Consider the following 273,138-nt stretch of genomic DNA (forward strand, 5'->3'; position numbering starts at 1 on the left):
ATTGTGTAGTGATTTTCATTGTAACTCACAACAGCAACTACATGGGATATGAGCCTTACCGTTCTTAAAGTTCTCTGTATTTTGTCAGCAATTAAAGTGAGAATATTTCATCTTTTGCAGATATCTCCCGACTTGTAAATTATTTGGAGAGAAAACCAAGGATTATTATGTAGAACATAGATATACCATGGGGGTTCGCCTCTTCATTGTATGGCTACAGCTCAGAACTCCACCCTTCGTGTCTGTGCTGTTCCGGAGCAACTTGCTAGTTCTGTATATGTATTTATTCGCACCCTAATTCTGCACTCCCACACCTGATCTACTTAAATAACTTCCATAATACCGAGTTAAAATTGAACGTATGAGATTGTACATCTACCTTTCTATGCCGTGCTCAAGTGTGATTTATCTGGTTGCTACAAACTTTGTTTTCTTTAGAGTAAGAGATTAAGAGTGTTGGATGAGTGTTAGCATGGGTTTATTCACACTGCAGCTGGACAGTCCAGTAGGCATTAGGGTAGAACAAGGATATTTGCTCTCTGGAAGGAAATTAGATTATATTTCAAGCTGTACTGTGTGTAGAAACCTGGACGTGACTTACTTAATCCAGTTCCCTGAATGTATGGGAGAGAAAGGACATGACATGATCTCAATTTAAAAAGATAATTTCAAATTGATAGAAAATCTAAAAACATTTAGGCTGTATTGCATATAGTCGGTAGTATAAAACCAGATGTTAGGAATTTCACACCATTCGATAAGTGATAATTAATATTTCAATCATTGAATCACAGTCTATAATTCAGTGAAAGGGAAGGGAAGGTGCGTTGATCTGGAGGTTTTTATTTTACATCACTGCCATGTACAGACAAAACCATGGAAGGCTTTTGTTTTTACAATGCGTATCAAATATGCAGGAAGAAATGAGTACTTGTTTTAGCAAAGCCATGTTCGGAAAACTGCCCCTGAACTACCAGGCTGAAATTGTGGACTTGACCATTAGAAAAAGGGAGCATTGAAAAAAAAGCATTTTAACTGCTTTATTGAGTATATTTTGAATCTGTCATTTTGAAAGAAACTGAATGAACAGGAGCAAATTATCTAACATCTTTTACCAGTTAGCTGTTATCTATTAACAGCAGTGCCTACCTTTTCTTAATTTCCGTCAACTGGGCGGCATGGTAGTGTAGTGGTTAGCACAATGCTTCACAATATCAGCGACCTGGGTTCAATTCCTGTTGCTGCCTGTAAGGGATTTATACTATCAGCACATGACCATGTGGATTTCCTCCTGGTAACTCCAGTTTCCTCTGCCAGTACAAAGATGGTTTTAAGAACTTTACTTCAGTTAAATGGGGGGATTGCTGTGTGGTGCAGTGGAAGAGCCTATTCTGCGCTGTATCTAAATAAATGAATAACCTTAATTGACAAATAATATTTAATCTGAGGTTACTAGTTAGCAATTCATGCAGCAACTGTTAATGCTCAGTTCTATTTTTTTTAACTTCCTCCTATTTGTAAACCCCTTAGCAAGTAGATATGTTTATTCTGTTCACCTCATCATAAACTACATTCAAACCGCTCTTTAACTTTCTAAATGTAAAAGGCCGGTTTTTGTTATCTCTTTTTGGAGTCCTGACATTATTCTGATAAACCTACACAGCTCTCCTTCGAAAGGAGCAGTACGGTGGCTGAGCTGTTAGCACATGGCTTTACAGCACCGTGTCCTGTGTTCAGTTTCTGCCGCTGCCTGTAAGGAGCGTGTATGTTCTCCACGTGACCATGCGGGTTTCCTCTGACATTCTACATCTCCTCCCACATTCTGAAGTCAATTGTACGTTAATTGGTCACATGGGTGTATTTGGGTGACACAGGCTTAACAGGGCCTGTTACCTGTATCTCTAAATCAAATATGTAAAATGAAGTAAAAATCAATGCATCCTTGTTGAGCTGTAGTGAGCAGGACAGCAAAAAACTCCCAGTGTTTAGGTGAAGTTATTCAGGATGCTCCAAACAGTAAATTTTCAAATAAAATTATTAAGTTGCCGAAAATGAGATAGTTACTGAAAATGTGAAATACACATGTGCTCAAGTCCTCCCTCTCAGAATGACCTGACTCAAAACCATATGTAACAGATGGTACAGATAAAACAATCCTTCTAGACCTTGTATCTATTCTCAATGATATTAGGGAGATCTGAAGCTCTTGGAAAATAAACAGCCTGGGTTACGTCAACATTCCTAGACGCTGTTGGCTGTAGAAAGTAGAGAGGACAAGGTTGTGCTAACTTTTGTGTGATTAGGGAATCGGGAATTGTGGATCAGAGGGTGTGGGTTAGAGAAATGGCTGATTAAGATGTCAGCAGTTCATGGTAGGAGTAAGGGGTTGTTTGGGAGTCATTGAGGAGTGGAGTTAGTTCTATGTGAGATTAAACTTGCATGCAAAACCAAGAGTCAAGACTTGCCTTGCATGGAAATTCTTTCCAGCATGATGTTAGAAACATGGTTTGAGATTGACCACTGAATGTTGATTAACAATTCCAACTTGAACCTTGTAGGTTAGAAAGTCAGCGCAAATTCATGGGCCCATGGACCTATACTATGTTGTGACATTCTATATTATAATAACATGAGTCTATTTTGCCTGCAGCTTACCAAAAACCCAAATGGTGAAACCAGAGTGATGGTTGAATTTCTGGTGCAATGATAAATGCAACGAAGGAGCTCACATCTGCTCTGATGTCACCGAATGATTTTAGATTCTGTTGTGCTCAACAGAGGAGTAACACAGGACCCACTTCCACTGTTATTGGTTCCATTAAATTCATAGAACATGGGGCACGGTACAGGCTCCTTGGCCCACAGTGTTGTGCCAACCTTTTAACCTACGCTAAGATCAATCTAATCCTTCCCTCCCATATAGCCCTCCATTTTCCCATTATCTGTGTGCCTATCTAAGAGTTTCTTCTCTGCACCTAATGTATCTCCGTCTACCACCATTCCTAGCAGGATATTCCACACGCCCATCACTCTGTATAAAAAAAACTTACTTCTGACATCCCCCCTATACTTTCCTCCAATTACCCTAAAATTATGCCCCTCTCTATTAGCTGTGGACACGTGGCCAAGTGATTAAGGCATTGGACTAGCGACCTGAAGGTCGTGAGTTCGAGCCCCAGCCGAGGCAGCGTGTGTGTCCTTGAGCAAGGCACTTAATCACACATTGCTCTGCGACAACACTGGTGCCAATCTGTATGGGTCCTAATGCCCTTCCCTTGGACAACATCGGTGTTGTGGAGATGGGAGACTTGCAGCATGGGCAACTGCTGGTGTTTCATACAACCTTGCCCAGGTCTGCGCCCTGGAGAGTGAAGACTTCCCAGGCGCAGATCCATGGTCTCGCAAGACTAACTTTATGCCCCCTCCCTATTAGCTGTTTACGCCCTGGGGAAAAGACTCTGGCTCTCCACTCAATCTAACCCTCTGATCATTTTGTACACCTCTATCAAGACACCTCTCATCCTCCTTCACTTCAAAGAGAAAAACCCTAGCTCGCTCAACCTGTGCTCTTGTGGCGTGCACTCTGATCCTAGCAGGATCCTGGTAAATCTGCACCTCTGAAACTCCCACATCCTTCCTATAATGAGGCAGACAAAACAAAACACCATATTCCATGTATGGTCTTAAGAAGTTGCAGCATTACCTTGCAACTCTGAAACTCAATCCCCTATCCAATGAAGGCCAACACACCAGTTGCCCTCTTAACTGTCCTATCAACTTGCACAGCATCTTTGAGGGATCTATGAACCGCTACCCAAAGATCCCACTATTCCTCCATAAGAATCCTGCCACTAACCCTGGATTCTGCCTAATTCAGAATCCACTCAGATTTTTCCTGGATCCCACACCTCCCAACTTTCTGAATGAGTATATCATTGGGAACTTATCAAACACCTCACTAAAATCCATATACATGATATCCACATCTCCAGCTTCATCAATATGCTTTGTCAGATACTTAAAGAATTCCATCAGGCTTCTGAGGCATGACATACCTCTCACAAAACCATGCTTCTCCAAATGCTCATAAATCCTGTCTCTTAAGAATCTTTTCCAATAATTTGCCCATGGCTGAATTAAGACCCACTGGTCTATAATTTCAAGAGTTCTCCCTACTCCCTTTCTTGAACATAGGAATAACACTTGCTACACCCTCCAATCATTTGGTACCAACGCTATGGCCAGTGGGGACCCAAAAATCATCACCAAATGTGCAGCAATTTCTTTCCTCACTTTCTGTAGCAACATGGACTACATCCCATCTGGCCCAAAATTCAGCCGGGTTAATTGTGATACTCTTCAGATGACCATAGGGAATATTATTTTTGCCTTGTAAGATTCCAGTTTGAACTATTTATTTGTGCTCAACATTAAAGCATAGTCTTGGCAGTGACTATTGTATACAATATAAATTGTTAATTCCTTGGTATTAAAATGTTAGACTTGACAAATTAATATATAAACTTTTTTTGGACACTGATATTGAGTGCTGCTTCAAATAATATCCTGTCACCTGGTTATTAGTTTATCATGTATGTTAGTTAAAGCTTAAAATCCTAGAGGGATTTTGCATCCTCCCAAGGTGTTGTGCATGCCATGGTTTTACATTCAGATTAGGTGGAACAAAGTTTGTGTCATCCAACTCCTGGTTTATGTCTTTTGTATGCTTGAAGTAGTCGAGGAGTCGGGAGAAGAGTCATTAGCCACAGGGTGCTTAATGTCTGCTTTGCCCTTGTTCCGGCAGCTCGGTTTCTGATCAGAAATGACCTGTTCATCATTTCTTAGGCCAGTCATTGTCTAGCAAATAATAGGTAACATGGCAGCATCATTAACCCATACTCACCATTCACTAGTGGCATAAGGGAAGTGGCTGTTTTATTTTCTGAGGAGTTGCAAGTAGAAGTGAATATTGCCATTTTGCTTGACAAAGCCGGTGGAGATGGTTAGGCCTAGGAACTCCAGCAGTAATGTCCTGGGGCTGGGATTATTAACCTCTAACATCGACAATCCTTTTCCTTATAAGGACTCGTTGGTCTAGGGGCATGATTCTCGCTTAGGGATCTATTAAGCAGATTTTCCCACTGACCACATACAATGGGTTCTTAGATGTCACACTTTGTCAAATACTCAAGATATTCTTACCCCATTCTCCTATTTACTCAAATTTCTATATTTGCTACCCTCAGGATTTCTGTTAGTTATGATTTCTGAGCCAATGAGCAATGTAGATTGAAAATTTCTCATAAGAACATAAGAAATGGGAGCAGGAGTAGGCCATCCAGCCCATCAATTCAATAAGATCATGGCTGATCTGTCCATAAACTCAGCTCCACCTACCTGCCTTTTCCCAATAACCTTTAATTCCCTTACTATGTAGAAACCTATCTAACTGTATCTTAAATACATTCAGTGAAGAAGCCTCAACTGCTTCCTTGGGCAGAGAATTCCACAGTTTCACCACTCTCTGGGAAAAACAGTTTCTCCTCATCTCTGTCCCAAATCTTCTCCCCTGAATCTTGAGGCAATGTCCCCTAGTTCTAGTCTCACCTACCAATGGAAACAACTTTCCTACTTCTATCTTATCTATCCCTTTCAAAATTTTTGTATGTTTCTATAAGATCTCCTCTCATTCTTCTGAATTCCAGAGAGTATAGAACATAGAATAGTACAGCACAGTACAGGCCCTTTGGCCCACAATGTTGTGCTGACCCTCAAACCCTGCCTCCCATATAAGCCCCCACCTTAAATTCCTCCATATACCTGTCTAGTAGTCTCTTAAACTTCACCAGTGTATCTGCCTCCACCACTGACTCAGGCAGTGCATTCCACGCACCAACCACTCTCTGAGTAAAAAACCTTCCTCTAATATCCCCCTTGAACTTCCCACCCCTTACCTTAAAGCCATGTCCTCTTGTATTGAGCAGTGGTGCCCTGGGGAAGAGGCACTGGCTATCCACTCTATCTATTCCTCTTATTATCTTGTACACCTCTATCATGTCTCCTCTCATCCTCCTTCTCTCCAAAGAGTAAAGCCCAAGCTCCCTTAATCTCTGATCATAATGCATACTCTCTAAACCAGGCAGCATCCTGGTAAATTTCCTCTGTACCCTTTCCAATGCTTCCACATCCTTCCTATAGTGAGGCAGCCAGAACTGGACACAGTACTCCAAGTGTGGCCTAACCAGAGTTTTATAGAGCTGCATCATTACATCGCGACTCTTAAACTCTATCCCTCGACTTATGAAAGCTAACACCCTATAAGCTTTCTTAACTACCCTATCCACCTGTGAGGCAACTTTCAGGGATCTGTGGACATGTACCCCGAGATCCCTCTGCTCCTCCACACTACCTAGTATCCTGCCATTTACTTTGTACTCTGCCTTGGAGTTTGTCCTTCCAAAGTGTACCACCTCACACTTCTCCGGGTTGAACTCCATCTGCCACTTCTCAGCCCACTTCTGCATCCTATCGACGTCTCTCTGCAATCTTTGACAATCCTCTACACTATCTACAACACCACCAACCTTTGTGTTGTCTGCAAACTTGCCAACCCACCCTTCTACCCCCACATCCAGGTCGTTAATACAAATCACGAAAAGTAGAGGTCCCAGAACAGATCGTTGTGGGACACCACTAGTCACAATCCTCCAATCTGAATGTACTCCCTCCACCACCACCCTCTGCCTTCTGCAGGCAAGCCAATTCTGAATCCACCTGGCCAAACTTCCTTGGATCCCATGCCTTCTGACTTTCTGAATAAGCCTACCGTGTGGAACCTTGTCAAATGCCTTACTAAAATCCATATAGATCACATCCACTGCACTAACCTCATCTATATGCCTGGTCACCTCCTCAAAGAACTCTATCAGGCTTGTTAGACACGATCTGCCCTTCACAAAGCCATGCTGACTGTCCCTGATCAGACCATGATTCTCTAAATGCCCAGAGATCCTATCTCTAAGAATCTTTTCCAACAGCTTTCCCACCGCAGACGTAAGGCTCACTGGTCTATAATTATCCGGACTATACCTACTACTTTTTTTGAACAAGGGGACAACATTCGCCTCCCTCCAATCCTTCAGTACCATACCCGTGGACAACGAGGACATAATGATCCTAGCCAGAGGCTCAGCAATCCCTTCCCTTGCCTCGTGGAGCAGCCTGGGGAATATTCTCTCGGGCCCTGGGGACTTATCAGTCTTAATGTATTTTAACAACTCTAACACCTCCTCTCCAATCAACATGCTCCAGAACATCAACCTCACTCATATTGTCCTCACCATCTTCAAGTTCTCTCTCATTGGTGAATACTGAAGAGAAGTATTCATTGCGAACCTCGCTCACTTCCACAGCCTCCAGGCACGTCTTCCCACCTTTATCTCTAATCGGTCCTACATTCACTCCTGTCATCCTTTTTTTCTTCACATAATTGAAGAATGCCTTGGGGTTTTCCTTTACCCTGCTCGCCAAGGCCTTCTCATGCCCCCTTCTTGCTCTTCTCAGCCCCCTCTTAAGCTCCTTTCTTGCTTCCTTATATTCCTCAATAGACCCATCTGATCCTTGCTTCCTAAACCTCATGTATGCTAACTTCTTCCACCTGACTAGATTTTCCACCTCACTTGTCACCCATGATTCCTTCACCCTACCTATCTTCCTCACCGGAACAAATTTATCCCTAACATCCTGCAAGAGATCTGTAAACATGGACCACATGTCCATAGTACATTTCCCCACAAAAACATCATCCCAATTCACACCCACAAGTTCTGGTCTTATAGCCTCATAATTTGCCCTTCCCCAATTAAATATTTTCCTGTCCTCTCTGATTCTATCCTTTTCCATGATAATGCTAAAGGCCAGGGAGCGGTGGTCACTGTCCCCCAGATGCTCACCCACTGAGAGATCTGTGACCTGACCCGGTTCATTACCAAGTACTAGATCTAGTATGGCATTCCCCCTAGTCGGCCTGTCCACATACTGTGACAGGAATCCATCCTGGACACACTTAACAAACTCTGCCCCATGTAAACCCTTGGAACTAATCAGGTGCCAATCAATATTAGGGAAGTTAAAGTCACCCATGATAACAACCCTGTTATTTTTCCACCTTTCCAAAATCTGCCTCCCAATCCGCTCCTCTGTATCTCTGCTGCTACCAGGGGTCCTATAGAATAACCCCAATAGAGTCACTGCTCCCTTCCTGTTCCTGACTTCCACCCATTTTGACTCAAAAGAGGATCCTGCTACATTACCCACCCTTTCTGTAGCTGTAATAGTATCCCTGACCAGTAATGCCACCCCTCCTCCCCTTTTTCCACCCTCTCTATATAGTCCCAGGCGACTCAATCTCTCCTCATAGGTTAACCCTCTTTGTCCCTGGAATCAACCTAGTGAACCTCCTCTGCACTGCCTCCAAAGCCAGTATATCCTTCCTTAAGTGTGGAGACCAGAACTGCACACAGTACTCCAGGTACAGCCTCACCAGTACCCTGTATAGTTGCAGCATGATCTCCCTGCCCTCGAATTCAATCCATAGAAACTACAGCACAGAAACAGGCCTTTTGGCCCTTCTTGGCTGTGCCGAACCATTTTCTGCCTAGTCCCACTGACCTGCACACGGACCATATCCCTCCGTACACCTCCCATCCATGTATCTGTCCAATTTATTCTTAAATGTTAAAAAAGAACCCGCATTTACCACTTGGTCTGGCAGCTCATTCCATACTCCCACCACTCTCTGTGTGAAGAAGCCCCCCGTAATGTTCCCTTTAAACTTTTCCCCCCTCACCCTAAACCCATGTCCTCTGGTTTTTTTCTCCCCTTGCCTCAGTGGAAAAAGCCTGCTTGCATTCACTCTATCTATACCCATCATAATTTTATATACCTCTATCAAATCTCCCCTCATTCTTCTACGCTCCAGGGAATAAAGTCCCAACCTATTCAACCTTTCTCTGTAACTGAGTTTCTCAAGTCCCGGCAACGTCCTTGTAAACCTTCTCTGCACTCTTTCAATCTTATTTATATCCTTCCTGTAATTTGGTGACCAAAACTGAACACAATACTCCAGATTCGGCCTCACCAATGCCTTATACAACCTATCATAACATTCCAGCTCTTATACTCAATACTTTGATTAATAAAGGCCAATGTACCAAAAGCTCTCTTTACGACCCTATCTACCTGTGGCGCCACTTTTAGGGAATTTTGTATCTGTATTCCCAGATCCCTCTGTTCCACTGCACTCCTCAGTGCCTTACCATTAACCCTGTATGTTCTACCTTGGTTTGTCCTTCCAACGTGCAATACCTCACACTTGTCAGTATTAAACTCCATCTGCCATTTTTTAGCCCATTTTTCCAGCTGGTCCAAGTCCCTCTGCAGGCTCTGAAAACCTTCCTCACTGTCTACTACACCTCCAATCTTTGTATCATCAGCAAACTTGCTGATCCAATTTACCACATTATCATCCAGATCATTGATATAGATGACAAATAACACTGGACCCAGCACTGATCCCTGTGGCACACCACTAGTCACAGGCCTCCACTCGGAGAAGCAATTCTCTACCACCACTCTCTGGCTTCTTCCATCGAGCCAATGTCTAATCCAATTTACCACCTCTCTATGTATACCTAGCGACTGAATTTTCCTAACTAACCTCCCATGCGGGACCTTGTCAAAGGCCTTACTGAAGTCCATGTAGACAATATCCACTGCCTTCCCTTCATCCACTTTCCTGGTAACCTCCTTGAAAAACTCCAATAGATTGGTCAAACATGACCTACCACGCACCAAGCCATGTTGACTCTCCCTAATAAGCCCCTGTCTATCCAAATGCTTGTAGATTCTGTCTCTTAGTACTCCCTCCAATAACTTACCTACTACCGACATTAAACTTACTGGCCTATAATTTCCCGGATTACTTTTCGATCCTTTTTTAAACAATGGAACAACATGAGCCACTCTCCAATCCTCCGGTACCTCACCTGCAGACAGCAACATTTTAAATATTTCAGCCAGGGCCCCTGCAATTTCAATACTAGTCTCCTTCAAGGTCCGAGGGAACACCCTGTCAGGTCCCGGGGATTTATCCACTTTAATTTTCCTCAAGACAGCAAGGACCTCCTCCTTTTCGATCTGTACAGTTTCCATGATCTCACTACTTGTTTCCCTTAATTCCATAGGCTTCATGCCAGTTTCCTTAGTAAACACAGACGCAAAAAACCTATTTAAGATCTCCCCAATTTCCTTTGGTTCCGCACATAGCCGACCACTCTGATCTTCAAGAGGACCAATTTTATCCCTTACAATCCTTTTGCTCTTAATATACCTGTAGTGCTCTTTGGATTATCCTTCATTTTGACTGCCAAGGCAACCTCATGTCTTCTTTTAGCCCCCCTGATTTCTTTCTTAAGTATTTTCTTGCACTTCTTATACTCCTCAAGCACCTTATTTACTCCCTGCTTCCTATACACGTCATACAACTCCCTCTTCTTCTTTATCAGAGTTGCAATATCCTGTGAGAACCAAGGTTCCTTATTCCTATTCACTTTGCATTTAATCCTGACAGGAACATACAAATTCTGCACTCTCAAAATTTCTCCTTTGAAGGCTTCCCACCTACCGATCACATCTTTGCCAGAGAACAACCTGTCCCAATCCACGCTTTCTAGATCCTTTCTCATTTCTTCAAATTTGGCCTTCTTCCAGTTAAGAACCTCAACCCTAGGACCAGATCTATCCTTGTCCATGATCAAGCTAAAACTAATGGTGTTATGATCACTGGAACCAAAGTGCTCCCCTACACAGACTTCTGTCACTTGTCCTAACTCGTTTCCCAACAGGAGATACAATATTGCATCCCCTCTAGTTGGTCCCTCTATATATTGATATAGAAAACTTTCCTGAACACATTTTACAAACTCTAAACCATCAAGACCCCTAACAGTATGGGAGACCCAATCAATATATGGAAAATTAAAATCCCCTACCACCACAACTTTATGTTTCCTGCAGTTGCCTGCTATCTCTCTGCAGATTTGCTCTTCCAAGTCTCGTTGACTATTGGGTGGTCTGTAATACAATCCCACTAATGTGGCCATACCTTTCCTGTTTCTCAGCTCCACCCATAAGGACTCAGTAGACAAGCCCTCTAATCTGTCCTGCCTGAGCACTGCTGTAATATTTTTCCTAACAAGCAATGCCACTCCCCCACCTTTCATTCCTCTGCCTCGATCACATCTGAAACATCGGAACCCTGGAATATTAAGCTGCCAGTCCTGCCCCTCCTGTAGCCAAGTTTCACTAATTGCTATAACATCATAATTCCACGTGTCAATCCACGCCCTCAACTCATCCGCCTTCCCCGCAATACTCCTAGCATTGAATTATATACACCTCAGAAGATTTTTACCACCACTCACAACCTTTCTATTAGTGGATTTGCTTGAACTTTTAACATCATTTATTTTCACCCTCTAACAATGAAGGCTAACATTCCATTTGCCTTCCTAATAACCTCAAACTGTTCTCCCCCAAGTCTTCCTCACCTTTTACAATTTTTCAACAATGTGCACACATTAAAGGATGCATCACTGAATTGCTAACTCTTTACCCAATTGTGTTTGCCCACTCGGAATTTCCCATATTTTGGATGCTCCTGCTCTCCTGATCCTGCATTCAGTGTGTTCCCCCGAGACTTTTCACTCAGCTACCACTGTTGGGGATTCTTCATGCTATTGTGTTAGTTCAAGTATCTTCACTACTCACTTCTTCGTGCTCCCCCCACCCAGTTGTGCTGCACTCCCAATCTTCACCTTGGAAACTACTGCCTGCTTAGAAGCCCTCTATTTGTGCTTTCTTCCAAATCCCTTACAAAATGGCTCTACATCTGATTGTCCTCTCCTCATATCTTCTCCCCCCTGCCCCCAACCCCATCTTCAATCAGATTCATTCATATTGTATTGCTTCCCTCTGGATTCTCCTTTCAGATTTTTATTGATTAAGTACTAATTGAGGGAATCGAAATCCACTGGTTGTCTGCTCTACCATCATTTCCTCTTCAGTGCCTCACACTGGTTTTGCACCCATTGGGATTTCTCCAGAATTTCTAAGCTTCCTCTGCCTTTTAGGGATGCTTTTCCCTGTTCAGTTTTCCTTGCCTCAGGAATCTTCACCAAATTGTGCATTATTCAGAATTTTCAACCTATTTTGGTTCCCTTGGGACTGTTTACCAAATTTACACTGATGTATATATAACTTTCATAATCTTAGTGTGTAAACAGGAGATACAGGGAGGTAGTTACACCTAAGGGGCAGGACTCAGGTAACTGGGTGACTGTCAGAAGGAGCAAAGGGGATATGCAGCAGCCAAGTCCCTGGCAATGAGTCTGATAGGGGATTCAGAGGTTAAGGGACAGACAGGAGGTTCTGTGGATGAGAACCAGATTCCTGGATGTTGCCTCCTCGGTTCCAGGGTCAGGGACATCTAGGATTGGGTCTGTAGCATTCTTAAGTGGTCACGGTTCTTGTTGGTACCAAGGTAAGAAGGGTGAAGAGGTCCTGCAAAGTGAGTGCAGGGAGTTAGGTGCTACGTTAAAGGACAGGGCCTCCATGGTTGTGATCTCAGGATTGCTACTCTGATAGGGGACCAGACAGGAGATTTGAAGGCATGGCATAGACTCTTGGATAGTATGTTGCCTCACGGGTGCTAGGGTCAGGAATGTCTCAGACTGACTCCATAAGGGGGATAATGAGCAGCCAGAAGCCATGAAATATATTGGTACCAATGACATAGGTGGGAAAAGTGATGAGATCTGAAAGAGAGAATATAAGGAGCTATGTAGAAAGCTGAAGAGCAGGACCTCAAGGATAGTAATCTCTGGATTGACGCCTGTGCCATCTGTCAGTGAGGATAAGAATAGGATGATTTGGTAGATGAATGTGTGGCTGAAGAATTGCAAGCAGGAGTCAGGGTTTCAGATTTGTGGATTATTGAGATCTCTTCTGGGGAAGGTATCATGTGTACAACAAGAACAGGTTACCCCCGAACTCGAGTTGGACCAATATCCTTATGAGCAGGTTTGTTAGAGCTGTTGTGGAGGGTTTAGACTGGTTTGGCAGGGGGATGGGAACATGAGTGATAGGTCAGAAGATGGGCCAGTTGAGATAAAAGGAAATGCAGCCTGTAGAGAAATTGTGAGGAAAGATAGGCAGTGAAAAAGGCATAACTGCAGTCAGTTGGATGGGTTGAAATGTGCCTATTTTAATGTGAGAAATATCAGGAACAAGGGTGATGAACAGGGCATTGGTCATTAAATGGAACTGAGACATGGCCATTACAGAGGCTTAGCTGTCACAAGGGCAGGAACAGGTGCTGGATGTTCAGGGGTTGAGATGTTTCAAAGGGGACAGGGAGGGAGGTAAAAGAGGTGGGGGAGTAGCATTGTGAATCCGAGATAGTGTCACAGCTGCAGAAAGGGAGGATGTCATGGAGTGATTGTCTACTGAATCAGTGTGGGTGGAAGTCAGAAACAGGAAGGGAGCAATCACTCTATTGGGAGTATTCTATTAACACCTCCTCCCACAGCAACAGAGACACTCAGGATCAGATTAGGAGGCGGCTTTTGGAAAGGCACAAAAATAACAGTGTTGTTGGCATGGGGGCACCTCAGTAGTGCAGAAATTTTAGATGGAGTGGAATTTGTTAATGTGTCCAGGAAGGATTCCTGACACAGTATGTAGATTGGCTGACTGGAGAAGAAAACAGACTGGATCTGGTACTAAACAATGAACCTGGTCAGGTGACAGATTTCTCAGTGGGCAAGCATTTCAGAGGCAGCGACCTCAATTCCCTGACCTTTACCATAGTTCTAGATAGGGATAGGAGCAGACAATTATGGGAAGTATTTAATTGGGGGAGGGCGAATTATGATGATATTAGACAGGAACTTGGGAGCGTAAATTGGGAATGGATGTACTTAGGTTATTGAGAACATTTGTGTGGGGTTCTGGATAGGTTTGTCCAATTGAGGCAGGGAAAGGATGGTTAGGTGAAGGAACCATGGTTCACAAGATGTGAAGTATCTAGTCAAGAGGATGAAAGAAGCTTATTTAAGGTTTAGGAAACAAGGATCAGACGGGGTCTTGAGAGCTGCAAGATAACCAGGAAGAAGCTTAAGAATGCACTTGGGAGAACTAGAAGGGGACATGAGAAGACTTTAGCAAGTAGGATTAAGGAAAACCTCAAGATGTTCTACATGGACATGAAGAACAGGAGGATGACCAGAGTGAGGGGAGGACACATCAGGGATAAAAGAGGAAACGTGCCTGGAGTAGGAGACGTCCTTAATGAATATTTGCTTCTGTATTCACCAGTGAGAGGGACAGCACAGAACAGGCTGATATGCTGGAACATGTTGACAATAAGAGTATGTACTGGAACTTTTAAAAAGATTGGGATAAATAAAACCCTAGGGCCAGATGGGATATACCCCCGGTTACTACAGGAAGTGACAGAAGAGACTGCTGTGCTATTGGCGACGACCTTCACATCTTCACTAGCCACACGAATAGTACCAGGTGATCGGAGGCTAATATTTCTTTGTTCCAGAAAATTAATAGGGATTACCCTGGGAATTATTGACCAGTGAGTCTTACACTATTGGAGAAGATTCTTAGAGACAAGAATTATGAGCATTTGGAGAAGCATAATCTGATTAGGGATAGTCAACATGCTTTTATGAGGGGTAGATTATGCCTCACGAGCCCGAATGACTACCTTAAGGATGTGATCGATGAAGGTAGAGCAGTACATGTTGTGTATATGGTTTTTAGTAAGGCGTTTGACATTGATCTCCATAGTAGGCTCATTCAGAAATTGAGGAGGCATGGGATCCTGTGAAACCTGTTTGGGTGGATTCAGAATTGGCTGCCCAAGGAGGAAGAGTGTTATATTAGATGGAGCATATGCTGCCTGGAGGTCGGTGATATGTGGTGTTCTGCAAGGGGGACCAATATCCTGGCAGGGAGGTTTGCTAAGGCTACTGGACAGAGTTTAAACTAGAATTATTGGGGGGTGGGAACCGAACTGAAGAGACTGGGGAACAGGCGGTTGGCTCACAAATAGAGGAAGCTTGGAGACAGTGCGTGCGGGAGGATAGGCAGGTGATAGAGAAGGGACACGCTCAGACCGATGGTTTGAGATGTGTCTATTTTAACGCAAGGAGTATTGTGAACAAAGCGGATCAGTACTTGGAGATATGATGTGGTGGCCATTACAGAGACTTGGATGGCTCAAGGACTGGAATGGATACTTCAAGTGCCGGGTTTTAGATGTTTTAGAAAGGACAAGGAGGGAGGCAAAAGAGGTGGGGGTGTGGCACTGTTGATCAGGGATAGTGTCACGGCTGCAAAAAAGGTGGACGTCATGGAAGGATTGTCTACGGAGTCTCTGTGGATGGAGGTTAGGAACAGGAAGATGTCAATAACACTACTGGGTGTCTTTTATAGGCCGCCCAATAGTAACAGGGATATCGAGGAGCAGATAGAGAAACAGATCCTGGGAAGGTGTAATAATAACAGAATTGTCGTGATGGGAGATTTTAATTTCCCAAATATCGATTGGCATCTCCCTAGAGCAAGTGGTTTAGATGGGGTAGAGTTTGTTAGGTGTGTTCGGGAAGGTTTCTTGACACAATGTGTAGAAAAGCCTACAAGAGGAGAGACTATACTTGATTTGGTATTGAGAAATGAACCTGGTCAGGTGTCAGATCTCTCAGTAGGAGAGCATTTTGGAGATAGTGATCATAATTCTATCTCCTTTACAATAGCATTGGAGAAAGATAGGAACAGACAAGTTAGAAGAGCGTTTAATTGGAGTAAGGGGAATTATGAGGCTATCAGGCAGGAACTTGGAAGCTTAAATTGGGAACAGATGTTCTCAGGGAAAGGTACGGAAGAAATGTGCCAATTTTCAGGGGATACTTGTGTGGAGTTCTGCGTTCCAATGAGACAGGGAAGTTATGGTAGGGTACAGGAACTGTGGTGTACAAAGGCTGTAGTAAAACTAGTCAAGAAGAAAAGAAAAGCTTACAAAAGGTTCAGAGAGCTAGGTAATGTTAGAGATCTAGAAGATTATAAGGCTAACAGGAAGGAGCTTAAGAAGGAAATTAGAAGAGCCAGAAGGGGCCATGAGAAGGCCTTGGTGGGCAGGATTAAGGAAAACCCCAAGGCATTCTACAAGTATGTGAAGAGCAAGAGGATAAGATGTGAAAGAATAGGACCAATCAAGTGTGACAGTGGGAAAGTGTGTATGGAACCAGAGGAAACAGCAGAGGTACTGAATGAGTACTTTACTTCAGAATTCACTATGGAAAAGGATCTTGGTGATTGTAGTGATGACCTGAGGTGGACTGAAAAGCTTGAGCATGTAGATATTAAGAAAGAGGATGTACTGGAGCTTTCGGAAAGCAACAAGTTGGATAAGTCGCTGGGACCGGATGAGATGTACCCCAGGCTACTATGGGAGGCAAGGGAGGAGATTGCTGAGCCTCTGGCAATGATCTTTGCATCATCAATGGGGACGAGAGAGATTCCGGAGGATTGGAGGGTTGTGGATGTTGTTCCCTTATTCAAGAAAGGGAGTAGAGATAGCCCAGGAAATTATAGACCAGTGAGTCTTACTTCAGTGGTTGGTAAGTTATGGAGAAGATCCTGAGAGGCAGGATTTATGAACATTTAGAGAGGTATAATATCATTAGGAATAGTCAGCATGGCTTTCTCAAGGGTAGATCATGCCTTACGAGCCTGATTGAATTTTTTGAGATGTGACGAAACGCATTGATGAAGGAAGAGTAGTAGATGTAATGTATATGGATTTCAGCAAGGCATTTGATAAGGTACCCCGTGCAAGGCTTATTGAGAAAGTAAGGAAGCATGGGATCCAAGGGGGACATTAATTTGTGGATCCAGCACTGGCTTGCCCACAGAAGGCAAAGAGTGGTTGTAGATGGGTCATATTCTGCATGGAGGTAGGTGACCAGTGGTGTGCCTCAGGGATCTGTTCTGGGAACCTTTCTCTTCGTGATTTTTATAAATGAACTGGATGAGGAAGTGGAGGGATGGCTTAGTAAGTTTGCTGATGATGCAAAGGTTGGGGGTGTTGTGGATAGTATGGAGGGCTGTCAGAGGTTACAGTGGGACATTGATTGGATGCAAAACTGGGCTGAGAAGTGGCAGATGAAGTTCGACCTAGATAAGTGCGAAGTGGTTCATTTTGGTCAGTCAAATATAATGTCAGAATATAGTATTAATGGTAAGACTCTTGGTAGCGTGGAGGATCAGAGTGATCTTGGGATCCGAGTCCATAGGACGCTCAAAGTAGCTGCACAGGTTGACTCTGTGGTTAAGAAGGCATACGGTGTATTGGCTTTCATCAATCGTGGAATTGAATTTAGGAGCTGAGAGGTAATGTTGCAGCTATGTAGGACCCTGGTCAGACCCCACTTGGAGTACTGTGCTCAGTTCTGGTTGCCTCACTACAGGAAGGATGTGGAAACCATAGAAAGGGTGCAGAGGAAATTTACAAGGATGTTGCCTGGATTGGGGAGCATGCCTTATGAAAACAGGTTGAATGAACTCGGCCTTTTCTCCTTGGAGCGACGGAGGATGAGAGGTGACCTGATAGAGGTGTATAAGATGATGAGAGGCATTGATCATGTGGATAGTCAGAGGCCTTTTCCCAGGGCTGAAATGGCTGCCACAAGAGGACACAGGTTTAAGGTGCTGGGGAGTAGGTACAGAAGAGATGTCAGGGGTAAGTTTTTTACGCAGAATGCATGGAATGGGCTGCCGGCAACAGTGGTGGAGGCACATATGATAGGGTCTTTTAAGAGACTTTTGGATACGTAGGTACATGAAGCTTAGAAAAATAGAGGGCTATGGGTAACCCTAGTAATTTCTAAGGTAAGGACATGTTCAGCAGAACTTTGTGGGCCGTAGGGCCTGTATAGCACTGTAGTTTTTCTATGTTTCTGTGATATGTTCTGTGATCCCTGCTCTTTGTGATTTTTGTAAATGACTTGGTTGAGGAAGTGGAAATGTGCAGAAGGCATTAAGGTCGGTGGCATTGTGGATAGTGTAGAAGGTTGTTGTCATAGGAAACAATAGGATATTGACAGGACGCAGAGCTGGACTGAGAAATAGCAGGTGGAGTTCAACCCAGAAAAGTGTGAAGTGATTCACTGTGGAAGGTTGAAATTGAAAGCAGAATACAGGGATAATGGCAGGGTGCTTAACAATGTGGAGGAACAGAGGGATCTCAGGGTTGCAATGCAATCTGTTAGAGTGGTTAAGAAGGCATATGTAACCTTCATTAGTCATTAGAGTAGTTAAGCTATTAGAGTAGTTAAGACATATGTGGCCTTCATTAGTTGTTAGAGTAGTTAAGTTGTTAGAGTAATTAAGGCATATGTGACCTTCATTAGTTGTTAGAGTAGTTAAGGCATATGTGACCTTCATTAGTTGTTAGAGTAGTTAAGGCATATGTGACCTTCATTAGTTGTTAGAGTAGTTAAGGCATATGTGACCTTCATTAGTTGTTAGAGTAGTTAAGGCATATGTGACCTTCATTAGTTGGGGGATTGAGTTCAAGAGTCTTGAGGAAATGCTGCAGCTCTATAAAACCCCGGTTCAACCACACGGAGTACTGGGTTCAGTTCTGGTTGTTTCATTTCAGGAAGGATGTGGAAGCTTCGGAGAAGGTGCAGAGGAGATTCACCAGGATGATGCCTGGTCTAGAGGGCATGTCTCCTGAAGTTAGGGTGAGTGAGCTAGGACTTTTCTCTTTGGAGCAAAGGAGGATGAGAGGTGTACAAAATGATTAGAGGCATAAATGGAATGGGTAGCCAGACGCTTTATTCCGCAGGGTGAAAATACCTAATACAAGCAGGCATAACTTTAAGGTGTTGTGTGGGGGAGAGGGAGGAAGAGTGCTAGGTGTGTGAAATACCCTGCCAGGGGTGGTGGTAGAGGTAGATGCGTTAGGGAGATTTAAAAGACTCATAAATAAGCAGATTGTTTAAAGAAAAAATGGAGGGCTCTGTGGGAGGGAAAGGTCAAATTGACCTTAGAGTACGTTAAAAGGTTGGCACAACATCAAGGGCCATAGGACCTGTACTGTGCTGTTATGCTCTATGTCTTGACCCTGCCCCACTCATGGAATTATATCCAAAGACGCACAATAGGTCTCACTATTGCACAGTGATATGCAGACAGAAGGGAGTGACACTTGGAGTCTTCAATATTAACTCTAGACCCTTAAACTTCCATGTCACAAGGTCATCAAAGTAAGGAAATCTCCTCCTGATTACCTCCACCCTCAGTGCTCTTCCATGCTGAATTACATTTGCAAGCACTTAAGCCAACATCATGTAAAGGATGTTCTTGTAAACCACTGCCAAACTTTAATAGTATTTCTCCATGACCTTCTGAGAGACAGGCCAAGCAACTAGAAGAGGCTGAGAGAGAGAACGGATCCTTTAGGAGTGTTTGAGGAGGAGGGGTAGATGCCCCTGTGAGAGCCTGGGAGGGAGAATGAAGGCTTTGGTAGTGAGGATGAGGGGGAGACCCGCCAGGAATGTTAGAGGAGGAGGGATGGATCTCAGGAGTGTTGGCAAGAGGGACAAGAGAGAGAAAAACCCTTGCGGTATTCCTGGAGTGTCATAAGTGGACTAACCGATAGCAGTGGATGAGTGATATTGTAAGCTCTGGTATTTCTTCATTTAATCAGTAATATTTTACTGCAAGAATAATTATGTCCTAAAACACTGCCCGTTGTGCTGGTTCATGTAGAGTTTTAGCTTTCACAAATAACAAGATAAATTTTAGCAGTACCTTGTAACATGAAACTAATCCATGGACAATTCTGAGGGGTATGAGTCCATGGATTTCAAATGATACCTGATGCACCAGTGCTCCTGCTGAATTTAAAACCCATACCTGAACCTCCTTTCGAATGATTGGTTGACTTCCATTATCCCATTTCCCTGTCCTTTCTCCATATCTTTTTTAATATTTTCCCTTTGACCTTATCTTCGTAGTCCCATGTTAAACATTATATTTCCTGCCTTAATAGCCACAAGACTTTGTGCAACAACATTTCTTGAACTTGATCCTTTGTTTTCATTGACAATTCTGAAGTAGATTATTAGCTCAGTACCTGTAAAGTACAGGGCATAACAAATGGGTGTCAAATCTAATGCATGTATACAGGATAAGATTTGGTCAGTCCCCAGCAAAGTAATCTCATCAGAACTATTCCCCCACTCCCAGTTCCTTGTAGCTCTGCAGCCCATTCTTCCTCACATGCCCATCAATTTCCCTTTTATTCTGTTGTCACTTATGCACACTATGGCCAGCTAATCTGCCAGCAGTCTTCAGAAATTGGGAAGAAATTGCAGGAACCCAGAGGAAACGCATGTGGTTTCAGGAGGAACATGCTACTTCCACACTGAGACCATGAGTTTTGCGCCTTGGGATGTTTCCAGGGCACAGGCCTGGGCAAGGTTGTATGGAAGACCAGCAGTTGCCCATGCTGCAAGTCTCCTCTTTCCACGCCACCGATGTTGTCCAAGGGAAGGGCATTAGGACCCATACAGCTTGGCACTGGTGTCGTCACAGAGCAATGTGTGGTTAAGTGCCTTGCTCAAAGACGCACACGCTGCCTCAGCCGAGGCTCGAACTAGCGACCTTCAGATCACCAGGCAAACGCCTTAACCACCTGGCCGTGTGCCAACTAATTGCAGTTTACGTACTCACAAAAGCAAGCATTCAAGATTCAAGATTGTTTAATGTTATTTCCAGTACACAAGTGTAAAGGAAAACAAAATAATTGTTAGTCTGGATCAGATGCAGCACAAAAAAAAGCTGAACAACACAATAAATATAAATGCATAAGCTATGTGATATGCACAGATTTTATGTCCATAAAGTGATTGATTATGTGCTGATGTATTGAGTGCCTACCCTGATGCCTTTCATATTCTAGTCAGGATGAAGGGTAGCTTGAAGGAACCTCTGCCTAACTATCATGAGCACATCACCTGCAGCACCTTTACCGACTGTACACCGAGACAACTTCATGGACTGCTGCAGATCCTGACGACCCTGTGATTTCAGTCTTTGAGGCTGAATTGATAGCAACCTCCATGAGGGTGAACCCATGAAAAGCATCTGGTCCAGGTATACCATCTGACATCTTCATCCTCTCACTCAACTGATTCAAGCGGGCTTCAATCATACCTGTGCCGAAGAAGAATGTGGTAACCTGCGTCAATGACTATGGTCCAGTAGCACCTGCATCAAAGTTCAAAGTAAATTCATTATCAACGTACATATAAGACACCATATACAACCCTGAGATTAATTTTCTTATGGACATATTTAATAAATCCATGGAATAGTAACCTTAACAAAATCAATAAAAGATTGGCCTCACTGGCCACGGAGTGGTACTAAAAGATTGAAGGATGGCAGATGAAACATAGCTGGCTCACAGCTCACTAACCCTAACCGTATGCCTTTGGAACATACGGTTACTGGAGCACCCAGAGGAAACCCATGCAGTCACGGGTAGAACATACAAACTCCTGTAGGCAGCTGTGGGAATTGAATTCTGATCAGTGATCACAGGCACTGTAAAGCAATGTGCTGTTACACTGCGGCGCCAAATACAATACCAGCATTCGTCAAGGTACCCCAGTGCAGACTCATTCAGAAAGTCAAGAGGCGTGAAATCCAGGGAAACCCGGCTGCTTGGATTAAGAATTGGCTTGCCCACAGAAGGCAGAGGGTGATAGTAGATGGAGCGTATCCTGCCTCCAGAATTATAACTACCAGTGTTCCGCAGGGATCTGTTCTGGGACCCCTACCCTTTGTGATTTTTGTAAATGATTTAGACGAGGAAGTGGGAGGTGGATTAGTAAGTTGGAAGGTTGGTGGTGCTGTAGATGGTGTAGAAAGTTAGAAACATAGAAAACCTACAGCACAATACAGGTCCTTCTGCCCACAAAGCTGTGCCGAACATGTCCTTACCTTAGAAATTACCTAGGGTTACCCATAGCCCTCTATTTTTCTAAGCTCCATGTACCTATCCAGGAGTCTCTTAAAAGACCCTATCACATCCGCCTCCATCACTGTCGACGGCAGCCCATTCCACGCACTCACCACTCTCTGCGTAAAATGAACTTAAAACTGTGCCCTCTCATGCCAGCCATTTCAGCTGTGGGAAAAAGCCTCTGACTATCCACACAATCAATGCCTCTCATCATCTTATATACCCCTATCAGGTCACCTCTCATCCTCCATCGCTCCAAGGAAAAAGTCCGAGTTTACTCAACCTATTCTCATAAGGCATCCTCCCCAATCCAGGCAACATCCTTGTAAATCTCCTCTTTCACATCTTTCCTGTAGTGAGGTGACCAGAACTGAGCACAGTACTCCAAGTGGGGTCTGACCAGGGTCCTATATAGCTGCAACATTACCTCTCGACTCCTAAATTCAATTCCACAATTGACGAAGGCCAATACTCCGTATGCCTTCTCAACCACAGAGTCAACCTGTGCAGCTACTTTGAGCGTCCTATGGACTCGGACTCCAAGATCTCTCTGATTCAGCACACTACCAAGAGTCTCACCATTAACACTATATTCTGCCATGATATTTGACCTACCAAAATGAACCACCTCACACTTATCTGGGTTGAACTCCATCTGCCACTTCTCAGCCCAGTTTTGCATCCTATCAATATCCTGCTGTAACCTCCACACTATCCACAACACACCCAACCTTTGTATCATCAGCAAACTTACTAACCCATCCCTCCACTTCCTCATCCAGGTCATTTATAAAAATCACAAAGAGAAAGGGTCCCAAAACAGATCCCTGAGGCACACTACTGGTCACCGACCCCCATGCAGAATATGACCCATCTACAACCACTCTGCCTTCTGTGGGCAAGCCAGTTCTGGATCCACAAAGCAATGTCCTCTTGGATCCCATGCCTCCTTACTTTCTCAATAAACCTTGCACGGGGTACCTTGTAAAATGCCTTGCTGAAATCCATATACACTTCATCCACTGCTCTACCTTTATCAATGTGTTTAGTCACATCCTCAGAAAATTCAATCAGGCTCATAAGGCACGACCTACCCTTGAGAAAGCCATGCTGACTATTCCTAATCATATTATACCTCTCCAAATGTTCATAAACCCTGCCTCTCAGGATCTTCTCCATCAACTTACCAACCACTGAAGTAAGACTTACTGGTCTATAATTTCCTGGGCTACCTCTACAACCTTTCTTGAATAAGGAAACAACTTCTGCAACACTCCAATCCTCCGGAACCTGCCCTGTCCCCATTGATGATGCAAAGATCATTGCCAGAGGCTCAGCAATCTCCTTCCTCGCCTCCCAGAGTAGCCTGGAGTACATCCCGTCCGATCCCGGTGACTTATCCAACTTGGTGCTTTCCAAAAACTTCAGCACATTCTCTTTCTTAATATCTACATGCTCAAGCTTTTCAGTCCACTGTAAGTCATCCCGACATTCGCCAAGATCCTTTATTGTAGTGAATACTGAATCAAAGTCTGCTATCTCCTCCGGTTCCACACATACCTCCACTGTCACACTTGATTGGTCCTATTCTCTCACGTCTTATCCTCTTGCTCTTCACATACTTGTAGAATGCCTTGGGGTTTTCTTTAATCCCGTGCACCAAGGCTTTCTCATGGCCCCATCTGGCTCTCCTAATTTCGTTCTTAAGCTCTTTCCTGCTAGCCTTACAATCTTCAAGATCTCTATCATTACCTAGTTTTTTGAACCTTTCGTAAGCTCTTCTTTTCTTCTTGACTAGATTTACAACAGCCTTTGTACACCATGGTTCCTGTACCCTACCATCCTTTCCCTGTCTCATTGGAACATTCCTATGCAGAACACCATGCAAATATCCCCTGAACATTTGCCACATTTCTTCCGTATGTTTCCTTGAGAACATCTGTGCCCAATTTATGCTTCCACGTTCCTGCGTGATAGCCTCATATTTCCCCTTACTCCAATTAAACACTTTCCTAACTTGTCTGTTCCTATCCCTCTCCAGTGCTATGGTAAAGGAGAAAGAATTGTGATCACGATCTCCAGACTGCTTTCCCACTGAGAGATCTGACCAGGTTCATTTCCCAATACCAGATCAAGTCCAGCCTCTCCTCTTGTAGACTTATCTACATATTGTGTCAAGAAACCTTCCTGAATATGCCTAACAAACTCCACCCCATCTAAACCCCTCGCTCTAGGGAGATGCCAATCGATATTTTGGAAATTAAAATCTTCCATCACAAGAACCCTGTTATTATTACACCTTTACAGAATCTGTCTCTCTATCTGCTCCTCGATGTCTTTGTTACTATTGGGTGGTCTATAAAAAACACCCAGTTGAGTTATTGACCTCTTCCTGTTCCTAACTTCCACCCACAGAGACTCCGTAGACAACTCCTCCAAGACTTCCTCCTTTTCTGCATCCGTGACACTATCTCTGATCAACAGTGCCACTCCCCCACCTCTTTTGCCTCCCTCCCTGTCCTTTCTGAAACATCTGAAGCCTGGCACTCGAAGTAACCATTCCTGCCCCTGAGCCATCTAAGTCTCTGTAATGGCCACAACATCATAGCTCCAAGTACTGATCCATGATCTAAGCTCATCTGCTTTGTTCATAGTACACCTTGCATTAAAATAGGCACATCTCAAACCATCGGTCTGAGCGCATCCCTTCTCTATCACCTGCCTATCCTCCCTCTTCGACTGTCTGCAAGCTTTCTCTATTTGTGAGCCAACCGCCTCTTCCCCTGTCTCTTCAGTTCAGTTCCCACCCCCCAGTAATTCCAGTTTACTCTCCCCAATAGCCTTAACAAACCTCCCTGCCAGGATATTGGTACCCCTAGGATTCAAGTGCAACCTGTCCTTTTCGTACAGGTCACACCTGCCTCAAAGGAGGTCCCAATGATCCAGAAACCTGAATCACTGCCCCCTGCTCCAATCCCTCAGCCATGCATTTATCCTCCACCTCATTCTATTTCTATACCAACTGTCACGTGGCACAGGCAGTAATCCTGAGATTATTACCTTTGCAGTCCTGCTTCTCAACTTCCTTCCTAACTCCCTGTAATCTGTTTTCAGGACCTCCTCCCTTTTCCTGCCTATGTCATTGTTACCAATATGTACGAGAACTTCTGACTGTTCTCCTTCCCACTTCAGGATATTGTGAATGCGATCAGAAACATCCCCGACCCTGACACCTGGGAGGCAAACTACCATCTGTGCTTCTTTCCTGCATCCACAGAATCGCCTGTCTGACCCCCTAATGATCAAGTCCCCTCTCACTGCTGCCTTCTTCCTTTCCCTACCCTTCTGAGCTACAGGGCTAGACTCTGTGCCAGAGGCGCGACCACTGTTGCTTCCCCCAGGTAGGCCGACCCCACTCCCCCAACAGTACTCAAGCAGGAGTACTTATTGTTAAGGGTTACAGCCACAGGGGTACTCTCTAGGGTACTCCTGCCCTTCCCTCTCCTGTTACCTACTTATCTGTCTCCTCAGGCCCCAGTGTGTCTACCTGCCTATAGCTCCTCACTCTCCCTGACTAGACGAAGATCATCAAGTTGCATCTCCATTTCCCTAACGTGGTCCCTAAGGAGCTGCAGCTCGACGCTCCTGGCGCAGATGTGGCTGTCCGAGAGGCTGGGAGTCTCCTGGAATTCCCACATCTGACACTGAGCACAGAACACCAGCCTGACACACATACTTCCTGTCTCTATTCTACACAGATAATCTACCTCGCCTCAACCCATTATCGCTGAAGCACTGTTGAGCCAAAGCCTTCTTAATCTGTCTCCCTCTACTCTGTCACCTGCTCTATAAAGCTACCTCCTTTTAAACTCTTCTCGCTGTTCTTGCTGGCTGACGTCCACGCGCTTGTGCAGTCGTGCCCCACAGTTCTTGGAGATTACAACACAGCATTGATAGGATGCAGAGTAAAGTGTTCTACTTTGAAAGATTGAATTTAAAAGCAGAATACAGGGTAAATTGCATGATTCTTAGAAATAAGGAGTAACACATGGCCCTTTCTCTTGCTGAACTATCTATATATATTGATCCAAGAAACCCTCCTGTTTGCACCTAATAAATTCAATCCCACGAGCAATCAGAGGGATCGTGGGGTCCAAGGTCATAGCTCCCTGAAAGTGGCTGCACAGGTTGATAGGATGGTTAAGAAGGCATATGGTATGCTTATCTTTATTAATCGAGACATTGAGTTCAAATGTGGCAGCACTCACATCAACGGTGATGAAATGCTTTGAGAGGTTGGTCTTGACTAGACTGAAATCCTGCCTCAGCAAGGACCTGGACCCACTGCAATTTGCCTAGGTCAATGGCAGATGCAATCTCAATGACTCTCTACACAGCTTTAGACCACCTGGACAACACAAACACCTACGTCAGAATGCTGTTCATCGACTATAGCTCAGCATTTAATACCATCATTCCCATGATCCTGATTGAGAAAGTTGCAGAATCTGAGCCTCTGTACCTCCCTCTGCAATTGGATCCTAACCAGAGGACCACAATCTGTGTAGATTGGTGATAACATATCCTCCTCGCTGACAATCAACACTGGTGCACCTCAGGGGTGTGTGCTTAGCCCACTGCTTGACTCTCTGTATACACACGACTGTGTGGCTAGGCATAGCTCAAATACCATCTATAAATTTGTTGACGATACAACCATTGTTGATAGAATCTCAGGTGGTAATGAGAGAGCATACAGGAGTGAGATATGCCAACTAGTGGAGTGGTGCCCCAACAACAACCTGGCACTGAATGTCAGTGATCTGATTGTGGACTTCAGGAAGGGTAAGACGAAAGAACACATACCAATCCTCATAGAGGGCTCAGAAGTGGAGAGAGTGAGCAACTTCAAGTTCCTGGGTGTCAAGATCTCTGAGGATCGAACCTGGTCCCAATATATCGATGTAGTTATAAAGAAGGCAAGACAGTGGTTATACTTTATTAGGAGTTTGAAGAGATTTGGCATGTCAACAAACACACTCAAAAACTTCTATAGTTGTACTGTAAAGAGCATTCTAACAGGCTACATCACTGTCTGGTATGGAGGGGCTACTGCACAGGACCGAAAGAAGCTGCAGAAGGTTGTAAATCTAGTCAGCTCCATCTTGGGTACTAATCTACAAAGTACCCAAGACCTCTTTAGGGAGCAGTGTCTCAGAAAGGCAGCGTCCATTATTAAGGATCTCCAGCACCCAGGGCATGCCCTTTTCTCACTGTTACCATCAGGCAGGAGGTACAGAAGTCTGAAGGCACACACTCAGTGATTCAGGAACAGCTTCTTCCCCTCTGACATCCGATTCCTAAATGGACATTGAATCTTTGGACACTACCTCACTTTTTATTTTAATATACAGTACTTCTATTTTTGCACTTTTTAAATCTATTCAATATATGTAATTGATTTACTTGTTTATTAATAGTTTAAAATTTTTATTTATTATCTATTTTCTCTGCTAGATTATGTATTGCATTGAACTGCTGCTGCTAAGTTAATAAATTTCATGTCACATGCCGGTGATAACAAACCTGATTCTGATTCAAAAGTCAGGAAGTTATGATGCAGCTTTGTAAAACTCTGGACTATTGCATATAGTTTTGGTCACCCCATTGTAGGGAAGGATGTTGAAGCTTTGGAGAGGGTGCAGACGAGGATGTTGCCTGAATTAGAGGGCATGTTGTACAAATTTGGGTTGTTTTCTCTGGAGCAATGGAGGCTGAGGACAGATCTGATAGAAATTTATAAAATTATGAGAGGTATAGATAAGAGTAGACAGACAATGTCTTTTTCCCGGGGTTGAAATGTCTGATGCCAGGGGTTATGTATTTAAGGTGAAGGGGTAATTTCAAAGGTGATGAGAGGGGCAAGTATTTTACACAGACTGGTGTGCAGCCTATTGTGGGGGTGCCTGGGAGAGGCAAAGACATTAGAGACATTTAAATTGGCACATGAATGGGAGGAAAATGTAAGGATATGGACTTTGTGTAGGCAGAAGAGATTAGTTTAGTTAGGTATTGGATTACTAATTTAATTGGTTTGGCTCAATATTATGGGCTGAAGGGCCTGTTCTTGTGCTGTACTGTTCCATGTTCTGTTAACAGAGGGATTTCGGGGGTCCATGTCCTGGAATGTTCCAAGTTGCTGTGCAAGTTGGTCGGGTTGTTAAGAAAGTGTGTGGTGTGTTGGCCTTCATTAGTTGGGGGGTTGAGATATAGAGCCACAAGGTGATGTTGCAGTTCTATAAAACTCTGGTCAGACCACACTTGGAATATTGTATTTGGTTTTGGCCATCTCATTATAGAAAGGATGTAGAAGCTTTAGAGAGGCTGCAGAGGAGTTTATCAGGAAGCTGCCTGGATTAGAGAGCATGTCTTATGGGGAAAGGTTTATCAAGCTAGGGCTTTTATCTTTGAAGTGATGAAGGATGAGAGGCAACTTAATAGAACTGTATAAGATGAAAAGAGGCATAGATGAAGCGGACAATGAGAGACTTTTTCACAGGATGGTAATGGCTCATGCAAGAGGCATACTTTTAAGATGATTGGATGTTAGAGTTAGGTTTTTTTCTGCAGAGAGTGGTAAGTGCATGGAATGTGTTGGCAGGGGTGGTGATAAGAGGCAGGAACATTAAGAAACTCAGATAGGCACACGGATGAAAGAAAAATAGAGGTTTATGTGGGCAGGATTGATCTTGGAGTAAGTTAAAAGTTTGGCACAACAGTGTAGGGCTGAAGGGTCTGTATTGTGCTGTTACGTTCTGTGCTCTATGATGTGAATACGCTGGAATGGGTGCAGAAAAGATGGACGAGTAAGTTGTCCGGACAGTAGGGCCTGAATTAGAGGGAAAGAGTGGGACTTTCCTCTGGCGTCTGGACTGCAGGAAGCTGAAGGGTGTCCGTATGGAGGTTTATAAAATCAAGATGCTGAGATAGTGGAAGGTCTCTTTTTTTTTCTCTCTAGCCTAGTGAAGTCTAAAACTAGCACGGATTTAACTGAGAAGCAGGTTTATCCGCAGAGGGTGGTGGGTATAATTACTTCATGTGATAAATATTCGGGCAGGCACGTTGATAGGAAAGGTTCGTAAGGATATGGGCCAAACGGGACTAGCTCATGGACCGAAGAGCTCGTTTCCGTGCTGTATCTGATCTGATTTCACAATGAAGATGGCACCAGGTTTTGGTCCACCCACGATACCGACATCAGTCACTCATGGCACAGGACGCCCCTTGCATCTGATCTCGCCGTTGCTTTCGGGGAAGCCGAACACCTGAGACCGGAGCCTCCGCCCCACAGAACGCCGACCCGACGCTGCTGGGCGGGGCAGACTGATGCACGGCCACCGAAGGCTCCCCCATCACCCGCCAATGACAAGTGCGCGTCGCCTGGCCTCGCACGGCGGCGGGCGCGCGGCTGCAAGAGGGCGAGCGCTCCGCTGCTCGAGCTGGGCGCTCTCGGGTTAACGGTGACGCTCGAGGCGCAGCCGACGGACAACAGAGCCGTCCGCGTCACTCCTGCGCGTGCGCGGACGCGCGCTCCAGCCGCGTCAATGGGCAGCGGTTTCGGGTCGGGCTGAAGCGGTCGGTTGCCCGTACCCGTATCGCGGGGGGGGGGGGTTGTAGGTACAGCGCCGCCGTCCCGCTCCCCCTCGTCCAGCCGGCCCCACCCCGGCTCGGCTAGGTCAGGCCAGGCCCCGATGCTGCTCTCGGCCGCCTGAGGGGAAGGTCGGCGTGGTTCGGCCGCTGTTTGATGAGCAGCCGCCCGGCAGCGAGGCAGTCAGGCCTCGGGCTCAGCGGGATGTTCGCGGCGGTGGAGCAAGGCCCGGTACTGTGCAGCGACTCCAACATTCTGTGCCTGTCGTGGAAGGGCCGTGTGCCCAAGAGCGAGAAAGAGAAGCCCGTGTGCCGCCGGCGTTGCTACGAGGAGGGCTGGTTGGCGACCGGCAACGGCAGAGGGGTGGTCGGCGTGACTTTCACCGCTAGTCACTGCAGGAGGGAGCGCAGCAACCCGCAGAGGATTAACTTCAACCTGCGAGGCCACAACAGCGAGGTGAGCTCTGCAGAGAGTTGCCAGAAGCAGCGGGCCTTCGGCCACAGACTGAACAGTAGCACCCATTCATTGGCTGTCGGTAAGAGCAGGTGCGACCCCAGGTCTGTCCTGCAGCTCCAAGTGTAATTCCTCGTAAGGCTACCTCTCCTTTCTCTTTTCTCCTCGGGAAGAGAAAATGAGCTCAAGGGTTCTTTTCTACTGCAGCTGCATTTGCCATTAGAGACAACTGCCCGCTGTTTTGGGTGACTATTATATATATTAGTTTTGCTGCACCCCTTATGGGATGATAACCTCTGGAGGGTTGATTCTAACGTGAGGTTGAATTGCAGTACAAGGTCAAATTTGATTACAAAGAAAGACCTCGGGAGCCATCCAATAAAGGGCCCAGAGTTGTAGCGAAACTTCAAATTGGAATTTGTGATGTGTGTGTAACTGAGCCTGACCCTTGCTTGCCTCTGATTCAGTTCCATTTGCATCTGGTTGGACCAATGTCTGTGACAACATCTAGACAACATTCAGAGGTGTGTGCATTTGCCTGGCATAAATAGTATTTGCCACAGTTGGAAGGTAATGATCATGTCCAAGAAGTTTAAACGTTGGAGATTTAAGTGTAATCGTTAACAAGTTTCCCACTATTGACATCCCTATCCTTTAATAAGAAACTCAGCAGGATTAGCTACCTCTATGTTGTGGCTAAAAATGCAGGACAGAATTTGGGTATCCAGAGACAAGTAGCTTACAGTCTTAAGATCCAAAAGTCTTTTCATCAGTTATGAGGTACATGCTAGGAATTTGGGTAAAATACTCTGTACTGTGCTCAGAAGAAGCTCAACATCAAAGCAGACAGGTTGACTTAACACATTATCCATTTATTCCATCTATTGGTTTTGCTTGCCAAAAGTACCATTGCAAAATATACTGGGCTTTTCCCCCACCTAAAAAAAATTACATCTAGCATTTAGAAGAAGGACAGTGGTACAAATGAGGGAGCACTGCTACCTGCAGATTATCCTGCCATTCACCGTACAGATTTAAAAAATATATTGCAGGTCCTTCATTGTCTGATGGCAGTGGGAATGTCAACACCACAAGGACTGCAGTGGCTTTTTGCAGCAACACCCAATTCCTTTGAAAGGAATTTAAATAATTCCTTTTTAGATTATGATTTTGAGGAGTATGGAGTAAAACTAAGCATAGCTGAAGTGGAGATTGATGGTGATGTAGTTGGTAAAGGAATAAGCTTAATGAACTGACCAGTTGACTGCTGTTCCTACTTCCATAGTATTACGGTGGGGTAAAGTGAACTACCAAGGCATGAAAGAGGAGAGAGACTAGCAGGAATGATGTGAGAACGGCAGTGGCTGGAGTTTCTGGGACCAATTCGTAAGGCACAAGATAGTTACATCCCAAAGATGAAGTATTCTAAAGGGAAAATGAGGCAACTGTAGGTGACGAGGGAAGTCAGAGACAGCATAAAAACGAAAGAGCAAAAGTTTGCAGGAAGGTAGAGGATTAGGAAGCTTTTAAAAACCAACAGAAGATAATTAAAATATATAGAGAAAATATATGAAGGGAAATATGAAGGTAAGCTAGCCATAATGTGAGGATAACAAAAAGTTCAGATATATAGTAAAAGAGACACGTGTGGATATAGGATTGCTGGAAGTGATGCTGGAGAGGTAGTAATGAGGAACAGAAATGTTGGACGGTATTAAGTATTTTGTGTCAGTCTTCACTGTGGAAAACTCTAACAGAATGCTAGAAATTCAGGAGTGTCAGGAGGCAGAAGTGAGTGTAGTTGCTGTTACTACGGAGGTGTTTGGCAAGCTGTAAGCTCTAAAGGTAGATAAGTCACCTGGACAAGGTGGACTACACCTCAGAGTTCTCAGAGGTAGTGAAGAGATCGTGGAGGCATTAGTAGTCATCTTTCAGGAATCGCCAGATTCTGGAATGGTTCCAGTGGACTGGAAAATTAGAAATGTCACTCCACTCTTTAATTTTCTTTTAAAAAAAGAGAGCGACAAAAGCAGGAAATTATAGGCAAGTTAGCTTGATTTCAGTGGATGGTAAAATGTTGGAGTCCATTGTTAAAGATGAGGCTTAAGGGTACCTGGAGGCACATGATGGAGGGTGGCTAATGTAACCCCACTTTTTAAAAAAGGAGGGAGAGAGAAACCGGGGAATTATAGACCGGTTAGTCTAACGTCGGTGGTGGGGAAACTGCTGGAGTCAGTTATCAAAGATGTGATAACAGCACATTTGGAAAGCGGTGAAATCATTGGACAAAGTCAGCATGGATTTGTGAAAGGAAAATCATGTCTGGCGAATCTCATAGAATTTTTTCAGGATGTATCTAGTAGAGTGGATAGGGGAGAACCAGTGGATGTGGTATATTTGGATTTTGAAAAGGCTTTTGACAAGGTCCCACACAGGAGATTAGTGTGCAAACTTAAAGCACACGGTATTGGGGGTAAGGTATTGGTGTGGGTGGAGAATTGGTTAGCAGACAGGAAACAAAGAGTGGGAATAAACGGGACCTTTTCAGAATGGCAGGCAGTGACTAGTGGGGTACCGCAAGGCTCAGTGCTGGGACCCCAGTTGTTTACAATATATATTAATGACTTGGATGAGGGAATTAAATGCAGCATCTCCAAGTTTGCGGATGACAGGAAGCTGGGCGGCAGTGTTAGCTGTGAGGAGGATGCTAAGAGGATGCAGGGTGACATGGATAGGTTGGGTGAGTGGGCAAATTCATGGCAGATGCAATTTAATGTGGATAAATGTGAAGTTATCCACTTTGGTGGCAAAAACAGGAAAACAGATTATTATCTGAATGGTGGCCAATTAGGAAAAGGGGAGGTGCAACGAGACCTGGGTGTCATTATACACCCAGTCATTGAAAGTGGGCATGCAGGTACAGCAGGCGGTGAAAAAGGCAAATGGTATGCTGGCATTTATAGCAAGAGGATTCGAGTACAGGAGCAGGGAGGTACTACTGCAGTTGTACAAGGCCTTGGTGAGACCACACCTGGAGTATTGTGTGCAGTTTTGGTCCCCTAATCTGAGGAAAGACATCCTTGCCATAGAGGGAGTACAAAGAAGGTTCGCCAGATTGATTCCTGGGATGGCAGGACTTTCATATGAAGAAAGACTGGATGAACTAGGCTTGTACTGGTTAGAGTTTAGAAGATTGAGGGGGGATCTGATTGAAACGTATAAAATCCTGAAGGGATTGGATAGGCTAGATGCAGGAAGATTGTTCCCGATGTTGGGGAAGTCCAGAACAAGGGGTCACAGTTTGAGGATAAAGGGGAAGCCTTTTAGGACTGGGATTAGGAAAAACTTCTTCACACAGAGAGTGGTGAATCTGTGGAATTCTCTGCCACAGGAAACAATTGAGGCCAGTTCATTGGCTATATTTAAGAGGGAGTTAGATATGGCCCTTGTGGCTAGGGGGATCAGGGGGTATGGAGGGAAGGCTGGTGCAGGGTTCTGAGTTGGATGATCAGCCATGATCATAATAAATGGCGGTGCAGGCTCGAAGGGCCGAATGGCCTACTTCACCTATTTTCTATGTTTTCTATGTCTGTGTTTTCTATAAAATAGATAGAAGTCATCATGGTTTCCTTAAGCGAAAATCTTGCCTGACAAATCTGTTGGAAATCTTTGCGGAAATAGCAGGCAGAATAGACAAAGGAGAGTCAGTGGATGGTGTATACTTGGATTTTCAGAAGGCCTTTGACAAGGTGCTGTACATGAGGCTGCTTAACAAGATAAGAGCCCATGGTTTTGCAGGAAAGATACTGGCATGGATAGAAGTTTGAATGGCAGGAGGCAAAGAGTGGGAATAAAAGGGGCATTTTCTGGTTGGCTGCTGGTGACTAGTGGTTTTTCACAGGGGTCGGTGTTGGGACTGCTTCTTATTACGCTACTGTATATGTCAAAGATTTGGATAGCAGAATTGATGGTTTTGCAGCTAAGTGTGCAGGATGATACGAAGACAGGTGGAGGAACAGGGAGTCTGCAAAAGGTTTTAGATTAGGAGAATGGGCAAAGAAGTGAGGAAGTATATGGTCATCCATTTTGGTAGAAGGAATAAAGGCATAGACTATTTTCTAAATGGGAAGAAAATTCGAAAATGAGAGGTGCAAAGGGACTTGGGAGTCCTCATGCAGGATTCCCTGAGGTTAATTTACAGGTTGAATTGGTGAGGAAGGCAAATGCAATGTTAGCATTCATTTGAGAAAACTAGAATATAAAGCAAGGATGTTATGCTGAGGCTTTGTAAGGCATTGGTCAGACTTCACTTGGAGTATTGTGAGTAGTTTTGGGCACTTATCTAAGAAAGGATGTGCTGGCATTGGAGAGGGACCAGAGGAGATTCATGAGATTGATTCAGGGTCTGAAAAGGTTAACCTATGAGGAGCATTTGATGGCCTGTACTCACTGGAGTTTCGAAGATTAAGGGTGGGATCTCATTGAAACATCAAATATTCAAAGGCCTTGATAGAGGGGATGTGCACGAGATGTTTCCTATCATGGGGGAGTCTAGGGCACAGCCCCAGCATAGAAGGGCGTCCCTTTAGAACAAGGGTTCCCAACCTTTTTTATTCCATGGACCAATACCATTAAGCAAGGGATCCATGGACCCCAGGATGGAAACCCCTGCTTTAGAACATAGATAAGGAGGAATTTCTTTAGCCAGAGGATAGTGAACCTGTAGAATTCATTGCCATGGGCGGCTGTGGAGGCCAAGTCATTGCGTATATTTAAAGTAGAAGTTGATGGGTACTTGATTAGTAAGGGCATCAAAGGTCACGGAGAGAAAGCAGGTGAATACAGTTGAGAGGGATAATAAATCAGCCATGATGGACTGTTGGTGCAGACCTGATGGGACAAGTGGCCTAATTCTTCTGTTGTCAAATAATTACTTATGATATAATTTTGTCACTCCGCTATTTAAGAAGGGGGCAAGGAAGCAAAAAGGAAATTATGGACCTGTTAGCCTCCCATCAGTGGTTGGGAAGTTGTTGGAGTTGATTGTCAAGGATGAGGTTATGGAGTACCTGGAGACATATGACAAGATAGGCAGAACTGAGCATGGTTTCCTTAAAGGAAAATCCTGCCTGACAAACTTATTGCAATTTTTTGAGGAAATTACAAGTAGGCTAGACAAGGGAGATGCAGTGGATGTTGTATATTTGGATTTTCAGAAGGCCTTTGACAAGGTGCCGCACATGCGGCTGCTAAACAAGATAAGAGCCCATGGAATTACAGGAAAGTACATACGTGGATAGAGCGCTGGCTGATTGGCAGGAAACAGAGAGTGGGAATAAAGGGATCCTATTGTGGTTGGCTGCCGGTTACCAGTGGTGTTCCACAGGGGTCCGTGTTGGGGCTGCTTTTTATGTTGTACATCAATGATTTGGATTATGGAATAGATGTCTTTGTGGCTAAGTTTGCTGATGATACAAAGGTAGGTGAAGGGGCCAGTAGTGCTGAGGAAACAGAGAGTCTGCAGAGAGACTTGGATAGATTGAGAGAATGGGCAAAGAAGTGGCAAATGAAATACAGTATTGGAAAGTGTATGGTTATGCACTTTGGTCGAAGAAATAAACGGGCAGACTATTATTTAAATTGAGAGAGAATTCAAAGTTCTGAGATGCACTTGGGAGTCCTCATGCAGGATACCCTTAAGGTTAACTTCCAGGTTGAGTCGGTGGTGAAGAAGACGAATGCAATGTTGGCATTCATTTCTAGAGGAATAGAGTATAGGAGCAGAGATGTGATGTTGAGGCTCCATAAGGCGTTGGTAAGACCTCACTTGGAGTACTGTGGGCAGTTTTGGTCTCCTTATTTAAGAAAGGATGTGCTGACGTTGGAGAGGGTTCAGAGAAGATTCACTAGAATGATTCCGGGAATGAGAGGGTTAACGTATGAGGAACATTTGACCGCTCTTGGACTGTATTCCTTGGAGTTTAGAAGAGTGAGGGGGGACCTCATAGAAACATTTCCAATGTTGAAAGGCATGGACAGAGTGGATGTGGCAAAGTTGTTTCCCATGGTGGGGGAGTCTAGTATGAGAGGGCATGACTTAAGGATTGAAGGGTGCCCATTCAGAACAGAGATGCGAAGAAATTTTTTTTAGCCAGAGGGTGGTGAATCTGTGGAATTTGTTGCTACGGGTGGCAGTGGAGGTCAAGTCATTGGGCGTACTTAAGGCAGAGATTGATAGGTATCTGAGTAGCCAGGGCATCAAAGGTTATGATGAGAAGGCGGGGGAGTGGGACTGAATGGGAGAATGGATCAGTTCATGATAAAATGGCAGTGCAGACTCGATGGGCTGAATGGCCAACTTCTGCTCCTTTGTCTTATGGTAATTATAATACTGTCTCAAAGTTGTTCATGGAATTCATGTCATAATTATAAATTTATTTTTAATGAGTTTCCAATAAATTCAGGTGTAATTTTTCTTTATCACAAAGTTTAGCCCAGCCCTGTAGGAGTTAGCCCAGTGCTATAACCCCATAACTTCCCTTTTTTAAACACTGGTCTCATTCATAGCTTGTGCAAAGATTTGACACAGGAGGCTATTAGACTATTGTGGGTCTTGGTCACAAAATAATTACCTATTCCACCTTCTTTCATAGGCCTATGAGCTTGAAGATCATGTTTTTTCTGGTAAACAATCTAAAATGGATGGTATTATAGATGGTGTAGAAGGCTGTAAAAAATTACAGGGGAATTTTGATCAGCTGTGTACATGTGATGAGGATTGGCAGATGACCTTCAATCCAAGCAAATGAGGTATTCCATTTTGGAAGATCAAACCAGAGTAGGATTTGTACAATGAATGGTAGGGCCAGGGGAGAATTATGGAACAGAGGGACCTGAGAGTGTGAATGCACAGTTTGCTGAAAGTGGCATCACAGTTAGATAGGATGGTGAAGAAGGTATTTGGATTACTGGCTTCAATTTAGAAGTTGGGCATTATGTTGCAGTTATATAAGATGTTGATGAGACTTCATTTCGAGTACTGTTTTTTTTTAAAAAAAGGGTTTTGATCACCCTGTTATAGGAAGGATGTTATTAAACTAGAAAAATGGCACAACTGTTTACTGGGATGTTGCCCATACCTTGGTGCTTGAATTACATGGAGAGGTTGTATAAACCTGGACTTTATTTCTTAGAACATAGAAGATTAAGGGATGACCTGATAGAAGTATACAAGACCATGAAGGGCATAGTTAGGGTGAAAGAAAAATTTTTATCCCAGGAGGAGGTGCAAACAGAAGAGAGAAAAGATTTTCAAAAGACATCAGGGGCAGCTTCTTCATGTAAGGGGTTTTGTGTATTTTGCCAGAAATAGTGGTAGGAGGCATTAGCAACACTTAAAAGACATCTGGATATGTACATGGATAGAGATTTAGAGGACCAGTTTGCTGTGCAACAGTTGGTCTGGACTAGTTGGCCCAAGGGCCTGCTGTTTCACTCTAACTAATCAAATATTATTTACATTGATGAGGTTTCTGCTTGTCATGCAGTGCGATCCAGACTCTGCCATCCTCTGGATGAAAGCATTTTCCTCTTCTCCCTTCTAATTGTTCAACCCATTACTTAATCTGTAACCATTGTTTTATCTCTCCAAGGTAAATCCTACATATTTATGCTATTTAGGCCCCTTAAATTCATACGAAACAGAAGGAGACTGTCTGTAAGTCCATGCCAGCACTAAAGATCATCTCTTTTCCCCTACTTGTTTCCCTGGAGCTGATTCTCCTGCACCCATCAGTATCAGGAATCATTTACAATTCTCATTTAAGACCTGACGAAGGACATCTACAGTCAGTTAATAATAACATAGGTATTGAAATTATTGTTTGAAGATTTAAAATGTTTTCTTCATTTGGATTGGTTAATAGAGATGGAGGATCAGAGTAAAGATTTCAGATGTAGTCAAACAGGCTAAGCATTAGGAAGTAATTTCACATAAAGCCATTGTCACTAAAACACATAATAAGCAAGTAATTCTGTGCATTCACTCAAACAAGAACAATATATCCCTCAAACACGAGAATATCTGCAGATGCTAGAAATTCAAGCAACACACAAAATGCTGGTGGAATGCAGCAGGCCAGGCAGCATCTATAGGAAGAAATGCAGTCAATATTTTGGGTCGAGACCCTTCATCAGGACTAACGGGAAAAAAGAGATAGTAAGAGATTTGAAAGTGGGAGGGGTGGGGGAAATCTGAAATGATAGGAGAAGATGATGGGGAGGGATGAAGCCAGGAGCTGGGTAGTTGATTGGCAAAAGAGATACAAGGCTGGAGAAAGGGAAGTATCATGGGACGGAATGCCTTGGAAGAAAGAAGGGGGGAGGGGAGCACCAGAGGAAGATGGAGAACAAGCAAGGAGTTATTGTGAGAGGAAAAGAGAGGGAAAGAAAATAATTAGGGATGGAGGTATGGGAGTAAGAAGGGGAGGAGGGGCGTTAACGGATGTTAGAGAAATCAATCTTCATGCCATCAGGTTGGAGGCTACCCAGACGGAATATAAGGTGTTATTCCTCCAACCTAAGTGTGGCTTCATCTCGACAGTAGAGGAGGCCATGGATTGACATATTGGAATGGGATGGGACGTGGAATTAAAATGTATGGTCACTGGGAGATCCTGCTTCCTCTGGCAGACAGAGCGTAGATGTTCAGCGAAGTGGTCTCCCAATCTGCGTCAGGTCTCACCAGTATATAGAAGGCCACACTGGGAGCACCGGACACAGGATATCACACCAGCAGACTCACAGGTGAAGTGTCACCTCATCTGGAAGGACTGTCTGGGGCCCTGAATGGTGGTGAGGGAGGAAGTGTAAGGGCAGGTGTAGCACTTGTTCCGCTTACAAGGATAAATGCCAGAAGGGAGATCGGTGGGAAGGGATGAGGGGGACGAATGGACAAGGGAGTCGTGTAGGGAGCGATCCCTGTGGAAAGCAGAAAGTTGGGGGGGGAGGGAAAGATGTGCTTGGTGGTGGGATCCTATTGTAGATGGCAGAAGTTACGGAGAATTATATGTTGGACACGGAGGCTGGTGGGGTGGTAGATAAGGACAGGAGGAACACTATCCCTAGTGGGGTGGCAGGAGGTTGGGGTGAGAGGAGATGTGCGTGAAATGAGAGATGCGTTTGAGAGCAGAGTTGATTGTGGAGGAAGGGAAGCCCCTTTCTTTAAAAGAAGACATCTCCTTCGTACTGGAATGAAAAGCCTCATTCTGAGAACAGATGCGGCGGAGACAGAGGAATTGCGAGAAGGGGACGGCATTTTTGCAAGAGACAGGGTGAGAAGAGGAATAGTCCAGATAGCTGTGAGAGTCAGTAGGCTTATAGCAGGCATCAGTAGATAAGCTGTCTCCAGAGATAGAGACAGAAAGATCAAGGAAAGGGAGGGAGGTGTTGGAAATGGACTAGGTAAATTTCAGGGCAGGGTGGAAGTTGGAGGCAAAGTTGATGAAGTCAACAAGCTCAGCATGCGTGCAGGAAGCAGCGCCAATGCAGTCGTTGATGTAGTGAAGGAAAAGTAGGGGACTGATACCAGTATAGGCTTGGAACATGAAGTGTTCCACATAGCCAACAAAAAGACAAGCATAGTTGGGACCCATACAGGTGCCCATGGCTACACCTTTAGTTTGAAGGAAGTGGGAAGAGCCAAAGGAGAAATTATTAAGAGTAAGGACCAATTCCGCTAGACGGAGGAGAGTGGTGGTAGAGGGGAACTGGTTGGGTCTGGATATCCAAGGTGAAAATAAGACGATGGAGGCCAGGGATCTTGAAATTATTGAAAAAATCCAGAGCATGAGAAGTGTCACGAAGATAGGTGGGAAGGGATTGAACAAGGGGCAATTAAAACAGTGTTGAGGTATGCAGAAATGAGTACGGTGGGGCAGGAGCAAGCTGAAACAATGGGTCTACCTGGACATGCAGGTTTGTGGATCTTATCCCTCCCTATCTTTCACCCCACTGATTACCTGTGGAGATTTTAATCTCAATTCTGCTATCTGCTGGTTGTTTCACCTTGGTGAAATCAGATTGCCTGTCCTATAGGCAATATTAGATGACCTGTCATTTCCTACAATAATTAGTTATAATGTCAAATTTTCACTGCAACATAAATAAGTAGGCCATTCAGGGCAAGCTTGTCTCATTAAATCATGAGTAATCTATATTCTTATATAAGGTTGATCTTGCTGATAAGGTCAGTGGTTTTTTAAAATCTAATTTCCCAAGTGCTGATGGTATTGAACTGCTGCAGTCCTTGTGTGGTGAAGGAACTGTTATGCTAGAAACTCCATGATTAAAAGCAATTATCTGAAAAAGTTAATGACATATTCCTAAGTCAAGTTGGTCTACACTTTGGGGAGCCCACTGTTGTGGCAATCTCATGCGATTGTCCTTGTATGTAGAAGAGATCATGATTTGGGAAGAGATGGCAATGGATCCATGAAGAATTTTGCTGCAATTCACTTTTAATATACTGTACACTGATAGCAGTGGATAGTGTGGTATTTGGGTTTCTTTGTTTTGGATTCTTTTGATCTAATTGTAAGGGAGCATCATTCTTCCAGCCAAATTTACAGTATTGCTTAATGGTTGGGATGTGCCTTGGAAATAGTGTATAATCATAGATTGCATCATATATTACTGGATGCCCAACTTCAGAACTGCTCTTGTTGTGTGATGTTTACTTCCCAGATGTTGCTCATCATTAACTCAACAATTGAAACTTGTTTAAACGTTGAGGTGTTGGTGACATTCCCTTATTGTTAGCAGTGGTCATTTTCTGGCATGTGTGGTAGGAATATTAATTTGGTCAGGTCTTAAATTTGGAGAAAATAATAATGAATTATATGTTTATCTTTGGAGCTTGAATTATTATTAAATTTTGTATGATCCATTCTAAATGTTTGTACTTTTGATTTTGTAATTGTTGATAAAGCAGCCAAATAGTCACCAAACCATATTCATTTTTTTTATGATAGGTATGAGCAATCAGTGGAGGATGATACCCTTTTCTTTCAGTACAGTTTTGCTAAGTCACCTTCAGTTCAACTGAGTGGTAGGTCTTGAGTGACATCAGTCCTTGGACTTTTAAACTGATCTGCTGCAGTGTAGTTCTGGCAGTTAGGCAGAAACTGAGCTTCAGTGAGTAGGTAATTGGGTTGAGTGCACCTCATAAAGTTATTCCTTGCTTTGAATGACAGTAAACAGAGTATCTATTATACTTTTTATTTTGGATTTTGTGGGCAAAGCATGACTGCACAATTTAAGTCATTGTCAGATAGCAGCCATTATGTAGCCATACTGAAGTTGCTTGGCCAGAGATACAGCTAGGTTTGGATACCAGATTTTCAGCGCTATAATCAGTATATTGGTCAGTCACCAGGTATTGCTGTATCCTTTGCCTAAGTGCTTTCTTGATCCCTGATTGGTTCTAACCTGAATCTAGTCATCTTCCTGTTCTTCACGTATGTATAAAATGCCTGGAGTTGCCAAGACCGTTTCATGTCCCCTTCTGGTTCTCTGAAGTCCATTTTTAAAGTCTTTCCTGGGTACCATGTAATTCTCAAGAACTGTGTCTGATCCTTGCTTCCTTAACCTTAAGCTTCTTTCTTCTGCTTGACTCGATGTTTTACCTTTCTTTTCAACCGTGGTTCTTTTATCCTACCATCTTTTCCTTCAAAGGGACAAACCTATTCAATACCTCATCCCTAGACAACCTCTGCATTTTTGTTGTGTATTTCTGAGTGCATCTGTTCCCAATTTACTGTCCAGTTCCTGCCAAATAGTATCATAGTTCCCCTTCCCCTATTTAAACACTTCCCCAAACTGTCTGCTCCTATCTCCCTCTAAGGCTATAGCAAAAGTCAGGGAACTGGAGTCATTGTCTCTGAATTGCTCACCCATTGAAAGATCTGACACCTGACCTGGTTCATTACCTTGTACCAGATTCAGTATGGCCTCTTCTTAATCGGCTTGCGTCAGGAACCTTTTCCAGACACAGCTAATGAATTCCACCCCATTTAAATGTTTTGCATTTAGGAGATGCCAATCAGTATGGAAGTTGAATCACAAACGAGAAGATCTGCAGATGCTGTAAATCAAAATAACACACAAAATGCTGGAGGAACTCAGGCTAGCCAGCATCTATGGAAAAAGAGTAGACAGTTGCCATTTCAGACCAAAGGGCCCGATGCACGGTCTTGGTCTGAAACATCAATGGTTTATCTTTTCATTAAATGTTGCTTGGCCTTCTGAGTTCTTTCAGCATTTTGTGTGTGGGAAAGTTGAAGTAATATATGATAACAAACCTGTTATTTGTTTACCTTTCCAAAATCTGCCTCCTGATCTGGTTCCTCAGTGTCTCTGTTACTATTGGGGTGAGGAGGGGCGTCTATAAAATATTCCCAAAAGAATGATTGCTCCCTTTCTCTGACTTCCACCCACACTGTCTCAGTAGATGATCTCTCCCATTCTGCAGCTGGTGATACTATTCCTGATTGTCACACTTCTTTTGCCCCCCTACCTCCCCGTCCCTTTTGAAATACTTAAACCCAGAACATTCAGCAGCTGTTCTGGTCCTTGTGACAGCTAGTCTCTGCAATGACCACACATCATAGTTCCATTTACTGACGCACGCGCTAAGTTCTTTACCCTTGGTCCTGATATTTTTTGCATTCAAATTGATGTACTTCAAGCAATCCAACTGACTGCAATTGGTTTCGAGATACAGCATAGTAGCAGGTTCTTTCAACCCAACCAGCTTGCGCTGCCTAATTATATCCCATGTGACCAATTAACCTACTAACCTGTATGTCTTTGGAATGTGGGGTGGGGGGGTGGAAGAGAGCACCCAGAGGAAACCCACATGGAGATGGGGAGAATGTAAAACTCCTTACAGACAACAGTGGGAATTGAACCCAGGTTGCAGGTGTGGTAATAGCATTACGCTAACCACTACACTACTGTGCCATAACATCCTTCCTCACAGTCTCTCTGCACAGTGTACACCAAAAGCCTCATCCTCTGATTTATCTCACTGGTTGCAATCACCCTGCCAATCTAGTTTAAATTCTCAGCAGCTCAAGCAAATCTTCCCCCAAGGCTACAAGTCCTCTTCAAATTCAGGTGTAACCAGTACTTCTTGTACAGGCTGTGCCTTCCTCAGAAGAGTTCCCAATGATCCACAAATATGAAATCCTGCCCCCTGCAATTCATTAGGCACACACTCATCTGCAATATCATCCTATTCTTATCCTTACTGGAGTATGCAACAGGCAGCAATCCGGAGATTACTGCCCCTGAGGTCTTGCTTTTCAATTTCCTACTTTGTTCCCTATATTCTTGTATTCCATTTGAGTTAATGGATTGTTCAAAGATCTAATGGTGGAAGGAAAGAAGCTGTTCCTAGTTCATTGTGTATGGATTTTCAGGCTCCTGTACTTTCTCCCTTATGGTAGTAATGAGAAAGGACCATGTCTTGTAGCTGACGGTCCTGACTGATATTTGGTGCCTTCTTGAAGGCAGTGATTTTTGGTGATGTCCCTGATGACAGGAAGTGTCGTGCCTATGATGGAATTGGCTGAGTTGATAAACCTCTGCAGCCTCATGCGATTCTGTGCATTGGAGTCTGCATGCCAGACTTTGATGTAACTAGTCAATGCTCTCCACGTTAAATGTGTAGAAATATACAAAATCTTCTCAAACTCCTAATGAAGTAGAGCCACTGGCATGCTGCCTTCATAATTGCATCAATTTATTGGACCCAGGAGAGACCTTCTGAGATAACGACATGCAGGAATTTGAAGCTGCTCACCCTCACTGCTAAACCCTCAGTAAGGACTGACTGGTGTGTGTTCTCCTGACTTCCCCTTCCTGGAGTCCACAATCAATTCCTTAGTCTTGCTTATGTTCAGTGTTGCAACAACCTCAACCAGCTGATTTCCCTCATTCCTGTAAGCCTCATTGTCTTCTCAGAGTCTGCCAACAGTGGTGGTGTTATTGGCAAATTTGTGGATGATGTTTGTCCCATAGTCATGAGTGTGGAGAGGAGAGCAGTGGGCTAAGTGTGCAGCTTTGAAATGTTGATGGTCAGCAAGGAAATGTTATTACTTATCCACACTGATGTGGTTCTCCTGATAAGGATATTTCATATTCACTTGAGGAAGGTGCAGAGGCCCAGGTTTTGAAGTGCGTTTATTGCGATTGTCTAGGTGTTCCAAAGCAGAGTGGAAAGTCATTGAGACTGTGTCCTCTGTAGACTGGTTGTGACGGTACGTATATTGCGGTGGGGCCATGTCCTTGCTCAGGCAAGAGTTAATTCTAGCCATAATTAGCTTTTCGAAGCATTTTTCTACAGTAAATGTGAGTGCTGCGGGGTGATAGTCATTGAGACAGTCCACCCTGCTGTTGGGCAATGATGATGGGAACCACAAATCGCAGCACTGAGAAGCTGAAGATGTCCTTGAAAATTCTAAGCAGTTGGTTAGCACAGGTTTTCAATGCTTGGCCAGGTACATAGCCCTCAGCTCAATACAGGACCTTTGGCACACAAAGCTGTGCTGAACATGACTTTGCCTTAGAAATTACCTAGGGTTACCCATAGCCCTCTATTTTTCTAAGCTCCAAAGATCCTATCGTATCCGCCTCCTTCACCGTTACTGGCAGCCCATTCCATGCACTCACCACTCTCTGCATAAAACAACTTATCCCTGACATCTCCTCTGTACCTACTTCCAAACACTTTAAAGCTGTGCCTCCTCATGCTTGCCGTTTCAGCCCTGGGGAAAAAGCCTCTGACTATCCACATGATCAATGCCTCTCATCATCTTATATACCCCTATCAGGTCACCTCTCATCCTCTGTCACTCCAAGGAGAAAAGGCAGAGTTCACTCAACCTATTTTCATAAGGCATGCTCCCCAATCCAGGCAACATCCTTGTAAATCTCCTCTGCACCCTTTCTATGGTTTCCACATCCTTCCTGTAGTGAGGTGACCAGAACTGAGCACAGGACTCCAAGTGAGGTCTGACCAGGGTTCTATATAGCTGCAACATTACCTCTCGGCTCCTAACCTCAATCCCACGATTGATGAAGGCCAATGCACCGTATGCCTTCTCAACCACAGAATCGACCTGCTCTGCAGCTTTGAGTGTCCTATGGACTCTTGACCCCAAGATCCCTCTTCCTCATCCAGGTCATTTATAAAAATCAAGAAGAGGAGGGGTCCCAGAACAGACCCCTGAGGCACACCACTGGTCACCGACCTCCGTGCAGAATATGACCCGTCTACAACCACACTTTGTCTTCTGTGGGCAAGCCAGTTCTGGATCCACAAAGCAATGTCCCCTTGGATCCCATGCCTCCTTACTTTCTCAATAAGCCTGGCATGGGGTACTTATCAAATGCCTTGCTGAAATCAATATACACTACACCTACTGCTCTTCCTTCATCAATGTGTTGAGCCACATCCTCAAAAAATCCAATCAGGCTCCTAAGGCATGACCTACCTTTGACAAAGCCATGCTGACTATTCCTAATCATATTATGCCACTCCAAATGTTCAGAAATCCTGCCTCTCAGGATCTTTTCCATCAACTTACCAACCACTGAAGTAAGACTCACTGGTCTATAGTTTCCTGTGCTATCTCTACTCCCTTTCTTAAACAAGGGAACAACATCTGCAACCCTACAATCCTCCGGAACCCCTCTCATCCCCATTGATGATGCAAAGATCATCACCAGAGGTTCAGCAATCTCCTCCCTCGCATCCCACAGTAGCCTGGGGTAAATCCCGTTCGGTTCCGGTGACTTATCAAACTTGATGCTTTCCATAAGCTCCAGCACATCCTCTTTCATAATGTCTGCATGCTCAAGCTTTTCAGTCTGCTATAAGTCATCCCTACAATTGCCAAGATCTTTTTCCTTAGTGAATACTGAAGCAAAGTATTCATTAAGTACCTCTGTTATCTCCTTTGGTTCCATATACACTTTTCCATTGTCACACTTGGTTGGTCCTATTTCTCACGTCTTATCCTGTTGCTCTTCACGTACTTGTAGAATGCCTTGGGGTTTTCCTTAATACTGTCCGCCAAGGCCTTCTCATGGCCCCTTCTGGCTCTCCTAATTTCATTCTTGAGCCCCTTCCTACTAGCCTTATAATCTTCTGGATCTCTATCATCACCTAGCTTTTCTTTTCCTCTTGACTAGATTTACAACAGCCTTTGTACACCATGGTTCCTGTACCCTACCATCCTTTCCCTGTCTCATTGGAATGTATCTGTGCAGAACTCCACGCAAATATCCCCTGAACATTTGCCAATTTCTTCCATACATTTCCCTGAGAACATCTGTTTCCAGTTTATGCTTCCAAGTTCCTGCCTGATAGCCTTGTATTTCCCCTTACTCCAATTAAATGCTTTCCTAACTTGTCTGTTCCTATCCCTCTCCAGTGCTATGGTAAAGGAGATAGAATTGTGATCACTATCTCCAAAATGCTCTTCCCTGAGAGACCTGACACCTGACCAGGTTCATTCCCCAATACCAGATCAAGTACAGCCTCTCCTTTTGTAGGCTTATCTATATATTGTGTCAAGAAACCTTCCTGAACACACCTGAGCCTGATGCCGCGCAGATTTTGCCCTCTTAATGAATAATCTGACATTAGTCTCCATGATAGAGATCACAGAGTTGCCGGATGCTCTGGGGAATCATGGGTGTAGTGCTATTCTCCCTTTCAAATTGTGCATAAAAGGGTTGTGCTCATCAGGGAATGATGCATCACTGTCATTCATGCTGTTAGGTTTTGCATGCAAACCCTGCCACAGCTTGTTGAGCATTCCCTTCACGGGTTGAGAGAGAAAATAAATCAGCCATGATTGAATGGTGGAGCAGACTTGATCGGCCAAATACCTAATTCTGCTCTTGCGTCTTAGGATGTTATTGTCATCTGATTCTGTCTCTAGCTTTACTCGGATTTGCCTTTTCACTGTCAAGCATTGCCTAGGCCATAGATCTACATTTTGTAGATTATGGATTACTGGTCTTTAATGTTACAGATAGAGCCCTTAGCAGACTGCAGTTCTCCTGGTTCATCCAGGGCTTCTATTTTGGGAATTTCTTAAGAAATAGGAGCAAGAGTAGGCCATCTGGCTTGTTAAGCCTGTTCCTCCATTCAATAAGATCATGGCGGATCTGATCATGGACTCATCTCCACCTACCTAACTTTTCCATATAACCCTTAATTCCTCTACTGTGCAAAAATCTATCCACAATCTATTGTTTTAAATATATTTACTGAGGTAGCCTCCACTGCTTCATTGGGCAGAGAATTCCACAGATTCACTGCTCTTTGGAAAAGCAGTCTTCGTCATCTCCATCCTAAATTTGCTGTCCTGAATCTTGAGGCTATATCTCCAATTTCTAGTCTCACCTACCACTGGAAACAACTTTCCTGCCTCCATCTTATCTATCCCTTTTATAATTTCATATGTTTCTATAAGATCTCCTCTCATTCTTCTGAATTCCAGCGAGTACAGTCCCAGGTGACTCAATCTCTCCTCATAGTCTAACCCCCTCATCTCTGGAATCAACCTGGTGAACCTCTTCTGCACTGCCTCTAAAGCCAGTATGTCCTTTCTCAATTAAGGAGACCAGAAATACAAGCATAACCTCCCTGCTCTTAAATTCAGTCCCTCTAGCAATGAAGACTGGCATTCCATTTGCTTCCTTGATAGCCTGCTGCACCTGCAAACCTACCTTATGCGATTCTTGCACAAACACATCCAAGTCCTTCTACAGAGCAGCATGCTGCAATCTTTTACCATTTAACTAATGATCTGATCTTCCATTTTTCCTTCCAAAGTGGACGACCTCATATTTATCAACATAGTACTCCATCTGCCAGACTCTTGCCCACTCACTTAACCTAACTGTATCTCTATGCAGACTCTCTGTATCCTCCTGCACAATTTGATTTTCTACTCAATTTAGTGTCATCAGCAAAGTTGGATACACTATACTCGGTCCCCTCTTCCACATTGTTAATGTATATCATGACCAGTTGCAGACCCAGCACCGATCCCTGCGGCACACCGCTCACCACTGATTGCCAACCAGAGAAACACTTATGTATCCCAACTCTCTGCTTTCTAGTTAACCAATTCTCTATCCATGCTAATACATCACCTCCAACTCTATGCATCCTTATCTTATGGATAAAGCTTTAATGTGGCAACTTAAATTTACTTTGAACATATGTCTTGATGAAGTTAGTGACAAGAGGTCTCGGCCTGAAACGTCGACTGCACCTCTTCCTGCAGATGCTGCCTGGCCTGCTGCATTCACCAGCAACTTTGATGTGTGTTGCTTGAATTGCCAGCATCTGCAGAATTCCTGTTGTTTGAATGTTCCTCTGTCTCTTTTGACCGTACTTGTGTAGTCCTCGCCACTGTTGCTGCAGTCTTCAGTGTCTGCCTATGTACTAGGACTAGAAGTATAGCCAGCTGATTGGACCTGCTAAAGTACAGGCGCAGTATGACACAATAAGCATTCTTGATGGTGGTACAACAGTGATCACTTATGTTGGCTGTTCTGGTGACATGTAGGTGGTGGTTGGTCAGAGACTTCAAGCTGACCTGAAGTCTCCTACGATGAAGGTTTTGGGGTGCAATGTCTCATGACTGCTGATTCATGGTGCTCAGTTCCTCTGGTGCCAGCCTGACGACTGCTAGGTGTGGAATGTACAACACTACCAGAATGATGGCAGAGAGCTCCCTTGGCAGCTAGAATAGATGACTCTTGACTATCAGATGTTCCAGGTCAGGAGCAGGACTGAGGCATAACTCACATTTATGCACCACATTGAATTAATTATGAATCAAATGCCTCTGTCTTATACTTGATGCTGCTGCTGGTTCTGTACAGTGGAAGGTGAAGCTGTTGGGCTGGAGCGCTTTGTTGAGATTGCTGGAGGTGAGACAACATTCCCTGATTATCCCTCTGCAACTCCAGTTTTGCTCTGAGGTCTTCAGTTTTATTTTCCAGGGACTGTACATTTGCAGGAGGATGGTAGGGAAGGGTTGTCTTAGGGTCCCATGTTTCAGTTTTACTTGGAGTCTTCTGTGGCACCCAAATCTCCTGAGACAAAGGAAACCTCTTCAGAGCTTCCAGTGGCTGCACTTGATCCCTGTCTGTGAGCGCTGGTTCGCTTAAATAGTTTGAAGCAATGTGACTTGCTGCAGTTTCTAAGGCTGCATTTATTTTAGCTGTAGTAGTTGTAAATGGGAATACTTGATGATTCCATCAGGAGATGCACACAAAAGTACCCCCTCTCTGGCTCCATTTTTTTTTGCCACCAGACCCTTCAAATTGTGTAATCATAGCTGATCTATGTTGACCTCCATTCCTACTCTGGTTTCTATTTCTCATAATCCTCAATTCCTTGATCATTCAAATATTTCAGGTGAAGGTAGATAAATATGTTTAATGATCTGGTCATCACCACTCTAGCTAGGGTGGGCGAATTAGGCAGCGAATCCAAGAGATTGACTGCATTGATTTGTCAATCATACAGGCTGCATCTGGAACCATAAGCAGTTCAGACCAGAATATATCTGCAAAAATGATAGCTTCTATTCTGCTGAGACTATTCAATAGTTTCCTTGTATGATAAGGTGGGCTCTTGACCTCACAATATAACTTGTTAGATCCTTACACCTTATTGTCTCCCTGCACTTTATTCTGCAGTCTGTCGTTGGTTTACCTTGTACTGCCACAGTGTACGATTATAATGAATTGATATGTATGAACGGTATGCAAGAAACGTTTTTCACTGTACGTTGGACATGTGACAAGAAGGAACCAATTTAACAAGCTTGCAACCTAGGCCACCAAAAATGGCAAAGGTAGAAGATTTGTGGGAAGGTTAACACTTACACATTCTGCTCCAAGTCTTATGCCTTTCCAGCTGAAATAGGTACTTGCCATTTACTGCTTGACTGAAATTGGGGAGAGGCAATAAATGTTCTTGACCTGTAGAGCATGACCAGTTAAAGGCAAATAGTCTTTGTAGCTTTTTAATTGCTTTTCCATAATTTAAGAGTCTGCGTCAGCATCTTGAACAGATGCATTTCTAGTATCCTAATCCAGGGATTAATTCATGAAATGAGCTGAGTCTCCTATGGACTAATGTGAGGGCACTGTTTATTTATGTGTTTATCTGGAGATACAGCATCGTATTGAGCCCCTTCCGACCAATAAGTCCTTGCTGCCCAATTACTCCCATGTGACTAATTAACCTACTGCTCCATCCATCTTTGGAATGTGAGAGTAAACGGGAGGAAACCCACACAGTCATGTGGAGAACATACAAGCAATATACATACAGCAGTAGAAATTGAACCCAGATTGATGGCAGTGCAAAATGATGCGCTAACCACTGCACTACTGTGCTACTTGGTTTGGGTGATGGCATTTGATGACTGATGGATGAATGTTCCTGTTAGAGTTGAACTGGACTGCTCCAGTCTTTCCTATACTGGTCAGATGTTGTTCTTCAGTGCCATGCCAGACTTGTAGTGACTTGAAATATTTCAATGTACAAGTACTTGACAAGTACTTCTCAAAGGAGACGAAGTACTGCAAATATGGTCTTTAGCCCTTTTATTGTTAATCTTGTAAGTATATTGTTAAATATTGCAGGGTCACAAGTTCATCTGTGCACCAAAGTAAAATATACTACAAAATGCCTTTGCAAAATAACAGTCAAAAATTTAGAGAAAGGAAATTTAAGAAACTAAAACTAGCACAAATACTAATCACTTGAGAGAATATATGGAACACTTTTTATAGTTACAATAAGGAAAAGAGTATGGTTAGCAGGGGAGTTATGATTCTCTTATGGATAACAGTGGATGTGGTGCTTGGAAATAAATGAGACAGGTTGTTTTATCATTCTGTGTTTAGAATTTACATTAATGGAACAGGACAGCAAGCTGGACCTTTAAAGGAATCTATTATTGAATCAAAAACAGTGGTTCACCGAAGTAATTGAGCAACTCATTCTACTGCTTAAGAAAGATGAATTGAACAAAAACCAACCTACGTTTGTTAAAAAATATTAAGAGTCGAAAACTGACTGAATACTTGAAAAGGGTCGTAACTATTTAAGGGATGGGTAGACATAGCTGCTTGCCCTGAAACGTAGTTTCTGCCTAGCTCTTGGCATATTAGTGCCCACATTTGTTGAAAACACTACTGATTATACAGGTGTCCCCCACTTTTCGAACGTTCGCTTTACGAAACCTCACTGTTACGAAAGACCTACATTAGTACCCTGTTTTCGATTTCAGAAGGTGTTTTCACTGTTACGAAAAAAAGCAGTGCGTGATAAAAAATCAGCGCGCGAAAAAATTAGCGAGCGATAAAAGTCAGCGCACCCCGAGCAGCCGCTCTCCCCCAGATTCGGAACAGCATTCTCGCTGGCATTGCTTAAACACATGCCTGTGAGCAGTTGTTTGCAAGATGAGTTCTATGGTATCGGAAAAGCCTAACAGAGCTCGTAAGGGTGTTACACTTAGTGTAAAACTAGACATAATTAAGCGTTTCGATCGTGGTGAACGAAGTAAGGATAAAGTGAGTTTGGCTTGTGGAAGCTGACGAAGATGATGTTGAAAAGGTTTTGGTATCCCACGACCAAGATCTGATAGATGAAGAGCTGATACAATTGGAAGAGGAAAGGATAACAATCGAAACTGAGTGCAGTAGCGAAATGAACGTGAAGCAACTGCAAGAGATTTTCGCTGCAAAGATAAAGTACGACTTTAATTTTGGAAGGGTACGTAGGTTTAGGGAATATTTGCAAGATGGTTTGAGTCCTTACAAAGAACTGTATGATAGAAAAATGTGCGAGGCTCAGCAGTCAAGCAAGCCTTCCACATCAGCCACAGCAGACAACGAACCTCGACCTTTGACATCGAAGCGGGCAGAGATAGAAGATGACCTGCCTGCTCTAATGGAAACAGACGATGACGGGATGACACCCCAGTGTCCCACCACCCCAACCTCCAGGCCACGGACAGATGCCGATTTGCAGAGAATGCAGTGGTAGCCGGTAGGCACACAGCACATCTTTAAGAAAAAAGCTGAAATAAACATGCTAATTAATTAGGTGCCGCCTGACACGTTAATGTCAGCCCAGATCAGAGACGACTCAATCAGAAATTGGCACTGATCTGGGCCGACAATTACGTGCCGGGCGGCACCTAATTAATTAGCATGTTTGTTTCGGCTTTTTTCTTAAAGATGTACTGTGTGCCTCCCGGCTACCACTGCACCCCTGCATGCTTCGCGAATCGGTATCGGTTGGTGGCCCGGAGAGTGGGGGCCACTGCACCAGCCAAACTCCGACTCAGCCTAACACACCATCATCAGTGTGCTCTGCGCTGTCCCGATTCCGGTAAGTGATACCACACTGTGCATCCATTATTTTTACTTCATATAGGCTGTGTATTTTTACATGTTATTTGGTATGATTTGGCAGCTTCATAACTTAAAGGTTACTGGAGAGAATGTTTTTGCCAACGGCGCTTGCGTGAGATTTTCTGCCGAGAGCGCTTGCGTGAGATTTTCGCTACGGAGAACAGTGCGGTAATGATTGTGGAAAAGTATTTTTACTTTATATAGGCTGTGTATTTATCGTAGCTAATGGCATGCTGGCCTTCATAACAAAGGGAATTGAGTATAAGAGCAAAGAAATCCTTCTGCAGCTGTACAGGGCCCTGATAAGACCACACCTGGAGTACTGTGTGCAGTTTTGGTCTCCAAATTTGAGGAAGGACATTCTTGCTATTGAGGGAGTGCAGCGTAGGTTCACAAGGTTAATTCCCGGGATGGTGGGACTGTCGTATGTTGAAAGATTGGAGCGACTGGGCTTGTATACTCTGGAATTTAGAAGGCTGAAAGGGGATCTTATTGAAACATATAAGATTATTAAGGGATTGGACACGCTGGAGGCAGGAAGCATGTTCCCGCTGATGGGTGAGTCCAGAACCAGAGGCCACAGTTTAAGAATAAGGGGTAGGCCATTTAGAGCGGAGTTGAGGAAAAACTTTTTCACCCAGAGAGTGGTGGATATATGGAATGCTCTGCCCAGAAGGCTGTGGAGGCCAAGTCTCTGGATACTTTCAAGAAAGAGATGGATAGAGCTCTTAAAGATAGTGGAATCAAAGGTTATGGGGATAAGGCAGGAACTGGATACTGATTGTGGATGATCAGCCATGATCACAGTGAATGGCGGTGCTGGCTCGAAAGGCCGAATGGCTTACTTCTGTGTCTATTGTATTTATCATATCATTCCTGCTTTTACTATATGTTACTGTTATTTTAGGTTTTATGTGTTATTTGGCATGGTTTGGTAGGTTATTTTTGGGTCTGCGAACGTTCACAAAATTTTCCCGTATAAATAAATGGTAATTGCTTCTTCGCTTTACGACATTTCGGCTTATGAACTGTTTCATAGGAACACTCTACCTTCAGATGACGGGAGAAACCTGTAATCATTATGGACGGCAACGTCAGGTTGCAGTAGGGGTTTGGAATAGAAGGGTTGGAATTTTTTTACATCAGTATCATGTTTGGTTAGGTTATATTGAATTTGGAGTACCATAGTTTAGGAAAACTACCATATCCAAAGTTCAGATTGTCAGAGCTAATACTAATAAATGCTTGATTTATGTTGAAGTATTTTAGTTGTAATAGGGAAATGAGAGTAAATAATGGGTATGGCCTCTGCTCCTTGCTGAGTCATGGACATGGATGCAGTGTCAATAAAAGGGGTGGCAAACTTTTTTGAAAGTGTGTCCCCAAATTAGCAATAAACTTTTAACAATAAAGTATTCTTGCATCCTGTGGTTAATCTTGAGAGATATTATCTTTGATTAATGAACTAGCAACAATAATTATAGACTTTTAAGGATGAAGGATAATTTTTATATAATCCATTGTTTTCTAATTAATGAAAGTATAACATTAAATTAATGAAGAATTTTAGAATACATGCTTAAAAAATGTTAGTGTTGTATGAGGGAATGGTGAGCACATAGCGATGAAGTATTAACCAGTTTTAAAAATTCATTCCAAGTTTCCTTAGATATTGATGTCTGTAAATCTTGTTCCCAGAGATTAATTTTGTCTAAAGGAACATTCCTCATCTCCAGTAACATACCATAAATATTAGATATTGAACCATTATGAAAAGGTGTCAAATTGAAAATTGTGTAGTAAGTTCTTATTTGAGCTTATAGGAAATGTGCATAATTGAGATCTTAGAAAGTCTTTGATTTGTAGATATCTAAAAAAAAGAGTTTTGGGTAAGCTGTATTTAGCTGACAATTGCTCAAATGAAAAAACATTTTCTCCGTCAAACAGATCCCAAAAACATTTAATACCCAACCTGTCCCAATCTTTAAAAACTATATCTGTCATGGAGGGTTTAAAAAAAAATTAGAATAAGTGGGACTTGAAAGGGAAAATCGCAATAAACCAAAATTCCCTCATACAGTTTAAGGTGGTACATAGAGTCCATATGACTAAAGATGAGCTTTCTCGTTTTTATTCAGATATATCTCCCTACTGTGACAGATATAATAATGGAGAAGCTTCATTAATTCATATGTTTTGGACTTGTCCGAGTCTTGAAAAATATTGGAAGGAAGTTTTTCAAACTTTTCCTTTACTTTTCAAAGTCAATTTTAAGCCTAATCTTCTGACGGCCCTATTCGGTATTGTTGAAGGACAAGATATCAAGCTGAAGACATCTGATTTACATATTTTGGCCTTTAGCCCTCTTATAGCTAGGAGGGCGCTTTTGTTTAAATGGAAAGATATTTCTCCTCCTTCTCATGCTCAATGGTTATGCAACGTTATGTCATGCTTAGATTTAGAGAAGATTCGTTGTTCAATTTCTGAATCTCGTCAAGACTTTCAAACATTGTGGGGACCTTTTCTGAATTATTTTCAAAACTTTCAAAACCTTCAATTCGTTGTTTAAATTCAGATGTTGGCTATTATTAATTTTTATTATATGAGAAGGTATTTTACCTTTTTTCCTCCTTAATAAACAGCTTCGGTCTTAGGGGTTAGATTTTTTTGTAATAAATTAGTATATTTCAATATAAACTGTTGATTAACTTACGGGGTAATGAGATTGTTGTTATGAATAGATATAATGTAATTGGTAGTTTTTTAAAAATCTTTTTTGACCTTTTTATATATATTTTCTTGTACTCTATTCTTCTATGTAGAAACTAATAAAAATATTGGAAAGGAAAAGTTAGTGTTGATCTTTAAAAAAGACAATTGAAGTAACATCGTTTCTAAAAGTCGCATAACATAAGAAATGTGAATGTGAAGTTATAAAACTGTACATATTCATAAAAGATCAAAGAAAGGAAAATAAATGCACTAAAGAATCGAGGAGTGGCACTGCATGCTGTGTGCCAACAAAATTTTGCTGTGTCCTTAAGTTCACTATTCCTGGGATTCTTAAAATTTAGGGCCGGGTCTTGCAGGACTGAAATTACATGACATTTCTGTGTGCAAAGGAAGATGAAAGACTGGAGGGCACTGAGTGCTTGGATCTTTTGTCAGTTTAAAATCTGAGGTTGATAATTTTTTATTGACTGATGGTATTGAAGGGTATGGAGCAATGGTTTCCAAGGGATTTGGTAGAAGGATAGTTGGAGCTGGGTTGCAGTTGTGATCTTATTGACCTTATTTGAGAGGGCAAGTGGCTTAATCCCTCTATGTTCTCATGTAACCTATGGTAATGCTTCATTTAAATTTTAGTATATACGATTTTTATTTCACACCAGTTAATTCTGAAGAAAATCTGAATTCTGATTATGCATTTTTAAATTCTGCAAGTGATAATTGATAATTACAACATTTGGGCTGTCTTTATGGCTTGAACTGTGCTTCTATTTCTGCATACACTTTGTTTGCAGTACAGTTTTGAACAATGTTATGTAGCTTTATGGTCTGACCAAAGACACTGGGCTTCTAAATTCTGAGCATCTTGTTCTTGGATTGCCATTGTGGAAACAATTGGTCAATTCTCACTGGCACAGGCCACTGCTGTCACCCACTCCTGAATGTACTTGCTCCAGGTGCAGAGAGCCTATCTTGCTCGTGAAACTATCTTGTGGCAGCAAACTCATTCCTTGCTATGCAGTCTTTGGATTTTATTAATAACTGAATTCCTAAGGCTCAAATTTTAAAAGTATGGTGATCAAAATCTTCAAAAGTGAATGGATCATCCATGATATGGATTTTTTTTCTCTTCTCTGGTGTAAGTTCTGGGGAAATCTTGGTTAAAACAAATCAGCAATGCTGCTGAACTTCATGTGGTTGGTTTGACTATTGCCCTCTATAATTTCTGTCAGATAACTTTACTCCTGTACTTCTATTCTCTCATTTATAAAGGCCTTCATACCATTTTTTTTCCTATAATTACTTTCTCAGCCTGCAAGTTAATTTTCAGTGACTTGTGAAAGTGGACACCCAGGTCTCGTTGAACATCAATGTTTGCCAATCATCTGAAAAGTAGTCTGCTTTCCAAAGTGGGCTCAAATCTTGCACTTTATTTTCCATCAGCCGTGTTCTCATTCACTCCTTTAGCTTATCTAAATCCCCTTGAAGCCTTTTTACATCTTCCTTCCTCTTCATCTCACTTTGTCTTATATCAATGTGAGGAGTATAAGAATTTGGGTAAGCGAGGTAGCTGATTCTTTTGGTGAAGGGGAATGGATGATTTAAACAAGATTCAAGATTATTGCTATTCTTCAGTACATGGGTATAAAGGAGAACAAAATAATTGCTATTCCAGTTCTGATGCACCATAAAAAACATAAGCATAGAAACACGACAAATATAAATATAAAAGCAATCCTATAAAGCAATGTATAAGTAACTGTTTTGAATGTGGTTGTAAATACATAGTAAATATATAAGATTAGATTATATCCATAAACTGATTGTATGTATCTAAAATGATGCTTGGTGCAGGGGTATCCATACATAAAGATTGACATGACAGGAAATGGCAAAGTGACTCTTGGTAAAAGAACTCTTTTAGGTAGCAGCAGGGCATATGACTACACAGTAGGACACGGACTGCATCAGTGTAGGATTGGGGTGTGCAGTGTAATTGTAAAGTGGCAGTGCATGGAGACTAAAGGTGCTGAGGGGCTATGGAGATGAGTGGATGTAGTGGGGGCGTGGTGTATTAGTGGGTGAAGGTGTTGATCAGCCTGATGACTTGGGGGAAGTAGCTGATTTTGAGTCTGGTGGTCCACATGTGGACACTGTATAGCCTTTTCCCTGATGGGAGTGCGCCAAACAGTCCTTAAGCAGGATGTGTGGGTGCATTCCTTCATGATATTGCTGGCCTTTTTTTCTGGGACACTTTTTGGTATATATGTCCTTGATGGATAGGCTGGTGTCGGTGATGAGTTGGGCAGTTTTAACTGCCTGTTGGAGAGCCATCCTGTCCACCACAGTGCAGCTTCTGTACAATGTAGTGATATACTATGTTAGGAGCTCTCTACTGCAATCTATAGAAGGTCAAGGGTATTGATGCCCAACTATCTTCTGCTGCTTCAGAAAGTAGAGGTATTGGTGAACTCTCTTGACTGTAGAGGATGTGTTCTGGGACCATGAGCAGTTGTGTGAATTGTGCACTGCCAGGAGTTTGAAGCTTCTCACAGTTTTTTCTGCTGTGTTGCAAAGTTAGAGCAAATGCAAATCATTTATTAGGCAGGAGTTGATGTGCTTCATGACCAACCTTTCAAAGCACTTCATCGCAGTGGATGTAAGTGCTACTAGGTGATAATCATTGAGGCAAGTTACCATGTTCTTCTTGGGCATGGTATGACTGAAGCCTGCTTGAAGCAGGTAGGTACCTCAGACTGCAGAAGCAAGAGGTTGAAGATGTCAGTAAACGTGCTAGCCACTTGATTAACACAGAACCTCAGTACTCAACCAGGTACACCATCAGGGACAGATGCTTTCCATGGGTTCATCCTTCTGAAGGATGCTGTCACGTTGGTGTTTTAGACTGAAATCACATGGTCATCTGTGGATGTGGGGGATTTGTGAAGGTGTCTCCATGTTTCGTCAGTCAAAGCAAGCTTAAAAGGTGTTGAGCCCATCTGGGAGCAAAACCTTGTCACTTATGTTGTTTGCTCTTGCTTTGTAGGAGGTGGTGGCATTCAAGCTCTGCCAGAGCTGTCAAGCATCCTTCTGTGATTCAAACTTGGTGTAGGATTATCACCTCAGATTGAAATGGCTTTCAGGAGGCTGTACCTCTTGTACTTCCCTGGGTTGCCATTCCTCAACACCACCAGTCTAGCCTTCAACAGATTAAACTTGTAGATCAGTCTGCAATGTGGGACCTTTCTAAAGTCCTTAGTAATGTCCATATACACAACAGCTACTGCTCTACCTTCACCTATATCCATGGTTATCTCTTTGAAAAATTACCAAGATTTCATTAGACATGCCCCCTCCCCCCCCAGCCGCCTCCACCAAGCACAAAGCCATGCTGACTATTCCTGTTCAGGACTTGACTCTCCAAGTGATGATAGATCTTGATCCTCAGAATTCCCTCCAGTAATTTCCCTACAACTGTTAAACTTTTCCTTACAGCTGTTTTTAAAGCTCTGGGATTGGAGTATATCACAGATTCACTTTAGTTTTATAATGCTGCTTATGCTCCCGGGTCTTCTTCCGCTAGTCTTTTGAATTTAAACAATCTTCCTCAAAAGATAATTAGCAGACCAGGTGCTTTGAACTACACCCCTAAACTGTGGAATTCAATACCTCAGACTATAATAATGAGGACTATATTGGTGTTGTTCAGGACCGGTGACCCAGAGAAGTACAAGAGGTCCAGGTATGACTTTTGGAAAGCTGTTTCGCATCTGAAGTGAAAATTCCGCACCACACTTGAATCACAGAAGGATGCTTGACAGCTCTGGCAGGGTTTGAATTCAAATAATTGTTGCAGACTCAGTTGACATTTCCTTCCTTAATCTATGCCCCATTTGTTTTGAACTCTTCTACCCTGGGGAAAAGACATCTTGATCTATCATAATGTTAATACTTCTGTAAAGTTGCCCTCCTATGTTCTAGAAATAAAGACCTAGCCTGGCCAACTTATCCCCATCACGCAAACCCTCGATTCCTGACAACATCCTGGCCACACTGGATCTTTATTCTGAGGAGTTTAGGAGAATGAGAAGTGACCTGAGAAGTGTATAAAATCATGAAGGATATGCATAAGGTGGAGGGTCATAGTCTTTTTCACAGGGTTGGGGGGGAGGGTTCAAAACTAGGATGAACATATACAAGTTAAGGGAAACGAGACCTGAGAGGTAACTTCTTTTCCCAGAGGGTAGAGAGTACCTGGAATGAGCTGCCAAAGGAAATGGTCAAGACAAATATAGTTGCAACCTTTGAGGCATTTGGATAGGTACATGAAGGGGAAGGGCTTAGAGGCTCTGGGCCAAATGTGGGCAACTGGGATAAGCAGGAGAGTGCTGTATTTGGTATGGACCATTTGGGCTAATGGGCCTGTTTTGGTGCAGCATTACTCTATGACATCCTTGTAAGTCTTTTCTACAGTCTTTCAAGTTTAACCACGTCTTTCCAATAACAGGCTGAGCAAACAATTGCGCAGTATTCCAAGTACGTCCTTAGCTATGACTTAGCTAACTGCAACATACTATCTCAAATCCTATACTCAGTGCCTTGACTGAAAGCCAGCATGCTAAATGCCTTTTCCACCATCTTGTTTATCTGTGATGCCTCTTTTCAACAAATATGCCCTTGTACTCACTTTGAAGTCAGAAGCTTGGGGATTGAACTCCAACTTCAGAGCAGACTGTGTGTGCACTAACACTTCTCTTGCTGCATACCTCCCCTCAATTCTGTAATGGCTATCTCTCCTATCTCTTTCGGTCTAAGTAAAGGGTCTAGATCTAAAATGTTTGCCTGTTTCCCGCCACAGATGCTGCCTTACCTGCTGAGTTCCTCCAGCAGTTTGTTTTTATTTTCCTTCTTCCTATTCACTCTATCTGAATTTCTCATAATTTTCTGCTGCTGGATTAAATGCTTCCCTTGGCCTCCTTTGATCCCAGTTTATCCAGTTTCTACTTGTAATTCAAATTTTCCAGACCTGTCAATGTCTTTGCGAAAGGGGGACTATAGTAACACAGGTAGTAGAGCTACTATTACATAGGGTCAGAGTTTTGGGTTCATTCCTGACATTGAGTGCTGTTTGTGTGGAGTTTGCATGCAAATTTGGTATTTGTTGAGCTGTAATCATCATTAGGATTAGATTGAATAACGATGGTGGATTTGTGCAATTCTCTTTCTGTATCAATTTGCTTATAAAAGTTAGCATAATTAGCTTTATTTGTCACATGTACATTGAAACCTACAGTGGAATGAAGTATTTGTGTCAACGGCAAGCACAGTCTGAGGATGTGCTGAGGGCAGCCCACAAGCGTTGCCATGATTCTGGCACCAAAGCAGCATGCCTGCATTTTACTAATCCTAACTCATACATCTTTGGAGTGTGGGAGGAAACCAGACCACTTGGAGGAATCCTGTGTAGTAATGGGGCGAATGTACTAACTTCTTAAAGACAGCGGCTGTAATTGAATCTGGGTCGCTGGTACTGCAAAGTGTTACACTGACACTTTGCTACTGTGCCAACCTATAATTAATACTATGATGTCTGATTATAGTTGTGAAACTTGAAGGCAAATTATTACTAAACAATAAATAATTATACAGGGTTAACATTAGCAATAAAAGTGAATAATTACGGATGAATTATTATGTTATGCAAATACATTGCTTGCAGTAGGGTATAGCCTAATGAGGATACTCTAATGCAGCAAATACCTTGAAAGGACATGTTTAGTGAGCTGTACAGTTTTCAGTTGTCTCTTTGCACTCTCCTTCTGATTCTCAATACAGGTCCACAATCCCTTATCCGAAATTCTGGGGGCCAGTTGCATTTCGGAATTCAGAATTTTTCGGATTTCAGACCCTCTCTCCCCTCCCCCCCCCCCGATACCAAAAAACACATGCTCAAGTCCCCTATTTAACCTGTCTCAGTGGTGGACTTTAGGACCCAGCGGCACACCAAACCTACGCACATCCTCCCTTTAAATCATCTCTAGGTTACCTAATACAATGTAAATGCTATGTAACTAATTGTTTTGGGAATAATGACAAGAAATTTTATTTCCAGCAAAAACATTCAATAAAACATAAAAATATACAGCTGCAGACGAACCGAATCAAACACATGGTAAATGACTTATTGGAATAAATGTAGGACGTCACTATCACTATAAAACTTCAGTAACTTGTCTTTCTGTTTATTTAAATCATATACAGTGATAGTTCCGACACTATTTTCTTCAGTAAGATGCCGCACAGACACACCACGATCAAGCTTCTGCAATAACTCCACTTTCTGCGTTATTGATAGAGGAGATTCCTTCTCTTTTTCTCATTGTTACCCATAGGGGTATCTGCAGCTCTTTTTGACATTTTCACAGTGAAATTAAACACAAAGTCAACAGTAAACACAAAATATCAGTGAACAGCAAATGCAAGTGTAACCAGTACGAGCGCTGAGCCACAACTGATGTCTGGCGGCCTCTGCTAGTGTTGCCACGTCACACCTGAGTGACGTCACCTGTTGGCGAAAAAAAGCTTCGGTTTTGGGAGCTTTTTGGATTTCAGAATTTCGGATAAAGGAATGTGCCCCTGTACTACCAAATATCTGAATTCAAAATGTTTACTCAGTTTATGGGCTACAGTTTTATGGTGGGGTTGTTGATTTTTGATATATAACCAAATTGAATGATATGTCCAAAAAAAAAAGGAAAAGTGGCTAGGAGAAGATTCTGAGTTACTGCAAGTAAGGATTTTTTTGGTTCTTATGTAATGATGCATGCTTCTCGACACTTATGTTAGAAGAAAATCAAAAATCTACAGTTTCTGGAAATCAGAGACTGTATAATAAGCTTTCCTTCAACATACCCCTATATTTTCCTCCAGTCACCTTAAAATGATGCCTGCTGGTGTCAGCCATTTCTGTTCAAGGACGAAGTCTCTGTATCTCTTATCATCTTGTTAACATCTATCAAGACACCTCTTGTCCTCCTCCGCTCCAAAGAGAAAATCCCCAGCTCATTCAACATATCCTCATAAAACATGGTTTTTAATCCAGGCAGCATCTTGGTAAATCTCATCTGTACCTTCTCTAAAGCTTCTGTACCTTCCTCTAGAGCACAATACTCAAGTGTGATCTAACCAGAGTATTATAGAGCTACAACGTTACCTGGCGGCTCTTGAACTCAGTTCCCTGACCAAAGAAGGCCAACACACCAGGCATCCTCTTAACTACCCTTATCAACTTGTGTGGCAACTTTGAAGCATCTATGGATATGGACCCCAAGATCCTTCTGTTCCTCCACACTGCTAAAAATTCTGCCATTAATTCTGTATTCTGCCTTCAAATTCGATTTTATAAAGTGACTGTTTCTTAGCCTACCTCTACATTGTGTCATTGTTTTGTTGCACCTATACAACCTTCTACACTATTGGCAACTCTACCAACCTTTGTGTCAACTGCAAACTTACTAACCCACTCTTCCACTTCCCCATCCAAGTCATTTATAAAAATCACAAAGAGCGCAGCTCCCAGAGCAGAAAGTTCCAGCACACACTCTTAATGTTGACATGTTCTAGATATCAGCCTGTTTTACGCTGTCTTCACAAATGTCAAGGTTCTCACTGGTGAATACTAGAAGTAAAATATTCATTAAGAACCTCCCCTACCACTTCCAACTCCAGGCAAGCTTCCTCTTGTCCCTGATCGGCCCTACCCTCATTCTGATCATTTTCCTGTTCTTCATGTGTGTAAAATGCCTTGAGGTTTTCCTTAATTCTACTCAACAAAGCTTTCTCATGAATCATTCTAGCTCTTCGAGGTTTATTCTTCAGATTCTTCCTGGCTACCTTGTAACACTCTAGAGACCTGTCTGATCCACGCTTCCTAAATCTCAAGTAAGATTCTTTCTTCCTTTTGAAAAAATATTCTGCAGCTCTTGTCAACCATGGTTCCTTCACCCTACCATTCTTTCTTTGCCTTAATGGGGCAAACTTATCCAAAACCTCATGCAACTGCTCTGTAAACAACTGCTTACTTCTGTTGTAGATTTCCCTGAGTACATTTATTCTCAATTTATTTTCCCAAGTTCCTGCCTAATAGCATTATGATATACCTTCCTCCAATTAAATACTTTCCCATACCATCTGCTCCTATCTATCGCTTTGCAAGGCTATGGTAAAGGTCAGGGAGTTGTGGACCCTGTCTCTGAAATGCTTACCCACCGAGAGATCTGACACTGACCTGGTTCACTGCATAGCACCAGATGTAATATGTCCTCTCCTTTATTTAGCCTGTTTAATTTAGTCAGTAATCCTTCCTGGACACACCTAACAAATTCTGCCCCATCTAAACCTTTTGCGCTAAGATGCCAATCAGTATTAAAGAAATCCCTTATGAGGGGCTTCCCTTCCTCCACTATCAACTCTGCTCTTAAACGCATCTCCTCCATTTCACGTACATCTGCTCTCACTCCATCCTCCCACCACCCCACTAGGAATAGGGTTCCCCTGGTCCTCACCTACCACCCCACCAGCCTCCGGGTCCAACATATTATTCTCCGTAACTTCCGCCACCTCCAACGGGATCCCACCACTAAGCACATCTTTCCCTCCCCCCCTCTCTCTGCATTCCGCAGGGATCGCTCCCTACACAACTCCCTTGTCCATTCGTCCCCCCCATCCCTCCCCACTGATCTCCCTCCTGGCACTTATCCGTGTAAGCGGAACGAGTGCTACACATGCCCTTACACTTCCTCCCTTACCACCATTCAGGGCCCCAAACAGTCCTTCCAGGTGAGGCATCACTTCACCTGTGAGTCAACTGGGGTGATATACTGCGTCCGGTGCTCCCGATGTGGCCTTTTATATATTGGTGAGACCCGATGCAGACTGGGAGACCGCTTTGCTGAACATCTACGCTCTGTCCGCCAGAGAAAGCAGGATCTCCCAGTGGCCACAAATTTTAATTCCACATCCCATTCCCATTCTGACATGTCTATCCACGGCCTCCTCTACTGTAAAGATGAAGCCACACTCAGGTTGGAGGAACAACACCTTATATTCCGTCTGGGTAGCCTCCAACCTGATGGCATGAACATTGACTTCTCTAACTTCCGCTAGGCCCCACCTCCCCCTCGTACCCCAGCTGTTACTCATTTTTATGCACACATTCTTTCTCTCACTCTCCTTTTTCTCCCTCTGTCCCTCTGAATATACCTCTTGCCCATCCTCTGGGTCACCCCCCCCCCGTCTTTCTCCCTAGGCCTCCTGTCCCATGATCCTCTCGTATCCCCTTTTGCCTATCACCTGTCCAGCTCTCGGCTCTATCCCTCCCCCTCCTGTCTTCTCCTATCATTTTGCATCTCCCCCTCCCCCTCCAGCTTTCAAATCCCTTACTCACTCTTCCTTCAGTTAGTCCTGACGAAGGGTCTCAGCCTGAAACGTCGACTGCGCCTCTTCCTATAGATGCTGCTTGGCCTGCTGCGTTCACCAGCAACTTTGATGTATGTTGACAACATCCTTGTTATTTTTGCACTATTCTAAAATCTGCCTCCCAATTTGTATCTCAATGTCTCTTGCTAATGGGGGATCCATAAATTACTTTGAATAGTATTGCTTCCCTCAAGTTTCTGACTTCCACACTGGTTCAGCAGGCAGTACCTCCATAATGCCCTTCCTTTCCGTAGCGGTGATTCTCTCTCTGGTTAACAATGGCACTATCCTACCCACTAATAATAAAAAAAAAAGCAATAAGGAGAGAAAAGATGAATCATGAATATAAGTTAGCCACTAATATAAAAGAGGATACTAAAAGAGTGGATATTGAAAATGACACTGGAGACATAATAATAGGGGACAAAGAAATGGCAGATGAGCTCAATAAGTATTTTGCGCCAGTCTTCACTATGGAAGACGCCAGCAGTATGCCAGAAATTCAAGCATGTCAGGCGTTAGAAGTGAGTGTAGCCACTATTACTAAGGAGAAGGTGCTTGAGAAGCTGAAATGTTTGAAGGTATATAAGTCACCTGGACTGATTGACTGAATCCCAGATTTGTGAAAGAGGAGACTGATGAGATTATTGGGGCTTTAGTGATCTTTCAAGAATCACTAGATTCTGGAATGGTTCTCAAAGACTGGACTCTTTAAAAATGTCACTTGACTCCTTAAGAAGACAAAAGATAGGAAATTATAGGCCATTTAGCCTGACTTCAGTGGATGGGAAGATGTTGGAATCCATTATAAAGGATGAGGTTCCATGGAGTCACATGATAAAATAGGTTGAATTCAGCATGGTTTCGTTAAGGGAAAATCTTGCCTGACAAATCTGTTGAAATTCAGGGAAATAACAGGCAGGATAGACATGGTGTTGTTTTCTTGGATTTTCAGAAGGCCCTTGACAAGGTGCCATACATGAGGCTGCTAAACAAGATAAGAACCCATGGTGTTACAGGAAAGATATTAGCATGGATAGGGGATTGTCCAACTGGCAGGAGGCAAAGAACGGGAATAAAAGGAGCCTTTTCTAGTTTGCTGCCAGTCACTAATGATGTTCTACAAGAGTTGGTGTTGGGATTCCTTCTTTTCATGTTACATATCAGTGATTTGGATGTGGAATTGGTGGCTTTGTGACCAGATTTGTAGATAATACAAAGATATCTGGAGGGCAGGTAGTATTGAGGAAGTAGAGTTTTCAGAAGGACCAGTAGGAGAATGGGCAAAGAAGTGGTAGATGGAATACAGTGTAGGGAAGTGTAAGGCCATCCATTTTGGTGGTAGGAATAAAGGCATAGACTATTTTCTAAACCTGGAGAAAATTCAAAAATGGGAGGTGTAAAGGGACCTGGGAGGTCTCGTGCAGGATTCCCTAACGGTTAACTTGCAAGTTGAGTTGGTGGTAAGAAGGGAAAATGCAATATTAGTATTAATTTCAAGTGGGCAAGAATATAAAGCAAGAATATAATGCTGAGGCTTTGTAAGGCATTGGTCAGACTGTACTTGGTGTATTGTGAGCGGTTTTGGGCCCCTTAGAAAGGTTGTAATGATATTGGAGTTTCAGTGGTGGATCACGAGTATGATTCTGGGAATGAAATGGTTAGTGTATGAGGAGGTTTGTACTGGGCCTGTGCTCGCTAGGGTTTAGGCAAATTAGGGGTGGCTGTCATTGAAACCTATCGAATATTGACAGGTCTTCATAGAGTAGACATGAAGAGGATGTTTCCTATAGTGGGGGAGTGTAGGACCAGAGGGATTGGCCTCAGAATGAAAGGGCATCCTTTCAGAACAGAGATGAGGAGGAATTCCTTTAGCTAGAGAATGGCGCATCTGTGGAATTCATTGCCCAGATTTCTGTGGAAGCTGTCATTGAGTATATTCAAAGCGGAGTTTGATAGGTTCTAGATTAGTAAGGGTGTAAGAGGTTATGGGGAGAAGGCAGGAGAATAGGGTTGAGTAAGGTAAGAAGTCTCTTATGACAATATCCTTGTTGTTTTTGCACTATTCTAAAATCTGCCTCCCAATCTGTAACTCAATGTCTTTTGCTAAAGGGGGATCCATAAATTACTTTGAATAGTGTTGCTTCCCTCATGTTTCTGACTTCCACACTGGCTCAGCAGGCAGTACCTCCATAAGCCATGATAGTATGGTAGAGCAAACTTGATGGGCCGAATGGCTGAATTCTACTCCTCTGCCTTATAGATGGGAGGGTAGCAAATGTTGTTCTTTTGTTCTAGAATGGAAATAGGGATAATCCAGGTAATTATAGTCTAGTGAACCTCTTGTCAGAAAATGAGGGATATGACTTATGCACAGTTAGAAAGGCATGGCCCGCTTGGGGGGTGGTCAGCATGGCTTTGTGTGGGGCTGATCATATTTTGCATACCTCAGTTGAGTTTATTGAGGAGGTGACAAAGGTGCCTGATGAGAGTAAGGCAGTGGATTCTATCTGCACAGACTTTAATAAGGCATGTGATAAGATCCCTTATAGTAGGTTAAGTCAGAGGATATGGTATTGACCTTTATCAATTGGGGGGGTAGAGTTCAAGAGCCATGAGGTAATTATGCAGCTCCAAAATCCTGTTTAGACCACTTTTGCAGTATTGTGTTCAGTTCTGGTCACTTCAGTTTTGGAAGAATCTGGAAGCTTTCGAGAGGATGCAGAAATTTACTAGGATACTGCTTGGAGTAGAGAAGATGAGGAAAGGTTGAGTGGGCTAGGGTGTTTCCCTTTGGAGTGAAGAAGGATGAGAGGTGACTGATAGAGGTGTACAAGATGAAGGGTACAGATAGAGTGAACAGCAAGGGACTTTTTCCCATGGTGGAATGGCTACTATGAAGGGGAATAATTTTAAGGCGATTGGAGGAAATTATAGGGGTGATGTCAGAGGTAAGTTTATTATACAAAGTGGTCGTTGTGTGAAACATCCTAGCAGGGGTAGAGGCAGATACATTAGGGGCATTTAAGAGACTCTTAGACAGGCACATGGATGATTGGAAAAATAAGGGGTTATGTAGGAGGGTAGGGTTAGATTGATCTTGGAGTAGGTTAAAATATTGGCACAAAATTGTGGTCCAAAGGGCCTATACTGTGCTGTAGTATTCTATGTTCTATTTGAGCACTTTTCCAATCCACATAAGATTTTACCCTGAAATGTTAATAGTTGTAGCTGCATCTGGATGCTTCTAAGATGTTCTTGAATATTTGTTTTTGAAGATTTTAGCTGCCCTAAGCAAACAGATGCCATAATTCAATCTAAACCAAATAAGAAACTTACAAAAAAAATTTAGATAGCAGGATGTACTGAAGTTTCTTTAATGTTAGTGACCTATTTTAATGTTCTTACTTCAGTCATATTAATGACTGAAAATAAATTTTGCCAAGTGGTTCTCATTGTTAATAAGCAGGATTTTTTTTTTACAATTTGATTTTAATTTCATATTTTATGAAGTAATTTACTGTGAATGAAAATGGTCAGACTAATTGAAGTCATGGACAGGAGAAGACATTAAATCATTCCTATGTTGACCAGTGGATTTCCATCTCCTGTTCTGTGAAATATGTTTAGACATCTTTGAAGATGGGTAAGATTATTTGTAGGTGGTATATTCCCATACTTATATAGTGTTGAGATCTTGAGCTGTAGAATGGTATTTGTTAGAAATGAATAAATAAATGGGATTGCATAGGCAAATGCTACATTATGGCTATTTGGGTATCAGAAAGCTAGCCTAAACAGAATTCATAAATCCCTCAAAAAAAAATTGAGATACAGGTTTCCCTGGCCATCCGAAGGTAGAGCGTTCCTATGAAATGGTTCGTAAGCCGAAATGTCGTAAAGAGAAGAAGCAATTACCATTTATTTATATGGGAAAATTTTGTGAGCGTTTGCAGATCCAAAAATAACCTACCAAATCATGCCAAATAACACAAAACTTAAAATAACAGTAACATATAGTAAAAGCAGGAATGATATGATAAATACACAGCCTATATAAAGTAGAAATACTTTTCCACAATCATTACTGAACTGCAAAAATCTCACGCAAGTGCTGTTGGCAAAAACATGTGCAAGCGCTCTCCAGTAACCTTTAAGCTATGAAGCTGCCAAATTATACCAAATAACACGTAAAAATACACAGCCTATATAAAGTAGAAATAATGTATGTACAGTGTAGTATCACTTAACGGGAATCAGGACAGCGCCGAGCACACTGATGATGATGTGTTAGACTGAGTCGTTGGAGTTTGGGTGGTGCAGTGGCCCCCACCCACCCTCCAGGCCGCTGAGCAATACATTGCCGCGAAGAATGCAGGGGTCCAGCGGTAGCCGGGAGGTACACAGCACATCTTTAAGAAGAAAGTCGAAACAAGCATGCTAATTAATTAGGTACCGCCCGTAATTGTTGGCCCAGATTGGTGCCGATTTCAGATTGCGTCGTCTCTGATCTGGGCCGACAATTACGTGTCGGCGGCACCTAATTAATGAGCATGTTTATTTCGGTTTTTTTCTTAAAGATGTGCTTGTCCCTCCCGACTATCTTTGCATTCTCGGTGAATCGGTATCTATCCGTGGCCTGGGGGTTGGGGTGGTGGGACACTGGGGTGTCATCTCGTCGCCTGTTTCCATTAGAGCAGGCAGCTCATCTTCTTCTAACTCTGCCCGCCTCGATGTCGAAGGTCGAGGTTCGTCGTCTGCCGTGGCTGATGTGGAAGGCTTGCTTGACTGCTGAGCTTCACCTATTTTTCTATCACACGGGTCTTTAATAAGGACTCAAACCATCCTGCAACTATCCCCTAAACCGACGTACCCTTTCAAAATTAAAGTCGTACTTTATCATTACTCATTCAGTTTTGATTGTTTCCTTTTTTCTTCCAATTGCATCAGCTCTTCATCTGTCAGTTCTTGGTGATGGGATGCCAAAACCTCTTCAACATCACCTTCGTCAACTTCCAGAGGCCAAACTCATGTTGTCCTTACTTTGTTCACCACGATCAAAACGCTTAATTATGTCTAGTTTTACAGTAAGTTTAACACCCTTATGAGTTCTGTCAGGCTTTTCCGATACCATAGAACTCATCTTGCAAAGGGCTGCTCACAGGCTTGTGTTTGCAATACCGGCGAGAATCTGGGGGAGAGCGGCTGCTCGGGGCACGCTGCCTTTTATCACTCGCTGATTTTTTTCGTGCGTTGATTTTTTATCGCGCGCTGAATTTTTTTTCGTAACAGTGGTAACACCTTCTGAAAGCGAAAATAGGGTACTAATGTAGGTCTTTCGTAACAGTGAGTTTTCGTAAAGCGAACGTTTGAAAAGAAGGGGACACCTGTACAAAATAAAATTTGCTCTCACAAATTTCATCTAAAAATTTGTTTTATTAACTTGCATAGATTATACGGCTTCACACTATTGAAAATTGTGATTATGATTGTTCTCCAAGATATTATTTAAACACCTGCAGTTTCCAACAATTTGATAGTTTTTTTTAAAACCTTGCTTGTTCCTCCATTGACTGTAACTGCTGTTTTATTATTTTATATTTGGTTTGTTTAACATACATTGTTCAACTCCTGGAAAGACTTTATACTTTTGAGAATATAAGAACGTGTTTTACTATTACCTGGTTGATGAGTCCTTTCTAGTTTTTGTTTCTAAACCCCCTTGAGTTTCTGTTACTGACAACTCTACAGAAAGCTTAGTGGGAGTAGCAAAATTGTTTTCATTGCTTTGAGTAGATAAAAAAAAAGTCACCGCAAGTGGGGATATAACTAGAGCATTTTTGTTGGGAAATGTGGAATAGGTTGAGACGTGCTTTACAGCAGGGGTCCCCAACCTTTATTGAGCTGCGGACCGGTTTAATATTGACAATATTCTTGCGGACCAGCCGACCCTGGGTGGGGGGTGGGGGGGGAGGGGTAGGGTTGCCAATGGACAAGAGTAGCAGTCAAAATAATACTACAATGACCATGAAGCCTTGCGCGGGCACCAGTGTGCATGCGTGACCTGCCGATATTATTCTCTGCAAAGCGTTTTTGGAGATTCTGTTCGGGGCGGGGGGGGGGGGGGCAGTGTTCATCACGACCGGAATATTGGTAATAAGGGGCTAATACACTCAATTTTGTTTCTAAAAGGGTTTATCTAACGAATTTAATATTAAACACACAGTGCATATTTTCCTCGCATGAATATAGTGATAAGTCAATCATCAGGGGAGGACGGGGAGCTTGAAGTAAGTGTGAAAGAACTTCCAGTAGAAGTGGTAGAGGCAGGTTCAATATTATTTAAAGAAAAATTGGATAGGTATATGGACAGGAAAGGAATGGAGGGTTATGGGCTGAGTGCAGATCGGTGGGACTAGGTGAGAGTAGCTTTCGGCACGGACTAGAAGGGCGGGGATGGCCTATTTCCGTGCTGTAATTGTTATATGGTTATATAAGTCACTTATCAGTCAATAGCACCATAACATTTTAAGTAACGTTTGGATACTAAACACACAGCACATATTTTCCCTGTATGAACATATAAAATTATTGCAACACACCAATATCGCTGAATCAGTGGGAGCCCTGGGCTTGTTTTCCTGCAACAAGACGGTCCCATCGAGGGGTGATGGGAGACAGCGATACTCGAACAGGGTTCCTTATGTCCAGTCTATTTAGTTTTCGTTGCATTCATTGCAGAGATATGTTGGAAATGGAAGCAACGTTTTCAGTTCTTTCGTGACTATCTCAGGATATTTAGCCCCGACTTTGATCCAGAATACCGGCAGAGATGTTATGTCAAACATACTTTTCAACCCGCTGTCATTTGCAAGCTCGAGGAGTTGATCTTCTTCCTGCGCTGACATGGATGACGCGCTGTTAATGACCTCGCGTGTGTTCAAGCTCAACAGTGGGCGTGACAGGGAATGAGAAAAGGTGCAGCTGACTCATATCGCCAAATCATATTGTTTCCTCGCGGCCCGGTAGCAAATGCTCTGCGGCCCGGTGGTTGGGGACCGCTGCTTTACAGAACACCTGCTTTCACCTCCGTGACTTTAAATTCTGTATATCTAACTTGTGCTGCTGAAACTCTCTTTTATGACTTGGTTAACATTAACCTGACTGTTCTAATGCACCCCTGTCCCTGCAGGTTTGAAAATGCTTAACTTGCCTGTATCCCATCATCTCTCTTTATGGCAAATGCAGAACTAATGAGTCGTACAATACGGAAGCAGGTCTTTTGGCCCACCATGTTCTTGACAACCTTTTGCCCATCTACACAAATCCCATTTTCTGCATTGGGACAGTATCCTTCTATGCCTTCCCTAACTGTCTGTCTGTAGTAATTGTATCTGATTACCTTTCCACCTCTGGCAGCATATTCTACATGTCCCTACTCACCATGTATTTAAAGCAGAAACAAAATCCTCTTTAAAGCCAGTGCCTCTATCTTAAACCTGTGCTGTCTTGTTTTTGATACTCCTATTCCGGGGTGGTGGGAAGAAAGACATTTTGATTATCTACATCATCTGTCGCCCTCATAATCTTACATCAGTCAGGTCACTTGTCAGCTTCATTTCTCCAGAGTAAATAAGCCCAACTAATCCAATTTCTCCCCCATAACTAAAGTCCTCCAAACCAGGCAACATCTTGGTGAGTCTCCTCTGCAATCTCTAATACATTCACATCTTTTCTATAATATGATCAAAACTTCTTATGGGGGATCTCAAGTTCCCTAATATAAACTAGGACCTTCCTAGTGCAAGGGGTTTAGATGGGGTAGAAATTAAGTATATCCAGGAAGGTCTCTTAAATCAATATGTAGACAGTCCATTGAGAAGAGGGGCTGTACTGGAACTGGTTGTTGGGTAATGAGCTTGGCCAGATGACTGACCTTTCAGTGGGTGAGCAGTTAGGGAACAGTAACCACAACTCCTTAACTTTCAAGATAGCTATAGATGAGGACGGGTATGGTCGTTGTGGGAGAGTTTTAAATTGGAGTAGGGCAAATTCTGAGGGCATTAGCAGGAACTAAAAGGAGTTAATTGGGAACACCTTTTCTCTGGCAAGTCCACATCAGACGTGGAGGGTGTTTAAAGATCAATTGCACAGACCCCAGGAAAGGTATGTTCCTGTTAAGTGGAAGGACAGGCATGGAAAGATAAGAGAACTTTGGATCTCCAGCGAGGTGATGAATTTAGTCAAGAAGAGAAAGGAATTATATGTAAAGCTTCGGAAGTTAGGGTCAGATGAAGCACATGAGTATAAGGAAGCCAGAAAAGAACTAAAGAAGGGATTTAGTAAAGCCAGGAGGGCCACAAAAAGTCTCTGGCAAGTAGAATTAAGGTGAATCCTAGGGTATTCTATACATACTTCAAGAGCAAGAGGATAGCTAGGGAGAGGGTGGCACCACTCAAGGATAAAGTGGGGGGAGGACATTTGCTTGAATGCAGTGAGAATGAGTGAAGTACTTAATGAGTACTTTGCTTCAGTATTTACCAAGGAAAAAGATATGGAGGACCAGGAGATCAGTGCTGAGTGTATAAATACATTAGGGTTTTTAAGAGGTCAAGGAGGAGAAAATGGACATCCTAATGAGCAGTAAGGTGGTAAGACTCCAGAGCCTGCTGGGATTTACCCCAGATTATCGAAGGAGGCAAGGGACGAGATTGCTGGGACCTTGACCAGTATCTTCATGTCCTCTCTAGCCACACCTGAGGTCCTGAAGGACTAGCGAGTGGCTCATGTTGTACCTCTATTTAAGAAGAGAACAAGGGAACATCCTGGGAACTATAGAATGGTGAGTCTCAAGTCATTTGTAGGGAAATTGCTGGAGAAAGTTTTTAGGGATAGGATATCTGAGAATTAGGGAGAGCCAGCATGACTTTGTGCAGGTTAGGTAGTGTCTTACCAACTTAATTGAGTTTTTTGACAAGATGATGAAAGAGATTGATGAGGGTAGGACAGTGGATGTTGTCTGCGTGGATCTTAGTAAGGTATTTGACAGAGTCTGTCATGGGAGGCTAATCCAGAAGTTAAGATGCATGGGTCCGCGGCAAATTGATAGCTTGGAATCAGGCATAGAAGGCAAGAGGGTAGGGGTTTAAGGGACTTAATTCAAACTAAAGGTCTGTAATTAGTAGTTTTCTGCAGGGATCTGTGCTGGGACCTCTGCTGTTTGTGATGTGTATAAATGACCTGAATGAAAATGTAGATAGACGGGTTAGGTGAAGTTGTGGATAGCATAGAAGACTGGCAAAGAGCACAGTGCGATGAAGATCAGTTGCAGATATGGGCAGAGAAACGGCACATGGAGTTTAACCCAGATAAATGTGAAGTGCTGTACCTGGTAGAGCAATGCAAGGAGACGTACACTGTTAGGGCAAAGTACTTAACAGTGTTGCTGAGCAGAGAGATTTTGGAATCCAAGTTCATAGTTCCTTGAAAGTGGCTGCAGAGGTCAATAGGGTAGTTAAGAAGGCTTATGGAATATTTGCTTTTATTAGTTCAGGCATTGAGTTCAAAAGTCAAGAAATTCTGTTGCAGCTTTATAGAAGTGGTTAGGCCATATCTGGAGTATTGCATTCAGTTCTGGTCACTCCACTGTAGAAAGGATGTTGAGGCTTTCGAGAGGGTCCAGAAGAGGTTTACCCAAATGTTGCCTGGTTTAGAGGGCATGTGTGATCGTGAGAGGCTGCATAAATTTGTTTTTTTTTCTGGAGTGCTGGAGGCTAAGGGGAGATCTGATAGCGGTTTTTAAGATTGAAAGGCATAGATAGAGTAGGCAGGGAGTATCTGTTTCTCAGGGTTTAAATGTCTAATGCCAGAGGACATGCATTGAGGGTGAGAAGGGGGTAGGTTCAAGAGCGATGTGAGGGGTAAATATTTTACTCGGTGGATGCCTGGAATGCCCTGCCTGGTGTGGTGGAGGCAAATACATTAGTGGCTTTTAAGAGGCATTTGGATAGGCACATGGATGTAAGGAAGATGGAGGGATACAACATTGTGTAGGTAGGAGGAATTAGTGTTTGGTTGTTTTTGATTTGCTGTTTAGCTCATTTGGCACAACATTGTGGGCCAATTGGCCTGTTCCTGTGCTGTACTGTTCAATGTTCTATGTACCCCAAATGAACCTGACCAGCATTTTATAAAGTTGGAGCATAATTTTTGAACTCTTATATTCTGTTCCTTGACCTATTGAAGGCAAGTGTACCATTTGACACTTTCATCAATTTATCCACCTGCGTTGTCACTTCTAGGGAGCTATGGACCCTGGACCTCTTGATGTTTTGTTTATCAATATTCCTTAGGTCCTTCTGTTTACTGTATATGCTCTATCCCTATTTGACTTTTGAAAATAATTTCCTTGCACTTGCCGGGATTAAATTCCATCTGCCAACAATCAACTCTACGTTCCAGCTGATGTGTATCCTGCTGTTACCTTAAGACAACCTTTCCTGCTATTCATAACAGCACCATCATGCCAATTGCAAACCTCCATTCTCATATGAATGTCTGATATATGTCACATACAGCAAACCTGTGGTACATCACTAGTTGCAGTCCTCTAATCAGAAAAAAATGCCTTTGCTCCTTTCTCCAAGCCAATTTTGGATCCAGTTAGCCAGCTTGCCTCAAGTCCTATGTGTCTTTATCTGTTGGACAAGTTTAGGGTGGCTATCTCAATTTCATCAGTTGTCTTTTTAAAAAAAACTCATCTCGTTTCTCCTCATTTTATAGCCTTGATATTCCTCCAGTTTAGCAACCTTTGAAATGTTTATTTTCCTCCACTTCTATTAATATTCACACAACTATTCATGGCAGTATCTTCAACTACAGATGTCCTAACAATGGGAATTCATCACTCAAATCTTCCTCCTCCATGGATCTAGTGGAGTAGTAGTTAAGTTACTGAGCTAATATCTGGGTCTTGAACAGTTGATCTGAAGTTGTAAGCATTGATCCCACCATGACAATAGGGAATTTGAACTCGTCTAAAATTTAAAAAAAATTGTTCATAATATTAACGATGAAGATGCAGTATTGTCTTTAAAGAACCACTTGGTTCGTTGTGCTCCAGATCCACTTTTGTGATTGACTCTTAACTTCTCTCTAATTCAAAATTTGGATGTGAATTGTAATAATAGACACAGGGCGGCAGAATAGGCAAATAAATGCCAGGTGAAGAATGTGAAGTCATACATTTTTGACAGAACATCTACAAAGTAAAACAAGGGAAACACAAGACTGCTGGAGAAGGATTGTCTTATGATCCACTGAGTTCTTCCAACAGGTTGTTTGTTGCTACAAATTAAAGCAGTTGTAAGTAGTGTGTATATACAGAAGACATGTAATGTGGCATAACTGGTTGAGAGGATAATTAATAAAGCATTTGGCATCATGAGCTTCATGAAGAATACAAAGAGTAGGTGGTTATGTTGAGGGTTTGAGTTACTTGTTGGATCACAACCCCAAGTAAATAGATTGAAAAGGTTTGGAAGGTTTTGGGCCAAATGCTGGCAAATGAGACTTGGGGTGGATAGGGCATCTTAACTGGTCACCTTAACCATTTGGGCCATAGGTCCTTTTTCTGTACTCTGACTCTATGAATATTGCATCTGTTATCCAGTTCCAGCTATCACACTTTAGGAAGGATATGAAGATCAGAAGGAGAGAGTGAGTGTACAGAAGGAGATTGACTCGAATATTTGCAAGGATATGGCATTTTAGCCAAAAGTTGAGAATGTAGAAGCTGAATAGGTTTGCTTGGAAGATTGCAGCATAGTTTGTGGCAAACATGACTGGTTTAATTTGGGTAAATAGGAACCATTGTTGTAAGCAGATAGCATATATTTTAAAGGAAGATGAAAAGCAATTGGGGAGGGTAGAGATGTGGAGAAAAATTTTATGCGGCGAGAGGCATGATCTGGAACCTGCAGACCACAAAGATGGTGTGGAGTGTAAATCAAGGCTTTCGGAATGGAGCTGAGTAATCACTTAAGGGAAGTAATTTATAGAGTAACTAGGAAAGGGGCAATTCACCCAATGGGATCACTAGTTCAACTCTTTAAAACTTCACTTCCAGCATGTCTTTTGACCTGATAGCTCCTTAGTCTTGTTTACTTTTGTAACTTCCATGTAAAGTGGTTTGATGCGTTGAGTTTGAACCCATTGTTTAATCTGTGTTTGCTCAAAATTATATATGTTTAAATGCCCGAGTAATATTTGGTGACCTATTCTTGTATTTTTGAGGTGGGTATTTAGTGAGTAGCGTTCTGAAGCAAGATTTCTTTAAGAAATGCATTAAAAGCTGGGTTTTCTGAGAAATTGAATGATTCACAGGCTGCTTAATATGTAAAGAGTTTCTAATCTGAAATTTCACCACCTTCTCTAAACAAGCAGTGGATTGTCATGGAAAGGTAGACTATTTATAATACAGAAGGAGGCCATCGATCTGAAATGTTAATTGTTTCTCTCTACAGAGATGGCCGCTGAGCTTACTAAGTACTTCCAACATTTTCTGATTTTATTCTAGTTTTACTGTACTAAGTACTAAATGTCATGCAGTAGTATTTCAAGCTTTTAATCATTGACTTTGGGTTCTTCCCTTGATCTTTTCTGATTTTAATCCTGTATTTCAAGCAAACATTGTTCCCCCTTCATGTAAATCATGGACTTAATTGTTGCTGATTGTTTTCAGGTGGTGCTTGTGCGTTGGAATGAACCATTTCAGAAACTTGCAACTTGTGATGCTGACGGAGGAATTTTTGTCTGGATTCAGTATGAAGGCAGGTGGTCAGTTGAACTGGTCAATGACCGTGGAGCACAGGTAAATATCACTAGAATGAAATAGTTGAAAACATCCATTTTATTTAAATCTGTTTCAAATCAAAACTCCTAAAACTTTGCTCAAAAGTTTAAAATGCTGTGAGATAATTTTGTGGTTTTGAAGTTTCATAGTAATCTATAAATGTATTATCTCTTCATCAAGTTCTTTTTGATAGTGGTGTTAATCCATCAATTTAGGATTTTCTCAAGTGGTTTAGAGATGAATACGTTTAGAATTAGCATCTGTTGCCACAATCCAAGGCCTGTTTATGCTTTATTTCTTCTACAAGACTGTTCTTCTGCATTTTTGTTAATTTTATAAATAGGAGCATCAGAATTAATAGATTAAAATGGGCTTTCTGTCCCCTTCACTTTTTACCATCCTAGCAAATACAAGAAACTACAATAATCATTGTTATTGCCTGATTGTGGCAGATTTACTATCTTTATACTAAACTAGACCACGTCAAGATGTAAAGAAAACTGGTATGATTGAAAGCCTTGGAAATCATAGGTCCAAGGTTGCATATTTCTCTCAAACATACCATATTTCACGTCATATAGTTGCTTCCTATTTCCCAAATAAATCGAAGGAATATTTCTTCTCCATCCCTGGGCTAAGAGGGAAGCAGCTTCTATTGATGCACAGTTCAATCATCAACTCAATTATTGCTTCAGTGTTCTCCTTATCTAAATAATGTTCTTTGTAGTTTATCTATCCTGGGAAACTTGTTTTAACTGGATCACTTCTAAGCATTGAATATGTGTTTAATTTGAGAGAGCACCAATGTGAACTGTTACAGTTGAGTCAGAACTACAGTTTATATACAAGGATCTCCGATAATAAAAGCGTTAAGACAGATTTGGCTAGCACTATTACTGGAAAAAAAATTCATTCATTAGTAGTTAGCAGAAACATTGTCTCTGAAATGCACATTCTACCAGACTGGTAGAAGGGTACAGTAACACAACTAACTACATTGGTGTGTAGAAGAGAATCTCTGAATGCACAGCAGGTTGAACCTTGAAGTGGATGTGCTACGGCAGCAGAAAATCACGAACATTAAATACATGAGGTATCTAATAAAGCAGCCACTGTGTATATATGATGGGTGCAGTCAGGGTGATTAAAGTAGAGGGTGACGGTCAGAATAGCAGTAAATGTGGACATTCTGCTGAATTTAATGATGGAGACCGCCAGTTAATTTTATTCCATTTATCAATAGCTACTTTGGAAGGTAAATATGACAAATATTTGAAATGGTCCTTGGCAATCAGTGACCCAATCAAAATTGTCCGGTGCTTCTCAGTGATCCAGAGCACACAACGATTTCAAATTGTTCTTTGCAATTCGGAATAATAGAGAGAGAGGGAGAAATCTGATTTATACCATGCTGGTCATTTTAATTCTGAAGAGAAAACACCTAGACACCATTTCTGAAAAACAAAATGAATTCACAGTGGAGAAGCATAAATCGCTATGGGGTACTAACATGCAAATGCGATGTTAGCATTCATTTCAAGAGGACTAGAATGTAAAAGCAAAGATGTAATGTTGAGACTTTATAAAGCATTGGTGAGGTCTCACTTGGCGTATTGGGAGTAGTTTTGGGCCCCTTAATCTGAGATAGGTTGTACTGAAATTAGAGAGGGTTCAAAGGTTCACGGATGATTCTAGGTTTGAATGGCTTATCATATGAAGAGTGTTTGATGGCTCTGGACCTATATTCACTGGAATTCAGAAAAATGAGGGGTGACATCATTGAAACTTATTGAGTGGTAAAAAGCCTCGATAGAGTGGATGTGGAGAGGATGTTTCCTATGGTTTGACAGTCTAAGACCAGAGGACACAGCCTCAGAAAAGAGATGAGGAATTTCTTTAGCTGGAGAGTCGTGAATCTGTGGAATTCTTTGCCATAGGCAGCTGTGGAGGCCAAGTCTTAATGAATATTTAAGGCAGAAGTTGATAGATTCTTGATTGGTCAGGGCATGAAGAGATACGGGGGAAATGAAAGAGATTGGGGCTGAGAGGCAAAATGGATGAGCCATGATGAAGTGGTGGAGCAGACTTGATGGGCCAAATGACCTAATTCTGCTTCTATATCTTGTGGTCTTGTGGGCAGTCAGCGTGGTTAAAGGCAGACCAACTTTGAGACCCCTCAGATAAGTCATTGGAGGATTACTTTTCATAAATTGATTCAAGTTGTCCATTAGATATGTATGTAGATTTTCAAAAGGCATGTAATGCGATGTCTCTTTTCAAAGGTATTTTTATAGAAACTTGGAGAAAAGGAATAGGCTGATCATCCAAATTCACCCCTCCCTCAGCCTGGATCCATCTATTGCCGGTCAGCTCTTGCCTCCTTCCCTCCACCTTTTAAATCATGACTATCTCCTCTCTATCTTACAGTCCAGGTGAAGGATCTCGACCCAAAACATTAAAAGTCCACTTCCCTCCATAGATGCTGCCTGACCTGCTGAGTACCTCCAGTGCTTTGTGTGTTGTCTAGATTTTTGCCTGTATCCTGTAATCCTTTTGGCCCTCAGAGGAAAAAAAATCTAAGCCTTGAATATATTTAGGCTTCCTTAAGCACCTACATGGGCAGCACAATAGCTAATGGTTACTGCAATGCTTTACACTACTAGTGGAGTTCAATTCCTGCCGCTGTCTGTAAGGAGTTTATATATTCTCCCCATTTCCTCCAGGTGCTCTGGTTTCTGTCCACATTCCAAAGATGTACGGGTTAGTAAATTGTGGGCAAGTAGCATGGCAACACTTGGGGGCTGATTCTAACTCATCCTTGGACTGTGTTGGTCGTTGACACAAACAATGCATTTCATTGTGCGTTTTGATGTACATGTGACAAATGATGCAAATCTTTCTCTCATTCTACATGCATAGTTTCAAGCCTGTACACGCTGGAGTTTAGAAGAATGAGGGAGGATCTCATTGAAACCTATTGTATATTGAAAGGCCTAGATAGAGTGGATGTGGAGAGGATGTTTTCTATAGTGGACGAGTTTAGAACCAGAAGGCACAGCCTCAGAATAGAAGGACATCCCTTTAAAACAGATAAGGAGGAATTCCTTTTGCTGGAGGGTGGTGAATCTGTGGAATTCATTGCCATAGATAGCTGCAGAGGCCAAATCATTGGGTATATTTAAAGCAGAGGTTGATATGTTCTTTATTAGTAAGGGTGTCAAAGGTTATAGGGAGAAGGCCAGAGAATGTGGTTGAAAGGGATAATAAATCAGCAATGATGGAATGGCAGAGGAGACTCGATGGGCAGAATGTTCTAATTCTGCTCCTGAGTCTTATGGTCTGTCCTAATGGTCTCATCATTCAGATAATATTCCTTCCTGTTTTTGCCACCAAAGTTGTTAATCTTGTAGTTACCAAGTGAAAGTCCACTGGTTTCCTGGGCTGCTTAAGTCTAGGGACGACACACTCTGGTCCCGCCAAACCCGTGAGATTGAGATGGCTTTCCCACCCCAACCCCCGGTTGGTGTGGATGCTCTGTAATTTGATAACGTTTTACAACTCAGTGCCAAGAAATAACAGACGGCACACTGCATAGGATGAAAGGAATTATGTTTATGATCTTACTAAAGGGTTAGTAAAGTAAAGAAAGAAAAACAAAATGGGCCCATTATAATTAAACAGTTAAAGGTGCACAAGTTGGAGCTTATCTTGAACTTCTCTGTCACTCACAAGCTGGGCCCCTGGTCTGCATGCAAGCACACAGCGCCTTCCAAACGTCGCTCGCAGTCTCCCACCAGATCGTATTCTACGACCAGTTGTCCCCAGTACCTTCTCTCTTCATCTCCCCTCAAACAAAAAAACCCAAGGCCAACCTTGGTGTCCCTCAGCAAGAAAACCTTCCCCCAGTTCCACTATCTTAATTGGATGGCACACATTCCTCATCATCCCTTATCTTCAGTAATAACCCAAACAGGCTGAAAGCAGAACAGACTGGTCTTATAGAACTGCTAATTGAAATAGCATAACAGTAAAGATGTGAACCAGGGCATTACACAAGTTTATCCCCAAACTCAACCTGTGCACTCCTTTTGCCTGTCCAAATCACTGTAGAACTTCTCTGCGTCCACAGCACATGCTCCCACCATCTTTGTGTTGTCCAAAGACTGTGACATATTACATTTTGATATTAAATGTAAAATCAGTGTTTATGATGAATAACTGCAGTCCAAGCACAACTATTGATATCTCACTTGGAAAAGGACTGCCACTGTGTTGGGGCCTTGTGAAAAGCTTTTGGGAAGTCCAAAATCACTGCTGCCTTTTCCCCTCGTCAATTCTGCTAGTTGTATCCTCAAATTGTGGTAAATTTGTCAAGCATGATCTCCTTTTCATAAATCTGTGTGAACTTTGGCTAATCCTGTAACAAAAAAAATAGAATGCTGAAAGAACTCGGTGGCTCAAGTAACATTTGTGGAGGCAAAATTGCTGCAGGTTCCAGTATATGTACCCTATTTTGTTTTCGACAGATCCTGTTGCAATTTTCCAACAGTTCTTCCACTGCATCCTTAATAATGGGCTCTTACATTTTTCCACAACTGAAATCGAACGAACCATTCTATAATTTCCTATTTCTCTTTGCACGGTTTTATTAAACAAGGGAGTTACATTATCAACCTTCCAGTCCATCGGAACAATTCCACTTACTTATGGACTCTGAATATTTATCATTCAAAGTTGACTTCTTGTGTGTTGGTTCAGAAAAAACATTTGGTATACCATGAATTCCTGCTCCACGGTCTAGACAATAGGTGCAGGAGTAGGCCATTCGGCCCTTCGAGCCAGCACCGCCATTCACTGTGATCATGGCTGATTATCCACAATCAGTATCCAGTTCCTGCCTTATCCTCATAACCTTTGATTGCGCTGTCTTTAAGAGCTCTATCCATCTCTTTTTTGAAAGCATCCAGAGACTTGGCCTCCACAGCCTTCTGGGGCAGAGCATTCCATATATCCACCACTCTCTGGGTGAAAAAGTTTTTCCTCAACTCCGTTCTAAATGTGGCCTCTGGTTCTGGACTCACCCATCAGCAGGAACATGCTTCCTGCCTCCAGCGTGTCCAATCCCTTAATAACCTTATGTGTTTCAATAAGATCCCCTCTCAGCCTTCTAAATTCCAGAGTATACAAGCCCAGTCGCTCCAATCTTTCAACATATGACAGTCCCACCATCCCGGGAATTAACCTTGTGAACCTACACTGCACTCCCTCAATAGCAAGAATGTCCTTCCTCAAATTTGGAGACCAAAACTGCACACAGTACTCCAGGTGTGGTCTCACCAGGGCCCTGTACAGCTGCAGAAGGTCCTCTTTGCTCTTATACTCAATTCCCCTTGTTATGAAGGCCAGCATGCCGTTAGCTTTCTTCACTGCCTGCTGTACCTGCATGCTTGCTTTCAGTGACTGATGTACAAGAACACCTAGATCTCGTTGTGCTTACCCTTTTCCTAGCCTGACTCCATTTAGATAATAATCTGCCTTCCCGTTCTTACCACCAAAGTGATAACCTCTCCACATTAAACTGTATCTGCCATGCATCTGCCCACTCACCCAGCCTGTCCAAGTCACCCTGCATTCTCATAACATCCTCCTCGCATTTCACACTGCCACCCAGCTTTGTGTCATCGGCAAACTTGCTAATGTTACTTTTAATTCCCTCATCTAAATCATTAATATATATTGTAAACAGCTGCGGTCCCAGCACTGAACCCTGCGGTACCCCACTGGTCACTGCCTGCCATTCTGAAAGGGACCTGTTAATCGCTACTCTTTGTTTTCTGTCAGTCAGCCAATTTTCAATCCATGTCAGTACTCTGCCCCCAATACCATGTGCCCTAATTTTGCCCACTAATCTCCTATGTGGGACTTTATCAAAGGCTTTCTGAAAGTCCAGGTATACTACATCCACTGGCTCTCCCTTGTCCATTTTCATAGTTACATCCTCAAAAAATTCCAGAAGATTAGTCAAGCACGATTTCCCCTTCATAAATCCATGCTGACTCGGACCAATCCTGTTACTACTAACCAGGTGTGTCGTAATTTCATCTTTTATAATTGACTCCTGCATCTTTCCCACCACCGACGTCAGGCTAATTGGTCTATAATTCCCTGTTTTCTCTCTTCCTCCCTTCTTGAAGAGAGGGACAACATTAGCCACCCTCCAATCCACAGGAACTGATCCTGAATCTATAGAACATTGGAAAATGATTACCAATGCGTCCACGATTTCTGAAGCCCCTCATTCAGTACCCTGGGATGCAGACTATCAGGTCCCGGGGACTTATCAGCCTTCAGACCCAACAGCCTATCCAACACCATTTCCTGCCTAATATAAATTTCCTTCAATTCATCCATTACCCTAGGTCCTTTGGCCACTACTACATCTGGGAGATTGTTTGTGTCTTCCCTAGCGAAGTCAGATCTAAAGTATCTGTTCAACTCGACTGCCATTTCCTTGTTCCCCATAATAAATTCACCCGCTTCCATCTTCAAGGGCCCAATTTTGGTCTTACCTATTTTTTTCCTTTTCACATACCTAAAGAAGCTTTTACTATCCTTCTTTATATTCTTGGCTAGTTTACCTTTGTACCTCATTTTTTTCTCCACGTATTGCCTTTTTAGTTACCTTCTGTTGCTCTTTAAAAGTTTCCCAATCCTCCGGCTTCCCACTCGTCTTTGCTATGTTATACTACTTCTCTTTTATTTTTATACTGACCATTACTTCCCTTGTCAGCCACGGCCTCCCCTTACTCCCCTTAGGATCTTTCTTCCTCTTTGGAATGAACTGATCCTGCACCTTCTGCATTATTCCCAGAAACACTTGCCATTGCTGTTCCACTGTCATCCCTGCTAGGGTATTGTTCCATTGAACTTTGGCCAGCTCCTCCCTCATAGCACCATAGTTCCCTTTGTTCAACTGTAATACTGACACTTCCGGGTTTCCGTTCTTATTATATTATGGTCACTACCTCCTAATGGCTCCTTTACCTCAAGGTCCCTGGTCAAATCCGGTTCATTGCCCAACACTAGATCTAGAATTGCGTTCTCTCTGGTAGGCTCCAGTACAAGCTGTTCTAAGAATCCATCTCGGAGGGACTCCACAAACTCCCTTTCTTGGGGTCCAGTACCAACCCGATTCCTCCAGTCTACCTGCATGTTGAAGTCCCCCATAACAACTGTAGCATTACCTTTGCGACATGCCAATTTTAACTCTTGATTCAACTTACACCCTACATCCAGACTACTGTTTAGGGGCCTGTAGATAACTCCCATTAGGGTCTTTCTACCCTTAGAATTTCTCAGTTCTATCCATACTGACTCTATGTCTCCTGATTCTATGTCCCCCCTCGCAAGGGACTGAATATCATTCCTCACCAACAGAGCCACCCCACCCCCTCTGCCCATCAGTCTGTCCTTTCGATAGGACGTATATCCTTGAATATTCATTTCCCAGGTCCTGTCCACTTGAAGTCGTGTCTCTGTTATTCTCACAACATCATACTTACCAATTTCCAACTGTGCCTCAAGCTCATCCACTTTATTTCTTATACTCCGTGCATTCATATATAATACTTTTAATTCATTACTCCCCTCACCTCCCATATCAATTCCTATTTCACTTGGCCATACTGTACGATCCCTTCTTGAGCTTTCTGCTCTGTTGATTCTGCTGTCTTTCTTAACTTTTCTTATTCTTACTTCCCCTTTATCTCCATCCTTATGTTTCCAGTTCGTCCCCTCCCCCCACTACTTAGTTTAAACAAACCTGTGTTGCAGAGCCAAACCTGCCTGCCAGAATGCTGGTGCCCCGCTTATTAAGGTGCAACCCGACCCTTTTGTACAGTTCATCCTTACCCCGAAACGTACCCCAGTGCTCCAAGAATATAAATTCTTGCTTCCTACACCAGTTCCTCAGCCACATGTTCAGATCCATTATCTCCCTGTTCTTGACCACTCCAGCACGGGGAACTGGAAGCAAACCGGAGATAACCACCCTGGAAGTCCTGCTTTTCAGCCTTCTTCCAAGTTCTCTGAAGTCACGCTGTAGAATGTCTTTCCTGTTCTTCCCCACGTCATTTGTGCCGACATGCACCACCACTTCCGGATGTTCACCTTCACTCTTGAGGATTCCCTGCACTCGGTCCATGACATCCTGGATCCCGGCACCAGGGAGGCAACACACCATCCTTAAATCTCGCCTGTTGCCACAGAAACCCCCTTCTGTACCTCTCACTATGGAGTCCCCTACTACCACGGCTCCGCCTGACGTCTGTCTCCTCGGCTTTGCCTCAGCGCCAACTGTTGACTCGCAGACCCGTCCGCCTCTCAGACTGGCACTGTCTTCTGTCCCGATAGCTTCCAAGGGGGAGAACCTGTTTACGAGAGGCACATCTCCCAGAGTCTCCTGTACTTCAAGCATCCTTTCCTTGCTCATCGTCGTCGTCCTTCTCTCTTCCTGTATCCTGGGTGTAACAACCTCACTATAGGTCCTGTCCAAAAAACTCTCATTCTCCCGGATGAACCTAATGTCACCCAATTGCCTCTCCAGTGCTGCAACACGGTCCTTCAGAAGCTGAATCTGGACACATTTTCCACACCTGTAGGATCCAGAGGCACTATCAGTGTCCCTGACCTCTCACATCATGCACGCAGCACATTGAATCAGCCTAGCGGTCATTTCCTCACCACTTCTCATCCTCTCCAACTGTAGCATAGTCTCCTCTCTCAGCCTCCTCGCCGAAGACTCCTGAGCCAAAGACTCGCACTTTTCTCACAAAACACTTCCCTCGGCAAGGCTGCTCCCCGACAGGCTGCTCCCCTAGAATGAACCTTGCTTATATTAGCTGATAATTTGAATAATTAGCTTCACCTGCCACACCTCCTCCGACCTGGAAGGTCTGTTTAGCTCGCTGCTCACGACTGGCTTTCTAAATCAGCCGCTCCTATTAGGTAAATGGAAGATACAATCACAAGTCATATTCCAAATGTAATACCAAGGTGCTGATTTGAGTAAGAGATTTGCAGTAGAAAACATAAATATTGCATTCATGTCCAACAATAAAAAGTCAAGAACTAGAAATATTGAGTTAAAAACAATGTGCTCGAGATATTCAACGGGTCAGGTCTACTGAGGAGAAACAGTTGACATTTCTGCCTAGAAAAGCCAAATCATAAAAAAAGAATTTTTAAAAGATGTCCAGTATGGTAATTGATATATTTTCTCCAATTCTGCTTTCCAGGTGAGTGATTTTACCTGGAGTCATGATGGTACTCAGGCACTCATTTCATACCGAGATGGCTTTGTCCTGGTTGGATCTGTCAGTGGACAGCGACATTGGTCTTCTGAGATTAATTTGGATAGCCAGATTACCTGTGGAATATGGACACCAGATGACCAACAGGTATTATTACTGAATTTTGATATGTAAAAATTATAATGTTTCACCAGCAGTACTCTCAACAATTTGTTTCCCTGCAGGTCATTACCATTGCAGTACAGACAGCAACATATGGCCCACTAAGTCCATGTATGTTTGGTGAAGTGCCACCCAGACAGTTCTCTTCCCCTGTTGTCCTGGAAGTTTATTTCCCTCAATTACCAGTATATTTTTTCTTGAAATCAGTAGTCACTGCAATCATTCAAAAGCAGCAAGTTCCAGGTCATGACAACTCTATTAATGGGAACATCTTTCTTAGAGTATCTTGCTAAACCTATCGTGAACAAGTCTGCCCTCCACCTCCTTTGCTTCAAGGAGAATTGCCCCACTCTCCAACCTAACTGTAACTAAAATCCCTCATCTCTGGAATTATTCTGGTAATTCTACTCTGCATCACCTTAGAGGTTTAAGTCCTTTTAACGTATGAGGTGCAGAACTTGATATGATGACCTTGTCATTTAATCTGAATATTTGGAAGGTTTGGCATAACTTGCTGCCTTTGAATTTGATATCTATTTATGAAACCCAAGATCACGTAGCTTTGTTGTCCACTTGAGTATTGTCTGCTTGTTTGCTCACTCTGCTTGTCTCTGCATGATGACTTGTGTTACAACAAGTATTATCTCATTGTTGCACTCCTAAGTCTGTGATCATCAGCACATTTTGAATTTTTTTTCCTTTCTCTACTCTAAAATCTGTCATTCTATTTAACACAAATAGTCCTGTCATTGCTTGCCATCCTTTAGTCCAAATGCAACCATTGACCATGTAAGAACTTTAGAAAACAGAATGAATAGGTCATTCAGCCATTTGAGTATGCTTCAATCTTGGCCTCAAAACCACTATCCCACTTTCTCCCCTTACCCCTTTACTCATTTATTCAAATATCTGTCAAATTCCATGTTTTGTATCTTCAGCTCTATTTATAATATCCTGAGAAGGGTTGACAATGAATACTAATGAGATACTTCCCCTAGTGGGAGTAGCTATGAGACATAATTTCAGAAGAAAGAGGAAGAATTTCTATCAGGGCTTATGGCATTAAAGCAGGATGTTTTGAAAATCATAAAGCTGCCATGCAGTGCACATGGTCTTGTGCTTGAATTTTACCCATTTGTCTTGATTCTCTGTTTTCCGTAAGTTAGCCGAATCCCTTCCCATACTAATATATTACCCCTGACACACTGAGTTCTTATCTTGTGCATGTACCTTTTCTGTGGCACCTTACCAACTGCCTTCTGGGTATCCATATAAGTGTACTGCTTCTCCTTAAATTTATTTCACTAAGCTCCCTATACTTATTATGTAGGACCTCCTTGTTCTACCTATGTCATCTGTACCAACCTGTACAATAAATTCTGGCTAGTTGTACTTCTCGCCCCCCAAATGCTCTGCACCTGCTTAGAGACATCTTTGACACTTGCACCTGGGAGGCAACATACCATCCCGGTGTCTCCTCTGCGACAACAGAATCTCCTGTCCGTCCCCCTCGTGATCAAACCTCCCATCACTATTGTCCTGTCTGACTATCTTCTGTTTGAACCTCACAGTGCCAGGACCTGATCACTGTTGCTAGCCCCAGAAAGATCATCCCCTTCAATAGTAGCTCTACATCCTCAAAACCATTGAAATTGGTCAAAGATGATTTTTGTTTCATAAAACTGATTAATGGATTCCAGCATTTTCCCATTGATAAATGTTAGCCAAATTGGCCAGTAGTTATCTTGTGTTCCCCTCCCTCCTTTTTGAATAGTGACACTACATCTGCAGTTTTCACCAATCTTCTTGGACCTCTCCCGGGAATCCAAAGAAATTTGGTAGATTGTAACCAACACAACCACAATCCCATAGTTGTATCCTTCAAGGCCTTGGGATATGGGCCAATGGGTTGAGTTTGGCTGCTGCTTTTTCTCCCCCTCACTTTTGAGATGAGTTCCACCCCCCCCCCACCCCTCCGGTAGCTCATTGATTGGGGTATCTGTAGTGTCTTTTACAGTGAAGTATAATTATAACAATTGTTAGAATCTCTTATCTTTTCCATTATCAGTTCCCCAGACCTATTCTCTGGTGGGCACTTGTAAAAGTCTCCTTTCTTGTTAGTTTCATTTTTACAGGAGCTGAAAGTGAGAGCAGGAACGCTGTAAAATGGCAAGTCTTACTGATTGGAGTAGACTCGTGTACTTTAATCAATTAAAGAAAGGTCAGATTAAGTGGAATGGCCATTGTGGCAGTGAGCCAGTTTAAGAGTGGAGAGATGAGGCTTTGGCTAAAGAGGCTTTCTAAGATTTTTAAATTTCTTATTCATCCTTAGCATTTGATTCAGTGCAGATAGGATGGCATTTAGGGCATTGTAATACTCCTGCTGTGAGGTATGTCAAGTCAGGTTACCTCATGGTCATCTGTGGGAAGTACACCCAATTGCTGCTCCTGACAGATTGGGTCATGGAACTGGGGCTGAAGTTGGATGTATTCAGGATCAACTTGGATGCTAGCAACATCCAAATGAGACTTTTACTGAGGTGATCACACCTAAGGTACAAATTGAAGATAGATGTGGGAAAAGTACAGAGAGTAGGCAGACAGTGCAAAATACATCTTACAGAGTGGCCGTAGCCCTCAGTGAGAACTGTATCTCTTTAGTTACTGTTTCTGGGGCTAGCAACATTGATCAAATCTCTGGTGCTGAGGCTCAGCGGGAAGATAGTGATAGTGATTGCAGATTTGATCACTAGGGGGCAGACAGAAGATTCTGTGGCTGCAAAAGTGACACTAGGGTGATGAGTTGCCTCCTGAATACAAAGGGTCAACGATGTCTCTGAGCAGATGCAGACATTCTCAAGGAGGAGGGTGACTAGAGGTTGTTGTACATGTTGGTACAGATGACATGGGCAGGACAAGGGAGGAAGTCCTGCAGAATGAACATAGAGAGGTAGGCAAGAAGTTAAGAAGCAGAACCAGAGAAACAGGAATTCTGTCGCACAGAGGCTACCAGAATTTGGATAGTCTGAGTAGGAGGAGTCAGCTTGGCTTTGTGCATGAGAAGTTGTGTTTGATGAATCTTTTACAATTCTTTGAAGTCAGAGTAAGGGTAGATGAGGGTGGTGCAGTGGATGTTATTTATTTGGAGTTGAGCAAGACCTTTAACAAGCTGGCAGACTGGTCCTAAGGGTTATGTCCAATAGAATCCAGGGAAATTTGTTAGGTGGGTTCTAATTTGACTTGGATAGGAAGCCAAAGGTGTTGATTGAAGCTTATTTCTCAGAATGGGGTATGGTGACTAGTGATATGCTGTAGGGGTTGCTATAGAAACCTTGTTATTCATTATTTATACAAATGATTAGGATGCAAATGCACAAGGCTTGATCAGCAAGTTTGCAGATGACATGAAATTGCAAAGTGTTATTGATAGTAAAGGTTATTGTAGATTACAGGGGAATCGTGATCTGGCTTTCGGCTCCTAAACCACCTCAGTGATGATAGCAGTGGGAAGATGGCATGTCCAGGGTGATGGGGTCCTTAATGACGTATCTACCTTTTTGAGCCATGGCCTTTTGAAAGTGTCCTCGATGCTGGGGATTTTAGCTAGTCGCTATATATTAATAGAGTGTGAAAGCAAATACAAAAACGGACACCACCTTCTCCCCCTCTCATATTTTTTGTCATTCTTTGTGGATTTCAGTCAGTATCCCTATTGTTTACTGTTAATATATTGTATGTGTTTTTCAATTTGATACCATCCTTAGTCAGCCATGGATACTGAATTAGAGTATTGTTTTTGCCTCGCAGAAATGTACCTTTATTGAGGTTTATCAAATATTCCTGAAATGTATATTGCAGCTGATCTACTGTTACACCTTAATTTATATATCCAATATACCATAGCCAATTCTACCTAAATAGTTATTCTGCCTGTTATTTTGTTTCGTTCCCGGATGGTCAACTGTAGGAGATCTAATCTGGTTTGTGAGGTGCGCTTGAACATTAATTCAGCAAATGATGCTCCTATAAATTCAATTGGGGTAACCTGGTAATGGAGAAGAAAATGTCACCATGTGTTTGTTGTTTGGAAAGGCCCTGTTTCACCCTTTACACTGCTTGCTCCACCCGGCCATTTAATGTTGTGTGATATGAAGCCATTGTCAGGTAATAGAGAATTCAATGTGGGGTTCCCCCCCACCCCCAATATAGTTGATGCAGGACAGTTACAGTGGCATCTTTTTAAAACAATCTTTGCCCATCAAATTAGGTAGTTGGCCTTTCCTGATCACATGCACGAGTAATTGTAACAGGTCTCCCGGTGAACCATTTCCGCCATAAAGACACTGTGCACATCCACGCCATCTTCAGTATATCTGCAGGACTCTGGGTTCACGGTCATAATTTTGGAATCTGACGTAAGGATAATTCGCTTACCAGTGTGATGGCTGACCTCATAACCTGATCAAATATCGTGGGCTGATTGTCCACTGTAAGTGTAACCAAGGGAGGAGGCAGGTTTTAGTGGCCCATGTTATGGGTTTGGAAAATAGTGTCCACTTCCTTAATCCAGCTGTCTCCGTGCATGGAGTTGATGGTGAATTCTTCCATTTTCCCGTGGTGTGTCACTTAGTGAAACACATCTTCTTGAGGTGCTCTACCTTCTGATGAAACTGACAAACTGTCTTTCGATGCTTGCAATTGGACCATTGGGCGTGACTTTCACCACAGCAATGCATCTCTGTAGAGGCTTGTGTAATCTCTGTGGAGACTCTAGGCCAAAGGTCAGTATCAGGAGGGGTCTCTTGTTCAAGTACTTCCTGAATCTGTGGTGACAGGAGTGGCTGAATCTGCGTAAAGCCTCTCTTGACTCCCGGTGCCAAGCTTTGGAGCATGCTTTGTCCCTGGACAAATTTTGGACAGAAGGCTATCCTATGTCCTCTCATCTTGGACTCCAACAAACAAAGCTTGGATATGAATCGCTTCTTAGAATTTGTTGGGGGGAAATATCTTAGTACTTACATTCCTGCACCACTAGAGTCAATTTTGTGATGAAATCATCTGCATTCTTGTCAGGGGTTTGCTGCAGCTCTAAGAACCTGAAATGTACCATAAAGATATCGTCCTCTGTCCCCAAATGTCGTCCAAAGCCGCAACAGCGTCTCTCAGTTCAGATTTGTTCTGTAGGTGCAGAGCATTGAAGTATTTCTGCTCAGTTTCTCCTAAGTGCATACAGAACAGCTTGATATTCTTTGCTTCCTCCAGCTTTCCTGCCGGTGTTAAAGCCGGTAGGAGCTCAGTGCTGTCTTCCATTGCAGCCAGGTTTGAAGGGTCGGTTTTGCTGTAGCTAGGGCATACTTGGAGTAGAGAAGCCATTCTTAATTTTGATCATCATTGTCAAATGTTACATATGTGCGGAATAAGAAGGACAACGGAATAGTAGGATTAAATGTTTTGACTAGGTCATTTTAGCCACTGTACACGCTGGGTAATTACAATGGGAGCAATGAATTGGATCCACTGAGGCGAAAATGTGCACTTGAAAGCCCATGCCAGAAGAGAGAGCTCTCCACACGTAGGAGGCTGATTTGATCCACTGCAGTCAATGTACACTTGCCACATTCTTGCAATCTATCCAATACGGTTCATTTCCTACCTTTCTTATTTCTTATCTCCACATGACCTGATTTCTACATCATCTTAGCCAATATTGTTCCTTGCCTTTGCAGTGATCGCAATCTTCATTGGTAGGCTATCCCACCTCTTTTTACATATCTTTTAAAAATCTTTTAATATTCGATTCATAACCTTTGTCACCTTGCAACCATGTATCTGTAATAGCAGTCAGATTATACCCAATTAATTATAATGAAAAGTAATTTGTCTTGTTATGAATGCTCTGTAAAGAGCTTTTCATTTTATCAGTTGCTCTGCTTGTTCTCTCTGGCTTCAAACTAATTTTTCACCCTGACAGACGCTGAACCTCTGATTTGGTGAGCTTCTATTTTGCTCACCTTCAAGATACAAAATATTTTGTCAAATGCACTTTTAAAGTCCAAATAAAAATCCATTATGGCAATGCTTGGCTGAACCAGATGAGCTCCAGTTTCTTATGTGATCAGCATATCATGTTCCTTAGTCTCTATTGACGTGTCTTCTGGTCACATTTAGAGGTTTTTCTTTAAGACCTTTAGTTGGACTAAGTCTTGCCCTAATAGATTCGTATGAATTCAGTTTGTTTTGATGTGCTTCCTGTGAAGCACCTCACTAAACTGAAGGTGTAACACATATACATATTGTTGGACTAGATAAGACTGATCTGCCTTCTTGAATTAGTGTTTGTCCACATTTGGGTGGCAAATTTTATATAGACTGCAACAGGTGCTTTTATAAGTTTTGGCTGAACTTGTTAAAAGGACCCATCCAGACTGGACCAAACAAAGGTATCATCTTATTGCTATCTGGATCTTGTTCTATCAAAGTTGGAGAACATACATGTCACCACATACAACCTTGAGATTCTTTTTCTGTGGGCATACTTAGCAAATTTATAGAACAGTAACTGTAAACAGGATCAATGGACAACAAACACTGCAAATGCAGATATAAATAAATAGTATGAAATAACAAGATAAGAGTCCTTTGTCCAAAAGCCTGATGGTTGAGGGGTAATAACTGTTCTTGAACCTGGTGGCGCGAGTCCTGAGGCACTTGTACATTCTAACTGATGGCAGCAGCGAGAAAAGAGCATGGCCTGGGTGGTGTGGATCTTTGATAATGGATGCTACTTTCCTATGACAATGTTTCATGTAGGTGTGCTCAGTGGCTGGGAGGGTTTTACCAATGATGTACTGGGCTGAATCTGCTACCTTTTGTAGGATTTTCTGCTCAAAGGCATTGGTGTTCCTATACCAGGCTGTAATGCAGCCAGTCAGCACACTTTCCACCATACACCTAAGAAGCTTTCCAAGGCTTGTGATGACATGTTGAATCTCCGCAGACTCCTGAGGAAGTAGAGGCGCTGTCCTGTTGTTTTTGCAATAATATTTATATGATGGGTCCAGGACAGGTCTGCTGAGATAGTGACACCCAGGAATTTAAAGTTACTGACCATCTCCACCTGTGATCCTCTGGTGATTACTGGCTCTAGATCTGTGGTTTCCCTCTCCTGAAGTCTACAATCAGTTCCTTGGTCTTATGACACTGAGTGAGAAGTTGTTATGACAAACCAGCCAAATTTTCAATCTCCCTCCTGTATGATGATTCATCACCACCTTTGATACAGGGCACACTAGTGGTGTCATCAGCTAACTTGCATATTGTGTTGGAGCTCGACTTAGCCACTGTCATAGGTGTAAAGCAGGTAGAGCAGGGGGCTAAGTGCACATCTCTGCAGTTCTCCTGTGGTGATGGAGATTGTGGAGGGGATGTTTTTGCCAACATCCAGACTGACCGGGCTCTAAAAGGAGGAAATCCAGGATCCAGTTGCACAAAGGGGTATTGAGGCTCAGGTCTTGCAGTTTACAGATTAGATCTGTGGGGATGATGGTGTTAAATTTGAGCTGTAATCGATTAAAAAGCATCCTGATGTATGCATCTTTGCTATCCAGATGCTCCAGGGTTGTGTTTAAGAGTCAGTGAGATAGCATCTGCTGTAGACCTGTCTCAGTTGGGAAACTGGATGTCTACTCTTAAATAGAAAAATAACTCCATTAGTCTATAATTTTGGTGGGGGATGGTGTAGGGTTGGAATTCCTTGTATTGGTCCATGTTTGCATGATAGATTCCTAGCTACTCTGACCATATCGTCCCTCTCTAAAATTGGTTACTAACTCCGCAAATCTTTGGGTTGCCTTTGGTTAGCTTACAATCTTACTGTGATTGTAACATTTCTATCAAAACTTCCTACATTGTCACCTTGACTGAATTACATCCTCTTCTGCATTTATCAAGCTGCCCCTTGGTATGATCCTGTGCAGACATATTTTGCCCCCTCATCTCTCTCTCGGCTTTTTTTTTGGTGTCAGACCAGGTGTGCAATATCCACTTTTAGTTTAGGCATTATTGGAGGGAGGAGAAGATGGCGCGACGCAGTGTGCGCGGCCGTTCCAAATGAATATTGTATGTGTTAACTAGGGGGCCGTGCACAATCCGGATTTGATGGAGATGGCTGTGAGAAGCGCAGAGGAACACCTGGAGTAACATCTGAAATGCCTGCTTCGCTGCCGCTGCTACTGTGCGATCGAGAATCTCCGGAGGGGAAGGCCCCAAATCCTTGGCTTTGCCTATTGCCTGTTGCTGGGGTCGGGGTCGAAGCGCTCGGCAGAGATGGTGATCGGTGCTCGGTGTTGGAGAGCTGGTAGGAGGCTCGGAGTTTTCAGATGGACTCGGAGTCGGACTGTGGTCGGATGCGTCCAGTATGCTGCATCGGCAAGTTGGCAGCGCTGGAGGTTCACTGTCTGCATGAGATGATGGGACTTTGAGAGACTTTGAGACTTTTACCGTGCCACGGTCTTTTATCAAAGACAATAAAAGAGGACTGCATGTCCTCATAATCTAATCTAATCTAATCTAATCTTTTGCACATTAGGAGGCACAGTAGTGCAGCAATTTGCACTGTTACTTTACAGTTCTAGTGATCAGTGTTCAATTCTGACCTCCGGTTCTGTTTGTGTGGAGTTTGCATGGCTTCCTCCAGGTACCTAGGTTTCCACACGCATATAAAAGATATCCAGGTAAATTAATTGGTTTTAGTATAGAGAAGTGGCAATGAATTAAAGGGAAACCATCTGTCTTCTTTCACAAGTTCTGCTTTCAGTCCTAAGTGTCTTCACTTCTTTACTGGAGCAAGCCATGACATAGCTGCCAATTCTACTGTTTCATCACTGTCATCCTCACTTGAGTTACTACCAGCAGAGTCCATATCATGTCCATATGTAATTCCTTGGAGTCTGGATGGGGGCACTGTGTTGGTGGACTGCCCAATGTAAAGGGTGTTTCCCAAAGAGAACTGCACTGGCAGGACCATCTACTTAAGGTCCCTGCTAGGGTTTCTGATACTGCTTCAGTTTACTTTGAAGCTCTATGCAATTCACTTCAATTTGATTACACTTATGTTGTTTCTTTACTCATTCAGATAAGTTGCTCTTTAGACTTTTTACTGTCTCTGTCATACTGGTTTTGTAGTTAGTAACACTTCTTTTTCCTTTCCCAATTGATCAGTTACCTTCACTTGTTCAGTTAATTAACAAATTTGATTCTCAAGCTGACCATGTTAGCTTAAACTTAGAAATTTGTTCTTCTAACCCAGCACATTCACATATTCTTAACTGCAGTAGAACAGTTAATGTCTAGGTGGTCTCCTCTTTACCCAAAGCCATTCTCTGGATCTTGTCCCATATTTTCTCGATATCATGTAAGAGCTACATTTCATTAGACTCAACATTGGTGGCATATTTCATCTGAATTTTTTTATTAATCTCATCAAATAGAAATATTTTATTCAGGTAAGAACTTAAACTGAGCATCGGACCAGAAGTCCCTATAGAGGTCTGTGAGAACAGCTGAGAGGATCATAGGGGTTTCCCCATCATCCATCAGAGATATTTATCAGGCGCATTGCGTCCGCAGGATTAAGGATCCCACCCACCCGTCCATCCAGCATCCTCTTTGACTTTCTACCATCAGGCAGGGGACTCTGATACGTAAAAACAAGAACGGTCAGGATGAGAAACAGTTTCCTCCCTCAGGCCATTAGGCTTCTGAACTCCCGGTTGCATCATATTCGAAGTGTCACTGGTTAATCTGTTCCATACCTTACTATATTTAATTTGTGCTCTTAATTTGTTATTTATGCGTGATTTAGACCTCTCAAGGTCTGAGTCGACGTTCCCCCCCGCCCCCCCATGCGCGATTCATCTGTAGATTTTTATCTTGAGTTCATAACAGATCTAGCAGCCCAAGACTGGGCATCAATGAGGCACTGTGGGCCATCAGCAGCAGCAGAATTGTACTCAACTACAATCTGTAACCTTATGGCCTGGCATATCCCCCACTCTAACATTTACCACCAGTCCAGGGGATTAATCCTGGTTCAATGAAGAGTGCAGGAGGGCATGCCGAGAACAACACCAGGCATACCTCAATATGAGACGTCACCCTGGTGAAGCCACAATACAGGATACTTGCAGGCCGAACACCATAAGCAGCAAGTAATAGACAGAGCTAAGTAGCCCCACAACCAATGGATCAGATCTGAACTCTAGTCCTGCCACATCCAGCTGTGAATGGTGGTGGATAATCAAACAACTCACTGGAGGAGGAGGTTCCACAAATATCCCCATCATCAATGATAGAGGAGCCGAGCACACCTGTGCAATAGATAAGGTCGAGGCATTTGCAACAGTCTCCAGTCAGAAGTGCCAAGTAGATGATCCAGCTCAGCCTCCTTTAGAAGTCCCAGACGTCAATGTGCAGCTAGTCTGATTCACTCCACATAATATCAAGAGATAGCTGAAAGCACTGGATACTGCAAAGGCTACGGGCCCAGACAAAATCTCAGCAATAGTCTTGAAGACTTGTGCCTCAGAACTTGCCGTGCCACTAGCCAAGCAGTTCTAGTACAGTTACAACACTGGCATCTACCCAATGTGGAAAATTGCCCAGGTATGTCCTGTACACAAAAAACAGGACAAGTCCAACCCAGCCAATTACTGCCCTACGGCCTACTCTCAATCATCAGCTAAGTAATGAAAGGGGTCATCAACAGTGCTATCACGCAGCACCTACTTGGCCATAACCTGCTTGCTTAACCTACAATAACCCAGTTTGGGTTCTGACAAGGCTACATCATCACCTCCTTGGTCCAAACATGGACCAAAAAGCTAATACTAGAGGTAAGGTGAGAATGATAGCCCTAAATATCAAGGCAGCATTTGAACGAGTATGGCATCAAGGTGCCTTAGCTAAAATGGAGTAAGTGGGAATTGGGGCAAAACCTCCTGCTGATTGGAATCATTACCTGATACAAAGGAAGATGGTTGTGGTGGTTGGAGGCCAATTTTCTCATCCTCAGGACATCACTATGGGAGTCCCTCAGGGACCAGCCATCTTCAGCTGCTTCATCAATGACCTTCCTTCTGTCATAGGGTCAGAAGTGGGGATGTTTACAGATGACTGCTCAATGTTCTGCACCATTCGTGACTCCTCAGATAGTGAAGCAGTTCACACCCAAATGCAGCAGGACCTGGACAATATCCAGGCTTGCGCTGACAAGTGGCCAGTAACATTTCAGCCATGCAAGTCCCAGGCAATGACTATTTCCAACAAGAGAGGATCTAACCATCATCCCTTGACATTCAGTGGCATCACCGTCTCTGAATCCCCTACTATCAACATCCTGTGGGGGTTACCATTGACAGAAAACTGAACTGGTTTAGCCATGTAAACACCTTAGCTACCAGAGCAGGTCAAAGGCTAGGAATCCTGCAGTGTGTAACTCACTTCCTGACTCCCCAAAGCCTGTCCACCATCTACAAGGCTCAGGTCAGGAGTGTAATGGAATACTCGCCACTCGCCACTCGCCTGGATGAGTGCAGCTCCATCAACACTCGAAGTTTGACACTATCCAATACAAGGCAGCCCACTTGATTGGTACCCCTTCCACAAGCATCGGTTCCCTCCACCACTGACAAACAGTTGCAGCAATGTGTGCTATCTACAAGATGCACTGCAACAACACACCAAAGTTCCTAAGGCAGCACTTTGCAGACCCATGACCACTACCATATAGAAGGACGAGAACAGCAGGTACCTGGGAAGTCCCCCTCCAAGTCACTGTCCTTCCAGACTTGGAAACATATCGTCGTACCTTCATTATCACTGGGTCAAAATCATGGAATTCCCTCCCTAACAGCACTGTGGGTGTACCTACACCTCAGGGACTGCAGCAGTTCAAGAGGGCAGCTCATCACCACCTTCTCAAGGGCAACGAGGGATGGGCAATAAATGCTGGCAACACCCACATCCTGTAAATGAATAAATAAAAAAAACAGTTATTGTGTATTATGTGTACTAATGTGTTTTATACCATGGTTCAGAAAAAGATCTGGTTTCTATATACGTTATATGGTTATATATGTTATATACATATATAGTTAAATAAAAATAAACTTGACCGGAAACCCTCACTCACCTATTCATATGTAACTGGAGATTCGGCACCCCCTTTTTCTGTAGTAGAATTCATGACTTTTGGCTTTATCTCGTGTAACACAATTTGATTGCTTAGACAGTGATCGAAATACTGTTGGATTGTGTCGAAATATCGTTGGATTGCAATTGAAGTATCGTAGGATTGTGATCGGAATTATCCTTTGAGAATTTTATATATATCAAAATAATCATTTTAGAATTGCAGTTGGAATTTTATAGGATATTTCAATGGGTATTTCATAGGATTACAATCAGTATTTTATTTTAGGAATAGAATTGGAATTTTGTAGGATTGCAATCGATATTATTGATTACCAAATTATTTTTTTCCCCTCACTGGATTGTAAGTCTCTTCTTTTCAAATCTTTTTATTGTTATATTATACAAAAGAAATAACACGAGTACATTGAAGTAACAATACTAATAACGTCTCAAAAAAGACATTATCTTAAAGATTGAGAAAAAAATTTGTGGTAGCAAAAAAAACCTACTAATCAGAAAAAGTGAGGGGAAAAAAAGAACCCATTAGGTGTACAACTCCGGAGCCATGCGTCATACAAAAAGCTTCTAAAAATAAACATCAAACAGCCAGCAAGAAAAGAAAATATACCAAAAAATTTACAATTAGATCGTGGAAAAAATCTATCAATTAGCTCAAATGATAATAATGAGCAAATGAGCCCCATCTTTTCTCAAAATCAAATGAAGGTTCAAAGATTCGACTTCTAATTTTCTCCAAACTAAGACATAGCATCACTTGAAAGAACCATTGTGACAAAGTGGGAGTTGATGTATCCTTCCACTTCAACTAAATGGCCCTCCTAGCTATCAATGTAACAAATTCAATAACATGTTGGTCAGACACAGAAATACCATGAATATTTTGAGGAATTATTCCAAAAAGCAAAGTTAATTGATTAGGTTGTAGATTAATCTTAAGTGCTTTAGAAATTGTTGAAAAAAACGACTTCCAGAACTGTTCCAATATAGAACAAGACCAAAACATATGTGTCGGTGTAGCTATCTCAGTTTTACATCTATCACAATGACTATCAAGATTAGAAAAGATTTTGGAAAGTCTCTCCTTTGTCAAATGATAACGATGTACAATTTTAAATTGAATCAATGAATGGCTAGCACAAATTGAAGAAGAGTTAACCAACTTCAAAATCCGCATCCAATCCTCCATCATAAAAATCAAATTGAGTTCCTTTTCCCAATCCTGTTTAACCGTAGATAAAGGACGCTTATCCCATTGTAATAATAAATTATAAATTTTTCCAATAGAACCCTTTGATCGAAGGATTCGTATTCATAATAGTATCTAACAGGTCAGCCTCCAATATGTAAGGAAAATAACTTAAATATTTTTGTAAAAAATGTCTAACTTGAAGGTATTGCAGAAAGTGTGAGTATGAAAGAGAATATTTATTAATTAATTGTTCAAAAGGCATCAATCTATCTTCTTTAAATAAATCCAAAAAAGAATTAATACCTTTATTTTTCCAAAGTAAAATTGGATCACTCAAAGAAGGCTTAAAAAAGTAATTTCAATAAATTAAACTACAAAGTTTAAATTTTTTAAGATTAAAAAATTGCCGAACTGGAGCCAAATTTGTAAAGAATACTTAATCACAGGATATAGGTTTAAATTAACAACTTTGGCTAATTGCATAGGTAAAGCAGCTCCCAATAACAAGGTTAAGTAAAACTGTTTTACAACTTTCAGTTCCAGGTCTACCCAAATTGGCCGATCACTCTTATCAACTCAATATAATCAAAATGACATGTATCGTACATTAACAGCCCAATAATACATTCTTAGATTAGGCAAAGCAAGACCTCCATCCTTTTTCAATTTTTGTAAGTGACATTTACTAATTCTTGGTCTTTTATTATTCCAAATAAAAGATAAAATAATAGAATCAATCCGATCAAAAAAAACAGGAATATTCTGAAATAGATAGAAAAATTTCGGTAAAATCATCATTTAACTATATGAATACGACCAACAAGTGAAAATGTAAGTGGACTCCATCTACTAAATAAATACTTCTTAGAGTCTACTGAAGGAACAAAATTGGCTTTATAAAGATCCTTATAGTTTTTTAGTAATTATAATACCTAAATATCTAAAAGAATCCGTGACTTTAAAAGGAGTATTATTATATATAAAGACAGAATCATTTAAAGGAAACAATTCACTTCTACTAAAATTTATTTTATATTCTGAAAAACCTCCAAATTCATTAAGTAATTTTAGGAAGGCAGGAATAGATTCATCAGGATTAGATATATAAACCAATAAATCATCAGCATAAAGAGAGATCTTATCCATGGTCTCATTCACAAAAATCCCATGGATATTTTTAGCCTCACGAAGAGCAATAGCCAGGGGTTCTAATATTAAATTAAACAGCAAAGGACTTAATAGACAGCCTTGCCTTGTCCCCCGTGAAAGCTGAAAAAAAGGAGACCTACAATTGTTAGTGACAACAGTAGCAATAGGGGCTTTATGTATCATCTTAATCCTATTATTAAAATTAGCACCAAAGCCAAATTCCTCTAAAACATTAAATAAATATTTCCATTCGACTCGATCGAACGCTTTTTCAGCATCCAAAGATACAACACATTGTGGAGTTTAAAAAGAGGACTGATATATAATGTTAAATAGTCTCTGAACATTTGAAAAAGAATAGCAACCCTTTATAAAGCCTGTTTGATCTTTAAAAATAATATTACCCAAAATATTCTCCAACCGATTGGCCATTATCTTTGACAGAATCTTAGCGTCGACACTCAGTAATGAAATAGGTCTATATGAAGCACAGTCAGTGGGATGTTTATCTTTTTTAAGAATTAAAAAAATAGAAGCCTCATAAAAAGTAGAGGGTAAGTCACCTTTCACAAAAGAATCCTTAAACATTTCCAACATATATGGAGAAAGCAACTTTCCAAATTTTTTATAAAATTCTACAGGATAACCATCAAGTCCCGGGGACTTACCAGATTGCATTGAAAAAATAGCTTTATGAATTTCGGCTTCAGTGATTTGAGCATCAGGAGTTTTTTCATCCTCAGCCAAGATTTTAGGAAAAACAATCTTTCCTAGGAAAGCATTCATTTCAGAGGAATCTAACGGACATTGAGATTTATAAAGTTCAGCATAAAAATCTTGAAAAATCTTATTAATTTCTTCATATTTCTGAGCCAAGGTACCATCTTTCCTACGAATTTTCTTGATTTGCTTTTTGGCTGCAGCCATTTTTAATTGAGATGCGAGCAGTTTATTTTTTTTTATCTCCAAACATATAAAATTGGCTCTTTAACTTAAGCAAATATCCTTCAATGGGATGAGTTAATAACAGGTTATATTGTGATTGAAATACCACCCTTTGTTTAAGTAAATCAATACTGGGGGAAATTGCATAGCTATTATCTAAATCTTTAATTTGTTTTGAAATTCTATCTAATTCTGCTTTAGTCTGTTTTTTAAATTTAGCTGAATAAGAAATAATCTGACCCCATAAAAATGCTTTAAATGTATCCCTTATAATTAATTTAGACATAGCCCCTATATGATTAAAAAGAAAAAACCCTTTTATCTGGGTTTCAATGAAACTGACAAAGTCAAGAGTTTGCAATAATGTCTGAGACATGCGCCATGGTGGGTGGGCAAGAAATGGCATCATCAAATGCAAAAGACAAACTCAGAGGTGCGTGGTCAGATATAGCAATAGGTTCATATTCACAATTTTAAACACTAGGCAAGAAGCGAATATTTTTTATAAACATGTGAGAAGAAAGAATATTCTCTGTTATCAGGATGGAGATACCTCCACAAATCAATCAACCCAAAACCAATCAAAAAGGAATTAATAAATGATGTGGATCGATTTGGAGGTCGCTGATTGGTTGAGCTCTTATCAATCATAGGTTTTAAGCAACAGTTAAAATCCCTGCCCATTATTAGCATATATTCATTTAAATCAGGCAGTAAAGCAAATACCTCTTTTTTAAAAAAAAGGATCATCTAAGTTAGGACCATACAAATTAAGCAAAACAACTTTTCTGTTACGGATCGTTCCTTTAACAATTAAAAATCTACCATTAGAATCTGATTCAATATCCTCTTGAATAAATATATTAGATTTAATAAAAATAGACACGCCTTTTGTTTTACTCTGAGAAGTAGAGTGGAATTGCAAACCATTCCACCATCCAAAAAATCTATTTTGATCTCCCGCCCTGAGATGTGTCTCTCAAGCAAAAATTGTATCAGGTTGGAATCAGTTAATAATTTTAAAGGTTTTTTTTGTTTAATAGGATGATTCCAACCACGTACAATCCAACTTGTTATATTAATCCGTTTAAATACCATACTATAATTTTATTCTACTTTATGCATGCACAGAGCACATACCAATACGGGATGATCAAAAATGGCGGTGATGAAGAATACAACCACATAAAAAACACGCATGCTCTGGAACCACCCAATGGGAAAAAATTCCTAACTCTAAACCCACCCACCCATACCTGGAAGCCTGAAAAAGACAAGCGATCTGCAACAGAGTTCAGAGCTCCTGACCGCTCTGTCTGGATTTTCTTTCCCTCCCCCAGTTAGTAAAAAAGTAGAGTGACCTTGTAAAAAAGACAATGAAGTCTCAGCAAAGAAAGGTATTTACATTCCATCATCTAATAAACAAGAAAGAACCAAGATAATGTTATCTCTTAGAGAGAGAAAAACCAGCGCCATCTTTAAGTTTAATATTAATTTCCTAAAAAAACCTTTAAATTCAATTATAAAATGTTATAATAAAACAGAAAAAATATTTGACCCAGCTGAATTTTCAAAAATAGTAATTAATAATATCATGTAATTAAACCCTCCCAAATAAATAAATAAATAAATAAATATAAAAAGCCCTATTAGTAGGAAAAAACTACAAATTAGCTGATTAAAAAAAGAAACAAACTCAAACCAAGTATTAAATTAAAGGAAGAAATCCCCTTGTTGTCTTCTCTCAGTCGAATGTTCAGATGATCATTTAGACAGTCATACTTAGCCGTAAATCTTCTTTCCAAAGGAAAACCATAAATATGCAATTACGAACAACTCTCCTTGTCTTCTTTAATTAGTCTCTCAATGAAATATACAAATGACCTTCATTGGTAGTGTGGATGAGGGTAGTGCAGTGGATGTGATCTATATGGATTTTAGTAAGGCATTTGACAAGGTTCCACATGGTAGGCTTATTCAGAAAGTAAGAAGGCATGGGATCCAGGGAAGTTTGGCCAGGTGGATTCAGAATTGGCTTGCCTGCAGAAGGAAGGGTGGTGATGGAGGGAGTACATTCAGATTGGAGGATTGTGACCAGTGGTGTCCCACAAGGATCTGTTCTGGGACCTCTACTTTTCGTGATTTTTATTAACGACCTGGATGTGGGGGTAGAAGGGTGGGTTGGCAAGTTTGCGGACGACACAAAGGTTGGTGGTGTTGTAGATAGTGTAGAGGATTGTCAGAGATTGCAGAGAGACATTGATAGGATGCAGGAGTAGGCTGAGAAGTGGCAGATGGAATTCAACCTGGAGAAGTGTGAGGTGGTACACTTTGGAAGGACAAACTCCAAGGCAGAGTACAAAGTAAATGGCAGGATACTAGGTAGTGTGGAGGAGCAGAGGGATCTGGGGGTACATGTCCACAGATCCCTGAAAGTTGCCTCACAGGTGGATAGGGTAGTTAAGAAAGCTTATGGGGTGTTAGCTTTCATAAGTCGAAGGATAGAGTTTAAGAGTCGTGATGTAATGATGCAGCTCTATAAAACTCTGGTTAGGCCACACTTGGAGTACTGTGCCCAGTTCTGGTCACCTCAACATAGGAGAGATGTGGAAGCATTGGAAAAGGTACAGAGGACATTTACCAGGATGCTACCTGGTTTAGAAAGTATGCATTATGATCAGAGATTAAGGGAGCTAGGGCTTTACTCTTTGGAGAGAAGGAGGATGAGAGGAGACATGATAGAGGTGTACAAGATAATAAGAGAAATAGATAGAGTGGATAGCCAGCGCCTCTTCCCCAGGGCACCACTGCTCAATACAAGAGGACATGGCTTTAAGGTAAGGGGTGGGAAGTTCAAGGGGGATATTAGAGGAAGGTTTTTTACTCAGAGAGTGGTTGGTGTGTGGAATGCACTGCCTGAGTCAGTAGTGGAGGCAGATACACTGGTGAAGTTTAAGAGACTACTAGACAGGTATATGGAGGAATTTAAGGTGGGGGCTTATATGGGAGGCAGGGTTTGAGGGTCGGCACAACATTGTGGGCCAAAGAGCCTGTACTGTGCTGTACTATTCTATGTTCTATAAATCTTCTTTCCAAAATGTGAATAATATACAGATAGCCAAACAACCTTTCAGATAGTTTATTCAGCAGCGGCGTCAGTAACAGTGGCAGGTATAGCCTGAACAAAGTCCAGTGCAGCTTTTGGATCAAAAAAAGTACAAGGAGGAGAATTAGCAGGAAAAACTTGTTGGGTACCTCAGAGGAGGAAAGAGTTTTTTATCATATGCCTGTTTCATTACCAGGGCAAATTTTGATCTTTGTTTCATTATCTCTCTTGGGTAATCTTCGTAAAAACGGAGCTGAGACTTCACAAACCTAAAAACTCTCTGTTCTTTTGCCTGTTGCATTATTTGATCTTTAATTTTAAAGTGATGAAGGCAAACTTGAAACCAGAACAGATCTTGGTTTACCAGAATCCTTCAATTTCGAAGTAAACGCCCTGTGTGCCCTTTCTATAGCAGGCGGCTTTGATAAAGTGGTAGGAAATAAAGTGTGGAAAAGCTTACCAAAGTAAGCAGTTAAATCTCCATCTTCAACTCCGTCTTGCAGCCCAACAATTCGTATATTCTTTCTGCGAGACCTAGTTTCCAGGTCTATAATGTCACTTTGATAACGAGTTGTAGCTTCAGACAACTTTTGCTTAAGTTATCTTCAATTCCTCTTCATGTGTAATAACTTGAGGTTCCAGGTCTTTAAGTTTTCCCAGAAATGACTTCATTTCATTACTATTCTTTTCCAGTTGGTCTTTAATTAACAACATACATCAAAGTTGCTGGTGAACGCAGCAGGCCAAGCAGCATCTATAGGAAGAGGCGCAGTCGACGTTTCAGGCTGAGACCCTTCGTCAGGACTCGGCCTGAAACGTCGACTGCGCCTCTTCCTATAGATGCTGCTTGGCCTGCTGCGTTCACCAGCAACTTTGATGTATGTTGCTTGAATTTCCAGCATCTGCAGAATTCCTGTTGTTGTGGTCTTTAATTAATCCATTCTGGTCCTTAATTGAATTCAGTGTCCGAACAATATCTTCAACCCACGATGGCATTTCATCAGATCTTTCCTTTTGCATCTTTCCTTTCCCACTACCTTTATCACTAGGTTCAGGTAAATTCTTCCCACTTCTCGTAGACATAGACATATTGTTCCCCCTCAAGAATCAGCAAAAAAAAATTAAATTCAAAGTTTAAACTAGGGGGAGAGAAAGAAAACTAAGAACAGCACAAAATTACTGCTACTCCATTTGCAGACGGGGCGGTCCTCCGGATTGTAAATCTCAATAATTTTTTAAAAGCACTAGATTACAATTGGAAGATTTGGGTACTCTTTCAGTTTGCATAAATTTAACTTGTGCACAATGTTAATTTTAGTGCTGAACTGTTTTTTTTCAGAATAGCAATATATAAGAGTTTTCCTTTTGCCTTAAACTTCCACTGGATGGTATATTGAAGCAAGAAGAACTAGGTGATTTCTCGGATGATTGGGAAAATAAGGAGCAAGGTCTTAACTCTTTTTAAATTTGCATGGCGGAAGTTTCCACTTTGTCTGGGATTCTTCTGAATCCTTAAACCTCACAGCCATCTGCCGCCTACGCCAAATATTGTTGGATGATGATGTTTGTGATCCGAGGTTCTTCGGAAGTCAAAAATGAGGCTTGTCATTGTTTATTAAGCATTACAAGATCAAAGAAGACGAAGGCAGGAAGATGAAGCATGAGGAAGAGAGCACGAGGGGGTGGGTGGAAGAGATCACAGTGGCAGCAGAAAGAACAACGGGGAAAGAGAAAATCCAATGCAGTTTGCTGCTTTTTTACCAGTTTGCTAATTCTATTGAATATCCATAAGATAACATTTAACCAAATCAAACAACCCATGTTCAAGTAATATGATAACCGCAACTGCAATCATGAGGTTTCCTTGAAAATACAGAACTGTAGCCCCTAAAAAAAACGTGTTGATCAATTTCATGTATATAGGTAATTAAATAAAATTACAAAAAAAGCATAAGGAACTATGAGGAAAGTAACAATTATGCAGTCCAATCCAACAATAATGTTAATATAGATGACAAATGAGAGTGGGCCCAGCATCGACCCTCTGGGTTACATCAGTAATCACAGACCTCCAGTTGGAGAAGTGTCCTTCCACCATTGGCTTCTGCTTCCTGCCAACCCACCAATTTTGTATTGAGTTTGCTACCTCTCCTTGGGTGCTATGTGATATAACTTCCAGAACAGTCTACCATACAGAACTTTGTCAACCATCTTGCTGAACTCCACGTATGCTATGTTTACTGCCCTCCCTGTTTAGCCTTCCTCATCACTTCATCAAAAAAAAACTCCATCAAATTGGTGAATAAAGGTTCTCCCAAGCATGAGGCCATGTTGGCTAGCACTAATCAATCCCTGACTCTGTAAATCCAATTATACAGTATCTTATCCCTTAGGGTGCTTCCCTGCAACTTACCTACCACAGCTGTTAGGTTATCAGGTCATTAATTACCAGGTCTTTTGGTTCAGCCCTTTCTAAATAAAAGCACATTTGCTAACCAGTAAGTCAGGTGGCATCTATGGGGGGAATAAACAGTAACGTTTTGGACCGATACCCTCAGGACTGAAGAGGACAGAAGGTGGGGTGTATTTCCCGATTACCAACCATTTCAATTTGATGTCAAACAAAAGAGAATCTGCGGATGCTGTAAATCCAAACAGCACTCAAAATGCTGCAGGAGCTCAGCAGGCCAGGCAGCATCTATGGAAAAGAGTACAACTGACGTTTCAGGCCTGCTGAAGTTTCTCCAGCATTTTGTGTGTGCCAATTTGATGTCATTCCCACTCTGACATATCGTATCAGCCCATGGCCTATTCTTCTGCCACAATGAGTCCACACTGAAACTGTAAGGACAGCACCTCATTCCGTCTGGGTAGCCTCCATTCTGATGGCATGAATATTGATTTATTTTTTAAACTTCTGGTAATTTCTCCCTTACTCTTCTCTTTTTTTGCCATTCCCATTCTATTTCCACTCTTGTGCTTGCTGTCTTGAGGCCAGTTAGGGTGGGTAAATCTCCAGGGCCTGACAAGGTGTTCCCTTGACTAGTACAGAAATTGCATGGGCTCTCACCAAGGTATCTAAAACATCGTTAGCCACAGGTGAGGTGCTGGAAGTCTGGAGGATAGCTAAAGTTATTCTGTTGTTCAAGGAAGGCTGTAAGACCAGGTCATAAAATCGTAGGCTGGTGAGCCTGACATCAGTAGTAGGTAAATTATTAGAAGGTATTCTAAGGGATTTCCAATTTGGTTGCCGGCTGCCTGACCATGGTTTTCAGTTGGGCGCCGGACGCTTGGAGAGATTCGGTGGGGGAGGCGGGCGCTCAGCCGGGGGTCGTGGTCGAGTGGTCGGTGACTTGGGCCGGCTCCCCCACCGGACTTAGTCTGGTGAGGAGGGTATGAGGACACCCAGCAGGACTAAAAAAAACAAGACCTGACAAAGGGCGGATGAGCTCCTTGTGAGCCAACGACCATCTTCCGTGGAAGAGATTAAAGCCTCATCACGTATCTATGAATTTTATGCTATGCATCTAATTGGAAGCGATATCATGAACTTGGGCGCTGCACTGTGTGCCTGGACCTGCCCAAGGCCTCCACCTAAGGAAGGGCCGCGGCTGGAAGCCGACATGGCCTCGGGCTAGAGTTCGGCGGGGCGGTGGCAGGCGGTGCCAAGGCGGCCAGCGAGAACAAACTGGAGGAGAGGCTGTACTCGGTGCTGTCGCAAGATGGAAGAAGATGGAGGTGCATAGCCGCCAACCCCGGATTTGGGATGGCACCCACAGACTGACTGACTGACTGACTGATTCTAAGGGAACAGACATATACGTGTTTGGATAGACAGGACTTGTAGGGATATTCACCTTGGCTTTGTGCATTGTAGGTCGTGTGTAGTTAATTTTATAGAATTTTTCGAGGAGATTATCAGGAAGGTTAATGAAGGAAAGGCAGTGGATGTTGTCTACATGGATGCCAGCAAGGTCTTTGACAAAGACCTGTATGGGAGGCTGGTCAAGAAGGTTCAGTTGCTTGGTATTCAGGATAAGATAGTAAAGTGGATTCAACATTTGCTTCTTGAGGGAAGCCGGAGAGTAGTAGTAGATGAATGTCTCTGTGACTAGTGGTGTGCCATAGGGATCGGTGCTGGGTCCATTGTTTATAATTTACATCAACAATCTGGATGACGATGTAAAATGGATCAGCAATTTGATGCCAAGATTTGGGTGGGGGGGGGGAGTTGTAGTGGACTAGTAAGGAAGGCTATCAAAACTTGGAAGAAGGATCTAGACCAGCTGGAAAAATGGGCTGTAAAATTGCAGCTATACTTGAATGCAGGCAAGTGTGAGGTAGGCAAACCAGAGTAGGGCTTAGACAGTGAATGGTAGGGTGCAGAGGTGTGAGGTAGAACAGAGGGCTATGGGAATACAGATCCATAATTCCTTGAAAGTGGTGTCACAGTTGACAGAGTCATAAAGAGAGCTTTTGGTATGTTGGTCTTCAAATTCAAAGTACTGAGTGCAGGGGTTGGGATGTTTTGTTGAAGTTGTATAAGACATTGGTGAGGCTGAATTTTGAGTATTATGTGTAGTTCTCACCTACCTGCAGGAATGACATAAATAAGATTGAAATAATAGAGAAAAATTACAATGATGTTACTGGGACTTGAGAATCTGTGTTATAGTGAGAGGTTGAATAGGTTAGGATTTTATTCCCTGGAGCATAGCAGAATGAGGGAAGATTTGATCGGGGTATTCAAAATTGAGGGGTATAGATTAGGTTAATCCAAGCAGGCTTTTCCGCTGAGGTTGGGTGAGGCTAGATCTAGAGTTCATAGTTAAGGATGAAAGGTAAAATGTTTAAAGGAAACCTGAGGGGAACTTCTTCACTCTGGTGCGCATGTGGAACAAACTGCCAGCAGAAGTGCACGCGGGTTTGATTTTGACATTTAAGAGAAGTTTGGATAAGTACATAGACAAGAGGAATGTGGAGGGCTATGGCCCAGGTCAGGTTGACGGAGCTAGGCAGAATACCAGTTCGGCATGGATTATTGAGCCAAACAGCCTGTTTTGTGTTGAGATGCTCAATGACTCTCACCCCTTCTCACCTGCCCATAACTTTCCTCTGGTGCCCCTCCTTCCCCTTCTTCCATGGTCCACTGTCCTCTTCTATCAGATTACTTCTTCAGCCCTTTTATCACTTCTACCTATCACTTCCCTGTTTTTTACTTCACCCCTCCCCACACACCTACTGCATCTACTGTTTATTCCCCTCCATAGATGCTGTGTGACTTGCTGAGTTGCTTCAATACATTGTGTGATGCTCAAGATTTTCAGATCTTGTTTAACATTTCTAGTCTTCCGGCATCTTGCCAGAGGGTAGTGATGTTGCAAATATCTTGGCAAGGGTCTTGCAGTTTATTATCTAGCTTCCCAAACGTTCTTGGGTATACCTCACCTGGACCTGGAAATTTGTCTTTCTTCATACATCTTAATACATACAATACTTCTACTGTAATATGGACTAATCCCAAAACATCTCCATTAATATCGATAAATTCCCAGCTATTCACATCTTTCCTCAAAGTTCAAGGTACATTTATTATCAAAATATGTATACAATACAGTCAGCCACTAAACAAAGAAACCCATTAAAAAAACATCAAACACCCAATGTGCAGAGAGAAAAATAAAACAAATTGTGCAAATAATAAAAGTAAGCAAATGGCATTCAGAATTGAAGTTCATGAAAGTGAGTCACAGACTTGAAGCCAGGCATCGCTGCAGCCAATTCAGTTGTTTTTTTTTCTTAATATACTGTTGAAACAAAAAAAATATATTTATGACTCCATACGTAGATTTCCTTCTTTGTCTCGGAGGCCCTATTCTCTCCCTAGTCATTCCTTTTTCCTTAATATACTTAATATTTTTAAAAAATCTTAAGAATCTCCTTAATTTTTTATGCCACAGCCATTTCATGCCCCTTTTGGTCCTCCTAATTTCCTTCTTGTATAGTCTAGCATCTGCTATATACCCCCAGTGATTCACTTGATCCCAGCTGTGCATATTTGACCCAAACTACCTAATTTTAATTGATCAGAATTACTGTATACATTGACATCCAGTGTTCCCAAATCCCAGCAGCTTTGCCTTCAACTTTAATAGGAACATGTAGTCTTTGAATTTTTGCTATCTTACTTTTTAAAAACCTTCCACTTGCCAGAGATCTCTTTGCCCACAAGCAACCTAGCCCAATCAATCTTTGCAAGTCAAAATTCTTCTTGCCCAAGTTCAGAACTCATACAAGCAGACCAGTTCTGTCCCTTTCCACAACTACTTTAAAACTAATAGAGCTACGGTCACTGGTCCCAAAGTGTCTCCCTGCCGTGATCTCGGTCACATGCCTTTCCTTAAATCAAAATTTTGCTTCCTTCCTGATAGAGCACCCTATCTACTGCATGTGGAAACTTTCTTGAACCTATTGAAAAAATCCCACCACATATAGAACTTCAACACTGACAATCCCAGTCAATGTTAGGAAATTAAAATGACAACCCTATTTTTCTTGCAACTCTCCCCAATCTACCTGCACATTTGTTCCCCTAATTCCCGAGAACTACTTGGGGACTTGCAGTACAATCTCAGTAATGTGATTATCTCTTTCTTCTCAATTCCACCTATAAAGCTATCATTGTCATCACTATATATTAATGGTCCCTTAATCAAAAAAGTAAATCACCCTCCTCACCACCTATATCTTACCTAAAGCACCTGTCTCCTAGTGCTATAACCACTGTGCTCAATTTCTCTGACTTTTGTCTAATAAATACCAGAAAACGAGCCAACTAACTAGTGGGTTTGTTCAAGTACATTCTCTCACTGCTGCAATTGAAGATTCCCACCTGCTTCAACAGGGCGACAATCATACCAGAGCCCAAGAAGAGCAGAGTGAGTTGTCTCAATGACTATCGCCCAGTTGCACTCATATCTACTGTGATTTAAGTGCTTTGAGAAGTTGGTCACGGCCAGAATCAGCTCCTGCCTAAGCAAGAACTTGGACCTGCTGCAATTTAACTATTGCCACAATTAGTCTACAGTGGATGCAATCTCACTAGTTCTACGCTTTACCTTGGATCACCTGGAAAATAGCAATATCTACGTCTGGCAGCTGTTTATTGATTACAGTTCAGCATTCAACACAATCATACTTTCAGTTTTAATCAACAAGCTCCAAAACCTGGGCCTTACTATCTCCCCGTGTGGATCCTTGACTTCTTCACTGGGAGAACACGGTCAAAGCAGTTCAGAAATAGCATATCCTCCTCACTGACAATTAATATTGACGCATCTAAAGGATGCATGCTTAGCCCTCTGGTCTGCTCTGTGCCCACGATTGTGGCTAGGCACAGATCATATGCCATCTATGAATTTGCTGTTGACACAACTACTGGCAAAATTTCAGATGGTGATGAAGAGACATACAGGAGCAAGGTGGATCAGCTGGTTGAGTGTCCTTGTAAAGCGAAGAAGTCTGAGTTTGTCTTCTGTAAAATGATCATCTACGGTTTCATTTTTGTTTCATTTTTAAAAGTTCAGCATAATTTTCTAGAAGTATTTTAAGCACAATAAATGGCAAATGTCTTTGTTCCTTTACATAGTTTGTGTTTACTTTGATCTCATTCTAGGTGTTATTTGGAACAGCTGATGGGCAAGTGATAGTGATGGACTGCCATGGACGTATGCTAGCTCATGTACTACTCCATGAATCTGAGGGTATCTTGGGAATGTCTTGGAATTATCCCAGTTTCCTCGTGGAGGACAGTAGTGAGAGTGACACAGATTCTGATGACTATTCGCCACCACAAGGTATTTCCATGTCTACCGAAGTTAACACAGTGCAGGCTGGTAAAACCAGAAATAGTCTTCTGCTTGCTAAATATTGTCCCTGAAATGATTATGCCTGGTTGCTTCAGCCAATTACTTGCTTTTGACCAGTGCTGAACTTTATTATACAGGTTTTTTTCCTAAACTGTTCATTTCTAGCAATAAAGCTAAGATTTTATAAGCAATTTATGTAATTAATATTGGAAACAAAAGCAGTAAGGGTGTTGTTTTTATGGAAATGTGTAAATCTTCAGATTTTCAGAACCCTTAGTCCACATCTGTGATAACTTTTAAGATTGTCAGTTATTCATTTGTGGAGGGGTGGTCTTTTGAAATGGATATTGAAACATTTTCCTTACTAAATTGGACAGATTATTATTGTGCTAAATGGGGAAAAATTCAGACCTCCATCATATCAAAACTGATATTTACCTGTGTCATTACAAAACTGGGCCAGCAGCATTAGAATTGGAATGCAACATGATCAGTAACCTCATGGCTCAGCATAGCTCCTGAATCCTTGTTCAGTGAGTGTGGAAGGGGATTACAGGATCAAGTCTGGGATACATAATTTTGAAATGCCAGCCTGAAGTTTCAACACAGTACTGCTTGGTAGAGAGCTAAGTAATTCAATGTCTAACAATCATCGAACGTGGAGCATAGAACATTACAACATTTATACAAGCCTATTGGCCCATGATTTTGTACTGAACTTTTAACCTACTCGAAGATTAATATAGCCCTTCCCTCTTGCTTGACCTCCATTTTTCTATGATCTAGCTAAGAGTTTCTTAAATGCTTCTAATATATCTGCGTATACCACCACTCCTGGCAGGGTGTTCCATGCAGTCACCTCTCTGTGTAAAGAATTTACCTCTACATACCCTTATAATTTCCTCCTATCACCTTAAAATTATGCTGCCTTGTATTAACCATTTAATTTCAAGCTTAATTGTCATTTAACCATACATGAATACCCATGAATACAGTCAAACAATTTATCAGGCAAGATTTCTCCTTAAGGAAAGCATGCTGACTATAGTCTTTTTTATCATCTGCCTCCAAGTACCCTGAAAGTTCATCCTTAATAACGGACTCCAACATCTTCCCAGCCACTGAAGTCAAGCTAACTGGCCTATAATTTCATTTCTTCTGCCTTCCTCCCTTCTTGAAGAGTGGAGTGACATACGCAACTTTCCAGTCCTCTGGTACGATTCTGGAATTGAGTGATTCTTGAAAGATCATTGCTGATGCTTCTGCAATCTCTTCAGCTACCTCTTTCAGAACCTGGAAGTTTAGTCCATCTGGTGCAGGTGACTTGTTTACCTTCAGACCTTGCAGTTTCCCAAGTAATAGCGACCACACCCACTGCTGCCCCCTGACAATCTTGAAATTCTGACATACTGCTAGTGTCTTCCACAGTGAAGACTGGCGCAAAATACTTACTCAGGTCATAAGCCATTTCTTTGTCCCCCATTATTACCTCTTCAGCGTCATTTTCCACTTCTGCATTTTCAGTCCACTCTCCAGCATTTTCTACCCTCGCCACTCTTCTGCTCTTGGTGGAAGGAGCTTTTGGTTTCTCCTTTCATATAATTGGCTAGCTTCAGATTTCATCTTTTCTTTCTCATTTTTTTTAGTTATCTTCTGTTTATAAAAGCTTCCCAATCCTGTAACTTCCCAATAATTTTTACTATATTAGATGTACTCTCTTGCTTTTATGCTATCTGCCGTTAGCAGTCATGGTTTCCTCATCCTTCGTATCTTTGGGTTATATCTATCCTGCAACTTCTGAATTGCCCTCAGACATTCCGGCCATTGCTGTTCTGCTGTCATCCCTGATAGTGTCCCCTTCCAATCAACTTAGGCCAGCTCTTCTCTCATGCCTCTGTAATTCCCCTTACTCCATTATAATATGGATACATCAAACTTTATCTTTTCTCTCTCAAATTGAAGGGTGAATTTTATCATATGATCACCAGTCCCTAAGGGTTCCTTAAACTTCTTAATCAAATCTTGTTCGTTACACAGCACCAATCCAGAATTGCCTTTCCTCTAGAGGGCTCAGCCACAATCTGCTCTAAAAAGCCATCTCATAGGCATCCTTCAAATTTCTTCTCCTGCGATCTAGTACCAACCATGATTTTCCCAATCTACCTGTATACTGCAATCGCCTGTGACTATTGTAATATTGCCCCTATTACATGTTTTTCTATATCCCTTCGTACTTTATATCCCACATCCTGGCTACTGTTCGGACCTGGATATAACTCCCATCTGGGACTTTTTACATTTGCACTTTAACTCTACCCACAATGATTCTGCATTTTCTGATCTTATATCTTCTGATCCTATGTCACCTCTTTCTAAGGATTTGAATTTCACTTTTTATCAACAATGCTACCCCACCCCCTCTGCTTATCTGCCTGTCCTTTCTATGCAAGATGTACACTTGGATATTAAACAACCAATGATGGTCTTCTTTCAGCCACAATTCAGTGATGCCCACAACATATCTGCCAATCTCTAACTGCATTGCAGGATAATCTATTTGTTCCATATACTATGTGCATTCAAGTATAGCACTTTCAGTCCTGTATTCATCACCCTTTTTGATTTTGCCCCATGTTACACTTGAACTCATGCCATTGACTCCATTTTAATCCTTTCATCTGCCTCTTCTTCCTCAGTCTCACTATACAGTGCACCGACTTGTATACCAAATACCCCATTCTTAGCTCTACCACTCCAGTTCCTATACCCCTGCCAAATTAGTTTAAACCCTCCCCAACAGCTCTGCAAACCTTCCCACAAGGATATTGGTCCCCTTTGGATTCAGGTGTAAAGCGTCCTTTTTGTACAGGTCATACTTTCCCCAGACAAGATCCCAATGGTCCAGAAATCTAAAACTCTGCCCCGAGCACCACACCCTCAGTCATTCTTTCACCTGTACTGACCAATCCTGTCCTGACTGACATGTGCCACTGGGAGTACTCCAGAAATTGCTACCTTGGAGGTCCTGCTCTTCAGTCTCCTCCCAGACTCCCAATGCTTACTGTGCAGGATCTCTTCCCATTTCTGCCTATGTCATTGGTGCCAATGAGCACTGAGACCTCAGGCTGCTTATTCTCCCCCTTGAGAATCTTCTGCAGCTGCTGTGAGACATTTGTGAGGGAACACTCCATCTTGGTGTCTCTTTTGTGGCCACAGAATGTCCTGTATGCCCCTCTTACTATCGAGTCTTCGATCACTATTGGTCTGCCTATTTATCCTTCTCTGCTGAGCCTCAGAGCCGGCCGCTGTGCCCTGAAAGTTCATCCTTCCAGCAATATCCAAAGGAGTAGTATACTTGTCGCCTCCACTCTGGCTGTGAACACCTCAGTAAATGTCTCATCTGTGAGGAATTCATCATCCCGGATGGTCCTTAGTACATTCAGTTCCAGCTTCAGTTCCTTGACCTTTTCAGTCAGGAGCTGAAGTTGGGTGCACTTCCTGTGGATGTAGTCCTCAGGGAGACTGAGGTACCCTGAAATCCTGCATCTCACAGGAGGGGCATTCCACTGCCTAAACTACCGTCCTGCCTACACTTCTTATACATCTAACTTCTCAGGCATAATTTCTTGCTTGCATCTGTTCTTATCCAAGTTTGTTGAGCCAAAGCCACTTTTAACACTGGCCCATTCCAACCACGACCGAGCCGCTTAACACTTCACTTCTTTTTATTGACTAAAAGACTCAGTCCGCCGAAAAGTTACAAAAGGCCCCAAGCTCTCTTCAAACTCACTAACGAACCAACCTCTCGTGATGATTGCAATGCACCTTAAAGACCTGAAAGACCCTGAGATCTCTTTAAACCTCAAGCAGCCTCACCAACAAACGACTTCTCACGATGATTGTAGCCCACTGAATACTGAAGCAAAGTATTCATTCAGGACCTCCCCTACCTCCTCCAGCTCTAAAACCATTTCCTCCACTATCCCTGATTAGCCTAGCCCTCACTCTGACCATCCTCCTCTTCCTCACATATATGTGTAAAACACCTTGGGGTTTTCTTTAATCCTACTTCGCAAAGGGTTCTCATGTCCTCTTCTATCTCTCGTAAGGCCATTCTTCAGCTCCTTCCTGACTACCCTGTAACTCTAGTACTTTGGTGATGACCATTGAAGGATAAGTGTTGGTTGGTCCTTTTGGAAACTTCTCTGTTCTTTACAGTGGCATGGGATTTTGTTTTTACATACACCTGAGACAGTGTATATAGTTGTGATTTAATATGTCATTTGTTAAATAACTTACCTCCTGGTGAAGGTATGGTGGTTGAAATTTTTGCGCCCAGGTCTCTGGAGAGTGATCTATCATACCAATATCTGTGCCACAGTTAGCACATTAAAATCAAAATTCATAATTTGGATGAATTGACAATTTTTCACATAATTCTGAAGCACATTGCTGAAAAATGGCTCTGTTGCTGTACTTAATTTAAATACCTGGATCTGTATTTTTATTTCATTTTGTTAAGTTAATCAGCTGACTGAACTGGTCATGGTCTCAACTGGGCTATATGAAATGATTGCAGAAATAGTTCTTTAGAAATTAATGTGCTTTTAACTAGGCTGAGAATTTGTAAGTCTAGCAACGCACATAAAAAGTGCTGGTGAACGCAGCACGCCAGGCAGCATCTATAGGAAGAGGTACAGTCCACGTTTTGGGCCGAGACCCTTCGTCAGGACTAACTGAAAGAAGAGATAGTAAGAGATTTGAAAGTGAGAGGGGGAGGGGGAGATCCGAAATGATAGGAGAAGACAGGAGGGGGAGGGATGGAGCCAAGAGCTGGAAAGTTGATTGGCAAAAGGGATACGAGGCTGGAGAAGGGAGACGATCATGGGACAGGAGGACTAGGGAGAAAGAAAGGCGGAGGGGAGCCTAGAGGATGGGCAAGGAGTTGTAGTGAGAGGGACAGAGGGAGAAAAAAGATAAATAAATAAGGGATGGGTTACAAAGGGGAGGTGGGGCATTAACGGAAGTTAGAGAAATCAATGTTTATGCCATCAGGTTAGGAGGCTACTCAGACGGAATATAAGGTGGTGTTCCTCCAACCTGAGTGTGGCTTCATCTTGACAGTAGAGGAGGCCGTGGATAGACATGTGAGAATGGGAATGGAACGTGGAATTAAAATATGTGGCCACTGGGAGATCCTGCTTTCTCTGGCGGACAGAGCGTAGGTGTTCAGCAAAGCGGTCTCCCAGCCTACGTCTGGTCTAGCCAATATATAGAAGGCCACATCGGGAGCACCGAACGTAGTATATCACCCCAGCTGACTCACAGGTGAAGTGTCTCCTCACCTGGAAGGACTGTCTGGGGCCCTAAATGGTGGTGAGGGAGGAAGTGTAAGGGCATGTGTAGCACTTGTTCCGCTTACAAGTGCCAGGAGGGAGATCGGTGGGGAGGGATGGGGGGAACGAATGGACAAGGGAGTTGCGTAGGGAGCGAGCCCTGCGGAAAGCAGAAAGGGGGGGGAGGGAAAGATGTGCTTAGTGGTGGGATCCTGTTGGAGGTGGCGGAAGTTACGGAGAGTTATATGTTGGACCCGGAGGCTGGTGGAGTGGTAGGTGAGGACAAGGGGAACCCTTTTCCTAGTGGGGTGGTGGGAAGATGGGGTGAAAGCAGATGTGCGTGAAAATCTCGAATTTTCGAGATTCTCGAATAAGCTTATTTGTTTTTCTTTGTTGTAGATGGTCCAGCATTATATCCCTTACCAATCCAAAACAGCAAGCCACTGCTGACTGTTAGCTTCACATCAGGGGATATCAGCATGATGAACAACTATGATGATTTGTCACCTACTGTTATCCGCTCGGATATGAAAGGTGAGAAATGCAGCTTAGGGAAAATGTGATGTGGTAGCTCAGTATTTTCATCAAATAGTATTTAATTATTTTGCCTTTGTGTAAGTGCACTTTGTAATGACAGATATCTAGCTTTGTACCTAAGATGATAAAATACTGTTTCCTGTTTTGAAACTGCAAGCACTTTCATGGCATAGTGCTCCTTTAAGACTTTAAATCTGTGATGGATAAAAGAACAATTAAATATATCAAAATGATCTCTTCCTGTTTGGCATTCTCATAGGAATCAATTTCTCATGGGCATGTACAGCAATGTTATTAAAAGCAAAATGGTTGTTGAAACAAATACTTTATACTCATTGGGAGTACAAAATTCATATGTTGTATTACAGTAAAATGAACTGGTTATTTGTGCCAGGTGACATGTTCCCAATAAGGAATGTGTTATTTAAATATTAAAATACAATTTATGGACATCCATGAAGAGACTAACCATAGGTTATTTTCTTGTACCTCTCTCAGTAATCAATTGAAGAGCACTTAAGAGAAAATGAGCAGAGATGCTTCAACCACATTCTCCGGCTAGAGGAGTTGTACAATTAATAATGAAAATAGTGGCAATGCACATAATTTAAGAGAAAAGTATTGACAGAAGAGATGAATACTGAAAACTGGGGATTTTGAGAGTCGCACAGCTGACTTGCGAGAAAAATGTTGTCTTATGACGACTGCTGAATTTGTATTTCAACACTGTTTATTTAATCACTGTTTCACTGAATTGCAGGGGATTAGCTATTGGTGAGTTTCAGGAAGAGGGAGACTTAGGGTTAGGATGTGGAAGAAGATGTGGCCCAAGGATTAAATCTCTCATCTATTTGTTTATACATCTGACTTGGACATCAGTAATCCACGCTCCATGCCAGTACATAACTGGGTAGAGAAAATAATTCTCTGAGCTCAGAGCTCATATTGCAGGTCATCAGCTTTATGCCTGTGTTCCTTGAGCAGCCAGCACTTGCTACAAATGTGCTTACCAGGAACCACAATAGGAGTCAACAGCTCCCGCATCATACAGCTGCAGCATATCATCTGATCCCTGTTTTTGTTGTAATTTAGTATTTGTAAAACCCATACTAGATAAGTGAAAAGCAATTACCTGTTCTTAATTGCTCCTCACCTGAGCCTCCTTGCCAAAGCCTTTTTGATTCAAAGGATTAGATCTTCAATTTCTATTGGCCACTCTCACATGGCCAACTCAAAATGGCCTTGCTTGTTCTCACGGAAACCTGTTGAGCCAAAGTCTCAGTTCTCCACTCTAACTCCGTCCACTTCAGCAATGGCCACACTGCTTAAACCTCACTTTTTTCCATTGGCGCAAGTAAAATTCACACGCAGCCAGATTTGCTGCTTTTAATAGTTCAGACTCACAGCACATCAGGGAGCATCTGTATAGAGGAATAAAAAAGAGCTTGTATCTAAGGCCAATGGTCTTTATTTGGAACTGGGAAAATTTAGAATGGAAATTTAGTTAAATAGTTAAGAGAAGAGAGGCAGAGTGGACGGAAAGGAAGGTGTATGATAGTCTGAGGAGTGGTGAGCTTTGATACATGTGATGGTGTTGCTGTTTGGCTGGTTGAAACTAGTAAGTAAAAGATATATGTGCTGGCATTGGAGAGGGTCTGGAGGACGTTCGAGAGAATGACTCCGGGAATGAAAACATTGATGTATGAGGACTGTTTCATGACTGTGTTTGATGAAGGATCTCAGCCCAAAACATCAACTGTTTATTCCTCTACATAGATGCTGACTGACGTGCTGAATTCCTGCATCATTTTGTGTGTTGTACTCCAAATCAGACAGCATCCTTGTGAATCTCCTCTGCACCTTCTGCAAAGCTTCTACGTACTTCTATACATGAACACAATACTCTAAATGTGGCCTCCCTAACCAAAGTTAGAAATTGTAACTTCCTAGCTCTTGAATTCAGTGCCTCAACTAATGAAGGCATGCATGCCATACACCCCCTTTACAGACCTGTCAACCTGTGCAGCCACTTTTAGAGAGCCATGTACCTTGACCACAAGGTCCATCAGCGCTTTTAAGGATCCTGCCCATAACCTTGTAGTCTGTTTATGTTTGATTTCCCAAAGTACAGCACCTCTCACTTGCCTGGATTAAACTCCACCTGGCATTTCTCCACCCAAGTCTGCATCTGATCCATATCCCACTGTATCATTTGAAATCTTTTATGGAATCTACAGTGCTACCAATCGTGTGACCTGCAAACTTGCCCACCTACAATATTTTCATTATAACAAGCAACAGAGGTCCTAATACAGATCCCTACAGAACACCACTAGTCACAGATCTCCATGCAGGATAAGACCCATTTATCAGTACCCTCTGCCTTCTATGTACAAGCCAGTTTTGCATCTCTTCAGCCAAGTCACCATGGGTTCCATGCATCTTATTTTTGTGGATGAGTCGACCATGTGGAACTTAGTTGAATGTCTTACTAAAATCCATGTATACATCTACTGCTCTCCCTTTCAGAATCACCTTCGATACCTCCTCAACACAATTCAGTCATATTAGTCAGAAAGGTCCTGCCCTCTACAGTCATTCTGACCATCTCTAATTAGGTTATACTTCTCCAAATGCTCATAAATCCTATCTCCAAGAATCCTCTCCAAAAGCCTCCCTGCCACTGATGGTGAGACTCAACAGTCTGTAATTTCCAGGGTTATCTCTGCTTCTCTTCTTGAACAAAGGTGTAACATTAGCTACCTGCTGGACCTCCAGCGCCACACCTGTGGCTAGTGAAGATACAAAGATCTTGGTCAAGGCTCAGCAATCTCATCTCTTGCCTCTCGATGACCATCAGGTCCTGGGGACTTATCCACCTTAATGTTTTTCAAGAAATTTAACCTTTATCTTTCCTAATGTCAAAATGTCCCAGCACCTTAGCATGCTTCACTCTGATCTCACTATCCTTTGCAGCGGTATTTACCGAGAAGGATGCAAACATTCAGGGTGTCGCCCACATCCTCTGATTTAAGCACGTTCCCTCTTCTACACTTGAATGGTTCTACCCTCTCCCTAGTTATTCTTTTGCCCTAATTATGTGTAGGATGCCTTGGGATTCTCTTTAATCCTATTCACCATGGACTTTTCATGGCCTCTTCCAGTTCTCCTAAGTATTTTCTTGAGTTCCCTGATAGCTCAAGCATGTATTCAGTTCTAGCTTCCAAAGCCTTGCATATGCCTCCTGCTTTTTCTTGGCTAAATTAACTACCTCTTGTTGGCTGGCTTATTCCCTAGTAGAAGATCCTAGTAGAATAACCTTCCCTCTGGGTTGACTAGCCGTATACTGCTTGAAGAAATTGTCTTCAACACACCTAATAAATTCTGCCCTGTCTAAACTTCTTGCTCTGAGGAGGACCCGGTGTATATTAGGAAATTTGAGTCCCTAAAGATGGCAATCCTGTTGTTTCTACACCTTTCCACAATCTGCTTGCATGTCTGCTCCTCATCCCTTTTGGCTATTTAGGGGTCTATAGAAAAAGCTTATCAGTGTGGTGGGATCTTTCTTATTTTTTGTATTGATTCAGTCAATCAGCTCTCCATTTCTTCCCCTCTGAGTGCCTCTGTGATATTGTCCTTGACTGGTAGTGCAATCCTCTACCCCCTTTAACCCCCTCCCCATTTATTAACATCAAAATCCCAGAACATTAAGCAACCGTCTCTCAACCATGTCTCTGTAATTGCCGCAACATTATAATTCCATGCTTCAAGTTCATCACCATTATTCCATTATTCCTAATACTCCTTACACTGAAGCAAACACATCTCAATTCATCTGTCATGTTGTTTGTATCCCCTAGCTCCAGGCAATCCTTACTTACGGTATTGCTGCTCACTACTTCTAATTTAGCTTCAATCCTTTCATTCTGTGCCTGATAGTCTGCTTCCCATCCCTCTGTCAATCTAGCTTAAACTCTCCTGGGTAGCAGCAGTGAGCCTCCCTGCCAATATTTTCAGTTAAGATGTAACCTGCTCCTCAGCTACACATTCACCTGAACTAACTTCTTATTTCTACCCTTGCTAGCTCAAGGCTTTAGAGGTAATCCAAAGTTTACTATCCGTGGTCCTGCTCTTTAAGTTCTTTCCTAACTCCCTATAATCACTGTGCAGAACCTCATCCCTTTTACTATCCACATTGTTGGTATCAATGAACTTGAGCTGCACCCCCCTCCCTCCCCCCCCCCACCCCCCGAGAGTGTTCTGCAGCTGATCTGATGCACTCCTGATCCTGGCACTCAGGAGGCAACACATCATCCTGGTATCTCTTTTATGGTTATAGAATCTTCCATCTGCCATCACCGTCACTCTACCTGACGTCTCCCTCACCTGCTGACCCACAGGACCAGTCTTGGTACCCCTGATCTGGCTGCTGCTGCTTTGTGCAGAAATGTCATAGCCCAGAAGTATTGGAAGAGGTAGAGTTGTTGCTGAGAGGATGTACCAAAGGAGACTCTGCACTTCCGGTCTATTGTCCTTGCCTGTCCTGGCAGTCACCCAACTTCCTGCTGTATGCACCCAAGAAGTGACAACCTCACTGAAATTCAGATCTATAATATTCTCAGCATCCCGTAAGGTACTCGGTATGTCCACCTCCAGTTCTTAATGTATCTCCTGCAGTTTCTCATTCTCTGTTAAATGGTGCCTTTTGTGTTCTCAGGATGCCTCAAGGCATTTCACATATTAATAATGGCCTTTGGAAGCACAGCCATTTCCATTTTTAAACAACCATCTGCAACAGGTCTGATATTGCAAAAATATCTCAGGACCGACAATGATTTTGTTTTATAAGTAATAACTTGATTATTTTTTTCCATCTTATGGGTATACTCCTATTTATAATATATACCCAGACTTCAGGTTCATTTTTCAACATAGAAATGGTATTAAAAAAACCTAACCCTTCTGTGGACAGTGTTGCCTCCTCAGAGGTAGACACCTGGATTCAGTCTTGACATCAGCTGCTGTCTGAGTTGGGATTGCACACTTTTTGTGTCTGCATGGGTCTCTTCCCAAGTTCTAAATATGCACAGGTTGTTTGGTTAATTTCCCTTTGTGTAAGTGAGTGGTAGAATCTGGGGGAGTTGATGAGAATTTGGTAATATTTATTTAAATGATATTAATGTATGCTTAGTCTAAATGGATGGTTGATGACTGCTCACAGAGGACTGAAAGGCTTGTTTCCATTTTCTGAGTCCATTAAGTAATTCTTTTGAGGACTGTTACAATTTTGTGTACTGCTTTTACAGACCACATTGACTCTTGCAGTATTGTCAGTAAGTAACCTATCCCTCAACGTCAGCAAGACGAAGGAATTGGTTGTTGACTTCAGAAAGAGTAGCGGACCACACAACCCAATTTACATCGGTGGTACGCAAGTGGAACAGGTCAAAAGCTTTAAGTTCCTCGGGGTCAGTATCACAAACGACTTGACTTGGTCCAACCAAGCAGAGTTCACTGCCAAGAAGGCCCACCAGCGCCTTTACTTCCTGAGAAAACTAAAGAAATTTGGCCTGTTCCCTGAAACCCTCACTAATTTTTATAGATGCACCGTAGAAAGCATTCTTCTAGGGTGCATCACAACCTGGTATGGAAGTTGTCCTGTCCAAGACCGAAAGAAGCTGCAGAAGATCGTGAACACGGCACAGCACATGTATAACCAATCTTCCGTCCTTGGACTCAGCTTACACCGCACGTTGTCGGAGCAGTGCTGCTGGGATAATCAAGGACACGACCCATCCAGCCAACTTTCATCCCTCTTCCCTCCAGGAGAAGGCTCAGGAGCTTGAAGACTCGTACGGCCAGATTTGGGAACAGCTTCTTTCCAACTGTGATAAGACTGCTGAACGAATCCTGATCCGGATCTGGGCCGTACCCTCCAAATATCCGGACCTGCCTCTCGGTTTTTTTGCACTACCTTACTTTCCATTTTTCTATTTTGCATTTATGATTTATAATTTTTTTTAATATTTACTAATTTTTACTATTTAATATTTGTAATCCAGGGAGTGGGAAGCGCAGAATCAAATATCGCTGTGATGATTGTATGCTCTAGTATCAATTGTTTGGCGACAATAAAGTATAAAGTATAGAGTATGAAGTATAAAGTATTTGGCTTAATATAGTTTTGTGTCTGCTCATTATTCTAGATGTGGTGGTACAGTGGAGCACCCAAGGAGACCTGCTTGCTGTCGCAGGCATGGAAAGACAGAGTCAATCTTATGAACCGGGCAGTGTTTCAGTCGTGAAAAATGCTGCTGTTAAATTCTTTAATAACCATGGAGAACATATTTACACACTGGAAAGTCCCACCCAGGTATATAAATCTATACAACTTGTTGTCTTGCATCATTAATTGTTAACTATATGAAAACATTATCTTTTTTTCAGTTTTACAGCTCAGGAATAATTTAGTCCAGATTATTATGTTTACTTTACAAAATAGCCTATGACCTATAAAATGCCAGAACGCTTGTTTCTGGAAAAATAAATAAATCAAAAAGACAAGCAGATAGGCTTGTCTCTGTTGGTAAGAAATGAAATCAAATCATTAGAAAGAGGTGACATAGGTTTGGAGGGTGTCGAATCGTTGTGGGTAGAGCTAAGGAACTGCAAGAGTAAAAAGACCCTGATGGGAGTTATATACAAACAAGTAAGGATGTGGTCGGCAACTTACAACGGGAGATAGAAAATGCATGCCAAAACGGCAATGTTACAATAGTCATGGGGATTTCAATATCAAAGTTCAAAGTAAAATTTATTATCAGGGCACATTCTTGTCATCACATACAACCCTGAAATTCTTTTTCCTGCAGGCATACTCAGCAAACCTATAGAACAGTAACTGTAAACAGGATCAATGAAAGAGCAAGAACAATCAACTGTGCAAATTCAAATATAAATAAATAGCAATAAATAATGAGAACATGAAATAACAAGATAAAGAGTCGTTAAAGTAAGATCATTGGTTGTGGGAACACCAGAAATAGAACAAGTGTGGTTGTCCTCTTTTGTTCAGGAGCCTGATGGTTGAATGGTGGTAATTGTTCTTGAACCTGGTTGTGAGAGTCCTTGGGCTCTTGTACCTTCTACCTGATAGCACCAGCGAGAAAAGAGAATGGCTTGGGGTGAGGGTCTTTGATGGTAGACGCTGCTTTTCTATAACAACATTTCATGTAGATGTACTCATTTATTCACATTTTCATATGAATACAACACAAAAGCAGTACTACACGACAACATTTGTATTATATTTCATCAATTTAAGGTAATATTCAATGTAATAAATCATAAAAAGTTAACATCTGAGGGTGTACAGTACTCACCAACAGTGGCATGTGTGTTTGCTCCGGGAGATAAGTGGCTGTTGTGCTGTCGGGCAGCTTTACATAGATAAGGTGGATGGTTGTGGTCGTCAGGATCATATCAAGCACAGCAAGGGGTGAAGGAAGACTCACAGAACTCTTAGATCTGCCGGCAGCAGAAGGTGTTACCGATTTGAATCAAGTGGTAAGGGTTGTTTGCTTGGCAGCATTTTGTTTTAAATTTGCTTGTAGGGAAGAAGGGTTGATGGCAGGGAACGACTGAAATGCTGACTCTGTTCTAAACTTGGGTCCATGTCCATTGCCATTTGTGCCAAGTGTTCTGACTTTCACCATTCCCTCACCGTTGGTAAACTCCCGGGATTTTCAAAATCGTCTGTTGCTTGCAGCATCTGAGATATAGTTCGCGGTAAAAAAAATACGTGCACCTTGGATTACACCTTGGTCAAGTGGTTGAATCAGTGATGTTGTGTTAAGCGGTAGGAAATGCACTGTTATGTTAGGATGAATGCTGTCCAAATGTTTAGGATGGGCTGGCGCATTGTCAAGTGACAAAAGAACTTTAAAGGTAAGATTCTGTTCCCAGCAGTAGCATCCCAGAGCTGTGTTACCTTCAGCTGATGCCGCGCTGTTTATAATTTCCAACTTTTTTTCAAGTGTTAAAGCGGTTCTCTACCGCTTGGCTCACGGCCCAGGACGTGACATCGGACGCTTAGGAGGCATAGTTAAGTATTTCAAGTGCAAAATCACTGCACCATAGGTAAAACCAACAGAAGTTTAAGATCGCGCATCCACACCTTGCCAAAACCAATGTGAGAGTGGTGGGAGTGAAATTGTGAGGCACGTGCACCTGACTTGTATTGGCAGGAAGCGGTGCTTCTCGCATAACTGTGAGTTTTGGATGCATATAACGAGACGTTGGTAAAATAGGTTCCTCGCGTAACTGTGAATCTGCATTGTCTGAAGACGCATATAACGAGGATAGGGTGTACTGGCTGAATCCACTACCTTTTGTAGGAATTTCCGCTCAAAGGCTTCGGTGACCCCGTATGCTAGGCTGTAATGCAGCCAGTAAATACACCTTCCACCACACAACTTTAAGGTTTGTTAAGGTTTTTGATGACATACTGAATCTCTGCCAACTCCTAAGGAAGCAGAGGCGCTGTCGTGCTTTCTTTGCAATTGCGTTTATATAATGGGTCCAGGACAGGTCCTCTGAGATAATGACACCCAGGAATTTAAAGTTATTGACCCTCTCCGCCTCTGATCCTCCAACGAGTACTGCCTCATGGACCCCTATTTTCCCTTTTCTGAAATCTATGATCAGTTTCTTGGTCTTGTTGACATTGAGAGAGGTTGTTGTATTTTGCAACATAGCCAAATTTTTATTCTCCCTTCTGTATGCTGATTCACCACCACCTTTGGTACAGCCCACAATACTGGTGTCATCAGCAAACTTGAATATGGCATTGAAGCTGTGCTTAGCCGTACAGTCATTGGTGTAAAGTCAGCGAAGGTGCACACATCCCTCTGGTGCACCTGTACTGATGGAGATTGTGCAGGAGATGTTTTTGGTACTCCAAACTGACTGGGGTCTGCAAGTGAGGAAATCTAGGGTCCAATTGCACAAGGGGATATTGAGATAGATTGGGAAAATCGAGTTGGCACAGAATCCCAAAAGGGGGACTTTCTAGAATGCCTATGAGATGGCTTTTTAGAGCAGCTTGTGGTTGAACCCACTAAGGGATGAGCTGTTTTGGATTGGGTATTCAGTATCCTGGATTAGGGAGCTTAAGGTAAAGGACTCCTCAAGGGCAAGTGATCATAATATGACAGAATTCACCCTGCAATTTGAGAAGGAGAAGCTAAAGTCTGATATATCAGTATTGCAGTGGACTGAAGGAAATTACAGAGGCATAGGGAGGCGTTGCCCAGAATTGATTGGAAAAGAACACTGGCAGGGATGATGGCAGAGCAACAATGGCTGGAATTCCTGGAACCAATTCAGAAGGCACAGGATATGTATGTCCCAAAGAGGGACGTACTTTAGAAGTATTCTAAAGGCAAGATGACACAACCATGACTAACAAAGGAAGTCAAAGCCAAGGAGAGGGCATATAATAGAACAAAAAATAGTGGGAAGTTAGAGAATTCGGAAGCTTTAAAAAACCAACAGAAGATAACGAAAATGTGATTATGAAGGAAAAGATGGAACACAAAAGTAAGCTAGCCAGTAATATTAAAGAGGTTACCAAAAATTTCTAAAGATACATGAAGTTTAAAAGAGGCGAGAGTGGATATCGGACCGCCGGAAAATGAAGCTGGAGAGGTAGTAATGAGGGATAAGGAAATGGCAGATGAACTGAAAAAGTATCTTGCATAAGTCTTCACTGTGGAGGACCCTAGAAATTTACTGCATTTCAAGAGGGTTGGGTCTGAAGTGTGTGAGTGTGCCATTATTAGGGAGCAGGTTCTTGGGAAACTGAGAAGTCTGAGGGTAGATAAGTCACCTGGACCAGATGGTGTACATCCCAGGCTTCTGAAAGTAGTGGCTGAAGGGATTGTAGAGGCATTAAGAATGATCTTTCAAGAATCACTAGATTCTGAAATGGTTCCGGAAGACTGGAAAATTGCAAATGTCACTCCACTCTTCAAGAAGGGAGATGGCAGAAGAAAAGTAATTATAGGCCAGTTAGCGTGACCTCAATGAGGGGAGACTAATCGAACATTGAAAGGCCTCAATAGAGTGGATGTGGAGAGGATGTTTCCTATAGTGGGAGAGTCTAGGACCAGAGATCACAGCCTCAGAATAGAGGAGAATGGAGATGAGGAGGAATTTCTTTTGCCAGAGTGTGGTGAATCTTGGTTGGTTTGGAAATAAAGGGATACAGGGAGAAGGCAGGAGATTGGGGCTGTGAGGGAAAAATGGATCAGCCATGATGAAATGGCGGAGCAGACTCCATGGGCCAAATAGCCTAATTCTGCTCCTATATCTTGTGGTCTAATTTCCGGCTCTGGAAATCAGAAGGCTGGAGGTATGAGAACTGAATGTAGCTGTTCTGTAATGTGATTGCACAGTCTGTATTGAGTCTCCCCATGTTGAAAAGACATCATTGAACTGAAAGAAGCGCAAATACAGTGCCTATCTCTACAAAGTGACCTAAATTAATTACCAATATATAATACAAAATAATTGATTGCATAAGTATTCACCCCCCACCCTACCTTTAATATGACAGACCAAATCTTAACTGGTGCAGGCAATTGGTTTTAGAAGTCACAAAATTAGTTAAATAGAGATCACTAGTGTGCAATCAAGGTGCTTTAATTAATTGCAGTAAAACTACACCTGTATCTGGAAGGTCCAACTGCTGGTCAGTCAATATCCTGGCAAAAACTATACCATGATGACAAAAGAACACTCCAAGCAACACTGCGAAAAGGTTATTGAAAAGCAGAAGCCAGGAGATGGATACAAGAAAATCTCCAAGACACTGAATATCCCACGGAGTTACAGTTAAGTCAATCCATCAAGAAATGGAAAGAATATAGCAGAGCTGTAATTCTAACTAAAGCAGGCCAACATCAAAAACTGAGTGACCGTGCACGAAGGGGACGAGTGAGGGAGGCCACCAAGAGACCTATGCGAACTCTGGAAGAGTTACAAGCTTCAGTAGCTGAGATGGGAGAGGCTGTGCATACAACTGTTGCCTGGGTGCTTCACCAATCGCAGCTTTATGGGAGAGTGGCAAAGAGAAAGCTACTGGTGAAGAAATCTCATGAAATCTTGGCTAGAATTTGCCAGAAGGCATGTAGGAGAGGCTGAAGTCAGCTGGAAGAAAGCTCCATGGTCTGATGAAATCAAAATTGAGCTTTTTTGACCATCAGGCTAAACACCGCACATCATCAGCAACTCACCATCTCTACCCTGAAGCATGGTGGTGGCTGCATCATGCTGTGTGGATGCTTCACTGCAGCAGGCCCTGGAAGGCTTGTGAAGGTAGAGGGTAAAATGAATGCAGCAAAATACAGGGGAATCCTAGAGGAAAACCTGATACAGTCTGCAAGAGAACTGCAATTTGGGACAAGATTTGCTTTCCAGCAAGACAATGAGCCCAATCATAGAGCCTAGATCCTACACAGGAATGGCTTAAAGACAACACAGATAATATGCTGGAGGGGCCAAGTAGGAGCCCAGACCTCAATCCAATTGAGAATTTGTAGCTGGTTTTGAAAAGGGCTGTTTACTCCCCATGCAGTCTGACAGCTTGAGCAGTTTTGTGAAGAAAACAATGGGGAAAAATTGCTGTGTCAAAATGTGCAAAGCTGCTAGAGATCTATCCACACAGACTCAAGGCTGTAATTGCTACCAAAGGTGCATCTACTAAAACTGACTTGAAGGGGTGAGTATGCACTCAAATATTTTGTGTATAATAATTGTTGTAAATTTAGACCAATTTGTGTTTTCACTTTGACACAAAAGTGTCTTTTGGTTGATCAGTGCCAAAAGAGCCAAAATAAATTCACTATGATGCAATGTTGCAAAACAATGAAACATGAAAACTTCCAAGGGAGTGGTTGAATACTACTTATGGCACTGTAAATCACTGCTTCATCCACAAAGTCTGTTTGTTAACCTTCGGGATGGGAGAGAAGTAAAAGGGCAGGTATGATGTATCAGGCAAAGATTAAGTCTCTGAGTTTTTTTTTGTAAATATGGAAAGTTATACTTGTTTTTGTATATGTAATGAAGAACTGACCTGTGTAAATATGGCTACACACACAATGTTGGAGAAACTTAGTAGGTGTGGAAATGAATAGTTTAATCAATGGAAATGAATAAACTGTCGACGTTTCAGCCTCATGAAATGTCAACATGGATACTGCCTGACCTACTGAGTTTCTCCGGCATTTTGTGTATTGTCACTCTGGATTTCCAGCATCTACAGAATCTCTTGTATAAATATGGCTGGTAAATATGTGCAATAAGGACAAGCATCATAAAACATTAATCTGCTGTCTTTTGGCAGAAGGAGTAAAGTCTGTAAATGACATGTTTAATGTGAAAGGTCAGAATTTCCTTGAGGATGCTATTCATGCAGAATCTGAATCTGCGGATGCAGAATGCAAAACGGCAAAGACAATGCAGTCACTTGGTTTTATCCTAATCACTTCCATAAGACCATAAGACATAGGAGCAGAATTAGGCCATCTGGCCCATTGAGTCTGCTCTGCCATTCAATCATGGCTGATCCTTTTTTTTTTCCTCTCCTCCTCAACCCTAGTTCTCGGCCTTCACCCCGTAACCTTTGATGCCATGTCCATTCAAGAACCTGTCAATCTCTGCCTTAAATATACCCAACAACCTGGCCTCCACAGCTGCATGTGGCAACATATTCCACAAGTTCACCACCCTTTGGGTAAAGAAATTTTTCTACGTCTCTGTTTTGAAAAGGTGCTTGTCTATCCTGAGACTGTGCTGTCTTGTCGTAGACTCTCCCACCATAGGAAACCTCCTTTCCACATCTACTCTGTCTAGGCCTTTTAACATTCGAAAGGTTTCAGTGAGATCCCCCTTATCCTTCTGAATTCCAGCGAGTACAGACCCAGAGCCATCAAACGTTCCTTGTATGATAACCCTTTCATTCCTGAAATCAAACTTGTGAACCTCCTCGACCCTTTTGAATGCCAGCACATCTTTTCTAAGATGAGCCCAAAACTGTTCACAATACTCAAGGTGAGGCCTCACCAGTGCCTTATAAAGCCTGAGCATCACATCCTTGCTCTTGTATTCTAGACCTCTTGAAAATTGCCTTCCTCACCACCAACTCAACCTGCAAGTTAACCTTTAGCGTGTTCTGCCCAAGGACTCCCAAGTCCCTTTGAATCTCAGATTTTTGGATCTTCTACCCATTTAGAAAATAGTCCACAAGTTTATTTCTCCTACCTAAGTGTATGACCATGAATTTTCCAACATTGTATTTCATTTGCCACTTTCTTGCCTAGTCTCCTAATCCGTCCAAGTCTTTCTGCATCCTACCTGTTTCCTCAACACTACCTGCCCCTCCATCAATCTTCGTATCATCTGCAAACTTGGCAACAAAACCATCTATTCCATCATCTAAATCATTTATATACAGCATAAAAAGAAGTGGTCCCAACACCGACCCCTGCGGAACACCACTAGTCACTGGCAGCCTACCAGAAAAAGATCTTTTTATTCCCACTGGCTGGCTCCTACCAATCAGCCAATCCCTAACCATGCCAACAACTTTCCTGTGACGCCATGGGCTATTAACTTGGTAATGTGTGGCACCTTGTCAAAAGCCTTCTGAAAGTCCAAATATGCAATATCCACTGCATCCCCTTTATCTATCCTACTTGTACTCTCCTCAAAGAATTCCCGCAAGTTCCTCAGGCAGGATTTTCCCTGAAGGAAACCATGCTGACTTTGTACTATCTTGTCCTCTGTCACCAAGTACTCCATCACCTCATCCTTAACAATTGACTCTAACATATTCCCAACCACTGAGGTCATGGTAACTAGTCTATAATTTCCTTTCTGCTGCCTTCCTCCTTTCTTAAAGAGTGGAATGACATTTGCAATTTTCCAGTCCTCTGGCACCATGCCAGAGTCCAGTGATTTTTGAAAGATCATTTCTAATGCCACCACAATCTCTAATGCTACCTCTTTCAGAACCCTAGGGTAGTAGTCCCCAACCACCGGGCCGCAGACTGGTACTGGGCCACAAAGCATATGCTACCAGGCCGTGAGGAAATGATATGATTTGGCGATATAAAAAAACGATATGAGTCAGCTGCACCTTTCCTCTTTCCCTGTCAAGCACTGTTGAACTTGATCACCCCCCCCCCCCCCCCGGGCCGGTCTGCAAGAATATTGTCAATATTAAACTGGTCCACGGTGCAAAAAAGGTTGGGGACCCCTGCCCTAGGTTACAGTTCATCTGGTCCAGGTGACTTATGTACCTTTAGGTCTTTCAGCTTTTTCAGCACCTTCTCTCTTGTAATAGTAACTGCACCTACTTCTCTTCCTTTACACACTACAATATCAGTCGTACTGCTAGTGTCTTCCACAGTGAAGACTGATGCAAAATACTCATTTTGTTCATCAGCCATCTCCTGTCCCCCAGTATTATTCTGCCTCATTTCTAGTGGTCCTATATCTACTCTCATTTCTCTTATTTTTAACATACTTGAAAAAGCTTTTACTATCCACTTTGATAATATTTGCTAGCTTGATTTCATATTTCATCTTTTCCCTTCCAATGATATTTTCTTGCTCTCTGTACCTTTTTTTTAAAACTGCCCAATCCTCTATCTTCCTACTAATTTTTGCTTTGTTGTATGCCCTTTCTTTTGCTTTTACAATAACGTTGACTTCCCTTGTCAGACATGGTTGTACTATTTTACCATTTGAGTATTTCTTCATTTTTGGAATATATATGTCCTGCACCTTCCTCATTTTCACTAGAAACGCACGTCATTGCCGCTCTGCTAATATCCCTGCCAGCAGTACCTTCCAATTTACTTTGGCCAACTCCTCTCTCATACCACTGTAATTTCCTTTACTCCACTGAAATGCTGCTATGTCAGACAACACACATAAAAGTTGCTGGTGAACGCAGCAGGCCAGGCAGCATCTCTAGGAAGAGGTGCAGTCGACGTTTCAGGCCGAGACCCTTCGTCAGGACTAACTTCCTGACGAAGAGTCTCGGCCTGAAACGTCAACTGCACCTCTTCTTAGAGATGCTGCCTGGCCTGCTGCGTTCACCAGCAACTTTTATGTGTGTTGCTTGAATTTCCAGCATCTGCAGAATTCCTGTTGTTTGCTGCTATATCAGACTTTACTTTCTCCCTGTCAGATTTCAAGTTGAACTCAATCATATTGTGATCATTGGTTCCAAAAGTTCTTTTACCTTAAGCTCCCTAATCACCTCCGGCTTATTTCATAATACCCAATCCAGTATAGCTGATCCCCTAGTAGGCTCAATGACAAACTGCTCTAAGCAGCCATCTCTTGGGCATTCAACAAACTCACTCTCTTGGGATCCATTACCAATCTGATTTTCCCAATTGACCTGCATGTTAAAATCTCTCATGACTATCATAACATTGCCCTTTTGACTCACCTTTTCTATTTCCTGTTGTAATCTGTGGTGCTCCTCCCAGCCACTGTTGGGAGGCCTGTATATAACTGCCATCAACATCCTTTTATACTTGCTGTTTCTTAACTCAGATGAATGTTTATTAGTGTAGTACATTAGTGTACTGATAATTTAGCACTTTTGATATATTATTAGATAGGTCTCAGCAAAAGAATCACCAACCTTCTAATGCAGCAGCTTTGATATAAGTATTGTGGTTTCAGGAAACCTAAGGTACTTTTGAACATTGAAGAAGTCAGATCATGTGCTTGCAAAGTTTTTTAAAACTATTTTTTGATCATTTTAATTGTGACTTGGTAGATAAAATCAGGTTATCAAATGAAGGAGATATTTACCAAAATTCAGGTGTTTGTCTAGGATAGTGGTCACCAACCTTTTTAAGCCCAAGATCCCCTACCTCGACCTCAGTGAAAGGCAAGATCTACCTACTAAATCATTTAGAGAAAAAACAGCTCAGATTTTACTTCCAATTTGAGGCCTTTTATTTGGGGGAATTGTATTGAATTACACAAAATACTTTTGTCAAACTCAAATTAATTCAAACAAGAAAACACTGTAACTAGCATATCAAACAGGCCATAGCTATCTTTCTTTAAGAATTTTACAATACTTCACACCTTTAATTCTAAGTTTCATTATTTAATTTTATTTCAACACGAAAAATAAATGAATAAAAATTGACTGTTGCACTCAGTGTGATGACTGGGGCTGAATACTTTCTGCTAGTTCCGTGAAATTTGGCTCATAACTACAGACAGCCAGTCTGAGACAGTCTGTGAGGTGTAGGGTTCCCAGCTGTCCAGTATTCCCCCTGCTAAGGTAGAGCGTTCCTATGAAACCTTTCGTGCGGAAATGCTTTATGCCGAAGAGGCAATTACCATTAATTTATATGGAAAAAAATCTTGAGCGTTCCCAGACCCAAAAAAATAACCTACCAAATCATACCAAATAACACATAAAACCTAAAATAACACTAACATATAGTAAAAGCAGGAATGATATGATAAATACACAGCCTATATAAAGTAGAAATAATGAAGATTAAGCCAAAACCGATTCGTCGGGTAAAGAAAAATCAACATGTACGCGCATGCGCACACAGGTGCCCGGGCAAGACTTCATGGTCATAGTAGTTTTATTGGGGTAAACACAAATGTCCCGGGATTTGTCTGCTACTTTTGTCCCTTATTTGGGAGTGAGAAAGTTGGCAACCCTAGTGTGGTGTCTGTCAGTAAGTCAGTTCCTGTACTTAGATTTAATAATTTTCATCTGTGAAAATGCAATTTCACATAGATAAGTTGACCTGAAGTAGGCACTGACTTTTAGTGCTATAAAACACACCGCGCATTGCTGAGCCCCGTCAGTAGTAACTGCCACCAGTTTATGAATGGGGATGTCATTTTCACAGACATTTTTTAAACTCATTGTAAATATCCTCACCTCTCGTTCTTTCCTTTAATTGCAAAAGTGACGAAGTCCTCCTTTGTTGTAAAATCCTGGAAAGCCATTCTGACAAATACAACAAGCTGAGCTGTTTGCATTGCATCCAGGGATTCATCGAACTATAGTGAAAAATATTCACGTCCTCTGACGGTGACTCCACCCTCCTTGTCACTGTTGCAGGGCCATGCAGTATATTACGTATTGCGGTTGTGGTGCTGTTTCTGTTTTTAAAGTCATTAAAAACAGTCTCTGTGGTAATGGCCATTGCTTCCTTGAATAAATCGCCATCTGTAAAAGGCTTCTTGTGTTTAGCCAAAAGGCTTCAATAGCAGCCTTATGTTGAGCAGCATGTCTTGTGAAAAACGATTGCTGGGCCTTCAACCCCGATTTCAGCTCCTCAACTTTCCTGGCACGAATTGCGCTCTTTGGGGGGTAGGTGTCTTTAAATTTCTGGTGGTTGGTCGTGTGGTGTCGCTCCAGATTCCCTCTTTTAGTCAGTGCTTGTGTTTGGTGGCACAACATACATACACACTTGTCTTTCACAAAGGTAAATAGAAATTCCTCTTCCCATTCTGGATGGAATTTGTACGTTTTTGCCTTCTTTCGTGGAGCCTCCGCCATGCTATCAGGATATCACGAGTGAGTGCCAATTGCGTCGCCTCTGATCTGAGCTGCCATTCACCTAATTAATTAGCTTATTTATTTCGGCTTTTTTTCTTAAAGATGTGCTGTGTGCATCCCAACTACTGCTGCACCCCTGCATGCTTCGCGGCCCGGAGTTTGGGGACACTGCTGTATATTGATGTTTGCGACAGTCTGTACTGTTACCTAATCTAATTGGTCACTTTGATGCAGCACAGGCTATGCTGAAAACACGGTGCATGGCGGGGAAACTACACACATGCGCACTGGGCAGAAAGAACGGAACTAAACCCCCGCAACTCGGAAACAATCTCTCTTTACAAACGACTTTTTAGCAAAAATATTGCTATATTACCATTATCCTAATTAGTATTACTTACTTTTATAATGCTCACATTACAACAGTATTTGTGTATTTATTTTTGATTTTTCTTCGGGATCTACTGGGAAAGTCTCAAAGATCGACCGGTCGATCGCGATCGACGGGTTGGTGACCCCTAGTCTAGGATTTGTAATATTGCAGACAGTGAGAAGGAAAGTCTAAGGCTGCAGCATGATATTGATCAGCTGGAAAATTGAGCGGACTAATGCCAAATGGTATTTAATGTGACATTTGCAAGGTGATACATTTGAGAGGGCCAGCAATATAGGACATCAACAGTACAGGTTTCCCCGTCATCTGAAGGTAGAGTGTTTCTGTGAAACGGTTCGTAAGCCAGAATGTTGTAAAGCGAAGAAGCAATTACCATTTACTTATATGGAAAAATTTTGTGATCGTTCGCAGACCCAAAAATAACCTACCAAATCATGCCAAATAACACATAAAACCTAAAATAACCGTAACATATAGTAAAAGCAGGAATGATGTGATAAATACACAGCCTATATAAAGTAGAAATACTTTTCCACAATCATTGCCTGAACTGTTCTCCGTAGTGAAAATCTCACGCAAGCGCTCTCAGCAAAAACACGGCGCAAGCGCTCTCGGTAAAAACATGGCGCAAGCGCTCTCCAGTGACCTTTAAGCTATGAAGCTGCCAAATCATACCAAATAATACGTAAAAATACACAGCGTATATAAAGTAGAAATAATGTATGTACAGTGTAGTATCACTTACCGGAATCGGGAAGACAGCGAGCACACTGATGATGGTGTGTTAGGCTGAATCGTGGGAGTTTGGGTGGTGCAGTGGTCCCCACCCTCCGGGCAGCGAACTGATACCGGTCCACGAAGCATGCAGGGGTACAGCGGTAGTCGGGAGGCATCCAGCACATCTTTAAGAAAAAAGTCGAAATAAACAAGCTAATTAGTTAGGTGCTGCCCGGCACGTAATTGTCAGTCCAGATCGGAGGTGATTGCCAATTGCATCCAGGAAGTGGTGGAGACAGGCACTTCTGCAACATATAAAGTAACACACACAAAATGCTGGAGGAGCTCAGTGGGTAAGGCAGCATCTATGGAGAAGAATAAACATTCAATGTTTCAGGCTGAGTCCCTTCATCAAGCCTGGAAAGGAAAGGCAGAAGCCAGAATAAGAAGATGGGGAAGGGGAAGGAGCATAAGCTGGCAAGTGTTTGGTGAGACCAGATGAGGGGGAGGGTGGATGGAGTGATGAGCTGGAAGGTATTTAGACGAGTACAGGTACTTAAATCATCAGGGCTGGGAGACAACAGACCAAATGTGTGGAAGTGAGATATAAGAATAATGGTTGGATACAGTGGGCTGAGAGGCTTCTTTCTGTATGACTTTGATTCTATAATTCTATATTGGGCAAATAATGAAATACTGAAAATCTTAAACGCTATCGTGGCATTGGTTAAGGCAAAATATCTAAGAACATAACTTTAAATTTCATTTCATTTCTGACTCTATTATTCATCCCCAGCTGTAAACCCACATCACTTCTCCCTAACTTTGAGTCTCAATGTCCCTACTGCAACTAAAGCTGCTTTATTGTTTAAAAAACAATGCTGGAAAGCTCTAGTTTGAAAAATAGTTCAGTTATGGCATATTCATTCACCTCTTTACAATCATCAAACTTCAACAACCCCGATCTCCCTTCCTCCTACTCTACATCTTATTCAGCAAGATCTGGTGGTCTATCCAGAGATAATAAACCACAGAGTCCCAATACTAATAATCAGCCCCAGTCTTTTACTTGTAGATAAACATTTTGTTGCATGTCTTGCATCACTAAAAGGTAATAAATAGATAATTAGTGAAGCTTAGCTTGTGTGCCTGAGGCTGTTCCAAGATTATTTGATTATATTGGTTGTGTGCACATACTATATAAAGTAAATGAGAAGCTGTGTAATGTACTTGCATCATATTTTTTTGAATGCTCAGCAGTAATATGCCTTTTTACTTTTTAGCGTCCTATTACAGCCATCTGTTGGGGTCATCGTGACTCCCGCTTGTTCCTGTCTTCTGGACCTGCCTTGTATGTTGTTCGTGTGGAGCACAGGATTGCCAACTTGCAATTATTGTGTCAGCAGGCAATTGTCATTTCTCTTCGTGATGAGAAAGACTTCAGCAAATTAACGCTTCCACCTCGTCTTTGTTCATACCTCACTGCTGCCTTTGTATCAACAATTAAGGTATTTACTATTATTAAAAGCATTAAATTGCGGTCCTTACAGTGAGTATTGAATGTTGTGAGAGGTCAGAAGTTATGTGGCATCAAAGATGTTACTTTCATTTACGTAGTGGAATTGATGCCAGATGTGTATACTGGATGTATTCACCTGTATACACCATATATCTCTAGAATAGGTCCAGATAACTAGCCATGTATTATGTAATCATATGGTGCTGTATAAAAACTCTTTGTGGGTGTTACTGCTCGATTTGCTCGGCAGATTCATTACTAAAACCATCATATCATCCAAGTTTATTAACGCAGGAGATAGATTTTTCACATCTACTGCTTTCTAAATATAGACAACCTGTTTTCAAGCATGGTGACAATGCCTTTTGCTAATTCTGTGTTTAGCCATCACTCTCAATCTAATGTCTTATAAAATTAAATATTGTTTTCCATTACTTATCCCTATAATAATCGAAAGAAGTTACCTATGGTCTACCTTTAAGGATCATTGTAGGAAACATTGAAATGGGCTATGAACTTGGCAATTTTGTCTCAAACTTTAATTTTCTGTAATGTTATTTTTGAGACCTCAAAAGTTAAAATGCTGTTCTCCACTTCTGAAGCTTGGACAGTTATTAACCACCATTATGCATGAACATAGAGCAGAACAATAAAGCACTGGAATAATCCTTTTAGCCCAAGATGTCTGTGCTGAACATGATATCAAATTAAACTAAATCTATCTGTCCATGCGTGATCAATATCCTTCCATTTCCTGCATGTTCATGTGCCTGTCTTAAGTGCTTTGTAAAGCCATTATTACGTCTGCTTCCAACACCACTTTTCACAGCACATTCCAAGCAAATGTGCCCCCTCTCACCTTACTGCACATTTCCCTTAAACTTTCTCCCCTCTTGCATTATGGCATAGACCTGATAAAGTACTTTTTACATTCCCATTTCATCATCTACACCAAGAGCAAAATCGGTACAAGAGACTGATGGAAGGGCCTTAACGGTTGTTTCCCTCCATAGATCTTGCCTGACTCACTGAATTCCTCCAGCGTTTTTGTATATTGCATGAGAATGCAGGTGGTATAATCTGAAACAAGAAATAAACTGCTGGAAGAATTTAGCAGGTTGAGCAGCATCTGTGGAAACAAGGGGCCTTTGCCATCACTGATACTGCTCAACTCCTAGAGTAAGAATTTGGTACCAACTGAGTTTGACCCATACTGAATTCCAATCTTTATCCCCACCTGATGGTCAGTTGTTGGCAAAAGGTGTTGTTTTCAAATTATTGGGGATTTACTGAAATAGATTTTCACTATCACTCTTTAGAAACATTCTCCATAAGTGAAGGTTGCTGCTTGACCATTGGGAGAAAACCTTGGGTCACTATAGGTAAAAATTATAGAATTGGTTCTTCAAGTTCTCACTCTTGCAACTCCTGGTAATTGAAGTAATTGATTGGCCACCTCTCATTGATCCTTTTGGAATTTTCAACTAAATTTCCTCATTGGCTCATGTAGCAATCTACATGTCCTGTTTGGGTATAAATTATGATAGCAATACGGATTGCACCTACTTGATGACAAGCCATGGAGTTTGATTTTCAAAGCAGTTAGCATATTCTCCAAAATTGCAATGTCCTGTTTTGAGACACAGTTTCCTTATGTTGCCAGCTCAGGACTTAACCTACCTGGTTTCACTTGTTTGCTGCTTATTTGTATAGAGTATACACTGCTTGGAAATCCAGTCTTTTTTTTTATTATTATCATTCCTTCAAATGTGCAATTATTCTTTTATGTGCAATCATTGTTTAGATTTTCTGAAGCAAGAAAAACCTGTTCAGTGTGGGTGTCTCATTACTTCCTCTTTGGAACTTTTTTTTTTGGGCGAAGCATTCTTCTTGTAGATATTAAGAATTTGTTGTTTGCCCTTCCAAAGTTGTGTATAAACATTCAGTTAAGTTATTCAATATTTTTCTAAATGGTTTTGCACTCTGCATAATGGAATTTGATCATCTTCCACATGGCATATATTTTGCATTCATCACACTTGGACTGTATTTTTGTGCCATGCAGTTCCAGTGTGTCCTGTCAGTCATTAATGCAATCATTTCACACGTACTTGACCAGGAGCACATCTTGCTGCAGGTGACGGAAGGCTAAGACCCCATTCACTAGCCTGGTGACCTATCTACTGTTTATGTCTGCCTAATGATGAAAAATAAACATTTAAGTAACTGAATAAAATTTAAAATTATTTAAAACCATGCTACAAATTTATTAAAATAAATAGAGGAAAATCAACCTTTTTTCTGAAGTTTGGCACCCCCATTCAAATGAATGAGATTACACTAAATGTAACTGGGTTGATGTAAAGCTGAGGAGCCAGATACGAAGGGCTTAATTAGGAAGGGGAAAAAAGATTATGAGAGAAAACTGGCAGAGAACATAAAAACGGACTGTAAAAGCTTTTATAGATATGTAAAAAGGAAAAGACTGATAAAGACAAATGTAGGTCCCCTGCAAACAGAAACAGGTGAATTGATTATGGGGAGCAAGGACATGGCAGACCAATTGAATAATTACTTTGGTTCTGTCTTCACTAAGGAGGACATAAATAATCTTCCAGAAATAGTAAGGGACAGAGGGTCCAGTGAGATGGAGGAACTGAGCGAAATACATGTTAGTAGGGAAGTGGTGTTAGGTAAATTGAAGGGATTGAAGGCAGATAAATCCCCAGGGCCAGATGGTCTGCATCCCAGAGTGCTTAAGGAAGTGGCCCAAGAAATAGTGGATGCATTAGTGATAATTTTTCAAAACTCGTTAGATTCTGGACTAGTTCCTGAGGATTGGAGGGTGGCTAATGTAACCCCACTTTTTAAAAAAGGAGGGAGAGAGAAACCGGGGAATTATAGGCCGGTTAGCCTAACGTCGGTGGTGGGGAAACTGCTGGAGTCAGTTATCAAGGATGTGATAACAGCACATTTGGAAAGCGGTGAAATGATCGGACAAAGTCAGCATGGATTTGTGAAAGGAAAATCATGTCTGACGAATCTCATAGAATTTTTTGAGGATGTAACTAGTAGAGTGGATAGGGGAGAACCAGTGGATGTGGTATATTTGGATTTTCAAAAGGCTTTTGACAAGGTCCCACATAGGAGATTAGTGTGCAAACTTAAAGCACACGGTATTGGTGGTAAGGTATTGGTGTGGGTGGAGAATTGGTTAGCAGACAGGAAGCAAAGAGTGGGAATAAACGGGACCTTTTCAGAATGGCAGGCGGTGACTAGTGGGGTACCGCAAGGCTCAGTGCTGGGACCCCAGTTGTTTACAATATATATTAATGACTTGGATGAGGGAATTAAATGCAGCATCTCCAAGTTTGCGGATGACACGAAGCTGGGTGGCAGTGTTAGCAGTGAGGAGGATGCTAAGAGGATGCAGGGTGACTTGGATAGGTTGGGTGAGTGGGCAAACTCATGGCAGATGCAATTTAATGTGGATAAATGTGAAGTTATCCACTTTGGTGGCAAAAATAGGAAAACAGATTATTATCTGAATGGTGGCCGATTAGGAAAAGGGGAGGTGCAACGAGACCTGGGTGTCATTATACACCAGTCATTGAAAGTGGGCATGCAGGTACAGCAGGCGGTGAAAAAGGCGAACGGTATGCTGGCATTTATAGCGAGAGGATTCGAGTACAGGAGCAGGGAGGTACTACTGCAGTTGTACAAGGCCTTGGTGAGACCACACCTGGAGTATTGTGTGCAGTTTTGGTCCCCTAATCTGAGGAAAGACATCTTTGCCATAGAGGGAGTACAAAGAAGGTTCACCAGATTGATTCCTGGGATGGCAGGTCTTTCATATGAAGAAAGACTGGATGAACTGGGCTTGTACTCGTTGGAATTTAGAAGATTGAGGGGGGATCTGATTGAAACGTATAAGATCCTAAAGGGATTGGACAGGCTAGATGCAGGAAGATTGTTCCCGATGTTGGGGAGGTCTAGAACGAGGGGTCACAGTTTGAGGATAGAGGGGAAGCCTTTTAGGACCGAGGTTAGGAAAAACTTCTTCACACAGAGAGTGGTGAATCTGTGGAATTCTCTGCCACAGCAAACTGTTGAGGCCAGTTCATTAGCTATGTTTAAAAGGAAGTTAGATATGGCCCTTGTGGCTACAGGGGTCAGGGGGTATGGAGGGAAGGCTGGGTTCTGAGTTGGATGATCAGCCATGATCATAATAAATGGCGGTGCAGGCTCGAAGGGCCGAATGGCCTACTCCTGCACCTATTTTCTATGTTTCTATGTTTCTATGTTTCTATGTAGCCTCACAGTTCAATGCTGAGCCCATCAGTAGAGTAGGAAGTCAGTTGCACTGCCATCTGATGAGCTAATATATTGCCAAATGCACAGGTCAGGTGCACCATTTTATACTTCGGAGAAAAGGTTTGATTAAATCAATGAATGGAATTAAATCATTGTCCAAGTTTGTCAATATGGAAGAGATTGTTTTTCCTGATTGATTTGTGGATCCATGTTCATTTGAAGATGGTCTAATTTCTGCATCTAGTTAACATTTTCCAAAAGCAGTAAGGAAAACATTTTTAGCTGCACATGTTTTATTTACCTAATGATCAATATTTGCAAAGTCAGTCATGTTGGGTTCACTTTCAGTAATGGACTTTTCATTCCATTTAAATCAGGGGTTCCCAAACTGAAGTCCACGAAGCCTTTGCTTAGTGGTATTGGTCTATGGCATAAACAAGGTTGGGAACCTCTGATGTAAATAAAGCATTGATGAATCTGCAATCTGCATTTTTATTCTATCGACCTTGGCTTGTAACATTGAATATTTTAACAATTTATTGACACTTGGTATATTTTTATGACTGTGAATATTAAAATAAATAGAGGAAAATCAACCTTTTTATTGAAGTTTGGCAAGGGGAAATTGCTTTGTGGATCCAGAGCTGGCTTGCCCACAGAAGGCAAAGAGTGGTTGTAGACGCTTCATATTCTGCATGGAGGTTGGTCACCAGCGGTGTGCCTCAGGGATCTGTTCTGGGACACCAACTCTTTCTGATTTTTATAAATGACCTGGATGAAGAAGTGGAGGGATGGGTTAGTAACTTTGTTGATGACACAAAGGTTGGAGGTGTTGTGGATAGTGTGGAGGGCTGTCGGAGGTTACAGCGGGACATTGATAGGATGCAAAACTGGGCTGACAAGTGGCAGATGGAGTTCAACCCAGATAAGTGAGGTGGTTCATTTTGGTAGGTCAAATATGATAGACTATAGTATTAATGGTAAGACTTTTGCCAGTGTGGAGGATCAGAGGGATCTTGGGGGTCCGAGTACATAGGGCACTCAAGGTTGACTCTGTGGTTAAGAAAGCATACAGTGCATTGGCCTTCATCAATCGTGGGATTGAGTTTAGGAGCCGAGAGGTAACGTTGCAACTATATAGGACCCTGGTCAGACCCCACTTGGAGTACTGTGCTCAGTTCTGGTTGCCTTACTATTGGAAGGATGTGAAAACCATAGAAAGGGTGCAGAGGAGATTTACAAGGATGTTGCCTGGATTGGGGAGCATGCCTTATAGGAATAGGTTTGGTGAACTCGGCCTTTCTTCCTTGGAGTGACAGAGGGTGAGAGGTGACCTGATAGGGGTGTATAAGATGATAAGGGGCGTTGATCATGTGGATAGTCAGAGGCTTTTTCCTCCAGGGCTGAAGTGGCTAGCACGAGAGGGCACAGTTTTAAGGTGCTTGGAAGTAGGTACAGAGGAGATGTCAGGGGTAAGTTTTTTATGCAGAGGTTGGTGAGTGCGTGGAATGGGTTGCCGGCGACGGTGGTGGAGACGGATATGATAGGGTCTTTTAAGAGTCTCCTGGACAGGTATATGGAGCTCAGAAAAATAGGGGGCTATGGGTAACGCAAACACAAGGAAATCTGCAGATGCTGGAAATTCAAGCAACACACACAAAATGCTGGTGGAACGCAGCAGGCCAGGCAGCAGCTATAGGAAGAAGTACAGTCAACGTTTCGGGCCGAGACCCTTCGTCAGGGCTAACTGAAAGAAGAGATAGTAAGAGATTTGAGAGGGGGAGGGGGGATCCGAAATGATAGGAGAAGACAGGAGAGGGAGGGATAAAGCTAAGAGCTGGAAAGTTGATTGGCAAAAGGGATACAAGGCTGGAGAAGGGAGAGGATCATGGGACGGTAAGCCTAGGGAGAAAGAAAGGGGGAGGGGAGCACCAAAGGAAGATGGAGAGCAGGCAAGGAGTGATTGTGAGAGGAACAGGGAGAGGAAAAAAAAGGGGGAAAAATAATAACTAAATAAATAAGGGATGGGGTAAGAAGGGGAGGAGGGGCATTAACAGAAGTTAAAGAAATCAATGTTCATGCCATCAGGTTGGAGGCTACCCAGATGGAATATAAGGTGTTGTTTCTCCAACCTGAATGTGGCTTCATCTTGACAGTAGAGGAGGCCATGGATTAACATATCAGAATGGGAATGGGACGTGGAATTAAAATGTGTGGCCACTGGAAGATCCTGCTTTCTCTGGCGGACAGAGCGTAGGTGTTCAGCAAAACAATCTCCCAGTCTGCGTCGGGTCTCGCCAATATATAGAAGGCCGCACCGGGAGCACCGGACGATTCACAGGTGAAGTGTCGTCTCACCTGGAAGGACTGTCTGGGGCCCTGAATGATGGTGAGGGAGGAAGTGTAAGGGCAGGTGTAGCATTTGTTCCGCTTAGAAGGATAAGTGCCGGGAGGGAGATCGGTGGGAAGGGATAGGGGGGACGAACAGACAAGGGAGTCGCATAGGGAGTGATCCCTGCGGAAAGTTGAGGGGCGGGGGGAGGCAAGATGTGCTTGGTGGTGGGATCCCGTTGGAGGTGGCGGAAGTTACGGAGAATAATATGTTGGACCCGGGGGCTGATGGGGTGGTAGGTGAGGACAAGGGGAACCCTATTCCTAGAGGGGTGGCGGGAGGATGGGGTGAGAGCAGATGTGCGTGAAATGGGAGAGATGCGTTTGAGAGCAGGGTAGATGGTGGAGGAAGGGAAGCCCCTTTCTTTAAAAAAGGAAGACATCTCCTTCGTCCTGGAATAAAAAGCCTCATCCTGAGAGCAGATGTGGCAGAGATGGAGGAATTGTGAGAAGGGGATGGCATTTTTGCAAGAGACAGGGTGGGAAGAGGAATAGTCCAGGTAGCTGTGAGAGACTGTAGGCTTATAGTAGACATCAGTAGATAAGCTGTCTCCAGAGATGGAGACAGAAAGATCAAGAAAGGGGAGGGAGGTGTCAGAAATGGACCAGGAAAATTTGAGGGCAGGGTGAAAATTGGAGACAAAGTTAATGAAGTCAACAAGCTCAGCATGCGTGCAGGAAGCAGCATCAATGCAGTCGTCGATGTAGCGAAGGAAAAGTGGGAGACGGATACCAGTATAAGCTTGGTCTGTAGGCTTATAGTAGGCTATGGGTAACTCTCGGTAATTTCTCAGGTGAGGACATGTTCGGCATAGCATTGTGGACCAAAGGGCCTGTATTTTGCTGTAGGTTTTTTCTATGTTTCTATTATTACATATAATGCAAATTTTGCCAAATTTATACAGACAAACAAGGTTGTAGTAGATTAAACTGCAAGATCTGACCAAAGACATTGGGGTAGAATGACCAATTCACAAACAGTTTTCTTCACTAGGAGCAATGTATGCTGTTTGATTGTATAGTACACCATAGATCATAGTACTGGTAGAGCTGAGTCTGTGATCAAATTTTACCTGCTAAATAGTATCTAATTTAAGATAAGTCATGTATGTAATCGTCAATCAACAAGTGCAAAGAAAAAAATTATTGCATTTTAGTTTAGAATATATGTTATGAATTAGCATTTTTCTCCTCTGGCAGAGGCTGATAGCAAAATATTGTGGAAGTATTGATTGTTCACTTCTAAGACCTGTGCTTTTGAATAACTAGTACAAGTTAAAAGTGTCTTCCACTTCAGATGTTCTTTTGTGTTAGTATTTGAAGTCTTAATCGATTGGCATGTAAAACATTACAATAAAATCTCAATAGTCTGGTAAGAAGGGTGTTTTGGAAATTCAGACGGTGTTAGAGATGGTTTTCCAAAAATTGGATTTGTTGCCGCAACAGTTTAGAGAGAGCTTTACTGATGAAGTGATTTCATTTTGGGGAGCACTGGATTTCATATAATCCAGGAATTTAAAAATAACAAATCTTGGTAACAATAAGATACTGGGCTGTCATCAAAAAACCCTCATGATTTAGTGATATCCATCAGGAAAGGCAACCTACCGATCAAACCTATTCTGACTTGGTTTATTCTTAAATGGTTCCTCAGTGCAGGAGAAATTAAGAATGGTCAATAAACCCTGGTATTGCATTCTGTAAACAAATTTTAAAAACGTTAAGTGAGCTGCACCAAATATGAAATAGTTGTGATGAATTTTAACTTTATTTCATGGTAAGTGTATTATTGCTACAGAAATATAATTCTTATGAACTAAGTTGGTTATTTAACTAATTATTGTTGTCTTCGTTTAGCCTCCAATCCCAGACCCAAATAATATGCGGGATTTTGTAAGTTACCCAACAGCAGGAAATGAAAGATTGCACTGCACTATGAAGCGTACAGAGGATGACCCAGAAGTAGGAGGGCCATGCTATACCTTGTATCTGGAATACCTGGGTGGATTAGTACCAATCTTAAAAGGGAGGAGAATTAGTAAACTTCGACCAGAATTTGTCATAATGGATCCTAAAACTGATGCTAAAACAGGTATGAACAGCTTTTGATTCAATTTTGAAGCACAGAAATTTAAAATGGAATAATTTCATGCTGGTTTGTTAATTTTGAAAGCCTTTTGAGGAACACTATAATTTCTAAGTATCTTTGTGTGATACTGAAATATGATTACAAATTACAGAAAATCTAGAATAAAAACAAAATGCTGGAAATACTCAGCAAGTTGAGCATCATCTGTGGAGACAATTAATATTTTAAGTTGAATTGTTGCCTGAATTGAAAATTTATGGAATTTAATTCAACGGAAAGGAGTGAGTGGAGGAAAACACAGGAAAGTATGGGATAAAGGAAGACAGAGATAACGTCCAACCTGTGACTTACATTAACGTAGCGGCTCAGTTTTAATTGTTTTCAGTTTTTTGAATTTGTGGATGGTCTTCCAGGACCAAGATGGGCATAGGTGTCATGTTAGAGTTTTGGGTGCAAGAATTGTTTGGGAATTAGAGGACAGGCCGGAGTCTTAAGTGTTTGTTCTGTATTTAAAGGATGATGACATGTCTCAGACATGGGACATCCGTGTACCAGGCTGGAATATCCAGCTGACAGACCAGTGTGGATGAAGACTGGCCATGGTCGATAGGTTTCAATGAGACCCACCGTCCCCCCCCCCCCATTCTTCTCAACTCCAGCGAAACAAGCCCAGCGCTATCAAATGTTCCTCGTACATTAAATCTTTCATTCAAAGGATCATTGTCATGAACTTCCTCTGGATGGTCTCCAATGCCAGTACATCCTTACTTAGAGGCCCAAAACAGCTCTCAATACTCCAAGTATGGTCTGACCAATGCCTTATAAAGTCTCAGCATTACATCCTTGCTTTTATGTTCTTGTCCTCGTGAAATGAATGCTGACATTGCATTTGTCTGTCTTGCTGGTCACTGATAGCCAACCAGAAAAACTCCCGTTTATTTCCACTCTGTTTCCTGCCAGTCAGCCAATTTTCTATCCAAGCTATTATCTTTTCTGTAATACCATGGGCTCTTACCTTATTTAGCAGCCTCATGTATGGCACCTTGTCAGAGGTTTTCTAAAAATCCAAGTAAACAACATTCATTCACTCTCCTTTGTCTATTCTGCCTGTTATTTCCTCAAAGAATTACAACAGGTTTGTCAGACAGGATTTCCCCTTAAGGAAGCCATGCTGACTTTGGCCTATTTTGTCATGTGCCTCCAAGTACCCTGAAACCTCATCCTTAATGGAGTCCAAGATCTTCTCAGCCACTGAGATCAGGCCAAATGGCATATAATTTCCTTTCTTCTGCTTCTTTCCCTTAATGAGTGGAGTGACATTTGCAATTTTTCATTCCTCCAGGACCATTCCAGAATCTAATGATTCTTGAAAGATCATTACTAATGCCCCACAATCTCTTCTGCTAACTCTTTCAGAACCATGAAGTGTAATCCATTTAGTTTGGGTGACTTGTCTACTTTCAGACTTTTCAGCTTCCCAAGCATCTTCTCTTTAGCAATAGCAACTTGTCAGTCATGGCTGCCTCATCCTTTCATTGGAATACTACTACTTGGGGAACTTCTCAAATTGCTCCCAGAAATTTGCTATTCTGCCATCATCCCTGCTAGTGTCCCCTTTCAATTAACTTTGACCAGCTCCTCTCTCATGCCCTTGTAATTCCCTTTGCTCCACTGTAATACTGATAAATCTGATTTCAGTTTTCCCCCCCTCAAACTACAGTGTGAATTCAGTCATGTTATGGTCACTGTCTCCTAAGGATTCCTTTATCTTAACTCCATAATCAAATCTGATTTATTTACACAGTATCAAATCCAGAAATGTCTTTCCCTACTGGGATTAACCACAAGCTGCGCTAAAAATCCATCCAGTGTGCATTCTTCTAATACCCTCACTTGGGATCCAGCACCAACCGGATTTTCTCAATCTACCTGCATATTGAAATTCCCCCAATACATTGCCCTTTACACAGGTCTTTTCTATCTCCCATTGTAATTTGTATTCCACATCCTGGCTATTGTTTGGAAGATGAGAAGTAACTTGATAGAGGTGTACAAGTTGGTAAGAGGCATAGAGTGAGTGGAGAGCCAATGATTTTTTTCCCAGGGTGGGAATGGCTAATATGAAGGTGCATAATTTTAAGGTGATTGCAAGGAAGTATAGGGGTTGGGGATGTTGCTAGGTGCGTCTTACCAGGGATGGTGGTAGAAGCAGATACATTATACATCCGGGAATAAGAGGGTTAACATATGAGGAACGTTTGTCCGCTCTTGGACTGTATTCCCTGGAGTTTAGAAGAATGAGAGGAGACCTCATAGAAACATTTCGAATGTTGAAAGGCATGGACAGAGTGGATGTGGCAAAGTTGTTTCCCATGATGGGGGAGTCTAGTACGAGAGGGCATGACTTAAGGATTGAAGGGCGTCCATTCAGAACAGAAATGCAAAGAGATTTTTTTAGTCAGAGGGTGATGAATCTATGGAATTTGTTGCCACAGGCAGCAGTGGAGGCCAAGTCATTGGGTGTATTTAAGGCAGAAATTGATAGGTATCTGAGTAGCCAGGGCATCAAAGGTTATGGTGAGAAGGCGGGGGAGTGGGACTAAATGGGAGAATGAATCAGCTCATGATAAAATGGCGGAGCAGACTCGATGGGCCGAATGGCCAACTTCTGCTCCTTTGTCTTATGGTCTATTATATTGCTATATTTATGCTCTATTCTTTGTTGGTGCAGCTGTAATGAAACCCAATTTCCCTCGGGATCAATAAAATATATCTATCTATCTATCTATCTGTCTATCTATTAGAGGTATCAAGATCTTAGATAGGCACATGGAGGGTTAAATTGATCTTATAGTAGGTTTAAAAAGTTGGCTCAACATCGGGGGCCAAAGGACTTGTACTATTCTGTGACAGTCTATGTTCTATAGCTTAGAATGTAGGGGTGGTTAGATTTAGAAGTTTGTAGATGAAATGAAAATAGGTGGGTTGGTAACTAGCAGAGAAAGTTTCCAAGCCCAAATGAACTGCACATTGGGATGTTCAAAGAGGTGACTACAGCATTGGTGGACCCATTGATAGTAATTTTTTTTGTAATTCCTTGAACTTCAGAATTGGGGGGATGGATACCAGAAGATTGGAATATAGCCAATGTGACTATTTTTCAATAAGAAATAGATAGATACTTATAGTGTCACAGTTGCATTACAAGTGCATAGATATAGATATTAGAAGGAAAGTAGAAAGAATAAAAAATAAGTCTAACAGTCTTAACGGGGGGGGGGGGGGCGGCATCTCTTCCCCAGCTATAGGTTGACTCAATATAGAATGTACTGGCTTCTCTTTGGAGAAGCACAGTTCTCTTAGTCTATTACTAAAAGTGTTACTCTGTTCAGCCAAGGTGGCATGCTGAGGGTGAGAAACGTCTAGAATTACCTAGATTTTCCGTAGGGTCCTTTGTTCTACCACAGCCTCCAGTGTGTCCAGTTTGACTCATAACAAAACTAGCTTTTCTAATAAGTTTATTGAGCCTTTTGGCATCACCTGTGTTGATGCCATTGCCCCAGCACACCACTGCGGATAAGATTATACTGGTGATAACAGACTCGTAGAACATGTGAAGTAGAGACCTGCGTACTCCAAAAGACCTTAGTCTCTTCAGGAAATAGGGGAGATTCTGGCCCTTGTACACAGCCTCTTGTTGGTGCTTCACTCAAGTCTTGTCATCCAGGTGCACCCGCAGGTACTTGTAGGCCCTCACCATATCCACGTCCTCACCATCAATAATAGCAGGGAGCAATGCAGGCTTAGTCTTCCCACAGTCCATCACCATCTCCCTTTGTCTTACTAATGTTGAGCCGCAGGTGATTCAGCTTGCACCCTAGCAGAGGGAATTTAGTGTGAGATCATGCATTTCAGTAAGAGAAATCAAAAGTGATATTATATCTAGAGAGAGACTGCAAATGAGTGAAGTACAGAGAATGTCTGAATTGATGAATCTCAAAAAGGTGGCTGGCAGATCCAAGAAGTAGTTAAGAAGGTAAACAACAATTTGGCCTTCACAGCAAAGGAGTTGAAATTTTGTTACAATTGTATAGGGCACTGGCGAAGCCTCGTCTAGAACACTACTTTGGTCTCCTTCATTCACCAGGCTAGTTTTTGGGATGAGTATATTGTTCTACCAAGAGTGATTAAATAGTTTGGGCCTATATTCCTTGGAGTTTAGAAATATGAGGATTGACCTAATTCAAACATAAAAGGTACTGAATGGGCTTGACAGAGTAGATGTGGGATGTTTCCATGGGATGTCATGAAAAAGGGGGCATAGCTCCAGGTTAAGGGACCAGTCATTTAAAACTGAAGTGTGTAGAGGTTCCTTCTCGTAGAGAGTGGTGAACCTCTGGACAACTTTGCCCTGGTGGGTGGTGCAAGGCTGGATCATTAGAAGTACAGTCTGAAGTGGAGCTGGGTAAATATTTGATAGCTTAAGGAATGGAAGGATATGAAGAAATCGCACAGAGCATGCGAAGAGGCTAGTATAGATCAGGGCCTGATACAGGCAAATGGAATAGGCAGAGATGGGCATCACAGATGACATGGTTGAGGTGAGCCAAAATGGCCTGTTTCTGTGCTGTACAATTCTGTGTTTCTAATTATGTAGAACCTTGGTGAGACTACATCTAGTTTTTTTTTAAAAAAAGGAAGTACTTGCTGATGGAGTGTAATGAAAGCTCACTAGACAGACCATTTGAATGGGTTTGCCATAGAGAGTTTCAGTAGACTAGGTTTGTATTCACAAGTTTAGAGAAATGAGAGGAAATCTGTTTGAAACTTACAACATTATTCTGGACTTTGACAGGGTGGAGACATGGAAAATGTTTCTCCAGGCTGCAGGTTCTAGAATAGTCTTGAAAAGGATATCTAGGGCCAAGATGAGGACTTTTTTTCACTAAAAATGCAGCAAACCATTGGAATTCTCTACTCGGGGCTGCGGAGAGATGAGATAAAAGTTGAACTTTTAGGCAGAAATGCACACTGCTATGCTTGGAGGAAAAAGAAACATCAACACCAACACCAAAACCTTGTCCCAACTGTGACGCATGCTGGAAGGAGCATCATGGTTTGGGACTGCTTTGCTGCCTCAGGGCCTGGACAGCTTGCAAGTGTTGAAGAAACAATGAATTCAAAATTGTATCAAGACATTTTACGGGAGAATGCTAGGGGAACGGTCTGTCACCTGAAGCTTAATAGAAGTTTGGTGATGCTTCAAGACAATGATCCAAAACAAAAGAGTAATTTACAACAGAATGGTTTAAAAAGAAGAAAATTTGTGTTTTGAAATGACCAAGTCAGAGTCAAGACTTTAACCCCATTGAGAGGCTGTTCATGCAAGGTATCCCAGAAATATTGATGAACTGAAACAGTTTTATATAGAGGAATGGTCTAAAATTCCTCCACCATTATGCAAGCCTGATCAGCAGTTACAGGAAACGTTTGGTGGAGGTTATTGCTGCTGAAGGAGGTTCTACCAGTTAATAAATGCAAGGGTTCACATACTACTTTCAGACTGGACTGTGAATGATTAAACAATGTGTTAAATAAAGACATGAAAATTACATCAAAGTTGCTGGTGAACGCAGCAGGCCAAGCAGCATCTATAGGAAGAGGCGCAGTCGACGTTTCAGGCCGAGACCCTTCGTCAGGACTAACTGAAGGAAGAGTGAGTAAGGGGATCCCTTACTCACTCTTCCTTCAGTTAGTCCTGACGAAGGGTCTCGGCCTGAAACGTCGACTGCGCCTCTTCCTATAGATGCTGCTTGGCCTGCTGCGTTCACCAGCAACTTTGATGTATGTTGCTTGAATTTCCAGCATCTGCAGAATTCCTGTTGTTTACATGAAAATTACGATTGATTGTGTGTTATTAGTTTAGGCAGATTGTGTTTGTCTATCATTGTGACTTAGATAAGATCAGACCACATTTTATGAGTCATTAAAGTAGAACACCAGGTAATTACAAAAGGTTCACAAACTTTTTCTTGCAAATGTATGTTGCAGGGAGGTGGAGGAAGGCAAAAGGAATATTTCCTTTTGGAAATATTCCTTTTGTTGGCCTGCTGCGTTCACCAGCAACTTTGATGTGTGTTGCAGGAATATTTCCAATAAGGTTACGGTAGGGTTGCCATAATGAAAATCTGTTTATGAAGCCAGTTGATTATTAATGAAGAATTGACTGCAAAGGAACCAAAGGAACAGTTAAAAATTGAAACGTAGAACTGCAGGAAATACCCAGCAGATCAGACCATGTTAGTACAGGGGGGAAAAAAGAGTCCTGTAACAGAAATGGCTGGTTCTGATACAAATGTTGAAAGTGAATTACCTGGGGTTGTTAAAACTCAGAAGGCGACAAGTGCCCAGATAGAAGCTCAAAGTCTTATTATATTGCACATGTTATTCAGAGACTGGTCAGGATTGGTGTGTGATGGAGTTAAGGAATAGACCCAGGAAAAGTGACAATATCTTCATCACTCCTCCAATATCTACAAATTAAAAAACTAACTTGTTTTCCCTTTCTCCCCAGTTCTGATGAAACATGAACTGTATTTCTCTGTTGATAGATTTTTTGATATTAAAGGAATCGAAGGATTATGGGGTAGTGTGGGTAGAAGTCAGTCATGAATCATGGATGAAGCTCAGGGCAGAATGGTGTACAATCTAATGAGCTGTGAAATGAGCACTGCCTGAAGAACACCATCCTAAATTCCCAGAGAATATGGTTATAAAGACGTGATGAAGGTGCTTTTTCTGTATTCAGCCATATGCTAGAGCAGGGGTCAGCAAGCTTTTTGCCTCTGTGGACCGGATCGCGTATTAATGAGCGGATGGTGGGCCAGATAAATGCCATAAAAAACTTGAAAAATGGGAATTATCCATTTAAGTACATCTAGTTATGTTTTGCCTCAAATTAATGAATAGCTCATGCTAGAAAATCATTTGTGTTTAAGTTTGCCTACCCCTGTGCTGGAGTCTGTTCAATGAATGGGTACCCCAAAGTATTGAACACTACTTGCATAATCTGTGTTTGAATTTCATTTTGAGGCTGGTGTCTGCATCTGCTGAATCTATGTGCCCTTGAGTTTGATTTGCACTCACACAATAATTAAATTTTATCCAGCTTGGAAGAAGTTTCAGTAGTACTTAATATTTAGGGCATTTATCAAATCATCATTTTTCAGGAAGAGTTGGAATCTCAAGTCACATAAATGATAGTTCCGAAAATATGTTGTCCATCTTTTGACCTTTGAACCATTTAGTTAATGTTGTATCCCTTTGACACTTAGCCAGTTCTCTTGGTTATGCAAAAGGCGGTTAATATTTCTATGGTTTAATTTTCAGTTGTGTTCACTGTTTATTTGTCTTCCTACAGATAGTTAGAACTTAGAAGGAACCGAAGTTAAAGTATTAAGTTAATAATTTAATTCAAGTAGTAATAGCTGACTAGTTGTATTCACCCTCAGTAGTTTAGTCAGTTGGTTTTAGTGATATAAACTTTGACCAGCAGGTGGTGATGCTCACCAGGTTTAAATTCTTACAAACAACTGAGATAGATGCTAAACTGCAGTAAATCTTAGGGATAAAAGAAACAGGATTAGAGGATACATACTGTTCTGAATTCTGCTACTTACATTGTCTATTCCTTTATCCAGTTTTTTGTTTGCATCATTTGCAATTGTTATGTTAAAACAACAATATGCTTTTTCCATATTTTTGTAGGTTTGCAGGATAATACAAAGTGTGTCATAAATTCTAAATTGCCTTTTGCCCTATTTTTCAGTATTCTAAAGTGAATCTTCCTTGTATGTGAAGGTCAATTACTTGGATAGATATTTTGATACTGCCAATTAATAGAAGTCTTATCAAATTGTAGGGGAAGATGGGGCTGTAAAATTAATGAGGGACCATTCCCCTCAATAGTAAGTATACCATTTTGGATACGTTTGGAAGGGATGTCCTCCCGGGTGGATGCCATAGTGACCAGGTTACTGGCATTGAGCATGGTGGTGCAGAAGGGAAAGAGGGAGAAGGGGAGAACAGTAGTGATAGGGGACTCAATAGTCAGTGGAGCAGACAGAAGATTCTGATGAGAACTGGGTACCCGTATGGTATGTTGCCTCCCAGGTGCCAGTTTCAGGAGCATCTCTGATTGTGTCCACAGCATTTTGGAAAGGGAGGGAGAGCAGCCAGATAACTTGCTACGTATTGGTACCAATGATATAGGCATAAAAAGCAAAGGAGGTCCTGAAAAGAGAATTCAGAGATCTAGGTAGAAAGCTGAGAAGAAGGACCTCCTGGTAGTAATTTCCAGATTGCTGCCTGTGCCATGTGCCAATGAGGGTAGAAATAGGATGATTTGGCAAATTAATGCATGGCTGAGAAGGTGATGCAGGGGGCAGGGCTTCAGGTTCTTGGATCATTGGGATCTCTTCTGGGGGAGGTATGACCCATACAACAGTGAACCTGAGGGGAACCAATATTCTCGTAGGCAGGTTTGTTAGAGCTGTTGGGGAGGGTTTAAACTAATTTGGCAGTGGGGTGAGAACCAGTGTGGACGAACTCAGAATAGGACAGATGGTAAAAAAGCAAAGACAGTGTGCAATAAGACTATCAGGAGGGGTAAGCAGATGATCGGACATAATTGCAGAATCAAAAAGGGTAGCAAGTGCAGCACTCAGTGTTATATCTCCGTTCATGGAGTATAAGAAATAAGGTGGATGATCTTGTTGCACTATTATGAATTGTCAGGTATGATGTGGCCATCACTGAATTGTGGTTGAAGGATGGTTGTAGTTGGGAGCTGAATGTCCAAGGTTACACGTTGTATCGGAGGGATAGGAAGGTCGGCAGAAGGGGTGGCGTGGCTCAGCTCATAAAGAATGGCATTAAATCAGGAGAAAGATGTGACATAGGATCGGAAGATGTTGAATCCTTGTGGGTTAAGGGTCGGAAACTGCAGGAGTAAAAGGACTGGCAGTTATATACAAGCCTCCCAGCAGTAGCTGGGAAGTGGACCACAGATTACAACAGGAAATAAAAAAACTATGTCAAAAAGGCAACGTTATGATAGTCAGGCAGGTTGATTGGGAAAATCAGGCTGGAAATAGATCTCAAGAGAGTGAGTCCTTCCTATCCCTCGGATACAACGCGTAACCTTGGACATTCAGCTCCCAACTACGAGATGGCTTTTTAGAGCAGTTTGTCATTGATCCTACTAGGGGATCAACAATACTGGATTGGGTGTTATGCAATGAACAGGAGGTGACTAGGGAGCTTAAGGTAAAAGAACCCTTAGGAGGCAGTGATCACAGTATGATTGAGTCCAACTTGAAATTTGGTAGGGAGCAAATAAAGCCAGTGTTTCAGTGGATGAAAGGAAATTACAGTGGGATGAGAGAGGAGCTGGCCAAAAGAAATTGGAAAGAGATGCTGGCAGCGATGATAGCAAAGCAGCACTGGCATGAGTTTCTGGGAAAAAAGTGAGGAAGATGCAGGATAGATGTATTCTAAAAACAAAGAAATACTCAAATGGCAAAATAGTGCAACCGTGGCTGACAAGGGAAGTCAAAGCTAATGTAAAAGCAATAGAGAGGGATTACAATAAAGCAAAAATTCGTGGAAAGACAGGGAATTGGGAAGCTTTTAAAACCCTACAGAGAGCAACTAAAAGAATCATTAGGAGGGAAAAGATGAAATATGAAAGCAAGCTAGCAAACAGTATCAAAGTGGATAGTAAAAGCTTTTTCAAATATGTAAAAAAATATGAGAGAGGTGAGCGTGGATATAGGACCGCTAGAAAATGAGGCAGAAGAAATAATAATGGGGGCCAAGGAAATAGCAGAAGGAAATGAGTATGTTGCATCAGTGTTCACTGTGGAAGACACTAGTAGCGTGCCTTATGTTCAAGGGTGTGAGGGAAGAGAGGTGAGTGTGGTTACTGTTAGAAGGGAAAAGCTGCTCAAAAAGCTGAAAGACCTAAGGTACATAAGTCACCCGGACCAGATGAACTGTATCCTAGGGCTCTGAAAGAAGTAGCAGTAGAGATTGTGGAGGCAATTGTAACGATCTTTCAAAAATCATTGGACTCTGGCATGGTGCCAGAGACTGGAAAATTGCAAATGTCCTGCTTGATCAAGCTACATTCCCAAGATTGCTCCTGGTGACATTATGCCCTTTCTTTAAGTGGGCATTAACTGAGAATTTGATTTTCAAAAAGTTTCCTATAATATTGGAAAGTACTTTAAGCTCATCTTGAAGGTAATAACTAAGCTTGAGCTACACACAAAATACTGGAGGAACCCAGCAGACCAGGCACCATCTATGGAGAGAAATAAACAGTTAACGTTTTGGTCCAAGACTCTTCATCAGGGATGGTCTGGAAAGGAGGGGGAAAAGCCAGAATAGGAAGATGCTGGGAAGAGAAGAAGTATAAGCTGGCAAGTGATAGGTGAAGCCAGGTGAGGGAGAATAAAGTGAGAAGCTGGGAGGTGATAGGTGGTAAAAGGATAGGGCTGAAGAAAAAGAAATCTAATATGAGAGGAGAGTATTCATAGTAAGAAGGAGGGGCAACAGAGGCAGGTGAGAAGAAGAGAAGGGGAAGAGGGAAGCCAAAATAGAAATGGAAAAAAAGAGAGAGGGAAGAGAATCCCACCTGCTGCGGTGGACAGTCTGCCATAACAGAGATTTTCTGGTGGCCACTCATTTTAGTTCTCCTTCCCATTCCCATTCCCTTTCCAACATGTCAGTTTATCGCCTCCTCTACTGCCACAATGAGGCCATTCTTGGGTTGGAGGAGCAGTACCTCATATTCCACTTCAAACCCACCCATCCAACTTCCCCTTCACCTGGCTTCACCTCTCACCTTCCAGCTTGTATTCTTTCATTTCCTCCCATCTTATTCTAGATTCTTCTCCCTTCCTTACCAGTCTTGATTAAGGCACTTAGCCTGAACTATTGACTGTTTGTTCCCTCCATACATGCTGCCTAACCCACTGAATGCGTGCAAAATTTTGTTTGTGTTGCTCTGGCTTTCCAGCATCTGCAGAAACTCTTCTCTCTATAACTAAGCATGAAATTATTCTTCATTCACTCTGCCTTTTAAAGTATTGGCTACTATTTCTACCATTTTAAGTAGTATTCAAATATGATATAAATGATGAAATAATTTTAAAATTCTTTGAAAGTTGCATTTCTCTTATGAAATAACTTATTTCCAAGGATTAGTACCTGAATAATTTACCTTTTGACATTTTGTATGTGGACCACATTAGATTGCAATCATATTCTCTATTCCTTCATTTCCTGTAGTCTTCAATCAGAAAAATAAGCTTTTAGCTGGACTTTTCTAATGCAGTCATGCATGTATTGTAGAGTATATATATCCATAAGTTCACTATAACTGTTTTGGTTACTATTTTCTCAGATTATATATATGGTATTATTGCAATACCAAATATTATTTCTGAGATACTTGTAAACTATACTTAGAATTACAAGATGTGCTTTTAGCTAGCTTTTAATTGTCCTTTCCTTTATTTTACTAGATGAACCCTTTGGCAACAACTTGATTTCAAATGTAATTGACAGCTGTAATTGTTCTGACTCCAGTGATATAGAACTTAGTGATGACTGGGTGGGGAAGAAATCTCCAAAGATATCTCGAGCAAGCAAGTCCCCCAAATTACCCAGGTATCCAGCCCAGTTGAGTTATAATATAATTTATGATGTGAGCACTTTCCTGATGTTAAGTGTTTTTACAGAAGTTCTTTTATCCCAGTTATGCTTTCTTGGTGCCTTTGGTGCTTATCACTAATTAAATTGGACTGCTTCTTTAACTTTAAAAGATGCAGCAATTTTTCACAGCATTATACCCAAATTCAATATGTAGAACCTTTAATTTAGTCCCAAGGTGTTTCACAGAATCATTAATTAGAACTGGAAAGTAGTTATGTAATGAATAGTGGGCCAGGTATGTAAAAACAAATAAGGATAAAGATTTTAGAGAGGACCAAAGAGGAAGAGAGAAGTTTAAGGAATTTGAGCTTGTAGCTAGGGCAACAGTGCCTTATCAGTGGAACTCAGGGAGGCCAAGAGTGGAAAGATGTTTGTGTGGAAAGATGAGGCCATGGATATTTTTGTGGGAGAGAATGGATGAGATTCTTTTAAATGGATCTGAAGCCAGTGTGTACAGAATGATGGGCGAGATGTCTGGGTGCAACACAGTCTTGGCTGAACTCAACTTTAAGGAGGCTACCACAGGATGGGAATGGCTGCATCTAGAAAGTGGATGAAGGGTGGTCTGATAGAGAGGCACTCTTCTTGTTGTTGCAAATATGAAGCTGAGCATAATCAAGAATGCACAAATAGCAGAAGAGCTAGTTCAATCTTAGTGGCTATACACAAGGATGATGGCATTAGAGCTTACAAACAAGTTTCAATAGAAGGGTTTCTGTAATAAATGGGAGTTCATGAAGTGGTAGGAAGGAACAATGAGTCCTTGAAATCCAGTGCATTCTTAAACAGGCCAGATCAATATACTGGTTAAAAGGGCCTTTAGGATACTTTACAAGCAAAGGCACAGAAAATAAGAAGGCAGAGGCTGCACTAGAAAACTAGTTAGATTACAGTTTGGGTATGTATTCAGTTCACATTACAGAAAAGATGTAATTGATCAAGGAAGTGCACCGGAAGTTTGAGCGTGCTGCCAGGACAGGAAAATTATAGGTATTGGGATGTTTTAATTTTCTTTAGAACATAAGAGATTGAGGGGAGATTTAACTGAGATAAATAAAATTGAGGTGTTCAGATAGAGCAAATGGGAAGGATTAATGAAAGACATTATTAATCAAGGAGCTTAGATTTTAAATTGGTAAGGTAAGAGAAGGGCTGAGATAAATCTTTTTCGCTGGAGGATGGTGCGGTCCTGGACTCACCTGTAGGAGTGGTAGAATCTCTTCCTATTTAAGTAGTATTTGGATGTGTACTAGGCAAGTTTAGCTTGCAAATTTAGGCAGCCAGTGTGGAAGGTGGGATTAGACTGGGTCGTTCTTTTTTGATTGATATGAACATGATGGACAAAATGGCTCTAAAATGTGGTAAATTTTCTGTGATGTTATGAAAATATACCTAATAAATGCTTCAGCTCCTTATACTATAAATAATAAGTGTTCTTTTTGGCATTTGGTCAGAGGTGCTATTTGATTCTAAAGCGACTAATTATAGCCAAGGCAGAAGTTGGTCTGCTAAAGTTAGCTCCATTTGGCTAAGGATATTATAACTTCATGCTAATCCATGTGCATTTTTTATCAGAATTAATCTTGATGCTAGAAAATCACCCAAACTTTCTCGGGCTAGCCAGGAGATATCAAAGTCTCCACGATTGCCAATTAGGAAACCTTCTATTGGTTCCCCAAGCTTAACTCGTAAAGAATTTCCTTTAGAAGATATCACACAGGTATGAAATTATACATTTGATTCTTTACTAGAATTCTTGTTTGATATTAAAGTGAAATGAGTAGTGCAGATTGACTTAACAAATTACATTTTAGTTGATACTCGTGTTCTGTACACAAGAGCCGAGAAAGAATGGAAAATTTGAACAACAAATTGCCAATCTTCTAATATTTTACATTATTTGGGATGCACTTTAATATGATGGATGTTGGTTGGGGAATGAACATCGTTCAGAATGAAGATTAACCATTGCTTCTAGGTTGTTAAGAAAAAATTGTTCACAAAGTCCTACATTGTCCCAATAATGTAAAGATGTAAAGTTCAAATTCATTTACTTTGTGAAGTGTGCTTGCCATATAAATAAATTTGGATGATATTGTGATATTGTAAACCAGTACTTTTGATATTTTAAAAAGAAAATTCAATTGTTTGTTTCAGCACAACTATCTTGCTCAGGTCACATCCAACATTTGGGGAACGAAGTTCAAGATTGTAGGATTGGCAGCATTTCTACCAAGTAATCTTGGTGCAGGTAGGAATTTAAAGATTAATACTCTGTCTAGGAGCAATTCATGTTTGTCAAATGTCAAAACAGCAGAATAATTGTCACACTGAAAACCTAAAATGGCCAGCGTTAAAAGTTTTGCAGAATATGGCTGCTGGGTACGTAGCAGGCAGTGAGTGAACCAACAAGAAAAATGTATCCCCAATTCCATTACCTCGTGGCCTGGTATTCCCCCACTCTACCATTAATATAAAGCCAGGGTCAATGAGAAGTTCAGTGGCACATCTGAACTAAAATAAGGTGCAGCTTCAAAAATATGCTACAGAACACAAAGCGCAGGCTAGACAGCATAAACAGTGTACAACAGACAGTGAACTGAGCTCACCACCAACCAGCAAATTAAATCAAAACTCTGCTGTGCTACCCTGTCCAGTCTTGAACTGTACTGGATGCTTAAGCAGCTAATGAGAACAGTACCCTATAAGCTATGCTCTCCCTTATTGCCACCATGTTCCTTTTCATTCCCTTTTACCATGGTGCTGTGGTCAATATACTCATTCATGTGTGCTCTCATCCAACAAGCTGCAACATCCTCATTCTCATTGGGCAAGTGCAAGGGCTGATGCTCCTGCAATCCTATTTTCTGGATCCCCATATTAGCCTCATGCAGTTACTACTTCCTGTCCTTGACAGACCGATTCTCCAACACTTAATGTAAGGGATGTAGCTGCCTTCTGGAACAAAGTGTCCAGGTAATTTCCCTCTCCCTGATGCATTGCCCAAATCCATCAGCTGCTTTCACTGAATGTGATGCCATGGATCGGCATGGTTTCCATCAGCTTTGGATCACTTGGACAATATACAAACGTTTCTAAGTACCTGTGTCAGAATGCTGTTTATTGACTTTAGCTCAGCGTTTAACACCATCATTCCTACAGTCCTGATCAAAAAGCTACAGAACTTGGGCTTATGTACTTCCCTCTGCAACTGGATCCTCAATTTCCTAACTGGAAGACCACAGCCTGTGCAGATTGGTAATAACATCTGCATCTCATTGACAATCACCACTGGTGCACTTCAGGGATGTGTGCTTAGCTCACTGCTCTATTCTTTCTACATGACTGTGTGGCAGGACACAACTCAACTACCACCTGTAAATTTGCTGATACAACCATTGTTGGCAGAATCTTGGATGGTGGTGTACAGGAGCAAGATATACCAACTGGTTGAGTGGTGTTATAATAACAGCCTTGCACTCAGCATCAGTAAAACCAAAGAGCTGATTGTGGACTTCAGAAAGGGTAAGTTGAGGGAACACAAACCATTCTTCATAGAGGGATTAGAAGTGGAGAGAGTAAGCAATTTCAAGTTCCTGGATGTCAAGATCTCTGAGAATCTAACCCAAACCCAACATATCAATGCAACTATAAAGAAGGCGAGACAGCGGCTATATTTCATCAGGAGTTTGAGGAGATTTGGTTTGTCAGCTAAAACACTCAAATTTCTACAGATGTGCTGTAGAGAGCATTCTGACTGGCTGCATCACTGTGGTATGGGGGAGGGTACTGCACAGGATCATAGCAAGCTGCAGAGAGTTGTAAAATTAGTTATCTCTATCACGGGTACTAGCCTCCATAATATCTAAGACACCTTGAAGGAGCAGCGTCTCATAAAAAGTGGCTTTGATCATCAAGGACCTGCACCACCCAGGACATGCCCTCTTTTCATTGTTGCTATCAGGAAGAAGGTACAAAAGCCTGAAGGCACATACTGAGCGATTCATTAACAGCTTCTTCCCATCTGCCATCTGATTTCTGAATGGACATTGGACTCCTGAATACTACCTCACTACTTTTTTATATATCTGTTTTTTTGCACGACTTATCTTAATTTAACAGTATACATACTGTAATTCAGTTTGTTTTTTTTATCGTGTATTGCATTGTACTGCTGCTGCAAAGTTAACAAATTTAATGGCTTATGCAGGTGATATTAAACCTGATTCTGCACACTTTCTGGTGCTACCATATATTGTCAGACTTGCAGAGACCTTCAAGTCTCCATCCAGCTAACAGGAGTCACCTGCCACTTGTTTCAAAACCATCACCTGCAGCCCCTTTAAACCCAGTTCTCATCCACAATCCTTGTTCACTCATAGAAACCAGCCAGCTTCCACTAGTTGTTCCTAGCCTTCAGTTACCATGTTGTGTGAAGTGTCTATTCTCTTTTATTTTGTGGTCCCTTGTAGCTTGTCATTTTGTGGTTTGTTAATAAAATATTTTACTACTTAATCATCTCCGCTGTTCTGCTTTTGGGTCAAGCTTCTTCTACACTTCCAGACAGGATGAGTGAACCAATGATTAACCCAGCAGAGTATGCTTGCCTAAAAGAAGCCATCTGTCAAAAGAAGCACTTGATCCCAAAGCAGCAGGAACCCATTGACCAACTCTGGCTCGATACAGCAACCCCACACGAGTCAACCTCTCTTAAGAGCCCCAGATTCCGGTGCCTGAATGCTTCAACGGATCCCCAATCTAATGCTACAACTTCCTGTCCCAGTACGTCTTACACTTTGAGCTTCAGCTGTCGCTGTATATTATGGAATGAGCCAAAATTGTCTTTGTCATTTCTCTAACAACAGGAATTCTGCAGATGCTGGAAATTCAAGCAACACACATCAAAGTTGCTGGTGAACGCAGCAGGCCGGGCAGCATCTGTAGGAAGAGGTACAGTCGATGTTTCAGGCCGAGACCCTTCGTCAGGACTAACTGAAGGAAGAGTTAGTAAGAGATTTTACTAACTAACTAAGAGTTAGTTGGAGATTTTACTAAATCTCTTACTAACTCTTCCTTCAGTTAGTCCTGTCGAAGGGTCTTGGCCTGAAACGTCGACTGTACCTCTTCCTAGAGATGCTGCCTGGCCTGCTGCGTTCACCAGCAACTTTGATGTGTTGTTTGTCATTTCTCTGCTGACTGGGTAAGCTCTGACCTGGGTTGCCACTAACTGGGACAATAAAACCACCACTTGCAATGAGTATGGAGATTCTACCACTGAGATGTACTGTTTTTTTTACTATCCGGGAAGTGGATGGGAGCTAGTCGATTGGATACATCATCTGCATCATGGCTCTTGCTCGGTGCTGAATAACACAGTGGATTCTGGACACTCATGGTGGGGTTTGGCTGAAATGCAGAAGCACTATTTGCCCATTGCCATCGTGGCCTCTCAGCACTTGAAAGATAAGCCCTCTACCTGGGAGATTCCCACCAACCTCAAACCTCATCACTTTGTCCCTCTCAATTGACAAGCTTCTTATAGAAAGACCATCCAGATCATCAAACAGAACCCCAGTTCGGTTCTAAAAACCATTTCAGTCAGCAGGGCCATCATTATCAACTGCTTCCAGACCCAGGCATTTAGGCAAAGATTCTTTACCCCCACCCCAAGCGTGAGCATCAGTGGAGAAACGACTTGTGCACTTACTGCAAAGCCATCAATCACCCACACATCAAGTGCCCATTGCGTCCAAGAAAACGGCAAAACCAGGTAGTGACAAGGGGCCTTCTGTCTTGTAAGCTTCCCCCATCCTCTTGTTCCAGCACCATGGTACATCCCACTCTCTCTGTTCTCCACATCCTGATGACTCTACAAGACACAGGAGGCTCTTAGATTCTGGCATAGCAGGTAACTTTCTGGACAGGACTCTGTGTGGTCAACTTGGACTCCCTACTGAGCCTATCTCTCACCCCTTTTACAGAAAGTCCAGTCCAGAGTTATCTGCTGTGCCAGAATCTAAGGGTCATTAACATATTTCCCTTGGGTTGAGGATGGTCAGATCACGCACACAGCCTGTGCACATGAGCATCAGAGAGCACTGAGAGTCCATTTCCTCCTTACCAACTTGCCCAAATCTCCTCATCTTGGGCTGCCCCTGTTGTCCACTCATGTCCCTCACTTCACCTAGCCATCAGTTCACTGTTGAGTTGGGAACCCACCTGCCTGTAACCTCAACCTCCCCATAAGTCTGAGGACATGAAGGAAACTCTTGGCCTCACCAAACTGACAGGAATGCTACAACTTAGCCATTGCCTTCGGTAAAAGGGAAGCCAGCACCCTGGCCACCTCACAGACTGCATGAGTGCTTCCCAGGCAGCACTCCTTTCTAAGATGGTCTGTTCTCCCTCTGTTCTCCCTCTGCCCTCCACAGACCCAAGCCATGAATGACTACATCACTGCAGTGCTACAGCACAGCTTCATTTGACTGTTTAGCCAGTGCAGGATTCTTAGTCATCAAAAATAAAGATGGGCGTCTTCGTCCCTGCATCAACTGCTACGGACTCAATAAAATCATCATTTGGAACTGCTACCCTCTCCCCTTGATGGATAGCACATTTGAAGCACTCCCCAGGCCCCTCTTCTGCGAGCAATTCAACTTGATCTCTTACAGACCTGGCTTTAAGAGCACTAAGGCAAACACTTCGTCATGACAGTTCAACCCATCTGATATAGAGAACAACCTTCAGCCCATCATTGCAACCTCCCAGATTCTCGATCCAATCATCTAGTTCCTCCAGGCCCTACAGCACAAACCTACACTTGACAAATACATGTACTCTGAAGCACTCCACTGGGCCCGCTCCTCACCCCTCTCCAGCCATCCACGAACCCTGGATTTTCAGCAATGCTAGTTCTGGTGGCCCACTATGATCATTGGTGTTCATCAGTTCGTTGCTGCCTGCTTTCAATGTGCCCAGTCCAATTCCTCCAACCAGTGGACCTCTGGGCTTGTGCTGACCCTGCCAGTCCCTCTATGATCTTGGTCCCTCATTGCCATGGATTTTATCACAGGTTTGCCACTTTCCAATGGGGATACAGTGGTCATGACAGTGGTAGACTGGTTCTCCAAGGTGGCCCACTTCATTGCTCTCCTCTCACCGTCAGCTCCTGAGACGGTGGACCTGCTTACCTCCACAACTTCACCCAGGGCATTATGTCAGACCAGGGGCCACAATGTGTTTCCCACTTCTGGTGAGCCTTCTGCTCCCAACTCCGCACCTCAATGAGTTTGTCCTCTGGCTATCATATGCAGGACAATAGACAGTCAGAAAGAGCCAATCAGCAAGTTGAGAAGCTTCTGCCATGCTTCACTGCCTGTAACCCTTCCACATGGAGGAAGTGTCTGCTTTGGGCCAAACAGTCCCATAATCAACATACCACCTCTGCCATGGGTATGTCACCCTTTGAAGTGCTTCACATTGTACCCCATGGAGGAGCCAATGGTGCTGTCCCATCTTCTAGGGCCCTGGTTTGGTGATGCCAGAGTGCTTGGAAGAGGGCATCGAGGGCCATCCCTGCTGCCAGCCATGCCTACTGCTGCCAGGCTAGCAGCTGTTGGCGCCCATCCAGACTACTTTGATCTGGGGACCATGTCTGACTATCTACCAGAAGTCTGCTTCTGCACACCGACTCCCTCAAGCTCTCACCCCAGTTCATTGGTCCCTTTAAGATTGTCCATCACATCAACCAAGTCACTTAACCTCAGGATCACACCTACCTCCCATGTCTCCTGTAACAAGTCCATGGCCCATGGCTTACTCAACCCATCTGAGTCCTCATCTCTGGAATGAAGGATCGTGGGAGGTGGTCCAGTGCATATGGTTTGCCAGTTGATAGAGTCATATTGTTATGGATGGAGTGTGCAGTAACTGGTGGACTGGGAAGGGTGTAGCCCAGAAGAGAGGTCTTGGAATGCCACACAGTTTCATCTTGGATCCATTTCTCATCGAAGTGTTCCACTGGACCCATCCGATTACCCAGGACCGTTGGGTGCTGGCAGTAAGTGGGGTGAGCCCTGTCAGGCTCACCCAGCAAATAGGAGTCACCTGACACTCATTTCCAAATCGTCACTTACTGCCCACTTAAACCAGTTCTCACCCATAATCCTTGTTCACTCATATGAACCAGCCAGCCTCAACTAGTTGATCCTAGCCTTTAGTTGCCTCGTGGCCTTGTCATGTTAAGTATCTGTTCTCTCTTATTTTGTGGCCCCTCATGGTCCATTTTTAGGTATTTTGCAGTTTATTAGTAAAATATTGTTGAATTGATTTCTCTGCTCTGCTTTTGGGTCAGGTCTCTACATTTCCTGAGACATCCTTTTTATTATGTGGCGATCAGAATTGCACACCAGCATATTCTATGTCTTAACCCATTGCAGAATCAAAATGGCTTCATCCCAATAAGCCTCCAACACCTATTTTTGTTTCATTGGCAATCATGGAATCTTGCATTTTGCTCCTTTGCTCAGGTGATTAACATAAATTGTAAACAACGTAGGCCAAAAACTGATCCTTGGTACTCCGCAGGTTATTTCCCTGTGGCCTGGTAAGGACCATAGCCATTGACAGCCTGTGTTCAATCTATGCTAACACATTTCCTCCAGTACATGTTACCAGTCAGGGTTGTTAGCCCTGAGCTGAACCCTTACCTGGAGGACTAGTGAACCACTCCTAGTCTCTCCTCCGCTCTTTGACCTGTTTGGCATAGGTGACCTTACCAAGAGCCGAAGCATAAAGCCCTTACTCCAGCCAGCATAGCTTTCCTGGTAATTGAGGCATACAAGCCTTCAAACCAGGGGTAGGCAACCTTAAGCACAAACGATTTTCTAGCATGCGTTATTCATTAATTTGAGGCAAAACATAACTAGATGTATTTAAATGGATAATTCCCATATTTGAAGTTTTTTATGGCATTTATCTGGCCCACCGTCCGCTCATTAATACGCGATCCGGCCCACAGAGGCAAAAAGGTTGCCGACCCCTGCTCCAAACCAAGGTTGTGATCCTTTTGGAAGATAAAGCCATTATGACTAGGTTTCGTTCATCAGTTAAGAAAACTGAATATGCAATGCCTATAAAAATTACTTGCCCCCATTAGAAGCTTTCATGTTTTATTGTTTTACAATGTTGAATCCCAGTGCATTTAATTTGCCTTTTTTTGACCTTGATCAACATAAAAAGACTCTTTTGTGTCAAAGTGAAAACAGATCTCTACAAATTGATAAAAATTAATTATAAATATAAAACACAAAATAATAGATTACAGAAGTATTCACTCCCAAATGACACACTAAATCATCACTGGTGGTTTTAGAAGTCACATAGTTAAGCGAAGAAGTCATCACCCTGACACAGTGATGTCAAGAAAGCAACCTCTCCCTCAGTGTTGCAAAAACAAAGGAGCTGGTTGTGAACTACAGGAGGATTGCAGACAGGCTAACCCCTATTGACATCAATGGATCTGGGGTTGAGAGGGTGAGCAGCTTGTTCCCTAGCATATACATCACCGAGGATCTCAAATGGTCTCAAATGAAAAAAACACAACAGCACCTTTTTCCACCTCAGACAGTTGAAGTTTGGCATGAGTCCCCAGATCCTAAGGACTTTCTACAGGGGCACAATTGAGAGCATCCTGACTGGCTGCATCACTGCCTGGTACGGGAACTGTACTTCCCTCAATTACAGGACTCTGCAGAGTCCAGCGCATCTGTAGATGTGAACTTCCCACTATTCAAGACATTTGCAGAGATGAGTGTGTAAAGAGGGACTGGAGTCACCCCAACCACAACCTGTTCTAGCTGCTACCATCTGGGAAATGGTACTGCAGCATTAAAGCCAGGACCAACAGGTTCCGGGATAGCTTCTTCCACCAGGCCATCAGACTGATTAATTCACGCTGACACAATTGTATTTCTATGCTATATTGACTGTCCTGTTGTACATACTATTTATTACAAATTACTATAAATTGCATGTTGCACATTCAGGCGGAGACGTAACGTAAAGATTTTTACTCATGTATGTGAAGGATGTAAGAAATAAAGTCAATTCAATTCAAGATGTTCTAGTTATATATAAACCTGTATACGGTCAAGGTATTTCAATTGTAGTGAAAATACACCTGTATCTGGAGGTTCCAACGGCTGGTGAGGCAGTATCCTGGCAAAAACTACACCATGAAGACAAAAGAACACTCCAAGCAACTATGCAAAAAAGTTATTGAAAAGCACAGGTCAGGAGATGGATACAAGAAAGTCTCCAGGTCACTAAATATCCCTTGGAGTACAGTTAAGTCAGTCATCAAAAAATGCAAAGAATATGGCACAGTTGTAAATCTGCCTCGAGCAGGGAACCTGAATGACTCTGCAAGAAGGGGACTAGTGAGGGAGGCCACCAGGAGACCTATGACAATTCTGGAGGAGTTACAAGCTTCAGTGCCTGAGATGGGAGAGACTGTGCATACAACTGTTGCCCAAGAGCTTCACCAGTCACAGCTTGATGGGAGAGTGGCAAAGAGAAAGCCACTGTTGAAGAAACTCATGAAATCTCAGCTAGAATTTACCAGAAGGCACGTAGGAGACTCTGAAGTCAGCTGAAGAAGGTTCTGTTGTCTGGTGAAACCAAAATTGAGCTTTTTGACCATCAGACTAAACACCGCACATAATAAGAAACACATCATCCCTATCGTGAAGCATGGTGGTGGCTGCATCATACTGAATCAGAATCAGGTTTATCATCACCAGCACATGTCATGAAATTTGTTAACTTAGCAGCAGCAGTTCAACACACTACTTAATATAGAAAAAAAATATTAGATAAGTAAATCAATTACCGTATACATATATTGAATAGATTAAAAATCATGCAAAAACAGAAATAATATAGATTTAAAAAGTGAGGTAGTGGTCAGGGGTTCAATGTCCATTTAGGAATCGGATGGCAGAGGGAAAGAAGATGTTCCTGAATCGCTGAGTGTGTGCCTTCAGGCTTCTGTACCTCCGACCTAATGGTAACAGTGAGACAAGGGCATACCCTGGGTGCTGGAGGTCCTTAATAATGGATGCTGCCTTTCTGAGACATCGCTCATTGAAGATGTCCTGGGTACAATGATGTAGCCTGTCAGAATGCTCTCCATGGTACAAAAATAGAAGTTTTTGAGTGTATTTGTTGACATACCAAATCTCTTCAAATCCCTAATGAAGTATATTCGCTGTCTTGCCTTCTTTATATCGATATGTTGGGACCAGGTTAGGTCCTCAGAGATCTTGACACCCAGGAACTTGAAACTGCTCACTCTTTCCACCTCTGATCCCTCTATGAAGATTGTTGTGTGTTCCCTCCTCTTACCCTTCCTGAAGTCCACATTCAGCTCTTTCGTCTTACTGATGTTGAGTGCCAGGTTGTTGCTGTGACACCACCCCACTAGTTGGCCTATCTCGCTCCTGTACACCCTCTCATCACCATCTGAGATTCTACCAACAGTGGTTGTATCATCAGCAGATTTGTAGATGGTATTTGAGCTATGCCTAGCCACACAGTCATGGATATAGAGAGAGTAGAGCAGTGGGCTAAGCATACACCCCTGAGGTGCACCAGTGTTGATTGTCAGCAAGGAGGATATGTTATCACCAATCCGCACAGATTGTAGTCTTCCGGTTAGGAAGTCGAGGATCTAATTGCAAAAAGAGGTACAGAGACTCAGGTTCTGCAACTTCTCAATCAGGATTGTGGGTATGATGGTATTAAATGCAGAGCTATAGTCAATGAACAGCATCCTGACGTAGGTGTTCGTGGTGTCCAGGTGGTCTAAAGCCATGTGAAGAGCCACTGAGATTGCATCTACCGTTGACCTATTGTGGCAATAGGCAAAAAGCAATGGGTCCAGGTCCAGGTCCTTGCAGAGGCAAGAGTTCAGTCTAGTCATGACTAACCTCTCAAAGCATTTCATCACTGTAGATGTGAGTGCTACCGGGCGATAGTCATTAAGGTAGTTCACATTATTCTTCTTAGGCACTGGTATAATTGTTGCCTTTTTGAAGCAAGTGGGAACTTCCGCCCATAGCAGTGAAAGGTAGAAAATGTCCTTGAATACTCCCACCAGTTGGTTGGCACAGGTTTTCAGAGCCTTACCAGGTACTCCATTGGGACCTTCTGCCTTGCGAGGGTTCACTCTCTTTAAAGCCAGCCTAACATTGGCCTCAGAGACAGAGATCACAAGGTCATCGGGTGCAGCAGGGATCTCCACAGCTGTAGTTATATTCTCCCTTTCAAAGCAGGCATAGAAGGCATTGAGTTAATCTGGTACTGAAGCATTGCTGCCATTCTTGCTATTGGGTTTTGCTTTGTAGGAAGTAATGTCTTGCAAACCCTGCCAGAGTTGTCATACATCCGATGTCGCCCCCAACCTCGTTTGAAATTGTCTCTTTGCCCTTGAAATAGCCCTCCTCAAATCATGCCTGGTTTTCTGGTCCAGTTCTGGGCCGCCAGATTTGAATGCCACAGATCTAGCCTTCAACAGATAACGTACCTTCTGGTTCATTCACGATTTTGGTTTGGGAATGTACAGTAAGTCTTTGTAGGCACACACTCATCCACTCAGATTTTAATGAAGTTGGTAACAACTACAGCATACTCATCCAGATTCGAAGATGAATCCCTGAATACAGTCCAGTCCACTGATTCAAAGCTGTCCTGTAAGCGCTACTGTGCTTCCCTTGTCCATACCTTCTTGGTCCTTACTACTGGTACTGCAATCTTCAATCTCCGCCTATACTCAGAGTAGAAATACAGCCAGGTGATCAGACTTCCCGAAGTAAGGGTGTAGAATAGCAAGGTAGGCATTCTTGATGTGGGGATCATCATACTGTGGGGATGCTTCACTACAGCAGGCCCTGGAAGGCTTGTGAAGGTAGAGGGTAAAATGAATGCAGCAAAATACAGGGAAATCATGGAGGAAAACCTGATGCAGTCTGCAAGAGAACTGTGACTTGGGAGTAGATTTGTTTTCCGGCAAGACAATGATCCCAAGCAGTAGGCCAAAGCTACACAGGAATGGCTTAAAAACAACAAAATTAATGTCCTGGAATGGCCAAGTCGGAGTTCAAACCTCAATCCAATTGAGAATTTGTGGATGGACTTGAAAAGGGCTGTTCCCTCACGATCCCCATGCAGTCTGGCAGAGCTTGAGCTGTTTTATAAAGAAGAACGGGGAAAAACTCAGTGTCCAGATGTACAAAGCTGATAGAGACCTATCCACGCAGACTCAAGGCTGTAGTTGCTGCCAAAGGTGCATCTACAAACTACAGACTTGAAGGGGGTGAATACTTATGCAATCAATTATTTTCTGTTTTATATTTGTAATTAATTTAGATCACTTTGTAGCATTCTCCTTTCACTTTGACATGAAAGACTCCTTTTCTGTTAATCAGTATCAAAAAAGCCAAATTAAATTCACTGATTCATTGTTGTAAAACAATAGAACATGAAAACTTCCAAGGGGGTGAATACTTTTTATAGGCACTGTAGATATGTCGTCTTTCATTATTAGCTCTAGCATCTTGACATCAATGGATGTTCAGTTAACTGCCCTATAGTTCACTCATTCTGTCTTCCTTTCTTTTTGAACAAGGGAGTCACATGGCTCTTTTCTAACCTCCACTGAATTCAGTGAGTTTTAAAAATTTTCAAACAATGGGTCCACAATTTCTGTCGCCACTTCCTTTAAAACACTTGGGTTCAGACTTCCAGTCCTCAAGATTTATCTGCCTTTGAACTAGTGAGTTTCTCTGATACTTTATCCCTCATGACTAGGGTTTTTACAACTTCTTCCCTGTAACTTGAAATAGACCCACCTGTTACCCTTACAAATGAGGGTATTTGTGGTATTCTCCATGGTGATGCAAAAAAAATGGCTTTAACTTTTCTGTCCTGTTCTTAATTCACCAGACTTGTTCTCCAGAGGCCCCAAACCAACTTTAGTCACAGCTTTCTTATAAATCTCTCTAGAAGCTCTTATTAGATGCTTTGATATTACATGCAACTTTTCTCTCAAAATTTATTTTTTAGTCTTTTTGCTATTACATTCCAAAATAGTCCAAATTTTCTGTCTACTACTACTCAGTGCCACTTTGTAGGCCCCAGTTTTCAAGTTAACACTATTCTTGACCTCCTTTGTTAACAACTGTCTACATCTTTCTCATCGAACCCCTCTTTCTAACTGGGATAAGTTCCTGCCGAGTGTTATGGACCAGATATTTGAATATCTACCACTTTTTAGACAGCAATCTGTTTCATAGCTAATTTTCCCAGTCCACCGTAGACTGCTGTAGCTTCATTCCATTGAAGTTGTCCTTATTTAAGTTGACGTAGGTTTTGGTCCTGAGATAATTCAAATTGTATCTGCAATTTTATCATATTGTGGTCACTCCCTCTTTGGGGATCTTTAACCATAAGATCTCTTATTAACCCTTATTACTTAGAACCTTCATAAAAAGAACCATCTCTAAGATAGTCATATTCTCTGTGATAATTACCATTTTTAACGTGTAAGGTGAACATTTTTTAAATAGCACATGGGATATAAAGAAAAGTCTGATTTTAGAATAATGTCATTGAGTTAATGAATCCATATTTGTGAAATTGAACAGTTGCGTTGGTTGCTTGCTAAGTGGTAGCAGATGTCGTCGATCAGAATGTAACCGTTAAGAGGATTAGATAATACAAGCCTCATAAATTTGATTTGACAGTTGATGGTTGTTTTTATTTCCTGATTTCTTTAACAATGCCAAATAAATCAACTAGGTTGTTATTTCCAGCACAAGATAAAGGAAACATTTTAAAGCTAACTTCTGCCAGAATTGATCCTTCCTTAACTTGGATTGCAACAACTGATTTTAGACCATAAGACACAGGAGAAGAATTTGGCCATTTGGCCCATCGAGTCTGCTCCACCATTCAATCATGGCTGATCCTTTTATTTCTCCTCCTCAACCCCATTTCCCGTCCTTCTCCCCGTAACCTTTGATGCCACGTCCAATCAAGAACCTATCCATCTCTGCCTTAAATACACCCATCTACCTGGCTTCCACAGCTGCACCTGGCAACAAATTCCACAAATTCACCACCTTCTGGCTAAAGAAGTGTTTACGCACATCTGTTTGAATGGATGTCTCTCTATGCCCTGGCTATGCCCTCTTGTCCTAGACTCCCCCACCATGGGAAACATCCTTTATACATCTACTCTGTAAAGGCCTTTCAATATTCGAAAGGTTTTGATGAGATCTCCCCCCCCCCCATCCTTCTAAATTCCAGCGAGTACAGACCCAGAGCCATCAAACGTTCCTCGTATGATAACCCTTTCATTCTTGGAATCATCCTTGTGAACCTCCTCTGGACCCTCTCCAATGCCAGCTCATCTCTTCTAAGATGAGGAGCCCAAAACTGTATACAATACTCAAGATGAGGCCTCACCAGTGCCTTATAAAGCCTCAACATCACATTTCTGTTCTTGTATTCTAGACCTCTTGAAGTGAATGCCAACCTTCCTCACCACTGACTCAGCTTACAAGTTAACCTTTAGGGTGTTCTGCACACAAACTCTCAGGTCCCTTTGCATCTCAGATTTTTGTATTTTTCCCTGTTTAGAAAATAGTCCGCAATTTATTTTTACTACCAAAGTTCACGACCATGCATATTCCAATGTTGTATTTCATTTGCCAGTTTCTTGCCCATTCTTCAAATATGTTGTTCTGCATCATACCCATTTCATCAACATTACCTGCCCCTCCACCGGTCTTCATATCACCTGCAAACTTGGCAACAAAACCATCTATTTCATTATCTAAATCACTTACATGCAGCACAAAAAGTGATCCTAACACCGACCACTGCAGAACACTACTAGTCACTGGCAGCCAACCACACAAGGAACTTCTGAAAGTTCAAATATATAACATCCACTACATCCCCTTTATCTCTCCTACTTGTAATCTCCTCGAGGAATTTCACCAGGTTCGTCAGGCAGGATTTTCCCTTAAGGAAACCATGCTGACTTTGTCCTATCTTGTCCTGTGTCACCTCGTCCTTGACAATTGACTCGAACATCTTCCCAACCACCAAGATCAGGCTATCTGGTCTATAATTTATTTTCTGCCGCTTTCCTCCTTTGTTAAAGAGTGGAGTGACATTTGCAACTTTCCAGTCCTCTGGCACCATGCCAGAATCCAGTGATTTTTACATAGAAACATCGAAAATAGGTGCAGGAGTAGGCCATTCGGCCCTTCGAGCCTGCATCGCCATTTATTATGATCATGGCTGATCATCCAACTCAGAACCCCGCCCCAGCCTTCCCTCCATACCCCCTGATCCCCGTAGCCACAAGGGCCATATCTAACTCCCTCTTAAATATAGCCAATGAACTGGCCTCAACTGTTTCCTGTGGCAGAGAATTCCACAGATTCACCACTCTCTGTGTGAAGAAGTTTTTCCTAATCTCGGTCCTAAAAGGCTTCCCCTTTATCCTCAAACTGTGGCCCCTTGTTCTGGACTTCTCCAACATCGGGAACAATCTTCCTGCATCTAGCCTGTCCAATCCCTTTAGGATTTTATACGTTTCAATCAGATCCCATTTCTAATGCCGCCACTATCTCTAACACTACCTCTTTCATTACCCTAGGGTGCAGTTCATCTGGTCTGGGTGATTTATGTACTTTTAGGTCTTTCAGCTTTTTGAGCACCTTCTCCTTTGTAATGGTAACTGCACCCACTTCTCTTCCTTCATACACTATAATATCTGGCACACTGCTAGTGTCTTCCACAGTGAAGACGGATGCAAAATGCTCATTTAGTTCATCCTGTACCCTTTTGTTATTTCTCCTGCCTCATTTTCTAACAGTCCTATATCCACTCTCATCTCTTTTATTTTTTACATACTTGAAAAAGCTTTTGCTGTACACTTTGATATTATTTGCTAGCCTGCTTTCATATTTCATCTTTTCCCTTCTAACAATTTTTTTACTTGCTCTCAGTAGGTTTTTAAAAACTTCCCAATCCTCTATTTTTCCACTAATTTTTGCTTGTTTGTATGCTCTCTCTTTTGCTTTTACATTAGCTTTGACTTTCCTTGTCAGCCATGGTTGTACTATTTTGCCATTTGAGTATTTCTTCATTTTGGGAATGCACCTTCCTCACATGTCTTTGCTGCTCTGCTGCCATCCCTGCCAGCAGCTCCTTCCAATTTATTTTGGCCAACTCCTCTCATACCACTGTAATTTCCCTTACTCCACTGAAATACTGCTATGTCAGACTTTACTTTCTCCCTATCAAATTTCAAGTTGAACACAATCATATTGTGATCGATGGTTTATAAGGGTTCTTTTACCTTAAGCCTCAGGTTCATTACTTAACACCCAATCCAGTACAGCTGATCTCTTAGTAGGTTCAATGACAAACTGCTCTAAAAAGCCATCTCTCAGGCATTCAACAAACTCACTCTCTTGTGATCCATTGCCAGCCTCATTTTTCCACTCGACCTGCATGTTAAAATCTCCCATGACTATCTTAACATTGCCCTTTTGACACACCTTTTCTATTTACTGTTTTAATCTGTGGTCCACCTCCCAGCCACTGTTGGGAGGTCTGTATATATAACTGCCATCAGGGTCCTTTTACCCTTGCAGTTTCTTAACTCAACCCACAAAGATTCAACATATTCCGATCCTATGTCACATCTTTCTACTGAGTTGATGCCATTTTTTACCAGTAGAGCCACGCCTCCCTCTCTGCCTACCTTCCTATCCCTCCAGTACAACATGTAACCTTGGACACTCAGCTCCCAACTACAACCATCCTTCAGCCAAGATTCAGTGATGGCCACAACATCATACCTGGCAATTTTCACTTTGTATTAAAATATTCTAATACATATTCATGTTTAATACAGATCTTTTAATGTTACAAATTCTGAATTGTTAAAATAATCAACATTGGAATCGATTCATTTCTTTTACAATGGAAAGCAGATTAAACTGCTCAACACATCAGATTTTCCATGAAAGGAAGGAATGTGTGTAAAAGGGCAAGAGGAATGTAGGTGCTTTTAATGCGAAGAGCACTAAGTTGGTGAATAAATTGGATCATCTTTGGATTTAAGGAGCTAAAGAAATATTGATCCCTACTTCATGTATTGGCAAATGCAAATGTAGACAACAGCACAGCATAACACAGGATATTTTGAAGGGATGAAACAGTGGCATAAAATACAGTTTTTTTGAGGGAGTTTGTTCATCATGTATCAATATAAGTTTCTGATATGAAAAGTAGTCATCTTACATAATTATCTTCCTTGCTCTCACTTTCTAGTTTCATTTAGTGCTTCTTTCCCAGTTTCTATGTAGCTGTCGAGTTAATTAAATTTAGCTTCAGTATAATTTATGCCTTTTGCTGATGTGGTTACAAGAATGTGGTACACATGATTTAACATTAATATATATCCTGTTGTTCTTAGTCATCTATAAGACCAGCCTGCTCCATCTTCAGCCGAGACAAATGACCATCTACCTACCTGAAGTGCGCAAGTTATCAGTGGATTTGATCAACATGTCTATGTTCAATCCCAGTGTTTTCAGTGAAGATGAGGATGATCTTGCAGGTGGGTCTCTTGCTGGATTCACACAAGATATGTTGCAACTTGTTTTATCCTTCGAATATTTTGATGAAGATTTTGTGAACCTTGAGGGCTGCTGATGATTGTAATTGAGGATTGGGTGCTGCTCATTCTGTCCAGTTGCAAAAGGCAAGTAACTATAAGCCAGTTAATTTAACATCTGTAGTTGGGAAAATGCTTGAAGCTATCATTGAAGAAGAAATAGTGAGGCATCTGGAAGGAAATGGATTAATCAGGCAGACGCAGCATGTAATCAGCAAAGGCTGAATTGCAATATACATTAACGATCTGGAAGAGGGGACCGAGTGTAGTGTATTTAAGTTCAAAAGATTCAAAGATTCAAAAAAGTTTATTGTCATTCTAACCGTGCATCAGCTCTGCAGGACAGAATGAGACAGCGTTTCTCAGGAGCAGTGCAATCATAACGTAACAAACGCAACCCTAAATAATATACATAACAATAAATAATAAAACACAACAGCCACATGTCAGTTAAAATCAAGTTATAAGTGTCCAGTGCAAGTTAAAAGTGTCCAAAGCAGAGTCAGGTAGAGCAGCTACTTAGCAGTCTGACTGCCTGTGGGAGGAAGCTGTTTAGTAGCCTTGTGGTTTTAGTTTTGATGCTCCTGTAACATTTACCTGATGGCAGAAGAACAAACAGTTCATGGAGAGGGTGTGAGGGGTCTTTAATGATGTACCGTGTCTTCTGGAGGCATCAACTCTGAAAGAGGTCTTGGACAGAAGGTAGGGAGACCCCAATAACCTTCTCTGCTCCCCTAACCACCCTCTGCAAGGCTTTTTTGTCGACAGCACTGCAGCTGGAGCACCAGGTTGTGATGCAAAAGGTCAGCACACTCTCAACCACCTCTGTAGAATGTAGTTAAGATGTTAGTGGGGAGTGATGTTTGTTTAAGCTTCCTCAGAAAGTGCAATCTCAGCTGGGCCCGTTTCATGATCCCAGTGGTGTTCCTGGACCAGGTGAGATTGTCTGAGATCTGCACCCCAAGGAACTTGATGTTTTCCACTCTCTCCACTGGGGAGCCGCTGATGCTGAGGGGTGTGTGCTCAGGCTGAGACCGTCTGAAATCGACGATCATCTCCTTGGTTTTGGTGACATTAAGCATCAAGTTGTTATCCCTGCACCAGCTCTCTAGGTGTTTGACCTCCTCCCTGTACATTGTTTCATCATTCATCATTTCATCATCATGTTGCTGATGATACTAAATTGAGTGGAAAAGCAAATTGTGCAGAAGATACAGAGAATCTGCAGGGAGATATAGATAGGTTCAGTGAGTGGGTAAGGGTCTGGCAGATGGAGTACAGTGTTGTTAAATACAAGCTCATCTGCTTTGGAAGGAAAAGTGAACGAGCAGATTATTATTTTAATGAAAAAAAATGCAGCATGCTGCCGTGCAGAGGGACTTGGGAGTGCTTGTGGATGAATCACAAAAGGTAGGTTTGTAGGTGTAGTAGGCTGTCAAGAAGCCAAATAGAATGTTTGCCTTCATTGCTAGAAGGATTGAATTTAAGAGCAGGGAGGTGATGCTGCAACTGTACTGGGTACTGGTGAGGCTACTGCTGGAGTACTGCATGTAGTTCTGGTCTCCTTACTTAAGGAAGGATATACTGGCTTTGGAGTCAGTACAGAGGAGGTTCACGAGGTTGATTTCAGAAATGAGGGGGTTAGTCTATGAGGAGAGATTGAGTCAGCTGGGACTGTACTCGCTGGAATTCAGAAGAATGATAGGAGATCTTATAGAAACATATAAAATTATGAAAGGGATAGATAAGATAGAGGCAGGAAGGTTGTTTCCAGTGGTAGGTAAGACTAGAACTAGGGGGCATAGCCTCAAGATTCGGGGGAGTAGATTTAGAGCAGAAATGAGGAGGAACTGCTTTTCCCAGCGAGTGGTGAATCTGTGGGATTATCTACCCAATGAAGCAGTAAATACATTTAAGACAAGGTTCGATAGATTTTTGCATAGTAGGGGAATTAAAGGTTATGTTGGAAAAGACAGGTAGGTGGAGCTGAGTCCATGGTCAGATCAGCCATGATCTTATTGAATGGCAGAGCAGGCTCAACGGGCCAGATGGCCAACTCCTGCTCCTATTTCTTATGTTTCACGCCTGGCATTTCAGCTTTGTTAGATTTTGTAATGGACAAGATTTGGTAATTAACATTTTCACAAGGATATTCAAACTAGATTTCAGCCAAGGTTTTTTCAGATATTCAGGTACTTTTCATAACTGAAATCTGCGTGAACATTTGAAGGACATTTTTTATGATGCAATTTCCATTGTTAGTGTTCTATTTTTTCAAGTTACAGGCAAAAGATAATGTGTATGTATTTTACATTTTACTCAAAAAATAAGGAAGACATTACACATAACTGGTTTATTATGTAAAGTTTCAGTAAAACTATTTTTAAATGCAAATTGCTAAGTCAAATCTTTGCTTTTAGAATGTGTTTTCTGTCCCAATTTTCTGTTTTCTATCTGCACAGCAGTTTTTCCGTAACGATAATACTTTATTCTGCATTCTGTTTGTTTTCCCTTCTACCACTTCAATGTACTGATGTTGTCTATATGAGCTTCAGTAAGGCCTTTGACAAGGTTCCACATGGAAGGTTAGTTAGGAAGGTTCAATCGTTAGGCATTAATATGGAACTAGTAAAATGGATTCAGCAGTGGCTAGATGGGAGATGCCAGAGAGTAGTGGTGGATAATTGTGTGTCAGATTGGAGGATGGTGTGTAGTAGTGTGCCTCAGGGATCTGTACTGGGTCCAGTGTTGTTTGTCATATATATTAATGATCTGGATGATGGGGTGGTAAACTGGATTAGTAAGTATGCAGATGATACTAAGATAGGTGGCGTTGTGGCGTATGCAGATGATACTAAGATAGGTGGCTTTGTAGGTTTTCAAAGCTTGCAGAGAGGTTTAGGACAGTTAGAAGAGTGGGCTGAAAGATGGCAGATGGAGTTTAATGCTGAAAAATGCTGCTACATTTTGGTAGGACTAATCAAAATAGGACATACATGGTAAATGGTAGGGCATTGAAGAATGCTGTAGAACAGGGGGTTCTAGGAATAATAGTGCATAGTTCCCTGAAAGTGGAATCTCATGTGGATAGGGTGGTGAAGAAAGCTTTTGGTATGTTGGCCTTTATTAATGAGAGCATTGAATATAGGAGTTGGGATGTAATGTTGAAATTTTATACAGTATTGGTAAGGCCAAATTTGGAGTATTGTGTACAGTTCTGGTCACCGAATTATAGGAAAGATGTCAATAAAATTGAGAGAGTACGGAGGAGGTTTACTAAAATGTTGCCTGGGTTTCATCTCCTAAGTTACAGAGAAAGATTGAACAAGTTAGGTCTTTATTCTTTGGAGCGTAGAAGGTTGAGGGGGGACTTGATAGAGGTGTTTAAAGTTATGAGGAGGATTGATAAAGTTGATGTGGATAGGCTTTTTCCATTGAGAGTGGGGAAGATTCAAACAAGAGGACATGAGTTGAGAGTTAAAGGACAAAAGTTTAGGGGTAACATGAGGGGGAACTTCTTTACTCAGAGTGTAGTAGCTGTGTGGAATGAGCTTCCAGCAGAAGTGGTTGAGGCTGGTTCGATGTTGTCGTTCAAAGTTAGATTGGATATATATATGGACAGGAAAAGAATGGAGGGTTATGAGCTGAGTGCAGGTCGGTGGGACTAGGTGAGAGTAAGAGTTCGGCACGGACTAGAAGGGCCGAGGTGGCCTGTTTCTGTGCTGTAATTGTTATATGGTTATATGATGAAGTAATCTGCATGGATGGCATGCAAAACAGTGGTTTTCACTGTACCTCAGTACGTGTGGTAATAAAAACAATAATCAGTCATCAATCCATGCTAATGTATTTCCTCCAATGCCATGAGCAATTAACTTATACTTTTATGTGTAATCTTATTGAAAGTCTTCTGGAAATTCAAATACACCACATTTACAGGGACCCTTCTATTGACTAATGAAAAATACTCAAATATCTAGCAAATCTATTAAACATGATTTACCCATCATAAAGTCATGTTGATTAGGTTTGATTGCATTCAGCTTTTCTAAATAGCTAGTAATTTCAATGACTTTTACAAGGTACCCACCCCTTCTGCTATCCCCAGTGCCATTTCCCTGAGTTGCTTGGGATTCAAGTCACCCAGCCCTAGCAAATTATCCACTCTGGTAGACAAGGTGAAACTTGAAAAGCCAGCCTTTCCAGTACTTCCAGCCTTTACAGTTTTCAGCCCATCCGAGACCCCTGTCCTCTCCAGTTAAATCAATGTTTTGTCACCATTTTCATCCTTATTAAACACAGATGCAAAGTACTCAATGTGTTAAAATTTTGCCCTGTACTTCTAAACACGATTTGCCTTTCATCGGGATTGGAACGGAAGGGGACAGAAGCCAGAGTTAGAAGGTGGGGGAGGGGAAGGAGTGCCAACTGGCAGGTGATAGATGAAGCCAGGTGAGGGAGAAGGTGGTTGGGTGGGCCGAGGGGTAATGAAGTGACAGGCTGTGAGGTGATAGTTGGAAAGGTGAAGGACTGAAGGAGAAGGAATCTGCTTGGAGAGGATAGTGGATCATGGGAGAAAGGAAAGGAGGGGCAACAGAGGAACATGATGGGTAGGTGGGGAGAAGAAAGCGGTAATGGGGGATTCAAAATGGGAAATGGAAAAAGGGGAGAGGGGGAGAAAATACCAGAAGTTAGAGAAATTGATGTTCATGCCATTTGGTTAGAGGCTACCCAGGTGAATGAGGTGTTACTCTTCCAATCTAAGTGGCCCCTTCGTGACCTTGGAAGCCATGCACCGACATAACAGAATGGGAATGTGAAGTAGAATTAAAATGGGTGACCACTGGAGAATCCAGCCTTATGTGGCCGGTGTGGATGGTGTTATTCCTCCTCTTTCCAACCCCCCCCCCCCAACCTGTACATTTTGATCAAGCAAATGATTTTCAGCATGTGAGATACAATAGGTCAGACAATCGGTTAAAAAATAGTGCCTATGTGAAAAAATTTGAAGAAGTTTCCTAGTGGCCTGATGAAATTTGTTTTATGCTTTTGACATGAATTTGGTCACTTTGATATCTTCTGGGTCTTCACTGTTTCCTGCTGAGAATTCTGGGAAAAATGCTGAGGACCAAACTAGTAGAATAAAACAGATGTAAATTGCAAATGGGTAACTATTCCAGTTACAGATACAGTGGCATGCAAAAGTTTGGGCACCTCTGGTCAAAATTTCTGTTACTGTGAATAGTTAAAGTGAGTAGAAGATGAACTGATCTCCAAAAGTCATAAAGTTAAAGATGAAACATTCTTTTCAACATTTTAAGCAAGATTAGTTTATTATTTTTGTTTTGTACAATTTTAGAGTGGAAAAAAGGAAAGGAGCACCATGCAAAAGTTTGGGCACCCCAAGAGATTTGAGCTCTCCGATAACTTTTACCAAGGTCTCAGACCTTAATTAGCTTGTTATGGCAATCATCGTTAGGAAAGGCCAGGTGATGCAAATTTCAAAGCTTTATAAATACCTTGACTCCTCAAACCTTGTCCCAACAATCATCAGCCATGGGCTCCTCTAAGCAGCTGCCTAGCACTCTGAAAATTAAAATAAATGATGCCCACAAAGCAGAAGGCTATAAGAAGATGGCAAAGCGTTTTCAGGTAGCCGTTTCTTCAGTTCGTAATGTAATTAAGAGATGGCAGTTAACAGGAATGGTGGAGGTCAAGTTGAGGTCTGGAAGACCAAGAAAACTTTCCAAGAGAACTGCTCATAGGATTGCTAGAAAGGCAAATCAAAGCCCCCGTTTGACTGCAAAAGACCTTCAGGAAGATTTAGCAGACTCTGGAGTGGTGGTGCACTGTTCTACTCTGCAGCGACACCTGCACAAATATGACCTTCATGGAAGAGCCATCAGAAGAAAACCTTTCCTGCATCCTCACCACAAAATTCAGCGTCGGAAGTTTGCAAAGGAACATCTAAACAAGCCTGATGCATTTTGGAAACAAGTCCTGTGGACTGATGAAGTTAAGATAGAAGTTTCTGGCCGTATGTTTGGAGAAAAAAGGGTGCAAGATTTCATGAAAAGAACACCTCTCCAACTGTTAAGCACGGAGGTGGATCGATCATGCTTTGGGCTTATGTTGCAGCCAGTGGCACGGGGAACATTTCACTGGTACAGGGAAGAATGAACTCAATTAAATACCAGTAAATTCTGGAAGCAAACATCACACCGTCTGTAAAAAAACTGAAGATGAAAAGAGAATGGCTTCTACAACAGGATTATGATCCTAAACACACCTCAAAATCCACAACGGACTACCTCAAGAGGCACAAGCTGAAGGTTTTGCCATGGCCCTCACAGTACCCCGACTTAAACATCATCGAAAATCTGTGGCTAGACCTCAAAAGAGCAGTGCATGCAAGATGGCCCAAGAATCTCACAGAACTAGAAGCCTTTTGCGAGGAAGAATGGGTGAAAATCCCCCAAACAAGAATTGAACGACTCTTAGCTGGCTACAGAAAGCATTTACAAGTTGTGATACTTGCCAAGGGGGTTGTTACTAAGTACTGACCATGCAGGGTGCCCAAACTTTTGCTTCGGGCCCTTTTCCTTTTTTGTTATTTTGAAACTGTAAAGGATGGAAATAAAAAAGTAATCTTGCTTAAAATATTAAAGAAATGTGTCATCTTTAACTTTATGCCTTTGGAAATCAGGTCATCCATCATTTACTCGCTTAGCTATTCACAGTAACAGAAATTTTGACTGGGGTGCCCAAACCTTTGCATGCCACTGTATATATGTAAACAAACATTTCTTATCTGGTATTAAAGTGAAAAGATATTTTAACTCTTTCACATGAATATGGTTTTTATTTCTTTTGAATTGTGAATCTATATGATAAAACCCTGTTAAAGTTTTTGACTTATTTGCATATTTCAATTCTATAATTGTACTTGTAATTAGGTTATTTGAATTTTGTAAGACTGATGAATTAATTTTTTGTGTTTTATGTGGATTTACTGTAAGCTTTTGAAACCACAGAGGTTTTATTTTAACTTTAATTTTCAGAGTTATTTGCAGCAGGTTTGTTTACAACTACCCTCTGGTAGATTTAGTAATATTTGCAATGATTTGTCACTTTGTGGATTAAATGTTTAAAATGAGTTCTGCAGCAATATACAGGCTAGTTTTTTTGGTGAAGGAAGATGGACATTAATTTTTTTCCTGCCTTTTGCATCCTCGGTAATTTTTAGGTTCATGTTTAACCTACTGAAACAGTTCTTAAAATTGCAAACTGTACAAAATAGCTGAACCATGACAATTCAAAGTCATTGCAAAAGTAGAAGAGGTAATCTTTATTTTAGGGTATGGCAAGTACTTGGTTTGTTTTTAACTATTATTTTTCTTTACTCCTACAGTGAATGGAACATCTGGAGCTCCTGAAAACAATCCTCCTTGCACTGTTAATATTCCCATTGCACCTATCCATAGTTCTGCACAAGCAATGTCTCCTACTCAGAGTATCGGTCTTGTCCAATCATTACTAGCTAATCAGAATGTGCAGCTGGATATTTTAACCAATCAAACTGCTGTTGCAGGAGCCGTGGAACACACTTTGGACAGCTCTAGCCAGTATGCAATTCCCAATAGGTATTCTAACCCAGGGCAGGCTATCTTTGGAAGTTTGGAAGCAAGCCGTCTGACAAGTGGATCACAGCAGCCATCACAACAGATCTCAGGGATGGTGCAGATTCCTTCTCTGGAGCAAGTTGAAAGGGAGCCTGAACACACTCAAAAAATCAAACCCTTGCGAACAGTGCCACAGTTGGTTGAAAGCGATGCAGTGGTCTTCTGTACAACTCCTGAAGTTCAGTTAGCTAAGATAAATGCACATCCACCTCCTCCATATCCAGGAACTACCACGGCTTCTGCAGCCATTCCTGTCACTGCTCCATCAGTCGATATCTGTCTGAAAAAAGCAGATTTTTCCCTCTTCCCTACGGGGCACCTGCAAACCCCACTAGGTTATGAAAGAATCACAACGTTTGACAGCAGTGGGAACGTAGAGGAAGTGTGCAGGCCTCGTGTGAGAATAATGAGTAACCAAAACATGTACACACTTCCAGGCCCAGGGCAGTCATCGCTACGCCTGCCTTCAGCAGATGCAAGGAAAGTACAGCAGGTATATGGGACACTCAATAGGCTGAATGTGTCTCACTGTGTTATTCCCAGTGGAGATCCACCACCTTATCCTGATGCAACTATTAGGAGGCACCGTATTGACAGTAATACATTACAGATGCCATTGCGAAGAAACAGCAAAGATGCCACAGTAAAGGTGTCTCAGCTTCTAGAATCCCAACGAGTTGTTCAACATAGTCATAAACCAAAAAGCAACTCCGTGACTGCACAATACCAACAAAACACACTCCGATCTCCCCCAGCTCTGTACACCTGCAGTCAATGTATCAGCAATGGAAGTAACACCAGTAACATTGTTAGACAGGAACTACCTACTGGAAGTGGCTCCCAGCACAACACTGTAATTGTGCACTCGTCTAGCACATCACCACTCTCTTCCCAGTCATCTTATAATCTGCTGAGCCCTCCAGACAGCTGTCATGATAGAACTGAATACATTAATAATGCTTTCACTGAGGATGAGTCCATTTTACAGCCATGCCAGATTGAGAAATCCATCCGGCATATTTCGTTAAATAATGATATGACAATGAGCATGAAGCGGCCACCTCCATATCAATGGGATCCAGCAGGGGGTGAGGAGATTTGGATCCCACAGGATAGACCAACTGCAATTTCAGCAACAGTGAATCATAAACCTCCACCCCTCATGCTGGACCAATCACATATGGAAATGTCACATGTGTCATTCGTTCCTATTAAATCTCCTACCAGTCCAACAGTAACTTTCCAATCAAACTACGGACTGACTTTACCATATCCTATAAGTTACACAGCATCTCCTATTGCAGCCTTCCAGGCATCATTTCCTCCCCCAGAAGCTATAGGCCCACCACCATATCCACAACAAGACCCTTCAGTAGTTGTCCAATCTGGTTATCCACCAAACCTTACCTGTTGTCCATTGCCACCAATGTACCCAACCAGTAACACATTTTCTAGTTTACAACTCCCCCAGATTGCATTGCACCAGTGGAATGCTTACAGTGCTTGTTCTCCAATGCATAGTGCACAAGGGACTTTGAACTCAAAGCCACACTTGCTTGTTGAGAAATCTGGAATGCCTCCATTTTCAACAGAGCTTCAGGATCATACGGGAACTGAAGTGATTGTGGAAACAGCAGACAATTTTCAAGAGGTTCTTTCTCTGACAGAGTCTCCTGTACCCCAAAGAACTGATAAATGCAACAAGAAAAGTCGTAAACGGTTAGACAGTCGGCCAGAGGAAACAAACATGCAAGCTGTAACTGAAGGGAAGATGAAAAAGGAGGCAAAGGCACTCACAGATTTCAACTCCCTTATTTCTAGCCCAAGACTAGGAAGAGAAAAGAAAAAAATCAAAAGTCAAAAAGATCAACTAAAATCCAAGAAACTAAACAAAATGAGTGAGTTTCAAGACAGTTCAGAGAGTGAGCCAGAGTTATTCATTAGTGGAGATGAGCTAATGAATCAGAGCCAGAGCACGAAAAAAGTTTGGAAAACTAAGAGGAATCTAAGGACCGCAAATGAAACGGATGAGCTGAAATGTCGAAGAGCAAATGATAAAGAGGACGGGAAATTGGGCAATCAAGGGTTTGTGTATGTGATGGCTAACAAACAGCCACTGTGGAATGAGGCAACGCAAGTCTACCAGTTGGACTTCGGTGGAAGAGTGACTCAAGAATCAGCTAAAAACTTCCAAATTGAACTTGATGGGCGACAGGTATGGTAAAATAATGTAAAAAAAATTCAAGTTGTTGCAGATCTTTATAGGCAACATGAGTAGTGGTTCGTTTGTGTCAAGGTCATCTGTGCTCGTGGGGGCGCTGGTTTGGTATGAAAGAGAAATGGTTCTCTTGAAAGTGAGAGTCAGAATTGTACAGCAGAGAAATGCGCCCTTTCAGTTCACTTCATTAATGCTGACTGTGATGCATGTCTACACCAATCCCATTTGCCTGCCATATTGCTGTGTGCCTTTCCTAGCCAGTACTTGGCCCCTCTGGTACCTTGTTCCATCCTCTGTGCTGAAAATCTTACCCCTCTGATCTCCTTCAAGTTGTTCCTAACATTAAATTTGTGCACTCTAATTCTGAAGTTCTCTGTCCTGGGTAAAAGGACTGGCTTTCATTGTTCTTCATAATTCAATAGACATCTGCAAGATTATCTCTCAGCCTCCTATATTCCGGTGAGAATGTCTATGCAATCTATAACTACAGCCCTCCATTTCAGGTATTATCCTGGTGGGGTCCTTTTTCACTCCTTCTAATGCTACCATATCTTTGCTGTAGCATGGCAGGGTTAGGGTTAGTGTAGTAACCTAAACTGTACATATGCGATCTAACCAATATTTTGTACAGTTGCAAGAGGTTAGAAGTGAAGATCAAGATGAGTTGCATTAGCAGTCATGTTTCTCTGCTGAAATATTTAAGGGAAACATGAGGGGGATCTACGGTAGCGTAGCTGTTAGTGCATTGCTATTACAGCACGAGACATCAGAATTCAGAGTTCATTCCCAGTGTCCTCTGTAAGGAGTTTGTACATCTTCCCCGTGGGATGTGTGGGTTTCTTCCGGGTGCCCCGGTTTCCTCCTGCAGTCCAAAGACGTACCAGTTAGTAGGTTAATTGGTCATTGTAGCTTGTCCCATGATTAGGATTAAATCGGGGATTGCTGGGTGATGGGGCTCCAAGGACTGGATAAATAAACTAAAATAAAATCCAATCATAAATAACTGCCTCACATTCAAAGACTGCCACGCGTTTCCCTCTGTCTTAAGGGAGACCTGGTATCCGATGCCAGTGCCATAGAGCATCACTGGAGGGAAGACAGAGATCAGTAATGAGGTCATATGCATATCTATTTCTCTTGCTGCCTCCTTGAGTCACTTCTCACAAACAACAGATAAATGCAGACATCCAATCTTGATTTCTCCCTCACCTTTACCAGTCCCATCCCATTTTCATTTCAAATAGACAAGAACTGAAACCTACCCAGAGAAAGACAAGGAAAAAATAGTGCAGCTAGGAGAGCAGCTGCCTCACAGGAGTAGCATTCCAGATCCAATCCTAAACTCTGGTGCTATCTGTGTGGTGTTTGAATGTTTCTCTCTGTGACTCATGTTCTCTCGGTGCTCCAGCTTCTTCCCCCATGCCATAAGTATCCTGCTTGTTGGATTAATTTCCTCTGTAGATTGCCTCTAGAGTGCAGGTGGCCTCTGATCGTAATATGGAGAAAATACAATGAGATCAGTGCAGATTAAAGTAACTGGGTATGCTTGTTGGTCTCTGAATGTTGTGGGCTGAAGATTTTCTTTCCATGCTGTATGAGTATGACGATGAAAATGAAGAGGCATTATTTCCTTATTTGACATTCAGTGCCACCAACTTCGAGACTGACAGTGCATCAATCCAAGGAAGGTACTGTGGCAAAATAGACAAAAGTCAGGATCAATAGAATGGTTGTCCATTTTCTAACTTTCCCTGAGGACACTGTAACCTGTAACAAAGGAAGCTCAAGAGAACATGTAAAAATATACTGGAGGTAATAAAAGTCTGTCGGAGAACACTTGAGGTGCTGCATCTGGTGGCACAGGTCTAGGCATTCATCTTTTCCAGCATGTAAAAGATGACTGTCTCCATCATCTGTGGAAATCACCATGATGTGTCTGGCTAATGTCTCAGCTTTAAATGCATGATTGGTTTTCATCCAAGTTCTGCCTGCGCAATGGACAATTTTCAGTTGAAATTGTGGATTGGTCACTAATGTGTTGGGGCATTGCACCATGATCCATGCTGTCAGTGTCATTGTTGTAGCCTGCTGCAGCCCCAGGCCAAGCTGATGCTGTTTGGATCCAAATCTGGAGCGACTCAGGTCCATCTTCGTCTCCACTGAAGGTCATCAGCCGTGTTGCAGTCACTGACAAGGCACTTTAAGAAAGGCAGAGGCACACTGAAGACACATTAATGTGTTTTGCATCAATTATGTATTTTACTGAACTCAAAATTGATTTCAATTCTATGGATTTCATGACTATCAGAAGACATGTTTATAGTGTTAGAGGAAAGGGAGCAACTAAATGCAAACTTTGCTTATCTCTCCATTCATCCATTTGCTGTTGCACTGTTTGCACCAGCTTTAAATTGCAAAAATATTGCTTAAGGATGTTGTTGATGTGGTCTGTTATATTCCTTGTGGCAGTTTGGCCTCTATTGTAAACTTGCTGTGTAAGCATACATGGATTCTAGAATCAAGTCATAAACCATGTTTAAACTGTAACCAAGCTTTGACTTCAGCAAGGTTCAGCTGATAACAGAAGACTACCACAAATTAACAGAATAATCTAGATTTACCCCTATGATGTGTTGCCTGTATCTGCACATTGAGAGCATGAGATTTTGGTTCATAAAAATGGATGCGTTTACATAAAGTATACAGTATGTACTGTGCGTCATTGTGCATTTATACAGAAATGTCCTTGTATGGGGTCCAGTATGCTATCTGCAAATCTTGTTCCAATTTGTCTGTTATCTGGGATAAAGAGGATCCACTTAAAAGTGGTTTCTGCTCAGAAAATGAAATGTTGCTTGTGTCTTCCCAGAAGGATTCAGGTGGCCAAAAGTTTAGAACTACAGTTATCCTGACAACAGAGTAATGTTGTCCTTACCATGAGGTTACAGAGATCAAAGTGACAACCTCAGTTGTGAAGTGAAGGAGGGGTTTCCTACTTCTTCCCCCTCCTCAAATTTGTTTCACCTTGCAGAGCCTCACACATGCTTACTTGCACAATCCACAGCAGGGAGTATGTGAGAGAGCTACCTTTTAATCAGGACGGTGACTGAGATTTTAAAGGCAGAGTTTCGTGGCAATTTACGAAAAAGAACTTTGACCAATGATCAAGTGATATTTGGGATTGATTAGCAAGAGCAAATTTAGGAAGGCAGTGGCAAGCTCAGCGACCGTTGTCAGAGTGGTCAGAGTCAGAGTGGTCAGAGTCAGAGTGGTCAGAGTCAGAGTGGACAGAGTCAGAGTGGTCAGAGTCAGAGTGGTCAGTCAGAGTGGTCAGAGTCCGAGTGGACGGAGTCAGAGTGGTCAGAGTCAGAGTGGTCAGAGTCAGAGTGGACAGAGTCAGAGTGGTCTTAGCTCTTTCAGGCTTCAATCAGAGAAAGTAAACAAAAAGGTCTAGGTTAAGTTTTTTCCTTCCCTTTATATCTGCTGTGCTAGGACAGTAGAGATGCCAGGTAGGATAGTGGAATGCTCTTCTTGCAGAATGTGGGAAGGCAGGGAGTCCTCCAGTATTCCTGACTACTACAACTGCGAGAAGTGCATCCAGCTGCAGCCTCTAATAACCGGTGTTAAGGAGTTGGAGCTTGGAACTGGATGAACTCCGGATCATTCAGGAAGCTGAGTGGGTGATAGATAGGACATACAGAGAGGTAGTTACATCTAAGGTGCAGGACACAGGAAACTTGGTAATAGCGAAGGGGAAGGGGATTAAGGAACTATTGTACCCCTGTGGTCATCCCCCTCAACAACAGGAATATCACTTTGGGTACTGTTGGGAAGAAGTTAACCTATCAGGAAAGTCACAGTGGTCAGGTCTATGGCACTGAATCTGCCTCTGTGACTTAGGAGAGAAAGGGAGAAGAGGCACGCTGTGGTGATCGGGGATTCGTTAGGGGAATAGTCAAGAGGTTCTGTGGGCAGGAACAAGATTGCCAGATGGAATGTTGCCTCCTGGGTACCAGGGTCTGGGATATCTTGGATTGGGACCTCAGCATTCTTAAGTTGGAGGGTGAACAGCCGGAAGTCAAGGTCTGTGTAGATACCAATGACATGGGCGGGACGAATGACCAGGTTCTGCATAAGGAGTTCAGAGAGTTAAGTCCTAATTTAAAGAGCTGGATCTCAGGGTTGTGATCTCAGCCTACTACCTGTGCCACGGGCTAGTGAGGCCAGAACTAGGAAGATTATACAGTTTAGTACATGGCTAAGGAATTGGTGTAGGAGAGAGTGCATAAGATTTTTGGATCAATGGGCTGTCTTCCAGAGAAGGTGTATAAAAGGGATGGATTGCACCCGAACTGCAGGGTGACTATAAAACTAACAGGAAGACTTGTTAATGCTGTATGGTGGGGTTTAAACTAGAGTAGCAGGGGGATGGGAATCAGAATGCCAGAAAAGTTAGTGCAGAGGTTATGGAGGCAGATATTGCTAAGACCTCAGACAAAGTTAGGAATCGAAAGGTTGAGCGTGATGTGAGTAGAGTCCTGAGCTGCATAAATAGGAAAGGCAGGTGATAGTGCTAAAGATGAAGTAGCTGGTTTACAAAGAAAGGCAATGTGTAGTGAAGACCAGAAGACATAGGAGCAGAATTAGGCCATTCAGCCCATCGAGTCTGCTCTGCCATTTCATCATGGCTGAAGAGAGGCTGTTGATAGGGCAAAATTGCATTTAACAGGATGAGTTGCAATGTAAAGGGCAGACAAAGTTGAAAAGGGTGAATGCCGAAATGAAGGTGTTATGTTTGAATGTGCACAGTATACAAAATAAGGTGATGAACTTGCAGCGCAGTTGCATATTGTTAGGTATATTGTAGGCAAAACTGAATCATGGCTGAAAGAAGATTTTCGATGGGAGCTTAATGCCCAAGGATGTACATTGTATTGAAAGAACATGCAGGAAGGCAGAGGGAGTGGCATTGCCATGTCAGTAAAAGAAAAAGAAATCAATTCATTAGGAATAGGTGACATAAGGTCAGAAGATGTTGAATCATTGTGAATAGAGCTAAGGAACTGCAGGGGTAAAAAGATCCTGATGGGAGTTGTATACAGACCCCCCATACAGTAGTAACGATGTGGTCTACAAATTACAGCAAGGGATAGCGTATGCATGTCAAAGTACAATGTTACAATAATCACGGGGGATTTTAATATGCAGATAGACTGGGGAAAATCGGATTGGTGCTGGATTCCAGGAGGGAAATTTCTAGAATGTCTATGAGATGGCATTTTAGAGCAGCTCATGGTTGAGCCCACTCAGCTGTGCAATGATTGGGTGTTGTGCAATGAATCAGATTGATTAGAGACTTTAAGGTAACAGAACCCTTAGAGGAAAGTGATCATAATATGATTGAATTCACCCTAAAATTTGAGATGCTAAGGTCAGATGTATCAGTATTACAGTGGTGTAAAGGGAATTAAAGAGGCACGAGAGAGAGGAGTTGGCCAGAATTGATTGGAAAAGAACACTGGCAGGGATGACAGAGCAGAAATTGCTGGACTTTCTGGAAGCACTTTGCAAGGCATAGGATATAAGCATCTCCCAAAGAGGAAGAAATATTCTAAAAGAAAAATGACACAACCGTGGCTAGTGAGAAGTCAAAGCCAGCATAAAAGCCAAAGATGGCAGAGCAAAAATTAGTGGGAAGTTAGAGGATTGGAAAGCTTTTAAAAACCATCAGAAGGCAACTAAAAAAGTAGTTAAGAAGGTAAGGATGGGATTATTATGATTATGAGGACACGCAGTCCCCTTTTATTGTCATTTAGTAATGCATGCATTAAGAAATGATAAAAATGTTTTTCCAGAATGATTATCACGAAAACACATGGCAAACCGACTTAAAAACTAACAAAAACCACATAATTATAACATATAGTTACAACAGTGCAAAGCAATGCCGTAATTTGATAAGAACAGACCTTGGCACAGTAAAAGTCTCACCCGAGTCTCTCAAAGTCCCATCATCTCACGCACATGGTAAACTCACAGCGCCGCCAACTTGCCGATGCAGCATCCCAGAAGCATCCGACCACAGTCCGAGTCCGTCCAAAAAGCTTCGAGCCTCCGACCACCTCCCAACACCGATGCACCGAGCACCATCTCTGCCGAGCGTTTTGACCCCGGCCCCGGCAACAGGCGATACGCAAAGCCAAGGATTTGGGGCCTACATCTCCGGAGATTCTCGATCGCACAGTAGGAGCGGCAACGAAGCAGGCATTTCAGAAGTTGTTCCAGATGTTCCTCTGCGCTTTCACGGCTGTCCCCATCAAATCCGGATTGATGCACGGCCCCTAGTTACACATATCGATATTCATTCGGAACGGCCCCGCGGGCTGCGTTGCGTCACCATTTTCTCCTCCCTCCTCAAGATACGAAAGAATGCTAGCCAATAATATTAAAGAGGATTCCAAAAGTTTCTTCAGGTACATAAACTGTAAAAGAGAGTCAAGAGTGGATATTGGAATGCTAGAAAACAAAGCTGGAGAACTAGTAATGGGAGACAAGGAAATGGCAGATGAACTGAATAAGTATTTTACATCAGTCTTCACTGTGGAAGACACCAGCAGTATGCTGGAAACTCCACATGTAAGGGGTCATGAAGTTACTATTACTAAAGAGAAGGTTCTTGGGGAAATTGAAGTGCCTGAAAGTAGATAATTCATTTGGACCAGATGGTGTACACCCCAGGATTCTATGAGGCGGCTGAAGAGATTGTAGAGGTATTACAAATGATCTTTAGATTCAGGAATGGTTCTGAAAGACTGGAAAATTGCAAATGTTACTGCACTCTTCAAGAAGGTAGAGAAGCAGAAGAAAGGAGACTAGGCCAGTTAGTCTGTCCTCAATGGTTGGGAAGATGTAGAGTTGATTATCAAGGACGAGGTCTCAGGGTACTTGGAGGCACATGATAAAATAGGCAGTAGTCAGCATGGTTTCCTCAAGGAAAATCTTGCTTGACAGGTTGGTTTGGAATTCTTTGAAGAAATAACAAGCAGGATATACAGAGGAGAATTGGTTGATGTTGTGGACTGAGATCTCACCAAATAGATTGGTTGCAGAGATATGAAACCAAGCTAATGTGAAATCAATTCTTATTTACAAAAACTACAGGTTAACTTGGGATTGCGATGATTCCCAACATTACACTCATGGATGCCCCCCTCCCCCCCATGCAGCTGTCAGAACTTAGAATCTTGAAGTTGAGGGCTGTGATCATTTTATAACCACCAGCAGAGTAAAATCGACAGATCTCACAGAATCACCTGATAATGGATGCTAGATCGCCTTGGAACACTCATGTTCCCAGAGCTTCAGCAAACAGCCACTGCCTTAGGGTCCTGTGATGAGCAAATGCCTGACTTCCTGCAGGTTGAACCTTTGACATGAACTTGTGTGCAGCAAGATAAGAGATACTGCTCCTGTTTTCCCTCTGCATCTTAACCCCGCCCCCACCCCCCAAATGTGGATGTATGTCTTCTGACCTCCTAAAAGAAGAAGCCTCCAGAAACTTTCTCCAGGCACCGCCCGTATGAAAATCCAATCAAATTCATGAAGAAAGCTCTCACAAACTCAAGGCCAGGGTGCTGCCAGCTGGGTGCTTCAGCTTCAGTAGCTTCAAGTTCCTGGGCATCAACATCTCTAAGGATCTATCCTGGGCCCTCACATTGATGCAATCATGAAGAAGACATGCCAGTGGCTATACTTCATTAGAAGTTTGAGGAAATTTGGTATGTCATCAAGGATTCTTGCAAATTTCTACAGATGAACAGTAGAGAACATTTGGACTGTTCACATCACAGCCTGGTATGGAGTCTCCAATACACAGGATCTCAAGAGGTTGCAGACTATTTTCGATCAGTTCTAATGGGTACAATGCGCCCCAGCATAGAGGACATCTTCAAGAGGTGGCGTCTCAAGAAGGTGACATACACATCATTATAGACCTGCCCTGTCTGGGACATACTCTCTTCCATGGGGCAGGAGGGAAAGGAGCCTGAAGACCGGCACTCAGTGTTTTAATAACAGCTTCTTTCCCTCTGCCATCAGATTTCTGAACAGTCTATGAGCATTACCTCGTTATTCCTCTTCTGTACTATTTACTTAGTTTGTAACTTGTAGTCATTTTTTAATGTCTTGTACTGGGCTGTTGTCGCAAAATAATAAACTTGAAGTCGTAGGGGAAAACCATATGTAAAGAATAGGACGATAACTAGAGTGAGGGTAGGACTGTTCAGGGATAGAAGAGGAACCGTGTGCCTGGAGGCAAAGGAGGTAGGGGAGGTCCTTAACGATTTCCTTGGTTCAGTATTTACCAGTGAAAGGGACCTTGACATTGGTGAGGACAATGTAAAACAGGCGTTAAGAAAAAGGATGTGCTGGAACTTTTGAAAAACATTTGGATAGATAATTTCCCACAGCTGGACCAGATATGCTCCTAGTTGCTACAGGAAGTGAGGGAAGAGATTGCTGCACTTTTGGCGATGATCTTTGTATCCTCACTGGGCACAGGAGTAGAACCAGATAATTGGAGGGTGACAGATGTTATTCCTTTGTTCAAGAAAGGGAGTAGGGATAACTCATGGAATTATAGACCAGCGAGTATTACTTGAGTGGGGGGCAAACTGTTGGAGAGAATTCTTAGAGACAAGATTTCCGAGCATTTGGAGAAGCATAGTCTGAGCAGGGATAGTCAGTATGGCTTTGTGAGGGGCAGATCATGGCTCAAGAATTATTGAATTCTTTGAGGATGTAACAAAGCAGTTTGAAATTAAAGCAGTGGATGTGGTGTATATAGATTTTAGTAAGGCATTTGGTAAGGTTCCCCATGGTAGGCTCATTCAAAAAGTCTAGGGGCATAGGATCCAGGGAAACTTGGCAGTTGCCCTGCTAGTGGTGGTGGTAGAAGTAGATACATTAGGGACATTTAAGAAACTTAAATAGGGATATAGATGATGGAAAAAGGAGGGCAATTCAGGAACAAAGTTAGATCAAGTAGATTAAAGGCTCATCATAAAATCATGGGCTGAGGGGCCTTACTGTGCTATACTGTTCTATGTTTTGTATGTCAGTGATAATTCTAATTCTGTTAATGATTTTAATAAGGCCTTTGATAAGGTCCCTCATTGTAAGCTGGAACAAAAGATCAGAATACCTGGGATCCAGGATGAGATAGCAAAATGGATACAAAATATAAAAGAAGGTGGTGGTGGATGGTTTACTTTTAGATTAGAGTCCTTTGACCAGTGGTGTGCTGTTGGAATCGGTGCTTTGTTCTTTATTGTTTTCCATATATATTAATGATTTAGAAGAGAATGGCATGACTGGTAGGTTTAAAACTGGTGCATCAGTGAAGGTGATTGTCTAAGTTTACAGTAAGATTTAGATTAACTGGGAAAGTGGGCAAGGGAATGGCAAATGGAATTTAACTCGGACAAGCTCAAAGTAATGAATGTGGAGAAGTTAAACTACATGAGGACAATTAAGTGCCCGTATGTGGTTCCCTGAAAGTGGGTGATTTTGGAGACTTGAAAATTATAAGGAGTACAGGAGTGAGAGGTTCTTATAGTCTTCTTTGCAATGTACGGTACTCTTAAAAATAGAGGGCTTCGGCTTAAGGTGAGAGATGAAATGTTTAAAGGGGACCTGAGGGGCACATGGGACAAGCATCTTGGTGGCATAGATGAATTGGTTTGAAGAGTCTGTTTCTGTATCGCACAACTCTCTAATTCTGAATCTCATAGCTCATATTATGGGTTTATTTAAGATCTGTATGGAAAAGAAGATTGCACTAGTTTTGTGAAGCTCACATCCTACAATCTTTACACTGGCAATCTTGACTTTCCCAAGCATATCCTTATTACTGACTGATGCATCTAGATTTAATTTGAAGTTATTAGGATATTGTTAGTTTTCCAGGATTTTTGTTACCTATTTAGAGCCATCAGTGATTGGGATTGGTATCAAATAAAGTAGGTTATGCTGAAAATCTTCTGTGGGAATAGTGGTAATATTTCAGGCCAATAACTTCAATCAGCTGAGGAAAAACTAGTAGTAAACTATCCTTTAAAATACTAAGAAAGAGGGATTTGATTATCATAAATTCATAGTTGTCCTTGCACCTCAAAACTTCTTTCCTGCCAGATCCCCCCCATTCTCTAATTTCCCTAGTGCTCAAAAACCTCAGTGCTTCCCTTGGCTCACCTGAGGACTGGGAGAAATTCAGAGTTCAGCAGAGGAGGACAAAGGGCTTAATTAGGAAGGGGAAAAAAGATTATGAGAGAAAACTGGCAGAGAACATAAAAACGGACTGTAAAAGCTTTTATAGATATGTAAAAAGGAAAAGACTGATAAAGACAAATGTAGGTCCCCTGCAAACAGAAACAGGTGAATTGATTATGGGGAGCAAGGACATGGCAGACCAATTGAATAATTACTTTGGTTCTGTCTTCACTAAGGAGGACATAAATAATCTTCCAGAAATAGTAAGGGACAGAGGGTCCAGTGAGATGGAGGAACTGAGCGAAATACATGTTAGTAGGGAAGTGGTGTTAGGTAAATTGAAGGGATTGAAGGCAGATAAATCCCCAGGGCCAGATGGTCTGCATCCCAGAGTGCTTAAGGAAGTGGCCCAAGAAATAGTGGATGCATTAGTGATAATTTTTCAAAACTCGTTAGATTCTGGACTAGTTCCTGAGGATTGGAGGGTGGCTAATGTAACCCCACTTTTTAAAAAAGGAGGGAGAGAGAAACCGGGGAATTATAGGCCGGTTAGCCTAACGTCGGTGGTGGGGAAACTGCTGGAGTCAGTTATCAAGGATGTGATAACAGCACATTTGGAAAGCGGTGAAATGATCGGACAAAGTCAGCATGGATTTGTGAAAGGAAAATCATGTCTGACGAATCTCATAGAATTTTTTGAGGATGTAACTAGTAGAGTGGATAGGGGAGAACCAGTGGATGTGGTATATTTGGATTTTCAAAAGGCTTTTGACAAGGTCCCACATAGGAGATTAGTGTGCAAACTTAAAGCACACGGTATTGGGGGTAAGGTATTGGTGTGGGTGGAGAATTGGTTAGCAGACAGGAAGCAAAGAGTGGGAATAAACGGGACCTTTTCAGAATGGCAGGCGGTGACTAGTGGGGTACCGCAAGGCTCAGTGCTGGGACCCCAGTTGTTTACAATATATATTAATGACTTGGATGAGGGAATTAAATGCAGCATCTCCAAGTTTGCGGATGACACGAAGCTGGGTGGCAGTGTTAGCAGTGAGGAGGATGCTAAGAGGATGCAGGGTGACTTGGATAGGTTGGGTGAGTGGGCAAACTCATGGCAGATGCAATTTAATGTGGATAAATGTGAAGTTATCCACTTTGGTGGCAAAAATAGGAAAACAGATTATTATCTGAATGGTGGCCGATTAGGAAAAGGGGAGGTGCAACGAGACCTGGGTGTCATTATACACCAGTCATTGAAAGTGGGCATGCAGGTACAGCAGGCGGTGAAAAAGGCGAACGGTATGCTGGCATTTATAGCGAGAGGATTCGAGTACAGGAGCAGGGAGGTACTACTGCAGTTGTACAAGGCCTTGGTGAGACCACACCTGGAGTATTGTGTGCAGTTTTGGTCCCCTAATCTGAGGAAAGACATCTTTGCCATAGAGGGAGTACAAAGAAGGTTCACCAGATTGATTCCTGGGATGGCAGGTCTTTCATATGAAGAAAGACTGGATGAACTGGGCTTGTACTCGTTGGAATTTAGAAGATTGAGGGGGGATCTGATTGAAACGTATAAGATCCTAAAGGGATTGGACAGGCTAGATGCAGGAAGATTGTTCCCGATGTTGGGGAGGTCTAGAACGAGGGGTCACAGTTTGAGGATAGAGGGGAAGCCTTTTAGGACCGAGGTTAGGAAAAACTTCTTCACACAGAGAGTGGTGAATCTGTGGAATTCTCTGCCACAGCAAACTGTTGAGGCCAGTTCATTAGCTATGTTTAAAAGGAAGTTAGATATGGCCCTTGTGGCTACAGGGGTCAGGGGGTATGGAGGGAAGGCTGGGTTCTGAGTTGGATGATCAGCCATGATCATAATAAATGGCGGTGCAGGCTCGAAGGGCCGAATGGCCTACTCCTGCACCTATTTTCTATGTTTCTATGTTTCTAATATACACAATAATTGATCATCCTCGGAACTGAAGCATATAAGACCTTGAGTCATTTTTGTGAGCTATCTTCAGGGGGAAAGAAAAGCAAAATCTAGTTATTTATTTGCTCAGCTGAGGAGTGTAAATAATGTTATTTCAGCATATGTTACAGCAATGGCCAGTCCAGATCTAAACCACTTGGTGGGCAGTGTCCATTCATGACTACACATCCAAATCCATGCTAATCAGTCATAATTTTGTTTTTACTTACATTCTGTTTGTTATGTAGTAAAGTAGCCTGGAAGCTCCTGGACAATGTAAGTGATTAAAATGGTATCTGAATTGTATATAGTTTTGTACAGTTTGCTGGTCCCACCTACAATTCTGTTAATTCATTATTGTATATTTAAATTAAACAATATAGACTTTGACTTCAAGTAAGTAGAAGCAATAACTCATTAATATTACAGTACAATAAATTCAGTACTATTAAAATTCAAAGTAAATTTATTATTGAAGTATTATTTAACACCAGGTACCTTGAGATTCATTTTCTTATGGGCATTCGCAGTAGAACTAAAATACGAAAGAATCGATGGGGGAAAAAAAACACACAAAGACTGGTGAGCAACCAGTGTGCAAAATACGACAAACTGCAAATATTTAAAAAAAGTAAATAAATAATACTGAGAACAGAGTCCTTGAAAGTGAGTCCATAGGTTGTGGAATTTAGTTGGAAGAATACTGTCAAATTTCTGGAAGCTCTTTTCAAATTTTGATTCTGCTGCTTTAAGGTGATTAGTGAAGTGTTCAAGGGAGAGAATTTCTACTGTGGGCAAGAATTCCAAACAACTTGAAAAGGGCTGAAGTGAAGAAAGGAATGGGATAATCTTTGAAATAAATGAGATTAATAATCAATGACCTATTTCATCTTGCACACTGAAAAATAGTCTGCTAGTACTGTAGCATACCGTAATACTCCATAATACCTATAGCTTATTCTTGAGCTGATACTGATGATATGTTGTGCTCTTCAAATAATATGTTTGTTATATTACATATTTATGAAGTTGCAAACATAGGCTATAAGTGATTACCGAAAAAGAAGTGATATCATGCACCAAAATAAAGCCTTGAAACAACTTTTTATGGAACCTCTTTTGGAAAGAATAAGTCATTTAATTAAACCTTAAAAGTGTTGTACTTATAATGTGTTTTGATCTCTTGTCAAATTAGTATAAATTAAAATTATTAATGCAGTATTATCACAATAATATTCTTTTGTTTATTTTGTTTTCTTAGGTGATGCAGTTTGGAAGGATTGATGGTAATGCATACATCCTGGACTTTCAGTATCCATTTTCAGCAGTGCAGGCTTTTGCTGTTGCACTGGCAAATGTTACTCAGCGACTGAAGTGAATGGGATAAGCGGAACTGTTTTCTGGATCTGAGGAACAGAACATGCCAGAAATGCACCTTGTATGCACTGTGACTGAAATGGTCTGGGTAGCTGTGCACTGCTGCCTTTTACTTTAGAGCATCACAGATCACCCATTTAATGTTGAAGTAACCAGAAGGGCAAAGAGCATGCTTCTCGGATGCATGCCAGGATGATTGCAGTTCAGAGAACTTGCTGCTTTGTAGACCTTTGCAGTGGATTTCATGCTGCACCCTGCTTATCCGAATAACCCCCGTAGAATAAGTTTACCTGTTGACTAGACTGCCTTATACTATAGTGCTTTTGTTTCTTGCAACAATTACAGAATTTTGTTTTCTCTTCAATTTTTAATAACACTAATAATACTTGAATAATACGGATTCTCAGCACCGGAATGAGAAGGTATGGTATTGATAGGTTACTAGGGTTATGTCAATACTTCTAAGCACTGGAAACAGCAATTTAAGGAGTTTATAAATTAAAATGACAAGACAGTGTTTAAAACAGAGTTTTGAGGCAGTTTGTTTTAATATTCATTGTTTTGAAATTAGTATTTTGTGTTTTGTTAAGCTGTTCTACTGCTATCAAAAACAAGTTATTGAGTTGAACATGTTGATACTATGTCAGCAACTTTTAAACAAAATAATTTTTATTTCTAGTGACGATGAGTTGCACATGTATCCTTAATAGCGGATTGCTTTCCTGATTGACAAGCAAACCACCATTTTGGGGTATATCTGTAAAGTAGGGGGACCGAATGCGCCTAAACTTGCATGGTACTTTTACAGAATGCTGGCTTGTAGTAACTTTTCTATAAATATTTTGGTTGCGTAGCTTGTTCTGTGAGGTTTGGTTTAGGCAGTGACACAGGTGTTGGGGGTGGGGTGAGTTATTGTTACGAGCTGTAGTATTTGTTGTCTCAAGGTTAGGAAAGCTCGGAGATGGTTAAAGTTTAATGCAATGTAAATTCCTGAATACTTAAAACTTGATTTTGAAATGTAATTTTCAGCCACCATTATGAGTTGCAGTTCAAACACACATGCTTGAAAATACTAGGGTTTATAAAATCTTGAGAATCGAAGATTTTGTTATACTTATTCAACTTGACATTTCCCAGTAATAACTATATTTTTAAGTAGTAGCAACAGTCCCTTGTATTATGCAGACATTTGTTGGACAAAAGCAGGTTATTCAATCTAATAGGTCTGTGCCATTGCTGAAAATCCATATAAGCTATTTCCCATCTTTCTCACCCATCTCATCATCTTCACTGATCCCCACCCCTTATTCTGTTTGTCTAGCTTCTCCTTAATGAAGCTAGGAGTGGTGGTTCTAATTTCCCACTGTTACCAGAGCAACGTTTCCCCTGAATTCCTTAATAGTTTTCTTCTTTATTTTGGACCCCCCCCCCCCCGCCCTCCATTGCAAAAAACATTCTTTCTGTGATCAACAGGAATTCTGCAGATGCTGGAAATTCAAGCAACACACATCAAAGTTGCTGGTGAACGCAGCAGGCCAGGCAGCACCTCTAGGAAGAGGTACAGTTGACGTTTCAGGCCGAGACCCTGCTGCGTTCACCAGCAACTTTGATGTGTGTTGCTTCTCTCTGTGATCTCAGCTTTTAAAGACATCTATCAGGTCATCCTTTGGTCTGCTATCACCTTAAGACACAGGAGCTGAATTAGGCCATTGCATCATAGCTAATTTATTATCCCTTTCAATCTCATTCTCCTGCTTTTTCCCCATATGATTCCCGGATTGAACGGCTTATCATATGAAGAGCGTTTGATAGCTCAGGGCCTATATTCACTAGAATTCAGAAGAATGAGAGGTGACCTCATTATAACCTATTGAATGGTGAAATGCCTGATAGAGTGAATGTGGAGAGGACATTTCCTATGGTGGGAGAGTCTAAGACCATAGGACACAGCCTCAGAATAGAGGGGCGTCCTTCTAGAACGAAGATGAGGAATTTCTTCAGTCAAAGAGTGGTGAATCTTTGGAATTCTTTGCCTTAGGCAGCTGTGGAGGCCAAGTCTTTATGTATATTTAAGGCAGAGATTGATAGATTCTTGATTGGTAAGGGGTATGAAGGGGAAATTGGGGCTACGATGAAAATTGGATCAGCCATGATGAAATTCAGAGCAGACTCGATGGGCCAAATGCCCTAATTCTGCTGCTATATCTTATGGTCTTTGGTAACCTTTGACACCCTTACTAATCAAGAACCTATTAATGACTTGGCCTCCACAGCTGTCTGTGGTAATGAAGTCCACAGATTCACCACACTCTTGTTTAAAGAAATTCCTCCTCATCTCTGTTCTAAAGGGCCTCATATTCTGAGGCTTTGCCTTCTGGTCATAGACTCCCCTATTGGAAACATCCTCTCCATGTCCACCAGGCTTTACAATATTTACAATATTTGATAAATTTCAGTGAGATCTACCCGCATTCTTCTAAACTCCAGTGAGTACAGGCCCAAAGCCGTCAAATACTTCTCTTACATAACCCCTTCAATCCCAGGATTGAACCACCTTCTTATTCTTATCAGTTAAGAAAAAGCAGTTTTACATGTCTAACAGAGACTAAGATTATGCATATCATTCCAACCAGGGTTCTGCATAAGTTTAGTGTAATTGCTGTGCTCTTGAATTTGATTCCACTGAAATAAGACCCAGTGGTGTGTTTACACATTATAGTTACTTTAATTATTTGCAGACCTGCACCCTGAGATTCCTTTGAGCTACTGCCTTAAATAGGTTCTTGTTTTCCATAGAATATATGAGGGGTGATTGATAAGTTTGTGGCCTACAGTAGAAGCAGACAATTTTAAAAAACCTAGCACAGTTATTTTTCAACATAGTCCCCTCCTACATGTACACACTTAGTCCAGCGGTCGTGGAGCATACGGATCCCTTCTTTGTAGAAGTGGTCCACAGCAGGGGTGATTGATAAGTTTGTGGCCTAAGGTAGAGGGAGGTGAGTTAACAACTTCAAACTTTCTGCATTATCACTCAAAGAGTTGAACTGCACGTGCATGTAACGAGAGCGTCTTGGACCTCCAAGTGATCCACAGCGGGGGTGATTGATAAGTTCGTGGCCTAAGGTAGAAAGACATGAGTTATACAGCTCTCATTACATGCACGTGCATTTCAACTCTTTGAGTGAAAATGCAGAAAGTTTGAAATTGTTAACTCATCTCCTACCTTAGGCCACAAACTTATCAATTGCCCCTGCTGTGGACCACTTTTGGAGGTCCAAGACGCCGACCTCTACAAAGAAGGGATCCGTATGCTCCACGACTGCTGGACTCAGTGTGTAAATGTAGGAAAAATAAATGTGATAGGTTTTCTAAAGTTGACTTCTTCTACCTTAGGCCACGAACTTATCAATCACCCCTCGTATGGATTCTTTCAATGAAGCACCTCATACTTAATCACATTGAAGTTTATTTTCATTTGCATGTGCTTTTAGCAACACAACTGTCATTCTTTCTCCATATTAACAATATCACCTATTTTGATATTGCATACAAATTTTGATGTCATATTTCCAATTCACAAATCATTTATATAAATAGTGATTAACAGTGGTCTTAAGGCTTATCGACATGGAACATTATTTCTCATCTTTTCAAGTTACTGATTGTTTTGGTTAGTTGCAATTAATTAACTTAAATGAGTGTCAATTACTCATGTTTATTAAGAAGGAAAATTCTCCCTTTATCACTTTGTCCCTCAGCTGCTATTATCACCCTTATGATTTAGCAGCTCAAAGAATCATCCTGAAACCTGGAGTAATTGACAAGCATTGTACTGTGACCCTGGGTCATATTGAATCTTTAAGGTGGTATGTCCTTTGTAATCTAAAACTGCTTTATTGAGGTTTTAGCAGTGACCACTTCCTTCAGTGCAGAATGTAGGAATGCATAGAGGACCTGTATACTCTGACTAAACAGAACTGTTTTGGGAATTGAGAGGTTTGCACTTTGTCACAGGAACTATTCATGTTCATAAACCTATGGGAAACTGAATGATTTTTTTTCCCTCCACACTGGTTCATTGATTTCAAGGGATAATATCCGTTGTCAGTAGGAAGAGGAAAAAGATGTTATTAATTCACCATTATATTATTAATACTTTTGATACATCCATGTAATACATTTGTTGGCTATTAATTTGTACAAGCAAGATGAGGTAGCAAGTATTTCATGAGATTTTGATAAGCATGACCTTTGTAACTAGCAGTAGTGGAGCTATCATGCTCTTAGCTGTGAAGATAAGATTATAATCTGCACGCACTGTAATTTTGTTTTGTTGCAATTCATCGTGATAAATCTCACTGCCGCTCAGTGAGAACCTTTAAACGAATCAATCACAAGGAGTCTTCTGGTAATGTGAAAATCAAAAGCTGCAGGTGCTGCAAATCTAAAAGACCAAACACTCAGCAGGTCAGGCAGCACCAATGGAGAGAGGAACAGAGTTAACATTTTGTTTTGGTGTTAAGTATGTGTGTTGTCATGCTTGCCATTGGCAGAGGACAGGAGCAATAAGCATAATTATCCCACCAACTATGCGCATCACAGAAGTTGTTGATGGGTAGTGTGATTTGAAGCAACAATGAGGTTATGCTTTTCAACTTGATTCCTGGAGGAATTCCAGCTCAGTGCTGTGGATGATGAATCTTCAGAATTTTCCATCCAAGAAGCTCGGTTGCTGAGTATGTTTAAGATGGACAACAATAGATTTTTAGTATCAAGGGTTATGGGCGTAGTGCAGCAAAGTGACAGTAAGGTTAAAGGTCAGCCATGATCTCATTGAATGACAGAACAGGAGCCATGACTGCTGCTGTTTGTTATTGAGGAGATCACTGTTCGGGTATGCGTATCAGTGTTATGCTGAAAGAATAACATTTATATTGATTAGTGCCATCACTATTTTCATGCTGAACTTTCTTTAAAATATGGAGGGTTTTTTTTCAACATGGAAATGGCTCAGTCTGAATACAAGTGGCCAATGTTACAATAGCCAGAACAAGAAGATGAAGTAGTATTGTATTGCTTTACATTTAAAGACAAGCTAATGTTCTTTTTGTACTCGGTGTTGTCTAATACACAAGGTTATTAAAAAAGATGTTTCCTGTCAGAAAATAGCTTTTTGGTAGAAATACCTCCTTGACCTAACTTTATAATTGTTATTTATTGTAAAGTTATCCAGATTCTTGGCATTTAGCAAAAATGTATGTGTGTATATATATATTATATATTTTTAACAACCTTTTGGTATCAAATATCAGGATTACAGGAACAAAACCTGCAGTTTGTAGTTTAATGTGGTAATGCTACTGTTTTGGACGTAAACATCTAAATTCAGCTTACACCAAAAATAACACAAGCAGTAAAATATGCACCTGGTTTATTGTAAGTCTTTGCTAACATACTTGCTCCATTTACTGTGTTTCATTCTGTATCAAGAAATAAATAATGACAGGAAATATGTAATATAAATACAATATATTGATAATAAATTTTACTTTTTTATTTCATTTAGTTAAATCTTTTACCTAAGAAATTTATAAACTTAACTGAATCCATGAAAAGTTTTTTTTTTAATATAGCTCAAATTAGAATTCTCAACAATCCAGAGTTCAGAATAGTGGTGGCATAACTTAAAATTAATTTGGCTGATTTTTGAAGGAATACTAAAAGACTTTGGGTGAGTTGGGATGACTACTGTGCACAAACATATTTGCCGAAAACGAGAACCAGGACAAAATTGATCAGTGATAGGGTCTCAAATGGTGTCAAGTAGCATTTCCAGCTAGTTTTGTTTTTAATTTAAGCTCGGAAATTTATTACCTTAACCTAAAGGTGCAATGAAGAACAAATATTTTACATTTGCTGCACATCACTCATCTTTCATTTCAAAAGTCTGAAAAGATCAGCCTGATGATTTGGAGTATTTTCCAAGCATTTCTATTCAGTTTTGCGCAAATCTGCAACCAGAGATTTAAAGTTCAGTAAGAAGATCATCAAACTCTACACAGTTTTGTATGTTGAAACCATAACTAGAGCAGTGAAATTTTAATTAATGATTATTTAAAAAAAGAAGCATCATGAAATAAAGAAAAACTGAGTGTTTTATAAGTAACCTGAATAATGTTTCCAAAAGTAGGCTTGCTCGATTGGTGTTTGGGTAGTTGTGGTATGGATTGATGGTTCTTTTTAAAAAATTGTTTGTTATATCAGGGCTAGCACAAAAATTTTGAATTATGCACTAAAATGAATATCAGGACAGTGCTGCTGGAACTTTTATATCTACAGTGTATGCGCATATTTTCACACTGTCTCAATGTTTCTGAACAACGCAATGCTTTAAATACCATAGGCCAAGTTATACATTTTTTTCATGTCTAAAAAGAAATTGCACCTCCATCTTCAAGCTGAATGGTGTATTCTCTGTACTAGTGGACACTGGATGCTGTGGCAAGTTAGGATAGAAATGCAAAGGCCTGGCCACAAAAAAGTACACTATATAGCATTTAAAATAAGTGGAGAATAAAATAGAAGTTACTGAGTTTGCTTTCACATGATACATGAAGATTATAAAGTTTTGTGATGTTTTACATTAGTTACTAACAGCAGTTAATATAGTAACTGCAGTTAGTATCTGTAGTGCTATGCTATAGAAAATCATCTTTTTTCAACTATATCTACAAGGATGTACAACTACTTCATTGTAAAAAGAAATGCCTTTTGGCTCCAGTTAATCTGGATTTTAAAACTATCAAATTAAATTTAACTTTTTAAACTCTAGTACAAGTAAAAAGATTTTAAGAACAATGCACTTCAGCACTACAACTTCAAAGAAAATTTTTTGAGTAACACCATAAGTTCATGTAGTGGTTTAGCAAAGAATTTTTTTTGATGGTTTTAAATGTGTTGATTAAGCCTAATGAAATGTTGGTTCTACACTGCACAGATTTCTGTGTACTGCATTGATGGGTTATTTCCTTTTACTTAGGTGTGCAATATCTTTAAACCTATTTTATTTTCTCATTTAAACACACAATGCATAACATTGTTATAAATAGGAACTTTAGTTTGCTCTAGTGGTTTATGGGATTTTTTACATTATTGGTGGATTTTATAAACAGTTTCTGTATTTAATTATTTATAAAGAATGTTTATGTAACTAATGTTGGTTAGAAACTTTGGGTATTCTTTAAATTTGTTAATGTTGATGCTTTGTTTAATATTAGCATTAAGGGTTATGTGCTACAAAGGTGTAGAATGCTTTTGCATTCCTAGAGAAGTTATTACTGATGATGTAGTATGTTAGAATTGCACAGATTGACTGTAATAATTGTATGGATCTTAATATTTCCAGTTGTTTTCTTTCCCTTTTATGTTTTTATTCTGTCCTCCTGTCACTTTATTGTCCAAATTTCCAATGGAGAAGTTTGTAGCTGCTTTCAACTCTGCAGCTGGTAGGTTTTTGAAAACTCATCAGTATTTCTGATTGTTAGAAATTGAGTTCGAAACCTTTTGAGACTTGGCTTTCACAGTGCTGTCTTTGTGTAGCTTGTCTCAAAGTTAACTATTTAAAAGGCATTTGGAATTAAAGCTGTAAACCAGTTTTGTCAAGTACTGTACCTTTTACATTTTCTTTCTTTTACCAATGTGCAGATGTTTCAATTTTTTATTATGAAACTGCACCTATTAATGTAAAACTTGACTGAATATTGACCAGTTATTAAAACGTTTGAAAGTCTGGCTCCTGCAATACATTAAACTGTGATACAAAACAGTTGTTTGAAATCTGTCATGCACAGATCTCGGCTCCAACGGCTGGCACCTTTGTACTAGTTTTATAAGGTACTGCATTAGCAGGTACAATAAACTGCCCTTTTTTTTAAAAATTGATTTCTGTAAGCATTGAAATGTTTGATTGTAGCTTACTACTAATTAAAATTTACAGAATTGGATGTAATTGTTTTCATTGCTGGTTTTGTAAAAAAAGCACTAGTTGTACTTCATAAATCTCCCTTGTGTGCACGTTATCTTTTTGTTATTTTTCCCAAAGACCCTCTGTAAAGATCCAACAGATGAATAAATGGTGTGTTTCTAACAGATTTACTTTTTAACCTGGTTGAATTATATCTTTGTATATCCATCAAAAATAATAAATTCTTTCAGACTCTTCCTTAATCCACAATAATAATAAGAATGGGGGACTTTATAATGTTTATCTTAAGTTTATTCACGCTTTGTCCATTCAACATCTGACAATTAAACTATCAGACATGGCTGTCAGTAGTTACTCTGTGGGCAGGAGACACAGGCAAGGTAACTTTGTTTCGGGTTCACGGGCAACAGTTCAGACTCCATGCCATGACAGAAAATTGTCAGGATAAAATGACAAGTCTCTCAGTCCTTTTGGTTGATCTACAGGGTGTTTGGGGTGGTCCCCATTTGAATGGCTAGAAGGACTTCAACCCAGTGCCAGCCCCCGCCCCCGGATTGTTTTTCAATCTCTGGCAGAACCACTGAAAGGACACAGCTCACTTGTGTTCACTCTCACTCAGGCTGGAGTGGCTGCCTTCACTCAGTGACATTTCTTTCTCTCCCTCTCCCTCACCCTGCCCCACCCCCTCCCTCTCTCTTCCCCTCTCCCCTCCCTGCCTGTCCGTTTAGCTCTCTCTCTCTCCACCCCAGCCCCGCTAACCTCTCTGTCTCCCCGTCCCTCCATCAAGTTTGTAAAACTTGATATCTCTATCATAACTGATATCCCTTTACACCTATTTTCCCATTGTCTTTATTCCTGTAAATATCACTAATCATCTATCTCTCGGAATTAACCTTCATTATAAAGTACAGTTACTGTTACACTTTATACATGGTTTGCTGATATGCATTCTCTGTGTCTTACGATTTCAGGTTCCTGTTCCTTTTCATTCGCAGGTTGTCTTCCATCAGGAGTGGTCAGATATCAAGCAGAAGGCTGGTGCTTGTCACTTATGTTCTCAGCAATGATATTGTTACTGCGTAGACTTCATCCCTTGTTCTGCCTGTAAGGGTAACAAGAAGGTGAGTCATACCGTTAATCTGAGATCAGTGTTCCACTGGCTGACTCATTGTGTCTGTACACACACAGGTGTCATTTGTCTGGAGGACCATCTTCTCTCCCTCTGTTTTTTTCTGATCAGCAATATGCTACTGCTGTTTTGCTCTGTCCCTCACATGTTAATCTGGTTGCAGTGGTCCTTCACATGATTTTACACACATTGTCCTGTCTCTTGTCCCTTCTTGGGGCTGCTGTCTCTATCGGCCATGTCTGCTGTGTGATCATACATGTTCGTTGTCCCTGTCTTGTCCTTGTTATTTTTCTTTCCTGAATGGATGATATCACCTGCCTTGGTGTATCTATGCTCAAGATAGTACCCCCATTGTTTGGGTGCACCCAAAAATCCACAGGAAGCTGCACTCCGTCAATCTTAAGTACTTAAAGCTAACTTCTCTCTGCCCTCATTGTTTCACCCCCTGCCCTGGTAATGGAAATCATTCCTCCAGTCATAGGCAAGGGCAGATCAGTTATCAACACTGATGACCTCTTGTCTGTATCCGTGGGTGACCATTACTGGTAATGGATGTTGCCATCAACTGTGTGTCTGTTGTGGATACCATTCTCACCAGCTCTCTGATCTGGTCAGCAGACTGATTGGACAGAGATTGTGTTGCTGTCATTTCTGCCTGTTTTGCTGAGTGATTCTCACACCTTCCTCCTTTTATAGTACACTGCCTCCAGCCATGGCCTGAGAGGTCACAGCTTTAACATAATCATCTCCTTTACCCTTCCTTGCTAAGTGCCCTGATTGCAGACACAGAAAGCAAGTCCTCAGTAACTTCACAGCAGCTACATCCACTGCAGCCACTTTGACTTCTTTCCCCTAATCTCCCATCTATCTCACTGGCCCATGACACTATCGCAAAGTAGGTTAATCCCACGGCTCTCCCCAAACCTAAAAATGTCCTTGTAGGCTGAGTTTAATGCTTCCTTCGACACTTTCAAGAAGTCTAGATAATCTCTCCCTGGACTGTCCAGCCCTGAGTGTTCCTCATATGCTCGATATGTACACTCTGCATAATCCCTGGCACTCATCAGCTCTGAACCACCAATATTATTATTCCCCAGTTCTCTCACATACCCCCTGTCACTGCCTCACTTCCCCCTTAAAGTAGTGATATCTCTTCTCTTTACTGGTGATCCTGGTAGTTGCCTAGTTACCATCCCGCACTTCGTTAGCTGTACTGTCCCGCATATTCCTTGGGCATTTCGCTTTTGCCAACACATCTATACCTTTTGGGTGCATCTGGTGAATTTCAATCATTTCTTCAAGCTTGCGTCAGAATTCTGAATTCTCGCAACTGAACTTGAGGACAGCTCAGACAAAATGCTCTTCATTTCCCTGTGAGTTTATCAGCACTGTAATGTCTTTATAATCAACCAGATTTCTGGTTGAATTGTCATTTGGTTTTCCTCTTTACTGCAATCTGCCTTTTCCCCCCATCTCTCTCCCCCAAAAAAACACAAGCAGAATAAGGTAATCAGTTTCAAGGATTGGCTAGGGTCATCAGGATTCTCAGCCTGGTGTTGTCTGACCTCCATACATGCCAGCCCACCAGATATCTCCCTCAAATTTATGTCCACACTAATTAACATATTAAGCAAAATTTAAGGGATGATAAAACTAAGCAATACACATTTAAAACCACAGAGTATGCACTCTGCAATCTTCCACTTCTGTGCTGTTGAACTCATGCCTGTTGTACTTCCCTTCATTAAAAACTCTGTACCCCAAAGTTTCAAACTTACTCTTAAAAACACAGAAGGATACTCAGGAAGAAGTATACTATTATACACTTCTCCCGAACAAGAATACGCACACTCCTCTGGCATCCCGAATGGTCGGTACCTACCTTTTGCATCTTCTGGCCTTGCCTCACCAAGCTACCCAAAAAGTCCGTTAGCATACACCTTCACACACCACGCTTTTATATCTACCTATTCAGCTGTCCATAGTGTTCTTTAACACTTTGTGATTCCCTGGCTGGTGACCTGAACAGATCTAAGTGTGGGTGCTGCAAATACTCAACCCTTAGACTGCTTAAGTCTAATGATTCATGAGGCACCATGGTCCTGAAAAACATTTTCTTGTTTTTACTGTGTACTGTACCAGCAGTTATGGTCGAAATGACAATAAAAAGTGACTTGACTTGACTTGAAATCGCTGACCACACAATGGGTCATGAACATATCTTTACAAATCCGCAAATGTGACTGATCTGAGTTACTGGAGAGGCACTGAAGCTGCTGATCTAGAAGTCTTTATTCAAAATGGCAGCAGGCATTCTTCTGAGACGATCTCGGTAGAGTCTCACAAGCTCTTAATTTTTATACCCCTGTGATCAAAGGTAACAGTAGATGATTCAATACAATTTCAATAGTTACAATGACATAATTTGCTTCAATATTTTGGGTTGACAATGTTTCCTTTATGTTACATATCAACAGTGGGAGTTGCCTCTGAATGTTTAAATACCCTTGCTGGGACAAAGTCATTCACACAGATTATCTAGAAGCTTTTGCGGACAGATTCCAGATGCCCAAGATTAATAGTTCAGGGCTGACTCGCCTGAGTACACAATTCTCCCAACTATTGTTAGATCATCTATTTCATGTAGTAAGTAATAGTATCAGCCTGGTCTGCAAGCGTTTGATGCAGATCCAATTAACATAACCCCGTTGTTTTACAGAATGTGTCATGGTCACTTCGTTTTGCAAACCACCTCATAGTCTGTGGGCCAGCCTGTGCAACACAGATTATTGTTTATTTGCAAAGGTGTGCTTTTAATTTCAATTTACTGCTTGCAATTTGCAATTTACATTAAGAACTAAAGATTGGTTCATGTTTGAATTAATATCTGCTATATTCACATAACTCCAGGATACTCCCTAATAATGTACAAGTTGACATAAAATGCATATATGACATATAGTATGCAACAGGAAAATGCTGCTGCATCATAAATAATCTGTACTGAGTGGTAGCAGAGTATTCAGAAGTCTCAATCTGGGGTAAGAAACTGTTACCTACTTTGACAGTCCATGTACTTACACTGTGGTACCTTCTACCGGATGGTAGGAGGTCAAAGAGATTGCGGGAGAATTAGGACTGTGAATGCAGCACTTGTGGTACATGTAGTGGATGGTGGGAAGAGAGACACTAATGATTCTCTCAGCAGTCCTCACAAGCTGTCACAGGGTTTTGTGATCTGATGCACTGGTCAGGACTCTCTCGATGGTGTCCTGCTAACTCTCTCGCAGGAACTATTGATGTGCAGTAGGTAGTGGTCAGTCTGCAACTTCCTACAGTCCACAATCATCTCTTTAGTCTTGTCCAAACTGCAAAAGAGATGGCATATAATGGAGCAGAAGTGAATGGGAAGTTAGAGGATTGTGAAACTTATAAAAAGCAATTGAAGACAACTAAAAAGGAAAAGCTTAAAAAAAATGATATATGAAGGTAAGCTAGTCAATAATATAAAAGGATAGCAAAAGTTTTTTTTCATGTACATGAGACTAAGAGGCATGAGTGGATATTGAACCACTGGAAAATGACATCAGAGAGGTAGTAATGGGGGACAAAGAAACCAGCCTTTTCTGGTTGACTGCCAGTGACTAGTGATGTTCTGCAGATGTCCGTGTTGGGACCACTTTATTTTGCGTTATATGTCAATGGTTTGGGTGACAGAATTGATGTCCTTATGGCCAAGTTTGCAAACAATACAAAGATAGGTGGAAGGATAGAAAACCCCTTGTTAATGAGAGAGGTCAGAGGAGAATGGCCAGACTAGTTCAAGCTGACAGGAAGGAGGCAGTAACTCAAGTAACCGTACGTTACAACAAGGGTGTGCAGAAGAGCATCTTTGAATGCACAGCATGCTGAACCTTGAAATGGATCGGCTACACAAAGGTACAATTAGTACCCACTTTACATAATAAAATAGTCATTGACTGTAAATCTCCTCTACACTCTTGATGAAGAGTTTCGGCCTGAAATGTCGACTGTTCATCTCCAAAGTTGCTGACTGACCTGCTGAGTTCCTCCAGCATTTTGTGTGTGTTCCTCTAAACTCTTTCCAGCTTAATGACATTTTTCCCTATATCAGGGTGACTAGAACTGAATAAAATATTCCAAATGCAACCTCACCAACAACTTGGACAACGTTCAGGCAGAAACAGCTGATGTTTCAACCACAAGAGAGCTAGCCATGGTAACATCTGACGAGATGAAATTACAGCCATGTTCCTTTGTACATTGCTGACACTGAGACCTTCACCATTTACATCCAGGTTGTCACCATTGACCAATGTTCAAAGTAAATTCCTTATCAAAACACATATATGTCACCATATACAACCCTGAGATTTATTTTCTTGTGGGCATACATAGACCAGAAACTATCGTGGATCAGAAATACAACTGGACCAACCTCATAAATACTATGCATATTTGGCATATGTTAGTTTATGGCATATGACTGACAATTAAAACTTTTGAACTTAGAAGATCTGTTAACAGTGTGATAGTATGCATGTCACTTGCCTAAGTGAGTACTGCCACGACATGGCTGAAAGAATTGAACACAATCCAGGATAATGACGTGCACCTGACTGGCACTCCGCCTACTATGCAACATGTTTGAGTGCAGAGGGCCTGGTGCGTATCAGGATTACAAAATACAGTGTGATTAATCACCCAGTCTGCCCAGAGGCAGATCCCTTTCCCACCACTTACAGCATCAAGAAGGACATGGGCAGCAGGTTTATGAGACTACCTGTAGGCTGCAGCTAAGCTGGACACATCAGTAGGTGCAAGAACCAGAGTCTGAAATAAATAGAGAAAACCAATCACTCAGCATCATAGGTGTGGCAGTTAGGGTCTTTGTGGGTGAAAAGTCCACTTAAGTTTATTATGGACTTGCCTTCACTATTGAGCAGGTGAGAAAGACTCTGGGGAAACTCAGACCCAGATGGTGTGAACCCCAAGGTTCTGAAGGAGTGTGCTGAGCAGCTGTGTGGAGTTCTCCAGTGCATTTATAATCTGAGTCTCAGCCTGGAAGGTGTCCTGACTGTGTTTAAAACATCATGTGTGGTTCCAGTACGCAAGAAGGATCAACCAAAGGTCTTGATTGACTATCATCCAGTGACCCTGACTTCTCTCATCATGAAGACCCTAGAGAGGCTGGCGCTGGCTCACCTCTGACCCCTTGTCAGATCAGCCCTCGATCCCCTGCAGTTTGCCTACCAGTACCACTTAACAAAACCTTGCTGACTTTAGTCTCTTTTATCATGCATGTCTAAGTACCCCAAAGCTTCATCCTTAATAATAGACTCCAACATCTTCCCAACCACGGAAGTCGGGCTAACTGGCCTATAATTTCCTTTCTTCTGCCTCCCTCTCTTCTTCAAGTTTGGGTGACATTACAAGATTATTAGACTGGAACTAAGAAGAAGTAATAAGGACCAGCTGTTTTTGGACAGACCACATCTAACATACGGTGTTTAAAAAACCAATTACAGATCACAGGACAGCTATGTTCCGGTAAGAAGATATGACAGGAATGGCAACGTAAGGGATCCTTGGATGTCAAGAGATACGGTGAATTTAGTTAAGAAGAAAATGGAAATGCATATAAGTTTAGGAAACTAAAATCAAAGAGACCCCTTGAGCATTACGTATAAAGAAATTGGAAAAGATATCAAGGAGGCCATGAAAAGTCTTTGGCAAGAATGATTAAAGAGAGTTCCAAGGCAAGAGGATAACGAAGGAAAGGAAAGAACTACTCGAGGATAAAGGAAGGAGCATATGCTTGGAGGCAGAGGATGTGGACAATCCTAAATGAGTACTTTCCCTCTCTTAAGACGATCCAATTGCAGGCAGCCTCCACGTGGTTTTCACATGGTCCTGTCTGCCTGGAGCACCTCCACAGTCATTGTTAAAGGATTTCATTGTTGGCAGTGCACAATCATTGGTGCAGTGACCACCCCCTATCTAGTGCCAACATTCAGAGACCATCCTTGGCTCATTTTAACTCTGTGCCTGTTTAAGCATGTCACTTTCAATGCTAGGTCAGAACTGAGCAAGGAAAAGTCTCTAACAGGAACTTTGAGAAAGAAGTGTCAGAATCACGGGGAGTTGTTCATCAGTCTCTGCCCACACAGTCAATGATGGGCCTGGGTCCTGCTGGAGGTGGCACCTCTGCTCGGCCCCACTAGGAGCTATGCAAAGACCACTTTGACCATTTCTGAAGATCAGCACGAGGAGGTAATGTGCTGTGTGACCTGTGACCAGTTGGTGGAGCCCTTGCTTGAATCTGGTCTTATTCAGGGCCTCCACATTACCAGTCTTTACAGATGAACATGTTGACCTCTCAGGTGGGTGCGAACTAGCCCATCACAGACAGCAGCAAGGAGAATGATTCCTTCACCATTACTTATTCTTCAACTGACATTACACCTGGAGCTGTTGTAGTCTTAGTTTATTGTTGTGGTTGTTGTGACACAACAGAGCCTACTGTCTGAACTGCATTAGCAGTTCTCAAGGTGAGTCAACTCCCGTGTGTTAGAGTAAGGGTTTTAGCGGCTCGCCTCCCCCCATTCTCATCAGGCAATCAGGTTTACAATGTAACTGTGGCAACTACAGACTCAATTGTTGAGAATTCCCATGCACAACTGATATGAAGAAACTTGGTCCCGTGATGCTTCTGTTCATCACGACCAAACCACAACAGATAGGATGGGGGAGTGCAAAGCTTTCACATCTGCCCACTGTACTGTGTTCCACTACTACCTTGCTCCTTTCTGACCCTTCTTGTATTCACACCCACACTGTGTATATGTCAGCTCGTACAGTGGGCGGACTCCTGACTACCAAGGGGAATTTTTTACTCTTCAAATTTTCCCTTTGTGTCAAGTAGTTGTGTATTTGCTGTGCCTGTTCAGAGGTCACACTGACTGCTCAAGGTGGAGTGAATTCCTGAGCAGGGATCTAATGAGGTATCTGTTTTAAAAAAAAGTGGGAGAGAGATCCCAAGTGAGAATACGATTTAACAATAGGGATTGAACAAATTATTAACAAATAATCTATATGTTTTGAATTAACATAATGCTATAGAAGTCATAAAACACTACAGCACAGAAACATAGAAACATAGAAAATAGGTGCAGGAGTAGGCTATTCGGCCCTTCGAGCCTGCACCACCATTCAGTATGATCATGGCTGATCATCCAACTCAGAACCCTGTACCAGCCTTTCCTTCATACCCCCTGATCCCTTTAGCCACAAGGGCCATATCTAACTCCCTCTTAAATATAGCCAATGAACTGGCCTCAACTGTTTCCTGTGGCAGAGAATTCCACAGATTCACCACTCTCTGTGTGAAGAAGTTTTTCCTCATCTCGGTCCTAAAAGGCTTTCCCTTTATCCTCAAACTGTGACTCCTCATTCTGGACTTCCCCAACATCGGGAACAATCTTCCTGCATCTAGCCTGTCCAATCCCTTTAGGATTTTATATGTTTCAATAAGATCCCCCCTCAATCTTCTAAATTCCAGAGAGTATAACCCTAGTCGATCCAGTCTTTCATCATATGAAAGTCCTGCCATCCCAGGAATCAATCTGGTGAACCTTCTTTGTACTCCCTCTATGGCAAGGATGTCTTTCCTCAGATTAGGGGACCAAAACTGCACACAATACTCCAGGTGTGGTCTCACCAAGGCCTTGTACAACTGCAGTAGTACCTCCCTGCTCCTGTACTCAAATCCTCTTGCTATGAATGCCAGCATACCATTCGCCTTTTTCACCGCCTGCTGTACCTGCATGCCCACTTTCAATGACTGGTATATAACAACACCCAGGTCTCGTTGCACCTCCCCTTTTCCTAATCAGCCACCATTCAAATAACAATCTGTTTTCCTGTTTTTGCCACCAAAGTGGATAACCTCACGTTTATCCACATTAAATTGCATCTGCCGTGAATTTGCCCACTCACCTAACCTATCCAAGTCACCCTGCATCCTCTTAGCATCCTCCTCACAGCTAACACTGCTGCCCAGCTTCGTGTCATCCGCAAACTTGGAGATGCTGCATTTAATTCCCTCATCTAAGTCATTAATATATATTGTAAACAACTGGGGTCCCAGCACTGAGCCTTGCGGTACCCCACTAGTCACTGCCTGGCATTCTGAAAAGGTCCCGTTTATTCCCACTCTTTGCTTCCTGTCTGCCAACCAATTCTCTATCCACATCAATACCTTACCCCCAATACCGTGTGCTTTAAGTTTGCACACTAATCTCCTGTGTGGGATCTTGTCAAAAGCCTTTTGAAAATCCAAATATACCACATCCACTGGTTCTCCCCTATCCACTCTACTAGTTACATCCTCAAAAAATTCTATGAGATTCGTCAGACATGATTTGCCTTTCACAAATCCATGCTGACTTTGTCTGATGATTTCACCGCTTTCCAAATGTGCTGTTATCACATCTTTGATAACTGACTCTGGCATTTTCCCCACCACCGATGTTAGGCTAACCGGTCTATAATTCCCTGATTTCTCTCTCCATCCTTTTTTAAAAAAACAGTCCCTTTGCCTATCTAGTCTATGCCAAACTATTATACTGCCTAGTTCCATTAACCTGTAATGGACCTTAGCCCTCCCATCCATGTACCTATCCAGATTTCCCTTAAATGTTGAAATCGAACCCACATCCACCACTTGCACTGGCAGCTCGTTCCACACTCTCACCACCCTCTGGACGAAGAAGATCCCCCTCATGTTACCTTTAACCATTTCACCTTTCAACCTTATCCTATGACCTCCGGTTCTAGTCTCACCCTATCCCAGCAGGAAGAAGCCCTATCATAACTCCTCATATCCTTGCATATACCCTACCTCTATCCCTACATGTAAGAGCAATGCTGCAGTAGTTAAAGGTGTGTTCATGATTTTCTGGTGTTAAAGATGGGCATCCTGTACAATGGGTATACTCTACATGTAGGTACCCTGTACTGAAACATACACCACTCTGAACAGGGTATATGTGGGGCTGACTGGGCTGTCTGGAGATCAGGGTTCTGGCAATAAGGGGTTGAACCTTCCTTCATCATTCTCTTTTGTATGACTACAGAGCTCACCAGCTCTCAACACAAAGATTGGGGAAATGAAAGGATGAGGGGTTAGTGTTGAAAAGTGGTGCTGGTGGGGTCAAAGATCAGCCTGTTACTGAGTGACAAGATGGGTGTGAGAGGCTGGCAAGCATGTTGGGCAGGATTAGAAAATTGCTCCTTCAGTTGGTTACAAACACACACAAAATCCTGGAGAAACTCAGCAGGTCAGGCAGTGTCTATGAAAATAAATAGTCGATGTTTTGGGCTGAAACCCTTCTTCAGGACATGCCTACGTACATCCTCGTGGGACACTAATTAGGAAATCATGGATTTAGGGCCTCTAAAATCCTCATTGTTCTGTGAAATTGACCGAAACCATGTGTACCTCACACATAGGATGATGGGTGTGGTTGTAGGAGGTTCATAGCCCAGCCCCAGCTTATCCCTACAGGAGTTCCTCAAGATGGTGTCCTCTGCCCAACTATCTTCATCTACTTCGTCACTGACCTTCCTTCTAGCATAAGATCCAGTGTTGGGATCTTCATTGATGTTTAGAAGAATCGGGGGCGGGGGGGATCTCATTGAAACCCATTGAATATTGAAAGACCCAGATAGAGTGGACTTGCAGATGGTTTCCTATATTATAATGCAGTGACAAGAGTTGAGCACAGACTGAGACATCCTGTGTGTGGTCACTTACATCTCTGGCAGTAGAGCCTCCCCTCCCCATCCTCACTGACAGCCCCCTTCTCCACCATCATTCACAAGGCATCTTAGATGTGGTGGAGCAACCAACTGGAGGAACTTGGCGTCTGTGGAGCTGGGTTGGGGACTTGGCTAGATGTTGCAGCAACAACAATGTTTAAGAAATTCCTCACCATTTGCTAATGTTAAAATGACAATCCCTATAGCTCCACAGACCAATTCCGAGTGGAATCGAGCATCCTATGGGGAGCAGGGAAGAGGCTTGATGACTCATCTTAAGGCGAGGTCTAGCCAAGTTTAACTCCTGCACTATTAGGGATTGCCCTTTCCTCAGTGACACACATTTGATAGTCCATGCTATGTGGTGATGAACATCTTAAGGTGAGGTGGAGATCCTGGTCTGGCCTGCTTAAACCCACCCTTATCCTGATGCTTAAATTTCAGCAGAGTTAAGGAAGGCTTAAAAAAAAAAGGGAATCGGTCTGGTCCTCTTGTGGAATGAGTCTGGGAATCTCCAGTCTACACTTGTGGGGAAATGCTGACGTGCTGGGGGTTGGGAGCGGGATACCTGCTGTTGGAGGGCTAATGCTGTGTCACAGGCATTCAGATCAGTGGGGTTGTGAGGTGCGAGTTATAAATTTAAGGGGCTGTTCAAAGCTGCTTAACACAGATGTGTGAAGTCTGGATCTGTAAGTACCCATAAAAGAGCAGGAAAAGTGTGAATGAATCAACTACTGCTGTTCAATAAGTGAACTGTGTTTTCTACAGCTGTTAGTGATCAAATTAGTCATTCTTGGTGATATCAACCCATTCAGGATCAAGAAGAATCATAAGCATACCATGATGTTTTTCATTTTCCCCAAAGCTGGTTTCCTTCACCTTTGATCAAGTGATGCTTGGAGATTTCCAAAGTTCGACACATCAGTCAGGTGGAAGAAATGACTGCAGTAAACACAGGAAGTGTCTGCGCTGATGTTCAATGCACCACAGCAAGGCCTGTCAAGAGAGCAGCTTCAATGGTGAAGCTCTTCCTCTGAGCAGGGTTCAGTTCACAGCACAGGCTCCTGTGTCTCACTGCGTCCTAACACAAACTAAGACTGAAAGCATATTTATCCCCATTGAACACAACTAACAAGATTACTAGCTAAAGTAAATGCTTCCTGGAGCTTCAGTGGGGCAATGGTACAACATGCTGTCTGTTCCTCCAGCTCTATCCTGTGTCTGTCTACAAGCCTCACCGCAGTCCAACTCCTGCCAGTGGGGTTCTGCAATTGTAAAACGTGGTTCATTACAGCACATTACAGACCCTGCTGCTCACCAGTTGTGCTGACTTTTTCTACTATAAGCTCTGGGTGGCGAGGTGGAGATATGTCTTTACCAAAGGAGGTGTAAGGCACTCCTTTTGTCTGCTAGCCTGCAGGTCACCCTTGGGCAAAGTGTAGCACCTGCTTAGCCCCACTCCCCCCCCCCCGCTCCTGATCAAGGTCACATGAAGCCATAGGAGCTTGTGGTGGATGGTCGTATAAGCAGCTGGTGCATATCACAAGTCCTGGTTATGTGACCACTGACGCTAGGCAGACAGTCTCTGAAGAGTATTGATAATAGTGTTATCATCTGTCTTGTAACAACACTACCCAGAAGAAGACAATGGAAAACCACTTCTGCAGAAAAATTTCCCGAGAACAATCATGGTCGTGGATACAGATGGAAGACCATGATTGTCCAGGTCACATAGCACGACATATAATGATGATGACTTTAAGATCAATCAAGCCCTCCCCTATGCATAACCCTCCATTTTCTATCATCCATGTACCTGTCTTGAGAGTTTTTGAAAATTAGCTCTAATATATCTGCCTTCACCACCACCCCTAACAGGGTGTTCCATGAACCCACCACTTTCTGTGTGTAAAAAAAACACCAAACAACTAAACTACCTCTCACTTTACCCCCTTTTACTTTCCTCCAATCACCTTAAAATTATGCCCCATGGCATTTATCATTTCTGCCCTGGGAGAAGTCTCTGGCTATCCTCTCAAAAACTTGTACACCTCTGGAGGGAACACAGATCTCTATGTCCCATGTACCTACATGCCCAAATATTTTTTCCTCTTAACTTGATCCATTTCCCATTTGTCCTGTGTCCTCTCTCTGTTCCTCCCACAAGACCACATTATTTCCTTTCCATCCTGCTCTCATAAAGCTGGTCCTAGGAATTCCCTGCCAATTAACACAGTGCTAGATATCCCAATCTGGCTGACATCGCATGCTTGAGTAACACTTTTGACAACACTGTGGCTGTATTGGAATCGTGAGCCTCATGGGGACCAGGTGTGAACAGCAGGAGGATCTCCCTGTCTCCTGAATTATGGGTATCAATGGCAGATGCAGGATGCTAAGCTGGGCTTCAGATCTGGGTGAAGGCTCGGGCTCTGCTGTTGATGCTGCCAGTTCCTGATCTGGCATTGTAGAAGAAGAGGGTCAAAGACCAGGGAAGAAGGTTGGTGTCTAGGGATGAGGGGCTTTCAGGAGAAAGGCCAGAAGCCATTGTCACTGCAGAGAGAGGTGGTAGTCAGTGCTTGGGAAGGACTTCACAACACCGCCCACTCAAGGCTGACACAGAGCCAAGGGAAACATTGGTGTTTGGGATGGGAGAACTGGACGGTGTAGCTTGTTGGGCCAGAAAGGCCTGTTCTGTGCTGTATCTCCAAATAAATAAATAAAATCCACATTGTTTCTGCCTTAGGAGGAAGTCATTTGGCCTATCTTGTCTGGACCAGTCAGAAAGGGGCTCCCAGATTAAACCTACTGTCCGGCCCCGAGTCTATAACTCCACAGGTCAGGGCCCTTCCCTCTATGTGTTGAGGTCCAGACCTCACCAGAATCTAGGTGAAAAGGCTCTCCTTGTCTCCCCAGTTATCTTTCCAACAACTGTTTTTAAGTCTCTGTCTTAGTAGTAGAACATAACGGGCCTACAGTGTTGTGCTGATCGTTGAATCTATTCTAAAATCAATCCAAGAAGGACCAATCTAATCAATCCTACCCAATCCTGGCCTCTCATAATCTCACATCTTGCACATCTGAAATGACACACACAAAATGCTGGAGAAACTCAGCAGGTCAGACAGCACCTATGGAAATGTCGATGTTTCGGACTGAGACCCTTCTGGACTGAGACGGAAGGGGGAAGATGTTAGAATAAAAAGGTGGAGGGAGGGGAAGGAGACTAGCAGGAAGGTGATAGGTGAAGCCAGGTGGGTGGGAAAGGTCAAGGGCTGGAGAGGAAAGAATCTGATAGGAGGGGAGAGTGGACCCTGGGTGGGGGGGGGGAGACCTGGGGGAAGTGATAGGTAGGTGAGAAGAGGTAAAAAGCTGGAAGGGAGATAGGGAAAGAGGGGAGTGGGAGGAATTTTTTTGTTGCAAGTCTCAGTTTTGTCTCCCCACCTTCTCCTCTCTATCAAAGAAAACACCACCAGCCTTTGAGGACTGACCTGGTAATGGGTGAACATTTTGGGAATAGTGACTACATCTTATGTTTTAAGACAGTTATGAGTAAAGATAAAATCAGATGTTGCAGGGAGGTAATACATTTTGGAATAAGGAGCTAGGGGAGATTGATTGGGAGCAACCTCTGTCAGACAAATCCATATCTGTTGTGTGAAAGTTGTTTAAATATCAGCTGATCAGAGCTCAGGATCAGCATGTTCTGGTAAGGAGTTAGGACAAAGATGGTAAAGTAAACAAAGCTTGGATGGTTGAGAGGTCCTAAAATTAGTCAAGAAGAGAAAGGAAGCGTATCCTTGTGGAATATAAAGAGTACAACAAAGTGCTCATGCTGGTGATTAGGAAGTGTGAAGGGGGCCATGTGTCCTCGGTGAGCAGGTCAAGGAAAATCCCAAAGTATTGTGTAAGTATATTTAAAAAAGGAAAACAACCAGGAGACGATAGGTCCAGTCAAGGATAAAAGAGGCAACAACACACACAAAATGCCGGAGCAACTCAGCAAGTCGGGCAGCATCTATGGAGGGGAATATACAAATGGCATTTCAGGCTGAGACCCTTCTTCAGGACTGGAAAGGAAAGGAGTGGAAGGCAGGAGGGTGGGAGGGGAATGAGCTGGTAAATGATAGGTGAAGCTCAGTGAGAGGGAGGAGACAGGAGGGTGGGGAGGGGAATGAGCTGGTAAGTGATAGGTGAAGTTCAGTGAGAGGGAGGAGGCAGGAGGATGGGAAGGGGAATGATATATGAAGCCTGATGGGATAGGTGTAAGAGGCAAAGGGATGAACAAGGAAGAGTCTGATAGGAGAAGACAGTAGTTTACGGAACGAAGAGAAGGAAGTGAACTGGAGAGAGGAGGGTGAAGGCGATGGGCAGGTTGTGAGGACATGAGAGGGAAAAGAGAAGTGAAGGAGCCACAGGAATAAGGGGAAAGGAAAGGAGTGGCAGGAGGATTGTGGAGAGGGGGAAATGATTTATGCAAGTTAGAGAATTCAGTGTTGATGCTGTAGGGTTAGAGACTATCAGGTCAGAAGATGAGATGTTGCTTCTCAATGTGGCAATAGAGGAGGCCGTGGACTGATGCATCTGTATGGGAATGGGGAGTGTATTTAAAATGGCTGACCACTTTAATTCTGGCCCAGCTGTTACAGCAGACAGAGTAAAGGTGCTCGGTGAAGTGATCCCTTAATCTACTTCAGGTCTTCTCTTAATCTACTCAAAGAAACCACACCAGGAGAACAGGTTGTAGTAAATTGTATCAATAGATTCACCATAAAAGGACAGCCTTGCCTGGAGGGACTGTTTAGAATCTAAATGGTGTTGAGGGAGGGGCTACAGTATAGAGGCTGAAGCACATTTGCATGAATAAGTGTCTGGAGGGGACTGGTGAATAAGTGTCTGGAGGGGACTGGTGAATAAGTGTCTGGAGGGGACTGGTGAATAAGTGTCTGGAGGGGATTGGTGAATAAGTGTCTGGAGGGGACTGGTGAATAAGTGTCTGGAGGGAACTGGTGAATAAGTGTCTGGAGGGGACTGGTGAATAAGTGTCTGGAGGGGACTGGTGAATAAGTGTCTGGAGGGGACTGGTGAATAAGTGTCTGGAGGGGATTGGTGAATAAATGGAGGGGATTGGTGAATAAGTGTCTGGAGTGGACTGGTGAATAACTGTCTGGAGGGGATTGGTGAATAAGTGTCTGGAGAGGCCTGGTGAATAAGTGTCTGGAGGGGACTGGTGAATAAGTGTCTGGAGGGGACTGGTGAATAAGTGTCTGGAGGGGATTGGTGAATAAGTGTCTGGAGGGAATTGATGAATAACTGTCTGGAGGGGATTGGTGAATAAATGGAGGGGATTGGTGAATAAGTGTCTGGAGGGGACTGGTGAATAAGTGTCTGGAGGGGACTGGTGAATAAGTATCTGGAGGGGATTGGTGAATAAATGGAGGAGATTGGTGAATAAGTGTCTGGAGGGGACTGGTGAATAAGTGTCTGGAGGGAATTGATGAATAACTGTCTGGAGGGGATTGGTGAATAAATGGAGGGGATTGGTGAATAAGTGTCTGGAGGGGACTGGTGAATAAGTGTCTGGAGGGGAGTGGTGAATATGTGTCTGGATGGGACTGGTGAATAAGTGTCTGGAGGGGATTGGTGAATAAGTGTCTGGAGGGGATTGGTGAATAAGTGTCTGGAGGGGATTGGTGAATAAGTGTCTGGAGAGGCCTGGTGAATAAGTGTCTGGAGAGGCCTGGTGAATAAGTGTCTGGAGGGGATTGGTGAATAACTGTCTGGAGGGGATTGGTGAATAAATGGAGGGGATTGGTGAATAAGTATCTGGAGGGGACTGGAAAATAAGTGTCTGGAGGGGAGAATGTCTGGAGGGGAGTGGTGAATAAGTGCCTGGAGGGGAGTGGTGAATAAGTGTCTGGAGGGGATTGGTGAATAAGTGTCTGGAGGGGATTGGTGAATAAATGTCTGGAGGGGATTGGTGAATAAGTGTCTGGAGAGGACTGGTGAATAAGTGTCTGGAGGGGATTGGTGAATAACTGTCTGGAGGGGATTGGTGAATAAATGTCTGGAGGGCATTGGTGAATAACTATCTGGAGGGGATTGGTAAATAAATGGAGGGGATTGGTGAATAAGTGTATACAGGGGACTGGTGAATAAGTGTCTGGAGGGGACTGGTGAATAAGTGTCTGGAGGGGATTGGTGAATAACTGTCTGGAGGGGATTGGTGAATAAGTGGAGGGGACTGGTGAATAAGTGTCTGGAGGGGATTGGTGAATAGGTGGAGGGACTGGTGAATAAATGTCTGGAGGGCATTGGTGAATAACTATCTGGAGGGGATTGGTGAATAAATGGAGGGGATTGGTGAATAAGTGTCTGGAGGGGACTGGTGAATAAGTGTCTGGAGAGGACTGGTGAATAAGTGTCTGGAGGGGATTGGTGAATAACTGTCTGGAGGGGATTGGTGAATAAATGGAGGGGACAGGTGAATAAGTATCTGGAGGAGACTGGAAAATAAGTGTCTGGAGGGGAGTGGTGAATAAGTGTCTGGATGGGACTGGTGAATAAGTGTCTGGAGGGGATTGGTGAATAAGTGTCTGGAGAGGCCTGGTGAATAAGTGTCTGGAGAAGCCTGGTGAATAAGTGTCTGCAGGGGATTGGTGAATAACTGTCTGGAGGGGATTGGTGAATAAATGGAGGGGATTGGTGAGTAAGTGTCTGGAGGGGATTGGTGAATAAGTGTCTGGAGAGGCCTGGTGAATAAGTGTCTGGAGGGGATTGGTGAATAGCTGTCTGGAGGGAATTGGTGAATAAATGGAGGGGATTGGTGAATAAGTGTCTGGAGGGGACTGGTGAATAAGTGTCTGGAGGGGATTGGTGAATAAGTGTCTGGAGAGGACTGGTGAATAAGTGTCTGGAGGGGATTGGTGAATAAGTGTCTGGAGGGGATTGGTGAATAAGTGTCTGGAGGGGATTGGTGAATAAGTGTCTGGAGGGGATTGGTGAATAAGTGTCTGGAGAGGCCTGGTGAATAAGTGTCTGGAGAGGCCTGGTGAATAAGTGTCTGGGGAGGCTTGGTGAATAAGTGTCTGGAGGGGATTGGTGAATAACTGTCTGGAAGGGATTGGTGACTAAATGGAGGGGATTGGTGAATAAGTGTCTGGAGGGGACTGGTGAATAAGTGTCTGGAGGGGATTGGTGAATAAGTGTCTGGAGGGGATTGGTGAATAAATGGAGAGGACTGGTGAATAAGGGTCTGGAGAGGCCTGGTGAATAAAAGTCTGGAGGGCATTGGTGAATAGCTGGAGGGGATTGGTAAATAAATGGAGGGAATTGGTGAATAAGTGTATGGAGGGGACTGGTGAATAAGTGTCTGGAGGGGACTGGTGAATAAGTGTCTGGAGGGGAATGGTGAATAAGTATCTGGAGGGGACTGGTGAATAAGTGTCTGGAAGGGATTGGTGAATAACTGTCTGGAGGGGATTGGTGAATAAATGGAGGGGACTGGTGAATAAGTGTCTGGAGGGGACTGGTAAATAAGTGTCTGGAGGGGAGTGGTGAATAAGTATCTGGAGGGGACTGGTGAATAAGTGTCTGGAGGGGATTGGTGAATAACTGTCTGGAGGGGATTGGTGAATAAATGGAGGGGATTGGTGAATAAATGGAGGGGATTGGTGAATAAGTATCTGGAGGGGACTGGAAAATAAGTGTCTGGAGGGGAGTGATGAATAAGTGTCTGGATGGGACTGGTGAATAAGTGTCTGGAGGGGATTGGTGAATAAGTGTCTGGAGAGGCCTGGTGAATAAGTGTCTGGAGAGGCCTGGTGAATAAGTGTCTGCAGGGGATTGGTGAATAACTGTCTGGAGGGGATTGGTGAATAAATGGAGGGGATTGGTGAATAAGTGTCTGGGGAGTCCTGGTGAATAAGTGTTTGGAGGGGATTGGTGAATAAATGGAGGGGATTGGTGAATAAGTGTCTGGAGGGGACTGGTGAATAAGTGTCTGGAGGGGATTGGTGAATAAATGTCTGGAGATGACTGGTGAATAAGTGTCTGGAGGGGATTGGTGAATAAGTGTCTGGAGGGGATTGGTGAATAAGTGTCTGGAGGGGATTGGTGAATAAGTGGAGGGGACTGGTGAATAAGTGTCTGGAGAGGCCTGGTGAATAAGTGTCTGGAGAGGCCTGGTGAATAAGTGTTTGGGGAGGCTTGGTGAATAAGTGTCTGGAGGGGATTGGTGAATAACTGTCTGGAAGGGATTGGTGAATAAATGGAGGGGATTGGTGAATAAGTGTCTGGAGGGGACTGGTGAATAAGTGTCTGGAGGGGATTGGTGAATAAGTGTCTGGAGGGGATTGGTGAACAAATGGAGAGGACTGGTGAATAAGGGTCTGGAGGGGATTGGTGAATAAGGGTCTGGAGGGGATTGGTGAATAAGGGTCTGGAGCGGATTGGTGAATAAGTGTCTGGAGGGGATTGGTGAATAAGTGGAGGGGACTGGTGAATAAGTGTCTGGAGGGGATTGGTGAATAACTGTCTGGAGGGGATTGGTGAATAAGTGTCTGGAGAGGCCTCGTGAATAAGTGTCTGGAGAGGACTGGTGAATAAGAGTCTGGAGGGCATTGGTGAATAACTGTCTGGAGGGGATTGGTAAATAAATGGAGGGGATTGGTGAATAAGTGTATGGAGGGGACTGGTGAATAAGTGTCTGGAGGGGACTGGTGAATAAGTGTCTGGAGGGGAGTGGTGAATAAGTATCTGGAGGGGACTGGTGAATAAGTGTCTGGAAGGGATTTGTGAATAACTGGAGGGGATTGGTGAATAAATGGAGGGGATTGGTGAATAAGTGTCTGGAGAGGCCTGGTGAATAAGAGTCTGGAGGGCATTGGTGAATAACTGTCTGGAGGGGATTGGTAAATAAATGGAGGGGATTGGTGAATAAGTGTATGGAGGGGACTGGTGAATAAGTGTCTGGAGGGGACTGGTGAATAAGTGTCTGGAGGGGACTGGTGAATAAGTGTCTGGAGGGGAGTGGTGAATAAGTGTCCGGATGGGACTGGTGAATAAGTGTCTGGAGGGGATTGGTGAATAAGTGTCTGGAGAGGCCTGGTGAATAAGTGTCTGGAGAGGCCTGGTGAATAAGTGTCTGCAGGGGATTTGTGAATAACTGTCTGGAGGGGATTGGTGAATAAGTGTCTGGAGAGGCCTGGTGAATAAGTGTCTGGAGGGGATTGGTGAATAGCTGTCTGGAGGGGATTGATGAATAAATGGAGGGGACTGGTGAATAAGTGTCTGGAGGTGTTTGGTGAATAAATGTCTGGAGAGGACTGGTGAATAAGTGTCTGGAGGGGATTGGTGAATAAGTGTCTGGAGAGGCCTGGTGAATAAGTGTCTGGAGGGGATTGGTGAATAGCTGTCTGGAGGGGATTGGTGAATAAATGGAGGGGACTGGTGAATAAGTGTCTGGAGGGGATTGGTGAATAGCTGTCTGGAGGGGATTGGTGAATAAATGGAGGGGATTGGTGAATAAGTGTCTGGAGGGGAGTGGTGAATAAGTGTCTGGAGGGGACTGGTGAATAAGTGTCTGGAGGGGATTGGTGAATAAATGTCTGGAGAGGACTGGTGAATAAGTGTCTGGAGGGGATTGGTGAATAAGTGTCTGGAGGGGATTGGTGAATAAGTGTCTGGAGGGGATTGGTGAATAAGTGTCTGGAGGGGACTGGTGAATAAGTGTCTGGAGGGGATTGGTGAATAAGTGTCTGGAGGGGATTGGTGAATAAGTGTCTGGAGGGGATTGGTGAATAAGTGTCTGGAGGGGATTGGTGAATAAGTGTCTGGAGACGCCTGGTGAATAAGTGTCTGGAGAGGCCTGGTGAATAAGTGTCTGGGGAGGCCTGGTGAATAAGTGTCTGGAGGGGATTGGTGAATAACTGTCTGGAAGGGATTGGTGAATAAATGGAGGGGATTGGTGAATACATGGAGGGGATTGGTGAATAAGTGTCTGGAGGGGACTGGTGAATAAGTGTCTGGAGGGGATTGGTGAATAAGTGTCTGGAGGGGATTGGTGAATAAATGGAGAGGACTGGTGAATAAGGGTCTGGAGGGGATTGGTGAATAAGGGTCTGGAGGGGATTGGTGAATAAGGGTCTGGAGCGGATTGGTGAATAAGTGTCTGGAGGGGATTGGTGAATAAGTGGAGGGGACTGGTGAATAAGTGTCTGGAGGGGATTGGTGAATAAGTGTCTGGAGGGGATTGGTGAATAAGTGTCTGGAGAGGCCTGGTGAATAAGTGTCTGGAGAGGACTGGTGAATAAGTGTCTGGAAGGGATTGGTGAATATCTGGAGGGGATTGGTAAATAAATGGAGGGGATTGGTGAATAAGTGTATGGAGGGGACTGGTGAATAAGTGTCTGGAGGGGACTGGTGAATAAGTGTCTGGAGGGGAGTGGTGAATAAGTGTCCGGATGGGAGTGGTGAATAAGTGTCTGGAGAGGTCTGGTGAATATGTGTCTGCAGGGGATTGGTGAATAACTGTCTGGAGGGGATTGGTGAATAAATGGAGGGGATTGGTGAGTAAGTGTCTGGAGGGGATTGGTGAATAAGTGTCTGGAGAGGCCTGGTGAATAAGTGTCTGGAGGGGATTGGTGAATAGCTGTCTGGAGGGGATTGGTGAATAAATGGAGGGGACTGGTGAATAAGTGTCTGGAGGGGATTGGTGAATAAATGTCTGGAGAGGACTGGTGAATAAGTGTCTGGAGGGGATTGGTGAATAAGTGTCTGGAAGGGATTGGTGAATAAGTGTCTGGAGGGGATTGGTGAATAAGTGGAGGGGACTGGTGAATAAGTGTCTGGAGGGGATTGGTGAATAAGTGTCTGGAGGGGATTGGTGAATAAGTGTCTGGAGGGGATTGGTGAATAAGTGTCTGGAGAGGCCTGGTGAATAAGTGTCTGGAGAGGCCTGGTGAATAAGTGTCTGGAGGGGATTGGTGAATAACTGTCTGGAAGGGATTGGTGAATAAATGGAGGGGATTGGTGAATAAATGGAGGGGATTGGTGAATAAGTGTCTGGAGGGGATTGGTGAATAAGTGTCTGGAGGGGATTGGTGAATAAGTGTCTGGAGGGGATTGATGAATAAATGGAGAGGACTGGTGAATAAGGGTCTGGAGGGGATTGGTGAATAAGTGTCTGGAGGGGATTGGTGAATAAGTGGAGGGGACTGGTGAATAAGTGTCTGGAGGGGATTGGTGAATAACTGTCTGGAGGGGATTGGTGAATAAGTGTCTGGAGAGGCCTGGTGAATAAGTGTCTGGAGAGGCCTGGTGAATAAGAGTCTGGAGGGCATTGGTGAATAACTGTCTGGAGAGGATTGGTAAATAAATGGAGGGGATTGGTGAATAAGTGTATGGAGGGGACTGGTGATTAAGTGTCTGGAGGGGACTGGTGAATAAGTGTCTGGAGGGGAGTGGTGAATAAGTATCTGGAGGGGACTGGTGAATAAGTGTCTGGAAGGGATTGGTGAATAACTGGAGGGGATTGGTGAATAAATGGAGGGGATTGGTGAATAAGTGTCTGGAGGGGACTGGTGAATAAGTGTCTGGAGGGGATTGGTGAATAAGTGTCTGGAGGGGATTGGTGAATAAGTGTCTGGAGGGGACTGGTGAATAAGTGTCTGGAGGGGATTGGTGAATAAATGTCTGGAGAGGTCTGGTGAATAAGTGTCTGGAGAGGTCTGGTGAATAAGTGTCTGGAGAGGCCTGGTGAATAAGAGTCTGGAGAGCATTGGTGAATAAGTGTCTGGAAGGGATTGGTGAATAACTGTCTGGAGGAGATTGGTGAATAAATGGAGGGGATTGGTGAATAAGTGTCTGGAGGGGACTGGTGAATAAATGTCTGGAGGGGATTGGTGAATAAGTGTCTGGAGGGGATTGGTGAATAAATGGAGGGGATTGGTGAATAAGTGTCTGGAGGGGACTGGAAAATACGTGTCTGGAGGGGACTGGTGAATAAGTGTCTGGAGGGGAGTTGTGAATACGTATCTGGAGGGGACTGGTGAATGTGTCTGGAGGGGATTGGTGAATAACTGTCTGGAGGGGATTGGTGAATAAATGGAGGGGATTGTTGAATAAGTGTCTGGAGGGGACTGGTGAATAAGTGTCTGGAGGTGATTGGTGAATAAGTGTCTGGAGGGGAATGGAATAAATGGAGGGGATTGCTGAATAAGTGTCTGGAGGGGAGTGGTGAATAAGTGTCTGGATGGGACTGGTGAATAAGTGTCTGGAGTGGACTGGTGAATAAGTGTCTGGAAGGGATTGGTGAATAACTGTCTGGAGGGGATTGGTGAATAAATGGAGGGGATTGGTGAATAAGTGTCTGGAGGGGACTGGTGAATAAATGTCTGGAGGGGATTGGTGAATAAGTGTCTGGAGGGGATTGGTGAATAAATGGAGGGGATTGGTGAATAAGTGTCTGGAGGGGACTGGAAAATAAGTGTCTGGAGGGGAGTGGTGAATATGTGTCTGGATGGGACTGGTGAATAAGTGTCTGGAGTGGACTGGTGAATAAGTGTCTGGAGGGGATTGGTGAATAAGTGTCTGGAGGGGATTGGTGAATAAGTTTCTGGAGAGGCCTGGTGAATATGTGTCTGGAGAGGCCTGGTGAATAAGTGTCTGGAGGGGATTGGTGAATAACCGTCTGGAGGGGATTGGTGAATAAGTATCTGGAGGGGACTGGAATATAAGTGTCTGGAGGGGAGTGGTGAATAAGTGCCTGGAGGGGAGTGGTGAATAAGTGTCTGGAGGGGATTGGTGAATAAATGTCTGGAGGGGTTTGGCGAATAAGTGGAGGGGACTGGTGAATAAGTGTCTGGATGGGATTGGTGAATAAGTGGAGGGACTGGTGAATAAATGTCTGGAGGGCATTGGTGAATAACTATCTGGAGGGTTGGTAAATAAATGGAGGGGATTGGTGAATAAGTGTATACAGGGGACTGGTGAATAAGTGTCTGGAGGGGACTGGTGAATAAGTGTCTGGAGGGGATTGGTGAATAAATGGAGAGGACTGGTGAATAAGGGTCTGGAGGGGATTGGTGAATAAGTGTCTGGAGGGGATTGGTGAATAAGTGGAGGGGACTGGTGAATAAGTGTCTGGAGGGGATTGGTGAATAACTGTCTGGAGGGGATTGGTGAATAAGTGTCTGGAGAGGCCTGGTGAATAAGTGTCTGGAGAGGCCTGGTGAATAAGAGTCTGGAGGGCATTGGTGAATAACTGTCTGGAGAGGATTGGTAAATAAATGGAGGGGATTGGTGAATAAGTGTATGGAGGGGACTGGTGAATAAGTGTCTGGAGGGGACTGGTGAATAAGTGTCTGGAGGGGAGTGGTGAATAAGTATCTGGAGGGGACTGGTGAATAAGTGTCTGGAAGGGATTGGTGAATAACTGGAGGGGATTGGTGAATAAATGGAGGGGACTGGTGAATAAGTGTCTGGAGGGGACTGGTGAATAAGTGTCTGGAGGGGATTGGTGAATAAGTGTCTGGAGGGGAATGGTGAATAAATGTCTGGAGAGGTCTGGTGAATAAGTGTCTGGAGAGGCCTGGTGAATAAGAGTCTGGAGAGCATTGGTGAATAAGTGTCTGGAAGGGATTGGTGAATAACTGTCTGGAGGGGATTGGTGAATAAATGGAGGGGATTGGTGAATAAGTGTCTGGAGGGGACTGGTGAATAAATGTCTGGAGGGGATTGGTGAATAAGTGTCTGGAGGGGATTGGTGAATAAATGGAGGGGATTGGTGAATAAGTGTCTGGAGGGGACTGGTGAATAAGTGTCTGGAGGGGACTGGTGAATAAGTGTCTGGAGGGGACTGGTGAATAAGTGTCTGGAGGGGATTGGTGAATAAGTGTCTGGAGGGGAGTGGTGAATAAGTGTCTGGAGGGGGCTGGTGAATAAGTGTCTGGAGGGGGCTGGTGAATAAGTGTCTGGAGGGAATTGGTGAATAAGTGTTTGTTGGGGATTGGTGAATTAGTGTCTGGAAGGGATTGGTGAATAAATGGAGGGGACTGGTGAATAAGTGTCTGGAGGGGGCTGGTGAATGTGTCTGGAGGGGATTGGTGAATAACTGTCTGGAGGGGATTGGTGAATAAATGGAGGGGACTGGTGAATAAGTGTCTGGAGGGGCCTGGTGAATAAGTGTCTGGAGGGGATTGGTGAATAAGTGTCTGGAGGGGATTGGTGAATAAATGGAGGGGACTGGTGAATAAGTGTCTGGAGGAGACTTTTGAATAAGTGTCTGGAGGGGACTGGTGAATAAGTGTCTGGAGGGGACTGGTGAATAAGTGTCTGGAGGGGATTGGTGAATAAGTGTCTGGAGGGGAGTGGTGAATAAGTATCTGGAGAGGTCTGGTGAATAAGTATCTGGAGAGGCCTGGTGAATAAGTGTCTGGAGGGGATTGGTGAATAAGTGTCTGGAGGGGATTGCTGAATAAATGGAGGGGACTGGTGAATAAGTGTCTGGAGGAGACTGGTGAATAAGTGTCTGGAGGAGACTTTTGAATAAGTGTCTGGAGGGGACTGGTGAATAAGTGTCTGGAGGGGACTGGTGAATAAGTGTCTGGAGGGGATTGGTGAATAAGTGTCTGGAGGGGAGTGGTGAATAAGTATCTGGAGAGGCCTGGTGAATAAGTGTCTGGAGGGGATTGGTGAATAAGTGTCTGGAGGGGATTGGTGAATAAATGGAGGGGACTGGTGAATAAGTGTCTGGAGGGGACTGGTGAATAAGTGTCTGGAGGGGACTGGTGAATAAGTGTCTGGAGGGGACTGGTGGGAAGGGAAGAGCAGACTAAGGAGTTGCTGGGAGAGCAATCCCTGCAGAAAGTGGAGAGGCCAGGGGAAATGTGGGGAAGGTATGCCTGGTGGTAGGATCACTCTAACACAAGGAATGATATATTGGATTCTTAGGGTCATGGAGTGGTAGGTGTGGACAAGGGAAACCCTATCCCAGGGGGATGGGAAGCAGTGGCTTCTACAGGATCAACCAGAGGTGCTCTTGTTATTTTTAAATAATTTTTAATGTTTGCAATATGCTGCCAGACATTAAGAATTTCAAGCTGCTTGCTGGTGGAGAAACTGAAGTAGCCAGACGGTGCAGATCTCGATGCTGCCTGTGACAGGGAGACAGCGGTGCACAAAGGAGCTGTGCAGCCTAACAGCAAGTGACTGTCTTGTGATTGCTAGACCCTGTTGGACATTGCTGGTATGGAATGCTGCAAGTCCGATTCACTGTTTTATTGGTAAATGGTAGGGCTGGATAGCGGAGGAGCTGCATGGCATCAGTCGTAGTGAGGACTGGGTGTCGCCTGTTTGCAACCACCCAGTAGAGAGGCATCAGAATGCCGGAGGCGGTTTGGCGCGGCGTCCATGCTGTAGTTGGTGCTGGCACCCAAGTGTTCGCTAGGCAGGAGACGAGCTGTATTGTGGATGACCGCAGATTTCTGCGGCACTCATGGTCTCAGGTTCGATTCTCTGTTTTTGCGTATCTTACTGATATCTTACATGTGCTTGCTATCTTGTACAAATGTTTGTATGTGCTTTGTGCCGTGTGTGACTGTTGGTAGTGTGCTTTTCACCTTGGCTGCAGTGTAATACAGTCTCGTTTAACTCTATTCATGAGTATTCATGTATGGTTGAATGGCAATTAAACTTGATTTGAATTGAACAGGGAAAATGATTCTCAGTGGATTGCCTTCATGAATAAGCTTTGCTTAAAACTTCAGAAACTGTGTTCAAAGCTGTCATCACACTCCTGATGAAAGAGTTGGTGTTGAGATGTGTGGTTTTGTAAGGCTTTGTCAAAGCAAATGTAAGATATTACTGACATTAAACTGGGAGAGGAGTGTGTTAACTTGGCAGTCACTATCCTGAGTTCTTTCCTTATGCACAGAATGACCAAGACAGCCTCTGTGGTGGTGAGCACTGAAGCTGGGTAAGAGGAAGTGAAGGCAGGAGTGCGGATGCATTGCATTACCGTGAGCTGGGTGCCTCGTCATAGGTAATTATCTCCCTCCCCTGACAATTCTCCTCATCGATAGTAACACTGTACTTTTTTATTGAGCATACTTTAAAACAAAAGAGCAAACTTTCTGCTTGATGTGTAAAGCCTGACTACTGCCCAGAATCTGTGGTGACAGTTGGACAGCTCTTATGGTACTTTTCCTCATCGTGTGCTTTCAAAGCATTGCTTGGTAATATTTTTATACCTGTAAGTACAGGCAGCACCGGATAATCCTTTGTGGTAGATTTTTCCTTTGGTTATCAGTTTAATTATTCATAACATCAGTATTTATTTGGATCTCATTTGAAGTTTGAGTTGAGTGCGGAAATACCAAGAAATATTCAGGAAACACATATCTCGGCTCTTTGAGTAACCATTGTTCCATTGCAGTTGCTCTTACCTGTTTCATTTAGTGTGTGCTGAGAGATCACAGCTTCAATAACGTACTGATCACAACCATCCCTGCGTTTTTGAAGGAGAGATAGAGGGACTGGGGAGGAGAGGGAGAGGTAGGGAGAGAAGGAAAAGGGATGGGTGAGAGAGGGGGGAAGGGAGGGGACAGTTCAAGATAAAGAATGAATACAGTGAGGGATAAAGATGACATAGGGAGAGGGGGGAGGGGTAGAGGGGGAGGCTGCGGGAGGGGGTGACAGATGAAGGGGAAAGGTTAAGGCAAGAGAGAAAAGGAGACCGAGGGGAGAGGGGGAAGAGGGAATGGAGGAGAGAATATGAAAGGTTCTAATGTCTACAGCCAGAAAACAGAAATATGTGAACAATAAAAATGAGAGATAAATATATGAAAGAAATATTGTGGTTAAGAGTAAGCAAAAAACGGAACATAGAAACACAGATATTAGTGAATGAGGAGGAACCAAAAAAGGAAATGGGTAAAGGAAGGGGGAACAAGAGGGCCAGGTTTTTGGACTCTGCCGGTACATCACCACAGTAAATCTCGCCACAGGGAGATTTGCTGCTGTTTCTGACAGGAATGAACCATGCCTCGTGGGAACCTGGGGACCAAAAGAAGAGAATTAGTCTGAAGTGGAAATGGAAGGCAGACAATTAATGAGAGAGTTTGGGGAGAGGGAGCAAAGGCAGTGGTGAGAAAGTAAGGAAAGACAAGGCTGCAGTACATGTGTGTCTGTGTGTCACTGGTGGATTGAAAGAAGTTGACCTTACACTGGAAGACCTGCAACCTACATCGCAGCCTAGTGTGGAAACACCAATGCCCTTGAACAGAAAATTTTATAAATAGTAGTGGATGTGGCCCAGTCCATCACAGGTAAAGGCTTCCTCACCATTGAGCACATCTACACGAAGCACAGTCACAGGAAAGCAGCATCCATCACCTTTTCTCAAGTATGCCTGCAAGAAAATGAATGGCTGGGTTGTATATGGTGACATATATGTCCTTTGACAATAGACTGGCTTTGAACTTTGAACCTGTCCCCACTATACATCATGTTTCACTGACAATGAAGGCCCATGGCCAGACTCTGTAGCAAACTCTGAATGAGGGCAGACATTGGGGATGAACTTCCACACCACCCATTCCTCAGCTGTCTGGGGAAAGGTGTGTTTGAAATCAAGCCTCAGACTCAGCACAAATCTGATGGGCTCCACTTGGGCAGCACTGATTCCCACCCTCCTCCTCCTCCTCCACCACCACCACCACCCCTCCGAGAGCTGGACACACCGGAGCAATATCAGTGACACAACATCACTGTGGCTGCAGAGTGCTCAAAATCCACCGGAAGGATGCAAGCCAGTAACAGTGGCCTCTCCAGGTTCCAAGGCCCAGTTACAGTGGACAACATGGAATATCAGCTGGACAAACCTGCATGCCGATTGTGCACTGTGAAAACAGAAAAATTCAGGTTTAATTGTCATTCAACCATACATAAATACCCCTGAATGCAGCCAAACATAACAGTGTTACACCTGGGCCAAGGAGCCAAACTGGGTACGAACAGTCACACTTAGCAGCACTGACACTGTGCCACACTGCCCCCAGTGGAGTGCACTGGCTCCAACACCTCTGCTGGCAGCGGTAAACAGGCCCCGCGTCCATGAATGCCGCAGACGTCTGCAGTCGACCACAATGCAGCTTGTTGATCGTGGGATGGAAGGGTGAATGCCCACACTGACTGGCAACATTGTGTTAACAGGGAAATCATCTCCTTCACTTTCTCCTGTAAACAATTGTTGTTGCTGAGTACCATTGCATACCCTTCAGCAAACTAAAACGATGCGTCTGGTGTAGACTTGTCCCTGCAGCTCTTGGATTGGAGTCAGAGTATCAAAGTTATACACAGGCCTTTCAGCCCTACTTCTCCATGCCAGCCAAGCTGTCCCCCTTTGACCCATATCCCTCCGCACCTTTCCTATCCACATCCTTACCAAAATGCCTTTTAAATGGTCTAACTGTACCCACCCCAAACACTTCCTCTGGCAGCTGTGTCCATGTACCCATCACCCTCTGTGCCCCTCACATCCCCTTTCAATCTTTCCCCTCTCACCTTAAACCTCTGCTATCTAGTTCCTGATTCCCCAGTCCTGGAAAACAGACTGGGTGTATTCTCCCCCCCCCACCCCCACCGATGCCTGTCATGATTATACACAGTATAGCTCTATAAGATCACCTCTGCTCCAAGGAATAAAAACCTAGCCTGTCCCACCTCTCTCTGTAACTCAGTCACAATTGGTTCCCTCACCATCCAGTTAATAAGGGTTAATATCCACTAAGTGCAGTTATTGAAATCAACCCACCCTTTGTGGCATATTGTAATTAATTTATTTATCTTTCTATCTATTTATTCACCCACCATTTTATTTATTGATCTATCTATCCATTTGTATGTTTGTTTATTTCTTTATTTTGATACAGTGCGTAATAGGCCCATCCAGCCTTCTGCACTGTACCGCCCAGCAAAGACCAACAACCCCTGATTCAACCCTAGGCTAATCACGGGACAATTTACATAGCCCAGCAACCCCTGATTCAACCCTAGGCTAATCATGGGACAATTTACATAGCCCAGCAACCCCTGATTCAACCCTAGGCTAATCATGGGACAATTTACAAGGCCCAATTACCCCACTAATCAGCACGCCTTGGACTGTGAGAGGAAGCCAGAGCACCCAGAGAAAAGCCGCACATTTCACTACAGGATTGGACTCTGAACTCGGCCGTCAGCTGTAAAAGTGTCGCGCTAACCACTGCGCTGCTGTGGTGTAGTGGTCCCACCAGATCTTTGTATTTTCCACTGCAGGCTTTTTCCAGCTTTGCTGATTGGACTGATCAGGGCTGCATCTTACATTTGAGTGCGCAGTGCTGGGATGATGGTGATGGAGACATCCAATAGAGGCCAAGGTTTAACCAGAGAATGTCCTAGGATACAACAACATCTTCTGGAGAAAATGTAATTCCTTCCTCATAGGCACCCGTTAAGATCAGTGCTTCTGAATTCACTGTTCCCTATGTAAAGGAATGAAGAGGAGTTACAATCTTGCAAACAGTTTTTCATTTTTTTTCCCAGTCTGGTTCTGAGCTCTGATCATTGGCTGCAGGAACGTCAGTGAACCTACTTGGGGTTTATTTATTGCCCAGCATCCAAACAATAGCTTGCAAATGTCAGAAGGAAATGAAGTGGGGAAATTGCAGATTGGTGTGGGCGGCGGACTCACCACAGTGTGGAGAGGGGAAATACCCTGGGCACAGGTGAGGAGACTGAACTTAGAACAGGAAATATCCAAATCTTCACACCTTCAGTTATCATCAACACAAATTGAAATCTAGGGCATTAGACTCGGGGCAGACGAATGGCCAGCTCACCACCACTCCCAATCACTCTCATTCATCAGCTTTCTTACGTTAACAGGGATATTTGTAGCCACAGACCTAGATGTAGAACAAAGAACAATATAGCACAGGAGCAGCACCTTCGGCCCACTCACCTGTCTGTGCCCGCCGCGGTGCCAATCTAAACTCGTCCTGTCTGTCTGTTCGCCATCCATTCATGTGCCCATTTAAATGCATCTTGAATGTTGCTATCATACCTGCTTTTACTTTTCTCCCCGGCAATATCCTTCCTGCAGTGTGGTGACCAGAACTGCATATAGTACAGACGTTTCTCGTAGCCCAGGCTCAGTGGAGGACTGTCATGCCTGAGTCTCAGTTCCCCCACAGCATAAACCAGTGCCGTCACTGACTGCAGGGATCTGAGGGGCAGAACCTGTGACACAGCAGCACATTGTGGTTGGCTCAAAGTAGGTAGTCATCATTAAGGACCCATCATCCAGGATATGTCCTCTTCTCATCAGTGAGGAGGTACGGGAGTCTGAAGACACACACTCAGCAATTCAGGAACAGCTTCGTTCCCTATGCCATCAGATTTCTAAATGGACATTGAACCCATGAGCACTACCTCACTACTTTGTTTTAAATTTCTTTTTGCACTACTTATTTAAACTTAACTTTTAAAATATATACACAAATGCTACCTACTGTAATTAAGTTTTTATTATTATATATTGCAATGTACCACTGCTGCATAACAACACATTTTGTGACGTATGCTGCTGATATTAAACCTGATTTTGACTCTGACTTCCTGTGTATAGACCCATTTATTCCTACCTCCATTTCCTGTCAGCCAACTATCTCTGCCTTGATGCCAATATACAATCCTCAGTGCCTTACCGTCAGTCTGGTCTTCTAGGTGACCGATAAGACCAAAGTGTGTAGTGTGACCTCTTGCCCAAGGCAGGGGTTGAGAGTGGGAGGGGATGGGGTGGTGTGTGAGATATTACTGTCCTTCTCTTACTTTGATGGGGCCTCTGTGTGCTCCTGATGCACAGACTCAACAACTCCTGAATATTCCACCTCCACTTCGAGCAGCCATGGGCAACACATTCCCAGGAGTCAGTGCATTTCTTTAAGGAAGTTCTGAGAACCTCCTTGAATCCGTCTGCCTGAGACTGAGCTGGAATGAAAGGCAAACAACAGGAATTCTGCAGATGCTGGAAATTCAAGCAACATACATCAAAGTTGCTGGTGAACGCAGCAGGCCAAGCAGCATCTATAGGAAGAGGCGCAGTCGACGTTTCAGGCCGAGACCCTTCGTCAGGACTAACTGAAGGAAGAGTGAGTAAGGGATTTGAAAGCTGGAGGGGGAGATGCAAAATGATAGGAGAAGCCAGGAGGGGGAGGGATAGAGCCGAGAGCTGGACAGGTGATAGGCAAAAGGGATACGAGAGGATCATGGGACAGGAGGTCCGGGAAGAAAGATGGGGGAGGGTGACCCAGAGGATGGGCAAGAGGTATATTCAGAGGGACAGAGGGAGAAAAAGGAGAGTGAGAGAAAGAATGTGTGTATATAAATAAATAACAGATGGGGTACGAGGGGGAGGTGGGGCCTTAGCGGAAGTTAGAGAAGTCGATGTTCATGCCATCAGGTTGGAGGCTACCCAGACGGAATATAAGGTGTTGTTCCTCCAACCTGAGTGTGGCTTCATCTTTACAGTAGAGGAGGCCGTGGATAGACATGTCAGAATGGGAATGGGATGTGGAATTAAAATGTGTGGCCACTGGGAGATCCTGCTTTCTCTGGCGGACAGAGCGTAGATGTTCAGCAAAGCGGTCTCCCAGTCTGCGTCGGGTCTCACCAATATATAAAAGGCCACATCGGGAGCACCGGACGCAGTATATCACCCCAGTCGACTCACAGGTGAAGTGATGCCTCACCTGGAAGGACTGTTTGGGGCCCTGAATGGTGGTAAGGGAGGAAGTGTAAGGGCATGTGTAGCACTTGTTCCGCTTACACGGATAAGTGCCAGGAGGGAGATCAGTGGGGAGGGATGGGGGGGACGAATGGACAAGGGAGTTGTGTAGGGAGCGATCCCTGCGGAATGCAGAGAGAGCGGGGGAGGGAAAGATGTGCTTAGTGGTGGGATCCCGTTGGAGGTGGCGGAAGTTACGGAGAATAATATGTTGGACCCGGAGGCTGGTGGGGTGGTAGGTGAGGACCAGGGGAACCCTATTCCTAGTGGGGTGGTGGGAGGATGGAGTGAGAGCAGATGTACGTGAAATGGGGGAGATGCGTTTGAGAGCAGAGTTGATAGTGGAGGAAGGGAAGCCCCTTTCTTCAAAAAATGAAGACATCTCCCTCGTCCTAGAATGAAAAGCCTCATCCTGAGAGCAGATGCGGCGGAGACGAAGGAATTGCGAGAAGGGGATGGCGTTTTTGCAAGAGACAGGGTGAGAAGAGGAATAATCCAGATAGCTGTGAGAGTCAGTAGGCTTATAGTAGACATCAGTGGATAAGCTGTCTCCAGAGACAGAGACAGAAAGATCTAGAAAGGGGAGGGAGGTGTCGGAAATGGACCAGGTAAACTTGAGGGCAGGGTGAAAGTTGGAGGCAAAGTTAATAAAGTCAATGAGTTCTGCATGCGTGCAGGAAGCAGCGCCAATGCAGTCGTCGATGTAGCGAAGGAAAAGTGGGGGACAGATACCAGAGTAGGCACGGAACATAGATTGTTCCACAAACCCAACAAAAAGGCAGGCATAGCTAGGACCCATACGGGTGCCCATAGCTACACCTTTAGTTTGGAGGAAATGGGAGGAGCAAAAGGAGAAATTATTAAGAGTAAGGACTAATTCCGCTAGACGGAGCAGAGTGGTGGTAGAGGGGAACTGATTAGGTCTGGAATCCAAAAAGAAGCGTAGAGCTTTGAGACCTTCCTGATGGGGGATGGAAGTATATAAGGACTGGACATCCATGGTGAAAATAAAGCGGTGGGGGCCAGGGAACTTAAAATCATCGAAAAGTTTAAGAGCGTGAGAAGTGTCACGAACATAGGTCGGAAGGGATTGAACAAGGGGTGATAAAACAGTGTCGAGGTATGCAGAAACGAGTTCGGTGGGGCAGGAGCAAGCTGAGACAATAGGTCGGCCAGGACAGGCAAGTTTGTGGATCTTGGGTAGGAGGTAGAAACGGGAAGTGCGGGGTGTGGGAACTATAAAGTTGGTAGCAGTGGATGGGAGATCCCCTGAGCGGATAAAGTTGATGATAGTGTGGGAGACAATGGCCTGGTGCTCCTTAGTGGGGTCACGATCGAGGGGTAAATAAGAGGAGGTATCCGCGAGTTGTCGCTGTGCCTCGGCAAGGTCGAGGTCAGTACGCCAGACTACAACAGCACCCCCCCTTATCAGCGGGTTTAATAATAAGGTTAGGATTAGTGCGGAGGGAGTGGAGAGCAGAGCGTTCCGAAGGAGTGAGGTTGGAATGGGGACAAGGTGCGGTGAAGTCGAGACGGTTGATGTCCCGTCGGCAGTTGGCAATAAAGAGATCCAGAGCAGGCAGAAGACCAGAGCGGGAATGAAAGGCCCATTTCTGGAGAGTGGTGTCAGGCATCCAATGGAGTCCACTAAGTGTGAGGTTGTCAGCCTGGGGTGGGATCTACTATTGATTCACATAGCCTGACAATGGATTTGGAGCTCTTTGCAGGGACAGCATTAACAACATGTCTCTGGTGGTATGAGCAGCCACTTCTTGGCAGTTCTGGATCCAAACACATAGAGGTGGTGAAGGCTTGTTGCTATCTCCTCCAATTCCCTCTCTCCCAGGTTGGAACAGTGCCTTGGCTACCTACTCTGAGCCAACCATAACGTGCTAATGTCCACCTATCTTCATATCATCTGCAAACTTTGCCACAAAGCCATCAATTCCATTATCTAAATCATTGACGAACTATGTGAAAAACATTGGTCCCAATACTGACCCCTGAGGAACACCACTAGTCACCAGCAACCAACCAGAGAAGGCCCCTTTTATTCCCACTTGCTGTCTGCTGCCTGTCAGCCATTCTGCTATCCATGCCAGTATCTTTCCTATAACACCATAGGATTTTATCTTGTTAAGCAGTCTCATGTATGGCACCTTATCAAACACCTTCTGAAAATTCAAATAAATGACATCCACTGCCTCTCCTTTGTCCACCCTGCTTGTTACTTCCTCAAAGAACTCATAACAAATTTGTCAGGCAAGATTTCTCTTTACAGAAACCATTCTGACTTTGACTTATTTTATCATTTGTCTCCAAATACCTTGAAACCTCATCCTTCATAATAGACTGTAACACTTTCCCAACCACTGAGGTTAGGCTAACTGGCCAATAATTTCCTTTCTTTTGCCTTCCTCCCTTCTTAAAGGGTGGATGATATTTGCAATTTCCAGTCCTCTGGGACCATGCCAGAATCAAATGATTCTTGAAAGATCATAACCAATGCATCTCTTCAGCAACTTCTTTCAGGACTCTGGGATGTAGTCCATCTGGCCCAGGTGACTTACTCACCTTAAGGCCTTTGAATTTGCCTAGCACTTTTTCCTTTGTAATAGTAATGGTACTCACTCCTGCACCTTAACACTTATGGACCACTAGCATACAGCTAGTGTCTTCCACAGTGCAGACTGATGCAAAATATTCATTAAGTTCATCTGCCATTTTTTTGTTCCCCATTACTACCTCACCACCATCATTTTCCTGTGGTCCAATATGAACGCTCACCTCCTTTTTACTCTTTATATAACTGAAAAAAACTTTTGGTATCCTGCTTTATTTTATTGACTAGTCTGCCCTCATATTTTATCTTTTCCCTTCTTTTGGCTTTTTTATTTACCTTTGGTTGGATTTTAAAAGCCTCCCAATCATCCAACTTCCCATTCACTTTTGCTATCTTATATGCCCTTTCCTTGGCTTTTATGCAGTTCTTAACTTCCTTTGTCAGCCTACCCCTCCCATTTGAGAACATTTTCCTGTGTGGGACATATCTATCCTGTGCCTTGTGAACTGTTCCCAGAAACTTCAGCCATCTCTGATCTGCCGTCATCACCAGCAACAGTATCCTTCTCCAATCCACCTGGGCTCCCATGAGGGACTTTTTAAAAAGCTTTCTAAAATCTATGTAGGCAACATCCACTGCCCTATCCTCATTGATCTCTCTTGTCATCCTGTCAAAAAACTCAATCAAGTTGGTAAGACACAACCTACCCTGCACAAAGCCATGCTGACTCTCCCCAATTAGGCCAGGAGTTTCCAAATGCTCAAATATTCTATCCTTAAGAATTTTCTCCAGCAATCTCCCTACAACTGATGTGAGGCTCACCAGTCTATAGTTTCCAGGATATGCCTTTGTTACAGCCTTTTTGGATAAGTTTCTGTTATCTTTGCATAATGTGATGGAGCAAGGTTTGCCCATTCTTCCTTGCAAAATTGCTTAAGTTGTGCCAGGTTATTTGGGGAGCGGCATTGGACAGCAATCCTGAGGTCTTGCCAGAGATGTTAATGTCAGGACTCAGACTGGACCACTCAAGGTCATTAGTTGTCTTCATTTCATAGTTGCTCTGGCAACTATGTTTTTAATCCAGGATCACTGTATTTAGCAGCATTCATCTTCCCATCAATCCTGACCAGATTTCCCATCCCTGCTGCTGAAAAGCATCCCAGAGCACGATGCTGCCTCCTCCATACTTTACAGTAGGGACGTTGTTATCTGGGTGATGCTCAGTATTATATTTATGCCACATGTACCGCTCAGTCTTTAGGCCAAAAAGTTCTGCTTTAGTCTCATCTGATCACAGTTCCTTCTTCCACATCTTTACGGTATCTTCTAAGTGATGCTTTGCAAAGTCTTTACAGGCAAGGTAATGCGTTTTTTAGCCAAGGCTTCTTCCTTGCCACTGTCCCATAAATACCCACTTTGTGCAAGGCCTTAGAGATTGTGGAGCCATGAACTTCGTCACCAGTTGCAGACACTGACATCTGCAGCTCCCTCAGAGTGACTGTTGACCCTCAGATTCACAATAGCCTTTCTTACAAGTGCTATCCTTCTCCAGTGACTAAGTTTAGAGGGGTGTCCTGACCTAGACATTGTGGCTGTGGTTTCATATTTTTTCCACTTTTTCACGATAGACTGCATTGAGCTCTGAGATATGTTCAGTGCCTTTGCCATGGTCTCGTACCTGTGTTGGGCATGTGGCCAAGTAGTTAAGGCGTTCGTCTAGTTATCTCAACGTCACTAGTTCGAGCCTCAGCTGTGGCAGCGTGTTTGTGCTCTTGAGCAAGGCGCTTAATCACACATTGCTCTAGTGTCTGTGCGAGGAGTGGCGCCCCACACAGACTTCCAATCTGTGCCTTGTAACCCGACGCAGGCCTCTCATGGTCTGAGTCGACGTTCCCCCCGTAACGTCCCCAGATTTGTGCTTCTCTATTACCATTTCCCTGACTTGCCTTGAATGGTCTTTTGTCTTCATTTTGGTTTGGGCTGTTGAAAATCTGCCATACTGTTGAACCTTACAGACAGGGCATATTTCTTTTTTGAATTCAATGAAAATAGATTATCCTCCAGTTTTCTACATCAACCAAGTGGGTGAGTTGGCAAGGTAATATATTGCCTCTGAGGAAAGTTAGCATAGTTATGACAAAAGGCACGAATACTTTTTCAGCCTCAGAATTTTGGTTTTTAAATTTTAGTAAATTGTTGATAGGTTTTGGAATTTTTCTTTTGATGTGATATGAGGCACAATGATTTGTAGATTACCTCAAAAAATCCAACTTTGATATATTTTAAATTTAGAAAATGAGTCAGTAAAATGTGAAAATAGTCGTGAGGGCTGAATACTTTAACAAGGCACTATGAATGCATGGAAGATATTGCAGTATTACAAAGGAACCGGTATATTTTCAACTTCCTACTTTGTTTCTGGATTATAATTTATCAATGTTGGGATCCGATTTGATATTAAATTTCTGAGATGCTTTTTTATTGGCTTTCCTCCATTATGTCCTGTCTAAGTTTAGAGAAAATAAGAAGTCGGACATTTGATACATCTTTTAAATCTGAAGAAACCTGGCGACCTTTTATTCAATATTTTCATATGGTTTGATTTATTGCTCTTCCAGTTACTTTCTCGAAACTTTGGATTTGATCCAAAGTTATAATTTTTATATATGAAAACTTTATATATAAAAATTATAAAAGTTGCTTTATCTTTTTTCTTTTTATGAAATGATAAGAGGAGAATTGATTATCTTGTTTTTTTATTATATACTATTAGATTAATACTATGTATGATCTTGATAATGTTTACCTTTTATATGTATTGTTATTGATCATAGATATTTGAGATAATTCTCCTCTTGTTTGTATATATGTACTCTTTTTAAATTAATAAAAAGATCGATAAAGAAGTTTCTGAGATGCTATCATCTGAATTGTCTAAGCTGCATGATATTATTGTGCTCTACAAACAATGAGGTCAGATATGTGGTAGTGTGTTGGTTTATTGAGTCACACCCTCGTTTGTCTATAAACAATCCTTGAATTGGGTTGTTCCACTTTCACACCTTCACTCCTCTGCTGAAGCAGTGCTGATGTCAACCTCTCATGTCGATGTTCTGGGGGCAGCTGTGACTCATACTAGAGGAGGCTGGGCAGAAAGTTACCACGCAACAGAATTACTGCAAAAACTTTGTTCCCAAAATAACCTTTTGTTACAACTTCAAGGGGCAATAACGCCAGAGCCACTCAGTTATCTGAAATCCACACAAGTGTAGCATTAGATAAATATATGATGCCTAACCTGTTGGCAACTGCTGGTATAATCCAAGAAGTTTTAACAAGAGATTCTCTGTAAGCTATTTTAATAACAAGAGAAGATTAATTTGTAAATTTGCTCTTCAGTAAAATAGAACACTCTTTGCAATTTATAGGCTAGCCTACTCCAGTTTGAGAAGCCACTTTAGCGGTGAAATTTAGGAAACAAGTTAGATTAAATCAATACTTGGAAAGGCCAGGGTTGATCAGAGGTGTTCAGCACAGATCCGTTAGTGGAAGATCCTATCTGACTAATGTTTGAACTGGGAACTATATTGACAAGGCTGTACAGATATACAAGCGAATCTGCAGGTGCTGGAAACTAGAGCAACACCCAAGTTGCTGGAGGAATTCAATGGGCCAGGCAGCATCTACGGAGGGAAATGAATAGTCAACATTTTGGGCTGAAACCTTTCATCAGGACTGGAAAGAAAGGACAGAAACCAGAATTAAAAAGGTATGGGAGTGGGAGGAGCACAAACTGGCAGGTAATAGGTGAGTCCAGGTGAGTACAAGATTTGGGCCATGCTGTTGATGAGGCTTACATGCTCTCAAATGGATAAGATCCTACAAGGAACACTGATCCCAAAAAGTTATAGACCATGCGATCCAAGGCAGGTTGGCAAATTGGCTTGGTAATAGGAGATAAGGGGTAATAATAGACAATTGCTTTTGTGATTGAAAGCCAGTCTTGCAAGACCATGGATTTGCGCCTGGAAAGTCCTCACTCTGCAGGGCGCAGGCCTGGGCAAGGTTGTATGGAAGACTGGCAGTTGCCCATGCTGCAAGTCTCCCCTCTCCACGACACCGATGTTGTCTAAGGGAAGGGCAAGGGCCGATACAGCTTGGCACCGGTGTCGTCGCAGAGCAATGTGTGATTAAGTGCCTTGCTCAAGGACACAACACGCTGCCTCAGCTGGGGCTCGAACTCATGACCTTCAGATCACTAGTTGTACACCTTAACCATTTAGCCATGTACCCACACTGAAAACCAGTAACCAACAGATATTCAAGGGATCAGTGCTGGGAGCTTGACTGTTTAATGTCTTGTATGTGAATGTAGGAGGTAAGTTTGCACATGATGTGAAAATTGAGGTAGACTTCCATATTTCCTAGATTTCCAGCATCCGCAGAATCTCTTGTGTCTATTAAAAGTGGAGGTGGTGTTGACAGGAGGATAGTCTTAGACTGCAGAACAATATTGATCAATTGGTAATCTGGGCAAAGCAATAGCAGATGGAATTTAATCCTGATAAATGTGAGGTTATTGGCTTTGGGAGGTCCAATGAAGGTAGGGTAAACATAGCAGATATATTGGGCCCTGGGAAGTATTGAGGAACAAAGCAACCTTGGGTGCGTACAAAGATCTCTGAAGGGTAGCAGTACATATAAGTAAGGCTGTCATTAGTCAGAACACAGAATGTCGGAGTTGTGCCAGTTCATGACGCAACTTTATAAAATATTTGTTAGGTTACTCTGTGCAATTCTAGTCAGCACACTGAAGGAAAAATGTGATTGGAGACTGTGCAGAGGGGATACACAAGCAAGGTCCCTGTGAGGGGACCTTTCAAATCTGTGAGGAGACTTGAGAAACAGTATTGGTTTTCCTTGGGACATAGGAGGCTCGGGGAGGGGGGAAGATCAGATAGAGATACACATAATCATGATGGGAATACGTACAGTAGTTAGTAAAGAATTTTTTTCCCAGAGAGTGTATCTCCACAGTGAGGAATAAGAGCATTAGAAGAGATCTGAGAATGTTTTTACCCCGAAGATGTTTGGAGTCCAGAATGCAATCTCTGAGGGGTGGTAGGGGCAGAGAGTCTCATAACATGTAAGAATCATCTGGACAAGGAGTAAATTGCCCAGTTAGAGAAGGCCGTAGACAGAAATATCTTTCAACATACAACAAGATGGTGCCAGAGAGTGGTGATTCTGTGCAGCTCTGAATGGAATCATCAGATATTCCCATTTAGGACTTCTCCAGCCAAAATCTATAGCCACTGCCATAGGTACTTCAACAAGTAACATTGTTTCAAGACGTTTAAAAAAGTCTGTCAGTCTTTATAACTGGCAGACTCCAGACTGCTGCCCATCTAGGCAGTGAGTGCAGTTTCCCTTTAAGATACCACAACCATTCAGCTAGGCTACTGGTAAAAGTGAAATGCAGGGCCCTGAGTCCCCCACTCCCTACCATCCTCCTGGTTAATGTACAGTCTCTGGAAAGTAAAATTGAAGACCTCAGAGCAAAATTGCAGTAGCAGAGGGACATCAGGGACTGCTGTGTACTTTGTTACACAGAAACGTGGCTCACCTCCAGCACTCCAGAAACAGTGCTTCAGTCCAAGGGCTTCACCTTCCACTTCATGGACCATGCAAAGGTATGGTCAATGGAAGCTGAGGAACACTGACAGCTTTGCTTTGATTCAGTGGACTGGACCATATTCAGGGATACGTGTTTTAAGTGGAGATTGATTGGCGGCCTGTAACTGCAGCGTTCAGTACTGGGTCCATTGTTGTTTGTCATCTATATCATCAATCTGAATGATAATATGGTAAACTGGATCAGCAAATTTTCAGATGATTGCAAGAGTGGGCAGTGAAGAAGGCTATCAAAGCTTGTATTGGGATCTGGATCACCTGGAAAAATGGACTGAAGGATGGCAGTCGGAATTTATTAGTTCAAGTGTGAGTTGTTGCACTTTGGAAGGACCAACCAGGCTAGGACTTTTACTGTGAATGGTGGGGCATTGAAGAGTGTGGTCGAACAGAAGGGGCTGGGAATACAGAGCTATAATTCTTTGAAAGTGGCATCACAGGTTTATAGGGTGGTAAAGAGAAATTTTGGTATATTAGCCTTCATAAATTAAATTATTGAGTACAGGAGTTGCAGTGTTATGTTGAAGTTGTATAAGACATTGGGTTAAGGGTGAAAGGTGAAATATTTAAGGGGAGCATGAGGGGAACTTCATCACTCAGAAGGTGGTAAGAGTGTGGAGTGAGCTGCCAGTGCAAGTTGTGGTGCAAGTTCAATTTCAAACTTAAATGAAGTTAGAGATGGATTGGAATACAGGTCAACTCTGGCAGGGTTTGCAGACCATTGCTTTGTGCACAGTGAAACCTCACATGAGAGATGGTTGTGATGCTCCATTATGCAAGCTTTGAAAGTGGGAATAGAAGTGTGCCTGTGCAAGTCTCTGCAGTATCTGGTGACCCTGTGACCTCTGGCTTAGAGGCCAACATCAGGACGTTTTTCAAAAGGGTGAACCCTCGCAAGGCATCAGGTCCTGATGCTATACCTGGCATCAGCTAGTCGAGTTCTCAAGGTCGTCTTCAATCCCTCATTGCTGCATTTGAAGATTCCCATCTGCTTCAAAAGGTCAGTCAGTTGTACTGGTGATCAAGAAGAGTGGGCTGAGTTGCCTCACTAAGCAGCCCTCACATCTGCTTCAAAAAGGACGGGGAGGGAGGCAATAGAGATGGCGCAGTGGCATTGCTAATCAGGGATAGTATCACAGCTGCAGAAAAGGAGGAAGTCATGGAGGGATTATCTACTGAGTCAATTGTGGTTGAAACATCTAATCCCGGCACACTCAGCAGCCATTTCTGCCCCTGAGATATCCAAGTCTCTGTAATGGCCACAACATCATAGTTCGACATATTGATCCATGCACTAAGTTCATCCACCTTGTTTATGATACTCCTTGTATTAAAATAGACAGATTTCAATCCATCTGACTGAGTGCATCTTTGCTCTATTATCTGCTTATCCTTCCTCACAAACCCCCTACAAGCTGTCTTTATTTGTGCACCTACCACCCCATCATCTGCCTCTTCACTTCAGTTCCCAACTGCCTGCAAGTCTACAAACATAGTTTAAACGCCCCCTAATAGAATTAGCAAACCTTCCTCCCAGAATATTGGTTCACCTCCAGTTCAGATGCAACCCGTCCCACTTGACCAGGTCACCCCTTCCCCAGGAAAGGTTCCAGTGATCCAAGGACTTGAAACCCTGCCCCTGCACCAAATCCTCAGCTACTCATTCGTCTGCGCTATCTTCCTGTTCTGACCTTCACTAGCTCATGGCACCGAGAGTAACCTGGAGATTACCACCTTGGAGGTCCTGCTCTCCAGCCTTCTTCATAATTCCCTAATCTTACTGCGCATGACCAATACCCCTCTCCTGCCTATGTCATTGGTACCAACATACCATGACCTCTGGCTGCTCGCCCTCCCCTTCAAGAATATCCTGCAACTGTCCAGAGACATCCTGGACCCTAGCACTCAGGAGGTAACACACTAGCCTGGCGTCTCTTTTGCTGCCGCAGAATCTCCTATCTGTCCCCCTAACTACGGAGTCCCCTATGACTATTACTCTGCCTGACTTCACCCTGCCCTTCTGAGGCTCAGAGCTGACCACAGTGCTATTGGTTCGGCTGCTGCTGCCTTGCTCAGACTGGTCATCCCCCTCATCAGTAAGCAAATGGGTAATCTTGTTGCTGAGGGGAGATGTCACAGGGGGCCCTGCACTGACTTCTTTCTCCCTTTACCTCTCTCGGTGTTCCTGAATTCTGCACTCCTGGTGTAACCACCTGCTCAAAAGTCTTACCTAGCAATTTCTCTGCCTCCCGGATGATCCTCAGTTCATCCAACTCCAGCTCCAGCTCCTTAATGTAGACTTTCAGGAGCTGGAGTTGCTGCAGTTCCCGTGGGTGTAGTCATCAGGGAGACCATCAGGTTCCATGAATTCCCACATCCTACAGGAGGAACATTCCACTGCCATATCTGCCATCCTGCCTGCATGGTACACTGGGCAACCAAGACCAAATCAGCAATAACAAAAGAAAATCCCACCCTTCTTACCTGTTTCTTTGGCTCCAGTCTCTTTCTGTCAAAGCCTCTAAGTTCCCACTCTGACGATGACCACTCCAATGATGGCCACTCTGCTAGACCCTATCTCTCTTTTATGGTTTAAATAATAAGAAGACCCCCATGCAAGGAGAAAGAATTCACTGTGTTTGGTGGTGTTCCACCTGCCTTCCACTGCCGCCAATGCCTCTGATGCTTCACGCACCAGAAGGCATGTGGGGGACTCTAAAGTCAGCTGGAAGAAGGTTCTATGGTCTGATGAAATCAAATGTGAGCTTTCTGGCAATCAGACTAAATGGTATGTTTGGCATTAGCCAAACACCACACATCATGAAAAACACACCATCCCTACCGTGAAGCATGGTGCTGGCTGCATCATGCTGTGGGGATGCTTCACTACAGCAGGCCCTAGAAGCCTTGTGAGGGTAGAGGGTAAAATGAATGCAGCAAAACACAGGGAAATCATGGAGGAAAACCTGATGCAGTCTGCAAGACAACTGTGACTTGGGAGAAGATTTGTTTTCCAGCAAGACAATGACAAAGTTAATGTCCAGGAATGGCTAAAGCATAGTTCAGACCTCAATCCAATTGAGAAATTTGTGGCTGGACTTGAAAAGGGCTGTTCCCTCGTGATCCCCATGTAATCTGACAGAACTTGAGCAGTTTTATAAAGAAGAAAAGGGAAAGATTGCAATGTTCAGATACGCAAAGCTGTAGGAGACCTATCCACACAGACTCAAGGCTGCAATTGCTACCTTATAGAAATGATTAAAAGGAGGGAGGAGAAGAAGGCAGCACGGCGCAACTCACAGCGGCCACTCCGGTGGTGATGTCTGTTATTTGTCAAGTAGGCTGCCGTGCACAATCCCGATTTGATGGAGACAGATGTGAGAGCACGGAGGAACATCTGGTGAAACTTATGAAATGTCTGCTTTGCTGCTGCTGCTACTGTGTGGGTCCAGAATCTCCGGAGGGGAAGGCCCCGAGTCCTCGGCTTTGCTTGTTGCTTGGCGGCCGGGGTGGGGTCGAAGCGCTCGGCAGAGGATGGTGCTCAGAAAGGCTGTGCCGAAGGGCTGGTCAGAGGCTCGAAGTTTTCGGAAAGACTCTGAATCCACTGTGGTCCGCTGCTTCCAATGGTGCTGCATCGGCAAGTTTGCGGTGCTTGGAGGCTCATGGCAGGGAGAGTTTCTTCCTTCTACCGTCTGCGTGAGATGATGAGGCTATCGGACTTTGAGACTTTTTTTTTACCGTGCCCATGGTCTGCTCTTTATCAAATTATGGTATTGCTTTGCACTGTTGTAACTATATGTTATAATTATGTGGTTTTGTCAGTTTTAGTCTTGGTTTGTCCTGTGTTTTCTTGTGATATAATTCTGCAGGAACGTTGTATGATTTTTTAATGCATGCATTTCTAAATGGCAATAAATGAGGGCTGAGTGTCCTCATAATCTAATCTAAATTATGACAGGCATAGGTTAGAGTCCTTCCCCAGGGTCAGGGGCCCAAAACTAGAGGACATAGATTCATGGCGAGAAGGGAAAGATTGAAAACCTGAGGAGCAACTTTTTCACACAGAGAGTGGTGAGGATCTGGAACGAGCAGCCAGAGGCAAGAACAATAGTATTATTTAAGAAGCACCCGGACTGGTACATGGAGGGGTGATGGTTGGGGGGGGGGAAAGACAAATAGAGGAAACTGGGGCTAGCTGAGTGGTTGAACCGAAGGGTCAGTCTCAATTTTATATTGCTCCATCATGCTTCCAAATTCTCCATCTGAAGCAAGGTCTCGTGATTTCTTCCCATAATTCTCAGCATACTATGCTACCTTGGGCCAAGAGGAAGTATGGCTTCATTCTAGCACCAACGGTCTGTGTTGCAAGGGTATTTATTGTTGCCATGACTACTAAAATGTGGCAATTGTCCTTCCTGATGCTGAACATGAGAGAGTAAACCCTGTGCTGGGTGGACACAGCGAGGTAGAGGTACTGGAGGTTAGGCTACAGATATAAAAGAGGGAAGAACACTTTCCCAGCTTCCCTGTGTTGAATCTATTACAACACTGGAGGTCCATGGTGGCCTCCAGGAAGCAATGCAAGCAGTTTCAGTTCCTCTCCTTATTCTCTACAACTTACATCCACTTCCCTCTGATTCTTTCCACCGTTAACCTACGCCAACGGGTGATCTAACCAAAAACCAGTTAACTCACTAGCACACCTTTGGGACATGGGAGGGAGCTGGAACATTTGGAAGGAACTGTGTTAACAGGAAGAGTGTGCAGTCTCTGCCAGAAGGCACCCAGGGTCAGAATCGAACCAGGTTCCTGGAGCAGTAAGGAAGCAGCTCCTCCTGCTTCACACTGTAGAGTTAAAGATTAGCTTTATCTGTCGTGTGCGCATCGAAACATACAGAGAAAGCCATTGTGCGCATCAATGTCCAACGCAGCCTGAGACGTGCTGGGAGGGACAACCTGCAAGTGTCACCACGCTTTCAGTGCCAACATAGCATGTCCACAACTTAACTAATCAACTCCACCAAGCCCAGCTGCAAAAGCCACCCCATCCCATAATAACCCAGAGCTACAGACAAGACCTCATCCCTGGGAGAGAAAGGATACATCGTGAAGATGGGCTACACCTGGGGTAACTTAAAAGACTGGCCTAGAACAGAGGACCCTGGCGACTTGCCAGCGGCCTATGCCCCAGTAATGGTGATGGACTTATGAAGAACTTACTAACCCTCACTGGTATGTACTTGGACTGTCAGAGGAAACTGGAGAACCCGGAGGAAGCCCATGTGGTCACAGGGAAAATGTACAGGCTTCTGACAGACAGCGTTGGGAATTGAACGTCAATCTTACGTCTGGCATGGTAAAGCGTTGTGCCACCGTGCCACTCACCAGGTTTACGAGGCAATGCAAATACCTTTCGACATTGCTACTTTGAACTGCCTGGGTTATAGAAGTTGAGCCAGCTGATCTGTCGCCACAGTAGCGTAGCGGTTAGCGCGGTGCCGTGACAGGTCAGGGCGTCAGAGTGCAGAGTCCAATCCTGGCACCCTCTGTTAGTAGCTTGTATGTCCTCCCCGTGGAATGTGTGGCTTTCCCCAGCTGCTGCAGGTTCCTTCCACAGTCCAAAAACATCCTGGTTAGTAGGTTAATTGGTCATGTGGTTAGGTTGGGGTTAAAATAGGTGGGTCGCTGGAGGCGTGGCTCGAGAGGCCCAGTAGGGCTTGTTCTGTGCCCTAAATACAATTTGCCTTACTGTACATTAAAATTTCTCATTTTATATAAACAGGAAAGTGAAATATTGAGAGACACACACTCATTGATTTTATAGGGTTAAGGTGTATCTTTTCATTTCAGGAACAGAAGACAGTGGCAGAGTAATCCTAATGCAAATCACACTCTTGAAGCTATTTTGGTGCTTAATGCTTCTTTCTTCAGATTTACCATCAGCTTTATTTGTTACATGTGCCTCGAAACATTGAAACAGACAGTGAAATGAGTTGTTTGTGTCATTGTTATTTGGAACGTGCTTGGCTACCAACATAGCGTGGCCACAATTTACAAACCCTAACTGGTATTTCTTCACAGAAAGCAGGAAGAAAACAGAGGACCCAGAGAAAAGCCACACAGTCACAGGGAGAACGTGTTAACTCCACACAGACAGAGTAGGGAATTAAACCCCCATCAGTGATCCCTGGTGTTGTAAAGTGACGCTAAGTTCAAAATAAATTTATTATCAAAGTACATATATGTTACCTTATACAACCCAGAGATTCATCTTCTTGCGGGCTAAATCAATAAATCCGATAGCCATAATAGAATTAATGAAAGATCACACCAACTTACATCAAAGTTGCTGGTGAACGCAGCAGGCCAGGCAGCATCTCTAGGAAGAGGTGCAGTCGACGTTTCAGGCTGAGACCCTTCGTCAGGACTAACTGAAGGAAGAGTGAGTAAGGGATTTGAAAGTTGGAGGGGAGGGGGAGATGCAAAATGATAGGAGAAGACAGGAGGGGGAGGGATAGAGCCAAGAGCTGGACAGGTGATAGGCAAAAGGGATACGAGAGGATCATGGGACAGGAGGTCCGGGAAGAAAGACGGGGGGGGGGGGGTGACCCAGAGGATGGGCAAGAGGTATATTCAGATGGACAGAGGGAGAAAAAGGAGAGTGAGAGAAAGAATGTGTGCATAAAAATGAGTAACAGATGGGGTACGAGGGGGAGGTGGGGCCTTAGCGGAAGTTAGAGAAGTCAATGTTCATGCCATCAGGTTGGAGGCTACCCAGACGGAATATAAGGTGTTGTTCCTCCAACCTGAGTGTGGCTTCATCTTTACAATAGAGGAGGCCGTGGATAGACATGTCAGAATGGGAATGGGATGTGGAATTAAAATGTGTGGCCACTGGGAGATCCTGCTTTCTCTGGTGGACAGAGCGTAGATGTTCAGCAAAGCGGTCTCCCAGTCTGCGTCGGGTCTCGCCAATATATAAAAGGCCACATCGGGAGCACCGGACGCAGTATATCACCCCAGTCGACTCACAGGTGAAGTGTTGCCTCACCTGGAAGGACTGTTTGGGGCCCTGAATGGTGGTAAGGGAGGAAGTGTAAGGGCATGTGTAGCACTTGTTCCGCTTACACGGATAAGTGCCAGGAGGGAGATCAGTGGGGAGGGATGGGGGGGACGAATGGACAAGGGAGTTGTGTAGGGAGCGATCCCTGCGGAATGCAGAGGGGGGGGAGGGAAAGATGTGCTTAGTGGTGGGATCCCGTTGGAGGTGGCGGAAGTTACGGAGAATAATATGTTGGACCCAGAGGCTGGTGGGGTGGTAGGTGAGGACCAGGGGAACCCTATTCCTAGTGGGGTGGTGGGAGGATGGAGTGAGAGCAGATGTACATGAAATGGGGGAGATGCGTTTAAGAGCAGAGTTGATAGTGGAGGAAGGGAAGCCCCTTTCTTTAAAAAAGGAAGACATCTCCCTCGTCCTAGAATGAAAAGCCTCATCCTGAGAGCAGATGCGGCGGAGACGGAGGAATTGCGAGAAGGGGATGGCATTTTTGCAAGAGACAGGGTGAGAAGAGGAATAGTCCAGGTAGCTGTGAGAGCCAGTAGGTTTATAGTAGACATCAGTGGATAAGCTGTCTCCAGAGACAGAGACAGAAAGATCTAGAAAGGGGAGGGAGGTGTCGGAAATGGACCAGGTAAACTTGAGGGCAGGGTGAAAGTTGGAGGCAAAGTTAATAAAGTCAACGAGTTCTGCATGCGTGCAGGAAGCAGTGCCAATGCAGTCGTCGATGTAGCGAAGGAAAAGTGGGGGACAGATACCAGAATAGGCACGGAACATAGATTGTTCCACAAACCCAACAAAAAGGCAGGCATAGCTAGGACCCATACGGGTGTCCATAGCTACACCTTTAGTTTGGAGGAAATGGGAGGAGCCAAAGGAGAAATTATTACAAGTACGGACTAATTCCGCTAGACGGAGCAGAGTGGTGGCAGAGGGGAACTGATTAGGTCTGGAATCCAAAAAGAAGCGTAGAGCTTTGAGACCTTCCTGATGGGGGATGGAAGTATATAAGGACTGGACATCCATGGTGAAAATAAAGCGGTGGGGGCCAGGGAACTTAAAATCATCGAAAAGTTTAAGAGCGTGAGAAGTGTCACGAACATAGGTCGGAAGGGATTGAACAAGGGGTGATAAAACAGTGTCGAGGTATGCAGAAATGAGTTCGGTGGGGCAGGAGCAAGCTGAGACAATAGGTCGGCCAGGACAGGCAGGTTTGATCACACCAGCTGGGTATACAACCAGTGTGCAAAAGACAAGTTCAAAAAGAAGAAAAAAAATAATAAAAAACAACAAAATCAAGAACATTAGATGAAGTGTCCTTGAAAGTGAGCCCGTAGGTTGCGGGAACAGTTCAATGATGAGGCAAGAGAAGTTATGCCCTTTGATGGTTGAGGGGTAGTAACCATTCCTGAACCTGGTGGTGTGAGTCTTGAGGCTCCTGTACCTTCTCTCTGATGGCAGCTGTGAGAAGAGAGCATGACCTGGGTGGTGGGAATCCCTGATGATGGAAGCTGCTTTCCTGTGACAACGCTCTGTGTAGATGTGCTCAATGGTGGGGAGGGCTTTACCGTGATGGCCCGGGTCATATCCAGAATCAGGTTTGTAATCACTGGCATGTGTTGTGAAAGATCCATTATCTTTTTGTAGGATTTTCCATTTAAGGGCATTGGTGTTTCCATACCAGGTTGTGATGCAGCCAGCCAATATACTCACCACCACACAACTGTAGAAGTTTGTCAAAGTTTAACATGTCCTGCCAAAACTTTGCTAACTCCTAGGGAAGTAGAGGCACTACCATGCTTTAATCATAATCGTCCTTACATGCTGGGCCCAGGACAGGGTCTTCTGAAATGATAGCACTGAGGAAGTAAAATTTCAAACATAAATTTCAATCAAGGAAGCTACATTTAAGACTGATGAGAAAAGATTTATAAATTAATATTCTATTGGTTAAGAGACCTTGAGGAAAGAGTGGTTGTAAAATGCTAGGATTTTATGTAAAGACCAAATGTGATTTAGTTCAACCCAAAACCAAGGTCTTACATCTAAGTAACAGGGATTAAGAAGATATGGTTGATGACCTAGCTATATTAAAGAGTATAGCTATTAAACTAACATTTGAAGAGCTAATGTTCTTTTAAAAAATTTCCAAGCCCAAATCTCCCTGAAAGTGGCTGCACAGGTTCATAAGGTGGTAAAGAAGATGTATGACATGGTTACATGTGTTAGTCAAAGAAATGAGTTCAAGAAGGTGCTGTATGTTGCAGCTTTATGAAACTGGTTTGGCCACATCTGGAGAATTGCAGTCTTGCATAGGCATGTGAATATGCAGAGAGTTGGGGGGGGAGGCGCGGTGTGGGTGGATATGGACCATGTTCAGTCAGAAGGGATTAGGTTGTCATTAAGTTTAATTAGTTTTTCAGTATATTGTGGCTGAAGGGTCTGTTCCTCAGCTGTACCCTGCCCACCATGTCTGAAGCATAGTTTACCGTATCTCTTCTGCTTCCCCTGCAGTTCTGTGGATCCTGACTTGAACGACAAGGACAATGTAGGAAACAAGACTCGTTCTTAGAGGCGGCAGGAAAGTGATGCAATCTGTGAGATGGTGCATTCCCTCTGAGTGCTCCCACTGCGGTGACTTCAAGGGTCTCAGTGCCACTTTGAGTAGTAGGGTTCCCCATGGCCGGAGGTGTCCGATGTTTAAGGAGGTTTTTGGCACTTTCTTGTATCTTCCCCTCTTTTCCGACCACCCGGTAGTCTCTTGGAGTGGAGGTGTCTAATGTGTGCCAGACATGGTCTGTCTCATGGAGCTGAGTGTAAGCAGGGCCTTACTGGCTTGGAAGAAGACCCTGATGTTGACTCGTGTACGCTGCTAAGAGAATTGGAAGTGTTGAGCAAGGCCGTATTCTTGCCCCATTGCTTTTCTCAGAATGTCATATCTCACCCCCAGCAAACTTCCTGTTGGAGTGAGACTAATTTTCAGAACCAGTGTAGACTCCTCTCCAGAGACAAGGCACCTATGTCCATGATGTCTGTGGGTGCAGAGAAGCTCCATGTCAACATTCATTCCCTGAAACCAACCAGCTCTGAGGCCCTCTACCAACCTGCCCCACTGCACAATGCCACAGACCGTGGCCCCACGGTAGTGCAGCAGATAGCACGGTACTATTCCAGCTCAGGGCAACAGAGCTCGGAGTTCAATTCCAAGGAGCTTCTACAGTTCTCTCTGTAAGCGTGTGGGTTTCCTTCCACAGTCCAAAGATGTTCTGGTTAGTAGGTTAATTGTTTATTATAAATTGTCCTGTGATTAGGCTAGGGTTAACTAGGTGGGTTACTGGCCAATATACTATATAATATATTTATATATATTACACTTCACTTCGGACCACGCTGGCTCCTCACAGACCAACACCATCAGTCCAACTCTCCTGATTTTCCTCTACCCCTGCAACTTGGGCAGCACGGTAGTGTAGTGGTTAGCACGATGCTTTACAGTACCAGTGACCTGGGTTCAATTCCTGCCGCTGTTTGTAAGGGGTTTGTACATTCTCACTGTGACTGCATGGGTTTCCTCGGGGTGCTTTGGTTTCCTCCCACAGTCCAAAGACGTACCAGTTGATGGGTTAATTGGTCGTTGTAAATTGTCCTGTGATTTGGCTGGGGTTAAATCAGGGGTTGCTTGGCAGCACAGTTCAAAGGTCCGCAGGGATCTATTCCGCACTGCATCACAATCAATCAATCAATAAATCAATAAATAAACAAACAAACAAACTCATTTTCTCCCAGAAACCTCCTTTGCCATTAACCCATTTACAGCAGACAGGTAATGTGATGGGATGTGAGGGGACAGCAGAACACTTGGGGGAAACACACACACACACACACACACACACACACTCAGTCACACTCACACACTTGCGCACACCAACACACACACTTGCACACACACCAACACACACACACACACACACACACACACCAACACACACACACACTCACACTCGCACGCACACACACACACCAACACACACACATACCAACACACACACATACACACACACACACACACACACACACACACACACACACACACACACACACACATACACACTCACACTCGCACACACACAGGAAACTCCCCACACACAATACTGGGATTGGGATTGAACCTGGCTCACTGGACTACCACCACCAGATAGCAGGATGAGTGGTCCAGCTATGACCAACAAGAGAATTTAAAGGTAGATTTAGAATTCAGAGTCTCTAGTTAAAAAGACCACAGAACATAGAGCACAGCACAGGTCCTTTGGCCCACAAATTTGTGCCAACTTTTTAACTTACTCAAGATCAACCTAAACCTTTCCTTCCACACTGCCCAAAACCTTTCATTTTTCTTGCATCAATGTGCTACCTGAGAGTCTCTTAAATGTCCTTATTGTATCTACATTTACCACCACATCTGGCAGCACATTCCACACACCCACCACTCTCGGAGTTAAAAGAAAACACCTCCTTTTGACATCCCCTTTGTACTCTATGTTCCACGTTTACAATGACCCATTCACTTTATGGCCAATTCACTTGAACTGAACTTCTTTTTATTGGCAACTGTTTACAATTAGCAAATTTTCTAGTTAAAACCACACAACCATAAGATATAGGAGCAGCATTAGGCCATTTGGCCCATCAAGTCTGCTCCACCATTTCATCATGGCTGATCCACTTTTTCTCTCAGCCCCAATCTCCTGCCTTCTCCCCTTATTGCTTCATGTCCTGACCAATCCAAGATCTATCAAACTCTGCCTTCAATATGCAGAAAGACTTGGTCTCCACAGCTGCTTGTGCAATTAATTCCATTTTCGTGAACCTTCTTTGACCCTCTCCAGTTTCAAAGATGAGGAGCCCAAAACTGCTCACAATACTCAGAGTGAGGCCTCACCAGTGCTTTATAAAGTCTCAACATTACATCCTTGCTTTTATATTCTAGTCTTCTTGAAATAATCGTGAACATCACTTCTGTCTTCCTCACACAGACTCAACCTGCAAATTAACCCTTAGGGAATCCTGCACATGGACTCCCAAGTCCCTTTGCACCTCAGCTTTTGTATTTTCTCTCCATTCAGAAAATAGTGAACCCATTCAGTTCTTCTACCAGAGTGCATTACCATACACTTCCTGACACTGTATTCCATTTGCCACTTCTTTGCCCATTCTCCCAATTTATCCTTCCGTAGCCTCTCTGCTTCCTCAAAACTACATGCCCCTCCATTTATCTTCATATTGTCTGAAAACTTTGCAACACAGCCATTAATTCCATCATCCAAATCCTCTTTAATTTTTTCAGTTGTATTCTGTTGGCATTTAAAAGCTTTCCAATCCTCTAATTTCCCACTCATTTTTTGCTCTGTTATATGCCCCCTCTTTAGCTTTTATGTTCGCTTTGACTTCTTTTGTCAGCCACAGTTTTATCACCTTTCCTTTAGAATACTTCCACCTCTTTGGGATGTATATATCTTGTGCTTTCCAAATTGTTTCCAGCCATTGCTGCTCTGCTGCCATCCCTGCCAATGGTTTTTTTCCAATTGATTCTGGCCAACTCCTCTCTCATGTCTCTGTGATTCCCTTTACTCCACAGTAATACTGATACATCTGACTTTAGCTGCTCAAATTTCATTGTGAATTTGATCATATTATGATCACTTGCTCCTAAGGGTACTTTAAAAAAAAAATTCTTTAATCAATTCCAGTTCATTGCACAATACCCAATCCAGAATAGCTGATCCTCTAGTGGGCTCAACCATGAGCTGCTACAAAAAAGCCATTTCATAGACATTCTAGAAATTCCCCCTTCTGGAATCCAGCACCAACCTGATTTTCCCAATCTCTCTGCATATTGAAATCCCCTCTGACTATTGTAACATTGTCCTTTTGGCTTGCATTTACTATCTCCCATTGTAATTTGTAGGCCACATCCTGACTACTGTTTGGGTGAGTCTGTATACAACTCCCATCAGGGTCTCCTCTCTACCCTTGCAGTTCCTTAGCTCTATCCACAATGATTCAACACCTTCCAACAGTATGTCACCTCTTTCTAATGATTTGATTTCTTTTTCCCAACAGAGAAACCCCACCTCTCTCTCTTCCTCTCTGTCCTTTCAATACAATGTGTATCCTTGGACATTAAGCTCTCAGCTATAATCTTCCTTCAGCCATGATTCAGTGATGCCGACAACATCATTCGTGCCAATCTGTGACTGTGCTTCAGGTTCATCTACTTTATTCTGTACACTGCGCGCGTTCAGATTCAGTCCTGTATTCACCCTTCTCAATTTTGTCTGCCTTTATGTTGCAACTCATCCCGGTGACTGCAATCTTGCCCCATCATTAGCCTGTCCTTGCTTGGAGTCTCACTACACACTGTCTCTGTTTGTAAACTAACTGCATCCTCCTCAGCACTATCACCTGTCTTTCCTATGATACTTCTTGCATTGAAATATACACAGCTCAGGACACTAGTCGCACCACGCTCAACCTATTGATTCCAACATCTGCCTCCACAACCTCTCCACTAAATGTTCTGGCATTCTGATTCCCATCCTCCTGCAACTCTTGTTTCAACCCGACCATGCAACATTAACAAACCTTCCCGCTGGGATATTAGTCCTCCTCCAGTTCAGGTGCAAACTGTCCCTTCTGTACAGGTCCCACATTCCCTGGAAGAGAGCCCAATGATGCAAAAGTCTCATGCCCTCCCTCCTACACCAACTCCCTTGCCACATATTAAACTGTACAATCTTCCTAGCCTCACTAGCACGTGGCACAGGTAGCAATCCTGAGATCACAATCCTGGAAGTCTCGTCCTACCCATGTCTTTGGTACCTACATGGACCACAACCTCTGGATGTTCACTCTCCCACTTAAGAATGCTGAGAACTCGATCTGAGATATCCCAGACCCTGGCATCCAGGAGGCAACATACCATCGGGGAATCTCGTTCTCGCCCACAGAACCTCCCGTCCATTCCTGTAATTAACTAACCCCTGTCACCACAACATGCTTCTTCTCCCCCTTCCCTTCCGGGTCTCAGAGGCAGACTCAGTGCCAGAGACCTGACCTCTGACTTGCTTCTGCTAGGCCATCCCCCCCCAACAGTACCCAAAGTGATATGCCTGCTGTTGGCAACTAACCTGCTCTTTTAACTGGTTCCCAGTCTTACCCTCAATCCTCTGAAATGAAACCTATAGGCGATCAATTTGTGAGCCCAGGTTGATGGAATTTTGCTTGTCAAGGGAAGGTGGCACTGAAGTAAGGGGTCTTGATCTGACAGGACGGTGTCCCAGTCACTGGGTCTGCAGCACGTTGGAAGGGAGTGCAGGAACCAGGACCCTGGTGAATTACAAGGGATCACGGGAAGCAGGGTTCCAGTTAGGGGGAAGAGAGCCTGGGAACTGTGGCTGTGGTGAATAACAGGGGTAGAATGCCGTTGAGTGGATGTGAGTGTGGGAAGCAGGTGAATGAAAGCACACATGAGAACTGGGACCTCGTTGAGAGCTCAAAAACATGGTGAGTGGAAAGGGAACATCACAAACATCATCCAGTGAACCAGGCAGGCAAAGTAGGTGCATACAGAAACATTCCTAAACACTGAAAGTTTCTTTAAACTGCTTAGCCTTTTCAAGGATCTTGTGAAGATTTCTGAGGACAGGAAGAGCTGGGATACTGGTTTGCCACACACCAGCCAACTCAGCCAGCAATCCTATCCTCAGTCAATCACGGTTCCCCTCCTACCAGCTATGTAAATAAATGGCTGCATTTCAGACTTCTAATGCCCAGTGAGACCTTGGGTATCACCAATTCTGCAACTGGACCAGATCAACCCCACCCAAGCTCACGGGTTTCCGGGATATCAGTATGTCTATACTTTCAACAAATTAGATTTATTACCCAATTCAAAACATTTGTACATGTTTGTTATATGACATTACAGAATGTGTTAAGTATTGGGGACTCATTCAATGAAAGTTATTTAGTCATTGTAGAAAAATGTTTTGTTAAATCTTCATTCAGTTCAGTTCTTTATAACTTCTACCAATGTACATATAGTGACAAGTGGAAATTTAGAGGAAAACAGAAAATCTGTGCTAAACAACTTTATAAGAATGCAAAGATATATGCAAATAAAAGCCTTTCCAGGTAATTAAAGCTATAAATGGTTTCTAAATATAGTCACCAGAAACTGAAAGAGAGCCATTTTCAACAATAATATTGTTTTAATTTCTCTGGGATTTTTTGTGTGTAGATAATTACCTACATTCTATATTTGAGATGTATGAGTTTTCACAAACCACCAAGGGTCACCAAGACGCGAGCTGGTTTTTCACCGTCTGCCTACTCTGACTGTCAAACGTGGGTTGTCTACTTCAAGATGTAGAAAGTTAAGTGATTACTCAGAGAGGAGTCAGTTAGTCCTGGGGTGTATATATGTTATATCTGGGCTTTACAAGCAAATGTATTCCCTGAAACTACTGTTGTATTTTAGATTCACTTCCAGTACATCCATCTTCGCTGCCTAATTGTAATTAGTATTCAGACTAATTCTGATGGTGAAGTGACATACGAGCAGCCAGGTCAAACTCGAAATGAAACTAATAGAAATGAGTAGTATCACAGCTTACAAATAAGCAGCACAGTTACCATAATCTCAAGGTCAAAAACTGATCATAATCTAGGGCAGACATTCCCAACCTTCTTTATGCCATGGACCGGTTCCATGAACCAAGGGGTCCATGGACCCCCTGATCTAAGACCTCATTTCACATCAGCCATTTTATTTCATTTTGTTCTGTACTGTTGGCAGTTCCGTGAATCCATTTGAATCTTGAGTAAGATGGTTAAAAGGTATACATTTGGCCTGATAGGAAGATGCAGAGGGTGATGGTGGGAAGCTGTTTTTAGACTGGAGACTGTGACTAGTGGTGTAACTAAAAGGTTAGTGCTGGCCTGTTGTTATTCGTCATCTATACCAACGATTTGGATGAGAGTGTATGAGGCATGGTTAGTAAGCTATGAACACAACAGATTCTGCAGATGCTGGAAATCCAAAGCAATACACACAAAATGCTGGAGGAACTCAGCAGGTCAGGCAGCGTCTACAGAAATGAATAAACAGTTGATGCTTCAGGTGCTGAAGAAGGGCATTGACTGCTTGCTCATTTCCATGGATGCTGCCTGACCTGTTGAGTTCCTCCCGCATTTTGTGTGTGATGCTTGTAGATGACATTAAAATCAATGATGGTGTAGACAGTGACGATGGATTTCAGGACTTAAAGGGAGATGTCGATCAGCTGGATAAATGAGTCAAGAAATTTCAGATGGGGTTGAATTCAGATAAATGCAATGTTATGCTCTAGGAGGACAGGTCCTCGAGGGCAGGACTTTCAAAGTGAACAGTAGGGTCCTGCAGAGTGCTGTAGTACAGATTTCTCTGGGGCAATGAGTGCGTCGTTCCCTGAATGTGGCATCACATGTAAACAGAGTGGCAAGGGTGGCTTTAGCCCACTGCCTTTCATCAGTCAGGGCATTGAGCGTAGGCCTCCAGTTCTAGAATATATAGAATATAGCACACAGCACAGTACAGGCCTTTCAGCCCACAATTTTGGGTTGACCTTTTAACCTGCTCTAAGATCAATCTAACACTTCCCTCCTATACAGCCCTCCATTTTTCTATCATCCATGTGCCTCTCTAAGAGTGATTAAAATGTGCTCAATGTATCTGCATTTACAACCACCCCTGGTGGGCATTCGACGCACCCATCACTCTGTAAAAAAATTTACCTGTGATTTCCTCCCAAAATTTTCCTCGAATCACTTTCAAATGATGGCCTTTGCATTAGCCAGGTTCCTTAGGGTTGTAATAGCTGGGGGAGCTGGTGAGGATAAGCTCCCACTAGCTATTAAATGCTCCCAACCGCATGCGTCTCAAATAGCCTCTGAGAACTAAGTCCATCTCCTGGCCTTCCCGTGTGCCTTAGCCTCTAAGCCTGGCGGAGCTGTTTCTACTGCCAGGAGGCAAAAGTATGTATCTGACTCCTTAAAACCAGTTGCTCCAGGTGGATGGGACTCGTCAGCTGTGGTTGGCAGCTCACCTAGGAGATGGAAAACTCTGATCTCAAACCTCCACTGCCTTGTAGCTAATCCCACTCATGGGGAAGGCTTCGGGAGTAAACCCCGAGGGAAAAATCCGGAGCTGGAGTCCCGAAGGCAGTCCAGTGTTGAGTTCATTGCTGACTGGCTACACCTGCAATGCCGCTGGTGCCAAACAGTATTGGTCTCTGCTGGTCCTTTGGGTTCATCAGCTATGTGGAGTGGGGTGTGGGGGAGCCTGCAGCATGGGCTAGTGTCCTGGTTTGTGTATCACATGGATGGCTGGGATGCAACATTCACAGTCGACCCTGACCAATGGAGGGCCTCAGTGTATTAACCATTTCTGCCCTGGAAAAAAGTCTCTGGCTTTCCACTCAATCTATGACTCTTATCATCGTGTACACCTCTTTCAAATCACCTCTCATTCTCCTTCGCTCCAGAGAGAAAAGCCCTAGCTTGCTCAACCCATTTTTATTTTTATAAGACACGCACTCTGATCCTAGCAGCTTCCTGGTAAGTCTCCTCTGCACCCTCTCTAAAGCTTCCACACCCTTCCTATAATAAGGTGAGCAGAACTGAACACAATATTCCAAGGGTTTTATAGAGCTGCAACATTACCTCGCGACTCTTGAACTTAATTCCCTGACTAATTAAGATCAAAACTTCATTCTCCTTCTTAACAACCTTATCCACTCGCATGACAACTTCGAGAAATATATGGATGTGGAGCCCAAGATCCCTCTGTTCCTCCACACAGCTAAGAATCCTACCATTAACCCTGTATTTGACTTCAAATTCAACTTTCCAAAGTGAATCACTTCACACTTTTCTGGGTTGAATGCCATCTGCCACTTCTCAGCCCAGCTCTGCATCCTGTCAATGTCCCATTGCCACCCTCAACAACCATGCACACTGTCCACAACTCCACCAACCTTCATGTCATCCACAAACTTACTATCCCCACCCCTCCACTTCCTCACCCAAGTCATTTATAAACCTCACAAAGAGCAGATGTCCCAGAGCCGATCCCTGTGGAACACCACTGGTCACCAACCTCCAGAGAGAATACTCTCCATCTACTGCCACCCTCTGGCTTCTGTGGGCAAACCAATTCCGTATCCACACAACCAGATTTCCTGGATCCCATGTCTCCTGACTTTCCGAATGACCCTACCATGGGGAACCTTACCAAACAACTTACAAAAATCCATAAACATCGTATCCACTGCTCTACTTTCATCAATGTGTTTTGTCACATTCTCAAAAAATTCAATCAGGCTCGTGAGGCATGAGCTGCCGCTCACAAAGCCCTAATGAGACTATATCACAGAAACAGGCACTTCAGCCCATCTAGTCCATGCTGAACTACAGTTGCACCTGGGACTGCCTAGTCCCACTGACCTGCACCTAGACTGTAGCCCTCCACACCTTTCCCATCCATGTACAGTACACATCCAAACCTCTCCGAAACATTGTAATTGAAACTGCATCCACCACTTTGTCTGGCAGCCTGTTCCAAGCTCTCACCACCTTCTGAGTGAAGAAATTCCCCTCATGTTCCCCATGATCTCCGGTTCCAGTCTCCCCAGACTCAGTGGAAAAAGCCAGTTGCATTTACCCATCCAAACCCCAAATCATTTTTAAAACCACTATGAAATCTCCCCTTATTCTCCTCCACTACGGGGAATACAGTCCTAACCTAGTTAACTTTTCCCTATAACTCAGGTCCTCAAGTCCTGGCAATGTCCTTGCAAAATTTTCTCTGCACTCTTTCAATCTCATTGACATCTTTCCTGTAAAATTGTACACAATACTTCAAGTGAGGCCTCACTGATGACTACAACAGAACATCCCAACTCCTGTACTCAGTACTTTGATTTAGGAAGCCCAGTGAGCTAAAAGCTCTCTTTACAATCCTATCTACATGAGACATCACTTTCGAAGAAGCTGTATTCCCAGAGCCCTCTCTTCTACCACACTCCTCAGAGCTTGAGGTAGGTACAAAAAACAACATTTAGAAGGCACTTGCAGAGATAGGATAGGAAAGATTTAGAGGGAACATACACAACATGCAGGAGGAACTCAGATGGTCAAGGAGAGTAAGGAATAAATCAGTTGACATTTTATCCAAGATCCTTCACTAGGATTGGAAAGGAAAGAGGAAGAAACCAGAAATTTAGAGAGATGTGGGACCAACGTGGGCAACTATGACTAGCTCAGATGGAAATCTTGGTCATCATGGACCAGTTTGGCTTAAGAATCTGTTTCCATGCTGTTTGCTCTATAAATCTATGAAAATATGCGCAAGGCTAACACCAATTTATTTTGTTGCCATCCACCAAAGATGGTCAGAATTAAACACGTTGTAATAGTTGAAGTGCAATGCTTGTCAGACGAACTTCAGGAGCATTTTCACAAGCTACGGTCAACAGTCAAAGCCAACCAGGACAAATGTATCTCAAGTCTACTAGAAAACCGTTCGCTCTGAGCAGGTCCTCGAAACGGGCTGCCCAGAAAATGCCCTGCCTGGACCACGACACAGAAATGGGGCACGAGCCCATGGAAGATGCTGTCAGGAGTGAAGTCATATCATTGGATATCAGTGCCAGAATATATGGTAGAACTTCACAAGTCCAGCAGAGATCAGGATAAGTCAAATCTACTAAAAATACTCACATATAGTTCCATAGCTGGTTACTGACGGGCCAAGTCTACCAAATGGTTATATGCAAACACCATATATGTTCGAACAAATACTTCACACCTGTTACAGAATCAGCTGGCTGCACTCTCTCCAACACCTTTCCATGATGCCTGCAATGATGGCTCAAAGCTGCTCAGTGGGAACCCTGCTCTGCCCAGTTACTGTGTGGTGGTGCCGAGATCGGGGTTGTGGAGATCGTGACCTTTCACAGAGCCTGTGGCTGTAGGAAGGAGGACTGGGCTCACTGAAGAGTGTAGTGAATGTGTAATCCTCTTTGTCATATCTCAGTCCCCAGCCCTCTCTGACCTGCTTGACATTGTGTTTGCCTGTCTCAGTTCAGACTTCTGCCCAAGTCCCACCTTGATGATGACACACAGGCTGAAGAAGCTGCTACTGCAACAGCCCTTCCATTAGAGGTTCAGATCCTGTCACTTTGTGGAGTCTACAGGACAGTCTGGGAGGGGGCACTTGCCGAGTCACCAGAACACACATGACATGCAGCCAGACCTGAGGAGGAGAGGGCCTGCTTAAGGAGCTCATCAGAGACCCAGGTGACACAACGTTCTCCCGAGAACTCAGATCAGATTGTGATGGGGCAATCTACTGATGGTAGTGTTGACCAATCATCAATTGGTCTAGGTGTAATCATCAATTAGTCACGATGTAACTCTTAATTAATCAAGGCTCGCACTTTGTCTCTGCACAAACAATAACTAAATACATTGACCCTGGGCCAACAACTTAAAGCATGAATTCAACTGTTCCCTTTGTATCAATACTCACTCAGACCAGTTCTCTAATTTATAATACTGAAATTGATCTCCCGTTGGCCAGAAGATTGATTCTTCCTTTTCTCTGCCCCCGGGGATGGGGGTTCTGCCTTGAGATTGTTAGTCTCTAGAGTTCTCGCCGCTTTGCATTTGAGGTCCCTCATTCTTGTATTCTTTCCTTATCAGTTCCAATGTTGCATTTCAATCTTGTTGGTTCAAGGTCATCTGACTTGTGACAGATTCCCATTGGATGTAACCAAGCTAGATTTAACTTTGTGCCTTTTGTTCTATTCAACTCTGGTTCAGACCAATCAAACCAGGTCACCCAGATGAGATAACAAGATTACTTCTGCAAACCTGTCATTCAGCACAATAAACAGTTCATCTGAGAATGGTCTCAGGTTTAGCAGATCATTAGCAGCAACTCCCTGTGTCCACGTTTAATTGCTCTGATTAAGCTACCCCAGAGCAAGAATCAGTTTACAAAGTGGAGGTTACAGAGCAGCTTCACAAAATGGCAGCCTCCATCACTTCAGGCACACGGCAAGAACAAAGGCAACTGGTTTGTTTACTTACACTGTCCTTGACCCATTCGAGTTCTAAGTTTTCTTCCATATTTTAATTCCTTCATGGCCAGCAAT

The 273,138-nt window shown here is 42.7% G+C and overlaps 1 protein-coding gene across 1 annotated transcript; it reads left to right on the forward strand.

Moving 5' to 3' along the window:
- Positions 1–29,688: 29,688 nt before the first annotated feature.
- tulp4a (TUB like protein 4a) lies at positions 29,689–211,013 on the forward strand. The gene is made up of 14 exons (XM_063056576.1): positions 29,689–30,278; positions 77,752–77,880; positions 87,159–87,320; positions 113,613–113,793; positions 119,541–119,675; positions 125,885–126,051; positions 139,702–139,926; positions 148,500–148,734; positions 160,323–160,467; positions 162,088–162,232; positions 162,670–162,763; positions 179,075–179,218; positions 186,687–189,172; positions 202,669–211,013. The coding sequence occupies exons 1-14, from the start codon at positions 29,979–29,981 to the stop codon at positions 202,783–202,785; spliced, it is 4,665 nt and encodes a 1,554-aa protein (XP_062912646.1). The 5' UTR covers positions 29,689–29,978; the 3' UTR covers positions 202,786–211,013.
- The last annotated feature ends 62,125 nt before the right edge of the window (positions 211,014–273,138 follow it).

This window comes from Mobula hypostoma, chromosome 8 (assembly GCF_963921235.1).
Source record: "Mobula hypostoma chromosome 8, sMobHyp1.1, whole genome shotgun sequence".
In the NCBI taxonomy this organism is placed as follows: domain Eukaryota; kingdom Metazoa; phylum Chordata; class Chondrichthyes; order Myliobatiformes; family Myliobatidae; genus Mobula; species Mobula hypostoma.

Bases quoted from the DNA above. Each gene is read 5' to 3' on its own strand.
- tulp4a (XM_063056576.1), top strand. From the start codon at position 29,979: ATGAGCAGCCGCCCGGCAGCGAGGCAGTCAGGCCTCGGGCTCAGCGGG. The intron at 160,468-162,087 runs GTATCCAGCCCA...ATTTTTTATCAG, and splicing joins AAGTCCCCCAAATTACCCAG to AATTAATCTTGATGCTAGAA. The intron at 162,764-179,074 runs GTAGGAATTTAA...TGTTGTTCTTAG, and splicing joins ACCAAGTAATCTTGGTGCAG to TCATCTATAAGACCAGCCTG.